At 44.0% G+C, this 286,933-nt stretch overlaps 6 protein-coding genes and 2 long non-coding RNA genes across 20 annotated transcripts in view; 5 read left to right on the forward strand and 3 right to left on the reverse strand.

The window, feature by feature from the left end:
- Positions 1–1,817: 1,817 nt before the first annotated feature.
- On the forward strand, positions 1,818–33,282 carry ADSS1 (adenylosuccinate synthase 1). The gene is made up of 13 exons (XM_009467195.2): positions 1,818–2,116; positions 16,757–16,859; positions 18,307–18,369; positions 19,148–19,198; positions 19,496–19,562; positions 20,721–20,828; positions 21,188–21,269; positions 22,248–22,374; positions 23,581–23,735; positions 24,923–25,047; positions 27,029–27,126; positions 28,303–28,452; positions 29,917–33,282. The coding sequence occupies exons 1-13, from the start codon at positions 1,934–1,936 to the stop codon at positions 29,967–29,969; spliced, it is 1,365 nt and encodes a 454-aa protein (XP_009465470.1). The 5' UTR covers positions 1,818–1,933; the 3' UTR covers positions 29,970–33,282.
- A 1,977-nt stretch (positions 33,283–35,259) lies between these two features.
- LOC148056867 (uncharacterized) lies at positions 35,260–43,037 on the reverse strand. The gene is made up of 5 exons (XR_015702356.1): positions 42,742–43,037; positions 42,126–42,251; positions 37,727–37,835; positions 37,086–37,162; positions 35,260–35,670 (listed from the first exon to the last, which is right to left on the reverse strand). It is a non-coding gene; the product is annotated as an uncharacterized LOC148056867 (long non-coding RNA).
- Positions 43,038–44,188: 1,151 nt separating this feature from the next.
- Positions 44,189–45,985, forward strand: SIVA1 (SIVA1 apoptosis inducing factor). The gene is made up of 4 exons (XM_087747876.1): positions 44,189–44,363; positions 44,510–44,716; positions 45,096–45,255; positions 45,754–45,985. Exons 1-4 carry the CDS (start codon positions 44,246–44,248, stop codon positions 45,809–45,811), a joined length of 543 nt encoding a protein of 180 aa, XP_087604002.1. The 5' UTR covers positions 44,189–44,245; the 3' UTR covers positions 45,812–45,985.
- Positions 45,986–63,713: 17,728 nt separating this feature from the next.
- Positions 63,714–139,519, reverse strand: AKT1 (AKT serine/threonine kinase 1). 3 transcript variants are annotated; one of them, XM_087747873.1, is made up of 16 exons: positions 139,143–139,519; positions 138,315–138,369; positions 137,950–138,024; positions 132,323–132,498; positions 99,855–99,983; positions 93,141–93,252; positions 90,183–90,330; positions 88,275–88,406; positions 88,043–88,108; positions 86,296–86,364; positions 85,451–85,576; positions 84,007–84,135; positions 79,810–80,024; positions 70,889–70,976; positions 66,022–66,124; positions 63,714–65,344 (listed from the first exon to the last, which is right to left on the reverse strand). In XM_087747873.1, exons 4-16 carry the CDS (start codon positions 132,366–132,368, stop codon positions 65,265–65,267), a joined length of 1,443 nt encoding a protein of 480 aa, XP_087603999.1. In that variant the 5' UTR covers positions 132,369–132,498; positions 137,950–138,024; positions 138,315–138,369; positions 139,143–139,519; the 3' UTR covers positions 63,714–65,264. The 3 variants fall into 3 exon arrangements, with proteins under 3 accessions (XP_087603999.1, XP_087604001.1, XP_087604000.1); XM_087747875.1 differs by lacking the exon at positions 137,950–138,024; XM_087747874.1 differs by lacking the exons at positions 137,950–138,024; positions 138,315–138,369.
- Positions 139,520–155,485: 15,966 nt separating this feature from the next.
- Positions 155,486–164,136, reverse strand: LOC148056868 (uncharacterized). 6 transcript variants are annotated; one of them, XR_015702192.1, is made up of 6 exons: positions 163,819–164,136; positions 162,519–162,657; positions 162,129–162,272; positions 161,227–161,312; positions 158,425–158,459; positions 155,486–155,899 (listed from the first exon to the last, which is right to left on the reverse strand). It is a non-coding gene; the product is annotated as an uncharacterized LOC148056868 (long non-coding RNA). The 6 variants fall into 6 exon arrangements; XR_015702191.1 differs by having other exon boundaries at positions 162,129–162,276; XR_015702196.1 differs by lacking the exon at positions 162,129–162,272.
- Positions 164,137–171,417: 7,281 nt separating this feature from the next.
- ZBTB42 (zinc finger and BTB domain containing 42) lies at positions 171,418–177,838 on the forward strand. Of its 2 annotated transcripts, XR_015702175.1 has the most exons (3): positions 171,418–171,545; positions 172,855–175,657; positions 177,720–177,838. XR_015702175.1 is itself a non-coding variant. In XM_087747017.1 (2 exons), the coding sequence occupies exon 2, from the start codon at positions 172,869–172,871 to the stop codon at positions 174,297–174,299; it is 1,431 nt and encodes a 476-aa protein (XP_087603143.1). In that variant the 5' UTR covers positions 172,076–172,152; positions 172,855–172,868; the 3' UTR covers positions 174,300–176,588. The 2 variants fall into 2 exon arrangements, 1 of the variants encoding a protein (XP_087603143.1); XM_087747017.1 differs by lacking the exons at positions 171,418–171,545; positions 177,720–177,838 and adding an exon at positions 172,076–172,152 and having other exon boundaries at positions 172,855–176,588.
- A 36,605-nt stretch (positions 177,839–214,443) lies between these two features.
- On the forward strand, positions 214,444–274,631 carry CEP170B (centrosomal protein 170B). Of its 5 annotated transcripts, XM_087747882.1 has the most exons (21): positions 214,444–214,531; positions 216,047–216,182; positions 228,688–228,777; positions 231,872–231,950; positions 234,900–234,958; positions 236,292–236,430; positions 244,465–244,566; positions 245,684–246,160; positions 248,396–248,458; positions 249,294–250,057; positions 252,116–252,304; positions 252,497–252,605; positions 254,081–255,853; positions 258,788–259,037; positions 261,197–261,356; positions 265,252–265,290; positions 265,854–265,997; positions 267,582–267,670; positions 268,226–268,319; positions 269,669–269,720; positions 270,452–274,631. In XM_087747882.1, exons 2-21 carry the CDS (start codon positions 216,063–216,065, stop codon positions 270,685–270,687), a joined length of 5,028 nt encoding a protein of 1,675 aa, XP_087604008.1. In that variant the 5' UTR covers positions 214,444–214,531; positions 216,047–216,062; the 3' UTR covers positions 270,688–274,631. The 5 variants fall into 5 exon arrangements, with proteins under 5 accessions (XP_087604008.1, XP_087604006.1, XP_087604004.1 ...); XM_087747880.1 differs by lacking the exons at positions 214,444–214,531; positions 216,047–216,182; positions 228,688–228,777; positions 231,872–231,950 and having other exon boundaries at positions 234,898–234,958; positions 258,893–259,037; XM_087747878.1 differs by lacking the exons at positions 214,444–214,531; positions 216,047–216,182; positions 228,688–228,777; positions 231,872–231,950; positions 265,252–265,290 and having other exon boundaries at positions 234,898–234,958.
- A 5,085-nt stretch (positions 274,632–279,716) lies between these two features.
- Positions 279,717–286,933, forward strand: part of PLD4 (phospholipase D family member 4) — a 15,218-nt gene continuing 8,001 nt past the window's right edge. The window contains exons 1-4 of the mRNA XM_009467199.2: positions 279,717–280,161; positions 283,154–283,243; positions 284,893–285,098; positions 285,792–285,975. Coding sequence (XP_009465474.1) covers positions 280,159–280,161; positions 283,154–283,243; positions 284,893–285,098; positions 285,792–285,975 — 483 coding nt within the window. The 5' untranslated portion in view covers positions 279,717–280,158. The remainder of the gene's footprint in view (positions 280,162–283,153; positions 283,244–284,892; positions 285,099–285,791; positions 285,976–286,933) is intronic.

The raw sequence follows: 286,933 nt of genomic DNA on the forward strand, positions 1-286,933 counted from the left end.
ACCTTTCTGCATTGTGACCACTGCATACACAACGTGTCTGTGTGATCTCATATGTATCATGGCATCTCAACTGAGCCACAGTGTAAGAGAAGGAACGCGTCACTTCAAAACGCTGAATTTCTGTCACTCGCTCTCTCGGTAGCAATCACACGGATGCATTTACCGGGAGGAGAGCACAAGCAGCGGCTGGTGCAGTTCCTCCTGTCTGAAGCTGCAACCTGGTGTGTTCTGCTGGAGTCGTGCGTGTGTGTGCAGGCATGTACGCGCATATATATGCCTCGTACTAACACAGCCGCATGTGCCTCAGGCTGGTCTGTGAGCTTACACATTTCAAATTGTTTTTCCTAAGGACATGGTGTCACATGCCTGGAGCTCCAGGACGTGTGTTACAGAAAAAGTCAAGCCTGGTGCACGGCCTGTGCACGGGGAAGGGGTTATGGGCGCCAGGCACTGTCTGTTCGCCTGTCGCACCAGGGAAACGGGCACGTAAATCTGTCCCTGTTGCACAGCTCCACGCGCCTCGCTTGTTTATTTGTCTCGCAGTGACAGTCCTGTGTTTTTTCAGGTCGGTGGGTGTGTGTATGTGCGGGTGTGCATGTGTGCCTCGCCAACATGGTCTCGGGTGTCTCAGGCCACCAGGACAGGGTATGTCTGTGCCTGTCAATGGGTATGTGCCAGTTCAGTAACAACAGTTGTATGTATTTTAGGCTAGCGTCTGTGTCTGTCAAACTCAAAGTGCGCCTGCCCATGTTTCTCGGGCCAGCGGGTGGATGTTTGTGTCTCATGACCTGTGTGTCATGGAGTAGCTTGTGTGCCTGTCCTTCTCCCACTGTTACGCACCACAGGGTACTCTGAGGCTACCTGCACACGTGTCAAGCTACTCTGCGTGTGCAATTCTCTGGGTGTCTGACAGCAACAGTCCCAAATGCCTCAGAGCAACATCTGTCTTTCAGTGACTGTGGGCCGTGTTCCTCAGGCCAGCGTCTGTCTGTCTGTCTGTCTGGCAGTGACACAGGCTCATGCGCCTCGGGACTGTGTGTGCGTCTCACAGTGACACAGCCCCTGTGCCTAAGACCCAGAGACAGACTCAGGGTCTGTCTTGCTGTGACACCGTCACACACACCTCCACGGTGCTTGTGCATCTCACAGTGACAGTCACACACCCGAGGACGGCACGTGTCCGTACGTCCCCGTGACACGGCCCCACAGGCCTCACACTGCCGTGACAGCCACGCGCCCCAGACCCATGCGTTGCGTCTCTCCATCACGCAGCCGGGCACCTCAGACCCGTGTCAGAGTGACACAGCTGCACGCCTCAGACCAGCGTGTGATCGTGCCTCACAGTGACACAGCCCCGCGTGACCCAGCCCAACATCTGTCTGTCTGTCTGTCTGTGCCACAGGCCTGGCTGCCTCAGGGAAGCGTGTCTGAGGGTGGCACATACCCACGTCCCTCTGAGGTGCCCCGGTCACACGCGTGCCTCAGGACTGTGTGTGCCTCACAGCGCCACAGCCCCAGTGCCTCGGAGTGTGCGTGTGAGGAGGCTGCGTGTGTGTGTGTGTGCACGCGTGTAAGGAGACTGTGAGGAGACTGTGAGGGGACGGACTGGGTGTGAGGAGCCTGCGCGCGCGTGTGTGTGTGCGTGTGTGTGTGTGTGAGAGAGGAAACTGCGCGCGCGTGTGTGTGTGAGGGGACGGTGAGGAGACCGCCCGCGTGTGCGGCCGCGGTGCCTCTGCCAGCGCGGCCGGCGGGGCAGCGGGAGCCGCACGTCAGCGCGCCGCGCGGGGCGGGCGGCGGCGGCGCCGTTAAAGGCCGGCGGCGGCGGCGCGGCGCGGGCAGCGCGCAGGGGCTGGGCTCGGCGCCGGAGGGAGGCAGAGCGAGGCGGCGGCTCCAGCCACGGCCACCCTTCCACTCGCTCACCCACCCACCCAGCATGTCGGGCACCCGAGCGTCCAACGACCGCAGCAGCCACCCCGCCGGCGGGCTGAAGCGGGCTCGCAGCGAGCCGGGCGGTAACAAAGTGACGGTGGTGCTGGGGGCGCAGTGGGGGGACGAAGGCAAGGGCAAGGTGGTCGACCTGCTGGCCACCGAGTCGGACATTGTGTGCCGGTGCCAGGTGGGTGCCGGGCCGGGCCGGCTCTGCCCGCCGCTCCCCCGCCCTGCGTTTCGTGCTCTCCTCGGCCCCCGCTTTCCCCCGCTCCCCTCGGCCCGGCGCCCTCCTTCCCTCGCGGGTCCCCGCTCCCTCGCTGCTCGCCCGGTTCTCCCTCCGCCTGCCTGCCTTTCTCTGCGGCCGCTCCTCGCTCCTGTCGGTTTTCTCCCTCCTCTCCCCGCTCCTTACTCCTCCTGCCCGTCCCCTCTCCCGCAGCGAGCGGTGGGAGGCGAACGCGCCCCGGTGGGCAGCCGTATGCCCCCTCACCCCCCCGACCCTCCCCGGCCGCGCCTCGAAATGCCACTCGGAAAGAAAAAGTCCTGAACTATAAATATAAATAGCTGACCCTTCACGATAAGCGACACAAGATCCCGAGGTGCCGGCAGGCGGGGGGGGACGGGGACCGGCTGCCCGGGGCGGGGCGGGGCGGGCAGCGCTGCCGGGGGCCGCGGCCCGCTGCTGGCCGGGGAGGGGGGTCCGGGCCGGGCCGGCGTTGGGCCGCGGGCCGGGCGCTTCCCGGCGCTGGGTTCCCGTGGGACGCAAAGCCCCGGGGCCTGGGGTGGGGTCAGCTGCTTGCGAGGATGTAACGCTGCCGGTCGCGGGGTTGGTGTCCCCGGGCTTGTTGCTCCTCCGAGGGGGAAAAAAACCCAAACAAACAACGTTATGAGGCGGCTTGAAGACCAGCAGCTAATAAACCTCATGAGTTTTGCCAAGTTTTACTGCAGAGGCTTTTTTGGATGGGGGGGTTGTGTTCCTTGCAAAACGCCTGGAAGTTTATTCTAAAAATTTTTAAAAATGGCGCGTGAGTAAAATGTGGAAAAGAACAAGTTATGTAAAAGTACAAGATTTAAACAGTGTGATGAAAATGGAACATCTTGCATGGCTTTGCTTATATGTATTTTTTAATTTAATATAACGCAAGGATTCTTAAAACAATCTATTTGCCTAATGTAAACGAAATTAGACACAAATGTGATCCCAAATAATAGTAATAACTTTTAAAAGAACTGTTTTCAGACATTGATTATGAACATATTAGACCAATACAGCTAATAGTCTGTTCAAGTTGTAAACTATATGACTGCATGAATAAGTAGTCAGCTTAGTCCAACTCAATTGGTATGTACCATGAAGTTTATTTCGCTTTAAAATGCATGATAGCTACTGAAAAGCTACAGATATCCTTGAAGCTGAGATGATAAATCCAAGGATGTTTGTGTAATTCAGTATATTATGTAAATAAATGTTGTCATGTGAGTTAAATATTTACAAGGTGGAGGAAGTATTTTCAATTGGGACATTAAACTCCCAAGATCTTGAGTCACCTTGGGGAAAGGTTTCTGCGCAAAAGTTAGCTAATGAATATGTATTATCAGGACTATAGCTACTTTTCCATCTTTATTTCATACCCTCCCCCCCCAAGCTGTTGCTAGGAATTTAAACACAGGTCTCGTAATTGCTTTGGTGAGAAAACAAAATTTAAAGGTTTTAGCTGAGGAGGAGCATTTCACATAAGCCCCAGTCAAACACTGCTTTGCTTCCTCATGGGTTTACTGTTATTAGTGCAAGAAGTCATACTGGTTCTTTTCAGACCTGCTTTTGAGAGATGCCCTGAGGCTGATTTCAAGATGGATTTGCTGTCCATCCAGAGAACTAATTTGCAAGCATGGCCCCCAGGTGCAGCCCCAGAATACCCTTTGAAGGATACAGCACTCTGCGTGCGTGAGCATGCCGAAGGGTTAGTGTGTTAACAACAGGCTAGATGGCTTAGATGGTTTAATACGCTGCTGGACACATCTAGATCATCTTTCTGTAGCCTGATGATGAGACCGGGATGGATGGAAGGCAGGTGGATCTAGAGGAGCTCTGGACTCTTTTCAGAATAGTGTTCACTGATACGTGCGCGCGCACACACAGACACACACTACGTGTATGAGACTGCAATAGGATTACTAATACGCTGATTTAATGGAAGTGTCTTCAGGATGAGGATTTAGGGAAGAATATAAAACATTTGAAAGAGAAAATATGAGTAATGATTTACTTTTGAGTAGCAAAAATTATATGACTGAAGTGAAGTGGGGGAGGGTTAATAGTTAAGTAGGTTTTTTGCACATTTGGCAATTTTGAGGATGCTTTTTAAAAAGATACCATTTTAATAATTTAAGATTTCATACTTTCAAAGCTAATCATGCAAGTAGATAATGGTGTATGATATTTACCTCTGTTAGAACTCAGATGGGACTGTTAAGGTTTAGTAAAGATGTGCACATACCTTAAGCATGTGAACAGCACTGATGAGTTCTCTCAGTGTGATAATGGTAGGTCATTAACTTATAGGCATAATCAGTTTGAGAGGGACTTCGTTAATGCTGCGTACCACCGTGAAAAACATCGGCGTTTGGACCAGAATCTTGCTTGCTTCACATTCCTCCTAGAAACTAAGAAAAACTTTTAGTGCGAAAGCACTTGTGTACTGGAAGAGATTGCTTAAACAACAAACATGGAAGGTCTCCCTTATTAGAGACTTTAGAGAAAATGTCAGAAAAAGTTCCATCAGGAATTTTTCTGTGTTTTAGAATATGATGATTGACAAGGTTTTTTCCTGTCCACTCCATTTTCTAAGACATTGACGGAAACGGTATTCAACAGCTTGTTTTAGTCCTCAGCGAAATGAAAGTAGGGAAAGCTAGAAAATGAATGTGTGAAAGGAGGATGTTTATGTCTTTTAAAACAATGTCTCAACTAGATTAATTCTTCATCATGGTAGCATGCTCTTTGAGCTAACTTTTTAAAAAAGGTGGTGTTCCCCCGCCCCATCTGAACAGGAATTTCAATTCAGGGCCAAATTGAGTTTGAAGAGCTTTCTCAAAATAGTAGTTCCCCAATATTTCTATGAAAGGAAATCATTTTCATTAAATGTTTCTCAAGTATTTTTAGTGTGTTGATTTCTTGAGAAAAAGTCTGTGACAGCTGGACTGCTACAGAGGAAATGAAATTATATTTCCTGGGATACTGGAAAGAAAGGCAAGTAGGCAAGTGGGAATAGGAAGTCCTTCACAGGCACAAGGGAGGCTTCAAAATATGTTAAATAAAAACCCTGGCCTCTTTAATTTTCCTGAGCTTTCAGAATTTAATTTCACATGAATTGAAGGGTTTCAATTTGTTGATGATGTTGTTTCAGCCTTTCTCAGTACTTCAGTTATACACAGTCTAAGTCCAAATGAATTAGGTACACACCATAATTCACGTAACTTTCACATTAGTGACACTGAAATATGTGACAATTTAAATATGAAATCTTAGTTCACCTGAAGTAATTGATTTCATTTCACTGGTATACTCGAAGCATTCTTTGTGAAAGAGGATGGTTCAATAAGGGTAAAGGATCTCTGGATATTCTCGTAGATGACGCTGAACAAAACTTTCCACGTGCTGCTTTCATTAAAATACCAGATACACGGGCACACATACCCATATAAACAAGCAGAAAAGGCATTTCTAAATAAATTAATAACAAGAGGCAGTTTAGGGCTGTTAAGGAACTACGTAGGTTTGTCTAAGTTTGGGTTATTAGTCGACGGCAAGTTGAACATGAGCCAACAGCGTGCCCTGGCAGCCAGGAGGGCCAACCATGTCCTGAGGTGCATCAAGCACTGTGTTGCCGGCCGGTTGCAGGAGGTGATTGTCCCGCTCTGCTCCGCACTGGTGCGGCCTCATCTTGAGCGCTGTGTGCAGTTCTGGGCGCCACAGTACAAAAAGGATATGAAGCTACTAGAGAGTGTCCAGGAGAGCCACAAAGATGGTGAAGGGTTTAGAGGGGAAGCTGTACGAGGGGCGGCTGAAGTCACTTGGTCTGTTCAGCCTGGAGAAGAGGAGACTGAGGGGAGACCTCATCACGGTCTACAGCTTCCTCACAAGGGGAAGAGGAGGGGCAGGCGCTGATCTCTCCTCCCTGGTGACCAATGATAGGACCCAAGGGAATGGCAGGAGGCTGTGCCGGGGGGGTTTAGGTTGGACATTAGGAAAGGGTTCTTCACCCAGAGGTTGGTGGAGCACTGGAACAGGCTCCCCCGGGAGGCAGTCACGGCACCAAGCCTGACAACATTCAAGAAGCAATTGGACAACGCCCTCAGACACATGGTGTGAATTTTGGGGTTGTCCTATGCAGGGACAGGAGTTGGACTCGATGATCCTTGTGGGTCCCTTCCAACTCAGGACATTGTATGATCCTATATTAATGGAGAACATCAAGAACATTTTTCCTCTCAACTGCTCTTTCAGCAAGCAAAGGCATTCAGAAGCAGAATGATAGAATCTAATACTTCTTTCTTATTGTGGCCTCCTGGGGCATAGAACTGTCACGTTATGCTGTGCAATACTTTTAATCCCTGGTATATTTTCAGGGAAGGATACAATCAAAGAGTTCAACTGCAAATGTTTCATTGTGATGTTTCCTTTAAAAACAGGGTTTGTGTGTTATTTTAAAGCTTTTAGCCGATAGAATATCAGACATAGAGGGAAGTTCACTTTTTACCTGGCCTCTTAGCATGTTGTCATAGAACAAGAAGTCCTAATGTAAGTTTAAGTAATTTGGATACATCTAACATCCTAATGAAGAGAGGTTTGGCATCTTTCATAACATGGCTTCAGATGGTGATTTCTTCAGTGGCAGCTCTCATGCCAGCTGTGTTTCTCACATCACCTCACATGTTGTGTGGCTGCCTTCAAAACTGGAGCTTGTGGCTGGTTGTGCCTACCTGGGTTTTAATTAGATAATTTCTCAGATCTGTTTTGGAGCATGATCAAACAAATAGTCAACTCTCACGGCTATCGAGGTGATGTGCCTCCAGAGGCACCACTTAAACTAGATCTATTCCCCAAAAGTCTGTAGACTGCTGTAGTAAGTTCAGAGTTAACTGACGACAGCTGGTAGTCATACAGTTCTAGCTGTTTCCTTAAGCTGAGACTATGTAAGGCACACTTGTAATAATAACTTTTCACTGAACATATTTACTGTACAGTTCTGTGTGGGTGTGAATGGAAAAGGAAATAGCGTGCATTGTCATATAGGGCAGGAGAAGTACCATGCATCTTTGCTAATAATGGTAAATTGCTCGTGAGACACTTTCTCTTTTATAATTTAGGTGTGTGCCCAGAATGTCTAAGAATTCCTGTTGTAATGGAGAGTAAACAATTCTTTCTTTCCTCATTAAGTTTTCTTGTGCAATAAATTGTTTTTCAACAAATCATCCAAAAGCACTGTATGAAAATGCCCCATAAACAATTTGATAAAAAATTTGAAGGGGAAGAAAGAGAAAAAGATTTCCTAAAAGCTCAATGTGAAAGATATAAAAAATATTGCTAGTAAATTACTAGAGCCCCTGTCATAATACGGGGGTTTAACCCATTATCTTGCAGTGGGTTTGATCTCAGTTACTGAATAGATGGGTAAAACAGTTGCAGCACAAATGCATGTCTTCATACTGAAACCAGCGACAATGATTCAGCAACAGGGACGAGTCCAAGCCAGTTTTTAAGATTTTTCAAGCCTTCGTTTGTCACTGCTGTTCCGGTGCTGCCCATGACAATGCTGGATGTGTCAGACCTGTGACACTTCTGCCTTCTGGAATTCTGGAAACAATCTGCCTGATGTTATCAGCGTTCCCTTAAGAACTGGCATTGAAGAAACAACACCAAATTGCAAGAATGTGATTGCAATAAGAAGAGCTGTTACTAGATTTCTTAAGCTTCTCATATGAACGTGCTTTTATTTTTCACTAAATCCACAGTGACTTTTTAAAACATTTCCTCTGTCCAAGTCAGTATGCTTTCAAGTTAAGAATTGCTTTGGTTTTAAAAAGGGATCATCTGATCTTTTGAGAAGATGGACAAAAATTATAGTTGATGTTAATACTGAAGAAAAGCTGAGGAGGTTGAAAAAGGTACCAGAAAAACCTGCTGTTAGGGTCTGTTGTGGTTGAGTAGTTCGCAGTCATTCGGACTGAAGAGATTTAACCAAGTCATACACCAAGGACATTGAGTGGCTAGTTTTCTCGACGTAGCAGTATTGTTAACGAATGAGATCGAGAGGGGCTAACCAGTAAGAAAAGCCCAGCAACGTTTTGGGTTTGAGATACCATTGCAACATTAGAGAAATCTAGGAAAGGGTGAAGGGTCGTGCCCAACACGATACAAATAACTTGCATATTATTGCTGGTTTCGTTATTTCCTTGTTCTAGTGTTTTAATGAAAGCAAAGTAAATACCATGTATTAGGAATGGTACTTTGAGGAATGCAAAGGAATATACTGTGGGCAAGTGGTTGAATAATAAAAACCAAACGTGGCAGAAATGCCAGAGGAGAAGTTTTTCTCAGTGGTTGAGGTGCGAGACAGGGCGGTTTCCTTTGTTCTTCTGTTGTGCTGCTGACGTGGCAGGGCAACGCAGCCGCGCGTTGTTGTGACTGTCCCTGTTGATCAGGGGCCGCTGGAGCCGTTTGCAACGGGGCTTAAATCAGGGCAGTTTTATGTGATGATCATGTGAAGTTACAGGGGCTTGTTGGCTACTGTTTTCCTCTGTGTGTATCATGTGTTGCTCTCCTTTCAGTGAGATTTAACCCTGATATTTAGTATAATTTCTCCCTACAGGATACAGTAGCATGTAAAGACTTTAATCTCCTAATGATTTAGTGCCTGATGATCTTCAGTGAAGAGATTGATGACCTTGGAGTCATGAGTGTGCAGTGACTGCAGGACTGCGTTTTTGATTTCTCTAATGTTTGGGAAGGTTGATAATCCCATTTGGACATACACGTACATTCATACAGGCATATTTCTTTCCAATGTTTTGCAAGATTCCCTGCAAAAAAAGCAAGTAGGTTTTATTTTGCTGTTCAACACAGGAGAGTGTTCATTAAGTGCAAGTAGTTTCCTTAGCTATAATAAAGAAGTCTATCCTTTCAAAATTGAAACTTTTTTGGTAGCAATCTGTCACTTATGATGTCACTTGTAATGTCACTTTGGTATTTTATCCAAATTTTATTTTTCATTTTGCTTATAAATACTTACATGCTACACTGTATCATTTTAGGCTTTAGAACAACATGGTAACATTGCTATTTTAAACTAACCTCTCCTTTGGGCATCAGCGAGATCATCTCAGGACCACCAGGATTATAAATACTGTATGAGAAGGTCAGGTTTAAAGTTTCCAGATCTCCATAAGAAAGCATGCTTAATTTTCAATCCCTTTTTTAAAGCCTGATAAATTTATTATCCTCTACAAGCATCAAAAGAAAGCAGCTGAAAATTAAGCTGAAATGACATCTGTTCTCTTTCATTCCTGTTGTAACTCACTAGCTGTTGTTAACTTGTTTACAGATATAAGAAAAGTTATGCTCGTATCCTTGGATCATATTACTTCCCACAGGGACATGACTACACTTCTTCAGAACAGAGGACTACAGATGAGCAGACATGTCTAGGTTTTTCATGTTTGATTTCCTTTATTTGAGGATTCTGCTAACATTAGTCAGAATGCTTTTTCCACTATAGCATTTTCTATCAATATGCCTCGAATCCGTTATTTTCTTTACGTCTTCTGCTGGATTTAAGTGTGTGTTTTGTTGTAGTGGTCTGTTGTAGTAGATTGTTTTTATGTGGTTTGACAAAACTTTAAATTCAGTTTGAGAGAAAATAACTGGAGTTTAAGAGTGTCTAGTTTGCCTACACTGACTGCTATTTAAAACCTGAGCTGAATTAGACCTGGCTTTTCCAGTTGCATTTTTCAGATACTTAGGAAGACCAAGGTATCCATATAAGTTAGGGTCACTTTTCTTTTGCTGCAAAGGAAAGATACTACATTATTAGTGCAAAACATGATATAAGCTTCACGTTTTGATGTTTCCACTAGAAATAATATTATATATTTCTTTAAAAGGTCAAAAGTTTTGCTCAGCTCTTCTCAAGAGTGTTTGTGTTTATAATCTTACTAATTATCTCATTAGGCTGTAGAAGGTCGTCTTCTGTGGGAATTCAGGAATTTTTGAAGAGATCACTATTTTAATTGGGAAGGTGGGATCCTGTGGATTTTGTTCATTCTATGAGACAGAAGGGTCACAGCAGGAACGCACTTCAACAGATGCAGGAATCGGACAAAGCAGTTCTGTGCAGAGTTGGTTTTACTTGAAACTGTTATTGCAAACATATTCTTTGGGAAGAAGAGCAAGGCAAACGAGATTTGGCTGCTGATGATTGGTGTCGGGAGATAATACTTACAACACACTCCAGCTCCTTGTTACCGCTGTAGCTTTAAAAATCACGGCTCCCTCAGTTCTTCTGCTCTAAGCATACTTCTGAGTATTCCCTAACCCAGCGCTTCCTAATGGCTTGGATTAAAAAAAAAAAAAGTTATGATCCACTTCTTGGAACTGAGTTGGGGTGAGTTGGGTGCTATCAGACAATAGTTTAACTGGAAAAATTAGCAAGAAAAAACTTCCAGTAAAGGAAACTATAACAAGCACCTATGGTAGCAACCTCCCAACAGGAATGTGCAGCACTTTCAGTCATCTGACAAAAGCTTTCACACAGAGGTGGTTTTGTGACATTGCATCTAAGGGTCTGAGTGTTCAAAGCACTTAATGCATTTGTCTGTGTTGGATTTTTTTTTTTAAAACCAATGATGTTTTGCAATGGTGTAAATCAAGAGAAATACCATGAAAGGCAATGGATTTATATTATTATAAAGTTCATGTCAAAGCCAGTTATGCTGCTAACACTTATTAGCTACATTTATTCAAATTAGTTCCAGGCCGTTGCTAATGTAAGTTAGAAATAGCCATCGTTAATTAAATTGTAAAGAGAAAGAAGAAACAATTCATGTAACAATGCTCCTTGTTTATTCAGAATCATACATGAAATGCTGTAAGTAGAAGAAAATCACTCAATACAGATAAGAAAACTGAAGTATTTTATAGTCTGTTTCATAGTATGATGAGAGGTATTTGGCCTGCAGATGCAGTTGAATTTCAGAAAGTGTTTTGCTTCATGGATGGATGGAATTAGTAGAGCTGGGACACTTACAATGAAAAGAGATAGACAGGAGTCATAGCATTTGTTTTCAGACGCAGACTTCCCAAACTGCTGGTTTGTAGCTGGTATTCCAATTCATAGATTATAAATTCATAGATTATAATGCCAGAGGGGATCATCTTCTAATCTTGTCCGAGTACCAAGGACACAGCATTCTAGTAGCAGTTGCACCACTGTGAAACGGAGAAGTAATACAATCTCTCTGCTCCTACTTGATATTCCCATTTATACATGTGAGGTTTGCCTTAGGCATATCAGCCAGTACTGACACTGTGTCCAGACACCTCCACATGCTTTCTAGCATAGATATCTCCCATCCAAAGTTTGGCCTACCTTTTTGTTTCTAATTCATTTATTCGAAACCTGGTCATGACCATTTATACGTTCACCGCATATACCAATTGGCTGAGGAGCTGACTGCCACATACTGCTGGTACACCACTCAAACACTGCTCCCACATCTGCAGAATGAAATCTCTTGCACGCTGCCTGGCTGGCAAGAGCAGGCAGAAACACATCTGAGCATCAGGACACGCTTCATTCGTATTCAAACATGTACTATAAGGCTAGCTGGGAGGAAGGAGTTCCTGCTGCAGGTACTGAACAGCCTCACTGCTGCTCTGAATAGAAATTCTGTTTCTAACTTGGGATGTTTCAGCTACAGAGAATAAACAAGATGATTTTAAAAAAAAACCAAAACAATACAGAACAAAACATCAGCCTTGAAATGGCTGAGCACTTTGGAAGGTGGATTTGTTTCTTTATCTTTTTTGTAAGTTCTACTAACAAGATAAAGACTCTGTGTTCTCCTCTGCCAACCTGTTCATAATAATTATTAATTCCCTGAAAGATAGTATTTATACAAGCGCATACAGTTGTTAACACTGGTAAAATGGAATAGCTTCTCAATTTAGTGTATTGATGCAGTGCTTGTGTTCACATACTGTAGAATAGTAATCAAAGTACGTCACTTCAGTGCAAGAATCCAATATCACAAATAGGTCAGCACATAAAAAGCTTGGAAAAGTATTTTCTTTTTAAATAATGTACTTGAAAAAAACATTTGGATGTTTTATAAGGCAGCTTAAGTTCCTTTATCTTCTTCTGGTACTGGGACAACATGTAACGTTACACTTTGATTATTAGAAGTCTGAAAATATAGATTAAAATCTTCCAGGAAAAAAAAAATCTCATTTTTATTTGAGTTCAACTTTAACATTCTTTAAAAATAATTAAAAAAATCTCCAACAACGAAACCTCACCATGTAGGATTACTCTGCTCTGAAAATAATGCTATGCTATGTTTCCTGTTGTTTAACTCTTGAAAACAACATGCTGCAACTCTTTCCATTAACTTAAAGTCTGTTTCCCAGCCTGCAATAACAGGCATTTTAAGTTGTTGAATTTAAACCACATTGCTGGTGGTCTGCTAGATTTTAAAAGAAAGGGGGTATAGATTGAAGCACCACAAGGTAACAGAGCATTCCTTAGGCAAAATATATTGAAGTTATACATATTTAATGCTGTTAATGGAGCCTCAACGTCTAGCACTTTCAAAGTTAATAAAAACTGATTTGTTAAGCAATGTAGGTACTTTCAAAAGGCTGAATACTAATTTTCCACTGCAGGCTATGAATGACTTCAGTGAAAGTTATTTTTTTTTTAGGTGCCTGATTTAAATGTGAAGAACTTTAACACCTACCAACTACTGTAAGAAAAAAGCATTTATCCGCTCTGAAACTTTCATATAGCTGATAGGAAGAACAACAGCCATGGCTGCGCAGTCAAAAAGTATCGCTGTATCTAGTCAGTGCCTCAAAGGAAGGATTTTTGTGTGCTCTCTGGAAATGAACTTCCTAAATGATATTTAGGTCTTTTTATTACTACAGTACGATGTATGTCATGTTGTCCTCGGCATGCTTAATACTTTCTAGTTCTCGAGTCCCACTTCATTGCTGCAGTTTGCTGTAATTGATAGCCCCAATCACCTGCACCTGGTAGGTTTCCCACATTCGGTACAGTTTTAAGAGTCACTAGAGATTAAAGTGGCTTAACAGAAGGGGCACAAGTGCTACAGAACATGTCGGAGTCACTGCAGGAGCAGTAAGGAAGGTTTCAGGTTGAAGTGGATGCTATGTTCCAGACACTGCTGTCACCCCAGTTGCACTCAGCCTTTTGGAGCTTCAGCAGCTCCCCTAATGGTTCCTTCTTCAGAATGGAACTTCCCACACCAGAGTAGTTTAATGGGAATGCCCAGGCTTCCTAGATTTTGGAAGTGAATGCTAATTGTTATTTCTGGTCATACCATCACTTTGCAATACAGATGATGCCAAAGTGGCGCTGGTGATTAATCTGTCAGAAGTTGTTGCCTTAACATTCCCTTAGCTAGAGAAGTTTTTGAAGAACCACAAAAGAAGGCAGATACCATCTCTAGAGACCTAGGAAAGTGCAAATGATGAGAGATAAATAAAATTCAGGTGAGATCAGTGGTGCACAGCAGAGATTCTGTGAGCTTGGTCTGGATATTCAATGGACACTCATCATGCAGAGCTGCATTTGAAGCAAGGGCCAAGAAGAAAAAACAAAGATTTCTTGGTCCAAGTGGAAGCATCCTAAGGGTCCAGAGAATACTGTCACTAGGTGTGTCAGTGTTGACACCACTTTAATGAAATACCATTTGAGGAAAAGAAGGGAGCTTACGTGGTTGCAGTGTACCATGCACCTTCAATCATGTAATCTGCAGTTTAAGCCCATACAAGCTTTTAGGTTTCCCTTATACTTAGTTAGCAAAAGAAATGGCTCATATAGACCCTATATTGACTCTTAGAACTCAAGTAAAATTAGAAGAGGAGTAGATATCTTTAATATCTGAGCCATTAGACTGCCAATATACTGTTAAAATATCTCTGAAACTGAACATAAGAATTACTGAGATGACCAGATAATAAATAGAAAGTATCTCATCAGACCAGGGGTATGTTTTGCAAGTTAGATCATGTCTGTTGGGCAAGTCAATGCTCTGCTACCACTTCAATTTTATTTGTAAAAATGTAATTAATTGAGCTGTAAATATATACTCAGAAGAGACTTGTTTAGGAAACACAGACCAACATGAGCAGTGCACAGAAACAGTTCCAGAGCTGTCAAAATTAGCTTTAGATTAGAGAAGTGCTGTTTTATAAGGTCTATCACTGAATTTTTGGTTTATATTACTTGTCCAGAGGGACTGAAAGTGGATTCAGAGATTTTGGCCATTAAAGGATGTATCATATCTGCTGATGTTCCTGTGCTTCAGCATTTTTTTATGTATGCCAGCTTTCACAGCTGATTGATTAGTGTCCATTTTTAAGCATTTGCTAAAGAAAGAAACAGCATTTGTCTGTGTATCAGTAGTTCAGGAAAATTGCCAAAATCATAAACTGTCTTCCATAAACATTCTCATACTGCTATATCCCTCCTTCTAAAATTTTAGGGTACAAGAAAACACTTCTGACTATAATTCAGGAGCGCTGTTATCTCAGATTGTGAGTCCTCGAGCCCGATTTCATTTGTTCATGTTGATTAAGAAAAGCAGACTATAACCATACTGTTAGTGACAACAAATACTTTTGAAGGAGTCTGGTTCCCCATTTTCTCGGGAAACATGAAAATTGTTGTTTGTAGTAGATATTAAATCAGTGTTAAACGATGGAGTTCATTCTTTTTAAAGTTTCCATCTTGCCGTCGTCTATAGGCAAGCAAAAAAGGAAAGCTGATGGTTTCAGAAGTTGTTACTAGCCTCTTTCTCAAGCCTGATACCACTATAATAAAATAAGCTAGTGTTTCAACCAGTGCAATCCATCCAGTCTCAGACCTCTTAAATATCACGTAAATGAGTCTCCTGCATGATTTATTAGCCTGCTAGATAGTTCAGTACCTTTAACTAGATCCAGGTTCCTACTACTGGCTTATTATGTCTGGGGGCAAGCTAAATACCCAGGACGGTTCTGCTTTCTTCAGGATTCTCCAGACAAGTTATAACTGTGCATTAGCAAGACACTTTGGAGTCCTTCCCAGCCCAGAGATGAGCTACCCAGCAGTTTGCTAAATTGAATGAAATTTTGCTCGTACCAATTTTTCTGTCAGAACTCATACTCGGCTCTCCCTTAGCAGGTTATCTTTTTAAACTTCATTGTTGAGCTCACATCTTCCAAAACATAGAATTACTTTTGTTGTATTTAAAGGCATATTTCTTAATGTTTCCCTCCATCCTACTGATTAAAAAAGAATTTGAAATTTTTTTATAACCTGTATCTTTTTTTTTAATATTGTGTTTCAGTGTATATCCACAATTTGAAAGGAATGTGAGTTGCTATTTTCCTGTATATTACATGCAAACAAATGGGCAAACAAGTAAATGAAACTCTGGAAGAAGGTGTGTTATATTGATTGTTATAAAGGACCACTCTTTCTCAGAGTTTTCATGTAACAGCTCCACTCATTCAGCCAACGCTCTTCATTATTTGCAAATTACCAGTCACAGTCTCAGTTCTCCTTCCAGTAGATGCCCTCATTCCAGACACTTCTATGTCAGTCAGACCTCGTATCAAACCCTGAAGATTTGTCATCATTTTGGAAAATGGAAGCCCTGTAGCATCAGAGCAGACAAGCAGTCAGATTTCCCAACCTTATCAGTAGGACAAAAAGTTGTATCACCATAGAACAGCAACAAACATTAAGCCTGTTGAGAAAACTGGACATTTACTTTTCAAAACTTTGCTGCTTCAGTTCAAATCAACTCATGACCTTGATTTACTCTTCCCAAGTTTGTTGTTGTCTCATCATCCTCTTTTAAAGCCTTTTGGGAAAAATCAGTTTCTGGAGGGAAATACCAGTTTCCATTCTCAGGTCTGGTAGATGGTCGTATAAGCTATGAATTGTAGATTCCGTAAAGGCGTGATTGTGTTAACTGGGAAGATCGTCCCTTGGCAGGGAGATTCTGTGAAGCTGCAAAGACTGCGTGTGCTCCCAACTCTGTACAGACTTTCTGTCTTGAACACCTAGAGGTGCAGTAGTTGTTTGTGGGCGGGCAGGCAGGAGGAGCTTCCATTCAAAAGGAAAAATTGGGCATTATAGGCTTAACTCTAAAGAGATGACCATGCACAGAAGATGCCCAAAAAGGATGGGCTCATCTAGGCATGTCAGAGATGGGACTCCGTGGGTGATAGTTCAATCCAGTTTTGTTCCCAGAAATCTTCAGTTCTCTTCTAGCTTCTGCCACCACTCCCATATTTACTCTTGCTCTGCCTCAGTCCTGCCTCGACTCCGTGGTATCATTCTGCTCCCTAATTCTACACAGTCCTGCTGAAACCCTTCAGCCCCCTTTTTTACAATACTACAGCATCTCAAGAAACTATAAGGTGGAGAAAGCAGTGACCTAAGACATGAATGTATAAATAAAAAAAGACGATCTCGTCAAATCTGCTGAGGGTTTAGAGTGGAGACCATTAATCTTCTGGTATTTCTTTTTGTTGCAGGGTGGGAATAACGCAGGCCATACTGTGGTTGTTGATGGGAAAGAATATGATTTTCACCTATTTCCTAGTGGCATCATTAATCCAAAGGCAATTTCTTTTATTGGTAAGACAATTTTGGAACTTATTAAATAAAGTAACATTACATGGTGGGTAGCTGCCAACTGTAGTTTATAGTAGCAAAGAAAGAAAAATGTGTAGGTGACTGTCAATCAGCTTCAGCTGTTTGTCTTTTATTTCACTGCTGCTTTAACATGAACAGTTATTCTATGTTCCGTGCCAGTTTAGTGTCTGCTACTAGAAAACTGAAAGTAAGAACCCCCTCTTTCTGTCATGTTGCTCTTTCTAATACTTTATGGTACAAGTTTGGATTCCACCCTCTGCTTGCACACTCTTTTTATACTTTCAGAAATATAAATGCTATTCTTTGAGGACACAAACCCCAGCACTTAGGCTAAATAAATAATATCATTTATCTCTGATATCTCTTTACTGACTTTCCAGAAATAGGCCCCAGGATACAGGGCTCTGCTTGGAAGGTCATCATCCAGTCTCCTTTTTGTTCACATTACCAACTGTTTAAGGTGATGTTGTATTTCACTGTAAAGATATTCAATGCAAATGGCATCGTAAAAAAGTTTGCATTGCTTACTGGACATTAAACTCATAGTTAAGTGATAGGCAAACTTAAGCCTTTTATTTGTCCAAAATTATGATTCTTTCTGCTAGAAAAAAATGCATAGAGACTGTACAAGAAATGAGTGTAAGTTTTAGTGAGTCACGGAACTGTAGTTATAGTTTTGTTCCACTTGATAATTTCCAAGTGGATGTTTGAAATATACGAAACCTATTTTTTCTCTCTGCTAAACACAATGTATTGTCTTACTTTCCACTTTACTCCCTTGTCAGTTAGTAAAGACTATAACTTCAGTTATCCTAAATTTAGGCTGAGTCAGGCTCTTGCAGATATTTCTGATGTTCCCAAGAAGGAAGCAGCAGCTGTTTCCAGCCCACTACATCAGTAATCCTCCACGTCTCATCAGTAATGCTCTGTATTGCTTGTGGATTTTAAATTGTAGCTCAAAAGCAGGAAGAAGGCATTTATAATGTATTACAACACTAGTTTGAGCTGAGTTTAAAACAAATAGGTGAATATTGAAGAAAATGTAAATATTGTTGCACAGACTTGTCAGTGTTTTAAGGCCATGGACTTCTTTGAGCTTTTACCAGTGAACAATTGAGGCTGAAGTCGTGGTGCAAAGTCCACCACAAACAAAGACAAGAATCCGCTTACCTCAGCTGGCTTCGGAGCAGGCCCAGCATTCATGTCTGAAACAAGCAAGCTCTGTTTTTTCTGATTTTAGCAGGCTTGTAGCTGCTTATCAAAAATAAGGATTTATCCAAAAATTTCTCTAGATCACTTTGTGAGAAACGTGAGAAACTTAGTCTTACTTTTTAAATAAAATTTCAGACAGCAAGTATTTACATGTCTTACATCCTAAGAATGAGTATTTTATTTCTTGCTTTAAAATAAATCATTTATGTTCCCAAAGGTAACGGAGTGGTTATACATTTACCAGGCCTGTTTGAAGAAGCTGAAAAGAATGAAAAGAAAGGTTTGTATCAAGTAATTTTTAACTTTTCTTTATATTGGCAGCCGGGTTGAGGGTTTTTTAAGCCTTTATTTCTGACCATAAATATTCACTGCAATAACACTCTGGATTTTAAATAATGAGGAAAACAGTATTTAAAATGTTGAATTGTGTTGTGGTCTTCAGGCAGATTTTGAAAAGCAATCTTTTCATGGGTTTTCAGGGAGTTTTATGGCATTATATACCACATTAGATAGAAAAAAAAATCCTAAAGTGTGTGGCAAAGCTTCCTCTGACCTCAAACTGAGATGATTTAACCCAGAGTTTCTGTGTCCCCATTTCTGTGCCCAATTATAAACTCAGTTGGTTCTGCTTTGAGTAAGGCTTTGGACCAGATGACCTCCTAAGGTCCCTTACATGTTAAATTGTTTCATGATTCTAGATATAGAAATGCTCTCTTTTCTGAGGCACAAATGGAGTTTAAGTGATTTATCGTATAGAGAGTTAAACAAGATCTTTCCTTAAAATAAGAATTGTGTGTAAGCCACAGCATTCTGGCGTTAAGGAGTGTCTTTATCCATACCAAAATGAAAAAGCTGAAAAAGTAAAAAATGAGAAAAGTTAGTTAACTAAAACATTGCTGATATTTGATATTCATTTATGTTTTATCCATTTTGTCTACAGTCTTCTTAACAAGAAGCTATATAAACTAGAAGACAGACATAGAAATACTAAAAGCAAATCTGAAGGTTTGACCAATCAGCACAGCTGAAATCCTACTTTTCTTTATGTCTTCTGATAGGTTTAAAAGATTGGGAGAAAAGATTGATTATATCAGACAGAGCACATATAGGTAAGTGATGATTGAAGGGGGAAAAAAAACTCACAAGTGATTGCTTAGCTCATGGTGCTAAACTATGTTTTTACTCTACAGAGCAGTTGTGTATTTGATCTAATACAACTTCTTTATATGTTGTGTATCTGAAGCATAATAACGGAATTTGTATCCACTAAAGACTGATGTTTTACAGGTTTTCACAATGTTTAAGGAATACTCGCTCTGTCTTTGTCTTGAAATTATACATCTGTCATTTAAAGAATGTTTTTCTCCTTTGGTCTCCCACTATGTCCATTTGATTTTCCATTGCAGTGTTTGACTTTCACCAGGCAGTAGATGGGCTCCAGGAAGTGCAACGTCAAGCACAAGAAGGAAAAAAGTAAATATTTTCAGCGCCTTTATTTCATTAATAAGTATGCAAATTTGAAAAATTGGTGTAATTTTGGAAAACAGAAATACAATGTATCTCTAAAGAGCCTTGCTGATGTTACTAATTCTGTGACTCTGTTCTGCTCCTGCTTATGTTAGTGAGTAAACTCTGAGCTATTACTGAAAAGGCAGGGTATGAATTCTTACATATTTCCGTTTTCCAGTTCTCTGCAACATATAGAGACATTTTGAAATTCCTACCAAATCCTCAAAACCCATTTCCATTAAAATGATGTTTCCGATCCAGTTTAATATCAGACCAGTGATGCTCTTTTGAATCAGGTCTGAAGTGTTGTCACGATTAGGTTCCACACTTGTAATCGTTTATTATATATTCAGTTGTACTTCGTGGAGATATTATTTTATATTTTCATCTTACACTTTAGCACAGTATGTAACTATTCATACTTCATTATTCTGGTTTCTGAAAGAACAAAGGTTTATGTGAACACACTGTATTTTTCTCTCTGTCTATTAGTTTTTGATCCCATTGGACAATTTCAGCCAAACTTAACATACAAATAGGGATCTCCAAATTACTGTACTTATGAAATGCACATTAAAATAGGCATGTGGTTAGGGGAACAGTTTCATTTTTATCCTCATCAAGGTAGAGGCTGCAGCAGCAGTTCATAAGGACAGAGATAGTCTGAATAATGCCAAAGCCACAGGAAACCAGTTTGATGGCTCACAGAACTGGTTGTTGTTTACAACTATAGACAGCGGTGCAACAATGAAAATGTGAAAATGACATTTGTTTCCTGTTGTTTGTGGTAAGGAATGTAGTAGTACCACAGGATAGTATAGTAACCATTATTACTGTATAATATATGTGTATACACACATAGTTTCAACTAAGCTTGTCTCAGCCAGACTTAAGGCTTAATGCTTTACTGCATAGCATGAATATTAGCAATATTTATGCAAATCCACTGAGGCATGAAAGCTGCTATATATTTATTGTTAGAGAACTTTAGTCTTTTTTTATGTCTCAGATCTTTTGCCCAGTATATGGTATATTGAAGAGCTTTATCAAAATTACTTAGCATAAAGCATATTTTTGCATATATTTATACATGTTGGGGGGGGTGTGTGTCTTTTTAATTAGTATTGGCACAACAAAGAAGGGGATTGGACCAACATATTCTTCCAAAGCTGCACGAACAGGCCTTCGAATTTGTGACCTCCTTTCTGACTTTGGTGAATTTTCTTCAAGGTAGAACTAATTTCATTTCTAAATATTATGTTAAAGAGTGATACATTTTGGCTGACAGACTTGCTAGTAAGGGGATGTTTTTAAATGTGTCTGAATTTTGTATATAAATTGTCTAGAAGGAGAAGAAAACTGGAAAGAATGTGTGTGTATATTTCCTGTACTTCACAGAGTTTCTCATTATTTAAAATGTAATTTGGTACATTGGGAAATGCACTGGTTGACATATTGAAGTTCTGGGTATTTTCTCCCTATAGCTCTCAGTGTATACTCTGTATAATATCAGCTGAGTTCTTGCCAAAGGTTCTGTGAACAGTAACTCAAAGAGTGTTCTTCATAGATACGATTTCAATATTTTACAGATTTAAAAATCTGGCACAACAATACAAGTCAATGTTTCCCACACTGGAAATAGATATAGAAGGACAACTGAAAAAGCTAAAGGTAAGGGTTTAAGACTTGTAATATTTGTTCAGTTTCAGGGAAAGTATAGAAGAAAACAGTAATATTTATTTTAATTTTAAAAGTAAAAATGCAGTGTACCAGAACTACTACTTATTAAACTAATGAATTAATTTAAATGAAAAATGCATATATTCATTATTATAAAGCCTTTTAATAAGCAGTTGCTATGCTTTGTAATAGAATGTTCTCTTATTGTGGGTATTAAAATAAACTTTTGTGGATGATTTAATTCTGTGATATTTTACTTTTTTGACATAAAATAACTGTTGTATTAAAGTAGCCAAGAGAAAGCAGGGTGACACTTGCAGTTAGCGGTCTTCAGCTATGTCTGATCTAGTGTGTCTGAGAGACTTCCATACTTACTGAAGAATTGTTTGTGGAAGCTGTGTTTCAAGATCCTGATATGACAAGAAAAATGTCTTTTTATAAATAAACTCAGAAGAAACGCTGGTAAAACATCTTCTTTCATGAATACGTAAGAAAAGAGGATGCTAGAAAAATCTCTTACCTTTCCCAAGTTTTGTCTGGTACTTGTTCAGAGCTGACACCCTACCTTTAAAGATTTTTTTTAATATTCATGAGTAGTGTTTGTTTTTTTTTTTCTTTTGGAGCTTGCACTATTTCTCAGTCCCACTCTCAGTGTGTCTAGACACACTATATAGAGACTATATCAACAAAATGAGGTAGGTATACATCATCTCTGTGAATAGAAATTATGGTACAGAAATTATGGCATTCTAATGCCATAACAAGTCATGTTTTCTTATGTGAGTGGTTCAATACATTGATTTGTTTTCAGTAGAATATAAGCTAATGGTTGTATTTTTCAGGTAAAGCACAGTTACTGAAGCTGGCATGTTAGGGTTATCTGTATGTTTCATGTTTCAAAAGTGAACACAGTGTTCCCTGCTTCCAGCCGTTGTCTGGCGAAGCTGACATTTCTACTCAAATTTGCAGGGATATGCTGAAAAAATAAGACCCATGGTTCGAGATGGCGTGTATTTTATGTACGAAGCTCTTCATGGCTCCCCAAAGAAGATTCTTGTTGAAGGAGCCAATGCAGCATTACTTGATATTGACTTTGGTAAGTTGATTGTAAACTCGATTTAACTCCTAAGAGATTAGTTTTATTTTTATTAGTTTTATATTGATTTGTGTTTATATCAGCTTTGCAAACAGCAGGGAAATAGAGAAACAAAATAGTCTTTCCTTTAATAGGAACAGATCTCCCAAAAGTAAAGCACAGTAAGCCAGAGATTGTATCATTAACAGGATTAAGTGCTTAGGTTTTAAATATTGATTTTTACTGAAGTTTCTTCCAGCGGAGTTGAAATTTCACTCCAGATATTCTTGTCTTTATTACTTCTAAATGTGTGTGCACATTGCCATAAGTTCCAGGCAGCCATTGCAGTGCTGCTGAGATAATTCCTCTGCAGTGGAGGGAGGATTAAACTGGTGCAGATAACCCATAAGTCTAGCTTCTTCAGTTGATCTCTGCTCTGCTCTCTTACCCAAAGTCTAATTAAACCACTTAGGTCTCCCTGAAGATAAAATGAAAACTGGAGAGATGCTCCAATCCAGAGTCACAGTGTAGAGATCGTGAATAACCTCTTAAGACTTAGAAAATTTGCTGCAGATACTCCAGAGCTACTTGTGTAGAGCACTGGGAATGTCAGACTGTGACCTTACACCAGGCTCTCCGTGGATGTTGCGGAAATACTTTCTGTGATACGCAGGACAGTGAAAAAAGCTTTACACAGCAGCAGCATCCTATAATAGATCCAGTGCCTAGGGGAAGTATTATTGAGATGCTTTTAAATTTCTCCCTTGTGGGCAATCCTCAGTGAAAGCTGCACAGGATGAATGCAGAAAAGCTTATGCATTGCAACAGATCGGCATACTGGATACCTCCTTAAGTATAAGAAAGCAGTATATTTTCTTATTTGTCTGTGTGAACTTCTTGCTCACTAATAATATGCTTACACAAATCGCCAGGATAAGTCAGCTATTTGAGTGGAAAAAATCGTTCGTTTTGAGGGGTTTCTGTGGAGCTTTAGAAATCTAAATACGTATTATTCACTACAGGAGAAAGGAATTTGGGGAAGAACGGCTTAATTTGTTCTCTTAAAAGCAAAATGGGGACACGTAGTAAGAAGAATTTGCCCCGCTCTTTGGCTGCTACTTCAGTTTAGCCTTAAAATGAAAATCTCCTTTCAACTCGTAAAGGAAAATCGATCTTTGTTTCTTATCATTGCTGAAACAGGGTTGTGCTGTTGTGTTTTTCTGACAGGCACGTATCCTTTCGTGACTTCATCAAACTGCACCGTAGGTGGTGTATGCACCGGGCTTGGTGTTCCTCCCCAGCACGTCGGTGATGTGTATGGCGTGGTGAAGGCGTATACTACTCGGGTGGGAATTGGAGCCTTCCCCACTGAGCAGATTAATGTAGGTGTAACGTTACAAAATTCAGTATATACCATTGCCAAAAAATGTCAATGGAATGGGGTAAGGGTATACCAATGATAAATAAGCACCATAATAATAATGACAAGCAATAGCACTCACGAAGAGAGTATAAACATTATAAACTTAAGGTATTTTTCTTCAGAGGAGAGAAACATGATTGTGATGATGTTAGATTACAGTGACTACACTTCTGTTGTAATGACTGATGTGAAAACAGATTTCATCATTTTATGTAATATTGTTAGGTGCATTTCCGTGGCAAGAGTTTGTTGTAGACTGGAACTGTAGGTGCATCACAGGAAAGCTTAAATTACAAGATACAACTTCTGTGCTTAACAGCCTGTGTTCTGTGTGATTTATAGAATAAATGTGGTGTATGCATCAGCCAGTCATGCACAAATTGATCAATAAAAAGAAGTGGAGAGATTTTGATTCTTTTAAACTGTCTATTGTATTTTCATTATCAAGAAACTAGAAAGCTCAGGGTATTGATTATGAGCTATGCACACAGCAATCTTTAGGTCAGTGATCCGAATCTAATTTAAGGATTTAGTCACTAAAATCCTTTCTCTAAAGGCTCAAATGAATTGGTGATATCCTTTAGTTTTATAAGTCATGAGCGTAAAGTTTCTTTCTTCTTCATTTTTAACACGTTATAAACTCTGCCAGCCCGAAGGGAACAGTTGGCAGTCTCATACTGTGGTAGACCTAGGAGCCCTAGGCATGGTCAAGGAGTCTGTTGACAGAGACATTGTACAAGCTTTGATCTTGTCCCGAGCATTTATAGTCTTGCCCCCAAAGCCAATAGATGGCAAAAGACCAGATGAAGAAAGTAAATGTAAACAAAATTAAAACCAGGGCTGAATCGTCAAGGAAATCTTCCTGTCAGATGAAGAAGGAAAAGTGTCTCCTTGAAACATGAAATAGTCATATCAAATAAATATTTTGGAGATGCTGGTGATTGAAATGCAAAAATCCTGTGCATGAGGGGCTTTATTCTCCACCTTAGTCCCTCCTAATAAAACTTCATTATTTTTTTCTTCCTACAAAAAAGCTTTGGAATTGAACAACTGTATTTTCCTTGCTATTTGTCTGTATTTGTTTATATTCATTTTCCTGCTATTTTTCAGTGAAATACCATCAGCATTCTTTATGTCTTCTTTTAGGAAATTGGAGATCTTTTACAGTCCCGTGGCCACGAATGGGGAGTAACTACGGGCAGAAAGAGACGCTGTGGCTGGTTAGATCTTGTCATTTTGAAATATGCTCATATGATCAACGGATTCACTGCGTAAGCATCACAGATTTTGCGCTACATTTGGAAGTGATAATTTTGTACTTCGCAGAATAAATATGTAGGTAACATTAATATAAGTCTAGTAAAGTGTTACATTTTAAGCAATAAAATGGGCAACTGAGAATTGTCTTAATGCTAATAATAATCTCATTCCTTTGACTTTTTTTTTTTCAAATCAAGTGATTTTACAACATCATAGCAGTGATTTTTTTTTTTTCATATGTGTTTTCACTTTGCTTACATCAGATGACCAATGTAGATTGGATCAATATAACAGTTTGCTCTAGTGTTCTTTATCCAGTGCTTTCATGCTGACTTATGCCATGATCTAAAACTCGCTGGTTTTGAGCTTTGGTTGGCTCTAGTGGATCATACTTGCAGGACCAATTCTGCATCATTTGGAACTGCTGCCTCTTGAAGTGAAATAAGGGGGATGACACAAAGCGTACAGCAGTTGGCACAGCTTTCATTCCAGTCCCAACAGGTTCATTCGTTTGCAAAGATGTAGTCTAATATTGTATTATAAGTTCTGCTTTTAATGGGCTGAGTTTTATTTTCTTTGGGACTGAGCAGCTTAGCTTGGTTGATAAATTATTTTATAATTCATAATATATATAAAATTGACATTTTAAAGGAAAAGTGGCTGTTTAAAGGAACTGCTCAAGACCATAATGCCATCAAGCTAGCTTATGTCTAATACTAAAATGCCAGTAACTATCACAAGCCATTAATTTATAACTAATTACCAATCTGTATTTCAGAAAAAGTTGCAAAGTTTCATTACAGTTTTGTTCATATAAAGTGTAAACTTACTCATGCATTCAGGCAAACTTGTTCATATATGCGAACACATGACCCCAAGCATTTTAATATCTTATAAACTGAGACTTAATATTGTTTATGCTACTAGTGTTACAAAGGAACAATGATCTTTGTTCATTAATTTATCAGAAGGATTTTTTTTTTTTTACTTGGATTTATATTGTGCTTTAACTTACACAGCTCTAGTTTGTGTGGAAATAGTATTAGGAAGGCGTTACGTTTCCTTCCATTTCAGTTCTATACAATTACTGCATTTCTATCAACAAAACCGTGTCATCTGTGGTAACTGACAGTTTAATAAACATGGGGAGATAAAAACTTCAAAAAAGTTGAAGAACTGGCTCTGTGCCGCTTCTTTCCCACAAGGTCTTTTAATTTAATCATTGCATTCATCGTATACTTACGAGCACATACAGCATGGACGAGTATGCACATACCTGTCTAAATCCGTAGCTACTCGTATTTTTACCAAGCAAGGTCTGGCATATTGTTTCTAGAGAATTTGACTAGTTTTAAAATGTAGTTTTATTCTGATCAGTGAATACTGCAGTGTCTTCTTGAGGTTCCATTTTTGTGTTCCAGTATGTTCATTCAAAAGATGAAAAAGGTTCATTAAACTGACAACCTTGATAGCGCAGCCCAGGCACTGAAAGTCAGGCTGGGATCTTTCCTGCTGAACTGTGTATGTGATTTTAGTAGCCAGATTATGCTTGTGAAGTCTGTTTTAAAAGTGTAATTTAGTAAATAAGTCCATCTTGTAGTTGTGAATCGGTAGGAATAACAGAAATAATCGCTAGTAGTGACCTGAAGTGACCTGCCGTCATACACACCCAAACCAAGTCCAGTAAGCGCCACTTTACGTAGTCAGGCTGCATTTTCATGCGCTGAACTGAACACCGTGCGCCTGTATGAGCAGCCAAGCATTTGGAAATGTGTCTTAGTACCTCAGTCATGTATTCATCCCAAAGGCGTGAATTCAATTAACACTGAGTTCATAGTTTAAGATATTTGTGTATTTCTGCTTGCTGGGTTGCCTGAGCTGTATTTGTGAATACAAAGCTAGGAAAAAAGAAAAAAAAAAAAAAGACAGGTGGAAAGTATTAAAGAGGAGATTCATCATGTGTGTAATTGTAACCAATGTGTTTCTGTGCAGTTTGGCATTAACAAAACTGGATATTCTTGATGTCCTTGATGAGATTAAAATTGGTGTTGCTTACAAATTGGGTGGAAAAAGAATTCCATATTTTCCAGGTATGTTTTTAAATATTTATGTTTATTTTTCTCTTTCCTGCCTGTTAAGTCATTCTTGTTGGGAAAGCCTGTTTACGTTTTAAAATCAGGCTTGATTTCTTTTTCACTAGACCTGTAGAAATTTGCAGAACTGTGATGTCAGTATAAAGACTACTGTATCAGTATGCTAGCATTTTCTAGGCACCTTGTGTCTGTATGTATGACGACAAGAAGTTTAGAGCAAATAAAATCTTGTCTTAGGGCCTCTATGTCTTGTCCCATTAGATTTTTTTTTAATTGACAACACAAGGGGTCTATAAGTCAGCAAGATTCAAGTCAGTGACTGTGTATCACTGGCAATAGCCTTTAATGAAGTAAAGTAAAACTAAAATCAGTGCTTAAGCTGTGCAAAAATGAGATGGATACAAGCGGAATAAAGCCGCTTATGGGCTACCATCATATAACTGTAATTAACATCAGCAACATTGCAGTTAATAAAAATATACATTGCCTCATGAATGTGCTTCACGTTAAAACTTTTAAGATGTAATAATATGTCATTTTCATACATTAATGATGTTTTCAAGATACCCGTCACGGTCTATGCCAAGATGAGGGGTTTGTTCTGTTGAGATGGGGGATTCTGGAGGTGTGGGGAGGGCTGGCAGCAGCCGGCTTTCCCACCACTGATGGTAGTTCCTGTCTGCGGACAGTAGCCCAGTGGGAATTCCAGTGGGGAAAGGCTTGCAGACAGCTAAGTTTTTAGCAAGCCTGATTTAACCCTGTTCCACGAAGGTAAAAATTTTTGAGAAAGTCGTGCCTTGTCTACAGGAGGACTTCTATTTTATTATGTGCAAATCTGAACCACAAAGTGGAACTACTATAAACTTCAAATACTTTGTGTCCTTAAAAATACTACTGTAGTCTTCTGACAACATAGACTGCATCCTAAGGTTTTGACAAGAGGAAACTGGATTACGGGATCCTCTTGAATCAGAGTTATCTTCCTAAGTAACAGAAATTAATGTAAATTAAGAATAAATGAGTTAACCGGTCAGTAGAAATACTGTTTTGGTTTTTTTTTTATTTATCAGATTTTAAATGTTGTCAAAAGACTTTGTTGGTCAAGAACGATAGGTGTGTTCTTTTAAGGTGGAGGAGCTAAAATCAACTGTGATAAAAATTGTTCTCCCACAGCTAATCAGGAGATACTGCAGAAGGTGGAAGTAGAGTATGAAACAATGCCGGGGTGGAAGACTGACACAACTGGTGCACGAAAATGGGAGGACCTCCCACCCAAGGCCCAGAATTACATCCGCTGCGTGGAGAACCACGTCGGAGTGCCAGGTAAATCTTTCTGTAGATGTGCATGTGAGGATGCCACAGCAGGCAGGAACAGCTCTGTAAAAGTGCTCAAGTCGTTAGTCAGGGAGTGGCTTGATTTGGGCAGGAGGCAGTGGAGGTACCTGCGGTTGGGCTGATGACAGTAAATGACAGCTTGCCAAGAAGCAGCAAAGGGTGGTGTTGTGTGGGCAGGTCTGCAGTATTGCAGAGAGCTCCAAGCTGCTGCTGACAAGGATTTAACCAGAGGAAAGATAAACGTGTGTTGTTCTTGGCAAACTGCTGCCTTCTGTCAGTGAAAGCTTAGGGATCTCCGCACCATGCTGCAGTCCATAGTTAGTCCAATACCCACAGTTTACTAACCTCTTCCTTTCACTTCCTGCACTGCATCCCTGTTTGAACACAGGCTTCTTTTTTTTGTCTTTTTTTTTCCCCCTCTTCCATACTTACCCAAATAAGGAGATGTGTTGCATAATGGATACAAGATTGTTTAGCCCCGTTCTGCCCCTTTGGAAAAATGAGAATCTTAACATGATCAGTCTCCAAAGGTTAAGCCATCCGTTTTTTTTCAAATCTAATTGCTAGAGCTGTAGAGGTGCCAAGAGCTAGATGCAGCACGAACGGTGGAGTTTGAAAGGGAATTTCCACAGCAGCAAACTTAAAGAGCTGGCATGTGTGCTTTCGTTTTCCATAAAGCACCTCAAAGGATACATTTGGGGAGTGTGAGCTATTTGCAACTGTGGCAATTCCAGTATTGTTCATGGATTAGGAAGCATCTGATAGCAGAGCCTGAAACTCGGTGGGTGGCTCATGTGCGGTCATGGACGCAGGTGCGGGCGATGGGATATGTGAATAAAGCTCCCCTGACTTTGTTTCTCTGGTTCTCAGTGTGAGGGCAGGGCGCCTTGGTGGGTTTGATGGCTAAAGGAGACCTACCTACAGTCAGTTCTGTAGTATCCATGGGCAAGAAAAACTGTAGTGGAACAATTATAGTATGGTATTTGGGGTGGCTGCTCACGCTGGATAATGTTTTTAATTGCAGCCTTATATTTAACAATATTATAGCATGTGTGCGTCACTGTCTCCTGGTCCACGTCAAGAAAACCTCACAGTCTGACAGAGCTGTCGCTTCCTCTCTGCAGGGATTTAGCTAGACATCCTATCGCTCAAGACAATGACAGTTAAACCTGCAACAAACATGCTTGACCTTCTGTTAGGCATTCCATCTGCAATGCTTTGTGCTTATGGTATAATTATTTCATGCTTTCAAACTTCAGTATATTGCACTTCTAGTCTGGTAATGCAGCAGGAGTGAAGTGATTTTTGACAGTAAAACTTCCTAGCATTGTGTTTCAGCACAAAGTTGACCAGTTTGTAGTGAAGCATGATGAAAGGTGAAAATTATTCCAATTCCTTGATTATAATATTTGCTCTCAGTAATTGTTCTAATAGATGTGTTTTCCTCCTTAGTTAAATGGGTCGGAGTTGGAAAATCAAGAGAGTCGATGATCCAGCTGTTCTAAACAAATGAAGAACATCAGCGATGAGGAGCACAATTTAGCGTTCATCTGTTCCTTACTGCTTCCTCTTTAAATGGAGATGCTATTTAAAACCAACGTGTTCTTCTAGGAACTGAAGAGAAACAAAACATATATTCTGTATTGTAACATTTTATTTATCTTTAAGTTCTCAGTAAATTCAGTGTAAAATCTCCTTTGGTGGCCATCGTTAAAAAAAAAATCAAAAAGGTATTCTTAACAAAAAAAGGAAAAAATATTTTTTTAAATTTGAGCCATGTTACTATTTGAGAGTATTTTACATCCATATAGAGTTATTTCTTCTTGCTGAAATCAGTATTAAGCCTTTTCCAGTAGTTACTGGGTAACTTTAGAAGTGTTAAGCTTGGATTTGTTCTTTGACTTCAAATGTTAAAATGTCTGTGTATCTGGGTTGGCAGTAATAAGACAGATACCGTGTACTTAAATTGGTTGGATTATACAGATTTTCAGTTTCTAAAATACAGTGAAGTTAGGTAGGTATTTTCGACACAAAGCAAAGCAAACACAATTACCTATAATTTTTATATTATCATTTTTTAATAGCCCGCTAAAACGAATGGAGAGCAGCTGAGGTATGTTTATCACAGAGCCTATTCTAGTAACTGAGATAACATCTGTAGAGGGGCCAAACTGGAGAAAGTTGACCTGTCTAATAATTCTTTCAAATATCCTGTGTACTAACAGGCAATCCCTGCGGAGGCTGTCAGATGTGCGGTCTTTATTTTATGCAGTAGGGAAGGAGTGAGTGAAGGTGGAAGAAAGCGTCCTCAGGATACAGAACACACAGGGAGAGTGCAGCCGAGACAGCACACTGTGTGTTCTCAGTGAACCCGAGACGTTTCTTCCTGCTAATGCAGTGATTGTAATTTCCAAAGTTTTACTGTAGTTATCTGTTGAGGAACTTGGGACTTGCCGCTCTGTAAGGCACACTCACTTCCACAGCTCCTAGGTTTCCAAGAATAAACCAATGCATGACTTAATGATGACTGCTGCAGTATTTACACCCCTCACGCATTTTGACCTTCCTCAGCAAAATGTAATGCCTATTTATAGAAGGGGATGACATGTGGCAGCCGGGGTTGGGACATGTAGAAGCCATGGAGAGGTCCCAGAATCTTCAAGAATACACTTGGATTTCTTTGTGGATCTTCTAATTCATAATGACTATACTTCAAGAGCTCTCAAAAAAAGGCCTACCTCTTGTAGAGGAAAAAGAATATACTAGAAACAGAGTTATTCCCTAACTGCAGAATTTTCTGAGTAAATGTTCCTTTTCTATATATGTGTCAGAGAGCTATAACAGTATTTTTGTGTCATTCCCAGGGGCTGTGGAAATGGCATCACAACCCCAGTAATGCCATTATGTAGTGTGTGAAAATATCCCTTTTCTGAGATGGTAACTCCAAGGACACAAAATTATGACATTCTTTGCATCAGAGATGGAGGAAAAAGAAAAACCTATCTGGAGTACCTTGTGTCATACTCATTCCCTTTGTCTTTTCTCGCTCAATATTAAATAACGGTTAATGTTCAAACTCATTTGTACCAAGAAGCAATTATAAAAGTACCGGTACAAGCACATAGCAAGCACTAAATTTAACTGTTTATGGATGTATTGCTGCTTGTAGGGCAGAATTCTTACACCCTCCGGCTGCAGTGCAGTCTCTTCATACCCCCGTTCATCACAGACTGTGGCTTTATGCCACAATCAAATACTTTTTATCTCTAAAAAAAAAAAAAAAATGGGGCCCAAAGCCATGAATCCTTAATTCAGCTACAACTCCTTTGTCAATCTTTGACAAGTTGTTTAATCTCCTTGCTACTGCTTTGCAATCTGTGAAATGGCAATTAGGAGTACTGCCTCACCTCTTTTAAACTTTTTTTTGGAGGTTGGTGGGTCAAGGCCTGCAGTCCTTGCTCTGACATTGATGAGGAAGCTCTCCTCATCGAATTTATGGGTGTTCTGATGAAAGAGCGATGAGATTTCTGACCTTATTTAATGTTTGCAAAGCACTTCTGAAAGGTGCTTGGTAAGTGCTAATTATTACAAGCACTGTGAAACGTGCCTCATTTATATGAGGTCATTTAAGCATAAAGATGCTTGGAGATACAGTAATTAAGTTTTGTTTTCACATGGCTTGACCTTGTGACATTTGCATACTGGATGATCTAGACCTGTTCCTTTTCTTGGCCTCATCTTCATCAGTGCATTCGGGTTAGGAGGTTGCCGCTATATTTAAGCTTTGGTTGATTTATAGGCAAAGTCCACAATGAATAACGAGCCGCTCGGTGTGCTGAATAACTGGATTAAATAGTCAACTCTAAATGACGTATTTGGCATATTGAAAAAATTAGGTTTTATAGTTTAATTTTCACAGGATTACTTTCTCTTGTTCACATAATCTTTTTACTTTCCATTAAGTCTCCATTAGATCCACGTTGCCTGTCTTTGCATTCAAGGATTCATCAAAAACCCAGTGATGTTGTCAATGGGCATGATGTAATAGGCAATTATCCCGTGACTTGCTCTGTTACCGTAAAAATAATATCATGCATTTCACTTCAGTTCATAGCATGGATTTTTTTAAATGGAAGTTCTACTCCTATTGAATTTCATATGTGTTGTCATTGAGTTAAATGTGAGTAAGTTCAGGCTTTTATCGAAAAGCTCTTTAATCTACTGACTGACACAATGCTTAATAAGAACATTTTTATGTAAATGTGCTTTCATTTTGGCTGTTTCCCTTGTGTATTATTTTGTATTGTTTGGAATTTCATTTTAATAACAATCACTGTGATTAATTTAGTTTCTTCTTTCTCCCCAGCCAAATGCAATAATAATGACTAAAACTGGTTGATGCATCATCCTGTTAGATATCTGGATGGAAGAATAAGGGTAAACATCTACCAAAATGGCATAATTGTGCTAAAGATTATAGTTTTTTAAAAGTAGCAATTACTGATTCACTCATGCACATGAATGTATTTGACATATTTTCCTCACACTTACCCTTACGATATGGCCTTCATAGTCAGGCGTATGCTTCCTAACACATGCAGTATAGGATTTTGAAGCTTTTGTAATTTTTAATTTGGTTATATATGGTCTTACAGTTCTGGCATAATGCACTTTATAAAAAGAAAGAAAATTAAGCATTTCCATAGTAATGTGCAAACTGTACTTACACCTTATGCAGATTTTTTCGGATGAATTTTGGATGCACACTTGTTTGGTTTGTCCTGAAAGACACATTAAAACCAACTGAAAGTAACAGTCCTTGGTCTCTATTTCTCTCTTCCTTTCTTTTTTTTAACGCAATACACTTCATACAAAAACCTGGTTCCGTATTTCATGAATTTTAAAAAATAACTAGCAGCATTACTGAATGAATGGATATTTTCTTTCGATCTACAGATTCTCAGTGTTTGGCTTTTTTTTTTTACATATTCTATAAAGTTCGTCCCACTTTCCCGTTTACAAACTGAGCAGGGATCCACCTTTACCACCAGGGACTCGTGGTTAGTCATCTTCAGTTAGCTCACCTGAGCGAACAAAGATTTTTATGAAGAAAAATACCCATTTTCTAATTGATGCAGAAATGTTCTTGCCGGACCAGCTGGCTCAGAGCAACTGATGTGAACTCCGTATAGCTCTTCATCAACAGCACTCTGCTGGAAAGGAAAGGTAGGTATTGGCTCAGATAACAAAATTATCACCTCTAAAATGTGGGAGGGCTTCAGAGAAGTGCTGCTAGGGCTTTCAGAAGCCTTTATAGAAATCACTTTTTCTCATCCATTTTAGAAGAAGTCTGGAACAGCAGGTGAGTCACCTGTCCAGTAAATGACAGCAGGTTAGCACACGGTTCAGGGCAGTGTCTGAGAGCTGTGTGGGAACTGCTCTGCTGATTAACTCATGTTGCTTCATTTCCTTTGCATCATTTTTTATATATTTATATATATATAAAAATTCATGTAGAATGTCTTTGGTAGCCGCAGCATCTGAAGCAGTTTCGTCTAACTCCACATGACACTGGCAATGCCCAAGGCAAAAACCCAAAACCGAGGGAGTCTCTCTCTGCTGAAATTACCCACTGGGAAAACTCTGGTTTTTTTACTGGTCCCTCTGTTGTCTGTCAGCTGGAGAGCTGAGTCAAGACTGTCTATCTTGTTTCCTCCCTCCCAGCTAGGTAAAACTGGGAACAATGTGACCATCTTGCCTCTGGAGAACTGCAATTAAGAGATGACTTTCCTGCCCGTACCCTCTTCTAGTAATAGTTGACGTGGAGTCCAGCCCTAGCCCACTCCTTATTCCTCATGGAAGTGGCCCAGCTTTCTTTACAGTAATGTTTCCTATCCATCTGAGAGCTGGTTTCAAGTGCTGGATGTCTGCAAAAAGGATGAGCTGACATCACCCTTTTAACTAGGCATCAGGCAAGAAAGAAAATCCAGCTCCCCCTATCTTTAGAAGAAGTCCCTGTTTGTGGTATAGGCACTGTATCGGGGGATGTGGGTTTTGGCGACTAATTTAAGTGAGTTTGTTAGTGCTGGTTTCGTGCCTTTGTTAGATCCGTGTTGCCAACGAAAAAGAGGCTGCCTGAGGCGCGGAGCCTGCTCGACCGTCACCGTACTGCGTGGCGTTCGTGGTGTGCGCGAAGCGGTGGCGTACAGCCTGCTGCAGGGAGGTAAGAAAATGGGTTCTTTCCTTCCCAAATCACGGGTCCATCACAAAGGAGCTTTGCTAAGGAACACCTTTTACTTGGATGGGGCTGGCTGAACCCTTACATGTTGCTTAAATTTAAAGTACAAAATTATCCACACAGATGTCAGCCATAGAGTGAGGGATTAAAGAAGTCAAGTCTAAATAAGGGTTTCAAGATTTTGCCTTTTAATCTCTTATATACTTACAGGAAATTGGTTGTTCTAAAATACCTTCATCTGTTACTAATATCTGTACATTTCTGGAGTAGAGACTCTGCATTAAATATTTGCCCATCAGCCCTATGAGACTGTCTATTAAGAAAAAAACAAAAAAAACAGGAAAGAAGGTCTTCCGTAAGCACATACACTTTATAGCTTCCTTTAATGCAGAAAATTTTGGCCAGCAGCTGCATTTTTCAGTGGTTGGAAACAGTACAAGTTTTAACACTGTCTATACAAATGTCTTTGGCAAGGAAATGTCTTTGTCAGGAGAAAAATTACACTCGTATTTGAATGTTTTCACAGTCTTTAGGTAACGTCCCCTTCCTTTGACAGGCGTTACCTTTTAGAAGTTGCGTGCATACACCAGAGTTTGCATTACAGGCCTGCAAATAGTGCCTCAGACAACAGTGTTAGGTTTCAGGAGATACCTTTACAGTGCTTGGTAAGTGGTGGAGCGCTTCAGTTTGGGTTATTGCCGAAATCCTTAAAATACCCTGGGCAGAAGCACTGGAGATGTGTTTCTTAAAGGACCGCAGAATACAGGCAGCTATACGTGCCCTTACAGCAGAGGTGGCAGCGTGCATCTTCATCTTCCCCTTTATCAGACAAAACTTTTCATGCTAACTGGGCCTAATTCTTCAAATGTGTAGCAACGGTGTTTGCTGCTGAGGTTTGTGGAAGCCGGGCTGTCCTGTAAATGGAGATGATCCCATGCAAGGGGTGCTGGAGTCAACTTTTTGCAAGCCTGACAAGACAACAAACTTGGTAAATACAGTGTATTACCAGCCACTGTCATAAAAAGGTGTTTCATGGTGTTCTTTGCTTCTGAAGAGGAAACTCCCAGTTACAAACCTATTGTATTTAGAGTTATGTTTCCACTGAAATTCTTAAAATAGTGCAGTGCTCTGCCATGAATGGAAATCTGTCCTGTGATGAGTTCTGAATTCAGGAGTGGCTGACAACAAACGGCAAAGACCTTGACAAGCTTGAGGACTGGGCAATGGAAAGCTCATGGAGAAGCGCAGGGTTCCCCATGTCTCGGTATGGACTGGGAAGCGCCTGGCTGAGGAGCAGCTCTGCTAAAAGGGACCTGAGGTTTACGGCAGATGCCAGGGTGAATGTGAGCCAACGATGCACTTGCATCTTGAATAACGCAAACAGCCTACTGGGCTATACCGGGGGGCTGATGGCCAGGAGATGGAGGGAAGGCATTTCCCATGACTCATGCTGATGAGTATTACCACTGATCCATGCTAATTGTCCACTGACATCTGTTGTAATGGCATGGTTTTTGTCCTTAGTAAATGGGAGAAGACAAAAAGGAGAATTGGGGAGATGATGTGACATTCTTGTTTCAAGAATCTGCCTTGCTACAGATAAGACTAGCTATGGTCCCAGTGCACAGTTACATGTACATCAGTACTACCGTTACAACTTTACTGCTTGCTTTGCATCCTATAGCATCAAAAATAGACAATGCAGTTCAAATTTTGAACTTTGCATTTTGTACGCCAATTTTCTTCAGCTTCAGTTGTTCCAGCCATCGAGGCTATGCCCTTGTGGTGGCTTCATCCTGCTCCGTAATGACCGTTACCACTGTTCCACCCTTTGGTTTGCACTATGCAGTAGTGTCAGCATGGAAACTGGGCTCCTTTTGGATGCAACTCAACAAGACATGCTCTCCAGCAGTGGTCCCCTGTCCTCCAGATGCTAATCAGAGTTCAGTCCATGGGACCAGACAAGAGCTGGTCAGAAGCAACCTCCGCCTACAGTGTGGATATTGGGTCCTGAGCACCAACTGCTTTGTGTATTTGTTCCTGTAGGGCTGCACTGCTTGCTAATATAGACATAGCTTTTGAATATCAGCCATTCCATCTCCCCTTATCCAGTTCTTTGTTCACTTTATACTAATCCCTAACTAATAACTCATTATTCCCTGTATGTTTCTATATCAAATGCCTAATGAAGTCTAGATAGATTATAGCCACTGCTTTTCCTTTGTCCATAAAATCAGCTGTTATCCAAGGAAGATAAGTCACTGGTTTTTTTAAGTCCATTTTGCATTTTTCACTGCCTCCTTTAAAAGTATTACATTTTCAGTTCTCGGATAATACAATACCACTCTCAACTTGAAAGATTATTAGAAGCATTTCTTCCTACCTTGCAATTGCATAGACCCATTCTTTCAGAATTCAGGAATGCAGTTTATATCTGTACCAACGGGGCTGTAATCACGTCTATGTGAGAGAAAATACAGTTTGAAGACATTTACTGAGTAAGTTCACAAAAGGTTTGCCTTGCCGTTCTGAAACAGCATTAAGTTTCTATCTATAGCTTCTAAAGAAGATTACTGGAAAAGGTAACTAAGACATCAAACCCATTTCCTGAGGATTTGGTCCACTGATTTTAAGTATATACATTCTGCAGACAAAATGAGAATATACCTTCAGTGATCTCTACTTGCCTATAGTGGGTACTGAAATACGTAGGGGGCTAGACAGAGAATCATCTCCAACTTTGCCAGAAGAACTGAAGTTGGAATAAACCAGCAGCAAGCTCACATGCTGGATGCTGAACTTGGCCAAAAGAGCAACCAGTGTCTGGGATGAACACTGGAGGGCTGTGAATTTTGAAGAGCTAGGAGGAATGTCAGGCCACGCTCCTCCATGATTCAGTCAGTTATTCAATGCCGATATTATAGTTTTATATTTTCACTGGTTTCAGTGGTGATATATTTGCATATATAGGTAGTCCTTCCTAGAGTTTAAATAGTGATAAAGAATCAGTATTAGAGGCAATACCGAACACCTCCTCCATCCATCTGGAGAACTTCCAAATCTTGCAGACAGGACAGATACAACAGAAGAAAAGAAGATGCGATTGTGTCACGTCAATATCTTCTCTGAAATTCTTATGCAGAAAAAAAAAAAAAGAAAAAAGATGAACGCATATACAACGCATATACATGGCAGGAACGTACTGAGCATAAATGTATAGAATGAGTTACAGTGCATTTTAATATACATGAAAAAGAGGTCAAGTGGAAGAAATAAAAGATGTTAGCTAGTTAAGGCATTGCAAATGGGGTAAGGCATTTTGTTTATTAGAGGCTGATATGCACCAGACTACATAATTAAAATACCAAAGCTGGTACTGACGGAAGTCTGAGCCCTACACAAATTGTATTGATTATTTCCATCCAGAGGAAACATGCCAGCAGCACAAAAAAGTCTCATTCTGTTAATTGGCACCCTGGATGGCAGGCCTAGGACTGAATATCATTACTTTCATAGCTTATATCACACCACTTGTGGGAACTGCTCAGCATGGAGCAAAGAGATAGAAGGAGTGCCTTCAAGACTTCCCAGCGTAAACAGGTTTCAACCAAAAAGGCTGTACTAAGAAAATTTCCACATTAGCCCTAGTGATGGTCCCTGTAGCTGTGGCATGTTATCCTGGCAACGTTCAGGGACTCGCTTTGTCTCTGTGCAGCTTCTGCTTTCTGGACAGAGATCTTCTCTATCCAGCATTGACAATACAGCCACACATATTTAAAATAAACACACTTTGTGGGCTGCTGCTGGGGAATCGTTTGTTAGACATGGCGAGGGCCGAGAGCCAGGTTCTTTGCCAGCGTGCGCTGACATAGTCCCTTTGAGCTGAACGGATGTACCCCGGGTTATTCCGGCTGCTTTAGGGAGTGGATAAAGGCCAGCGTGTGGGGCACAACATACAAAGCTGTCTCGAAGCAAGGATTCATTTCCACAACAAAATAACAAGACTAGGGCTGGATGCAGTTGCAAGGTGGAGGGAGAAAAGTTTTGCCTAGCCCTTCCCATGCCTGTGAGGGGCTAGTGAAAGGGCAGAGGTACCTGTAGCCTCTCCCAGGGAAATCCACATAGCATAATGGAATTGCATCACTTGGACACAGATTTAAAGAATTCTTAGGACAACCCCCTAGTATTAAATGAAAAACATCATTGTCTCCTGCAGAGGAAGAAATCAGAACACCATGGCACAGCGTTAGGTCAAGTAATGGCAGTTATCACTGTCAGAGCTCAGTTTTCTTTTTTCTTGATAGATTAAAATAATCTTAAAAAGCAAAATAAAAGGAAACTGTGTGCAGCAGTAATGAAGGCACGCAACTGGAAAGGCCAGGAACAACAACCATGAAAAAACGCTGGAGAAAGCAGCCCCTTTGTAAACCCTGCACATTGCGGGCAGCAGAACAGTAAGATCGTTGCAACAGCAATAACAATTTGCAGTCTTGAGAGTGCCCTCTAGTGTAAGTGGGACCTTCGACTGTTCCGATCTACGGAGGAGAACTGGTGTCTCTCACAGCTGGCAGAGTGGTAACATGCTATGAAATTCAACCATGCCGTGCTAATTTAAGAGCGAGTACTGGCTGCTGTTCCAAGATGGTAGAACCTTGGCTTAACAGCAGCATACCTTCAAGAGCCAGCCCTTAATCCTGCACATCACTGGCTTATCAAACATTTTTTGATGTGCGAAACAGCTCATCAAGACGAGGGCACGAACTCTGTTGCTAACGAGTCACAGTAGAATGACATGCACTTGTGAATAGATAAAGGCTGAACTGTGTGTAACCCTTCGGACCGAGTTGTAAACATGTTGTCTGTTAAGGCTGACGTGCTATGATACGATACGAAAAGGGTCCAGAAGAAAGGAAATGGCCCCGAGCCGTTCTAGGAAAAGCAGGTTTATTCAAGGAGTTTTTTTAATCTTCGAATCCATATTGGAGAGCTCAGAAAGAAGAGTACGGTGGGACTGAGTGCGTGGGGCGCGGTGCTTTACTTCCGCCCTAACAGAGGACGTGTGTGCATCCTGACACTCCAGCCGACTTAACACAGGCTGCCTGCTGGTGCACGGCCAACTACATCAGCTACTATAACATATATTCCACTTAAAAGAATTTCTGGAACATTGCTTTCACCGTTTTACATTAAGACATTAGAAAAGAGCAAATGAGTTGGCCAAAATACACTCTTTTTATATCAGTAAAAACTGAGAGGAATCGTTAAGTGAACTCCCGATTCTGAAGAGACGGATAACATATTTTTAACGTCCTCTGATGCTTATGGGAACCTACTATTAGACATTGGGAACAGTTTAAAAGCTAATATAATCTCTTGGATTGCTATTTATCTGCCACCTGTTCCTAAAATGGAACACTTGTCACAGTAAATGGATAAAGGTTGCTTGCAAAATAAGGCATAGACCGGAAGAAGTAAGACCAATGAATAATTAGATTCACCAAGCCAAATCAGCCATCGTGGATATTTTGTCTGACCCTGCCTAAAACAGAAAGCAGAATTTTCCTCTATTTGCTCTTTTCCAACTTTGTAAGTTCTTTTCCTTTCAAGAAAGCATCCAGTCTCGATTTGCAATGTCTGTGATTTTTATTTCTGCCTACCTGTTTATTTCTAATTATATTTTGGAGTAGTTGGAAGCATTGGCTGACAAGCAAACTTTTATCATGACTGTCTTACAGATGGATCAGAAACAAAAATCTTAAAATCTGTCATTGCTTACTAGAGTATTTAAAATCTAAATCTACACATTTTTTAGGCAAAGTCTATTGTATTTCAGGTCTGAATGTGATATAGTTAATTAAATTGTTCTCAGTGCGAAAGGAATTTTATTCCAATTTTTACAAAGGGATCGGTGTGATCCTGAGGACTGTACATCAGTAAACCTGAGGAAGGTTCTGGCAATTCAATGTATTTATAAGTACGCTGCAGAAGGGAGATGAGCAGTGAGGTACCAGTGTTTGCTGCATTCTTGTTAAAAGTCAAATCTAAAAACCAACTGGGAAGAGCTACAGCTGTGTATTTTCTAGGCTCTCACTCTACCAAACAGGCAATAAATTGGCAGTGTCAGTAAGTACACACTAACACACGTGGGAGAAAAATAACCTCGGTTATATACACAGAGTGACGGGCTCTGAACAAAGTGATTAGCACTCAGGGGAGTGATGCTGGGAGCCATTTATGAATAGTTCCCTGAAAGCACCAGTTTGGTACTTCAGTATTAGTCAAAATGACGAATCAGATGTTAAGGAATTATTGGGGAAGGGACCAAGAAGAAAACTTCATTAGATTCATGCTGTGCAGATGCATAGCATGCCCGCAGCTGGCACACTGGACACCAGCTTCAGGAAGGATGTTAGAGACTGTGAGAGGTATGGAAAAGGACATTTGATGCTGGCTGCACCCTGCAGCTCAGCTACGCCAGGTGCACTCGGCCACCCACCCCCTGCTGCCCAGAGCTCTTGGGGCACCCGGGGCTCCCTCTCCCCCTTCCCACACAGCCCAATCCCTTTCCAGGCTTCCCGGGTGCTGTGCACCAGGATGTGGCACAGGTGATGTAGATCGGGACACACTGCAGAGCAGTGCTTCAGTGTGACAAAATGTTTTGGCTTGGATAAAAGATGAAGGAGTATGATACGGCAGATATCTTTATAGTCCTGGATGTTATGCAAAGGGAATGTTTTTTTTATAAAACCAGACATAGGAGACACCTAATGAAATTAACAGGTGGCAAACTGAAAACAAACCTGACAAAGCTTTTTTTTTTTTTTTAAATAATATACTGCTAAGTTGTAGACCCTGCTAGACAAACTAAGAAATGAAGCATTACCAGTTTTGAGAAGGGGACTGGACAAATTCATGAAGAGCAGGCCTACTGACATTATTAAATATTAAGATCCAGATGGAAATTTTGGCTCAGGAAATTTCTGAACGCTAAACTGCTAGAAGCAACGAAGGTGCACTATGACCAGGGTCCTTCTGTGTCTGCCCTGACTTTCTTGAAGCACCGATAGAAGTAGAATATTAAGAGGGACAGACTTAGCAAGCATAGTGCAGTCCCTTTTGCTCTTTAAAATTGCTTACTGGAAATGGAAACTATTGAAAAAATGAAACGCAATTTTTCTTTGTTTGGAAAGTGACAAAACTATCAACCAGGCAATTTCTCTGCAATATTCACACAGGTACAGGAGAAGCAAAGTAGCAAGAAAAAGGCTGTCTTTTTATTCTCTGCTTTCTTTCACAAACACATTTTCAAGGATAAACCAAAATCATTGTATTTCACAATTACCATTAGTGGTTTGGGATTTGTTTGGGTTGCTTTTTCATATTCAGAAGCTGCATAACGTAACACACAATCTCATTAACTAACCTGGGAAATTGTCAGCATTAATTTTCATGAATGCTCGATGCCAGCAAGCTTTGCCAGATCAGATGTCAGCCTTTCTTCTACTTCCAAATCACCAGCGGATCTTCCTCAAGGCTTACTGCTACAAAACTAATAAAACACTCAGAATCATTCTATTGGGTAACAAGTCAACAGACTGGCAGATGAACCAATTCCCTCCCTGTAGGATGCTAAGGTACATTGGTATAGAGCAGACAGAATTATTTTGCCTTTATAGCTTACAAATAAGCAATAGCTGATCAGTAACAGATGTTGTTAAGGTTGAGGCTTGGAAAGCAATTAAGAGATGTCACCACCTGAGGCTGACTCAGGTAGCTGCAACAGAGGATTTCTGCATCTGCCCTGCAGTGGGGGTGGCAGTGGCACCCGTCAAATGTAATCAGCCCTCAGGGAAAGTGCCCTTAAATTTACCCTTTAGTGACAGCTGCTGCAGCAGACGCTGCTCCCTTTCAAATCTGCTTCATACTCTGAGATCAGCATTTCAGAGCGCTCCTTCTTCACAAGCAGAACAGGGCTTTTAACTTTTTTTTTCTTTGTATTTCATCCAGTTCTCAGACAGTCAAGTTCCAGTCACACTTACCCTATGCCATCTTAATGAAACGCATGTGATCTGCTGCCCTCTGTCCTGACAGGCTCTGTCTCAGTGGGATTACATTCTGATCCACCCGTGCTCCCCAGAGAGCTTCAGGGACATCAGGGTGTGTATCTAATGAATATTTACAAAGAAATTTCCTTAGAGAGAAAGAAAAGACCATGCATTTTCAATGCACAGTGGAAAATTGTCTGCTGAACGTCCTTAAACATGCATTTCAAGTACATGCAGAAAAAGCCAAAGTAGAACTCTTCACAGCTAAAGCGAGCGTGGCAGGAGTCAGACTTTCCAGCTCAGAAGGGATTTTTGTGAATTACTGTGCATTACAACCATAGCTTCCACTCCACAGACCACAAGGCTGCGCTGATCAGCTCTACAGAAAAAAAAAAAAATCAAATCACATTAACCTGTATGAAATCAGTGTGGTTGTACCTGCAACCGAATAGCAGTTTGGCAGGCAGTGGAAGCATGGTATTGATGGAAAAATCACTCCTATACCTGGTTGCGATTTTGCTCAGAATCGTAGCACACATAGGTGAAGGTTGAATTCAGAAACCTGTCTGGAAGAAATACAACTGTCGTGACTGTTTAGGTTCTTTAAATGACACAAAACATTGTGCCAGAACACCAACACTAGTTTTAAAGGTCTTGTTTGCCCTGAGGAAAACAATGTATCTTCAAAATATACATAGTAACCAGACTGACTGCTACTTGGGATTGAACCTGGCGCTTTTAATCCATGAGACGATACCTAGAGTGCTGTAGACAGCTTACCTATAAATGGGAAATCAATTGCAGTAATTCCCTGTCACACAATGACAGCAGAAAGTCCCGGGGAGCTCCGTGATTCGACTGAAACCGAGGATCAGCCCCTGAAGCCCCACGGAGCGGTGAATCCGCCGCTGCCGTTCGCAGGTGCTGAGGAGCGCCCGGGGCCCGGCGGGGGTGCCCCAGCCTCCTTCGTCCTTTCAAAAAAAAGTGAATCCTTCCCCTTGTGCACATTTTCATTGGCTCTACAGCATTTAGACAGCTAAAGCCTTGGCAGGCGGTTTAAGTTTTAGGAAGAACTACCCGAGCCTGAACACAAACGTAACCCGCTGGACTCGCAGGAAGGAAGACGAGCCCGAAGCGCTCACGGGGAAGAGGGTTTACTGACGCACCCGAGTTTCAAAGCCTTGCTTTGCTTTGCCCTGCCGGGTCCTCTACACCAAGGACCAGACGCACGGAGGAGACGACTTCCAGCCGTCGGGACGCGGCGGGAAGCGAAATTGACCTGCGCCCGAAGCGATCGGGGAAGCGAGGGGAACCGAGAGCCCCCGGCTCCCCGTCGCCTCAGGCGGGGAGGGGAGGGGAGGCCGGGGCCGGGCCTGAGGCGATGCCCCGCCCACCGCCTCGCGCCCCTCCCGCCGCCCCGCCATTGGCCAGGCGCGGCGCTGACGCGGCGGAGGTGGGGCGTCCGTTGGAGGCGGCGGCGGGCCGGGCCGGGCCCGCCATGCCGAAGCGCTCCTGCCCCTTCGGGGAGGCGGCCCCGCTCCAGCTGAAAACACGCGTGGGGCTGCGTGAGCTGAGCCGCGGCGTGCGGGGCGAGGAGTACCGCCGGGAGGTCTTCGGTGAGGCGGGGGGCGGAGGGGAGGGGAAGCGCCGGAGTCGCCGGGCCCGGCCTGTGCCCGCAGGCCTCCCCAGCCGCCTCAGCCCGGGCCTGGCGGCGGGGGCTGAGGGGGGGAAGCCTCCCCTAACTCTCCTCTCCCGCCGGCAGAGAGGACCCGGCGGCTGCTCTTCAGGGGCGCCCAGGCGTACATGGAGAGCGCCTGGCCCGCCGGCCCCGCCGCCGCCTGCGCCGTCAGCCGCTCGCCGGAGCCGGGCGGGGAGGCCCGGGAGGGCGGCGCGGGGCGCCGCTGGAGCGGGCAGCTGCTCATCGGCCACGACGGGAAACTGCTGAGGTGCCCCGCCGCCACGGAGAAGGGTGAGTGGCCCCGCCGTGGGCAGGCTTCATCCCACGGCTTGCCCGGCACGCGTTGGGTATGTGTGTGGGGGGGTGTCCCTCCGTAGTTCGTCCTTATTTTTTTAAGGAAGCGTTAGATTTGAGCTTCACCGACGGGTTTAGAGACTGTTGCGCGTATGGCCTGCTTGAGAATCTCTTAGTGGCCTTGCCACTGAGCAGGAAAAGAACCGACAAAGTTACTAGCAGCGGACGCGGTGCCGGTGCCTGCAAGCGCGTCCTGCCAAGTGCTGCCACCTGTAGCTGTAACGCTGAGTGGGGATGCCGCGCTCTGCAGTCCTTAGAACTTCCCGGTGCTTTCTCTCTGAGAAGTACATCTCTTCTTAATTGCATGTTTTCCTAGCACTTCCACCCGTGGGAGTTTCCAAAGCATGTTCATCGTGTGTAAGAACTGCTGATGTCAAGGAAGCATGTACGCAGTGTGACCAGTTCATCTGCCAGAACTGCATCAGGCTCTGCAGCTGCTGTAACGCAGTTACCTGTTCTTTGTGCTCCACTATTGAGTAAGTGCCTTTTGAATTTTTAAGCTTGTTTTAATTATATATGCCTTGAAAATTGGCTGCAGCATATGAAGACTCAGCAAGATACCTTCCAAGTCCATCCACATGATGGACTTGGAACTCTTCTCTTGTTGCTTTAGCAGCAGTAAAACTGTCTGAAACATGGAGAATAAAATGCCTGTGTGAAGTAGTCTAATCAGTCTTAGTGCAAGTCTAGTTTAGCTTCTCATTTAAATGTTCTAGGAGGCAAAAAATCCTCTTGCTTTCCTGCCAGCAATATAGTATGCTGGGCAGTGATGAATGAATATGCTCCCAAGGAGTAATCTTAAGTTTTTGCCATCGTTGTTAACAGTTCCATGATATAAAGAAATGTTGAGTGTGCTGTGTTGGGAGTCCCATGGTTACAGTTGATAATGGAATAGGATGGCATTCTTTTTTTATGTTCCAGAAACAGTAGACACACTGACTTTGTTTCTTTTGGTTTTCTTTCTTTATTCCTAGTTATGCTGATGTGGGAGAGCAAGTCCTCTGCAATGGTTGTTCAATATTTCAAGTCTGAAACTCGATGAAATAGCTTTTATGCTAAGACGTCTGTAAATTTCATGAAGTCTCCTCCTTATGCCTAGTCAATTAATCCTTTTAGCATGGGAATGAATTATGGAATTTCTATGTTTTATATCTTTATATTGTACTTTTTAATACTGTAGCTAAATAAACTTTTATATTTTAAGGATTTCTAGATTTTGAGTCGACTTTCTGCTTTTCCCTAGTTGTGATACGCCTGTCTGGAAGGGGCCACTTTGTGCTCTTACCTGGTGTTCCTTATGTGATATAGAATTCAGAGTATTCATTCAGTGTTTCTCCACTTGTTGCTCACGTTAGGACACACTTTTGTAGGATCAGAATAGAAATCAGTTGCTCCTTGTGTGCTTTCAGGTGAGTGTAAATCTATTCTGGACGCACAACATTTTCTTCATGAGCTAACTAGAAAAAATTAGCCAGGCCTGAAGGCTTTTCCAAGTAGAGAATGTGCTGATTTCTGGTTAGCTTTTTTCTTTTTTTTTTTAAACTGTCACAAACATCTTATGATTACTGACAGCTTGAGTGGTTTTAATTGTTCTTTCCATGGTAGCTTTGATAGAAAGAACAATGGTACACCAGGCTTGGAGCAAAAAAGCTTTTCTCAATAGTTCAGTGTCAAAGACTAATTTTCCTGTACCATCCTTGCAAGGTCTTTCTTGGAAAGCAGCTTTTTTGTGGAAGATGATCATGTACACTGTAAACTTCGTGTTGTCCTGAATACCCATGCAAAAATAGCTCATGAAGTGGTCTGAAAAATGGTCAGTGCTCAAGTGTGCATCTCCAAAAACTAGTTCTTTCCTTATTTTCCTTTCGTATCACTGCAGAGACCAGTTTGCCTAGTACTGTTTGTGCTGGAGGAGCGAGGCTGTCATTAAGTACTGCTGGAAAGCTCCTCAACATAGCAAAAATAATAAAAGAAAATTACTTTTTTAAAAACACCGGACTTCTTGTCTTGCAAACCAACCAAAGACAAAACTACAGTGGTGGTTACTTCAGGAAAATGATGACTTAAGTGGCTGATTTCAGACTGTAGGAAAAAAGAAACAGATTTGAGAGAAAAAAGAAATTCTCATGGCACTCCTAGCTAGTACTCTGTTTCCCCAATTATTTGCCCTGAATTCCCAAAGCAGTCTGCCACTCGCGCTTCCCAGTCTTCTCAACTGTCATTAGTATGTTTTGCATGGAGTAACGGGCTTTTACCTCTTTCCCCTCCCTTCTCCCCGTTTCTATTTGAAGAAATTGAAAGGCTCTTGCAATGCAAGTTGAGAGACTTACTTCTCTTGTGGGACGTCTTTATTTGACATGCTGTTGAAAGCATACTGGGTATTTTTACATTTCAGAGTACTGCAACTAACCCAACAGAACAGTAAATGCTTTAGCAAAGGGTGGGGTGGTAGCTATTGCTGCATAGCACTCCTTCATAGCTGCACGCTGCGTGGCTTTGGATATATCGGCCACAATGAGGTGCAAGATAATGTTCTTCTAGCCTGAGTGCAATACCTTGTATAACTAACTATGCAGAGGCACTTTAAAAGCACTTGTGCCCTTTAGGGTATCCTGGGGGGGTGTCACTTCACTACTAGGTTGACCATCTGTGTGCTGGCATAGTCCGACTCATTTGTTTCCCCATTCTGCATGCTTTGTAGCTGGTTAAAATGGGAGAGTTTACTAGTTCTTACTCCAGTCTTGATTTTGAGCAACTGTAAAATGTGTCTTGTCCCCACTCCCAAAACAAACAAAGAAACAAAAGCCTGTGTCGGTCAGGTGAGCTAGTAGTAAATGTATTAGTCACCATGTGCAATAATTCCACAGTATTGGCTGTCTTTCAGTAGGTTAAGTCAGGATGATGGCAGATCGCTGGTGCAGTTCCCAGCTGTTGGGTATCATAGGGCAGATAAAAATGTTGTTCCTGTGGTGATCATCTTAAAACACAAAGCTGAGTTTTATGAATGGGAAGAATCTGTGGGTTACTGTATTTAAATGTTAGTTTTAGGAAAGAATTTTAAAACTTGGCTTTGTTTCATTTGAAGCTCTAAGCAGTGAACAAAAATGTTTTTCAGTCAAGCATATTTTTTTCAAACTGAAACCTTTAAGTATGTATCTGCTTTTTCTCATTCTCTCCTGAGGGTGAGAGACTGAAAATAACTGTTTTGCTTCTAGGCTCCCGGAGAGATGAGACATGTTGTTTACAAATGATTTATGTTTCAAAGTAGTTGGTAGATATGTTTTTTTGGCTCATTTAGTTGCTGCTGTATTTCATAGAAAGCTGTCCTCTGTAAGCAATGACATGGATTTCATAGCTTCGAGTTCTTACTTGTTATCCTCTAGCCTGCCCCTTGAAAGATGGTTGTTCGTTAGGACAGATACCTGATGCGAAGTGAAGAGCTGGGAGAAGAAAAAAGCAGGAGGGCTGGCAGAGAATGGTTAGAGGCTGGGAGGAGCAGGGCAGGAGGAGCACAGAACGGTGCCATCAACTCTTGCACCGGGGTGGTGCATCGTACATGTAAGAAATGGGGTTTTTTTTTGCGGTTACCAGCTCGTTTGGTTCTCTGGCTTCAGAAGGTGCGAAAAACTGCTTCTCATGTGCTTGTATCTCCCAATAGACTCAAATCTCATTATTGAGGAAAGTTCCTGCTCTAGTTGTGTGGTTCTTAAATGAACAACGGGAGCCAGGACTGGGGACTGGTTTTAAATCTTTATATTGCCTACAGAGATAACCTATGGGAAGGGAAGAGTCTTTGGGCGAGAAGTCCAAAGATTTTTCCCTTTGTCTAATTAACTCCTACTCACGAGGCCTTGTCCGTTGCCACTGGTCATAGAGCTGTACATCGGGTACTCCTGGGACTGCATAGGAGAGCCACATAAATTGTCTGGTTTATTAATTGAGCAGGAAATGGTTTTTTTTTATACTGTGCTTTGTTGTTATCATATGTTCTTCCCCTCCTATTCAGTGCAAAGTGTCAAAAATCAAAGATTGCGTGGTGTTCAGAGGGAAGGAGATCCTCTGAGGAACCAGCATATTGACGAGTGAAAATGTCCTACAGTAATGATTTTACAGATGGATGAGAAACTTCTGAGGCCCGTATATCATTACTGGTGAAATACATCTCAAAGAGCACAGTTTTATGTCTAAAAGGAAGTCAACTGATCTGATCAGGATAAAACAATTTCCTTTAAGTCTCATATGTGAGTAAATACTAGAAATGTATGGTTTCAGAGATACCAGATATTCCCTTAGGGACAATCTAAGGTGGTACGTGACTTCAGTATCTACAATCTGCATTAGAACAAAACCACACAATATTATGAAGAACTTCAGTAAAAAGATCAAATACACCTGAGTTATCTCCTTCAATAGCATTTATCCATTACGTGCATCCCTCATAGTAGTGTTGTGTTCTTGGTGGGTAGATCAGATTTGGTGGTTACACAAATAACCTTAGTCCTGTGCGCACAGTGAGTAGTTCCTATATGTTTTGTAGATCAGGCACCCTAAAAAAAAAAAATAACAAACCAAAAAAACCAAAACAAATCTTAGCTCAGGACACAAATCTAACCAGTGCCATCGTGTGATTGGTACCTCTTTTGTTTAATACAGCCAGCACCTAAGCCTCTTCCCCTCCTGTTGTTTTAGTGTCCTACCCATTTGGTCCCTGACTTTTAGCCAATTCATGGCTCTTTTTTTTTTTTTTTTTTATTCTTTCTGGGGAGGTGATAACTAGATGCAGCTGTATTTTATCTCAGGACAGGGCACAAAGCCCAAGTTATTTAGGCGTAAGCAGAAGATGATGTCCTTTTTTCTTTATGAATATAGGTAAGACATTTATGCCTTGCTTCTGTGCTATATTTGCTACCCTCATTTGTGAGATACTAAGAAGTGGCAGCAACCTACAAATGGTTTAAATCTTCTGAGTCTTTTCTGAAAAGGCATAACCAAGAAGTAGAAATGGAAACAGTATCTTTATCCCTAGATTTAAGTCTGATTCTTTTGAAAATGCACAACTAGCCTCCAGGTGAATTGGTTAGACAGCAGCAAATGCCAGCACTATGCAAATCGTACCTACTGCTCTCTTTCACTGTGCAGGACCCTACTAGTAGTTGCGTGATGGTTTTTTGTTTTTACAAGATCAGACTGGATTAAAAAATTGAATCCTAGCAAAACTTAACCAATATTAAACTCCCACCTATGCTGTATGTGTACAAACTTAGATACGCTGCTCCCTTCTAATTTTTGGTTAGTCGTTATATCGTTTCATCATGGCAGATGATGCAACTAGTAGCTATTTGTACCACCTTTACCTTCCATCTTGATTTCGATATGCCGACTACCTAGGCGTGAAGCCCTCAGGGCTTGGGGAAACTCCAGATAGTATAGAGTGTGGCAGTATGTCTCCTCAGTTTATTCTATCTCAAGCTTGTCCTCTGTTCTATGCAGTGGCTTACCATCGATTGTCAGACTAAGCTTGGATCCCAAGCTGTTGTTGAAATGTGTGGGGTTGTCCAAGCAGAAGGAGGAAAACCTCGAACCATCCAACAGAAGCACTCTGCCAAGGGGCAGAACAGAAGTGCTACAGCAGCACAAAGGTTCTATAGCCAAACTTCGTCACGTAACGTTGGGTGTTACGGCTTTGCCGTAAAATACCGTGAAATGAGAGGTAAAATGCCGTGAAATTAGAGGGTTGGTGAGAGGCTCTTCTAAGGGAGCATCTTTCTTCCAGCAGGCTTTTGCATGAGGACAGATAAGGCTAAGAAAGACCACATGTACCCTGATGTTGAGTTTCCTTGTGCTGTTTCTTCCACTCTCTTCAGGGTTTTTTGTTACTGCATCTTACAGGGGAAGGTGGCAAAGCTTTGAACATTGTGTTTTGTTTGTATCTAAGCAAATTGGTTAACCTATTAAAGGTAGCCAAGAGGCTTCAGAAAATGTTAATGCTTCTTTAAAAAATAAATAGGAGCTATGTAATTCAAAGACCAACACTTCGTGTGGATAGAAAATTGAAAGAAAATTATTCTAAATCTTAATTTCTATTTTACATTAATAAAATTGCAATAGAGTACAAGTGTATCTTTTATACTGCATATTTTATAATATTTTAATGACTATGACAGTTATGTATATAAATCTTTTGTATAGATACTTTATTTCTAAGGAAATTGAAATATCCTACTTTTTATAGGAGATTGCATTTTGAACTGCTACCATTGTAATACAAGTTTTAATGATATTTGCTGGTTCTGTGTATTCTGGGCTTTTGTTATTTTGCTTTTTCCTTAAGGAAAAACCTCAGCCTCAGCTGGAATCAAATGATTATAGCTTACACTTTTACTACCAGTTTTTAGTTCTCATGGTTGTGATTTCCATTAAAACCTAATGATAGATGTGATGTTACTTATTTCTTGCAGATGTTGTTATTGCTTAAAGATTTTGTGGTTGTAGGATTTAATTTAAACTTCAGGATTTATTTAATTGTATTTTCTTACATTGTTTTACTCAAATGTAATAGTTGAAATCATGATCCTCTTCTCATTTGTTCTGTTGTCACTTACTCCGTAAGATACGGGTGTTTTTCTGTTTCTTTCCCTGACAAATAAAGCTGCAGGTAGTGGGGCCAGATGTCCACAGCAATGTCACAATCAACATAGTTTCACCAGGTACTGTCTTGATCTCTTCTACATACCTATGCTCTTAAACTTGCCCTGAAGTTCCGAAAACTGCCAGCGGCTCCTTGGGCAGAAGTCCACTTTAAGCTGATTAGAGACTTCAGAGAAAACATACCCATTCATCCTACCTTTTCAGTAGAAGTTTCATGTTATAGCCACAGGGTGGCATCACTATGTTAGTTTTGTGTAGATTGTTACCCAAGTTCTTTTTTTTTTTTTTTTTTTTCTTAAGTCCTCACAGCTTGATTGATACGGTTATAACTGGACTGCGAGTTTGGGGGGGGGGGGTGCTTTAAAATATCCCCCTCATAAATCTGTAGGTCCAAACCAAATGCTTCCAAAACAGAATTTTTTATCCAAAAAGACTTTGTACCATTCATAAAATATAGCTTGAAATTCAAAATGGACCATTTTGCTGTCTACCAAGAGAAAAGCAAAATGTAAATTGTGCATAAATATAAATTGATTGCACTATTTTTCTTTGGATTTTAAGATATCAGTGTCATAAACAAGGGTATTTATATGCCAGACAATATGTAAGTTATATCACTCTTTTCTTAAAAACAAAAAAGCTCCAAACAAACCAACAACACCCCCCCCCAAACCCCTTATGTCATATTCCACATTTTGTTGCATTAAATTAACATATCACATAGACGTTCCTTCTCATAAAGATGTGACAGAGGAGGGTGATTGCTCTGTCAGTAGCAGGACTGTAAAGCTGGATTTTGAGATGGCCCGGAGGGCGCTGAGGGAGCAGGCTAACAGCACTAGGAATCTGCTGCCCATCACGTTTGAAAGGCCGTGGCAACCGGGGGATGGTCCTGACGGAGAAAAGGTGAGGGTTGTGCCATTCTTTGAAGAGAACAATGTGAGGAATTACAGGCTGGTCAGTCTGACCTCGGTCCACGGGAAGATTATAGTGTGAATCCTCACAAAAGCTGTGTCCAGCACTGCATCCAGGCACACGAAGGGCAAGAATTGGGAACAGTCAAGACGGATTTATCAAGGGCAAATTATGTCTGACCAGGCTAACTGAGCATCAGCAGGTGAAAGAAGTGGACATCATTCACCTTGACATTAGCAAGGCTTTCAACGCAGTCCCCCAAAGCACTGTTGTAGAGGCCGTAGTGGAGAGGTATGGTTGGGGCAGGTAAAGCGTAAGGCGGGTAGGAGCTTTGCTGGGATGTCAGGTACAAAGGGCTGCGGCAGGCAGGGCAAACCCAGCCAGCAGCTGATTACCAGCAGCATTCCTCAGGGGTCTTTACTGGAACTGATGCTGTTGGGTGTCTTTGCTAATGACCGGGACGATGGGGCAGAGCAGGCCCTTAGCCAGTCCCTGCATGATGCCGGGCTGGGGGCAGCAGTCAGTACCTGCTTAGAAGACAGCTTTGCAAACAAGGGGCTGGGAGTCCTGAGGGGTGCGTTGCACCTGGACCCCGGTGTGTCCTTGCCAGGGTGAAGGCCAGCCGTGTTGGGCTGTGTTAGCAAGAGCAGAGGCAGCACAGGTCCCCTTGAGCGTGAGATCCAGAGGCGTCCCTGTTGCACAGGGAGGCTGTACTTGTCCTGAAGACCCTCCAGTGCAGAGACAATGCTAACAGGCAGGAGGCCTGGCAACTTCCAGTTCACAGGTAGGGTGCGTCCGTGGCCTTCAGAGCCCATCAGAAGCACAAGTATTTTATGACTTTTCTGGGGGTTCCGAGGCTGCGTATTCATCTATGGTGCTTTTGAATACACTTAGGAATTTATAGCACTCTTGAAACTCTTCAGCACTCTTAGACCTGCTGTGTTCTTGCTCTGTTCTCCTAAGCATTGGTTACCGTCAGAAATGAGGAACTGGTAAAAGGAAATGTGGTCTGATGGTGTCCACTCTCGCATCCTGTTTACTCTGCTAGAACTACTGATATGATGAAACGTACTCACATCCTTAAGTGTTTTGGTGGGCTGTGTGGTAGGGTGCAGCACTTTGCAGAATATAGATTCCTGAGCCTAAAGAAATAATTACATTTTCAGCCAAGTAGCTTACGTACAAAAATTAATGCTCTTTTATGTATCTCAGTCCCAGCGAGTTTCATTTTAGGAGCTTGATTCTCCCACGCTTTCTTGCACTGAGTAATACTTCACTAAATGAGTAATCTGATTGTTCTGATTTCTCTTTCCATGATAGCAAGATTATTTACTACCCTAAACTAGATTTTAAAGTATTTTTAAACTCAGTAAAAACAAGCATAGAAACCTGGGACTGTAGTCATTTTGGATGCACCGTATAAGGAATTAAAGTATAATAAGATGTAAGGCTGAAAATATATAGTCAATGTGCAAATTTCCGCTGTCTCCTCACAAAAATGTTAAAAGAAGAAAGCCAGCTCCAATACTTCCTTTGTACCTTATTTCATATTCTGCTGAGTGGTTTTAACTCCACATTGTTCTGGAAGTCCTCACTTGTCTGAAAAGGAGAGAACTTGGTCTCAGTTGGGTGCAGTCGCAGGTACTGCTCCTTACAGGGCTGGTTTGCGATACCTGTGTATTTGGACGGGTCAGATTTTCACACGAATGCAGGAGATTTCTTACTCGGCCATCGTGTGGAGTTCTGTAGAAAACTGCTTCATTCACGTGAGCTCCTGTCAGCACTGTTCAACACAAGCATCTGTAAGTCCTGAAAATACCTTTTGTTCCTCACCCAGCCAAAATTGGAGTGCACTTAGTGAGACCAAGAACTAGAAGTTATTGTAAACCAAGTCAGAGGGACTTGCCCTCTTTGCTGGTACAAGTCTTCCACTCTGTTTCCTCCAGGCACTTTCATATATCCGTGCATTTGTGCTGAGGATCATTGCTATCCCCTTTTTTTTTCTTACATCTCGCGCTGACTTTGTCCCTGCTGTGCTGATGCTACTGATGGATACGGCAAGAGCTTCTGCACTGCTCTTCACCGTAAGTTTTCCGTTTGTGGAAGCGTAGTGCTGTCCCTGCTCTGCTGAAGAGATCGCCCAAGCTCACGATGCTGTCCCGTCATCGCTGCTGCTCTTTGTAATCTACTGCAAAATTATGTGATTTGGGGGTTCATTTTGGGATGACCAGATGAAAATCTTTTCCTTAGTGCCAGATATTCTTTGGTTGTGTTTTACAGTGCAAATATAGCTTAATAGGCAAGAATTGTGGCTTTGAGCTGTATCTGAAATGTCTGTAATATTAATTTCACAGGTAGTGTCTTCTGCCCAAGTTGAATGAAAACTCTCATAGTAGCGAGTGCTTCAGAACCACTGTCAGAAATGAAACTACCCTTTAATGTTTAGTGGCCTGCATCACTTGGCCATGGAAACCAGTTCAAACCTCAACACTTGCTCTCTGTGTTTTCTTGAGAATTTCAGTTCTTGCGAGGCTTTTAACTTTATTCCTCCGCCCAGAATATTTTCTTAGTTTGCTTAACTCATGCTACCATCTGTTGTTCAGTAACTACTCGGAGCCAAGCCGGCTGATGGAGATCTGAGTTCTCTTAGATCAGCACTTGGCACCATGAGCTTTTTCACAACCCAACAAGCAGTTCCAACAGCTGCACGCATGAATCACTGAAGTTATAGTACCCTGCAGCACCCCGTAAGAATGGGGTTTGACAATCTGGTCAGATGCCACATAAGCAAAAGTGCTATGAACCGAGCTCCTTGGAAGGTGTGACATAAATTTAAGATCATTATTTTGATACTTATTTTAATGTAATGTGCTCTAACATTTCATTACTGTTCAGAAGGCTTTGGGAACACCTAGATTGTACATAAGAATTTACCATTCATTACAAACAAATTTCAGTCAGCTGGGGGGGGGTGTGTGTGCATGTGTGTTTATTTGTTATAGCAAACTATTCTGACACATTCCCTATGGCATTTCGTATTACTGAGAGACAGTTTGCCCCAGCAGCAGAACTGCTCTTCACATGCTTTTGAGTCAGTCTATATTTAAACCTGTCTCCAGCAGTATTTCATTTCAGTTGTTTTAGTCTGGTTTGCTTAGCTGTGGATACGTTCTTGATTACGCTGTATGTTTATTGCAAGATTTGCTATCCTGTACTGTTCATCCGCAGACACTACAAAACATCATTTCATTCAGAGTTTAGCAAGCTGCAAGAGCAGCTCTTTAAGGTTTGGAAGAGGAGCGTCTGGATTCCTTGTTGGTTTTGTAGCACTGTAGCTGACTGCACCAACGCCAAGCCCAAAGGCCTGGTGTAAATCAGCCCGGTGTCACTGGGCAAGCTGAGCTACGCAGCTGAGGATCTCGTCCTGCCTATAATTTGTGTTATGCTCCCATGTTGTCGTTATTTGTTCAATGATAACTATTGCTTTGGCCGAGTATTTAACACAAGGCCGTTCACAAAAGAATTTATGGAGTCCATATGTTTGTATTTCACTTAGCTGCCTAAGGAAGGGGGGAGGGAGCAATGCGGAGGTTATATTGTCTTGATTTTATTTTGAAGCTGCATCTGCAGACTAGCTGGAGCCAAGCGGGGCAACTATAGGATGGGACAGTATCATCCAGGAATAGGGTGTTGAAACTTCTTGGGCAACTTCCACAGAGCTGCCTGGCAGGACTTACCCCCCCTTCCTCTTGGAAAATTAGATCAGTGGGTTCCCAGGGGATAACGAGGGATGGGTGCCAGAGATGGAAAGCCTCGGTGGTTCTGCAGAAGTAGGATGGGAAAGGGCATGATTAAGTCTTGTGTCCAAGAGTTTAACCAGTTTCGTTAAGTTGGACCGCAAGCCTTTCACGCCCCTAAGAGTGGATTAAATAGGTCTCGGGATGTACAGGCTGCAGACCGAGGCAGTCAGCTTGAGGATGCTGAAGAAGGTTAGTGTTAGTTTCCCAGATTTTAAAGAGTTCTTCAAAGTTTATAAGAGTTTTAAAGAGTTAAAGAAAATACGTAAATGTTTTCCATCAGCAATTTTCAGTCAGTGTCTTATCAGGGATTTAACTGTATTTTTGTAAAGAACTCTGGATAGGCTAAACTTGATCGTTCATTCCCCAATGAAAAGGTAAGCTAGAAAAAGGGCAGTGAAATGGTCTGGTTTGCTTTCCTCAGGTTTCTTATATTTACCAGCTGGAAAACCACACAAATATAGGGATGCCCTAGAACAGAAATGGATGCCAGACAGTGAGGGATGACCAGACTTTTTTTTGAAAGCAAGTGACTCCCTTCTAACTCTACTAAAGCAATAGGCGTGAACGACGAAAGGTGCCGGGCAGTTACCTCCTCTTATCCTAGCGATTTCTAGTTGTGCTTCCGCAGCAGACAGGATGCAAAAAATATCTATAGGAATAGGAAATCACTTCAAAACTCAATGGGAGGCATGCCCTTTTCTTTGGTTAGGCCAGTATTCATGCCATAGCACACAAGTCAAGGCTCTACAGGCAACCCTGAGGATGCAGGTTTATATAGCCAATGTAAAGTGCTCCTATAGGTTTGGGTCAGATGACAAAATTACCTCACCCAGCTTCGCTACATTAAGGAACTGTAGTATCCAGAATAAGATTTCACTGAGAGAGTACAGCTCATATGTCCATCCCTAAAGTCAAATACTTCGTTGTCTTCATTATTTTCTGTCTTCTAGGAAAGCCACCACAGCCACCCAGCAGCAGGCGCAGTCCTGACCCACACTGGAGGCAATGGCCAGGACCTTCTCCCAGTTTGTGCACCGCACCAGGCAGTGCTGGTGGGAGAAAGCAGGGCTACGCTGTAGGCTTTAACTACCACACCTCCTTTTGCTCACTAAATCTGCACTTGTCCGAGAGACGGAGGAACGAGGGTCTTGCAGCTTCCTTTTACCATCTGAAAGGGAGCTTAGCTGTGTATCGGGTCTCCGAAGTCTCCACAGCGACCCGAGGAGCATCCAGCATCAGGACGCTGCCCAAGAGAAAATAATTATTTAAAGTAAGAGATATTATGAAATTCGTAACACACCCTCTAGAAGGGACTGCAGAAGATCTGACATAGGCTAAGGCGGCATACAAAAGAAGGAGAGAAGGCAGGAGAGGAGGAGGAAATCCATTGTTTCTTGTCTTCTGGGAAGAGACGGGAAGGAGGAAGGTGTTGTAAGGAACAAGTCAAAAGGCGAAATAAAGAGAACTGGAATTCAGACAAAACCGACTAAAAAAAGGGCGAGGGGACGGACTGGAGCAGCCTGGTCTCTGCAGGTAACACCCAGCAATCTGCATCCAGCCTCCGTGCAGCAGGGAAGTGAAAGCCCACCTCCGTGTGCCAGCTTTTCGTCCTGCTCCCAGGAGAGGAGAGCTGCTCTGCAGCAGACAGACAGATGGCCTTGCCGTTGCCTGTGCTCCTGTGGGGGATTTTTCCAGATGGGGAGTTGGAAGCCTCTTTGTGCTGCTACAGCCTTCCTCTCCAGCAGCCCTCGAGCGCTCAGGGCCTCCACCAGCCTGCGTACCCCTGTCATATGCTACTTAGGCATGGGCACAAATGCATCTTGGTACTGTGAAAATTTCAGCTGAACCTGTTAGAAAAAATAGGTGTATTTATATCGAGGGTTTTCTCCATGTTTGAAAAGTGTCCTTGCTGACTTTCCTTTCTTGTAACGTGCGCCTGTGTTTTTTCATTATTGAGAGATTGCTAATAAAAAGCGGGCCACCAGCACTGATCTGGAAAGAAAGCCGACACGGCCGTTGTGCACAGAGGAAGGCCAGGCAGCGCTGCGTCACTCGCACGCTGACTTCATCAGCCAACCTCAGAGCTTTCCTCTAGGGCCAGGATACCGCTCCTGCCTCCAACAAGGCACAGAGGTGACAAGTTTCTCAGTTACCTGGAAAACAGCTGGGCAGCCCAGGCAGCATCACCCTCATCACACCTCAGTTTGCTGCTCACCAGAATGAAAAAAAAAATCCATTTTCAATAACAAGCAGTCACCTTTGATCGCCACTTCCTTAACAGCTGAGCGAATGCACACGGAAAGTAAAACTTTGGAAAGGTAACGTGATTTCAAGTTTTACAATCAATCAAGTAAAGGGAGACACTAAGTTCAATCCCTTTACGTTAGTTACACATTAAATTTATGACAACCTCACCTGTGTAAATAAGTACATTTTATTCTGCTTTCTTCCCTTCCTCTGCAACTTGCCAGGCTGCAGTTGCACCAAGTGACCTTGCTCTTTCCACCTTGTTTTTATTCAGTTTCATTTTATACTCATTGCTGGACTGTCCGCAGGTATCCCTGCCTTCTTGGTGAGCTTCGTTTCCCCCAGTAATACCAGAATAAGGAACAATTGCAGCAGCTGAACACATCGTATGGAAAGCTTACTATATGCTGCAGCCATCTTAAGAACAGTATCACTCCATTTTCCTTATTAAAGTTCATTAAAGGGCTTGTTTTGATCTTTCTGCACATCCATAGAGCCTCTAAAATTATTGGAGCAATTTCTCAAATATATTAGAAAAGTTCATGAGCTATTAAAAAAAAGAAAATCACTCAAATGCTGTATCATTCCCACACGCCAGGCCTGGGCGTGGGAAAAGGTGTTGCAATCGTTCTTCCCCGTCAGATTTGCACTTCACTGAATTAAAAACAAAACGCCAATCTGAGGAGCCTCTGCAGCGCAGACCTTGCCCTCAGCCGTTCTGGGGCACCTGACTGAGACGCCGCTGACACGTGGCGAGCTGCTGGATTCAGTTCTGTCAGGAGACCCACGTCAAACTGCCATTTTCAACAGCGGTCGGCAAACTGGAAGCATACGCAAATCCCCGGGGTACAGCTGCGAAGCTCCCGGCGCCAGCCGCCTTACGGGAGCTGGCAGCTCCAGCCTGCACCAGAAACAGCTTCTGTGTCAGGCAGGTGAAAAGACCATTAAAGGAATCTATTTTGGGCATGATGCTGCGGAAAGGAAAAGCTGCAACCACCAAAACCAAGCAGATGTGAAAGTGCCTGGTGGTGATGGTGTTAATGCAGCCTTTCAGAAACAGCCAAAGGATCCTGTTAGAGTGCAAAGCCTACTGCAAAGCAGACATCATCCTTCACCTGAAAGGGTAAATATCCCTCCGGGTTTTCTCTCCTAGTCATCTCAGGAGGAAACCTAGAGTATCCAGCCTGCCTGCACCCATCCCTAGCAACGTGAGGGCAAGCACTGGCGTTCCTGCTTTAGAGGAACACGCTGACAACCTCCAGGTCAGCAAGTGACAATATACTAGAATACAAGGTACTCTTCATATCCCTGCGAAAATAAGGTACAAAACTATAATGCAATAAAACGTGTACGAATTCAACAAAGATACATACTTTGCTTAAAACAGTAAGTGGAGTGAACTTGGGATGACCAGGGCCAAGGACATAAATGAGAAAAATGCAGGATTTGTATTACTGGAAGCATCTCAAAGCAAAGCTGGTGCTGAGTCACATTGATTGTATGAAAGTAGTAGAGAGGCTGTATCGGCCTGGAAGTATAAATGCACACCAGAGGTGACAGGGAAACACCCCCGCGCAGCCCCGTCCTTCACTAAAGCACGTGCGCTCAGCTCCAGGACCTAACTCACCAAGCGGACTCACAGACTAGCTGAGGTTTGCAGGGATTCTGGAGATCGTTTAGCCCAGTGCCCCTGCTCCCAGCACGGCCAGCAAGACGTCCCCAAAGGAGTCCCAGTTGTTCCAGTCGCCGTACTTCAATAAGCTGAAGGAAGTATTACTGGTTTCGCTTTTTTCTAAAAAAAATATTATGTTTTAGCATGTATTTTTCTGATCGTTGTCATCCGATTTCGATGAATTCCCAGGCACTGTGCTGAAGAGCACAATCACTATTTTTTGTTCCGATACAGGTTTTCGCAGTGCTACCCAGCAGTTTTCTGGCTAACAGCATCAGTACCGTAAAAACGTAACAGTGCGAGGAAATAGCTATGGTAGAGTTTACAAATAACAAAAGATCACAACATTTGGGGTAGGGATTGTGTCTCCTGTTTCTGTGAAGAATTTTCACTCTGGTACTCAAAATAATTGTAGTATCTTCTGTGGGGTGAAAGTTAGGTATTATTTTAAAAACGTGCAGAATTTGAGAGACCCTCAGAATTCAGACAAGACAGCAGCCACCGTCTGTGCGGTCATTCTCTGCTTGAAACCAACTCAAGGACCTGATGAAGATGCGAAATACAAGCAGTTACAGTAATATGACAGACGACACAAAGAAAGAGTGTGGAAAAATTCATAAAAATGGAATCTCAGCAGAGAGCAGGGTTACATTTAACACAGGAAGAAGTTCATGAAGCCCGTCTCTAGAGAAACAGGTCGTGAGCGGTAGCAGGCAGACAACCATGCGAAAGCAGGGCTTCAGCGAAGGAGAAACCGAGAACCGAGCTACGAGCACGCTGAAAAACCACAGAGGGAAGTCGTGTTTTCACATACAAAGTCCTTGATCTGGTCCTCAAGAACAAACCCACCATGCTCACAAAACCAGGATGGTGACCAGCAGGTACAAAAATTAAAGGGGGGGAAAAAAAAGGGACTACTGTAACACAAGGGTTTTGTTGAAAAGGATTTCAGACACAGAGCAAGTAGTCATCACCTGATTAGAATGCAACATATGTTCCATTAGACAGAGCTACCAAGCGTCTGTACACTCAGCTGCACTGGGGATAATAAGCTCCCATTTGCTATAGGCACTGTGTGTTCTTTTCGTTTTACTTCTAGTGGCAATTAACCTCCCTGTTATTAAGAAAATTGAGCTAAAAGTGGAAGACAAACACAGTCATTTGCAACACTGAAGAAACCAGATCCTTTTACAGTCGCCCATTTCTTCAAATGTGTTTTTACCTCCGAAGCTCTTTCAGATACAGCGAAAGAAATCAAACCTTCCTCCCAAATTATCATTTCCCAAACTGCTCAGGCAGAAAACCCAGGCGACTCTCACGGGCGCTGTACGTGTGCGGGCTCCTCTTCTGCAACTCCGTCTCCTTGGAGTTTGCGTTCCCACTATAGGTTGTGACCTCTAATTTGGGACCACCGTCCTAAACCCTGCTACTGGAGATAAAAATCTCACTTGGCATACGCTCGCTAAAAAGGCAAGGGTATTTTCTCTGACAAAGATTTAAAAAAAACCCACAAACACTTAGGAGTATGAAGAATACAGTACTCGTGCTGAGCATTTAAATGCACGTAAGCAATCCAAGAGACTTCACCCCCAGTTAAACCAAAGATCGTCCCATTCAAACAATCAATCAGGGAAAGTTTTTACCCTCAAACCTCCAAAATCAATCGTAATTTCTTTCTCAGGTGCAAAACCGGGAACAAGTTCAAATAGCAGCTGAGATACTCGAGGCCTGCCCGAGAGCACGTAGAGGTTACCTTCTGGAGGGGTAATGGTGTAGAAGGAAAAATGAAGCAAGCACAGTTTATATTATTGTGGGGGGCAAGAGGTCATAGTTTGTGCAGAGGGGAATGTTATCAACCACGGTGATCTTCACCCAGTTTAAAGGGAGAACAGCCTGCCATATCCTAGTGGGATTGTACTGGATGTTTTAGTTACACAAGACAATATAAAATTGAATTTGCACAATTACCTGGCTTCTGCCAACGCCTCCTAACCCCGAGCAGCACAAGAGCAGTGTCTCTCTGTTTTGACCAGTGCTCAGCCAACCTCATCTTCTGACCGCAGTCAGTGGCACACAGAGAACTGCATGTTACTCACTGGCTCTTGCAAAGTTTGGTTTTTTTTTTTCTATTTTTCTCCCGACCTGAATTTACAACCAAGTTCCTGGGCCATAACATACGTGTACTGCCAGCATTCTGCACTTGGGATGCACCATCTTTGCTGCAATGTGCAACACCAGAGCAAGATGACATTTGGCAATGCCAGAAGGAAGAATGAGGAGGTTTTGGCTGTACACATAGTTAGAAAAGTTTTGGGTTTTCAAATTAAAGAGCTAAAAGGAACATGCAAGATTTAAGCAGTCTCTGGATATATGGCACAAAAGCAACCCAAGGTGAACGGCGCTCAGGTCACGGACTTGTGATGGGTAGGGAAAGACAAGAGGATGCTAACGGCGATGGATATGCTACTGCTCCTCTGCGCTAAACCTGAATTTGAAGAACACGCTTTACGTTTGCAGGCAGACAGCTGTAATGCTGGTAATCGTTCAATTATAGATGACAGGCAAGGCGTTTTGAATAATCACAGGCAAAATGAGGGAAAATATCCAGAAGACCCTGCATTCAGGTGTGGCCCTCACAGCTCACTGTCCCTAACAATACTAAGATTCCCAGACTTTTTTGGCAGCTTTTTTTTTTTTTTTAAGTTCTGTTTTATATACAGGAATTAAAACAAAAATCCTTTAGCAACAACTGGCAGAAAAATACTGAGCCTCAACAGAACAACCCGATCCGTGTCTGCTCCTGCACTTGGAAGACCAGATTTTCCTGGGCCAGATGATGGTGACCTTTGTTCATCCGTGTTGCCTATATTTGGATGCACGAAGTGTGTTAGTTCAGAACTTGTCGGGGCTTGTAGACTTGCAGAAGAGTTCTTTGGACTTTGTCCCCGGGCTGGCTGCAAACTCAGCTGAAGGCTTGGAAGCAAAGGAGAGCAGCCAGGAGATCAGACTGGCAGAAGGGGAGAGGCTGTCCAGCATCAGTGCAAGGTATCCACTACAGAGACACAGATCCCTCCTTTCACTTTCCCTCCTTGCATAAAATGTGCAGTAAAGTCTACTGGGAATTATATTCCTTGAACCAAAAAGCGTTTTGGATGTTTAATGGCTTACTACAGTTGCAACTTCTGTGCTTAGTTAGAAGCACACTGCAGTTGTTCTTGGATGTTCTTCTATTTTCCTCTGTATTCTTGTTTGAAAAAGGACATTCCAGCCTTGTGTAACTACCTCCTAGAAACGATTAATATTAGTTCCTAGAAAGGAAACGCAGTATTATATATCGTACGCTGGCCCGAGTGACTGGAATAGAAATACCTTTGAAGATGAGGGCCTCAGTAACACAATCGCACGGGCATCAGGAGAACAGCAAAATGAGGCCTGTCCTCATTCACCTCAAGACAAACAATATCTGGCGCAGGGCGTATTTCCTTTAACTAACGTTTTCCAAAATTATCTTTGCATAGTGATCAGCACAGAGATGAAACAACTGAGGAGGGGGAGAAAAGCCTAAATCCCTCAGTGATGTGCACATCAGACTCAAGAAACTGGAGCAGTTGTTGCCATCTCTACAAATTCAGAAGGCTCCAACCACAAGAAATAAGAACCTAACTTGTTAAAGCAATTTTTATTTAAGTATTTGGAGGGAAACTTTCATATCATGAGTAAAAATACTAGAGTTGAACGTTGTTAAAAAAAAAGTCAGGGTGATGGGCTCTCTGTGCAAACACAGCAGTTTCTGATGGAAAGGGGAAGCGAGGGTTTTCATAATATACTCCCTTTCAAATAAAAAAAATTAAATGCTAGTTAACTGCAGTACATGTCATCATTTTTATACAGTCAAAAGAATGAAAAACAAAAAAAAGGCAATTTAAGAGAACACAACCTACAACGGAATAAATTCATTCGCAGCAGAGACAGAATAAGACTGCTTTTATGAAAATTACAAAGAAACATGATACAACAAAAATAGGGTGTGGGGAATTTTCCACTAAGATTAAAAATGAAAAACAAACAAAAAAAAATTCACTTTTTGAACACCATTATTACTCAAACACATATGAAGTTTCAACCTAGTTTTTCTCTTATACATGGGAAACACTGTTAAAGTGAATCTTCAAGAGTGAGAAGGCACCATGAACTGTTGGCTGATACCTTTAATGCACACTCAAGAAAGAAGAAATGATCTGGCATGATGCAAAAAATTATTAAGTGTTTATACATATTCATATATCTTTTCATAAAAAAAAGCGGCAACAAGTCATTACTTCAGTGCCAAAATGTACTTTTGTCTGGTTGACTCACTCATTAAGATGATTTCTCACTTAGACCTGTATGGTATTTTTATACAGTGGTGAAAGTGGGTGATTTTGCGTTGTTGCATTTCATATCAGATTGGTAAATCAAGCGTTTTCTAGATTCTGAGAAGCCAATCCTATGAAGTATTCCTAAACCCTATGCAAATGGAATAATTAAATGCACTGTCTAGAACGGAATACTCATCTGTATGACATGGCAATTCCACTGGATTCAGTTTGATATGTAATGTCTTGTAGCAGATGTTATAACAAAAATAACTCTTGCTTTTTGATTTACCTCACTGAGGCCATTAATGCTGTTCCTATAGTTGGTTTTCTGGAGTTGGATGACACTTCACTGCTGTCCAAAATGAGTTTGAACCTTAACCCTCCAGAGTTTGTTCACTTTGTTGCTTATATTATTGCACTAGCTACTAAAGTCTTATATCTTCCTATACAAATCTAATTGTTCAGAGTGCAGATTCTATATTTAGATAATGAACTGTATGAAATAAATAAAATAAGGGTATTTTCTGGTCAGAGTTGCTGATATGTTGAATACCTTAATTATTTCTAAAGTAAACAGTTTTGGTGTATGTTCTTAAAAACCTATGGTCATTCAGCATAAAAGCCTTGACGTAATACTTTAAGAATGGATTTGTTTTCCTTCTCAAAAATGCATCAAAGAATTATTTTAAATACAGAATCTGTGAGGCTTCCTACAAATTCATCTAAATTGTAATACAAACACAGTTTGTAATTCAGATAATATAGAAAGTTCTCTAGTGTCCATTGAAGTAAGGTCCCCAAAATGCAGTCTGTTTTGTTTCTGAATGGGCAAACATTGCAAAACATTAAGCGGTTCCACTGGCTGAATAGGAGAACTGAGGAAAATGAGGTCTTCTCTCGTTATCTACACAATCCATGCTGTCATCTGAAAAATGAAAAAAATCAGTAGACAACATTTGCTACCTTTTTAAGTAAACAAACAGTAAGATAATGCACAGCAAAGTTATTCCAGAAAATTTCACTGTTGCCTTCTTCTTCCACAACTTGAAAGGACAAAGAAACAGGAAGGCTTACATCGCAGCCCATTAAATGGGCATCACAGAAGGTCCTGATTGCTGTATGTCAACAGTTGCTCGGCTGTCCATTTAAAATTGCTAGGAGCTGCATTGCTTAAATCCATACGCAGTGTTCTGAATTTCTGGCAATTGCTATTTCAGAGCATCAAACATGCTCAGTTAGCATGAAAATAAAATATATTTTGATTGAATATGGACGTTAGTCCATACTCAATTGATTGCTTGCATTTACACAGTGTGTGTGCAGATGTACACACGCAAAACTCCTGAACAGAAGTATTTTCCAGTGGGAACACGCAGATTTGGAAAAGAAAACAGTACAAATAATTTCACTAAAACAGGTTTTTCCTCTCCCAAACTGGAAAGTTTCACATCAGTTTACCAGCTTCTTGGTCAAATATACGTATGGAACACACGCAAGTTTAAACTGATGCTTTTTCACATGGTCTAAAGACACCACGTAATTACAGCAAATTATTTCTGGTCGTCTGGAGAACATAGTGGGCAACATTTAGGAAAACTTTACCTTGGTCAGGAGGAGTGATTGTTATCATCTGTGCTGTAAATTCTTCATCAAAGTATCTTGTATCTGTTTCAGATGTAACTTGTGGCTTAAACGGAGGTACAAGCTATGAAAAGCGAGAAAAAAAAAAATACTGTCCGTTTACAGGTTCTTGCAGTACTGTTTGAAACAGGTAGAATTTGAAAGAGTTATAAGCTACAGTGCCTTTTCCTACATTCCTATAATAAGTTTAAAAAACACCAGCTCATAAAGAAGGAACCATATACAGTAAAAAGTATTTATTTAGGTGTGCACTTCCTATTCATGGTACATTTAAGGCATTTTGTCTCTAGGATTTAATTGCACGAAGAAAAACCTAGAATCCTAACATTTCTTCAAGTAATAAATAACATGCTTACAAATGTTTAAAAATCATAGTATACACTGGTTCCCCACCTAATTATATGGAAATTGTCAACTGCATCTAGTCAGATTCATGCTTGAGGAGGATGAAAATGAATAAGCAAGATGCTCAGTGATACCAAACTGATCAGCTAGCCTTGCGTATCACCACGAGGTTTGTAATATTCACAAAAAAATTTCAGCTACAGAGCTACTGTGCCCATGCAGCTCTGACTGCAACCGTGCCGTAGGTCGGACCAACCCGGGAGAATTTAGGATACGGCAGCAGCAACGTTAAGCATTTATACTCCCAGTCTCCAAAAGCAGTTTGATATCAACTCTGAACTTAAAAAATCTGGAGTGCTTACAAAAAATACAGCACGCTTAGTGGTGAACATTCTCCTCTTATTACACCACGAGTTGCACTATTTGGGTTTTATTCTTGACACTCGCTTGGGCAGACAGGCTAGAAATCATCCATGTGTACCTAGGCAAGCGCTGGCAAGGGGAACTCCAGATGGAGCGGAGCTGCTTGACTGGGGCTGGAGGAGGAGCGCGCCTGGGAAGCGGGGCGGCGGAGCTGGTTGCATACAGATGCACAGAGTTGGAACACGTACAATTTTGGAGGGCAACGGAGCTGGGATTCAGACCTTGCTCACCTCCGTGCTGCACGATGCGGTAGAAACAGAATGTAAACACTGTTCTTAGCCCTCCCACAGAGGACATGTAATAGCTCTGGGCGCTGGGCTTCAGTTCGCCCACCACTGGGGTTAAGCATGGCCATCTTTTAATAGCACAGAGCCACACCAGGCAACAATTTAGAAGCGTGATAGAGGAAGTATACGGCTTCCAATCTGAAACTGCAGGGAAAGGTTTATGAAGGCAAATGGTAAATTGCTCCAGCTGGAATTAGGCAGTGACCCCGAGACCTGCACTTCTGCTCTTACAGAAATAAGAACACCACTGACAGAAATCACTACCTGGAAAACATCAGCAAATCTTGCGTGTACAAAGAAAGCCCGTCTTCCCCACCCCTAACTTTTCCTCGGGCTTAGATCTGAAGGATCATTTGCTTGGCAAGTTGGTGAATAAGAAAAGCACTACCTTCAAGCTCCCTATCACCAGGATCATCTTTTTGATCTGTTTTGAGAGCACCTAACAGAGCATTGTCCTGTCTTACAAACAACAATCCAATGACGTCCTTCATTTTCAATGTAAAGACTTTTTAAGCAGTGTAATCTACACATAAGGTGATATTTCCAAATACAAAGAAACATTCTACCGTTTAAAACCAATCTTTAAAAATTAAGGGACATAAAAATTCTGTTTATTTTAAGAGAGCACAATTACAGTATCTATTCATCATCTTTTTTTTGAATTATTAATGATCCTCCGTGCCCAAGGATGACTTAAAGGAGCCTGGCAAATGTTCCTGTGAAAAAAATTAGGTCCTTAGAAGTGGTCTTTATGTCCTGAATTTAAAAAGGAAGAGGAAACAGGATATCCCAAAGCCAGGAGTCACTCTGAGTCCTCCCGAAGCTACTGAAGAGGGAATGCTTGGCATTATAATGTTAATAACGCTATTCGCAATCGAATCAAACCAGCAGATTATGTATAAAAACCCTGCTGAGGATGAGCATTCTTTCTTTCACATTTTAACTCTATTCTCCGTCTCCTTAAAGCGAACCTTGGTCTGTTTTTGCCAAGCCGTGCGTGCGTGTGTGTGTGAAGTTCTAGCTGTCCTTTTAAGCTAATGGTGGTTTTGGCACTCGCGGTGCTCCCAGTTGCTCTAGCTTGCTGTGCACAGCACAGAGTGATTTAGGACTTGGGCACTGCAGCAGACACCTGAACTATGCACAGCAGAATGACTCGGAGCAGCAATCCTAAGTCAGAACACATGTGTAATGGGCTAGCGCTGCCTGGATCATTTTCCCTTTTATTTTAGTATCTGTTAAAAGCAATTTGAGACAGATTATGATGCACCCACAAGACAATTTTTTTCTTCCTAGCTGTCAAATTCAGAACATTAAGCTGGAAACAGAGGGGAAGCCGCAGAAAGCTCTAACGCTGGCTTTACCAAGCAAATATGTTGCTTTACTGAAAAGCTGTCACTGCAATAGCTCTGCAGTTCCGCTGGCAGAGAGGTGCCACCTGTAGCTTCCCACTGCTGCAGACCAGCATGACACCCGCAGGCTTAAGAGACAGGCAGGTTTAAGAGACAGAAAAGACCAGAAAAAAAACCCCATATGATTAAAATCTCATTGCGTGTTTCGCTTCTGGGTGGGCAAAATACTGCAAATTAAATCCCACCTTTCTTTGCACCAGCGACAAATAACGACACTCCCTCAGAAGAGTCTAATGAATATTTTATATTCTTGGGACAACCCCAGTTATTCAAAACTCCTTATAATTCATAGCAAAACTACGTTTCCAAAAAACTTAATTACAAAGTAAGTGTTCTCGATTACCCCAAGCCTATATTCATAAACATATTCACCATTATCTGGAGATAGTGGGTAACCAAGCTTAGCACATAAACACCTCTAGGCAGCTGACAAAATTCAGCTTTTATCCGTGAGACTGCATTTCAGGTAAATGCTGCAAGATTCTGTTTGGACCACCCAGAACGCAGGCAGCAATTACTCACAGGCTTTTTGAAATCTCTTCATTTGCACAGCATGGCTATTTCTACAGTAGGTAATGGTTTACATTCAATTTCAGATGCACATGCTAACGGGACAGGAGCAAAACCAGAATCCAGCCTCCTTGGATATGCCAAGGTCAGAAATAGTCTCGGTTAGCACGCTGTTGTCTCCAAAATGTGTGAATTTCCTGGTAGTTTCCACAACAATCTGAGTCAGTACTACTATGGGACAATTTACGTAGGCTTTCTCAGTCCTACGGATAAATAAATTGCCTCCAGATTGTGCGATTTCTTCTCCATTCAGGGAAGCAGGAATACCATCAAAGAACAAATAACCTCACTGAAGACATTTGAGCCCCGTTATCAACTTTTTACCTTAAACTGCAAAAAACCAGCAAAAGCCCAAGTATTCAGCTTGTCAGCTGGGTGAAAATGAGGATAACTCCTGTTTAGAACAGTAATTCAAATATACTTTTTACATTATACTGAATAAACCATGCAACTCCCTCCTGCCCTCATGACCGCACGCAGTTCGCTCTCAAGGGATGCTTTGAAAGGAGAGGTCTAAACTCTTATCTACACTTTCAAGGCACAAAAACTTATTTTATGATTTTTCAGTTCCCTTTAGCCACACTAATCTGTGAGGAAGTGAAAGAAGAGAAGGAAACAGAGCTCTCTTTGTAATTGTATACAAGCACTGGACAATTCTCCTGCTGCAGTATGGAAACCAGCAGTGTTAACACTTTTTTTTTTTTTAAGAATACAATCATTGCTAACAGATCACTGTATTAGTTTTACTGAAAGAATCCAAAGAATTAAAACTCAGTTTCTGCTAAGTTTATTACCTCCCACCAACTGGAGGGAGAACTAAACTGTATTTAGAAATCAAATGAGATCTGATATCATGAGGGGCTGCAGGGGGAAAGCAGGAAATCGGGAAAGGCTGGGATTGAGTGAGATCGCATGGCACCAGTAGAAGGGAGCCTTGAATCACCAGACCCGCGTTTTAGTTAGCTGCATTTCACGTGAGCGTTACGGAAAACATGGCTGGTGAGAATCAAATGGGAGAGGACAACAGCAGATCGCCCTGAGAGCATGAAGCAGGGCATCTTGGAGGAGTGGAATAAGTTATCTGGGAACGAAGGGACAGTGAGGCACAGACAACTGATGAAACACACTCCTACGGAAAGGGCTGGGCTCTTTGACTTCAGTGGCTCCCACTGGAAAGCCTACAAACTCTGGGTCTCAAGGAAAACCAATGAGGAACAGCATGAAATGCAGACACTTCACATCAGCCATCTGTCACCGAGAGAAAAAATATTAGGTTTGGATTGATGTCAAAGTCTACACTTCTCTGCACTTGCCTATTCAGTCTAATTTCATCATTCAAGACAGGAAAAACGCAAAGGGAACAAACAGCCCATCTTCCACTACTGCTTCTAGGAAGTTTTGCTTCCCAATGCTGAGGAACCAACACTAACTCCTGGGCTCACGAGGGATAAATCAGTTGATAGCAAGAAACGGCAACAAGAATTCACAGGAAAAGCCATTTTAAAAGCTTATATACTGTCTAAATTTGGAAGCAATTTTGGTTACATCCTACTTATTCAGTCACAGAAACAAGTATCTCATTGAGACATAGTCCTCTCATTGCGGAAAAAAAGCTTTGGTTTAGAATGTAATCGGATTACAGTATGTTAAGAAACATGAAGCAATTTAGCCTCATTAAGAACAATTGCAAACCTCTTCCATGGAGGGCTTCTGTGTACCTTACAGAGGGCAACCAAATTTGAAACAGTGTATCCACAGCTACAATTCACCTTGGGAGAACAGTTGTAAAAGTACCTTTTTCTCGTATACATCTTGCCAAACAATGCCAGCGAAGAATTTGTGCTGCATGATCTCCTTGGCATCATCAGGACCACCACCTAACCTGTTTGGGGCAAAATAAGTAATTAAATGTTTGAGTACAGTTATTTTTCTTATACTTATTAAACAGTAGTAAAGAAGTTCTGAGTTTATATAATACATCTGGGAGCAGTTCTAGCATTTGCATTCATGTTTGTTTTTTGTGCAAGGGCTGCAGGATAGTCTATTTTAGGCTTCAACACAGTTCCACTAAAAGATTTGAAAACATGCTAACAAATAGAATTAGAATAAAGGTGTCTCTTAAACAAACAAACAAAGAAAAAAAATAATAATCACTATTCAAAAGACCCACCCTTCAGGAAAGATGCTGTCTAGGGACCACAGCAGATCCAACAAGTAAAAGGTCTGAGCCACACACCCTTCTCTCTTTCTACATTAACAAGTGACTACCCCTTCCGATTTTCTAGAGCAGAGTGATGCCATCAGTAAAACTGAATCTGATTTTGAAGTGTAAGAGAGGCAAGGATTTTTAAGACAAACGGATTCATGCAACCCGATTTAAATTTCCATTAAAGAAAACAGTTGACAACTGCAGCGATAATATCGCGTTGTATGCTAAACCTTCCTCCTCCTTGGCTTCACGAAAGCACAAAAGGTGTTTTATTGACTTAAGGTATATCAAGATAAAGCACTTTTATTCCAAAATAAAACTGTCCACACAGCTTATAGATGCAATCAGTTTAGTTGCAGTCTTGTGCTAACAGATGCTTAAATTTTGCTGTGGAGGTTAAAATGTTCTCTAAAAGATTGAACCACATCTGCAAGCAAAGGCATGCACTGAGAAAACAAAAACACAAACTGAGTAATCAGCAGGAGACTTACTTTCAGGTAACAAGGTTAAGACAACTCTCAGGATTCTAAGTACAAGAGGTGTCACCATGCTCATCCAGGCTGACCTCTAGCATCTGCCTGTTTTCTAATTCTTGGTCCCACTGGCAAACTGAGATATTATCCCTATTTTAAGAGCTTGGAACAACAGCTCTACATGACCAAGGCTTGAGCTATACCGCTACAGAGAAACGGGCTAAGGGCTGTTCTTTGAACCTGAAGCCCAGCTGCCTGGCCAGGCCTCATCCTTGCTGCACAGCAGTTGGCCCTGAATCTCCTCCAGGCCCCATGTGGTAACCCTGCGGCCCTAATACATGATTATTCGGGGGTGGAGGGAAGGGTTTCAGTTCAGAATATCATAGAATCATAGAATCATTAAGGTTGGAAAAGACCCTCAAGATCATCGAGTCCAACTGTTAACCTAGCACTACCAAGTCCACCACTAAACCATGTCCTCAAGCACCACATCTACCCTTCTTTTAAATACCTCCAGGGATGGAGACTCAACCACTTCCCTGGGCAGCCTGTTCCAGGGCCTGACTGCCCTTTCGGTGAAGAAGTTTTTCCTAATGTCCAACCTAAACTTCCCCTGGCGCAGCTCAAGGCCGTTTCCTCTCATCCTATTGCTTGTTACTTGGGAGAAGAGACCAACCCCCACCTCACTACAACCTCCTTTCAGGTAGTTGTACAGAGCAATAAGGTCTCCCCTCGGCCTCCTCTTCTCCAGACTAAACAACCTCAGCTCCCTCAGCCTCTCCTCATAAGACTTGTGCTCTAGACCCTTCACCAACTTCGTTGCCCTTCTCTGGACACGCTCCAGCACCTCGATGTCCTTCTTGGAGTGAGGGGCCCAAAACTGAACACAGCACTCGAGGTGCGGCCTCACCAATGCCGAGTACAGGGGCACTATCGCCTCCCTGGTCCTGCTGGCCACACTACTCCTGATACAAGCCAGGATGCCACTGGCCTTCTTGGCCACTTGAGCACGCTGCTGGCTCATGTTCAGGCAGCTGTCAACCAACACCCCCAGGTCCTCTTCTGCCAGGCAGCTCTCCAGCCACTATTCCCCAAGCCTGTAGTGTTGCAATAACGTAGATAATGCAAAGATAATGCATAGATAATGAATGTGAAGGCTGTGCTACAGCCCATTGAAGTGGTATTTTGACAGCTTGAGACTGTACTGCATGCTCCAGGACATAGTTTGAAGGCAAAATGCTACTGGGACAGCGTTAGACGGTTGTTTAGCAAGGAGGAGTCAAATACGGTGACACTTTGTCCCTACTGCCGACTGGGAATGGATCCTGGTGCATGCAGCCCTCTCAGCCATGCCCGAGCACTGTCTTCAGGGAGCGCAAGCTGTACCGGAGAGACCAAGCAGCAGAGGTGCCTGGCAGTTCAGAGTCCACGCTTGCTTCCCAGCCCTCATTCATTTAGCAGCACAGCAACCTAAGAGGTTTGCTCCTTCACATTCCTTCATGAAACGTGCAGCGGAACAGGGAACGGATCCCCAGTCTTCGAGTCACAAAGTGTTGGGTGATGCTCTCCTTTCCCAGGTAAGCTAAAAGACCGAGTCTAAGTTCATCCTAGAGCCCCACAGGCCAAACCAAGCCGGATGATGGCTCTCCCATCTGTCTGGCAGCACATTATACAGCTGCAGAGTAGCCTGGAACAGAGACAAACTCTGTGAGTACTCATCTCTCGGCTGGTTCCCCACAGGTCTAGAGACTTTGTCAAGTCTCTACCAGGCTCCTCGTTGCTTCCCCAGCGCAGATGATGATGGGTGGTGAAGAAGAGGGTGGAGTCGATCCTCTTTATCCACAGATGTCAACAGACTGCACTTCTGCACAGAAGTTCAGGAGTGACTATAAGCTAGACGAACCTGATGCATGTTTTGCAGAAGCATGCGGGAAGGCTGGCTGGCTGCAGCCATGTCCGAGCGCTTTGGAGAATACGTTATCTAATACGAGCCTTTGTTCCATGAAGGGCAAATACATACCCAGGGAAATGCCAAGGAAAGCCCCTGATGTTTTACTTAGCTTTTAAAAATCTATACTATTAAACAAATCCATTCAAAGTGAATGAGGAAACGATAGAAACCTCATATTTTGGATATGGGCTTATTCCAAAATACACTCTTGTTTTTCAGAATTATTACGAAAGGACCCTCTCAACGAGAACAAAATTAAATCAGCACCTAATGCAAAAATCATGGTTAAGCACCACTAAGACCTGAAAGAGCAGCAGGTTTGTCTTTCGTAAGGACATGCAACGACTGAAGAAAAACATAGCAGGAATAAAAGTCTTGGAAACATCCTTGTAAAACAAAGTTAAATTCTGTGCATTTAAGTCTTCAGACAGAACCAAAAATAGTATAAATAGGACTTAAAAAGAAAAAGCCACTAAGATTGACAGTATACAAGGAAATACAACAGAAAGCACAGAGGCCAAAAAGCCATTAAAACAAAAACAAAAACAAAAAAACCTCGAAACCCAAACTTCTGTCTAAACTGGTCTTTAAAAAATACCTGCCAAACAATTCTGGTTATTCATTTAACTTCCATCTGTATTTGAGAGCTTTTGTTCCTATGTTTCAGCTAAATCCCTGGGAGAAAATTATTAATAAAGTCCAACGTCAATATTAAACTGAAACCACTTCCACATTTTTAATTTTTATGAAACTGTGTATTGCTTGCAAGTTCCTTTAATCATTGAGTGACAAATGTCTGTGCTCCACGAGTCAAGGGCAATCAGCTACCATTCCACAGAGAAATCATATGGAAATGTAAACACGTTTTTAAAATGTGTGTACTGTAATTTTTGTGTATATAAATATATATACACAAAAGAATATATAGTGTATAAACACGCAGTCAACAGTGAAAGTACTACTATCACAGACCAGAAAATTGCAATTAGTGGATCACAGGAGAAGTACTGTTTCTCTACTTGTCCATGTAAAAGGAAACAGTGCTCAGCACCTAGGTCCGTTCCTAGCTCTTTAAGAAGAAACCCACAAACTTCTAGTTTTATAGTCAGAAAGTTTCTACAGTAAGGACAGCCAGGCTCCGACACAGGAAGGCGGGTAGCAACCGCCTTCACTCTGCCCTGCCAAATAATCCCATTCATAAGCTCGTGCTTCACCACAGCAGGAGCCACAACACAGATTCTGTGGGCGAATCCTCATCTGAAGGGACTGACTGTCATACTTTTAGGTGACGGATATCTGTTGTGTACAGATTTGCACGTGCACCATCCTCATCTGAGAAGACGGCCACAGTTTTAGGCACCATTTCTGTTGCCGTTCTGTCTTCACATGATTTCTCTGACTCCCCCCAGCCCCCAAACCTGGTTCTACAATACTGCCACCAGGCTCAAAAAAATGAGCTCAGCAAAAGCTATTGGTGTTCACCAGCTCAGAGCACACAGATTCCTATTTCTCCTTCTCTGATACAGTCAGGACAGAGACTAGTAACTTCTTTTACTATAGCCCTTACCTTCAGGGGTCTCTAATAGCCACCGGGAAGGATTTAGGAACTGCACCTACATTACTTTCCTGTGACCGGCACTAGCAGCAGAGAAGCTCTGGGTGGCTTTGGGAACAGCACAATTTGATGACTCCAGTTTGGAAGGAAAAGGCCATATTCTTCCCAAAGCCCTGTGCACACAGTCTTTGGGGGCTTTCCTGCTCAGAGATTAAGACACTTGGAAAGCCTAATGCAATTCCTAGCTCTGTGCTGAGCTTTACTTCCCCACTTCTTCATTAACCACATGTGTGTGACACAAACGTAGTGGTTCCAGTAACACTGGAAAAGCTCCCACCCCCCAACATTAGTAATCCCAAAGGAGTTGCGTTTGAGGATGCCGAGGCTTGGGAAGTCTCTAAACTACCGATTTCTCGAAAGCTGGGAATAAAAATCTCTTTGAATTTGCCTTTTATGTTTTCCTCAGCTTCAATTTACATTTCTTATGGGTGAACCGTTTGAAGTTTGTCCAAACTCATTCTGAATAGCTTTGGACTGAACCGATTTAGACTAAAATTAAACACACAACAGCTAAATCTCCGTCTACCTCAAAGCACCTGGTGAAACATGCATGAAGACTTGACAAGCACTCTGCATTTCAAGTGATACCCAGGACACCGGAGTTGTCTGTAGCTAGAAACACTTTTGTACTCAAGACACACACATTTCAGAGCAAACACAAGACACTTGTCATGCGTGGTTTCAAAACTCCGGATGCCCACAAGGCATGAACTCTGCTGCCTAAGAGGAACAGCTATTCAAGGTTACCTCCTCCTGCCTGCCACCAGCTAACTGGGACCACCTCCAGGCCCCTGTGGTCCCCATGACTGTCACCTCTACCTCTTCCAACTCCAGCAGCTGCTGGGTGGGCTGCAGACCTAGCTGTGTCTGAGAGCGAGTTTGCTCAAGCCATCTACCCTTCCCACAGCAGAGCACCCAGACATGCACCTTGACTACAAATCACTGCCTTTCACAAGGGAAAAAAAAACAAGGAGTTTGGTTTTCATACAAGTAAAGGCTTGATTGACTCTGATCTTCCTCAGCATCTGCAGCCAAAGTTGCACTCTGGATGTGGAAAGAACCACCATCACTAGAAAGAACAAAGTGCCAGATCTCTGTGTGGCTCCAAGGACTGATCATCAGTTCCCAGCGACCAGCTTCAGTGCTCCAAAGCCACAACTACAACTCTGTGAAGCCATTAAATCTTTTAACAGGCATTTGTGAAATGCTACATCTTCTTCCTCTCGTTCTTCCTGAATGGCAAGGTCCAACAGCACCACAGAAGACAGAAGCAGATAAAGCAGCTTGTGACAAACCCCATCTGAAAGAGGCTGAAACAACCCTGACCTATGACAGCGAGCACTAAGGAATGTAGTGAAAATACATGATCAAAATTCAGAGGAAACTATCCTGAAGTTCTCTCAAGTTTAAAACCTACCAAGATTTAGAGCTTGCGAGACACTCTGCTGATTACAAACCCACTCACCTGTCTAAACTCAGCCCGTTTTACATGGAGTGCTCTCATCCATGCCCACTTTCACAGGCTGCAGTCTCCACAGCCAGAGAAAGAATAATGGAAGTTAAAAACTTTGCTGTTTGTGTGAAAAAAATGCTCTGATTACCTCCTTCCATTTGATACACGTCACAAAGCAGCAAAGGAGAATTTCAGGTCACATTAAAAGGAAGTATTTACAGAACAGATTTTTTTCCTTCTTAGGAAAATTAGGGCTCACATTACAAGATTAATAAACTTATATCAATCCCAAAAGAAACTTCAAAATTCCTTTTCTCTTACAAAATGGATTTTATATGACCAAATTTAGAAAACAGCCATGATTAAAAGCAGAATGCAATTCATTGTTCTTCACATTTTCCCCATATGCCTCTAAGTTTGAGACTGAACTGGTATTACTGAACGCAGAGTGCTAAGACTGCTTCTATATATCCAGCTCAGGTACAACAGGTAATTTTTAAGATTTAATTCACTGATGGAGGTCACAATTCCCTAGCTCCTTGATATTTAACTTAAAATATCCTCATCACTGAGCTTCATTATATCAACCTTTTTTGTTGTTAGGGTTTTTTTGAGGATTTTACAGGAAAGGATAACATCTCCCAGTTTCATTTTTCTCATGGTTTTGGCTGTCTCCTCCATCCCACTCTGAAGTTCATCAGCAGTTACTAAATGCTGCCAATTCTGATGTTTTCTGCCACAGACAACATTACAATGACACCAACTTCTGTCCACCACTGGGCTTTGTGGAAGAGGGGATTTCTGTTGAATTATATAGTGGTTCCCCAAAGCATCATCAACAGGCTAATGTCAACCAGACTATTGCATGTTATTTAACTTTTCACTGAATGTATTTTCACAGCTATCTGGCTGTTTTTCTTCAATATGGCTCCATGAAGTCACTATGAGTCAACTACCAAGTATCCCAGGCGCCCACCCCAGCACACAGACCACACAGTAAAAAGAAAATAAAGCTACAAGGCCAAAACTCAGGACTTCTACCCCTAGTGCTTCCAGCTCAGTTCTCTGTTCTGCCCAAAACGCCACGAAGCACAGTGGATTTGCAGAACCACAGCTTCAGCTAAAAAGCTGGGTGAACGGTGACCGGTGAGAAACCAGTATTTAAGAATGGTCCACAATCCAAAAAGCTTGGGAAGCACCAGTGTAATTAGCAAGCTGCAGGCATGTGTGCAGGCTTGTCTAGTCTATAGTTATTTCTATCAGCAGCATGAAAATTCATCTGTCCAGCAGATCAGAGCATTGCTGGTTCCAAGCCTGCAGAAGATACATGTGAAGAAGTGGCTATTTGTATAAAATGAGCATATTGTGGAGTAATTATTGGCATTGGGAAAACCTTGTAATTAGAAACAAGTGGGTGTTCTTTGTTTGTAAACAAATTGCATTTTGGTTCATCAGAGATGCTCCTTTAAGAACAAATTACAGCAGATGCTGCTTGTGTTTCCAGTGATTGAAAGGCCCCACCTGAATAAGCTACAAGAGGGTCACAACTGTATTTAACCCAGCGCTTTCCTGGACAGAAATCCTGTTGGCAGGGGCTGCAACCACGCTCGCAGAGCGCAGTGCCTGGGGGGGCTGCTAATCACTTACACACCTTCTCCTGGAGGTCCCCTTGCAGGCGCCGGGTTCGGGAGGGGTGTGCCGCTGTTGCCACCAGCACAAGGCTGGTGACGTTCCTGACTACAGCCGTTCCCGCTTCCCCTTGTCCCCGCTACGTTGAATCCTCCAGTAGTACAAACTGTGAGTTTGCATGACAAGGCCTCTCAACAGGATTTTCCATCAAAAACAGTGATGGAAATAGCCTACAGTGATGACAAAAATCCTTGCTACAAGTATCCATGTACCGGCAAAAACCATTTTCCTGCTATGTGAACACACACACACACACACAGACTAAACAAACACCAGAAAGCAAACCGGCGTACTCTGCTTGCACCTCACATGAAAGATTTCCTATTTGGGGCCCATTTATGGTGGAAGGCTCACCACAGGAGATCAGGGGCAGAGTCACAATATTGTTTGTTTTAAAAATGTCTGGGTTGACAAGATGGCAGGTTTTTAGACTGATGTTTATCTTTGTGTGAAGGTCAACATCCTTTTTGGATCTTGTTCTATTTTCTGTTTGTTAGGCATTAAGGGCTTGGGGGTTTGTTTTGGTTTTTTTCTGTTTTTAAATCAAGTGTTATTTTTAAATAACATAGCATAGCAAAAAAAAACCAAAAGGAGGAAATAGGAAAAGTAGATTAAGCATGGTATAAAATCCACCACAAACATGGTACAAACACCACCACCTGCTGTCCAAAGCAGGATGCTAAATCACTGGCACAGGTTTAACCAAAAATTCAGAAAACAGACAGCAGCCTGAACTGGGACAGAAGGTGAAAGCATTCAGTGTAGAGCAGCTTATAACCCACAGCAGCCACTGTATTCACTAGGACTGAAGGCAAGGTTAACTTGCTTTGTCCCAGGCTACAGTTTTGCATTAATGGCAGCCATCGTACTCTGAAGTTCAGCCTTCTGATCACCAAAGCTGCTTCATGTTGCTGTTTGCAGTGTCAAAAGTTTGCTCATGTCAAAAGTTAAAACTGAAATGAGTAGATCCACTCACTGCATCTTGGTGGATGATCATTTTGAATGGATTAAAAACAAAACTACAATTTTGTCTTAAACACCTTCCTCAACTTTAAATAAAGAAAAACCACTGGCATGCGTGCATTCAACAGCCCTTTGTGCAGTACCATTTTCAATTTTTTTTTCAATGATAGCAATATGGGCCTTTCATATGGCAACACAGAAACAGTCACTTTTAAGTCACTTGTCTTGAAGGTAGTTCCCTCTCATAGACATGCCTCTGCATAGCACAATTATTAACTGCTTTGTGAAGTCTTAACAGAATTTTTTTCCAGTATTTCTGAGGGCACCAGTGCTTAGAAGCATAACTGAAGCAACAGTCTCACCTTTGCTTAGGATCTTTCTTCAGCAAACCTGACAAAAGAGATTTTGCTTCAGGTGACAAAGTGCGTGGAAATCTAATCTCCTCCATTAGGATGAGCTCAAAGAGCTTTTCGTGGTCCTGGTTGTAGAACGGGAGCCGGCCACACATCATTTCATACATCACAACTCCTAAACCCCACCAGTCCACTGCACGACCATAGTCATTATCTTCCAGCACCTGCAGAAATGTAAGGAAAAGGCTTTAGAAGACATTCCCAAATCAGGCATGAACACAGAACTCGAGGCAAAATTCACCCCAGCGAGTTCATCTTTTCCCACGTCACAGCCAAATCTACCAGCAGAATATCTGCAGAAGATCTGTTTGAAAAGAACTGACATCCATGTTCACCATGCTAGGTGAGCAGGAGGGGGAAAAGGAGGCAGTGGGTACATTACAGCAGCTTCCTTCTCTTCTTCCTCCCACCCTCCCTCACATTATGGTCATGATAAGCACAACCTTCGAAAGCCCAAAGGCTGAGAACTGTTCTCACATTACAGAGCCAGCTGTTAAATTCTCACTTACTCATCACAAACTGTTCCAAATGGGATCCAATTTTTTAGAAAAACCCCAAACCACCAAGGAGCCAGTATGGGGAGAAGAGAAAAGACCGTCAACCTGTTACTTCACAAGCGACAAGCCAAACATCCTCATCATCTTCATATCAACCTGCACCCCCCCGAAGGGTGGCTCTGCACATCCCGAAAGACCACCCACAAATACTAAATAACTAATCTACGTTAAAAACTAAGAGCCAAAACTCCACTCCTAACATTTGACCGGCTGTAAGGCCGTAAAACGGCAGCCAAATTGTCTGGAAATGTTTCCTCTCCTCCCCTCTGCCCCCCTCCAAAGGCACTTGCTCACTAGCTCCAACAATCCTGCCTCTCCTTAGAGGGCCACAAACCCAGGAATTGTCAGTGGGGTGGACTTCTGCCAGGTCTCACAGCAGAAGGAGTCCAGCACAGTTCATTTTTCCCTTCTCCTGGGCACTTCTACCCAACAAAGCCCTGGCTACTGCAGGAACTCGGGACCCCAGCAGTGCCCTCCATCTCTCCTGCTTGCTCCGGAGAAGCCCCGTCATAGTGCATTTCTGATCTTCTGCACTGAAGGTTGCTGAAGGCAGCGGGGAGTGTTTTGTGGCTTGTGGAGTGGATGTTACGAGGACTTCTCTAGACTTTGTGTCTCCTACGCAGTTGGCTGTAGCTGACACTAACAGTCTCATGTTCCAGACCCTGTCCTCACATTTTAGTTGCCATCTTTACTCTTTTCACGGGTCTGCACTGAACTGCTTACTCTAGCTAAGAGCACAAACCACGACCGCACCACCATCGTGTTTTGTCGCATGGTATCTGTGTGAGCTGTACGTTGCTACAGTTCAGAATACTTTACCACTCAAAATTAAAACGGTGAAAGCCAAACGAAGTTGACTCAAGTTTAACAAAAGCAGGACCTGAAACTCTTACAAACCTTGATAAAGGTTTTGCACACAGAAAAGAAGCACCGAGACACTCCATGTAACAACTGTATGCACTCTGCCTCTCTTTATTCACTAATTATTCCCCTTAATTATCTGAACGAGGGAAAGGGCCTGCAGTAAAAATCAAAAGGCTGCCAGGTATTAGATTACCCCACATTGGTCTATTTACAGCATCCCCTGCCGTATGATTCACACCAAACGACAGCTGGCTCTGCAGCTGCCCTGTATATGTATACGGGCGACACAGCTGCCAGCCGGACAGGATTCCAGGAGCCGGCCCCGTCCTTCCCGAGGCATCGCGGCCCTTCGGCTCGCAGGAGATATTGTGTGACAATGCAGTTACCGCTCTCTGAGTCACCCCGTTCAATAAGCGCTTCCTGTTCGCACTCCTCTACACTTGGGTTACCTAAAATAAATCAGTCACGGGGCCTCCAATTTTTATTTTTTAAACTGCTGCAAGAGATGCAATAGGAGAGGACTGAAAGAAAAGCAAAACCACAGAGGCCTTTGTTGTGTACGTAATAAATGCTACAGGTGCTTTCGAAATGCAGCAAATACTTCAAATGTTACTTTAGTAACCATAGTAATACTCTGTATTATAATCTAGATTACTAACTAGAACTCCTTCCTTCACCCCCTGTAAACATCACAGCCATCGATACATCTGACACATCAAAGTTGACATGGTTCAGTCACTATCATCCATGCACGAGATTCCAGTATGAACCTAAAAACAACGATGCAACAACTGTACAAACATGCCGCTATGCCAGATTCAAGTTACAAACGCAGACAAGAAGATTGAGACCCCTGCTTTTAAGGATGTGTGACCTTAAACGCACGGAATATCACTCGCGCACAATTTCCAGATTTTTCGCATGCTATCGACCAGATGACAAAAGCCTCCAGAATTTAACACTCCAACTCACAGATGGGATTTGCAAGTAAGGGAGAGAGCTGGGTTAATCAAAAGGATTTGTCCTTCAGGGTTTTGGATGAGCCAACTCATCATAAATATTAAAAAGAAAAATAATAGCAAATAATATAACAGAAAGACAACATAACACCTACACAGGGAATCCCCACATTCCAAGTTAGGAAAAAACAAAACCAAAACAATATTTTTAGTGTCCTCATAAAATCCTTGATGAGAAACTGAAGTTCAGCAATCGATTTTAAGAGGGAAGCTAAAATAAAAGCCACGTTTATGAATAACAAACACTCTGTCGTGCTGCTAATTACTCCCTGCATCAGTAAATTTCAAACTGTGGTGCATGGACCCCAATTTACATTCACTGAAGACTTCTGGTGATCCATGGAGAGCTGGCAGCTACCATGAGACTGACTCCACCTCCTTGCTGCAAGCTACTTTGACAGGTGCCCATGTTCTTCATTATTATGAAGACACTGGAGGCCCTTGAAAGCAGCTGGGATTTAAAAAACAGAAAAACAAAACAAACAAACAAAAAACAAGAGCACACTGCCACGGCTATGCAAGCAGAGAGCACAAAAGCGCTGATCAGCAAAGACATCAGCTCTCGGTAGAAATATTCCTCCTCCACTTTGGTTTTCCATACTTTGTACTTCTGCATACTTAACTCAAGAAAGGTTTGCAATGCCCAAGCCTCCCATCTCGGGGAAGGCTACATCCTGGCTGTGCCAACAATATATCATCTGCCGGCAGCCCAAGACTTGCTTCTGCCTGTGCTCCGAGCTGGATGGAAGCCTTAACGCCACGGGTAGCAAAGCACCCACTGCAAGGCAACGCGCCCTTCTGTGAGGCGCACCGTGTTAGCGCAGGCTTGGTGCCCTGCTAATACAGCGAGTCTGCTTCCAGACAGCTCAGAGCGTGGGCAGAGAAAACTAGCGTCTGCCTGCAAAATACCATGTATACATATATCCTCTATCACACAATTTCACTTCTGATCTGCCCGTAACTAACTTACGGCTATAACACCATCTGTGTTGCACAACTCTCAGAAGGAGTATTTCCAGAATGAAAGTTGCAAGCACACATTTGCGTTTTACACTTTAAAAAAAAAGGTACAAAAAAATCTCCAAAACATACAGTTTGGGGACTGAGATCCCCTGCTTGGATTTATTTCCTCTGAAACTGAAAAGTTCCAATTAACACTGAGAGACATCTCGTGCTTTTACAGTCATAAAACAGTCGGCACTTTTAATGCATACCATGCTAAACACTGCAGAAAAAGCTTGGTCTGTCCTGTTTCTGAAAACACATTGCCTTATACCATCTTCAAAGAGTAAAAGAACTGGACGATACTTTTACTTCTTAAGCAAAGTCCTGTTGATAGCTTTCAAATAGGCCAATGCATAGCAAACAAATTGCAAAAGTCACTAATCTATTAAGTAGTATTTGAAGTGATTTAAAAGGGGTTTTTTAAATTACATTTCTGACACAGGAAGCAAGCATTGCTCCAGTAAAATATAAATATTCCCTAAAGTGGAAGGAAGATACTACCCTGCCTGAAAATTATCACATATCATTATGCTAAAGATATGTCCCAGAACATGATGAACAAAAAATTCTCAGTATGTATTGTTATAGAACAGTAGTTACTGTATGAACACATTATGGCACGGGAATTATTCTGTATTCCTACTGCTATCACGGATGGCGTTTCAGAAGGTAATTTAGTACAACAGCCAACATAAACATACCTCTGGTGCAAGATACTCTGGAGTGCCACAGAAAGTCTTCATTGTTGCTCCATCCTTGATGCCTTCTTTACATAGTCCAAAGTCTGTTATTTTTATGTGTCCATCTTTATCCAGCATAAGATTTTCCAGCTGAGAAGAGAATCCAAATGAAAGACATTATTACGTATAACATACACTGCTCCTGAGCAAGTCAATGAAAGACATGAATTTCTGCAGATCAGTTTTCAACCTCGTTCTCACTGCGGTCAGAACCATAGTAGCTGCCAAAGCATGCATGATGTAAATATACATTTATATCACCTTCCTTAGTTCTTTAGGGAACGTTAGGTAACTAATTTGCAGTCTTTGGGTAACCGATCCTATGCACAGAAAGAACACAGAATGTAGACATTGTATTTATGCGTCTACAATATTATCACCAACAGAACGCCAGCTCTTTTAAAAATAGATTAAGTATTCTCCCTCACACAACTTCATCCCTGCTTTTACTCTAAGTGATTTTATGAAATATTCTGTACCAGTAAAGGATAGCAAATGAAACAAAAATCAAATGCAAGGCTAAGGAACCACTTCCAAAGAGACCCTTTACATGAAAATCACTTTATACATTTACTCAGCACGTGGTATTCATCCTAGCCTGTGCCACTAATTTTTGAGAAAGCCATCCAGACTTCAGGATAGAGTTTCCACTGTTTATGAAATAAAGTGCACTTTCAAAGGAATGATGGTGACATGGGAGACAAAATCCAGCAGGAATCCCAAAATGACTTTGATGTAGCCTGAAAACATTAGATAGCATGCTTCATTTTATTTCATTGCTCCTAAATCAACTACCAGTATCCCCTCATCCTCTCCTGAAAACACTTCGGGAGGGGGGAGCGGAAGCTATTCTTGCATTTTCTTCAAGAATTTCCCAAGTTAGTTTGCCCTGAGATTTCTTATTTGGTTGGGGTTTTTTTCCTCCCTTCTCTGCTCACCAAACAAATAAGCAACTTGAAGCTTATCCAATTTTCTAACTGCAAGCAGGTACTATGAAGATAGTGCTGTGCAGCACATTGCAAGGAAGCAGAACATCACACAGTATGAATTTGCATCTATCTGATAAGACCTGGGATGAAGAGCCCACGATTATGTTCCACCACGCAGAAGAGCCAGCAAGGTTTCTCTTAGAACATAAGCAGGCAAGTGAAAATGCAACCCAAGTAGCTCAGTACCCCTTCATATTCTCTGAAACACTGCCAAGGTCCTGATAAATGCACTATACAACCTCTTAGACTATAAAAGTGTTTAGACATCCTGTAAAGTCAAGTCCAACAGCTGCAATAACTGTTATGTTAAAGTTCAGTCAGGAAAGGCTTTCTTATGGTTCAGGCTCATTTGCTTTTGTGACTAACAAACAAAAAGCCCAAAACCAAAAAGCCTACGGAATTATTTTTCTACATACCTTCAAATCTCTATAAACCACGTTCTTCTCTGAATGCAGGTAATCCAGTGCTGAAACAATCTCAGCTCCATAAAACCGAGCCCGGTCTTCAGAAAAGACACGCTCTCTTGACAGATGGAAAAACAACTACAAGAACAATAATTTGTTACCTTTAGATTGCACATGTTTCTCACACTTCTCAAGCCATTCTGCTTGGAATGTGGTATTACCTAAGAGAAAACCCCTTCCCATCCTCACCCAGCTGTATTCCCAAATGTGTTAAAAAGCACCATAAATTAGATGACTAGACAATTATATCTCATATTCACAGATGCACACTGATAACCAGTTTGTGTGCTGCACATTCTTGTATGTACAGAAAATTATAAAAACCCATTTTGACTGAACTACAATTACATATTAAAACTACAGCTTAATGCATGATTTAGAGACATGTTAATACTCCCACTTTTCCTTCTTGACTGTCTAACAGTAGTCTGCTGTTTCTAGTTCTCCCTCCAAAGTAACGCGTGCTCACTGTATTAATTAAAAAGTGTTAAAAGTTGTCTGAAGAGCAACTAGAAAGCAACCTTGCCTTCTTGAATTACTAAATGTCAGATTACAATATGTTGCTGTCATGTAAAATATGAACCTACACCCAAAACCCCTATTCTCTAAAAATGGAGCTAAGAAAATTAAGAGTCTTAATTCTTAATATTAGTTAAACCTGCGAACAGCTCTGTTTAACTGGGACAAGCTGCATTAATTAGTATTGCAAACATGGTCCTTAGCTAAATAATGTCAAGCAGAATTAGCAGTAGTACAGGAAAATCCTAAAGTATTAAACATTACTACATTTCCCTTACCTCCCCTCCGTTAGCATACTCCATAACAAAACACAAGCGATCATGTGTCTGAAAGGAATACTTTAAAGCCTGAAACAGATTTAAACCAAAACTTTAGAAGACGGATCACACCGACAGTTATAAAAGCATTTTTAAGAAATTTTCAAAAACATAGACAGACATGAAATTTTCTATTTTAGTGAACTTTTTGTCCTTGGATCTTATATAATACTTACACTTCCCTGTTGCAGCTGAGGACTGATCCACCGCCAACTTATTTCATTAAATAAATTTAATAAAGCATTAAAACCATCCCTTGCAGAAGCTATCGGTAATGCCTATAATGCTGTGAAACAAAGTCCTGGCCCATTAACAGTGATACAAAACGTACCAACAGTGGCTCTGAAGTTTCCTCGCCAGGCCACAAGCTCCCACAGTTTCATCTCTCAGACAAGAGGCCACAACCAGACCCCAGAGCCCAAGGTTTTACCGCACTGCCTACGAGACCTCTTGTATGAAACATATATTTACACGCACCAGCCCCCTGGTCTCTGCCCTGCTGCCTGCAACTGCTCCCTGTTGACAGCCTGCCAGAGGACTGAGCAATGCTGCCAATATCAATTTGTGAGCAATTCACAAAAACAGACCAGGCAGAGGGTGTGATGAAGCGTCACAAGGTGCCTTTGTACAGTCCTGTCACGTGTATTCCTGTGGCAAGAGTAACATCAACTTGTTTGCCACAGTCCTAGGTTTCTTGGTTGTAACCCAGTCTTGTAGCTGACTTCTCAAGACAGCCCTTGTTTTAGATATCCGGGTTTATGAAAGCATTAAAAAGAAAATATCGCATATGATATCATCGACTTCATTACTAGGAGTGGCATTTTTAAACCAGTCATATTTTTGCAGAGAGAGGGAGGATCGGGTTTTAGACATGTCAACAAACATTTACTGATTATACCCGATACAGCCAATATTTACTTCCAGAGGCCACGCTTAAAAATCTAAGTTCCAGTTAAGGCTTTGTGTACCTGGACAAAGGAAACAACTGGAATCCTACACAGGTCTCTTACGGGGCTTAAGTGGTTGGAAACAATTGAGACTCAACTTGTAATAAATACTAGAAACAAAAACTTGAGGTGGAATTTAGGTATCTGAACTCAACCAAGAGACTGCTGGCATTGGAGGTCTAAACTGAGAGTATGGTTTGATTTTACAACTAAGCCAATCCAAAGGGAAAGCAGAGGATAAAGCACGGTCCTGCTCTTCCCTGTCCCATCCCACATGCTCCCACCACTACCCGTTGGCTGGCATTACCAGTGCTCTGATTCCATAGTAAGCTGCTTCTGGGAGCTTAAAAAAAACAACAAAGGCAGGCAAAACTACAGGGTTTTTCCCCCACTATGTCTTCCTGAACTTGTTTGTCACAAGATCGGGGTCACCCTGATCTCTGCTACAAAGAGGAGACCAAGCATTTGGAGGACAAGGAAAGCAGATACTTCTCTCAGAGACAGCAAGCCATTAAATGGGTGAGCCATAAAGTCAAACCACACCCTGAAACACTGTCTTCAAGAGGTACTGAGGACCTGCTCTACAAGAATCAGAAGACTTAAAAAAGCTTTAATTTGTGCTTCCCAAAAAAGGAAGGGTACAAAAATATAAGCCACTCCAAAACCAGAGATCTCGGATGTATTATATAAATAACAAAAAATAAGGGAAGTCTTGGTTTTCATGATGTCAAGTTACACTTAGCAGAGGGAGAAATGCTTACTGTTAAGAATGGATGCCGCGAGTTCTGTAAAACACGGTTTTCTGTCAGCGTGTGCGCTACTTCATCCTGAAACACAAGCAGAAGGAAATCAGCAAAGTGATTCCCCAGATCAGGGGTCCATTTCAAACACTAACGGAGCAATTATTTGCAAGTACTCAGAGAATCCTTGGTATGACTTTCCTGAAGGCTGTATCGAGGGTGAACCACGTTCCCAAGTTTCCCATCTACTCACCTTTGCTACAATAACTTCCTTCTTCAGAATTTTCATAGCATAATACCGTCCGGTTGCTTTTTCTTTAACTAAAATGACCTTTCCAAAAGTGCCTTTTCCCAGTAGTTTAAGGTATTCAAACTCATTCATGGTCTGTTAATGATACAGATAAACAAGAACTGAATTACATGAACTAACAACAAGTATATCGTTCTCAGATTAGAATTCCTCATTCATGTGAGAACACATTGCATATGTTGCATATGTGGTTTTTTTAATCTTTTTGCTTAGTAGAATTCAGGAGCAGAAATGATTCTTCCATAAAAATGAATACCAGTGCACTCCCAAAGATAATCAATCAAACTATTTAGGGAAAACCATAAGCTTTCAATTAACAGAACACTCTTTCACATGACTCAATACTCAACTGTGCAAATACCACGCAATATATTATTATTAATCCATAGACGTTTTGACCGCTTTGTCAGTGCAGACATTCACTGAAAGGCACATGTTGCTCTGATTCCAGGCATTAAACCCATACCTTTTTTCTGATGTTCCCCACCTCTCTAGGGGACTAGCTTTCTCTTGCTTCATTGAACAGCACCAAAACCCACATGACTGCCTCACAGATAAGCCATTCGCTCTTATTTGTTTCACCATTAGGAAAAATGTTAGGGAAAATCAGAATCTGTTGCAGGCTGAGTATAGTCTCTGCACTGTCATATCAATGACCATTGCCAACATGGCAATAGTAAGACTTATACAGCCAAAGGCTATTGCAGCCTAGGTTGGGGGAAAATTTTAATACGCTCCCAATAGCAAACTTCCTCCATATTCTTCCCTAGAGCTGGCTGAGGAGACCTTCTGCTAATTGTTCAATACAGTCGATGCGAGGACTCCAATAATCGTTTTGACTATCCTCACTAACATGCCCAGAGAGAGAGAGTCACTGTCTCAGAAGAACGTGTTTATTTGACCAACGAGGTGGTTCTTGCATTTCTATGAAGAGCTGCTCAGCAAGAGCGGTATCTGTTCAGTCAAGGACACAGAAGGCTAACGGCAGCTACAATTCAGAGTGACACGTACGTAGCCACCCACATCACTCTAAAACCACTGACATGACGCAAGGCTGGCACACATACTTAGTGATGACACTGGTGGATGGCTATCTTTTTTCCTTAAAAACTTCATCAGTTTTGGGAAAACTGAAACAAACTTATGAAAGTAAGTGGGGATGACAATGGTGAGATAAGGACACAAAGAAGTGCCTTGGTACAATCCACAGACATAGTATTTGCATGGGAGAAGATTCTACCAATTCCTTCCTACAAGAGCAGATGGGAATACTTTGGAAAATGGAAACCTGAACAGGAGACCACGAGGGAATAGAAAGCAGTGAAGGGAGCTGAAGACAGATACCTAAAAGGGTTCCACAGGGCAAAGATCTCCTCTGGCACATACTCTGATGCAAAAACCTGAGCTCTAGGAACACTACAGACAGACACCACAGTGGCTGTCTGGGACAGCCTAAACCCTTAATGCAGAGCAATTACGTCCACTGGACCCACCCTACATCCTGCAAATCCACTGGAATATCTTCACACAAGCCTGCAAGGAGTTTACACAGTCACGTGGTCCAGCGGGAGCCATGATTTCAGGCTCCGTACCACAGGCAAACAGGCAAACCAATTCCAGACCTGAACTGGCCTTGAAAGCCATACAGTAAGGACATCTGAACTCAGAACTCTGGTGGACCCAGACAGGCTTTGCCTAGTACCTGCTCAGCTCAGACAATTGCTTCCTCCAGAAGCTGCGTCTACATCCAACTGTGTAATTGTTATGGGAAAAGATCTGTCTTGATGGCTATTTCTTGTCTAAATTCAAGAAGCCCTAAAAAATATTGTTATTCCTGCTACACTCACTTACCACTTTGTGTTTTGGCTTTGTCATAGAAACTTCCATTTCTTCAGCACCTGAATTATCACTGGGAGAGCCAGATCTGAAATCCATCATCTCTTCCTCTTGTTTCTTGAGGCTGTCTGCTACTGTTTGGATGGCTTTTGTCCATTCTTCCCTGGCAAAATATAAGCAAAGACATTCAGTACTTGTGACTTTAGATTACCATATGCCATGGCAAGGGTCACCAAGGAATACAAAGCAACTAATGCTCTCTGATGAATCAATGCAACATACACTGAATTATGTGCATTTTCAAGCACTGTAAAAATGCATTTTTAAGAGCGCTTTTAACATACATCTTTATTAATTGTACTAGAAACAAGACACAACTGAAGTCCTCTCAGTCTGGACACAGTACAAGGCTTTTCAGACAACAGAATTTCTAATAGGCATTCAGTCAGCAGCTCAAGATATGACCTGGTGATCCAGAGATTTACATAACAAAACCAGACTTGCCAAAACCAAAAAGCAAAAGGCTCCCATGCAGCACAAAGCAATTAAACACAGCTTCTCCATTCCTATGGTGCACTGAAAGACATATATCCAACTGCTGGGGGCACTATGCCACCTCTTCGTACACATATCCCAAATTTTAATGGCAAGGGGTGTTCTAGGAGAAGGTATTAAAGCCCAGGATACTTAGGTTATTCCTCTGTTGTAAAGACGATGACAGAAGTACAGCAATTCCTGTGTAAATTTTAGTAGAATGTCAGCAAAAGCAGTGGCATTTTATCTTAGGCACAGGTCTTGGTTACGATAAAGTTTCCACAGCTGTTTCAACAACGGGTCCTCTAATATTGACCCCTTCAGCTCCTATGGAGACCACTTCCACTCCAGTGTCCTTTGGGAAATTTCACACCTTTGGAAAATTTCACACCTTTGGAAACTACTGAAGTTCTTGGCCTTCACTTCATTTCATTGCGAATTCATTGAACATAAAGCATACAACTCGTAAGGGCTTACAGGGTTTTAGGATGGGCTTTAAGGCATACAGGGGCTGAAGACATGTTCAGTGGACTATGTGAATTTACCATATTTTACTATCTTTTGTATCTGTAAGGAACGCGATGTAGTGGTTTAGTTGATATTTTTTGGGGATTGGCCAAACTCTTCTCCCAAGGACACCCCAGGTAAAATACTTTGCTACTACAGCAGGAACAGAAGTAGCCAATGCTGAACAACTCCATGCACAATCTGCAGTGAAGCCATGCCATCCTAATCAATGTCAAGTTTTTCACTGGTTCTATGAAATTACTAAAAAAATAATTAAAAAAATCATATCTGAACATGTGAATTTCAGTTTGTGATGGATGGAAGAGGCAGATCATTCCCCAGAGGAAGCAAAGTCCATGGGAGAAAGCACCCAACACAAGATTCTAATAAAAACTGCACCAATTACACATAAGGTCTTTCCCACCCTGTGCATTTTTTATTTTGGATTTTGTCTGAATGCGCACTATCCAGCCCTGTCTGGGGCAGCAAGGTAATGCTAAACATCCGGAACATTCTCCCTATAGTCCCAGCACAGGCTACTTCATTCACCATCACAAACGCATTCCTGTATTTACTACTCATTTTTCATATTCAGTACTATTACAAAAAGAACTTTTTCTTCTGTATTTTTATCTCTCCATCTCTCTCAAAAGACAAACGTTGGTTTTAAAGGCATAGGGAAAGCTAAAGGCATATCTACCTTGACATCTCTTTTAAGATTTGTTACTGACTTGGTTGAGATCTCGGCCCTCCTGAAGAGAATATCTTTGATTTCTGGGAAACCAGAAATTTCACCCTCAGCTTTTATGTCTCAAGCGTACACAACAGAGGTGACTAACACTCCGAGTCCTGAAGGGTCACAAAGCTGACTTAACTGGCTAGAAGGAACAAAACAAGACTGAAATATAATCTTCCCCCAAGTGGAAACTGTTATTCACTCCCTTTAGGGTCACTGACCACAGAGCTACTAAAAGAAACAAGGACCAGTTTATTTTTCTTTGCTTTTAATTTGATTTTCACCTTCTTCTGATCATTGTAATGGAATCAAAAGTAATAAACAGAAACCTTCTTTAAATCAGTGCATGCAAAGGCTACGAAAGAAAAAAGCGAAGAATATTAGGTAGAATTTGCTGATCTTAAAAATGTGCCAGTATCATAACTAGGGAGGACAAGGGTTTTAAAATACCCCTTCCCCTAGGGCAATGGTACTGGAATAATTTAAGTTCAGTTCCTGAAGAGCAAGTAAATATTTAAATACTTTGTAGTTGTACAATAGCTGTGCTGGAAAACTGTTCTCTCAGGAGGTAAGAGATCAATTCTCCAATGATGAGAGCACAGGATGCATGCTCTTAGCTTTGTTTCCTAACAGCTGAAACAGAAATCTGCACCTGCAGCAGATAACTATCACCTTCATTATCTAATTTGCATAAAACATTAGCAATCAGCAGTGATACAACTAACTTTTTTCTTTTACAACAAGGTGTCTAAGAAGAATTTAAAAGGTCAGTATTTTGAAACAACTCAACTTCACCTGAATTTGTTTCGCTTGTGCTCATCCTTCCAGAAACTCCCAAGTCAGAAACCCTTCGTTTCACATACCACAACATTTCCAGGGAGAAATGAACCCTGAGTTTCCAGAAATAACTACCTGTGTGCTGGCAGACACCTGCACCTGTCCATTTTGGATAACCAACATAGCAACACTTCATTTACAAATACTACCCAAAATCCACTCTCTGAAACCCCCTTTAAGGTATCTTTTACACTGGAACGCGCACTAAAACTGAGGCGCTCAAAAATTATTTGTCGCTTTTCAGTCTAGACGTACATCATCTGATAAGTAAGAGCTTCAGCAAAGGACTTGCTATTAATGCTGAACACTTGCATCTGCTTTTGCAAGTAGTTTATGTATTAAATATGAGTGAAACATACCGCTCCTCTGGAGTCTCCACATGAAATGTTCTTTCAATTACTGTGGTCCACTGGAGGCATCTAATGATAAATGTGTTTGGTTTAGGTCGTTCTGTCTTCATCAGCTGGCACTCTACCACAATCAAGGAAGAAAGAGTCATGGTACATAAGCAGGTTTAAATAATCATTTGTCTTTATTCTTATCTAGCAAACTGTTGCAATTAATCAGCCACAGAAATCTCTGTAAGTACTTCTTTAGGAGACTTGAGACAATTTACTGTGTTGATGAAACCAATAAATAGCTTGGGAGATAGTCATCTAAGCAGCACCAAAATCAAATTCTGCTTAGACAGGCTCCGCATTTGGTCTGCCTATAGAGCTAAGTAGAAATGTGATGTGATGACACAGAAGCCATTCAGGCTTGGGTCCTACACTCCAAAGGTCATCCAGAGCAGAGCACACGGACAAAGTCAGCTGATAATGCAGCAATTACATCCACTGAAATTAAAGCCAAGCCCCCACGTTCCCTCCCTTTGACTTTCCCGACACAAAACCCTGTCCTTGGCTTTCAAGAAGTTGCTAGAGAGCGTGTCTGGTCATTTTGCAGCGATCTGAAGATTAGACTCAGCATTTCCAGTCCTCAAACACTAGAGGGAACATCAAACTGCAGAGGCACCCCCAGAAAAGACCCCTTTCAAAACGCCTTTGGGACAGCTGCCGCAGAGTCGGATGCTGTACGGACATGCAGCTAACAGCTTCCATCGCTGCCAGTGTTTAAGCACAACCTAAAAAGGCTACAGAAGTACAGCTACACGCAAAACCACCACTTCCTTCATAAAAATGCCCTCTCCAGAGCTGAGCATTTTTTTTTTTAAATCACACCTACTATTTTAAGCTTCATAGGATGCTATGAGTGTTTATCCTTCACATTTGGGCCTGAAAATGCACCTAATTGAGGGTACGCTAGCTATACTAAAAGAGAGGCTCTGAAAAACAAAAGAAAATCAATGAAATAACAACAGAAGCCAAAACATGACATTTTTCAGATTTATATTAATAGAAAATCTAATGCTAATTAAACAGCTCTTGTTAAAGGAAAGTCAAATTAAGAAGGGGGGTGAGGGGGATAATTGAGGTGTTTTTTTTCTTACATTAAACTCTTTTCCTTGCAGTTAATGAAACCACGAGCTTGCTATTATTCAGTTTTCAGGTTCTAAATCAACTTCCAAGTAAATAAAAAGGCACTATGAAGACAAGACGACAATTCTGCTTACTGTTGGAGCTATGAGCATCCTCCACCACCAGCAATGCGCAAGTTGAGGACAGAATCTGGCCAGAGTAACAGTGCACGTTACTAAGGCTGCACCGGTATCATTAGGGTAATTTTATTATTGTGAAAATTTAGAGTGCTCAGTTTTAAATTCAAGCTCTTAATTAGCACCAAGATGAAATATTTACTGCCAGTGTTTTTGGACGCCGTATTTTTGGCAATATATTTCATGCCCCATTTGCTACTGGAATTATAAGCTTTTCAATGAGTAACTTTGCATTTTTCATGACAAGAAAATCTAATTTTTCTTTAATAGCACACTGAGGTTATACTGCATCCTACTAAAGCACTGCAATTAGATAAGAGAAAGTTTATTAATGAGTCATGAAAAGGTTTTAGTGTGATAAACGGCACTCCTTCATTCACCGAGATTAAAGAACTTCCACACAGCGACGCAGCCGTGCCTGCAGAGCGCCGTATTTAGCCTTCCAGCTACCTCCATCCTCTTTCACAGAATGGCAGTTAAGGCCAAACACAACTGCACGAGCTGGTGCAGCCCAGTAAGCCTGGTTCCGATAAATTCAACTCAAGAGATCTCATTCCTGCTCTGGGATCATCCACCTTAGCTTAGCTGCTCCTCTTTTCTTTGTTGTTTGTTCTGCCTCCCATTTTTGTGTGCCTAACACGATCAGATGAAGGCTGGCGTTGTCCTCTGTGAGCCTGCACGACGTAGCCCTAAGATACTGAATTTGGCTGAAGACTCGAAGAAGAAAACCAGGCTCTTTCTAACCTTGTGCAAATCCAGAGCTGTCCTCCTTTACTTACCCAGAAGCGCAACATGATGAAGAAATACACTGAGAGGTTTTGCTTACTTTAAAACAGCCTTTAAATTCACATTTAGTGCCTCAGATTAAGTGTTCTGAAGTAGCAGTACAGATATTTAAACCAGCCATGAACTCTAAACTTTAACCATTTAATTTCAGCATAATAAACCACACAAGGCATTTTCTGTCATAGAAGGGGACCAATTAAACATCACCACTTTTCCCCTAAATCAGCACTGTCCATTGATATTTGTTAAGCTTGCTGATCCAGCAATCTTTAAGGCATACAGCAAGATGAATAATAGAGATTTGTCAGTTAATAACCACTATAATTCAAGTATGTCACATAGAAGTGTTTTGTTTAGTGAACAATATGCTGTCTAATTACCCTGCTCAATCATAACAGCACATATCAAGAAATACAGAAGGCTTTAGTTTTAAATTGCTTTACCAAAGTGCTGTACAACATAGGTTTCAGAAAGTTTGACACTGCCACTTAGTTCTCCCCATATACAACAATCGCATGGATTTTATCAACAAAACGATGCAGCAGCAGGTTTTTGCTTACTTTTAAAACTGACTCTGTGCTCTTTACTGTAGTTGGCAAGCTGGAGAAGCACCAAACTTGCCTTCTATAATCATGTACTGCAACATGCACTACTACAGCAGAGCATGGATACAGATGCTGTATAAGATTAGGTCTGATCGATGGCATGTTTGGGGGTTCTGCTATAAAAACATTCCTTTTCAGATACGGGCCGAGGGTCGCTTACCCACTTTGAAGACAGTTTTTCCTGTCAAACAGGCCAACAAAAGTATTCCCCGTTTGCAACAAAGTAAGTACTATAAACAGCAGCCTGTTAAATATGATTTAAATTGCTCTAAAGAACCTCTTGATTCCTTCCTGGCATTTGGTCTTTTAAAGCAAGTAGGACAGAGAAATTGTTCCTAGCAGGAATAGACACCAAGGCATTCAAACGTAAATTACCATTTTGTATTTGAAAGACACTTAGTATTATCCCAGTGACTTTCTAAAATGTCACAATATTTGCTTCCCTAGCACTTAAGCTAAAAGGCAGATTACTTGCAATGAAAGTGTCAAACTCTGCTCCCTATATAATGACATCACACTTTAAAACAACGTGAAGGAAGAATCCTTCCCATTCCTACTTCAGTTTCTTTACAGAAGGGGAGGGGGGAAGGAAAAGGGGGAAAAAAAAAAAAAGGTAAATCAGGCAAGAAGAATAATAAAGAAATAAAACTTTGGAATGGCAAACAGGAATGTTATGTTCAAGTGCTCCTTTTCTACTAGCACCACAGGATAGATTTGCCCCCGAACAGCTCAGCATGGCAAAAGCGAGGAGCAGGGAGCCCTGAGTTACAGACCCAGACTTAGGTGGCCCCTAGTAACAGCAGACAGAGAAAATCTGTCCACTCTCTGGCCATCCCGTGCCCCGTGATAAATGCCTGACTGCAGACACGCAGTCCTGTCCCAAAAGGAGCACTCATATTGTCGAGCAATTACATTTTCAGCTGTACAACAAAACCACCACAGTCCCCCCTCCTTTTTGACAGTCGGAGAAATAATCCCTTCTTTCTAACAGGAATAGCCTCTCCATGTGGTTTTTCACAATATACTGCTCTTCTCAGCTATATGGTTTTAAAGGCTTATAACCTAATAGGCAGACATACATGATAATCCGAGATTACAATCGGTATGAAGGCTACTTATCTCACAGATTTACAACACAGGCTCTATTGGTTATTTATCTGCAGGGTCTCTGGAGCAGAACTATTTAGGTGCAAGCTTTTCTATTCCTTCTATCTTACCAGTGGTGAAATACAGAACATGAGCACAAATATGGCTCAAAAATCACAGTTCAATGCTCATCCACCCTCTTTCAGAAGTTTTGCCTTTTTTGTTTGTTTTTGTTTGTTTGCTTGTTTTAAAAATAAATCACCAACAGGTAACTTCGAGGGAAAATAAACTCCTTAAACATATAATTAAATTACAAACATAGATATATGGCTATTTTAAATGGAAAATTAGGTGGAGAAAAAGGTACTTAAAAAAAAGAGCCTCTCTTTACCCATGCAGGGGCCCTATAAACAAGTTTTTAAAGATGTGTGATCAAAACCCTCACAGACTGAAAGGAAAAGGCTAGTGTAGGAGAAAGAAGAGACTGGAAAGCACACTCTGTATTTATTGCTAATACTTTCTTCATACCTGTTAAGGGAAAAGACATCATTAGATGTTATCATCTTTCACTGTCTTCTCCTGAATTGAGTATTTTCTACCTCTCATGGGCTGACAAAACACTTAATATGAATTTTACACTACAAATAAGAAGAGTCCTCCAGTCATGAAAAAAACCCCTTTTACTTGCAAAGATAAAAAAGCCTACATTATTTTAGAGTAGAAGAGGGTAAAGATTTTAATCAGAAACATGGGACCACTTCCAAAGAACAGACTGACACAGACAGCCTGCCATCTCATTAAAAAAAAAAAAAAAAAAAAATCTAGTTCACTAATTAACAAAAAAGTCAGGGCTATCATGGTCTCTTGGAAAAAAAAAAGAAAATTAAAAAAATGATGAATTTTTACAAAACATTTAAGCTAAATTGCCCCCACCTTTCACTGGCAGGAGCCTTCTGCAGGCTGCCTCTGCAGCGCGAGGCTGCGTTCTGGCTGAGCCTTCCTCCGGAGGCAGCTTGAGTTCACTCACAATAACTCGACAAGTTAACCCAAATAAAAGTACCAAGCAAGCAGGTTTCAAAGGGAAAACTTGTGGTGCAAAACACATCCAAATGATACAAGTGTGGAGGGTACCCAGAAGGGAACTGCACATCAGGTGCTGGCAGCACTGCACGCCAGTGCCTACACGAGAAATGAAATCCTGGTGGGGCAACAGCTGCTCCTGAGCCCAAAACCACAATAATGACTTCTAGCAAGGAGGCCCCCCCCAGTCAGCAAGGCCTTCCCGACCTGCCGCTGGCTCGGCAGGCAAGAGCCACTGCTAGGAATATCCTTCCATCCACCAACCTCCCCTGCAATCCCTCTGACGGGGGCTACGCCTTACGCTATAGGCACGTGTCCCATCTTTTTCGACAATGCTGCTACCATGGTAACAAACTTGTTTATCTATAAATGCCAAGACTGATGGGCTCAATCTGCCAAAAAAGCACCATATTCCTGTTGTGAAAACTGATTTAAGTTAACTCATTTTGAAGGCAACTAGGACAAAGAAGGCAACAGACACCTCTTTTTTTACTCCTTTAGCACTGAGCTGAAGTAGGTAATTATCGTAAGTAATGCAGTTAGCAGCAACAGGATGGAAGTGTCCTGTAAAAAGTGCATTTGTTAAGAGCCTCTGGCTACAAACCAAATACTGAATTAATTTATGAATTAATGGCTTTCTGCTGCTTTTCTTTACCTTCTTGATCCTTAAAGAGATACCAGTCTAAAGAGGAAAGTACCGTGTCATTACCAAAATGAAAACACTATGACAATTCTCTCTCTAAAACAAGACAAGAAATCCCAAAGCACTCTTAGCATCCCACACAGAGGCATCAAGCAACAGCATGTCCATTATTTATTTCCATCATCAGTCAGAACAGGTATATGTTGCTACCAGCGGAAAAAAAAAAAAAATGAACGTTTGCATTAATTCCTAGTGCTGCCCAGCCCTCTTCCGGGCCCAGCGTGTTCCGAAATAAATCTGTCTGCTTAAAGGTCAACTACAAAGATGAAACCCCATATATTTCAAGCTATCCTGTAATGAAGAGGGAAAGCCCCTACCCTTCTCTCAGCAGAGCTTCGCTTCCACTAGTCACCAGGATCACAGAACAGATCGTTGTTAATAACAGGTGCCATAATGATCTATTTTTAAGCGGTGGAACGAGACACAGGCAGATCATGAGACAGGAAAGATTAAGAACAGGAGAAAATAAAAGCTGGAAGTATACAGCGAAAGGTTAAAAACATGAGCAAGAAAAGGAAATTATCTTCAGATTCTTCTATCACATCCTGTGCTGCAGCACCTGAGCAAAGTCGGAAATGTTTGCATAGGACAGAGTGCAGAGGTTAGGAGATGTTATTATTTCCAAACCTTTTTGTTGGCTCTAATGGAAGAAATATGGTTTTGTGTTCAAAATTAAGAAAAACTGAGTGTCTTTCATTAAAAGCAGTGCTCACTCCATGTTCTATTACGCTAACAAACAAATAACTTTGACCTATGTGAATGCCACTTGAATCCAGATCTGGTGGCAGGACAGAGGCTGAAACACTTCGGCTGTGCCTACCTGCCAAGTACCGAGACACGTGCCTGGGTTAATTTTCACTTTAAAGCAACTTGCTGAATAACAGACATACAAAATATTAACAGATAACCCCGTTTTATTCTATAACCAGAAACAGTAAACTAGTAGAAAATGGCAAAAAAAAAAGCAGACCATCAAACCTCCACACCGCAGTCATTCCTGAGAAATACAGTGGGGTTTTATCATCTTAAATAAACACATTTAGTCTTTGGACACATCGCTCCGGGCAGATTCGAATGTTACCGATGCAGCTTACGGGCGCTACGACTACAAGAAAACATCAACCCCCAAACTGGACGAGGGAGCATATAAAAACCTTACGAGCTACTGAGAAGTTATTTAAAGGTGATTCCCGCTGGTCGACATCCTGCGGTCGTTCCTTGTAGCCAATGAATGTGCCATCGTTCTTTAAGAGAAAATACCGCGGCCTCCATGTTTTTATGTATTCTCCTGGAAAGAAAGGACGGGTAAAGGGAGAGATCATCAGAAAACACCCCGAAACACTGACTCACCAACATTTTTTAAATATTGAAACTATATGTCATCCTGACATAGCAGCAGTTCTAAGAACATTCAGTTCATTCTGATGCAAACAGTGGAAAAATACAGGCACTGAGTCAGATATTGCTAGCGTCCCATAAAAATGGGACTTCATAAAAGGTAAACAGCTATGTTTTGTTCTTCCATCTACTCCGATTTCCATTCAAATTCTGCAACATCTGCCTTAAATGCATTTTAAATATTAAAAAAAATCAGAGCAGATGTCCTATGTATTATTTTTGCTATTGTCATTTTTCATACTGACAAGTGAAGAAATTTTTTTCATTTACATTTTGCAGCGCAAGTATTTTAAACAACAATGGGTAATTTACTAATTAGTCAACTGCTTTATCAAACCAACAGTCAGTTTTAGAACATAAGAAGATAATTCTCTGCTTAAGTTACATAACATCACTCACTCCTCTCACAACATCTCAAGCGTGAAACACAAGATGATATATCACAATACGAAGGGGAAAACACTGGATGATGTATAGCCACCACAAAGAAGAAAACAAACACCTATTCTGAAAGATATTTCACCATGGTCAGGGAAAACATCCCTTGTTCACACCATGCTACTCCTCATCTGAGTAACCTGCGCAGGTTGAAAGTCGCGTGACTGTGTTATAGCCACGTTCAAAATCTCCAGCCGTAGAATAAAAAGAAAAGAGTTGATCAAAACCTCAGTTATTTACTGGATTTACTCAGTTGGGCTGCAGGGAAGGAAGACAGAGGTTCCACCTGTGGCTCTTCTGGGTGACTTTGTCAATGTGCCTCAGTTTCCCCCTTTGCTCCTTGTCCACGTTGTCATCTTCTCAGGCAGTCTCTCCAGAACCGCAAATAGCTTTACGTGGTGTCAATCTGGGCCTCTAGGTCCTGCAGTAATGTTTCTATTCAACCAAACCACAAAGGCTTCACTCAAGGTGCTATTCAGATCAGGGTACCAGCCACACTTTTCCAACTCTGCTCACCCCAACAACAACTGATTTAAAAAAAATTGAAAAAAAAAAAAAAAAAAAAAAAAAAGAAGTGGTCGGTACGAAGCACCCACAGCTGGGCAGCAGCTATGCTCTCCTCCCTCCAGTATGGTTTCTCATTTGTTCAGCATCAGGGAGAGGACGAGGGAGCAGACTAGAAGCCAAGCTTCCTTCAGGTCTGCTGCAGCAGAAGCACGCCCACGCGCCCCACAAGGCTGCCCCTGCAGCGGCTGGTACTCAGTGACCACGGTTTCATCTGCTGGTGAGCTCTTCAAACAACCACCAAGAGCAGTGAGAAGAAAAGGCTCCCCAGATTTACTGGCTCTGCAAACTTCTGCTGCTCTCCTGTTCTCCCAGGCTACGCTTACACCCTCTGTTCCTGCTGCTCAGCTCTCCTCCGCCAGTAATTTCTCTCCCAGCGATGTGCACCCTGCCCCAGGAACTCCCCTGCAGCTGCTTTACCTCCTTCCTCTCCCCACAGACCTCCTCTCCTTCTGCGGTGCAGTTTCAACCTGCTTCAGGCACCAGCTGTGTCATTTCTTCTCCGTTCAGGCTCATACTTTTCTCTCCTGCACACAGAAGCACAAGCAACGCCACCGCCCACGCCACGCGGCCACGGGTGTGTGCACCCCTAGCTGCTGCTTTCACCTGTTCAGCCCTTGTTAGGCTTTCAGTTTTCTAATCTAAAGCAAAAAAGCTAAGAGTTACCTAACCGGAGGAGAGAGTCACACAGAACTACCTATCCAACAGCGGCCATGTCTGCAGCAAATATCCATTTGCGCTGGTGAAACAGGGCACGAGGCAAGGAAGATGAGAGGAAAAGGAACGCGCACAAACCTTCTCAGTCTTTCTTTTACAGATGTCTCGTTACAGCTGCAAGTGTTCTACTAACCTATAAGGGGTTTACAAAAATGTCATCGTTGCTTTAGGAATTTCAGAAGAACTCACCTATAGCTGTCATGGCTTAACATTTATAACAAGGCAGTAAATGTAGAAGGTTTTGTTGTTGTCATCTTTTTAATTCTGACCTTAATTAAAAGCTGAAAACTTTCTGGGATCAGTAGGAGATTATGAAGCCTTTCACATTTAAATTACCAGTCCAACTCAGCCCAGATCAATGAGATTACTCCAATCTCATTACTATTACACCACAGATGCGACTACAGGGACAAGAAGATACATGGCACGTTCAGCCCAGCTCTTGCCGAGGGGTTTGCCAGGTACGCAGGCTGGGAGGCGGCTGCCCAGACTATCGTGATTTTGGAACTCACTGTTACGTACCTGACTCGTTGGTATTTTCTTGTCTTGCATAAAGCAGACCCAGGAGACCTAGGAACCATCTCATACCCCTTATCATACCTGCATTTAGAACTAAATCCAGATTGGATGGGACGAAAAACATCTGAAGAGGGGCAAGACAGAGAGTTTCCATTTCCCTAACTCCCTAATCTATGCTACAATATCTTCCCCATCGGTATTTACAGAGGAGACATATATTTTTTGCAGATTCTGAAATTATTATCTGGTTATTTTCAGTGAAGCATGCATAATTTTACACAAAATTACACTGTGCTGCCACAAGAGACTCTTCCTCTTAGATTAGATGCTTATGTTTGGCTCTCATACTTTCTTACAGCTTTATTCCACCGATCTGTTTCTCTGTTAGAAACACATCATCTAACAGGATTAATCACATAGTCTTTAAAATGGTGTATTCCATACATATATAGCATCCTCCTCCACACTCGCTCTTTCTTCACTCTTCCTCTGTGAAAAATCAAGGATTTCATTACTGCCAGGCATTCTGCAAGGACCATTCTACTTGGACCTTCCCTTATCTATTGCTTTAGCTGGTTCTGATTCCTGATCCACCTTTTTAATTTGCAAATCAGTAACATGATTTTAAACTTCTTTTTCCACATGTCTGGAGCTTAATGAATCCTGTAATACGGCAAGCATACATATTATTGATGATCGCTCTTGCCAAGGACAGTATAAGGCACACTGCAGCATCTGTGGTATAAATTTTACTATATACCACACGGAGGTTATACTTCTGCACCTTGCAGCAAAGTGGCAAGACATTGCCTGGTGTGTGACTGCCCAATCAGATAATCTGTACATAGAATTTTACATTCAAGCCTGAGCAAACTATCGTTCCTCTACCGAAGTTCTGAAACACAGGCTCACCAACACAGTCATCGAGAAAATGTACAAAGTGCATATTCTTAAGAAACAAATTTGTATTTTCATGATTAGCTAAACCACTATAAACTTCCTACAACCTGTGAGGAGGACCACATTGATCATGATGGCAAATCCAAGTATTTTAGGCAGAAAAGTTTGTCAATACAGACAAAAAATAATTACGTGGAACAGTCAGCTGGGACAAAGCTGACTGAAAAACATTAACACCTTTTCCTTCCTCTGATATACTCAGTAAGCTGTCATGCCTGAAGAGTGAACTGAGCTTTTTCAATTTTTGCCCTCTGTTTTTTGTTCCTGTTGCGGTTTTGTTTTTAAGAACCATAAGCAAGAACTTACTTGAAGTCACTAATATTAGTAGTTATGTAGTCACACTAGAAGAATTGTACCGAGTACAGTAAATGCAAGCATGTGTGGCAAATTCTATCAGACAACACTAAAAAAAAAAAAAATAAATAATGATCCACCATGGAAAAGTGAACAATTTACAAAGCAAAACATTTTTTCCTCTGTGATTCATTGCTTGTGTAATGCCCTGGCAGAGCCTTCTTTGTTTTCAGTAACAGAATGCTAACACTGCAGAGACAGGAAAGCAAAAGCATGGGTTATAAATCCTACATATAAAATCCTGGAACCAAATAGACTCCTCTGTAGCTTGCTAGCTTTATTATTTAAAATCTTTATGTACCATTCTGTTTACTCCAAGCAATTTCCAAATTGCAAAGATTCCCAAACTGTATATATCTGGAAGTATACATGAAGATTGCTATAGACCGATTTCCCTTTATTGCCTTGTGTCTGCCCCCACACACTGCACATTAAAATACTTAACACACACTTAGAATGTAAATCCATCTCACGCCAGAAAAGCTTTTTCACAGTAACACGTACTGCAAAGCACGCTTATGCCTGAATATTTCAGAAAAAGTTAAACACAAAACTCTTTTGGTTCATGAAAAGTTAATTCTACTGAGGATTTACAATAATGCAGGGTTAGGTTATTTTCCTCTCCTCCCCACAACAGTATCTCACCGAATCTGGAGCTGTCTACCACTGATGGAGTGTCTAACATCAGAAACAGCTGCCACTCCCTGGGAAGCTCATGGGGTAAGTGGAGAATAATGAGCAGCAAGCACCAGCAGAACAAAAGAAAATCCATCTTTATTTACCAACTGCTGCATGCTTGTTGCTGCATCAAGCTCATTCAAAGCCAACACCACACCCTTTAATTCAGAACAGACTATATTTAAGAAGCCTCTGCTTTTCTTTTTTTTAATCAACTCATACATACCAATGGTTTGAAAAAAAAAAAAATCATTAGGTTAACCAAGTCAGCATCCAATGATACCCTTGATATTTACAGAAGCACTGGACCAACTATTAACTTTCTTATGCCCCAAAGTAACCAGAACAAGCCCAGGAGCACCAACTGAAAACCAGGTCTCAGTTATATTAAATGCACTCAAGTGGCTGCCACAAATCTATGGATAAATAACACATTAAACTTTCTGCTCTGAGCATCAGAAGTAGCACCATTAATTACAATTAAGGTTAACACTCAAAATATCAGAGCTTCGGAGTTACGCAAGCCTTCACTACGTTCCCACCCGCTCCGAGACGTACGAGATTCCTTGATTGTACAGCCCTGAACCATGCGAGGGAAACACGAAAGTTATGCCAATCCCAGCGCTAATGTGCCACCGGTGAAAGGCGGAATGACTCATTTCTGAGACTTCAATGGCTGCGAGAAGTGGTCTGCATCCTGTCGCCCTAATGAGGCTTTGGCAAAACAGATGCCAGCTTCCTTAAAGACGTGAAGCTTTCAGGAGCTGCCATCTCATGCGCGCCGAAGAGCGGGACACGGATTTACCGTTAGTTTCTACTGCTCGAGTAAATAGGTTATGCGTCCACTCGCTTCAAAACCAGCTGAAATCAAAACAGATTTGGAAAAAAAGAAAGCAGGGCTTGAAAACTTGCCTTTGCATTTCTAAAGCACTCGGAAGCAAGACCTTTCCAAACGCAGCGAGCTAATTCTGGATCTTAACGACTTGACACCAAACAATTAAACAAGCCTAGGGTGACCCAAATGAAAACTCTCAGTTCAAATATGTATTTTTTTTTAAAAATAGCTGCACAGACACCCACCAGGCTGGTGCAGCACTTTTCCCTCAACAAACTGTCAAAACAAGATATTTAAACACAGTGCCAGGTTTTCAGTAGCTTGAGAAAAGGAAAAAGAAAAAGAAAGAAGAAAAAAAAAAAAAAGAAAAAAAAAAAAGAGGTTATGCTAATGCCTTTCCCAACACGCTGGCGGAGAGAGGAGGACCTCTGGTTTGCCTGCCTATTGAGAGGCGCAGCGAAGGGGGCCGGTTCTTTGATGAATTTTTTTTTTTGGCCCCTCTCTGGATGCCTCCTCGGCCTCTGCCTCCAGCGTACAGCTGCGGAGGCGCCGCCTGTGCCCTGAATCTCAATGAGGCGGCCGGGCCTGCCGCCGGCCGGGCCTGCTCCCCGGCGGGGAGGTCAGCCCGCAGCCCCTGGGCCGCCTGCGCCAGGCCACAGCTCCACAGCTCGCAGCCCGGCTCCTCTGCGCCTTGCACGGCCCTAACGTGGGATCCCACGGTCGCAACGGGCTAATTCGGGGCACGGCAAATGCGCTCCCCGCTTTATTCTCCTTCGGGCAGCTGGACGGTTGTGCGGTGCGCCGGCAACCCGCATGGCCGTGACTGCCAACAGGTTAAGAAGAAATGCCTCCTCCTCCTCCTCCAGCTTGGCTCTGGCTTTTCTAAACCCACTGCCGTTTCTCACGCTCACACAAAGCTGCAATACAGGGCACCTGCTTCATTATCATATCTTGGGGGAATTTGGGGAGGGAGGGAAGGAAGAGGGGAGCTGGAGGTGGAGCGAAGGGTGACGGCTGAGCGGTCTGGCCTTCGAGCGACACAGGGAGCCCCGCGCGGACTGCTCCTGCTCACCTGGCCCCCCACACCTGCACACGGACTTCAGAAAGCAACAGCCTTGGCTTAGCGCTGCCCACAAAGCTCCACGGGCGCCCTGCATAGAAAAATAGGCATCTTGGAAGCTACCCCTGCCTTTAGTTACACAACAGCGCAGATGGGAAGCACCTAACCAAGGCAAGGAATAGGGTGCTCTGATTCACAAAGCGAGGCCATGGGAGAGATCAGAAGTCAGATTGCGGAGAAAGAAAAACAGATTCTCACCCAATACTTTCTCCATGCAGGGGATGGACAACTACCACGTCCTCCCATCCCATCTCTGTCAAAGGGTTTGAGATCACCAGCCAACACCACCGCTACAGAAGATGACACCTCGGTATTTGTTATCACTGTATTTCAGCTGTATGGTTATGTAAAACTGAAACACGGGAGGTTTTTCTTTTTTTTTTTTTTTTTCTGCTGAATTTCAGTTTAGAAGGTCAAAAATGTTGCCATATTGCTTACAGCAATCAATTTAAGCAATACCAGATATTCCCAAAGGAGCGAAAGAGAATTAATCAGCATGTAAAAAACTCCTTACTCCTACCTTTGGCACAGCTTAGTCAGGCTAGTCCTAACCTACAGCTGTCTCCAGTGGGAGAAGATGTAAATGAAGTTTCATGAAAAACAGCAGTTTTAAGGATAGCTACATAAATTACAGGAAAGTATAAAGCGATTTCTTAAGCTACGCTGAAAACAATCTCAGAGTGAATTGCATCTCCACTACCTCATGGTGGGAGCAAAAGGACTTGAAACTACCACGAGGTGTCCAACACAACTAGAGAAATCTTTTCTGTAATATGCTCGCAAGCAGCTACAGCATTTTAACAAAATAAAACGTTCCTGTAACAGAACGTGCCATCACATATTCCTCTGCTTTTGACAGGTGCCCAACACTCTCTCATTTTTATAAATAAATAAAAATGACAGAGGAGGTGTCAAATTCACTGAACTGAATTAAGCATGCTTGGAACAATTATTTCTCCCCAAGTAATTTATACCATGACACTATGATGGAAAACAGCACAAGCAGCTAATAAGCCTCTGCAACTTTTTAAATATCTTCCCTTAGAGGAGGGAGGTACCTACAACATTCCTTGAGCTCAGTCTGAAGTTAATACAATCAGTATTTCTGCAAATGGGGCTCTCAAATACACTGCATGTATTTATATAAAGGGTGTGACTTAATCCTCCAAAGATTTTATGATCACTACTAAAAATACAAAGCAAAAAAAAAACCAAACCAAAAACACCAAACACGCCACACCCTGGTGTATTTGAACAAGGAAGGGCTTTTCTAGACATCATCTAAAAGCTGATTTAATTATTTTACCTCTTAGCATAAGCATCCTTAGCTGTGGCTCTTGCACTTATCTGAACACATGCCTTATTTGAATATGACATACCCAGTTTATTCTTCAGTAAATCCTGTCTAGAGACTGACAGATAGCGTAAGAGGGGACAAAGCAAAAGAAATGCACACAAACCAAAGCTCCTCCAGAGATTAAACAAAATAAGTCCGAAAGCACAGTTTTAGCTGGTACTCCTAGGGCTGCCTACAGATAGAGGATGTTCAGGAAAAGCATCATTAATTGATTAAACATTGATTTTAAGTCCCTTCCCCCACTCTGCCCCATTAAAAAAAGATTAGGAGAGCCAAAGACTCAGGCGAGAGTGATTTTTATGATGCATTTATTTGCTTTGCGAATGTTAAACCTGAAAAGTACTCAGCAGGGGCTCCCCATTAAAGTCCCAACGTTGGTGAGGCTGAGAGGTGAACTGGTAACTTGGAGGGTGGGTGCACATGGGAAAGCAAGAGCTGGGGAGGGAAAAAGCAGGACGCAACCGCGCAGAAAACATCCGCAGAGAGGACTCACGAGTCCCTGGCTTGCTCTTCTAGGCTCCCATTACTAGATCATTGTGTCATTCACAAAGCGAATCAAAACCTCGGGGAATTGTAAAGAAACGGTGAAAAAAAGGCTACGGGACATTAGGGGAGATTTATGGAAACAGCAGCTTTTCTAAAACAGATGATATGGACCAACTTCAGAGGCGGTTTGAAACGGAAAAAAAAGCTCTATTTGTAAAAACTAAGCTGCAGAACATGGACTTTTATAAATAAGCAATTTATGGAGGGTAAGAAATTAACACATCGTATTGTTATCCTTTAGCTTCTGGGTTTGAGTCCTAATTTTCAACATAAATACACAGAGTTGTTTTAGGCCACTTACAATAAAAGCTCTACCAGTAATTGTGTGATCATGCTGTGAATCAGGAAATTTCTTAAAAGTGCCAAGAAAAAAAATCAATGCAGAATGTTAAACATGTTTATACAAACAGTTACTGGGTAAATATTTCATAGAAAGATGCATAAAAGCCAAGTTAAGCCAATATTTCAGTGGCAAAAATAAGAAGCAACATAAAAAAAGGGTGTGCTGTGTATACGGCTGGGGCTAATTTGGATTTCCCTTCTTCATTTCGTCACTAGCAAGTCTGCAAAACCCTGGAGGAGCACACAGAGACCATGTCAGTTCTAATAAAACGTTTCATTTATCTTGAGCCATTTAATGGCCATCAATGGAAAAATTAGAAGCACTTCTCAGAAAGCAAGTTCTAATATTTGTTATCATGGCAACCTCCTGGTTACGCCTCCAAATTTAGTATTCCAGAGATAACTTCTACTGAGTCACTACCCCAAACTCAGCAATGCAAGTCTCCTCCAGATAACAGGAGTGCCTGCCTCAGTTCAGAGGAATTTTGCAAAGTAACTTAATTGCATACTGGGAGTTTATTAAACCAACTTCACCACTGGGTAACGTGAGAGCAAACAAGCCACTGTAGCTCTGGTGCTAAGCTTAGCCGAGTAACACAGGCGTAAGAAACTTTGCCAAGGATTTTTGTGCCTTGGACCGAGGTGTGTCATCACCGTAAAGCGGAGCACAATCCACGCTGCTGCCTCAACAGGATCACAGGCTCAGCTAGACACACTTCTGTCACCTTAAACACTATTAAAATTCATTTGTTTTTACAATACACAGTAAAAATGTTGAGTCACAATATAACTAAACAGCAAAATTCCTGCTTGATTTCAGTGGTACCACAATTTAGTCCTATAACACTGAAATATATGTATGTACTTCTAAAAACACATACATATAATCATGACTATTATTGTTTGAACCCTAAAGTCATCTATTATAGTAAGCTCATCACACCTCTCCCTAACAGCTCTAAGCTCCAGGAGAGATGCGTTCCCATCAGTCACACGGAAATCTGTTTCTTACACAAGGAGGAATGAAATACAGACCCACCTGAATAAAGACCGAATAAAGACTCATCTACCTTGACATTGTTACCATGAATTAATTTTCATGTTGCAACAGCATCTTGGTACATTAAAGCCACTTTTCATTTTATAAAAACCATAAAAAAAGAAAGGTATATACCACACAGAAGCAAAAAGCAGATGGGCGCAGGAAGAAGAGAGCTTGAATTACGCTTTCCAGCCTGCAGTGCCCTACCCTGTTGTTTTGGGAAGACATGGCAAAAATTCCAGTCTCCTCTTTTAAAACTGCTCCTATTCCCCGGGGAAAAACAAACATCACCCCCACCTCCACCCCCAGCCAGCCCTAAACTCATACCAGTTTCCATGGGCATCAAACCTGTGGGGCACTTGCCCCACCGGATTTTCGGAGGTCAGGGACTGCTGCATTGGCCCCACCTTTCCTCAGCACCTGGTTTTCCAAGCACAGTGCACCACACGACTGCTCCTCGCCACGCACATCCCCTCTACCACCTGCATCCTAGAAGCCCCGTCCCATGACTGAGCACAGTCCGCACTGTAGTTCATCTTTCCACTCTTACTAACATGCCCCCAAACAAGTGAAGCAAAACAAACACCAAAACACATCCCTGGTGTAGCCAGGTTATAGCTACCCTTCAGGTTTGTAGGAGAACTTGCAACATCTACAGCAACCATCCACAAGAGTTAGATTCCCATACTTCAAGTGTGAGAACACCAGAAAACCATAAATAAAGCTTTAAACTAATATGAGGGGATTTTTGCTTTGTTTTGTTTATAAAATACTAAAAAAAAAAAAAAAAAAAAAAAAAAGAAGAGAGTGAAAAACCTGCAGGTCACCTGGGGTAATGTTCCTGAAGAAGGTCATCTGGGGCCATGTTCATGCCTCAGGGACTTCTGCAAAGGAAGGTACATGCACACGTACAGAAAACTCTGCATGCAAACCCTGCTTTGCTGTTCAATGCTTACCGCATGCTCTGGTTACAGCATTTTCTTCCACTGGTCCCTGATCTGATGCTGTCAGCTCAGGCGGCAGCTGCTAGGGGCTCCTCTGCCACCTCAGGGGTCAAGCCAAGCAAGGCCACCCTGAAAACCCTGCTGCTGTTGCCAGCAAGGCAGGAGGGGAGCAGGAGGAGAAAGGGGGAGGACAGAGGCACCTTGTGGAGGGGGAAGAGTGTGGTAGAGATGAGCCAAGATGTGGCTACCACAATCCTGGCTGGAGTCTGCTGCGTCAGAGAGGAAGGTGCTGACAAAGGGACAAGCCGCGGCGTCCCCGGCGCTGGGCCTCTGCTGGGCAGAGGGGATGGCGCTGGGCTGCTGACAGCACAGGCAGGGCAGGGAGAGGTGGCAGCCCGACCCTCACCCCAGGCCACACCAGCTGTGCCTGCGGCCATCACCGGTCCCAGTCCTGGTCCTGGTCCTGTCCCAGCAGCAACGGGGGCAGCTGAAAGGGCAGGTTGTGCCCAGCCCATGGGGAGAGTATTGGTCCCCATTCAGCACCTCATTCTTGAACCATGGCCAAACCCAAGCATGTTGAAATAGCAAAGCTACATCCTTTAAATACACACACACACATGTACATACTTTAAACAGAGGTAACGCAGAGCCTGGCCATGAGCACACAACATTGCTGCACGACCCCGCTCCCTCACAGGCAAGCACAGGCAAAGCCAACGCTCGCAGTGAACTCTTCCAAAAGTCAGGCTGGCCACAAAGACTCAGCCCACCCTCTGGTCTGGGGAAGCTATAAAGTTTAGATTATTCTCAAATTAATGCTTTCTTGCATTTATTTCCCCCTCCCCCTCCATACTGTGAGAAAATAATTTTAACATCAGGATTACAGTTTCAATATCAAGCTAAGAGACAAAAAAAGTTTCCAAAAAGCAGTCACTGCACACTTGCAGTGGCTAATTTGCAATTTTCATTTATCCACAGCACACCAAATGAATCTTTGTAGTGGGCAGACCGTCTTGCAAATTATGGTTTTCTAAACAAAGCCACGCTTGGGTACAGAAATTGGCAGGTACTGGTAACACCTTCTCCTTTAACAAACAAACACACGAGAGAGAGAGAGAGAGAGAGAGAGAGAGAGAGAGAGAGAGAGAACAAAGGACCCACATAAAAATTACCGTCCTGATATTATATTTGGTGATAAAATTGCAGTTCAACTACAAAATGAACTAAGCACAAGTCCACTACTGGGTCACATCATGGGTTTGAGAATATGTTTTTCTACATACTTTTCTTCCTCTCACCAGAGAATCCAAATTTCCTCCTTTAATCATCTTCCCTTTTCCAAAAGAAATGGGAGTCTTTTTAAGCAGTGAAGACATTTAGCTATTTAATCGCAGGGGCAGTACAATATTAAAATGGATTAGAAAAATTAGTCCAAACTAAATATCTCCATTCTGATAAAGTTTCCTGCACCTTAAATCAACAGGTTCCCAATTTCAGGTATAAAATCTGATTGAAACTGCTGCTACTTTGCAAAACGATTGCTTTCTCCTGCCCATCCTTACTAAAAATGCAGTCCACGTTGCTATTTCCATAAAGAAATATGTCCGATATTGACAGGAGTTCTATGAAAAATTCTTAATGGCCTCCGAGGATTCTTGTACTTAACCCAAAGGTAAAATCTACAGTAATTCATCATATGAAAATCAACTGCTGTGCAGATGGGGGCTCCTGTTCCATGCTGCAGCTGTAATTTCTACCAAACGGGGCGGGGTGGTGGTGGTGGTAATTAAATAGCTTCATTTGCAGTCCTCAATTCTTTGCACCTAATTCATGACAGCGCACAGGATGGAGTAAAAGGTAGTTACGACACTCTATATACTTTGTATTTCAGCAGGTAAGCTTCTCTGTTTTCATCTTTAAAAAGGAAATTATAAACAGCAAGCTGCAAAAAGGCTAATGATAAAACAGTAAAAGACAGAAAGGGGTGGAGGAAATAAAAATAATAATAAAAAAGGTTTTCAGCATTACAAATGTTGATGCCTTTTAAAAAGAACAGCTCCAGCCACATTTCCCCCTTCCTTTGTACTGAAGTTTAATAAACATTTTCTCCAAGTTACCAATTTTGAGAAAATTGCTGGATAAACACTTGTGTTAACCCAGTTACATGGCTCGGTGCCAAATGTAATGCCAAACTTCCCAGTTGCAAAACGAGCTGTTTTTACACACCAAAGTAACCACGCAGCAGGCCTGCCGAGCCTGAAGACAGCTGACAGAGATGACTGTTGCTGTCCCCCCATTGCACCGACATCCATCCAAATACCAACATCTGCTGTGCTACAATTTACTTTTTACACAACATTTAGCAAAACAGTGCCTCTGACTGCAACATCATTAAGGAAGTAACAACAAATAAATCGCAAAGTCCCATCAGACAACTGTAAAATTAAAGCGTAGTTTGTCTTGCATACGCTGAGCTTTAGTTCAGATGTATTGGAGTTCAGAAATAATAAGTGTTAGAACCAGTTTTCTTTTATTAAACACACAAGACAAAATTCTGTAAACCGTGACGAGCGTAATCCATCATTACAGTGAAAATTACAGTTTTGAGGATATTGACTTGACTCAATAGGCAGAGCAGCAGATGCCTGCGAGGCAGCCTGGCCTGCCCGGTAGGATCGCAGCAACCCAGGCTACTAACAGGATTATACTATGCCTGGAAGCATAAGAAGTGCACTCACACTTCAGGGCCCGCTTCTTTTCAAACACCCAGAGCGCATATTTGTACTTGTGAAGTAAGGAATTAACGTTCCTAAAAACTCAAGCGCCCTTCGCTTTAAAAGCGGGACAGAGCACGGGGGCCTAATGCAGTCGGATGCCACCCCACAGAGGTGAGGTGGCAAGGCAGGCTCGGGTAGTGAGTCCTGTTACAAATTCATAGCCTGGGGGTTCAAACTGGGAATTAGGCTCCTAAGCGAAAGCCAGGTTTGGTTAGCGGTTCCACAGTACTGTCCGACACACTTCACGTCTCAGAAATCCCTACGTGATCCAGTGTCCTCCCGTCAGTCGTCCTCCACGCCTGTGTCACCCACGGTGCTGCAAGTCAAAATGGGGTGGCACTGCCACCCCGACACTGCCATGGGGCTCGGGCTGGCATCGGCACACAGGCAAAAGAGGAGGAGGAAAGGAGAATTTTAATCTTTAAAATGGTGACCAGTTCTCAAAAACAATTCTTTCTTCCTCCTGCCCTACAGTAACTCTACGAATGCAAAAAAAAAAGGGGGGGGGGGGGGAATCTCACTTTCTTTTGAAAAGCAGATACTGAATGAAAAATTTCAACAAGAAACAACTCAAATTCTGTTAGGCATCAACTAAGGTTTTTTCCCCCTCAGTCTTTCTGTTCCTCATCACCACCTTTAATACAACCTAAAAATCGCTGAAGTCACAAAAAGTGAATTTTTTTTGGTGGGAACGAACACTCCCCCTACATCTCCAGACAGTGCGTCTGTCAGGAACAACAACATGCCCAACACTCAGCTCAAGATACAAGAACTTGGCAGGCTGCATCTCAAAGCAGTTTCACCAAAACAACACAGTTTCCCTCAAATCCCTATCAGCTTAATAGTGGAAGACAGTAATATTTCAGATAACATAGGCAGCAAGCATTTTAGTAAGTTCAGTGGACATTCTTTATCCAATTCACAGATAAAAACAGTCAACATCCACAGCTAGATTAGCAAAAGTGCCTAACTAATTTGGTGCTTAATTCATGCTAAAGTCAAGGGGTTAGGCCCTTAAATACTTCTGGGGGTTTGGGCCAGCACGGATTTGTGTCAGACTTTATGACAATATATATATATGCCCATCGTGGGACACAGGAGAAGCCGTGCAAAGTGCAGCCTATGTGTAGATCCTCTCCCGAGCAGGGATTTAGAGGACAGTCTCCTCTGTGCTAGCTACTACATGTTTGCACAACAGGAGTCAAGGTCCATTGGAAACTTATCTGAAAGAGTTGCTCCTGCGCAAACTTTAGGTTCAACCTCAGAGTTCAGAACTGAAACGCTATTTGTTTGTCCATTTATCCCCTGGCACGGTTGGCTTTTTGTCAGACAGATGTATGCCACATGCAAGTCATTTCCCAACCTCTCTGCTCCACCTCCCTCCACGCACTCTGCACACACTCTGACCCCTCAGCAAATGTTATAAGAGAGGAGGAAGTGTTTCTGACAGTTTGCATGCTCTCCACAACAATTTTATTGCAGGGTATAAACGTTTTCTCCTGCCCCCCAACCCTACTTGTAAGGAAACAAAGCAAAACAAACAAGAAATCCACCACTTCCCAAACAACGGAATGCCCTAAACCCAGCGGCAGGAAAGGGGAGGGAAGGGGTGGAGAGGAAAGGACAGAGAGGATGGATTACACTGAAGTTATTTTTGTCCTGTTCAAGTGGATGGGCAGAGACAACTAAATATAGAATTTATCAAAGCAGGTGAACAAGGAAGATGACATGAGCTATGTGTTTCAAGGAGCAAGCAATAAAGGAAGTACACTCCTACCTCCTGGCCCAAAAAGCTCCCCCAAAACACACTTCAATTTGCATGAGCGAGATTTGATTGAACAAATATACAACTCACCACAGCCTTCCCTTTGGACATGTGACAATGTAAATGTTAAGCAGATAGGTTTCCTGTCTCTTACCTGCTTGTACTATATATAAACAAGTACTACGAAGTCCACGTTAAAACGGAAAGAGGTTTGCACTCTTCTGTGGTGTCTTTGGACAGAAATTCTTCCGAAGAAAGTGCGTTTGCATGTACCGCTGGGTAATAAAGCACCGCTTGAAATGAAACGTTAAGGAATGTTATGTTGTCAGTGGCAACACAAAGGATGTGGTTTCTATGAAATTTAACCAGTTATGTTGAGGACAATTGCTTTCTTCTGGTCAGACTGCAGTCCACGGCTTGCTCAGAGTAACTGCCACAGTAGTTTGAATTTCACGAGGGAAAATCCATTCATGTGTATTTTTAACTCCTTCCAGGGTCTGAGTGAGTCTGTGAAATGCACTGGGTGGCTGCTGCCAGGAGCACGTACTCCATTCAATCACTGTGAGCAGCCAGGCCGGCAAACACACGAGCAGCAAGTCTCACCCCAGCTCTTGGGCTCTCAGAGCCTGCAACCAAGGATGCAAACAATAGCATTTAGCAAGGATGTTAAGTGCTTTGGTGGTAGGCAGGCAGTAGTGAGCAAGGAAACATTTGGGGAAAAGACATGGCACCAGTCAAGCCATGACTTCAGCGGAAACCACGCTCACATCAGTGCTGTAACCTACCGCTGGGCTTAAAGAACAGAAAGCTTTTGTGCGGACCATTTCCCTTCTTCCATCTGTGCCCCCGGTTACCACAATATCCAAGAGCCCCACAGCCTGAGCTGCATTTGTCCTCACAACACCCCTGTGAAGTAGGGAAGTGCTGTTATCACCATTTTACAGATAGGGAACTGGGGCACAAAGAGAGAAAAATAACCTTATCCGAGATGATCATATAGGAGGAAGTTTGTGGCAGAGCAGGGGAGGACTGGCTTCGATTCTCAGTTCCAGGATGGTATTCTAATACACCAGCCACCTCTTCAGCTTCTAGATGCTCTGCCTTCAGTTCGACCGACCTACCTATCTCCCCTGGGCAACAAGGAATGGGGAACGCCTACGCCTTTTATTAACAGCATTTGCAGCCCAGCAAAAATGGAAGAGGGTATCAGATGCAGGTGGTGTTTGCATTTGGAAGTCCAAATTTGAACAAAGAAAACAATTTCCAAAATAGTCAGCACTATCCTGGTATCATGGCAAAAGGAAGGAAGATACATCAAGTTTTCAAAGTAGGAAAATTAAAAAAAAAAAATCCATGGCAGGTCATAAGCACAATTTTAAAAGATTAGTGAAAGTTTTCATAGGAAGCTGGTATTACACATGTATCCTTCAGGAAGCTCCCTGTTCTGGAGATTTTAGGTTATAAAGCAATAAGAAATAGCTGTAGTCCCAAAGGGATTCTTTTATCTCATTCCAGACACAGATCTAAACACAGATCTGATGTAGTTTCATATGGAGACCCTGACTCCAGACTTCACACAACAGTCTTGTCTCAGATAAAACAAATTCCAGAGGCTGGAGACTGCTCAAGGTTTCCAATTTCTGGCTGTGCCAGACTTCAACCCTGCCCTCAAAGGCTCTCTTTTCTGAGTGAAATGGCACCTCAGGTCCAAAATTTACTCTGCCCTTTGGGACTCCAGTTGCAGCCGTCCAGATCAGCAGTTGTGAAACAAGCTTCTACAACTTAAGGGCATTCATAAAGCAGCATTTAATGTCGACTGAGGTGACTATTACCCTGGAACAAACCCCAGAGATCCATCACTCTAAGGATCACCTGGTTTATCAAGTCTGACTCCAAAAGGTGGCTGCTCATCATAACGGCCAAAGGATGATGGACCGCTACTAGACCAACATGGAACAGGCCTTGAAGAAGGGCACGGTCACTATTCTGATCAGGACAAAGGAAGAAATTTGTGGGTTGGTGCTAGCTGAGGGCAGCAGATCAGCCATACTCAGCTTCCAGGTCATCTCTGCTATCAGTAGACTATCCTGTCAATCACTGCTGGTAAGCTGGACCTCATGGCCCAGGCCTCTACTTTTGTAACAGGCTGTTGCTGTAAACTTCAACAACCAGCAACACAATGTGAATCTACAGCACGCCTCCTCTGCCGTGGTCAGAGACTCAAGGAGCTGCAGCGAACCAGCTATTGCTGAAGGCGACCATCAAGGCACCTCATTTAACTTCCACGCATGACATCAAATAACTGAAGCCTTGCTTGGAGAGGACGAGAAAGAACAGAACTAGCCCCACCACACTCCCTGCTACCCCTCTTTCTCCCCCTCCTTTTACACCGGGACTACAGAAGGGTGAAGAAGAAAGGCTGCGATGAGGTTAGAAAACATTTCTACTTTCTGACAGGGAGCCTCACAGCAACAACAACCAAGCAAACAAACAAACGAAAGCAAAACTCCCAGCAGCTTTACAGCTACATTGCAATCTTAGTAAACCAGACATTCTAGTAATTAAAGCAAAAAAACAACTTCTGGTTCCAAAGCACAGACCCAGAACACTAACAACAAGTAGTAAATTAGTGAGGTTTGTTTACTATTACATGTTTTGAACCTTTTCCTTGAAAAATCCCAGCTTCTGTATTTGAACAGATCAGCCAACACTGAAAAATGAAAAGGCCTGTTGACAACAGAGGAACTGCTATTTATGTTCTGTCTGATGGCCATCACAAGGAATATCAAAACTAAAACCAAACAACTCTACAAATGGGGTTGTTATTCTCCTTCAAAATCAGGCTGCGCTTTGCATGAGATTCCCAATATCAAACCGGTTAAGAATCGCAGAATACTTTATGTTGAAAGGAGCCATTAGAGGTGATCTAGTCTAATCATCCACTCAAAGGAGGGCCATTCAAAATGCTACAAAATAAATCCTAACACTAACAGTACATGTAGGTAATTCAGGACAATTATAAAAATACAAAGGCAAAAAATAGAATGAATGCAACTTTATCAAACTGCAACTTTCAAATCAAATTCAGGGAACAAAACCTCAAGTCTGCTTGGCCATGTGCCCTCATTTTAATCTCCCTGCCTCCACTAACTGGTTTGAGGATTGTTAAGAGTCAGCAGAAAGATGAAAATCAATAAATATTCTGTGTGTGTACTGGGCATAAAAATGAGAAATGAATTCTGTGTTCCTCCATGTTTTATTTTGCCACATGAATCGTGAGAGAAATAGCACAGGATTGTACATGGTCAAAAAGGTATGCATGGCCTACGAAGTGTGAACATTTATCTACAACCACACATCCTGTTGTGTGTCATTCCACTTCTAAAATGGTGCCTGAAAAGAGCAAAGTCTCCAGAAACATCAGGTTTTGCCATAAGCACACCCAGTCTAGTCGTGGGAGTAAACAAACCTCTCCAAGACACCAACAAGAACTGGTGTGAAGTAGCCTGTTCCTAGCAGACTGGAGCTGCTGCTGAGAAGAAAGGGAATCCTCCTCCCTACGTCCAGAGGAAAGCTAAAGTGGGAAGAAAACGTCATATATACTGATATTTGCACATTCCTGCCAGTAACCTGTTAGTCAGAAGATGAACACAGAAAAACAAACAAACAAACAAACAAAAAACAACCAAAAAACCCCTTAAAATGCATAAAACTCATAATAGTAAATCTGATCTTATTTTTTCCTACTTTAGATACAGCTTTCTATACCATAATGATTTGTATTACTGCAGTACACTGCAACTTCAGATACACATCTGGAGCTGAGCCACCTGCTGTACAAATAAGACAATGAGACAGTCCCTGTTCTGCAGAGTTTACTGTCTTAAGACAGGGACAACAGAAGGCCAGACAGACAGACAGACACAAAAAAGGGGACCAATATTGGGCATCGCAGTGAACGGCAGTCTCAGTACACATGCACTGCAAGTTCCTCAAGGCCTTTTATAAGCAACACAAGAAGCCAGAGCTTTTAAAGAGGATAATAAAGCAGTACTGCAGCTGTTTACAGGGACCATTTCCCAAGTGTGAAAGGGTAGCACAAGAGAAAGCACAGAAGTGGTTGCTTGCCCCCATGTTGTAGTCTCAGTATAGAGACATGCTAGGCTAACAGGAGGCAGAAGTTAACATCTTAATAGCAAATTAGAGATGGTAAAAATAGGTATGAAAAGCAAAAGCAGCTGGTTTTGCAGCTCAGTGCAACAGAGGAACTAGTAGATAGCAACAAAGCAGCAGCCCAAAGAACAAGCTCTGCCCTGTTCAGAGCAGCACTCTGAATGGGCCAAGGTTACATGCCAAGCATGCAAAGATGCGAGATGATGCAAACCTTGGAAAAGGATATTCTCCCCCTCCATGTTTTGCTTTTTTTTCCATTTTCATGAACGACAGTATACTCCAACAACCACAGCAACTTTGAAAACATCAGCTTCTTTGAAGATCAAAAAATACAGTCTCTGCAGACTATCTGGTTATAGTTGCTGTAAAGCCGAGAGAAGTCCCTATTTCAGAAAAAAAATTGGCCACCTGCTGCTGTAAGCAGAGGAGGCGGTATACATGTGAAATCATGCTTTTCTCCATAATTACAACTGATATTACCCAGGAAGACACACTAGACTGGGAAAAAAAGCATTCGTTCCAAATGGCGCAGTTATGTTGAACTGAATTGTATACAGCTGGCTGGTAATCTTCACTCTGTTGTCACAGGTTTGCTCACCTTAAAGTAATTTTATATTATTCCCAAGGAACAATCTACTACAGCCACTTTAGACCTCTGGCTTCCTTTCAAGTCAGAGGGTAGATACCAGTAAGGCTAGGACATCTCAAAACCTCAGGCATTAAAAAAAAAAAGTTATAGCAGTTATTATTGAAGGATGAAACACCTACTGTATAAAAGTTTCCTATTGCAGCAGGAACAGCACATTTGAACCCCATAAAAGCAATCACCAAGTCTAGTCCTAGAGCTTACTCAGGATCAGATCAGTCTATGCCGACGACAAGGTGTAAGTTTTAAGCAACTGCTCTTAACGCAGCTGAGCCACTGTGGCCGAAGAGAAGAAGCTGCTCCATTGCCCCCGTCTTTAACAGGGCTGTCCACCATGTTCAAACTGTGAGGCCAGATTTGGCCACTACATCTTTGCAACCCCATTGCGTAAAGGAGGAGAATTAACCCAGCTTGTAAAGCCAACAGTCCCGTTTTACCTGAACACACTGAATCTGGCAAGAGCTGATAGTCAGGGAACACACAGAACCCTTTAAAAAAAAACACACAACGTCGTTTATTACACTGGGACAGTACTTCATGTTGCACAATCCAAGCTTTTGTTTCAAGCAAGAAAATGTTTTCTAAATATTTTGTCACCATGACAGTCTAGCCTTGGACTCGAATTCTGCCCTCGGTTACTCCAGAAAACCCCTGTGAAGTCAACTGTGTTGCACAGCTCGTCGCCGCGTCCCAGGCCACCGGGAAGGCTCACCTGGCACTGCGGCTACCGGCGTCCTCTCGGCCCTCCGTGCTCTGCAGGGCTCTCTCATCCCAAGCTATTTTGCCTACCCACAAACTAAAACATTCAACATAAAATCTGCATGAAGAAACAACATCATATATAAGAGGAATATGGTTTTGCAACTAATACTAAACATCTCCCTGACAGGTTCAGCTTTATCCGAGGAATACAGGCAAAACAAAAACCATTCCCAAGATAGCAGAATGAAATATTTTAAACACACAGAGAAAAAGAGACGTAGAAAAACATCCCGGCTTTGAGGGCCCTGTTCCAAGTAAAAACATTTCTTTCAGGGACATTAATTTGGCAAAGTAAATCTGAGCAGATACAGCCTAAGTCCACAGCACAGCCCCGAAAAGATCAGCGGAGCACTTCTGTATGACTCAGGAAGCCCAGCGAAGACTTCTGCAGAACAAGATCAACAGGGTGTCTATATACAGCCAGCAGCATCATGTGAACGGGTGGTTTAGTTTGTGAAATGAATGTTTGCATGTCATTTTAAAAAAAAAAAAAACAAAACAAAACACAAAAAACACCCTCTATTACACACTTATAAGTTTCCAACATTAAAAACATAGCAGGGGAAGGAAGTACTCCAGCAGCCAAAATTTACAAATTCTTACCATAACTTTGGCGCAGTAAACTTCTCCAGTGTCACAAAGGCCTATTCTTCAGGGGGCTCGGTTGCCTTTTTTTTCGGAAGGACTAATCCACATGTGAAGGCTATTAAAGAACACACACACAAAATGCCAACAGAAGCAGAAACACGCACACTTTTTGTCTGTGTATGTGTTTTCAAAGTTTTATCTGTCTCTCCTTACACAGAAAGATGCCCTGGAACAGCCTGGAGGCAGGTATTTCTGCTTTCTCTCTTTTCACTAGTGAAGCTCTGAAAGCATTTTCCTTTCCTTGCCATAAAATGGCAATGATATTTTATTTTAATTCATTCAAATCAGTGACAGAGATTCATCCTCATTAGTTGCATTCAGCAGCCAGGTTTCAAGAATTTAACAAAAAAAATGAAGATTTTAATATGGGGGGAGGGGGGGTTGTTTGTTTGTTTGGGTTTTTTACGAGAATAGAAATTCCTAACAGCAACCTTATAATTATTTGAGAGGCACCTTACTAGAACCCCAAAGAAAATGCTAATACTGTAAGTTACACTTGGCATTTCTGCACTGCAGAAACAAATCCAAGCTCTGAAAGTCAGCACTTTCTCCTCTTATTATCTGATGCTATATAAAAGCACTAACATAGATTTGAAAGAAATACAACAGAAAATCCTGCCTGATCTAAATACATAGAGATAAATTTATCTTTCAGTTTTCGAAACACCGCTTAGAGAGCGGCCATTTAGAGTTCTATTCACTGGCTAGAATAAAACCAAGTGGTACATTTTAAAAAACTGACTTTGAAATATTGTCATGAGAACAGGGACAAGCAATGTAAACCCTAAAATTCTGTGGGTCTTCGTATTCATGATTATCGTCACAAACTAAAAGGCTCATATTCCCTACTAAGCAAACATTTACAATTAAATCCATTCTGCACAAGGCATTTGCATTTTGAGATAGAACAGTCAGTCGTTCAGCTGCTGTGATTTAGATGGATTGGTTCATTATTGCTGCAGTTCGTTTTCAGCTACACTGTATAACAAAGGGGTGCCAATGTAGTCTTGAATGGCTTTAAAGCTAAGTATGCTGGTATTCTTCCATGATGATGTAATTTAACTCTCTCCCCATCTCTCGGATCAAGATATCTTGACTTTACAGGCTAAACTTCAGCAAAAACGACAGAAACAAGCTGTCGCAATAGTGTTCAATAGGCAATATCTCTGCAAGTTAGCTGAATGCTGTTGCTAGCAAGTTTGCAGTGATTTTCCATGTACGAAAAAGTAATTTTTCCCTAATTCTTATTTAGAATAAATACTTTTCCTATCATGCAAGTAACAAGGCAACTTCGACTTCCACACCAGGAGATACATCAGTTATATACCTTTAAATGTTCATGCTATAGTAAAAATGTATCTGTACCAGCAAAGACGACCTAGAACAATGATGTCTGACGCAAAGAAAATTTCAAATTGAAAAAGTCAGCTACTGTCCTACTCCTTCACTGTCTAAAACATATCGCCAAAGGCAGGATTAAAGCAGTGAAACCATTTTTCTATTAGCAACCATGTAAAAAGGCAAGATTTCTTTTTTTAAAAAAATTATTGAAGAAAAAGCTGTGATGATTAGTAGCGTTTAACCTCCCAATCTAAAGCACGGTCTTCTCAAGACACTGCCACGGCAACACAAAGAACACGTATCGCAGAGTGATCTGATTACTTAATTTATAGCGGCAAAAGATTCATATCCTATGTCCAGAAATCAATTTCTGCCTACAAAACTACTTTCAAGCCCCACAACCAGCACTGTCACCACAGATTATCACAACTGGATTCTAGCCTGCTCCATGCATAAACTTGCAGTGGAATATAGCTAAAACTATGCAACTACACATTTAAGTCAAGTCTTGAATTAAGAAATACATGCCTTTGCTTCTCTTGGTGTTCTGAAGTTTCATTTCTCCTTAATGAGGACAAGAGGGGAAGGAGATGATCGAAAGTTAAAAATTAAAAAAAAAAAACAAACAAAAAACAAAACCAACAAAAATCTGCATTACAGAGAAAACACTTTCATTTAGTTAACTGACTGCTATTTATAGAAGCTTTACAGACCACAGGCAGGCGCAGGGATATGTATGACCCACAAAAAAAATGCAATCCAGACAATCCATGCCTGGAAGTCCTTGAAAAGCAAGCAGCAACTATAAGGTAGTATTCCCACTTTGCAGGGATGAAGAGGCCTGACAATGGATTTTGAACTGCTTGGCAGTTTTCTTCAAGGGTGTAACTTCTTACTGACACTTCAACAGTGAAGCTCCAACCTAGGCATGATGGCAAGAATAAACAAAATAATGTGCATCCTTACACAAAGTAGGGTTTATGCCCCGAAATGCATTTTCCACACCGGTATAACCACAACATTCCAAACAAGGCAGCATTAATTTGGCAGATGTAATATGGCATGTACAAAGGCTCATATGGAAACACATGGCAAAAATTTTAAGTAAGTTTTTTTTCTCTTAAATCTTGAGATTTAGTTTAACTGGAGTTTGATGGATAAAAAAGCAGTTCAAATACAGTTTCATTTTTATGTTTCTCTTAGCCATTAGACCAATCAAGCCTCTTGCAGCAAAGGCAAAATTTATTCTTTCACACTGCTTGCTTTCTGAAGTGTAATCAAGGTACATTTCTTGATTGCCCAGACCCTTTGACAGAATTGCAGAAATAGTAGGGTATACTGCTAAGGCTGAGTGTTCAGAAAACAAAAAACACACATTATAAACTATTTTAAATTGTATACTTTTTGAGACTTTTTACTAAAAGTAATTAAACTGCCCTTTTTCTTCTCCTTAGTCTAAACTGTGAAGAAGACACCCAGGTTATGTTTTCCACTTTTTCCTCTACATCATGAGGATTAGCAAGCTCCTCTGCTTCAGAAAGAAAAAGGGACAAAACCTTCAAAAGCATGTGACTTCTACAGGTGGGAACCGATTTATAACAAACATAAGGGCTGCACTTAAACTTTGAGAATTAGCATCAACTGCTGTAAGCAGCCCTGACCCCCATCAGCACCTGAAGTCCACTAAAATAACACCAGCGTCAACTTCATGAGTTAGACTTTCCTATCAGCTTGTCTTAAAAGACCTCTGCTATGAAGAAAGGCTGAGAGATCTGGGGTTGTTCAGCCTGGAGAAGAGAAGGGTCGGGGGAGGCCTCATTGTGGCCTTTCAACATATAAAGGGGGCTTACAAAAAAGATTCAGAGAGGCTTTTTACCAGGGCCTGTAGTGACAGGACAAGGGGCAACGGTTTTAAACTAGAAGAGGGTAGATTTTGATTATATATAAGGAAGAAATTCTTTACTGTGAGGGCAGTGAAACACTGGAAGAGGTTTCCCAGAGAAGTTGTGGATGCCCCATCACTGGAAGTGTTCAAAGTCAGGTTGGATGGGGCTTTGAGCAACCTGGTCTAGTGGAAGGTGTCCCTGCCCATGGGAAGGGGGTTGGACTAGCTGATCTTTAAAGGTCCCCTCCAAGCCAAACCATTCAATCATTCTAAGACTGGAGCTTCCTCCCAAAACAGGTATCTCCTATGATGGCAATGGTTCACGACCAACACAAAACTCAGTTCCCTAGCACGCACGTTCTGTGGTCCTCATTACGAGTACATTAGTAAAGCGCAAGCAGAAGACTGATTTGATAGCCCTGTAAATGATTCAGATGCTGCACTCAGTCTCAGTATTAACACAAAATACCACTGCAGTAATGCACAGAACCACTGACTCCAAGGCGTATTTCTACACGCAGTTCACCAAGGCCTAGGCTTTGGACAGCACTTCAAAACACGCTCTCCCAACTTACCCAAGAGACTCAGGAAAACAGTAACTGACTTGCCCGCAGTCTGTGATGATTGTTTACCTCTGCTGTCCTCAAATACGACCATGCACTTTTGAATAAATTGACAAATTTCACAATACTGTTTGACCAGCTATCTTTTTCACATTTTTGGCTCAACTTGAAGAGGTGGGAGAATAATCCCAGAGATCCATAACATGTTTTCCAACTGCAGTCAAAGTCGGTCTTCATTATTTCCCCCTTTCAGTTGCAGTAAATATTTCTCACAGAAGCACACTACTTCACACCTAATATGGTGCTATTCTTTCTCCATTCTTTTTCTTCCTCTTTCCTCATATAGTTTCCTGGTTTTTGTTCCCCCTTGAAGAGGCACATTGTACCTGCAACATAATACATCTGAAAATAATAATCCCGCCTCTGTCTTCCCCCCATGAGATGACTTTTTAAATGAGATTTAACTCTTTTTTTTCTTAGTAAATCAGTTACTTCAGTATGTAAAAGAGAAAAAAAACACAAGGCTGACAGTTATTTTTTTACAATGCTCTGTCTTTTAAAATGCCTTCAAATTAAATGTTAATATGTTTAGTAAACCCCTCTTTCAAACACAGACTATGGTTTGTTTCCTCAATGAGTCCGAGACCAACACCTACCCCACTTTTAAGAGAATTTGCCAGTAACATAAACTGTGGATAAAAGGAAATACACTGCATGTCACCATGTACTGCCTAAGAGCATCAAAGTCCTCACCAGCTTTTTCAGATGGTAAAGTCTTGGGCTAAGAGTGCTAACACAGAGCAAGTTTCGGCAGGGGAAGCCGCGGGCACAGGCAAGGAGTACAACTGCTGGTGCTTCGGCAGGGGGAGCGCCAGCAGGGAATGCTGGAAGGGGAGGAACCTTCTGGCATCCACACCGGGGCTGCAGGGAAAGACATTTTCAAGTGAGGACAAGGCGCCAAACTTAAAATGCATGGCACAGCATCCTGCTTAAAACCACTGCTGCAAGAACAACAAGTGAGCTTTACTCTCTTGCTCTGTCTTTACCTCAAAATAGCACACTCGCTTAGTACTTCTTTCTTCCTAAATGCAAACCTGGTGACTTCTCAACATGCCTACTGAGAGAAAAAAAGAACAGAAAACCACATGTGGACAACTTTTTTTATTTTTGCACAGGCCTGCCTTTTCCTTCTCAAAAACGAAGGAACCATGAAAGAGAGGACCAAAGCCAATGCAGGCAGTTTCTCCATGATCCACTGTATCAAGCATTCCCAGGCTCGCTTTAACAGGGCTTGCAACATCCTAGATCCCTCATTCTCCAATCTCTTTTAACAACAAGTAACAGTAATTTATGATGCTACCCCACTTTTAGAGATAAAATTGAGAGCTAGTTTGTTTCGCTTCTGATGTACATTAAAACAGAATATGAAAGTAAACTTCCAGGACTGACACAAATAATGTGGGCATCAACATCTGAGCTCTTCCCCTTTGCCATTCAAAGTGAGAGTGGGTTTCGTGTCACTCGCATGTAAGTTCCAGACAGTCAGTTTACAAGCACAGAGGAAAACATCTAACCTAGCATGACTTCCCTAAAGATCTGAAAGTATTTTGCAAAAGAGGTGGGGGAAAATGTTGGAATAAAGATTTTTTGGGGAGTAATTTTTACTGAAAAAAGAATCATTTGGACTTCACCCTTCAAAAATGTGAAGCTGTGGCTTGAAGAACGAGTTTTCCTACATGAAAAAATGTTCTGGAAGAAAGACTTTTCTAAAAGGACACTGGAAAGTAACAAAGATGGTCAAAGACTTAAGTAGTCTGTTGAGTGGAAGGCCGATGAGCAATCTCTAGGCTACGCGACCTCTCCCAAAGATGTAGTACAGTACAGTTACACTGTACTAGGTAATTCTCAGGATCTGACTTCCCTGTCATCCAAAGCAGACTTTTTACAGTATACTGGATCCAGCCTGTTTCCTATGATCTCTCCACAAATAATTCCATCAGATGAGATTTACCCTCCAAAAGTCTAGCTGACTAGCCATTATCAGCTCATATTTCTCCAGATGTTTTGTGATCTCATCCTTTCTTAATGTCTCTAGCATCTTGCCTACCACCAAGGTCAGATTTATTGGTCGATGATTTCCTGGTTCCTCCCCAATGTCCTTTTCCCAGAACAGGGCAAGCAAAATGAAAGCAACCAAGAGCTAGCATTGCAAAACTATTGCCCCTTGTGTTGAAAAAGAGACACACAAGAAAAACCACAAACTGACACAGCTTATCTTTTGTTTCCAATAAGAAGAGCAACAGATTTCCCTATAAACCCAACTCTTCAGCTCTGGAAGTAGCATCAGCTTCTTTCCCTCTGTTACAAACTTCCCTCCTCCGTTCTTTGTTCAGCCCTTATCTTGTTTCTTACCTTTCCTCTTCCCCCCAGTTTTTCCTCTGAAGCAGCTGTGCCCTCTATAGCCGGCATCTTCAGAGTTCAGATGTGTCTAACCATCCTTTGTGTCAAGTGCCACAGCCACTCCTTTGAAATACCATGAAAGCCAGACAATCCTTCAGCTAATCTGAACCTTGAAGGTTCTGGCTGCACAGGTCATCCAGGAAGTGCACTGCTACATCCCAGGGACAGACAGAAGCCAAGGTAAAAAATAAAACCCACCCCAAAATAAAACAGACGCACACAGGGGTAGGGAACACAGTGAGAACAGAAAAGAGAGAGGAAAGAAGAGGTGAAGAAAAACAGCAACACAAGAGACCTACTGGCTTTAAAAAAAAAAAGTTAACTTCTGGTCATACCTCGTAAGATCCTGTTTTGATTCATACTAACAGAATACTGAAAGTATGAACCGGTGCTCAAAATAACAAAGCTAAAGTTCACCATCTGTGCTATTCTGCTAGAGAAAGTTAAAAGAGCAACAATCAGCATTTAATTCCTGGCTTGTATTTTACATATGGAACTTGCATTCATTTTATGCAATGAAACTATAGGAAGACAAATCACAATGGACTACTGGTTATTTATTAGGACGCCTGTATCACTCCATTTCGTTACAGAAAAAAGTCTTTTAAAAAAAATATAGTAGTATTTCCATAAGTGGAATAAGTATCTTTTTTATAATTCCTCACTTAAGGACCTCTAGTAATTTTGATCAGCTTGGAAGCCAGACTCCCAACCAGTCAAATAGTTTTACCTGACTAAAGTCCACACAAATTGACATTTGGAGGACATGTTCTGGTTTTCACAGTTAAAATTACTGTGCAGTGTTTATATACTATTTAAAAACAAAAGCAAAAAGTAGCTCCACATTTGCTGCTAAATATTAATGGATGAATACACAGGTCTCTCCTGCTGCTTATAATTGCTCCAGAGTCCTCAGAGTGAGAAATCAAGATTCCTATTTCCTTTTTTAAATGTCAGTGTACATTTTTCCCTCCCCCTCTTTCCCTGCCTCCAAAAGACTCCTTTTTCCATACAAGTTTATGCCCTAATAAGAAAACCGGACATACTAGGGAAGACAGAGATGACAAAGTATCAAAACGCACAATCCCCCTCTTTGTTAGCCTTGCAGAAAGACTTTAAAAAAAAAAAAAAAAAAAACACCAAACAGGATGAAGACTGAAGACAATAGAGGGACCTTTATAAACAGGGACCAGAGCAGAGATGCAAGAATTCCAATGAGATCTTTAAAATGGATCAGTAAAGTAAATAAAGTATACTCGGGCATACCTCTTTTATCCAAAAAGTTCCACAACACACGATGAAAATTAAGGATACTCATGACATACATCCAGAAAACCTGTAATCTCAGAACTCAACAAGCAGCAATTTAGGCAGATAATTTTCTCCTTCCCCACTCATATTCAATCACAATTATAGCACCTCTACATCGACCCATTTCCCCCATCCTTTCCTGCTAAACAAACCTTCAACGTAACACAACCAGGGACTACATATTCTGGACGTACATATACAATACACCAACCCCAAGCATGAGTTTCTTCACCTTTTTGACGTGTGTGCTGGAACACGTCAGCCACGCAGTTATGCAAAGAGTGGTTAGTATTTTAACTATTGTTTCTGTCTTCACACAAGAGTCTATCACCTCACTGTGATTAGAGTAACAGCACCAAGCGCTGCCAATGGGGAAAAGGGGGGGAAAAAAAAAATTCATTCATGAATTCTTCTATTTCTGCCTGGTTGAGGTCAGACATGTCATGGAGATGACTCTGGCCCCTGCACAAACAAACATCTGTGCTACTGGAAGTAGAGCTTCCTTTAAGCGACTGACTTACAGAACTGCCAAGAGCTCTCGGCCAGGCAGCGATGTTTAATTTCATTTCTCCATTTGTATTTTTAATCTTGGAAACAAAAACAGAAATGTAAAGCATGCTGACAGAAGAAAACAACCCCACAATTCTAGAAAGCCCTGCTATTTCCCTGCCAGGCCAAAACACCTGCTCCTGCTAATGACGGCTTTATGCTTATATACACCTGCCATCCAGAAGGGCTCCAGAGCACTTTGCAGTCTGATTTATAAATACACAAATCATTAAAACCACCAAAACTAAGCCACTGCTGGGGTAAGATGTAGCAACTGTTTAACTGCACACAGCCATGCTGTTCAACTGCTCAGGACGTGAACTAAGAGACACCATATCCAACCAAAGCTATGGGGGAACGTTAGGTAGAGAGAACATCATTGCCCAATCTGGATTTCGTCCAGTCACTACTTAAAATATTTGCATGTGGGAAGCCCTAGGATCTTTAAAGAACACATGCAGTGCAACCTTCAGTTTTATAAATGATCCAAAAGACAAACAATATACATTTCCTATATCTAAAATCCTCCTTTAGCAGTCCCTCCCTGCAGTAATTACTGTTTATGCCTTAACTTCAGAAGCTCATAGTATCAGACATCAGTTTTGGAAACATCCTGTGGTTGAAGCACTTGATCTTGCAGAGCCAGCAAACTGATAGAGTCTGGCAATAAACGTAGATGATTAAAAAAAAAAACAAAAAAAAAAACCAAAACAAAACCAAAACCCCAACCCTTTGGAAAACACGTGCACACGAGTACATCAGTTCCCCCCACGGGCACCCCCAGTCAAAAGAACAGAATTTGTCAGCTAATCCCGAAACAGCTACAAAAAAGAAGAGTAACGGAGCTGACGCACTGGCAAGCTGAGGAGAGAGAGCACTGCTTTCTAAAATCCTCCTCGTATGGACAACACCAAATTAACAGTTGCAAAGTCAATGAAGTGGAATGAAATAGGTGTCACCGCACATACCAAGAAGGCAAAAAGGCACTGGGGAACAGGTTAAAAAGATTAGGAAACCTGGCATCCAAAAAAAGCCAAGATACGTTTAACAGTTTGGGCATTTGGCCACAAATTTTCAGTCTCAAATATGCAGAACATGCAGAGTAACATTTTGGAAATGGAAATGTGTTCAGCAGATAATCTCATCATAATATTATCAGCAAACCATCAGAGATAATAATCTGTTTCTCTAAGGTAATTAAAAAAAAAATCTGATCAGAAGATCAGGGCATCTTTTACGAAGACCTCCTCCAGAGGCTTCCTTACTTGAAAGTAGCTTTACCGTAATCCTAGAAACAATGAAAATTCAATTCTCAAGAGTAAATACACACAAGCTTGAAATACAACATGACTGTTTTAAAGTTTCAAACACATCTGCCTCGGAATCATCCTGACAATACAATTCCATTTTCACACTTTTTAAAAGAAATGTTTCTCCCCCAGGTTTTTGTACAGTGCTCCTCAAAATAACAAAATATTTTTTTTAAGCTACAGGTAAGTGCAGAAAGAATTGTAACAACAGACGGTTAAAAAAAAAAACTCAGCCTAAAAACATCATTTAAAACTAAAAACATATCTCTGATTTGAGGAGTTTCTAGATTCATAAACGGGAATGGGAAGCATAATTCTGTGTTTCTTTCTCCTATTTTACCCAAACACAACATAATTCTCAAACACTTTATCAGAACAAGGTAGCCTGGGTACACCAGAACTATTGAATAAGTTATTTAAGATAATGAGTGGAAAGGCATTTCTAACTGAAATAAACCAGAACAAAAAATACAGAAGAAACTTCATCAAAACACTTTTACATCAAGCATCAGACAATTTGCTAAACTAAGCTGCATATCCAGCTGTTAGAAATATATGTTTCCACCCTTTTAAAACACGGATTATCAACATGTTTTCTAAATTCTTAGAAATTTCTTATTGTTGCAGAAGAACCATCAGCCTTTATCAAGGTTATGATAACGTATTTCCATTTTCTTCCAGAAATAATTATGCTACACCTTTGCACCTTCAGGCAAGTTGTTGCAAACCCTCGAGAAAAATCCTGAGTCTGCAAAACCATGCAAGCTTCCCTACTGCTGGAGCACACAGATTCTGTTTTTGGTCCAAAATAATGACGATATTGTGGAAAGTACCTAACACCGCTCTCTCCTTTCCAAGAAACGATTGCAAAGAAACAGGTAAGTCAAGTACCTTATAGGAGTAATGCTGTAGTACTTGAAAACAAACACCCCCTGCCTCCCCAAAAAAGAACAAACCCACTGTTTTGGGAATAAAACATTTAAGAATGCAAAAAGCGTAACAGTACACAACTATGTTATTTCAGTTTTGCCACCCAGTAAAGAATAAAGACTTTTTATAAAAATCCAATGCCATTAGTGGTACAACAGAAATGCACAGAGCGCACAAACTCAAGGCTATTCTTCCCGTCTAGGACACTGGTACCAAGAGCGGTTCAGACACAAACAAAACAGCACATTCTCTAGCAAGTCTCTGCAAGAGCACAGCATTGCTCACAAAATACAGGCATATTTTTCACCGTTCAAATGAAGATTCACCTCAAGACAATTCTACCTTCTAATATAAAAAGAAAAGCTACAGACCTATATATAAAACAAAATATGCTGCGGCTTAACCTTTAACACTCTAAGTAGCATCTCCTTCAGTTGCCACCTTTATCATCATTTTCAAAGCAGTTGACGCAGTTTTCAGTGAACACACACACACACACATGCACGCACACAAAGAAAACCCCTTATATGTGCGTTTTCTCCAACTTGAGAGAAAGTCACGCATGCTCCTCATATGCTGTTTCCCATCAGGGTGAACTGGAAAATAACGGACTATTTGAAGATATGCTGCTAAAGGACAGATCACCACGTGAGAGAAAGCAGATCTACTGTCCTCAAGGGAAGAGACACTTACCTCGTTTGTGAAGCCACCCTTCCTTCACTATTGCTACTTCATTCATAATGGCAGGAATGTCTCTTGAAAAACCAGTTTATGCCAAAAGATCACTCTGTTGAAATTCCTGAACTCCCGCAGAAGGCTCCACAAAAGGGATGGTTTTTTTTTTCCGTTTTTCTCCTTCTCAGCTATTTCTAAAAGGATCAAAAGAAGAGTGCACCATCATTTTGAAGCATGTCACATATGTACAGTAAGGGATAAAACAGGGAGTAGCTTTCATTGCTGGGCTGTTGGGTTTGTTTGTTTTTTTTATTATTATTATTACAAATCCTAAATGAGGGCTTTGCTCTTCACAAGGATTTTTACATCTCGGCAGGTGGAGGTGCCAAAATATGTGCTTGCTAAAGTCCTGATTCTTCACTGACCGGCTTGATTGTGGGCAGTCACAACATCACCAGACACCGTCTGGATTAGAGGTGGATGCAAGACCTTGCCCAGTAGACCTCCGTATCTCCAACAACACCTCACTCTCCACAACGATAAAAATTCCGAGATTTCATGAAGTCCAGGCTTAAATATTTCCTGTAAGAAGACTTCCAGAACATCTTCTGGAAGGTTTCTTTACAGCCTGATGTAGAGCACTCTATCAAATAACACACAGTGCATCTTAGAGATGCACTAACAGTAAAAATTCCTAATACTCTCCTTCAAATTTTCATAGCTTCAGCATCATCCTGTTAATCCCACTCAGATCTCCTCAACTCCCCCAAAACGTGTCTTCTCTATCTTGGATATTTATAACTCCTGCCTCTCCTAGAGGTATACAAAGAATCTCAGATAAGCTCACGGACCTTTCTGTTATCCTAAATCAGCCCTTATGGCACCCTGATCAATTTTATTGCTCTTCCCTGAACACATCGCAGTTTTCTGCTGTCTTTCTGACAGTGAATTACACCTAAGCACAACTTAGGATTTTTACCCCTCTGCTTTATGAGATGAAGTCCCTATCTAAATAGCTCAAAACTGCCGTATCTTATTGAAAATGTGTCTAGCTAATGGCTGACTAATACAGAAATGTTCTTCACATTTCTCTCCCTCAATGAAAGTAATCTCTTCCCAAATGCATTAGCTTTTATTATTTTTCTAAATTGAATCGGATTATTTTTCTGCTTGTGGTACAAATATTGTTTGTTTTTCTTTAATGACTTCTGTTCTCTCTGAAGTGTCCATACTGCCACTCAATCTGTTATTACTTGGGTGACCAAAAAATGCCATTGGTGACAAATTCCCAGCAATAACTAAGAAGTTTAATAAACCAGAACCCAGCAGCATTTGTAACTCATCACCAAAGACCTAGCTTTTACTGGAGTCTCTCTCAAGCCACAGAGACATCACATTCCCACCTAACAAATATATACCATCTCTGCATGCATTTGGCACACACGCATCAATTATCTCTGAACATGCAGGTGATAGCCATCCGTCAGAAACTAGATTAAAAAGCAACTAATTCCCCATAACTCACTAAGACACAGCCCTGGATGGAAGAAACAGGTGGTCAAAATGAATCCAACCTAGAAATGAAACAGAGGGCTCTGTACATCGCCGTGTTCTGAAGCAGGCAGCCTTCAAAGCAAGGAGGTCAAACTTGAACAAGTTCCATCACTGCAAGCAGAAATGGACTGGAAGAAAGGAGGTCACTCCCCTGATACCTTGCCTATGAACTTCCACTGTTTATCACTATTCTTCAGCTTTTCCAGTAACACTTTATCTTCTAGTTTTTCCCCAGAAACAAGCTAGGGTTTTTTTACCAAATTACAAATCTGCCATATCTCACTGGTTATAATTATCAGCTCCAAGAAACAGATAAGTCATTTGCCTCAGGGAGGGAAAAAACACAAAAAATGACATTGGAACAAGAGACGTGTAAGAATTCCTTAATTTCATAAATAAATATGAGAACACCATGTACTGCAGAATAGGGACCAGTAACCCACAGCTGCCAGAGTTACCTTGGAACAAACTCCTTTAGCTCCAGAGCAATTAGGATAGAACCTGACGAACACGGCAGGCTTTCGTTCTCCTTTCAAAAATGCATGCGCAACAGCCATGCGAGCTAGACTTACTTGTTGATGTAAAGAGGAAACTATACCTTGTTTAGAGGCTTGGATTAAGCATCTAGCAATTTGCAAACTGTTGAACAAAACGCCTAAGATTATCACAGTTTACGTCTGAAAATGCAACACCCAGGTGTGAAAGTTAACGCTTCTAGCGTTGTGCCCTAAGACAACACGGGGACTGTGCAATCTACCTCTCCGTCTTGAATTCAACAATTTAGCTGCACTGAATGATCAATATCCTTTTCAATAACCAGATGTAAAAAAGAGAGCTACAAGCCAAACTAGTCTGTAGAAAGGACAATCCTATTATTAAAAATAGAAGAAAGTGCAAAGGTCCAAAATTCTGCAATCTGCAGCTAACTTACTCCAGGTTTTTCTGGGTTAATGCTTCCCAAGATTACCACTTGGCAGACTCTGGCTTGTCATCGGCTAAACTGTCATCTCATAATCTGAATTTTAATGACAATACAGCCCAAAAAAACAGATCAAAGAAATCAACAAACAAAGGAATCCAAAGTTCAGAGGAACTACTTTTTCTACTCTTCGTGGTGTCCAAAGAGTTTGGACTGCCTTTTCCCTACAATTTCTATGCAAGAAACATTCCCCACCTGCTACTGCAGCCCTGCTGTCAGGGATGTGTCTTTACCTGCCCATCTCCTTCAAGGGAAGAGGGGTGGGGAAGGGGGTAGCAGGTATTGTAAAGGAGCCATGCACAGAAGATGGGGTAGCACGGTACAATGAAGTGGGAAAACACTGAGCATTCCCTGACACCAACCTGCAGCATGGGCTCCACCTCAGTCCTTCAATCAGCTATGCCAGAGCGCTTATTTTATAAGGGGAACTTAAGTTAATTTTTCTTCACAGTGTGAAAGGCTGGGAATCCCTTCTCACTGTCCAACAAGATAGACACATAGACACAGCTTCAACAGAAGCAAACCCACTCTAGCTGGTATATTTTAAAACACACATTCAAGCTGTGCCTAATGTATCTACTTTAGTAAAAGACGCTATTGAAGACAATGGCAGCAAGTAAGAGTAATTTCTCGGAATAGAAGAGCCAGTTAACTACAGGTCAACGTACTACTGAAGATGCGTAAACCAGAGAAAGTTCCTTTTCCATAAAATCCTTGGAGGGGGGGTAGCAGGGGAAGGAATGATTACAGTCCTCATTTACGGCCATCTAGGAATGGTTCCCGGTGAACAGAAGGCATCTCAAGAAACTGTGACCTGGCTGCTCCAGCCTGTGTCTGCACATGACTGAACACTGTCAAAAGCTAAACAACTCCGTCTTTCTCTTAGCCTTCTGTTTGCTTGTTTTTCAATATGCGTTTCTGTTATACCTTTTTCAATACCAAAGTACTCCTCATGTGGCTGAAGCGCAGTGAATCATGAATGGCATGACATCAGCATCCTATCACGATGACGCTGGTTTTACGCATGTATTAATTCCTTAAAGGTTATTAACTTCTTCATAAATAATGAGATAACTCACTTCCCTAGGCACTGCAGCAGCGAAACCTGCTTTAAGGAGTCAGTCAAACCAACTGTCCAACAGAAGGTGGAGCAGAACCGCCTTTTCCGTATTTAGGAGAGTCGTGTTAGAGCTCCTCTCATTCTCCTCCACTTACTATGCTCACCTTCTTTTGTCTCTACAAGATCAAGACATAAATCTGTCCTCCTTGCCCTCTTTCCAAGATGAGATTTTATATTCGTTTCTACTCACACCCTAAAGCAGAGCAGGAAAAAAAAAGGAATTCTTCCGTAACACTGAAACCTCAGCTTACGGGATGCAGGAGCATTTACAGTAATTACCTTGCCTATAAGGGAAGAGTAAGCAAGAGACTGAAGGAGGATCAGACCCACCAACCTCAGTCCTGCCATGCCTCACCTGGCACATCAGACTGCATCTAGGCTGTACTAGTTAGCCCAGATCAGAAAGCAGGTCACAGCAAAGCATGCTCCTGGACTAACACTTTGCCCTTCACACCACCAGTTACCGATGATGCCCACTGCCCTGCTGTGGCACAGTCCTGATGCTCCCAGGACACCCTGAGCCCTAATGTGCTACACATCCTTACGTGTTCTTATAACGCACAACAGCAGGACCAGGCGAAAAAGGATCCAGCTGCCCCTATTTGCCTACCTTGGCCACATGACACCATCACCACAGTAGATGAGACACACAGGAACTGGAGGGGGGCAGAAGGGGGTGTGCTTGGGCCCATTACATGGGATATCATGAGCAACCTAACCTCCCTTCCCGCAGTAGATCCCAGTGTAAGCTCACAGCTGACAGCCAACTGCACCTGAACGGCACAGACCCAACAAAGCTGGGTTCCAGCCAGCGTTTCAAGTGGAGCGTACAGATAGGTGTCCCCACCAGGCTTTGACCAGTGAAGTACATCTCCTGCATTATGCAAATCCTGCCCTGGGTGTTTCACGGGAGTGACAGCGGTTCCAGCACGCTGAAGGCCCTCTAAGCACACAGCAGTAGCTTCGCACCATGACCCAGTTACCAAATCTGGGCAGATACCTTTCACGAAAGCTTAGAGGGACCAGGTTTTCCAGCATCTTACGCTTACTTTACAAAAACGCATTGTGGGCCGTGAGTTAGGTGTGGTCGCTAGTATTTGCTACTCTATGTTGTGTGTCAGATGACACCACGTCTAAACTGGTATTTCATGGCTGCACGTGCAGGTTATCCTAAGGTTCAGAAAGGCTTCTCTGATACTAAGAGCTATAGGAAAAATGGTAAGTGGAGAATAAAAAAATCTCTAAAGCCGCATCCACTTTTCCTTCAATCGGTTAGCCTAATCTAGGTTTACAAAACTGTAATTTGACATGCTTGTGCCCTCATGTCTTTGCTGATCAATAGACAGGAGGTTAATATTGTTCAGGTGAGGGGCCAGAGTTACGACATCCAGCTGTCCAAGCTGCAACCACAACTACAGTTTGATAGGACAAACTAAGCTGCCTATTTCAAAACTGAGTGATAGCAGAAAAGAGAGTACTTCATCCTCTCTCTGTCAAAGACACAGGCCAGACAAAATCCTCTTTATGCTCCCGAACAAGAACAAGTCCTTTTACAGTTTACGCTCATAATTTAAGAACTGTGCTGCTCAGAACTTCTGTACCAACTTTAAACACATTTAATTAAGTTCCATTTTAAAGTATTTATAACAGAAGTTTTGTTCTGTCCCCAAACAAATCAAGTCAGTCGTGAACCTATTTAATTCTTAATGCGACCACTTACAGGACATTTTTATAAGCCAGCAAGTGAATGCTGGAGCTGCAAGTTACTTGCGGACACTGGAGCAATTCTTAAATTTCATTTACCACTGCTGCACACCAAAAACAGTTCTATAAACATCACACACAACAAAAACCTTCCTATTTAAAAAAATCAAAAGTAGTTCCACAGTGTCTTTAAATCTATTAACTCAGACAAATGTTGTGGCTGTCATCAGGAAATTAACTACTACATAAAAGTAATTACTAGTCATGCAGTATGTCAAATTTATTTACCTGTAAACAAATATTCTTCTGAATTAAGTGTTAGTAACTCCCCTTTATAACTGTATTTTGAAATGTACATCCCTCCTGTGGTATAAATAAAACAGACAAGAGCAAATCAGGGATTTGCTTCTTATATGTTAGAGGTGGTAGGAAAACAAAGCAAGAAGAAAAAGAGTTAAATACTTTCCCCAGGGGGGTGGGAGGTGGGGGGGGATACCGATAAGGTGCAAGCTGCATTAGCATCAGTAGCGTACTGTCAGTAAAATAAATAAAAAGTCGCAGCATTACTCGATTATAATTATGTGTTTTACAAGAAAGCAGAAGCAAAAGTCCTACAAGTCTCCAAGAACATTTCGGCAACTGCAGAATATCACCTGGGGGGGCGGGGGGGCATCTGCAGACAGCTCCCTACAGCTCTGCACAACACGACTGCAAAAAAAAAAAAAAAAAAAAAATCAAGTCCACAAACACTGCACAACCACCTACACACGCCAAATGCCCACGGAGATAATCACGCTCCCGTCGGCAAACACTGAGTGGTCCGCAAAGCGGAGCTGGACTGAACAACGCGGCTCCAGAGGACAAGGGGAGAAAATGGGGGCGGGTGAGGTGGGAGAACGGGGGGGCACCTGGCCACTTTATCTGCCGCAGCTTCAGAAACACCGCCACCCCCGTTTCCCTGGGGGATGCTCGGGCAGGTCCGGGGCGGCCCCAGCCCCCGCCGGCGGGCCGCGGCTCCGAGGGGGCCGGGGCAGGCCCGAGGGCCGCCGGGGGAGCCCCCCGCCCCGCCGCCCTCTCATCCGCCGCATCCCGGGGGAGCCAACAGCTTCCTGTCCGCCCCGGGCCCGCCGGCAGGACGCCGGCCGGGGGCCGCCGGCAGCCCGGCCTCCCTCACCCCCCCGCCCCGCCCGGCCGCCCCGGGGCGCCGCAGCCCGGCCGTGCCCGGGGGGCAGCGGCGGGGCAGCCCCCCGCCGCCGCGGCCTAGGCGGGTCAGCGGCCGCCGCCCGGGGAAGACGGAGGGCGGCCGCCCCCCTTCCCTTCCCTTCCCTTCCCTTCCCTCCCCTTCCCTTCCCTTCCCTCCCCTCCCCTCCCGGCCCCGCACAATGCGGCGGGCACGGCGCGGCCGAGCGGAGCAGGCCCCGGCCCCAGCCCCGTCGCTTCCTTCCCCCAGCCCTTCCCAGCCGGGGGAGCGGGTCACTTACATGGCTGGAGCCCGGGGAGGAGGAGGTGATGGGAGGGTGGTGGCAGCAGGGGAAGGGAGCCGTGGAGGGAGGCAGGGGAAGGGGAGGGAAGGGGGGAGCGAGCCAGCGAGCGAGCGGGGGGAAGGGGGAGGCCGGCGAGGCGGGCTCTCCGGCGGGTGCCGAGCGAAGGCCTCACTGGGCTCCCGGCAGCCGCCGCCTCCTCACCATCCCCGGGCGGCGGGCGGCGGGGCGGCTCCTCCTCCCCCTCTCGCAGGCGCTCGGCCCATGGGGCTCACACGCCCGCTCCGGCTGCCGGCCTGCCTTCCCCGCCGCTCCGCTCCGCCTCGCCCCCGCCACCGCCGCCCTGCCTCCGGCCGGGAGGGGGAGGCCGCCCCTCGCCTGGCTCAGCAGCCCCCCCGCCGCCGCCTCCCGCCGCGCCACCGGGCCGAGCTCCCGCAGCCGGGGCCGGGCTCGTCCCACGCGCGTCTCCGCCGCGCTCGCTCACATCCTCCGGGGAGCGGCCGCCGGGTCCTACCGCCGCCGCGCCGCGCCGAGGGCCCGCTCCGCTCCGCGCCGCTCCCCGGGGAGGAGAGGAAGGGGGGTCCGCCGCCGCCGCAGGGGCCTCGCCGCCCGGCCCCGCCTCGCCGCGCCGCTCTCGGAGCTCCCCTCAGCGCGGAGGGGCAGCGCCCGCCGGCCCGGCCCTCCCGCCGCCCCCCTCCGCCCACCCGCCAGGCCGGCCCCAGGCCCCGAGCGCGGCGCTGCCGGGCCCCCGGCGGGGTCGCCCCCCTCCCGGGACCGGCCCGGCCCTTGACCCGCGCGTGTGGGACGCCGTGCCCGGCGAGGGGATGCGGCCTCCCCTAACTCGGCCCCGCCGGGAGCCGCCAGCCTTAGCAGCCTGGTGCCCGGAGCGTGGACGATTTACCCCAAAAACGGGGGCCCGACACCGCCGTAGCGCGGCGGCCCGGGCAGCCCCCGGCATTTCGACCGCTGGGAAGGGCCAGGCCCCCGTAAAGCTCTGGGGGTGCCCCCAGCAAGCGTCCCCGAAAGCGTGGGGTGCCAGTCCGCTTACCCTGCCCTTGGAGCTTCCCCTTGCACCCACGAAATACTGATCGATAAATAATGACGCTCACGGTACCTTGGAGGATATTTCAGTATCCCTGTCTGCAGCAGGCGGGCTGCGAGGCGTGGAAAGGTCCCGCGATTGCCCGGGGCCTCGCCGTGGCAGAGGGGAGTCGGGGTGCCGCTCTCCCCGCCGCCTTGCTGCGCTCCAGGCCGTCCCGCTCCCGCAGCGGGAATGGCTCAAAACATCACAAATCACTTGGACTGTTGCTTACAGGGCAGCAATATTTTGTAAGATTTTTAAGAGCCGTTCTGCTCTGAAAAACGATGTTGTGGAAATGCCTTTGACAGATTTATTATTTCTCCGCACTTCCGGTATCAAAATTTGCCCTCTTTGGTCATTAAGGGATTGTGTTTATTTCCTAATTGACAGTGCCATAAACACTAAGTGGGCTATAAGAATTGTTTGGATTTATATAGAAACATATGATCACCGATGATCGCATTTCTGCAATTGGAAGCTAGCTAGAATTTTGAAAACAACACGTCTTCCCACAGCTTTGCACTGTTACCTCCATAAAGGTGCATCAAACGCATTTGCAGCAGTAAAGCTGCATTTACACTGGTGGCAAACCTATTAGATGTAAGAGGCTTTTCTGCCACAGCATTTGGGTGATTGTACACGTTTAGTGAAACTCACTTTCGTCTTCCATTTTGATCAACTAGGTCTGCCTAATGATATCTGTCACCAGGGTTCCTGAGCGTCACGCGGATCGGTGGATTTGGGGTACACCAGTGTGGTAGAGGAGCCAACGACGAGACAGAGGAGGAAAGGCTTCGCTCTTCTTCATGGTGGAGGGAGACAGAGCAAGACCTCCTTTCCCACCAAGGAACAGACCAGTTCCCCCTGGCAGAGCTGCTACACCAGCATGCTATTTTCTACAGCTCGCCTTTAGGTTTACTGGGGCATGTTTCAGCACAGTTTTAAAAATGTACTGTTTGGGCAACTTAGTGGAATAAGCAGAGCTGGTGGTACAGGCCCAGTTACCTAGTTTAGGGTCAGATCCTCATCTGCTGCAGTCAGTGGAAAGATTTCTGTTGATATCGGGGCAGAATGAAGTGGCTGTGAGAACTTTCTAAGATGCAAATGTAATGGAAAGGAAAAATCTGGGTTTGTGATCACATTTCGACCTACCCTGCATTACGTTCAGAATATTTAGCGTAGATTAAAATGTAGGTAGGCATTAAAGATGTATTTAAAATTAAATTAATCATCAGTGTGCAAAGCTTGCAGGCAGCTCAGAGGACATATACAGAACTTAACCAAAACACGAAGGAAATTCATTTATGAACAAATTTTAAGTCTTCAGACTGCAGTTACGCCTAGCAATAAAGAGTGTGTGTAAGTACAGGAGTTCCCTGGCTGTAAGACACTTCTGTCCAGGCAGGGGGATCTCTGGTAATAGATCTGATGGCAGGAGAGCTTTCTTGCCTTCCTGCCAAACCCTGTCCTGATTGATAAGCTCCCAGGCTGCGTGGTGAGCAAGGTCATTAGGACTTCCCCCTGCAAATGAAGCAGCAGTTTAAAAAATAAGGTCATACAGTAAACATAGTTTTCTGTCCTGACGAGAAGAAAATAAACCTCCGTTGTTTGCTACAGAGGAAGTACAATTAAAAAAAAAAAAAAAAAAAAAGACATTTCAGCATGAACAGATTGTTTAGATTTGCCCACGGTTGATTTACCATGATGAAAGACAGGCCCAAACTAGAAAGTTTGGATCCCGATCTGGATCTGACATTCCCCAAATTTGAGGGGGAAGTGTGATTCAGAGTCTGGAGTAAGGGCTTATCTCTCGAACACAGCAGAGTACTAAGGATAAAAATACTCAGGTAAAGTAGGAAGTGCCTGGTCTGCAACAACAAGAGTGACTTTGTGTCAACAATGAACAAAAGCAGGCTTTTTTTTTTTTCTCTGAGAACAATGAAATCACTCAAGAATTGTTATAAATGCAAACAATGTGGGTTCTATCACTCAATTATCATCAATGGGATTATAGTCTATAAACCCTAATTTTCAGGGAAGTCCCTAGATTTCCCTGAGTGCTTCCTCAAATTTCACATCTGTTGACTCTAGTTTATTAAGTGCTTCAGGATAAGGTGCATCAACTGTTCCCTGGTATTATATTACCCGAAAATAGTGAACGTAGGGGTTGGTGGCAAAGAACGGTTGATTGCCAGGCAGTGTATCGATACCGCACCAGAAGAGCAGGCACTCCTGTTCTCATCCATTTTTAACACATATATAGGTAACATATAATTTGATGTAACTTTCAAAAGTTATTTTAAAATGTTGAAATTATGCAGCTTTGGATAAAAATGTTTTTTATCCAGTCAGGTGTAAGAAGAAAGACTAGCCCGGTAAGATGAAGTGGAATTATTGAGTTAACCCCCAGTAGAACAAGTTCTGTTCCATGATTGCAAGTAATGACAGAACCTCTATGGGCCAACAGTCAATTTGTTCCTCGCTTTTTAAAAGGTGGGCTGTACTCAAAGGTACGCAAAGGAAGAAACTATATGACATCGTATTAGAATTACAGAGCTAGTATCTCAGTCTAGGCATTAACAGCTTTTAAACAAACAACTCAGGTTTGGTCTCAGACAAAAATCTAGCTCAATAAAAATACAAATTAAAAGTGCATTTTGCAGTGCCAAATATAATAAACATAGCTGTGCTTCTAAAATTGAACGAATCCAATGTTTGAAGGTGTGTTTCTCAACAGCAAAACAATAGCAGGCTATCTGGAGAAAATAATAAATATAGTCATACTGAAACATTGTCATTTTGCTTTTTAGAAATTCATCTTGTGAATAAATAAATGTATGATTTCGTTTGTTCTTCAATGAATTTCCTAAAAGACTAAGTGTCAGCTAAGGAGCAGTGAACTGAATGATGCCTGTTTGATGAAGCATTTTTGGGAGCTCTTCCCGATGGCTCGCTAAAAACCCTGGGAGAGGTCAGACGGGAGACCGCGGTTTTGTTTCCAGCTTCTGTTCCTGGGCAGCAGGATGCTAAAGCCAGACAGCCCTGGGATGGCAGCGTGCTTTCTCCAGCTGGAGCAGGAGGAAGAAGGCAAGCTCACAGCCCCGCGAAGAGCTTTTCTGGCTGAGTCACGAATGGTGTTGACAAACTCCAAAGCGAGAACCACGCAGTACTCTTCACCAGGAATAACGATAGCTGTGACACGGGGCAGCAAACACACTATGGGGAATTGGGTATATAAACAGGAACCGAATTGGTTTGCATAGAAAATGCGCTAGTTAGATACAGAACGTACAAAAATAGCAAATATATCAGTTCTGTCCCATACACCACCGCAGTTGCTTTTGTTGTTACAGTAATAACCACAAGTCCCAGTCTCGACCAGGCACCATTAGGCTCTGTAGAGACACATCGGAAGACACAGTCTTTGATCTGAAGTCTACTTCAAACAGCTGCTTTTCCCCCTCACTTCTAAAGTAACATGTCACGCGTTCTTGGTTCTGGGAAGATACCTGAAAATGCTGAAATTCCAGTGATCTGCGTGAGGAAACACCACCATCTTAACTGTAGTCAGAAAGGCAAATCCTCTGGGACTGAAGTACTAAAGTTATATACACATATTAAAACAAAAGTAAAAACTTTCAGGTTCCTGTTGCATTCCCAGCTCTCACACACCCAACGCCGATTATGCTTTCCACCTAAAATTACAGAGCCCAATGTGGGCATTTAACTTGGGCGCAGGATCAGTGGTTGATTCCCCCTGCGGATCCCCACATGGAAACGTGGAAGGAGCGGCAGCCGCGCTGCTGGAGACGGGCACCGGCACGGCAGTGGGTTCTTGCAGGGCTGGTTCTGGCTGCGCTGAGCTCCAGCTGAAAGCCGGCGCAGAGCAGGTCACCCTTCCTCATGACGTCCGCAGTTTCCTTGAGATCAAGAGCTGTAATCGAGCTGTTAACATTTTAGGCATTATGGTGACAGGGGCTTCCTAGATCTTTAAAATGTATGTACGTAGGACATTTATCCAGTGGACTGGCAGGTTTTTTTATTATTTGTATGTTAACATTAGAAGAGAAGGGATTGTTTTTAGTTTCTTCAGTGCATTTTTAATGGCATCTGCATGCACATGAAAATCTGCTACCCTTTGAATCACCTCCTCAAAACTGTATAGTTTAGAAACTTTGAAGGACAGAAGTGACCATTGCAGCATCATTCTGGTCTGACCCTCTTGCTACGGCAGCCATAATTAGTGATGTCTTCATCTGTATTCACACCTCATAGGTAAAAGAGATGACACTATCATGAATAAAAGTAGGAAAAGAGAGGGAAGATAAATTTGTATCTTTGGTGCTCTCTCTACTTCAGAGCCCTGCTGCGTCCTCATTTCTGCAGTCATGCCGATCAGACACCAACCAAAAAGCAATGGCTTATGGAGCAATGAGAGAGAGGAGCTTCTGCTTTATTTATAGTACAAGAAGCAGACTTATGAAAGGAGAGTCCCAGTAATAATTTATATAGTATATAAATATTTATATATATTAAAAATAGATAAAAATGTTTATATATATAAAAATATATATTTTAAAATATATGTATGTAATTTTCTTTTTTTTTTTTTTTGCTGTTAAAGCATCTCTCTCCTGTAGTTCTTTGATGTCTAATTAAGTTTAAGCTCAGACTACTGCTTGCCCTCAATGAAATCAGTGAGGTCTCCTTTTCTGCCTGACTTCTTATTGTCACAAAACTTCCAAGTGCTTTTACTAGCCTTTGGCTACATCTACGCTGGGTTTGTTAGCTGTGCCTACAGATGGGTTTGTGGCTGTTACACCCTGGGGCCAAAGCGAGTTGTGTCCATCCTGCTTTGAGGGGCAGGGCTCCTCTCCAAGCCTGAGCCCTTTTCCTCTCCCCCCGGCCTGAAGTTTCCTGTGGGCAACAAGCCGGGACGCGCTCTGGCTGCGGGAGCAGCAGTGGCCCTGGAGGAGTGGTTTGCTGGAGCGATTCAGTTGGTGTCGAGGACCTCGTCTTCACACTGAAGGTGTTTGAGTGAAGTGGGAGTGCTTCAGGCTGGTTGTAACGGGGTCCCGTGGACTGTGTGCCCAGTGGTGGCTGGAGTTCACGTGAACTGGTCTGGAGGACATCGCTGCTTTAGGTTCACTGGAAGGAAGCCCAGTTCACGCGCTCCCAGACTGGTCCGTGATACAAGCTGAAGCACAGTAGGTCAGTATGATCAGATTTGCTTCAAAAACACACTCCTGATTCAAACATGCTAATGGAGACGTGGGCATTGAAAACGTTGCTGCTGTGTGAGCTGATGGTATCCAGAAGTTAAGAAGATATTAGGAAGAAGAAGAAGTTTAAGAAGATATTAGGAATAAGAATCAGGCATATGCACAAACACTGCAAAATTCAGGCTAAAAAACGCTGCATGTGTGCTGATATAACAAGTACCTGTTTGGTTGCCCACCCCACTCCTCACCATACTCAGCACATAACGCTGGTTTTCTTGGACCTCGAGTCTGCAAACATTGCCTGTCTGCTGAACTTCCCATCCCAGCCTTGAACAGAACGGCTCATGCGTTAAGCTGGGTCCCCTAAGAGCCTGTGCAGAGCAGGGCCATCCCTTCGGGGCCGTGTGGGACGGGACCTACCTCTTGGCATGTCCATGTCCAGTGCCGAGCACAGTCTCTGCAGGAGCTTCTTAGTGCTCGTCTAACATACATGCTAAATATTAAAATAATAAAGGCAACTGTGAAAGAAATCAACCTGTTGACCTGCCTTGCAGTCTTCACTGCCCTCAGCCTTGTCATCTGCATTCGGCTGGAGAACTAGCTGCTCCTCGGCCAGATACTCGTTGCCAGCCTGGAGGGAATCAGGTCCACTGTATTTTTCTGCCGCATCCAGCCTGGCTCTCGCACAGCATTCCCGCTGCAGCCCCTGAGCCTGCCAGGACACGCTGGAAGTTGTAGAAAATGATGTCACCAAATGGGCAGGGCTTCTTCACCACCGATAACATCTCAGCAGATGTCCTCCAAACGTGCTCACGGTTCTTCCCATTATAGCATCTTTATTTTCCATTTACCTTTCACCATCCCGCCTTTTAAGTCAGACTTAAAGACTTACAGACTATTTATGTGAAATAATGGAAAAGAGCTTTGCTGCAGTTGTTTTAAGTGTTTTTGATTTATCCTTTGGCAGGAAAACATTGCAATTCAGTAAAACACCAGTACTCAGATACTTCAAAGCATATAGGTACCAGACTTCTGCTGAAAAAGTTTATGATTTTCCCTTGTTCGTTTACCCTCTTCCAAAATAAAATAAGCGATCAACAAAGTTGCTACACTGCATACCTTACGCAAGCACCCCTGTGATCCCATTACTTATAATCTCTTCCCCACAAATCCTGCAGGCTTTACTCCCACCTACTGCATCTCATCCCTACATAGAAAATCAGACCTACCCCAGGGTACCCCTCTGGACGTGTAGAGTTCCACTGAAACCAGCAGGGATCTGTTTAAGGACATGCCTGCAGAGAGTATCTGTTATTCTATATTTACACAGTACCCAGCATAATAGGACATGAAACCTGATTAAAGCCTCCAAACGCTACTGACATGGAAATCAGTCTTGTTATTGACTCAACATGTCTGAATTTAGATGGAAGAGAGCTACTTTCAATTCCCAATTCTTTTATAGACTCTCTGCATAACCTAGCCAAGTCATTTAATCTCTATACCTCAGACACTCCTGTATTTAATGCAGAGAAAGTCAATCATTGATTAATTCCCTTCCCCCAGCCCCTTCTCTGGTTTTTGATTATAGGTTCCTTGGGGCAGACGGTGGCTCTTGTGGGGTGCCAGGACACCACCCAGCACCAGGGAGCTCTGGCAATCCTATAAATGATAAAATAATAATCAAGTTCAGTAGCACAGAAGCAGCTGTGAGTGCCCTAATATTTGTTCTCATAGAGTAATTTTTAAATTGAAAGCACACCTGGGACGATTCAGTTCCAGAAGAGGCTCAACCTGATCCTGGAATAATGACAACCCCAGCGTAACCTGAGCTACAGCACTGCCTTTAACAAAGTAAGAAAAGGTAAAATGAAGGGAGTCATAGATTTTTTACAAAATGTAAAGCAATATGGATGGATGTATGGATATAAACCTTAAATAAAATACCATCAGCCACACAGCTTTCCCTCTTCATGAGAACAGATGTGGAAAGCTATTATTATAATTTGCAAATAATGTTTCCCCCTTTATGTGTGTCATTGGAGCTTTTTAATGACATGTCTTCAGCTAGACAGTGTCTTATGTAACACTGTTATTCTGGTTTTATTTCAGACGCAATTGTTAGGTGACGGTTTTCCATGTAAAGGTTGTATTAATAAATAGCCATCAGTTACACAGCTAGTTATCTCTCAAAAAAATATTATTTTTGAAATCATGAAGAGGTTTCCTAGGTTAGAATATCTGCCGAAAGTTAAGCCCAGGAACAAGCACAGATCCCTGCAGGTATGCCATACAATTTGCACGGATGACCTTTATTAATACAAATCACTTAAATTAAAATGGACACGTGAGCTAATTAATAGTACGTTGATTGATAAACAAGACCTCGTTCATTTTATCCAGCCATTTGGTAATTACCTGCCTGACGTTGCAGCTGACTGGCGAGGACGCGCCCCTGCTCTAGGAACACTGTGGGTTTTGTGTGCGTTCTGGTTTACTGGTGAGTGGCTGTACCTTGGAAATAACAGCATTTCTGAGCCGTGGGATCTAAAGTTTTGTGTCTATCTGCATCACAGCTGGGATACAGTATGTATCAGTTTGTGCACAATGGGGTAAATATTATCTGCCATGTGATGCTACAGTAAATTCTCACATTATTTGCTGACCGTATATATTTTTTTCTTCTCTCCCCTATTTCCCCCCCACCATCTGACAGCGCTGGCAGCCTCCACGGCGCTCTGTAAGAGCGAGCACACTGCGACACTGTTGCAGGGGTTCCCTACAGCAGAGCCTTCCCAGTGCCATTGATCAAGCCACGAGCACTAGTTAAGTAACGCAAGGTTGCTCTAATTCCCTGACTCATCTCCTGTTCCCCCTGGAAATCCTAAACGTGGTGCTGGAAACCAAACTGCAGTCCTCTGACTGCAGCAGGACGAAGTAACTTTAATTGCTGAGTCACCACGTTGACCCACACAGCTCAAATTTCTGTTTACAGTTAGCAATAGTCGAAAATGCTCATTGTAATTGTATCACGGTGGAGGTACTAACTATACATTCCCTGGAAATGCATTCAGCCTGGCTTTCAGCTCGGGGCTCAGATTCCCCAAATCACTATTTGCATAATGTTTACCAAAAACACACTTCATTTTAAGTAGCCTTGAATTATTTTATTCTTGGGGTCCTTTTTTTTATGCATATGTCATCTTAGAGCTAATCAGCATTCTGCTCTTGCATTTGCAACTGCTGAGAAAGTCAGATTTTAAAAAGCCATAACTCCCCGACAATTTCTGCCCGTCAATAACTCGTACAAGCTGTCTGGGCATAGTAAGTAGCATGGGGGAAAACTGAAGATCAAATTATTCTCAGGTATGAATTAAACCTATTGCTTTGTAGCCACGGACACGTCTCCTTGCTCTGCATGATGAAATTCTCCTCATTATGTACTGCATGCTTTTACAAACGCTGCTGTCCTTCGGAGCATGATATATGTTTCTCTGATAGAAATCTGTGTTTTGCTACAGTGGCCTCACTATGCAACACTTCTGATAATGTTATCTCCGAGTCTCGCCGTTTTAGATGCAAACCTTTTGTTCTGGTCCACGACGTGACGTGGAATGTATTTGACGTGTGCCTGACTGCAGAGACAAATGGAAGAGTAGAAACACTCGTGTGCCACAGTTTGTTTCTAGAACTGATCTTGGCCAGTCAGCATTGTGTCAATGCGATTGCCATAATGCTCTTCCACTAGGAAAAATTATTCCTCTCGGATGCAGGGCAAACAGGAGTTGAGTGGGGATGTCTCTGCCACCCTTTCAAACTGGCTAGTAGATAAAAGTCTGCTTGCAATTCAAAGCAAAATATGAGAACAGATGAATGTAAATAAAGATGAAGGAAGAGGAGAGTCACGTCAGAGAAGACACAAATGAAAAGGCATGTGACCAGTCCGAAATACGAATGAGCTTCTGTTAAAAGAGCTCTCTTCAGTGACCTTCTTTCCTGCCATGTGACCAAATTCTTCAATCAGGCACTGTAAAGTAAAGGAATGCTAAAATTGCCTTTATTTTCATTTCAGATCTGGCCATGTTAGCATATACTTGCTGTATTCATTTATTGCACAAATAATCTCACTTTCTGCTGAAGTCAAAGGGAGTTTTTCTTGTAACCCCTCTCCTGGCTCTGCTCTGGGCTGCAGCAGTGGTGCCTGCAACCTTTTACAATCCCGAGGGCCTGGGGCCAGCCAGCTCCCTGCTGTTATCGGGCCCATCTGGGAAGGGAGCAAGTCATTTTAAAGCCAGCAAGTGGCTATGGAAGAAAGCTGGTGTCTGTGCAAGCTCTTGGGCTGAAGGGCAAATCTCTCTGAAAACAGCCAGCCCCAGAGTAAGCAGAGGAACCCTCTACTCTGGAGTCTATATTTAACCAAGCCAAATGTCCTAAAACAGGCATGGAGGGGTCCCGAGGTGGGTACCTGTGTCTATGCAGCCTCTTTAATTTATCAAAATCCTTGTGGAATCACAGACCCAGACCTGGAGGCAGCATTTGCTCGGTTGCACCCGGTGCCAAATGCAGCAATATGGTAACTCCTTCTTCTCCATCCCCCCTCACTTAGACTTCCAAGGCTCCCAGAAGAATTTCTGACGTGCTCCAACACTGAACAAAGCAATCTCTGATCTTAAGGGGAAAAAAAAAATGGGTTCAGTTTAATACAGGCAACTGGCAAAGATTCAAATTGCATCTTACTTTAGCCAAAGCAGTTCACCAATCCTGAGGAGAGATGTGAATTTTCAGCTCCAGTCAGATGCCTAATTATTCATTTCTCCTTATCTTGCTTTTAAAATCTTGCCAAGGCTGCACCCATCCCTGTATCTCTAGGCATTTGAATACCACTCAAGAAGCATCTGAACTCTTTGACGGTAGGCCTGTTTTCAAGTCACCACATAACCTCTCCAAAACCCCTGCAGATGACAGTGCACTGACAAAGCGCACCTCACCTTGGAACGATGCTGCCTCTTACCTGTAGAGGTACCACTCCATCCACCATACCTGGAAGGATCTCTGGGACCGTCAGCCTGGTCTCATGAGACAGGAGCTTGCCCTTTTCTAGGGGATGTTTAAGCAGAGCTACTGTGTGTGACAAATAATATCATCTTTTTTGCCCTAGGCAGAGCCCAAGATTGAATCCTCAATCTGTTACTGTCTACACAGTAGGGGCTTCCTCAAACTACTGAGTCTAAAATGAAAGTGAATGGGAAAGAGGGTGAAACATGTGGGTTGTGCAGCATAAAATTGGACTTTTCAAAAATTCCAGTTTTGTTTTCCTCCCAGATGTGTTCCCCACCCAACTTCCTCATCTTCCATTCTCTCCCCACCCATGTTTTCTGCAAAGATCCTTTTCGGAAACGCACCATGCACTTGTTTTCTTCAGACCTTGATTTCAGTCCCACTGAAGTCCGTGTCAGTCCTGAAGAAGGACGCGAGAGAATCACGTCTGAGCCCCAGAGGAAGGACACTCAGGCTTCTGGCAGGGCATCAATTATAAAGGCAGAACAGTTTTTTTTTTTATGTGCCACTTGCAATTAGAGGAGCGACCTGAGTGATGGATACCTCTTGTGCAGGCTTTCCACAGGGGCCAGATTCACCCCAGGTAAGGGTTAGCCCCACTGATGGCATCTTGTATGGCCTGGGAGAAGTGCTATACAAGCCACAGGAGTCATTTCTTAGCATATCATATAAGAGGACGCTATGGCTTCCTGTATCATCTCCCACTTTTAGATCTGCTTATCCTGTATCACTTATAAAAGTGATTATTGCTCATTACCTTTGGCTTCAAAAATGGCCACCTACAACTTTGGAGTACAGGACAAGTTGAGAGTGAAATTTATTTCAGTTCCCTCTCTTTTACCGGCGGCTTTGTACATGGGCTTCAGGTTGGGGCAAGAAAAGTTTAATGAAATTCAGATTGGGTAATGCAGAACCAAAGTGACTTTTTTAACCTTACAGACCTTTCTAAAACACAGCATTTTGTGTGATCCTTGGAGAGTGTGTGACACCAAAGCCCCTCTCTGAAGAGCCTGGCTGTTTTTCTCTTACGCTTGAGACAGAGCAGGCATCAGTGACATTGATACATAATTTAGTCACCACCTTCAGGGTACATTAAATTAGCAAATTCTCTAATTTGCTAGGAATTCGCATAGATGAATTGATGATTAAATAGGTGAAGAACCCAAATGGAGCAGTTTGTTGCTAATTTAAATGCTGTCTATGTCTAGACCACTCTCCTTGTTATATTCTAATTGACCTAATTATTTCCAAAACCACTCTTTTTGTCATTTCTTTTGCATTCAGATCATTCTGTATGGGGGCTGGATGTGGGAGGAGGGCTGTTCTGGTGTATTCCAACAACACAGAGTATTTTAAGCAGTGACTTTGGATAGCAGCAGCAGTGACTGGTTATGAAGCTGCAGAGCTCCACGTAGACCTGGGGAGAAGATTGTGGGCTACCTGTTTGAACTTCGCCGCCGTACAACCACATCCACTTTTATCACGTCTTAAGAATGAACACATCTCCAAAAAGGTCTTCTCATTTTCAGCGGAGTTTCAATATTAGTGCTCAGACATTTGATCGAGTTACTGCCATTTGACAAGCTAGCGCTTGTCAGCCCAACTGAGCTGGGCAACTGTTATAACCGTGTGCACGCTTTGCCTCTTGTAAAGGCAGTGGAATGGCACTTCTTGTGGTGGGGAAAGCAAAACTGAAATAGCGCGCAGTTGCTGTAGGGAGCTATTGTTACTGCTTGTAGGAGCAAGTACCCGCAGAGTTACCACATCTCAGCTGACATGAGGTAGCTTGTTCACTCGCAGTAACTGGATCGTGCATCTGAGCCCTGCAGAGTCCTGGGTTTCCCTCAAATAATAGTATTATCTTTAATTTATAGTAGCAATAACATCAGGTGTAGGGTGAAGGAAAACTGAACGTTAAAACACATTTCTAGTCCTCTAGAACCTCTATTTTTAATGTCAGAAAAAAACCCAGACCACCTGTAGATACTGTGCATGGAGAATCCACCACGGTCACTGGTAAGCCGTTGCAGTGGATCATCATCTGCCCTAAAAACACGCTCTACACATTCAGGCTGAACTGAAAAAGTTTCACCCTCCAGCTCCTGGTCCTGTTTTACCTTTGGCTGTTGGATGATCACCAGAAGTTACGTACAATCATCAATGGAGCCAGAATGGCTGTAATTACGTTTAACTCTTCTAGACCACACCAGCAGATATCAACATGCGTGACCAAAGTAGTCTCTCCTTTCCCTCATTTAGGGAGAGAAACTGAGGCGAGGGCAAGAAAAATGACTTGCCCAGGGTCGCACACAAAATCAGTGATGGTGCAAGTAAGGGAACCTGGATGGCCTGGTTCAGGGATCATCTCATCAGGCAGGAACATTTTAACCAAAGCTCATGCTCTTTAGCCTGTCTTTCACTGACTTTAGCTGAATTACCCCTGGCTTAGATCTGGTGGCTGAGAGAAGAGAATGAGGTTTAAGATACATAAAACGGCATTTTGTTATCCCTTGTGGCTGCTTTGATTTTTCTCAGCTTTCTGTAGCTGGAGACATGTCAGTCAGATGCCGTGCCAGATGTTTCCCACAAACTGTCACATAAATGAAATAGCTGGAGCGAGGTAGGAACGTACCCGATTGCTGACTGGCTGCCAGCGCCCGCTGACTGCGTTCGGCAAACCACGGCTCTGCTCTCCTTCCAGTCAACCTCAGGGGACCTGCCCATCCGAGAGACGTGGAGCAGATGGTGATGGCCACAACGACTGGGAGAAGACAACTAAAGTGTCCCCCCTGGACCCGGCTGCCCCTTTTCCTCACTCCCAAACATTCCGGACCCCTTGGCAAGGGCTGGTCGGTGTGGGGCTCGTTTAGTGGCAGCACTGAAGACCTAGGCAGAAGGGCAGTTGCACAACCGTGGACAAGAAATAGCCCAAAGCTTGTTGGTGTGAATGCTCAAAAAAAACCTTCTGACAATTTCCCCAGTAAAGTTTCTTTTCCAAATCCAGAGTGCCAGACGGGTGTTTCCTTTAGATAGGACTACACCTGGATCTGGGGCTTTATAGGAGGTTTTCAGCTCACAGAGCAGTGGATGTTTTCTGTCACATCAAGCCATCAGAAATTTCTGTCATGTACTCATTTCTCAAATTAAGTGCATGAGAAGATGGTGCAGGCAGCCAAGTCTCACACAGATCCGGTCGTGTACTGCCAGATCTTTACATGCTGCCACTGACCAATGCAACCAGCAGCCAAAAGCGGCTTGCTAAATCCAGAAACCTCTTCTGGAGCTGGTGCATGATGCAGATGCAGAACGTCCCACCTCCCCTGCGGACCACCGGCCAGAGGCTCCCCAGCCTGGCCCCTGAATTCCTGATCCCACCGTGCTACCACCGATAGCAGGGAAATGGGTCCTTTCCTTTCCTTGAGAAAGTCTCTCCCTTCCCACCCTTGGACCCCTCAGTTCTTGTGGGTTTCATCCAAGAAATAAACACTTTTTTAGGAAATTTAGAGATAAAAATCAGTGTAACAGCAGCTCTGTCCTTCCAGTGCTTTGTGCATTACTCACTGCACCTTCAGATGTATCTTAGGAAGTCTGTGATTTAGGAAATCAACTGTCACCTGAAACAATATCCTACATAAACCCTCTAAGTGCATCCGTGATCTCTCCTCTGGCCATCAGACTCCCCTCCTTTTTCTGGTACTTCAAGGAGCTCTTAGGTCTTTTCCAGGCTTTCTATGTTAGTCCTCTGCTCATCTGCTATGATCAAATTGCAGAGAAATTGGTGAAGGTATTTGCAGATAACTTTTTTTTTTTTTTTTTACTTATAGGATGATTTTTCGTTTATGATTTTCCCAAATCCTGGGAACTAAAATTCTTTTTATGTGTGCACAGTATTTTTCTCTGAACAATATTTCTGCATGCAATTAAAAAACCCTGATTCTGTACATTTTATAAATAAAGCCTCTAGACTTATATTTAGATTACAATGATCTCTTGGGCATGAACTGTCTTTCCAGTCTCTATTTATGAAGCACACAACACAATAGTAACAATAAAAACAATGTCATCTAGTTGCATTCAGACAGTAAAGATCTATTATCAGCTATATCTGGATATCCTCCTTTCATCAGCGGAATGTGAAAAAAAAACTTCCATGAAAATTTCTTACTGAAGAAAAGAATTAGATTTCCAACAAAGAGAAATATTCTTGGGAAATTTCAGTTTTACTCATCTTGTCGTTGTTTTTGTTGGAAAACTGGGCACCTTAAATCCCTCGCAAAAAGTTCTGTTCAAACAAAACTTAGGGGTTTGGCATGCTGAGGTAAAACCCCATAATTTTTGCTTTCAGCCCAAAGCTGCCAACAACAGAGGATGTTTTTTAATTAAAAATCAGAAATTCCTCTTGCTATTCTTTTGTTTTTCAGCAAAAACTGCCGAACAACATTTTCTTGCCAACTCTAGTGCAAATAACCTCTCCTCTGGTTTTGACAACTTCCTTGGGATTATGTTGCTTTATTTCAAGTTATTCCTTGTTTTCTTTCCTCTACCTTAATGCCAGCACTGGCACCAAAGCTTCCCTTAATGATGACATATGTTCCTCGCTCATTCAGAATATGATCTAACTCTTTATATAGAGCATCTGTTTATTTATCTGTGGGACATGTGGCTAGAACATAAACTTGAATGAGCTGTGGGAAAGGCCAATTTTAAATATGAAAATAGACTAACATTGGTGTACTTACAGACACTCGCAACTCCCTAATTTGATTACTAGTCACAGAAAATGCTTAGACATTCTCATGACAATTAGTATAAACATTATTCTTTCCGTTGGAAAAAAATATTATCATAGCTGGACAAATAAACTGACCCACAACTTGAAAATTAATGTCATTTCAAAATTGCCTTTGAAGGCACAATTCAGTAGCGGTGGTTAATATTCTCAGCTGTCATCGACCGTGCGGTAATTAGTTTCAGTTCTAATGAATATTTATTTATATGAACAACGTACAAGCATTGCAAATATCATATGTATTTGACCACAGTTTATGACGATGATATTGTATGATTGCATGTATGTATTTATTATTATTACATGAATATTTCATAGATCAGTGTAAAATGTAATTACACCCTACTATGTTTGCTTAATGTCAGTGTCAACAGTTTGATCGAGATTAGCATAAGATCAAATAATTTTCTCAAAGCAGACCCAAGTTTCTCATCTGTGGTATCAGGATCAAGATTTTGGGGATCATAAATCACAGTAAGGTGCTCAGGGTACTTGACATTTTCCACAGCTTGAATCGCTTGATAGAAAACTTTTCCTCGGGTCAAAGGCAAACATGGGGGGGGGGGGGGGGCGGGAAAGCAAGTTGAGTTTTCTTGAATGTTTAATCCTAGAAGAATCGAAGAGACAGAGCATTTAGTTATTGAGTGTGATGCAAAGGCCTGCAGTCCATTTAAAGACATTTGTCCATCATTCATGCTAGTTTCAGGAAGAGTCCTAAATACAAGAAATCTTTGTATCCTGCTGTCAGTGAGGATAAGATATCGTTTCATCGCATGCTAACACCTGAACTCTCTATTACATCAGTTGTTTAAAAATTTCCCATTTGCCTGAAATGTTGGAAGCTCTCCATAATCACAAATATCCCTTAAAAATGAAAGACCAGAGGCAAAATAAAGCACTGCTTTCTATTTTTGTCAGTGTTTACTTTGTTCCGTTGTTCGCATGTCATACACGAAGCCATTTCAGTTTCCTCCGTCAAGACAGTTTCTCTTGCAGTTTCAGTGTCTTTCTTGCAAAGCAAGACAGCAGAGAAAACATGTTTTAAAAATAGGAAAATGTGATTGTGAAACCACAAACTTGTGTTTTGTACAGAAGAGAGGTGAAGATGGTCAGAGAGAGGTACTGCACAGAAATCCCTTTAATCTAAGTTTTGAATTTACAAAGTCTTACTAAAGATGAAACTCTTCACTTTTATACTCATACCAGCCTTGGTATCAGAACCTGTGTACATTTGTGTGTGGGAGATGATTTCTCAATATTATTCAGCTACATAATTTCCCTTTTTTCTTGTGATTCCCCATTTTCAGCACCTTTAATTTGCTGGCAATGCTGCCCCAAATTGACAATCATTTCTGAAACAATTCTGCTGAGATCCTAAATCATGAAGATTTCACTTGATTAATCCGTCAGAGCTGCAATGCCAAGGCAGCACTGTGGGACTCAGCTCAGGTCCATTGCTGGCTTGGTCTGTTTTGATGTTGCTCAGAGTATGGGATTTCTTTTTAGCGCTGATGGGATGGAGGGGAATGCGAGGTGGAAAAGAAATCCTTTCCAGGTTCACAGACAACTTGCCTTTCTGAGCTTCTTAATTGTGAACTGTGTGCCAACATTGTCTACTCGTTGCTCTTGACAAACTCTGAATGATGTATACGGTTTTGCTTAGGACTTGACATTTACCAGCCTTCCCTGTGTGGAAGGCAGAACCTCGTGTGTTCTGCAAGGGGCATATTCCCACCAACAAAACCTGCTGCTACTGTTCCCGGTCCCATTCCCCTGAGCATTACGGACCCAGACCACACATGGATTTCACGAGAGGTGGGTGGCAGAGGCGTGGGAAGGGCTTCTGAGGTTTGGGATGCTGAGAAACCCCATGGAGGGAGCCATCTGATGGTCAGAAATCTCTTTTGAGGCCATGAGTGGTGTGCTCTCTTGGAAGAACTGATGGATCTTTGTTGCTTTTCGGAAATGATTTGGTTTGGAAAGGTTCTGGAAAAGGAGGCAGGATTTGTCTTTGCCTCAAGTCCTTCTAAGTCATCTTGGCTCATGAGGTTGAGATGGTTCCCAGGTGTTTGGACTGAAACCACCACCCAAGGTGACTGCATGCACGCAGTTTGTGACATGATGTGCACAGTGCCTGGCACAGGCGCTGTAACGCATGGAGTTATGCTGAGAGAGTGCCCAGACCCAATGTCTCCGATATTTACCTCTATAAGGCCACTGGCTACCAAAGCCTTGAAAGGTGCTTGGCAAGAAGATGCCAAGAGCCACAAGCTTTCCAGGCACTGCTGATTTTGGGGTTGCATAGCACTCTGTGCTTCCTTTCACGTGGGCTGTTTTTCTTGGTGTAACAGGTTGATTTCAGCACTTTGCTATCTTGCTTCTATCAGCCATTCCCATAATCGCCGCATAGCCAGCACCATTATAACTTCAGCTGCTAAGCCTTAGGTTCTTCTTGGTTTTGATCTTCCTATCCTTTTCCCTGTTTCAAATCCCAAAGGTCCGTCCTCGCAAAGAACGGTCCTTTTCTCATTGTGCTACTGCTTGTTCTGCAGCTGAATCTTTCCCTGCTGCTTCCCTGGTGCTTTGCATCTAAGGCACAACACAAAGACATGCAATGCAACGTGCTCCCTCCTTATTCTTATAGATTGATGTTGAAAGGAGTGCTGCATGTAAGATTTTAATCAAGAAACTGCAGTAAGTTTATGAGCAATATACATCTCTCTTAATTTGGCCAGCAATGAAAATATGGTTGGCAGGGGGAAAAAAGAAAACTCCTTCTCTCTCACCAATGTACTTTCCAACATGAAAAAAAGGATTTTGAATAAAGTGGCAATATGGATGCATTTGAAACTGCGAAATGTGATTCTTAATTGCTCATGATTGTCTCTCCAACAACTGGTAGGTTAACCACGGCAGGCTGACAGCCTGTACTAACTGACAATCAATATTGTTGAAACGCAGAACCTTTGCCTGCGAGACACAAAAACATTTCATTTTCAAACACTACAGGACATCTGCTTCTGGAGAGAAAAAGTTGCTTCTTCTCGGCAATATGCACCGACTTGTAACTTATTTTTTCTCCTTGCTCGGAGGAAACAAAAGTCTTCTTTATACCATACCCTTTCCACTAACCTGGCAGCTATCCAGTGTGGGTTTAAACAGATGTTCTGGAAAAAAATATGGCATATACAAATGAGATGGAATCCAGCAACTCAGTCATGAATTATTACAGATCTAAAATACGAAGGGCTAAATTCTTCCCAGATACACATTCTATATAATATTTGGCACTAGATGCAAGAACAGCACACAAACAAATAATTAATACCCTCATTATAATAATTACTATATATTTAGCGCAAAGACCCCAGGCTGGCTCAAACCCTTCGCATTAAATACTGTACAGATGCATGTTCAGGCTGAGGAGTTTACATTCAAATGGCTGCATGCACCAAGGACTTAGATATGTAACTAACTTGTGCATGTTTACAGGATTAAGCCCCACATGCGATTATATTATTGGCAACAACGGGCTTTTCTTGCTTTCCATGCTGCAGCCTTTGAATAAATCACACAGTAACGAACGATTTGATGTTAAGAGGAAAGAATTTGAGTCTTGCTGCATGTAAGCCTACTAAGCCTTAGGGCTGCCACAGGGTTAGAAGCTTAGTGGTAGAAATCATATGGACACACACTTCATAAATATATATTACACACAAGGCAATGAAACTGATAAAATTATCTTTTTAAATGCTGAAATGCATCGTACGGTCTCCTGATGTGAAGGGCAAACACCTAAGCCCTGAGCTCTGGTAACGCTCCCGGGACGACCTGTAAAAGCAGCGGGGAAGAAGAGCTGGTACCACGCGATGGGCCAACTGCGAGGTGGGGACGAGGGATGCCGGTAGCTTTGGGAAAGGCACAAACAAAGACATTCTTTTTAGCTTTTACTGATATAATATAAAAAATATGATCTGATGGACAGAATAATATTTAAGGGCAAGTGTACCTGCATGATCTATGGAGACCCCGCTCTTCCCATGCTTCTGGGTGAATCCTCATCTCCCATATTCTGCCTGAGCTCCTGGTGGCTGGGAGTGCACCTACCATAACCTGCTTTTCTTCAAAGTTTTCCTTTTTAACTTTTCCCATTTTTCCTCCTCCCTCACCTTACTTCATCTGAATTTGAAATGAATTTGCTTCAGGCAACTCTGGTATGCTTTCAACGAAATCTGCTCTCCCAAAAACCAACCCCCCTTTTAAATAGCCCTGAGAATGTATAGCAGCGAAGCCCAATACTTATGAAAATAAACTAAAAAATCACTTTTTTGAGTATTCACAAAGGACATTTGATTACTTGACAAATAATTCTGTTTCCTATTGTTGTTATTGCTGAACAAAATAAAATGAAAGATGTTGGGGAGATGCCAGGGTGAGGAGTGGGAGGGATTCATTCATCCCCATTTTCCCGGCTGCTTTTCTTTTCAGTATCTAACTTCTCATCATTTCATCAACTCCAGAAAATTTACAGGGAAATGAAAGTACAGCAAACTCGAGCTTTCCTACCCCCATACCTTTTGAAATGAGACCTCACTTGATGGGTTGCAATGGAGAAATAATGAGAAAATCTAAATGGGGAAGATACAGAACTGGGCAGGTTTTTTTTTTCCCCTGGAGTCAAGGTGAAACACTAAACATCAGAAATCTGCTAAATCCAAGGATATCAGAGAATCAGCATCTAAGAAATATCCCAAACATGGCTGGAAAAACTGCTGCATTTGAAACACCGTGAAAGAAATACAACCTACGCTTTTCTTTCCAGGAGTGTGAGAAGCCTGTTCTTTCTTTTCCCCGCTGCTGCCTGTTGCTGCTACACGTAGTTTTTGCCCGACTGCTGCAAAGAGCTGGGCTGACCCCAAGAGCAGTGCTGCTCGCTGCCGGTGCCCTGTGCCAGGGGCAGCTGTTTTGGCGCTGGGGAAGCGGAGGTGCCGGCACTGCCCGCGCCAGCCCGCATCGCTGCGCGCACCCTCCCGGATGCACACAACCACACAGACCCACCCAGCATCCACGTGTACTTTATGTCTCTGCAGAAATGCTGGTGAACGGCCACGCAGACACGGGTTCGTTACATACCCTTGAGCAATTTTAACAATTTTAACTACAGAAGAAGGAGCTGAATTGAACATGCGGGCTGACTGCTGCAAACTGCCTGGTTCTGGTTACAAGCTCAAGAAACCAAGTGAAATAAAGCACAAAGCTTAGCGTATCCTCTCTAAGCCAGTGAGCAAGTCAGGCTTAGCGGGTTATTTGATGATATTTGACTCTCCTTCTATATGAATAACATCTGCAAATACGCTGAGTCCCTTTGGAATGGTTTTTGGTTTAAAAGAATTTGTTATTTAGAGCATTTCAATCAGTCACTCCCTGGCTTGCTGATTTGGCTGGTCACAGTGTCACGTTTGAGCCTTCCCATTCCCTGCCTCAAAAAACATCATTCTCATAATACTCAGGTGTTTGTTATAGAAGCCTCCAAAGACAACAGGAGAGAGCCCTGATACTATAAGCCTACTGCTGGGGGTTGGAAATGAGGATGATGCTAAAGCAGGGAAAGCAGACAAAATTAAATTAAGAAAAAGATCCAATTTCCAAAACTCCACTGGCTACATTTAGATTTCTCAGCAGCAGCCAGCTCAGCGTTAGGCTGCTTCACACGTGTCCTGCCCTGTGTCCATACATCCACCCGGCTGCTGTGGCAAGGCCAGCCATACCGGCAGCTTTAAACATCCCAGCCATCCCAAAGGCTCTTCCTGAACATCAGTGTCTGGTCTTTTAGGAAAGAGCTCAGGCAGAGCTGTTTGCCTTTTTCACACCAGTCAAGTCACAGGAAGGAATTAGGAGGACAATGCTAGAAAAACTGATGGCCACCACACCTACCTCCATCATCTCCACTATACGTCTCAAGGGCTTCTGCAACTGCTGCCAGCAGCAGAGTGAAAGCAAGCTTTCTTCTGTATCTTGATCTAGAGATAATAATGTAAAAAAGACCATCCTGGGGCAGACCAAAGGTACACGTAGTCTAGTGTCTTCTCCCCAGCAAAAAACAGCAGTGATGTGGAGGGATGAATGTGAGAACAGGGTGAGCAATCAGTGATACTTCCCCAGAATATTCTTCACACTGTCAACACTGTGTGGCTTTCTAAGCCAAACCAGTGTATTGCATTTTAACACCTTTTGGTGAATTTATTGACCGTGAAATTTTCTCATGGTCCTCCAAACCCATGCAGTCTTGGCATCTTGAAGGTGCTGTACCAAGGAGATCCACACCTTGACTACAACTCCGCAAAGAATCACCTCCTTTAATTCATCCAGAATCTACCATCTTGCCAAGTTTATCTGCTGTCCCTGGTTCTTATCCTGGAAGAAAGAGGGAAGGGCTGATCTCCCCATACTGGTCCAATCCTGCAGGCTCCTGCCATCCTTCCCTGAGCTGCCCGACACCGAGGCTGCAAGAGCTGTCCCTCTGTGACAACCCTGCGGCTACGCGGGTGTGCAGGTCAACATCCCACTGGTGTGGACAGCAGGTTTGGGATTAGGAATGGTCTCGGACACAAGCTCAAAGACATCCTCCTGCCTGGGAAGGTCTTAAGCCTCACCCAGGCAGCATGGCTTTAATTCATCAGTGCCTGGGAGAAGCACAGACACACAAGTGTGAGGCACCGCACGAGCACCAGCAGCATGGCAGCAGACGGATCAGCCTGCACGCCAGCCTCTCTATGTGTTTAGACAGACAGCAATGTTTTGCAATCATAATTTTTCCACAATTTGCCCAACCTTACCTCCTCTTTCCTTCCTGGCTTTAAGGTAAGCAACCTTAAAAGCAGCTCCTGAAGTGGGCAGAGGCTAAAGAAGAAAGTCCCAGAAAAGACATCTGGGCCAGGAGAGGTGGGAGGGAGCACATGCCCGTACGCACCATCACCAGCCTGCCTGAAAAGAGAACTAATATCATTTGTGTGGGATTTTCCTCCCCCTCCCGCAGATCAAAAGGACAGCAGCAATGCAATCTGCTGTTTGTGTAGGAAATGTGTCAGAAGAGGGAAGGAGGGGATACACATGGGAACATCTGCTCTAAGAAGCCACTTGAAAATTAACCATTTAGGTCCCGATCCAGGGAGCACCTGCCTAGCGCTAAGCCTCAGTGACACTGGGGCTGCGCGCGTTCACGGCACCTTCTGCAAAGTCCTGGAGGAGGATGAGGATGATGAGCAAGTCTTCCTCTGGCTTCCTCAGACTGGGCTGATGTAGGCGGAGCAGAGCCCTCCTGGTGCTGCTGGGCAGGTATGCGCAAGGGTCACTCCACCAGCTGCGCTGAAGATGTGGGAAGAGTTGTGCATGGCTGGAGTCACTCATCTCCATCCAGGCACACCTGAACAAGTGCAAGATTTGCAACTTGGCTCCCTGAGTCATTGGTGCCAAGAGCAGGGCACTGGGGAGATGGGACTTTTTATCTCATTTGTCTATCGGGCTTTAAGCACCTAAAACCTCCCTTCTCCTGCTCCGCTCGTTACTCTCTCTCTCTCTTTCTGCAGCAGCTGGACCTGGCAGCCACAGCTGAAGAACCCATTGCAGAAAGTTAAGGGTGGGAGCAGCACATCCTGGCTTTTCTCTCCTGTCTGTGACTATTACAGGTGCCCTGGTCCCTCACAGCCACCCCTGGTGCCCTTTGCATGAAAACTTGTCGCTGGAATAAAATATTTGCTGACCTGGCTTTGTAACACCACCAGACGCAAAGATAAGTACAACGGAGAAAAAGAAAAAAAAAAAAAAGGTTGTATTCTTTCTTCCTTCTTCGTGTAAAATTAAAAATCTCACATTGTCCCAGTGCAACGGAGTCGAGCACAAAAGGGAAAAAACAGCCCTGTGTTGTTCTAGGCCAGGCGCCAAAACAACTTGTGCGAATTTGTGCTGGCAGCGGCGTTCTCCGGCAGAGGGTCCACGCTCGGCCACGGCAGAGTCGTAACCAGCGACCCTGCCTCCCCGGTCACTGAGTCACCTTCCTCTTAGCCCCCCGCCACCCTGAGCCTCCCGTGCACTTAAGCAAAGGGGTTTTTTTCTTTTATTTATTTGGTGCATCCTGTAAAATGTGTCCCATGACTGCCATTTACTACCCAGGGTGGCATACGAAAGACTGCCGTCTCTGTGAAAACATCAACCTTAACCCGGTTTTGGACACAGTCCAACAAATCCTTTACCCACAGAAATACTTTTACACAAGTATTTAAGTCAACAGGATTCCTTGCATGAGTAAGGGATTGTGGGATTTAGCCTTTGCCCATCTTATTTTTCCAGTAAATAAAATGTACTTTTTTCAGCCTCTCTAGAGAACTTCAGGATTTTTATCCTTTCGCTGCTCTTCAGGTTTTGCCTATTTCCCCAGAGCTCCCTATCACTTCAAACACCATTTAACTTGCAATTTCTTTCTTTCCAATCTCTCCTCTATATAAATCTCTCTACATTTGCCCACCTTACCTGTAGACATGAGTTAAATCGGCAATTTGATCTCCTAGTTAGGAGAGAGAGATTGTTTGGATTTCAGTTTCTGCATCAGAGCCGGTCTTCTCGGTATTGATTCTGCATCAAATGCTGGAAGAGCTGCAAGACTTCAGGTGTAACTCCCAATAATCAAACGAATTCCAGGGCTTTTTTATCATAACTGATCTTAAAAGGACCTCTGCTTTCCTTTTCTTTCCCTGCCTTCTTACAAGTCTGGTCTAAATGTGAGTAGCCACAAATCCTCCCCCATATTCATCCCCATGACGCAGCAGAGAGCCTGAGAGTATCCCAATTACAAAGGTGTAGTTTGAACGTTGCTCTGGACTTAAGCTGGAGGCTATCTCTGCTTCACTCAGCTGAAAATAAGTACTTAGCCTTTTGGACTATGGAATTAAAGGCAGACATGAGCAGCAGCACATCACTTTGTGTACGCTGCTGGCTACGCAAACTAAGGTCCTACAGTCGCTCCAGCCAAATGGACCATCTAGGCACATCCTCAAGTCTGGGTGTTGAAGGTCAGCCAAACTAAAGGAGATGTAAAAACCACGGGGTTTTGGCCCGCAGCTGCTTCTTACGCAAATCTCCAAGTCCATTTGGTGTTACTTTTAGTTTAGTGCATTTCCACGACAGTGGTCCATTCATCCCTCCCTGCTTTGGCCAGGTGACATCCTACCAGTGACGCCCGCAGGTCCCCAGCAAGTGATTACCATTCCAGGTCATTTCCTTTCACTTACTAACTGTTACGGGCTGACCTCCACCTAAGCACGGTGCTGAGCGTCTTTTGGAAGCCTTTTTTCCAAATGCTCTTTAATAACTGTCACCGGGTTGGCCAGACAAGACTGACACTTTGCAAAAGCATCAGAGGTATGTCTTAATTAGCTGGTATTTTTTCCCAAGCTTTTGCACATTTGCTGACGTCTCCACTATCCCATATTCTGAGGCATTTCATTTCCAAGGGCAAACTACTAAAAACCTTCTCCTCTGTGGGTGCAGGTGGAGCTCAGGCTCTTCGCTGGGCTGCAGGAGGAACTCGGTAAGGTAACAGCCTGGATCTGAAACTGCAGCCTGAACCCCCGATGTTGTGAACTCTGTCACTTTGTTGCACGGTGAAGCCATGATGCAGGAGCAGAGTGTTCAGTACACAAGTACGGGCTCTGAAATCAAAACGCTTCCACAAGCAAAGGGGTCTACCTGCAGCTAAATTCAAACCTACTCCTCAGTTTCAGGGAGCCCCTTCCCCCTTACTACACCTTCACCTGGGCGCTAAGCGCTCGTCTCCCCATAGACCCAGTCGGGCGACCAGCTTTAAGTATCCAACACCCGGGGAAGCTTAATGTTATTCACATATTTCAGTAATTCATTAAAACAGGACTTGCACCGAGAGTCTAATTAAGACCAAAGTTCCACATTCATTTCCAGAGCAGTAAAAGGCAAGTTATGTAAACTCGCAGCAAGTACTTCTTCTTTTACCAGAAGAGCAAGATAAAAGCATAAAACGCATCCATAGGCAAAACAGTAAAGGAGGGGAGCAAATGTTTTGGCAGACAGTACATAAAAGAAGGAAGTCTAGAAAGATATTTTTATTTGCATTTCTTACATGACATTCTCTGGACTTCCCCTCCACCTGGAATACATCAGGGGGAAGCGGAGCAACCAGTGTGATGGCTACTATACAGCCCTGAGACAAAAGCAGCTCTTTTTGCCTAGAAAAATGGTCTGTCTTGTTCTCCCCATCCCCAGCTTCCCATTTCTCTCTCCATTCCTGGGGGCTGGACTGCTCTCAGAGGCGCGGGTTTGGCACCCAGGCTCCCAAAGGAGTCAAGCAGAGGCTGGGAGCACGCCGAGCCCAGCTTCTCTCTACACAGAGCTCCCAGACTCACCCCAAAATCCTTCCTACCCAGTGCTGCCTCTCCCCAAATCCTCATCCCAGCTCCTCTGACGAGGCTAAGGAGAACGACACCAAAGAAAGGTTGAGGCATGGTGGAGAGGACAGATACCCATGCTAAAGGGACTCAGTATGTTTAAAAATGGGTAGTTTATGTACCTGGAGACAGAAATAGTGTTTGTAATAGAAGTGTGGCTCCTTGAGCCAGGGAAGCAGTTCTAGTCCCGAAGGACAGCACGAAAAGGATACAGAGGGGAAGAAGAAAATGTCCAGGGAGGGTAGGGAAGGGGGCTAGAAGATGACGCCACTGTGAGTGCTCCAAATTACAGAGGGTCTTGGAGGTGCGAACAAGGAGCTGGGTTTTGATTCGCTAGGTGATAAAAGGATAAAGAAATAGCAGAGGTGATTGCTGTAGCTATCTGGATGGGTTCAAGAGGGCAGAAGTGGGCATCGCTAAGGCCAACATCAAAGAGATTGTAGCAATGACGGTGTGAACTGTGTAGCACTTGAAGGTTTTAGTATGGGGAGTGGAGAAAAGTGAGATGTTTGGGATTTTATTTTTTTAACTTGCACCTGGGATGCTTCTGCTTGTTTGTATTTGCTCAGGCTGGGTTGATTTGGAAACCTCATGCAAAAGCAAAAAATCAAGAGAAGACCGAGATTATATGCCACACACGTGGGAAAAGATAAGAGTCTTTTTATGCCCTGAAATTGCAGATTTATCTAACGGGGATCACAACACTTATTCTAAGAATATGTTTGGCCAACCCCACCAGTCCCAAGAGAGGATCCTGCTTAAGAGACTTTTTACAGACAGTGGGACAGGTACACCAACTCTCTGCCTTAAAAAGCTCAGGGTAATAGTTGGAGGTAAAACTGATTTATCCTGGGACAAGACATTTTCTGAGGAACTGCTGCTAATCTGGCACCAAAACACCACTAGTACTAAGCCCTTTATTCTAGGTTATATTTTTGCTTAGCAAGGGTTTCCATTGTGAGATTTCCCAGTTCTAATCTAGCAAAACACTTCTGCAGAATTTAGCCCTGTTTTCTTCTGGGAGTTACTAAAATAAAGTTCATTGTTAACACAGTGTATTATTTGCTTACAAACAGAGCAACGCCAATTAAGCACCTCTCCTTTAATAAGAAATTAGTAACTCTACACTGGACCCCACCAGTGCTGCTCAGCTTATCTGAGAACACATCGGCTTCTGATTTAAAGACCTTTGTCTGGGCCTGATAAATCTTATGCCTGGTCCCAAGGCAGACACCAATTTTGTCTCTTACTGTCCGCTGTTATTTATGGCCTTTCATTGTCATTCTCTATATATCCTGCTACAAACTTCTATACACCTGTTAATTTATAACATAGGCTCTCAGATTTCCTTCCTGGGGATAGATAGATAAATAAATAAAACAAATATTAAAAAGGAAATAACTTGCTTAAATGTATTCGTTTTTTTAAAGTAAATGTATGTTATATTCTGAATGTGCCAAAGAAAACCCAAGTGACATTAAAATATGGCTGCCAGAGCGATTAGCAAGGGTGAAAGAGGAAAAAAACCTTCCCAAAGAGGAGAATGTGTCTTATCAATGCTATGCAAATTTCCTTCACCACTGCAAACCAAGAAGTGTGCTCCCTTCACGGAAAAAACCCAATGGATTTTTTAAAGGCTGAAAAAGTACCTTCATTTACGATTTCTAGAAATCCAGAACACGGCAGATTGTTAACAAAAACAACCAGAAGTTGCGGGTTAGGCAAGCTGAGTGAAACTATGGAAGATGAATAACTGAGAGGAAGCTGTCGCCCAGCCGCTGACAGGGGAGCTGAAGTACAGGTGCGATATTAAATGCCTGGCTGCTTCGGACGGGGATGCTGCAAGCTCCTGCTGCGGAGTCGAACGTGACCTGCGCCAGCGGTACCTCTGCAGAGTCCTTTGCGCTCTTAATGCATGTCGCTAGATTGGTGTATCGTTATTGATAGCCGTGTTATAGCAAATACAACAAGTTAATATGTAATTTATATATGCAGCTTAGTGCTATGAGCCTATCCCTTTGGCAGGATGATTTGACAACAGAGATGTAAGACCCTAGCTGCTACAATATATACTCACAAATACTCCAGTGCACACACAGGGTCTCATTATCAGGGAGAAATCAGCAGGACAGCCATAAAACAAATATAACTCACATAAGCACACTGCTCAGGAGACTGTCTGCAATATATGCTCTGATTAATGTCTGGAATGGCAATAGTGCAAGTTAATGCTTCCTTGAGTCTTCGATGACGTGCTTGAAAAGATCTTCGGGAAGGTCATGCCCACTTTCATCACTTGACTGCAAACAGAGCAAGCCCCGGATTGCTGACCTTGGATTTGACTGCAGGATAAGTGCTGGAGCAGATTGCAAATTGGGGAAGATCCGTGGATGCCAATGGCAGCTCCTTCTCTTAACACCATGGGGCTCAGCATCCTTTGGGGTTAAATTCCTCCCTCTCTCAGAGGAGGGAACGAAGCATTCGGTGTGTCTAATGCCCGCTGCTGTCTGCATGGGATAAATCAACCTTTGGAAAAGTTTGGAAGAAATTCTGCAAATAAACCTCACTATGACCAATGCACTGAAAATATCTTCAGTCCCTGCAAGTATCAAACAATCTCAGGCCCTGACTCTCCCTCTGAAATGCAACCGGACTACCACAAAGAAGATGCCCTACGAAAAAAAAAAAAAAAAAAGAACATAAAAGCACTGAAATCATGTAGAAACAAACACAAAGAGGCTTCTGCCCAATGCGGTGAGAGAGAAAACTATTAAATCGCATGAAAAACCTGTTGCTACCACTTCTGCACTTGGCCAACAAAGAGGGCTAGAGAGGCCCCACTCGGTAAGTATATACTCTTGTTGGATCAAAGGGGTAAGAATGGAAACGAGTCCTCGGGCTTTATGGACCTGATCCAGTTGGTTTTTCTACTAATTTCTGTGGGCTTTGGCTGGCATCCAGGCAGCATAAACAACCAGAGGTGAGGCTAGCCTTGTTTGGCAAATGAATGCCCTGCTAGCACCACTGATTTTTACTCTCTCTGCCTTAAACCTGGGCTTTCTGCTCAACTCTAGAAGGCTCCGTAAGCAGCAAAAGGCTCACGGGCACCCAGGAGGGTTTCAGCCGGACCCAGGAACGTATGTGGCTGCACAAGGATGCCTAATGTGGTGGCTCCCAATGTCCTCCATCAGTCCCCATTTGTGCTCAGCCGTCCTCACGTTCGGCAGCACGAGCACGGCCGCCAGTCGGGGAGTTCTGTATCGGCCGAGCAGCTGCTGCCTGGCTCCGTTCCCTCGGGGAAGGACTGGAAACGGAGCCTCTTCTCGGCTTCGTGGTAGGGGAGCCTTCAGCCTGCAAAGGGCTCAGGGGCCAGGGAGATGAAAGCAGACGGTTTGCTTACCACGTCGTGCTCTCACGCGGGCCTTCAGGAACGCAGGAGCTCTCGGGATAAAGTTTCTGGGGCCGTTCTTCCTGTTGCCTTGCCTGCAGTAATGACTTGGGGCTTGTTTACATTGAAGAGTTGTACTACCAGTATTTTACACAACTGTAGTTACATCAGTACACCACCTGTATTGTATCTGTCGTTGCCTTGGTGTGAAGGTGACTGTAGTATTTCTGAATCCTGAAAAGGCAAGCCAACAATGTGCAAAATGGATACCTAGAGAAAATGGGAACGCTGTTGCGTTTTCTGACATTTCAAACTCGGTAATGACCACAGACTTACTGTGAAATCGTAACTGGTTTACTAGAAATAAGACATTGCTAGATTGTAGACAATCATTCCTAGCTTACAGCACCCAAACAGGAATTAAAACTTTGGTTCTTTTTTAACCTTATTTTTTCTCCCCTTATTATTGAAGGGGAGAGGGAAAAAGGAACAATGAACTACACAAAATAAGGGATTTCTGCCAAGCAGCATAATTCATATGAATGCAAGAGACTGCCTACCATTTCCAGTGTACAAAGACAGCAAAACTCGACAAGTCGGGAAATCCACAGAGTAAATGGAAACCGCACTTGCACTTCGGGGAAGAAATTGCTCCACTTTTGGTAGAGCCTGTATTATCAGGCGGTGACTGGGGGATAATACCGTCTTTAAAAGGACAGAGAGCTCCCGTTCCCGATCGTGTCTGCCATCGTGGACAAACAGATAAAGCTCTCGGCGTTACTGAACGGTGACAGATTTAACCCCAGGACCTTTAACTCTTTTGCTGGAGCTGGGCACCTCCACATTCTGGGCTGGAGTTCCCCAATTTGAACAGTATGGATGATAGTGTTACCAAATCCCTGAGAAAGGCTTTGTGACGATGCAGTCACTAATGCTCCAAAACCACCCAAATATCCTGGCATTTGCTGCGCACGGAGTTAAATAGTTGAGGTCTGTGAGAGAAAAGTGGTGTCGGCAATGTAGACCCTGCCTTCTGTGATAAAGAGCCTGAAGATAAAATATCAAAGAATGGATTAAATCAGTTACAAATATACAATCAATAAACCTGGTGTTTTAAGGGGCTAATGCAGCCATTGTGCATTGGAAAAGACATATATTAAAAAAAAAAAATTTAAAAGTTGCTATCCTGCGGATATTATAATCTAGACAAGGCAACCTAGAGGAAGGAAGAGAAAGGAGTTTCCCCGCTTTACTTGTTGGAGGCGAAAGCACGGGCCAGAGACTCCGACGGGCCCCGCGCGGGGCGTTCGTGAAGTGACCCCGGCGCCCCGCTCCCCCTCCACTCGCCCAAACCTCACAGCGCTCTCCAACTCTTCCCTTTTTCTATCCGAGGGCAGCAAAAACCCTAAACATCAACCTCGACCCCGAGCCTCAATCCATCCCCTCATGCCTGCGGCCACCTCTGCCTCCCCTCCGGCCGCTGTCGCAGCCCGGAGCTCCCGGGACAAGCCACGGCAGCGACATCGCCCCCGCCGGCCCCGCTCCAGCTTCCAGCGGGGCCAGGGCGGCCCCCGGGGCTCCGGCAGCCGGAGCTTTGCGGCCGGCGGCGGCCGGCTCTGACCCCGGGCGCTGCGGTGGGGACCGCGGCCGGCTCCCGGCCCCGCCCGCCGGCCCCGCGCTTCGGCCGCTCGCTCCCTCCGAAGGCGCTCACTTCTGATGGGATTACAGCTAATTAAAATTTAAAATTCAAATCGACTATCGAAAAGGTCATCTTGAAAAATCCGTAGGCATCTGGTATTTATCAGCTGACGCGCAACTAAAGATAAATCCGGGGGAGCGCCTCGCCGCTCGCCCCGGCCCCGCCGCGGGGCAGGCGCCGCGCAACTCCCGCTGCCGCGCTTCCCTGCGCGGGTGCGGAGGCGGCTCCGCTCTCCGCGGGGCGCCCCCCCCGCCGCTCTCCGCGGCACGTCGGGCTGCAGCGGGCGGGCGTGCGCGCCCCCTCCGCGGCGGCGCAGCGGAGTTGGGAGCGGGACGGCCGCGCTGCCAATGCAGCGGCCGGGAGGGGAGGAGGAGGAGGAGGAGGAGGAGGAAGGGGAGGAGGAGGAGGAGGAGGAGGAGAAGGAGGAGAGGGGGGGAGGGCGCAGCCGGCAGCGCACACCGGCCGCCGCCGGCGGGGCTGGCCGGGGTGGCGGGGGCTATTGTGTGCACCAGACGGGGACACACGCACACACACACACGCACACTCACACACACACACCCGCGGCTCGGAGGGAAAGTATCGCGAGAGCGGCCGGCTAACAACCTGCTCCACAACACCGCCGCGCCGCCGGCCCCGCGCCGCACCCGCGGAGCGCCGCGCACATGCGGACGCCGAGCCCCGCCGTCGCACGCCGGTGAGTACGGGGTGAGGTGAGCCGGCCCGGAGGGCGACTCCCCCCCCCGCTTCCCGCAAGGGGAAAGTCCTCCCTGCAAAGTTGGGGAGCGCGGCTGCAAAGGGGGGGGGCTCCGAAAAGCGGCTCCGCGGTGCCACCCCCCCCCCCCCCACCTCCGCGCTGCGCGGAGCCGGGCGCCGGCGAAGGTCACGGCGGCGGGCTGCGGGGAGCAACTTTGCGGCGGGAGGTGGGGTCCGGGGTTGGGGGGGGGGGGGAAGTATGTGGGGGGGCGGGCTCGGGGCAAGTTTGTGGGATTTAATCGCGGGCTATAAATGGGGCTGCTGGAACTTTAAAAGGCAGCAAGCTGTGGTTGGCTGGTAGCGAGATTTGGAGTAACATATGGCATTAAAAGGCGCACAGCTGGAGGTAGCATTTCCATCGCAGTGAAGTCAGAGCAGCTGACTCTCCAGCTTGCGGTGTAATTAGCAAACCGAGCACTCCTCCTTCCCTCCCTCCTCCCCCCGCCTCCCTCCCGCCGCGCCTCGCTCGCACTCGCGCACGCACCCGCGCTCCCTCGCGCCCGCCCGGCTCCGCGCCCGCGGCCGCCTCCGCCGCGCCCCGCGGGAAGGTAAGCGCCCGGCTGCAGCCTCAGCCCTGCCCTCCCGCCGGCCCCGCGCCGCTTATTTTCCTCCTTGGCTTTTAATAACTTCAAGGGAAACTTTTTCCCTTTACCCCCCCCCCCCCGCCCCTTTCCGCATGCGGGTGCCGGGGCCGCTTCTCCCCGCTCGCCCCCCCACCCCCCCCCCCCGCAAAAACGCCGCTGCCCCAGCGCCAGCCGCCGCCGTTGTGTTGCGATTCGGTGCATAACGACTGAGGATAAAGTTTAAATGTGCGTGTGTGTATGTGCATGACGTGGGGAATATGCTTTATTAAAAGATGCCCCGACTTAGCGTTGCTGGGAAGGCAGCCTGGGAGTTTATGTTGGTTTTTTTTTTTTTTTCTTTTCGTGTGCGTGTGTGCTTTCCTTCTCTTAATTTTATTAAAGTGTTTAGTGGGAGAAACAAAGGTTGGAGGGGCTGCTGCTTTACTAGCTTTTGTTTACTTACAATCAAGTTTTTCCTGTTTGGAGCAGGTGCGAAAGGATGAGAAGCGTGTTGTGTTGGGGTTTTTTTCTCTCCCCCCCCCCCCCAACTATTACAGACAATTAACAGTAAACGTTATCTCCAAGGCTGTTTCTTTGGCTTGTGTTACCAAAAAGCCGATCTGTTTGTTACAGCTGCTAGGAGGCTTTAGTTTACAGTAGCATTCAAGTTTTTCCTGTTTTGAACAGGTTATGAAGGAAGAATGGAGTTTCCAGACCATAGCCGCCAGTTGCTGCAGTGTCTGAGTCAGCAGCGTCACCAGGGCTTCCTGTGTGACTGTACTGTTTTAGTTGGAGAAGCTCAATTCAGGGCTCACAGAGCCGTTCTTGCCTCTTGCAGTATGTACTTCCATCTTTTCTACAGGGACCAGTTAGACAAAAGGGATATTGTGCATCTGAACAGTGACATTGTCACAGCCCCTGCCTTCAGCCTGCTGCTTGAATTCATGTACGAGGGAAAGCTGGAATTCAACAGTCTCCCGGTCGAAGATGTGCTGGCTGCGGCTAGCTACCTTCACATGTATGACATTGTGAAAGTCTGCAAGGGCAAGTTGAAAGATAAAGAATTATGTTCGGAAGAGAAGATTAATGATGAGGCGGCTAGTTTGGAGAAAGCGGAGCATTTTCTAGATGCCGGAGTGCCCCTGGTCCACGAGTTTGACCCAGGAAACAAACAAAAATTCAGCGTTGCAGAATACGAGAGAGCAGCAGGCAAAGAAAAGGTCAGCAGTCACCCCGCCTGGTCCTCTGATCATATAAGTGTCAGCTCTGTGCCGACAGAGGCAGAACCCTGTGCCGCAGCAGCTGGAAAAACAAAGGCTAATGTCAATAGTTCCGCAGGACCTTTGTCCCAAAGGTCTGTTAACCATCCCCTGGCTTCGAGTGATGTGGACTGCGCGCTGGATTTGTCTTTCAAGCCCGTGCCGGGGAGAGATTCCTTACACCCCTCCTATGTCTTTGGACAGCTGGCTTCCGACAGCCAGCAGCAGGGTACCGAGCCACTTGTTAAAGATGAACAAGACTTGCTGTCAGATCAGGAGGACGGCGAAGCCAGGAGTCCGGAGAGTCAGCATTTTGGGAATTCAGCCAAAAGCCTAGTGACAGGGTTAGGACACATGTTTGCGGGGAATGGCAGCTCTCATGCCCGAGAGGAGGATATAGATCAAGAGCGAGACGAGAGCGAGGATGACATGGATTCGTCGGACATCTCCTCCTCGGGCGTCCTCATGGCTCCGGGGCATATCTGCATTTGCCCCCTCTGTAGCAAGGTGTTCCCGAGCCCGCACATCCTTCAGCTGCACCTCAGCTCTCACTTTCGCGACAGGGACGGCTCCCGGACCCGCCTGTCCCCCGACGGGTCGGTCCCCACTTGCACCCTCTGCGGAAAGACTTTTTCTTGCATGTACACGTTAAAGCGGCACGAGAGGACTCACTCGGGGGAGAAGCCCTACACCTGCGGCCAGTGCGGAAAGAGCTTCCAGTATTCCCACAACCTCAGCCGCCACGCGGTGGTGCACACCAGGGAGAAACCCCACGGGTGCAAGTGGTGCGAGAGACGGTTCACGCAGTCCGGGGATTTGTACAGACATATCCGCAAATTTCATTGTGGCCTTGTAAAGTCCTTGGTTGTTTGAGACGCGTGATTTTTATTTTATTTTTTTTAAATTTTTTTCCCCCCACCCTTTTAAAACAAAACAGGAAAAAAAGGCAGCATCTGAATTTTTTTTTTCCTTCCCCTTCCTTTATTTTATTTTGGTGATGTTCACTTCAGGTATATGATCTTCAAAAGATGCAGAGGTATACACTCCAGAGGCCTTTTAATGCAATCCTTCCACCTCTCCATCTCCCCCCTTCCAGCCCTGTCCTTTAGGTCTTCTCTTGCGCACCCATGTTACATTATTAATGTGAAATGATCTAAGTAATTCTGCAATGATTTAGCATCTGTTTTCACGCTGAAAGTACTTGCTTTGTGGTCAGGGTTTTTTTTTTGTTTTGGTTTGTTTTTGGGGTTTTTTTTTTTTTAGTTTCAAAAAAGATTATCAGCAAATTCCAGAGAAAAATTTGGATTCCACTAAGCTCCCCTAATGCTCTCTGCGTGTTGCATAGAAACATGGAAGAGATGAACTATGATTTAAATACATTTCAGTGTAGAGAAACTCGTCTGCATATCGCAGAGTAAGCGGCCGTCCTCTTATTTTATAGAGCTAGATGAGACCTTAAATTGGCCTCAGTTGCAAAGGGGGTTGAGGTTTCCTGGCTGCGTCTTTGGTACTGGTCATTTTTTATTCTATTATCTTAGAATAGTTCTGCAGTCAGTCCTAAAATCTGAACGAGAAGCTTTTGCCTCGGACTTGACTTAAATTTTCCCTTCCCACCCATCCTTGCCTGTGGGCTGACCTACTGAAAAGCTGCTTTTGAGCATAAAATGTGGACGGAAAAACTCTGTCTGCAGCGTATTCACTCCTGAAATATTGAAGGATGCACGCTAGGACATACGAGATATGATAAGTGAATAACTTCATTCCCCTATTGACACCCAGGGGCTGATCCTGTCCCCCTTGGGGTGTCTTGGTTCAAGGTAACTCGTACCATGTGTGTTAGGAGATGCCCTGCTATCTCGTCCGAAAAGTTTGCTGCTACGCTAGAATGAGCAGCTCAGAATTTTATTTTATTTGACTTTATTTTTTATGAAGTTGGTGATTCCCTCTGGGCCAGATTCTGTGCAATCGCCAGTATTTCGAAGGGGCAGTACGAAGATAAACTGCTGGAGGGAAAACGTGGCCCAACTCTTTCCCCCAAGTCCCACCTTTTCAGGAGAGGTTTTGGGGTATTTTTAGGTGGTTGTTTTAGTTTGTTTGTAAACTGAGGCTGCCTGTAACTATAACCAGTTTTACTCCAAATAACTCAATTACTTGCCTAATAGAGCATCCTTTGGTCTGTGCATGTTGGTAAATATCAGATTATTCCCTTCCAGTCAAAGTACCCATTCAAGGTACGTGTACACGGGACTGAAATATAGTAATAATATCTGAGGGTTTTGAATGTCCTTCTGCTGCGTTAGCGTTGCTTCACCAGCTTTCTTGACACTCCTGGAGGTGTTTTGTGAAGTTTAAGTGTTTATTTTAAAATGAATTTGAAGCACTGAGTTAGATTATTTTCAAAAGTTTGTGCTTAAAATACTGTATTTCATCTTATGAAGAAAAAATTTCCCAATGCTTTCCCGCTCTGGTCCAAAAACTGAGCACTACCTACATAAATAATATGGGATTGATTTTTTTTTTTTTTTAAATAAGTACTTCCTCTTTTAAAGAAAGTCAGGATCTACTTGTTACAGCCTCCTCTTATTATTCATCTCTTAAACTATGAATGTACATGTAATGTGAAATTTTGCTTCTATTTATAGTTTGGGTTTTTTTTGTTTTCAGTCTAATTTCTCGACTGTAAAATATTTTTGCTGAACCTGTTACATATGAAAGTCGTGGGAGAGTACTGTATCTTGAACATAAGTGGCTTTGGTACTGTGGTCTTATTCTACTTAATCAGTTTGTTCTTCCTTATTTTTTTTTCCTTTTTGCTGTGATTGGAAATAGCACTGAACGAAATCTACTAAAATTAAGTTATTTTTCTTTCTACTAAAATTAAGTTATTTTTTTCTCCTGAAGATACTTGATATAGTATTTATTAGATTTTTTTTTTGAAGTGGAATTATTACTGTTAATCTATTTCAAAACTAGTTAATTTACACTTCACTTTAAATTTTATAACAATGGGTTTTGCATGTTGAACAACATGTAAAGCGTTTAATGTAGAGTCAGCATTACTGAAGCTGGTAATCTTAATTTTGCATTCTTGTGACACTTTTTTTTGCATTTCAGTTCTCAATTACTGTTTCTTTTTTTTTTTTTTTTTTTTTTTTTTTTTTTTTTTTTAGAAGATCATAAAATAGGATGTGCCATAAGAACATCATTAGCGTATGGAGCAGGGAAAAGTTGAAACAAGTTTGTGTCTGATCTTAGTATAGAAATAATTCATTAAACTGATGCTATGAGCATGCTCTGTACTGCAGTGAATATGGGGCAAAAGTTTTTTTTTTTTTCTAAAAAAAAAAAGAAAAAGAAAAAAAAAGACTTTCTCATTCTTTACTACATCATGAACACACTGTTCTCAGTCTGGTATTTGTGTTCCCACTCCTCATAGCTTGAATTTCTAAAGTAAAAAAATGTTTGCACTTATTTTTGTTCTTAAGGTGACTTTTTTTGGCTATCTCTCTGTGTCTCTCTTATTTTTAAGTTGCAATAGCTCAGAGCATGTTTTCAAAATGGTTCATGGCTCTACAGAGAAGTACTAAAAACATTGCACACTTACGCTTGTCTCTTCATAAACTATTTCACTATGGGGCGGTTGCTGTCTCTGTAGGGGCCACTCCTGCTCTGCATTTTAAACACTGGATTTGTCTTCTACTACAAACAAATACTGTGAAGTTAATGTAAAAAAAAAAAAATCATTGATATTTTTAATTGTTTTTAATCTTGGTGCAGTTCAGATTAAATATGTATATTTAAAGACACTAATTTTTGTGGGAGAGTTTTATAGTATACAGTATGTAGAAAAGCTATTGGAATGGAATATATTTTATAAAAACGTTCTATCACTGTTTTATAGTGAACTATTTTTTCTTCAGTGTTAGTGTAATACTGTTAGTCTAGATACGACAATCGCAGGAAGAGTGATTCACGCTACTGTTAGCGCTTAGTTTTGCGTGGAGTTCTGTTTGCAACTGTATTGGTATGTGCTGTACAATGTGACAATCGTGACTAGGATTGTTGTCTTTATAAATTTACACAAAATAAAACGTGCTAGAGTTGTAAGCTTGAGCCTCCTCCTCCTCCTCCCCCCTTTAGCAGAAGGGGTGTGGTGTTTGGGTTTTTAATTATTATTTATTAATATTTATTTTATTATTATCTGTAGTTGTTATTATTATTAATATTTTACAGGTGGTTGTGCTGCTTTTTTAAATTATTATTGTATCCTGTAATAATGTCTGTCTTTTTCAGGGCCACGTGAAATTTTAGGCATGTGAGGAGCTGCTGTATCTCGGTCAGAGCCTGACCAAGTGTTTCCTTAGTCACTGGGCAGGACTAAAACCAGCACCACTTCTGCATTTTAACCAGAGAATCGGGGAGCTTTGAAGGGGCTCAGCTCTCCCTCCGATGCCCTGAGGGAGCTTTGGACCAGCCCTGCCCTGAGCGATGCTGCTTTACAGCCGTAGGCGGGTGCTGGGGACCGGGTGACAAGCCTGTGATCGCAGAAGGGATGCTGCGTGCGAGGACAGCCCGGCAAAGGCGCCGGTGCCCGCTGGCATCCCAACACCGTTGGGCTGACCAAAGCCATGTCGGCTAACTTGCGTGAAGGGGTTCTCCTAAGCACCGAAACCGTCTCAGGCTTGGGAGAGCTGAGGTCTGACCCAACTCCTGCTAGCGGCTGCCTTAAAACTTGGGTTGATTTAGCAGGAGCTGGGATTAGGAGGAAGAAGATGTGAGCTGCCCGTGCCAGCTGCTGCTCAGGGGAGGAAAACAAGCTGGTGGGTAGGTTTGCACCTGTACTCCGCGCACTGCATCTTGTATTTCTTAATTATTTGGAGGCGAAGGATCCTCGCAGAATCAGACTGTCTTGAAATCGTGCTGGTTGAGGAATGGGCAAATTACAGTTAATGCTGGTGTGGAGGCACAGCTATCTCTTCCCTCCTGCTATCGCGTAGCCGCTTCTTTGCAATCATCTCAAAATAGGTAGGTATTTCTTGTGTTCAAGCATGCGTCCTGCCTCGTGGAGCTTGTGCCTCCATCCCTATCTGCAGGGAGGGCGGAAAGCTGCTGGGGATGCGCAGCGGTCCTGCTCCAATGTGGTGAAGTGTTAGAAACTATAAATATATATATATTTTTTTTTTTTTTAAATTTCTGCCATTGCAGGGTGGGTGTCCCTGCAGCTGCCTATTTGTGGCACTCTTTTTTCGTTCTTTTCTACTGTTGTGGATGTATGGAAGAAGATTTAAAGGTGTTTTGTCCCCCCTGCCCCAAAAAAAATGAACTAAACATGTCCAAATCTGGGTGCTGTGCTAGGGAAGGGGGAGGCAAAAGGCTTTTCTTTGAGGGAGAGGGTGCTCGGGAAGAAGCGAGCTTGAAGCTAAACCTGGGAGGTGGATGGCTTGCAAACAGGCTATAAATAACCGTGAGTAGATTGAGGAGAGCAGCCCACATCTACTCTGGCATGGGCATGCTGTGCCCATTTTCTTTGTTGATAGCAATTGCTAATGTGAATTCTGGCACTCCAAATCCTGATGCCTGTTGTTCTGATAACATAATTAAATCTTAGGAATGTGAAATATAAAAAGCTTTGAGAAGAAACCAGGCCACTAAGCGGATACTGGAAAGGGGAGGTGTGGGGTGTGTACCTACTGAATAAGCAATGGGATCCCTCTAGGCAGGGTTCCCTGCCTGCCGGCGCGCAGGTACGCTGGGAGTGATCCTGCCCTTCCCTACGGGAAAGGGGGTGACCCCAAGGAGCATCTGCTGTCCTAACCCCAGCCTGCAAGGGCTGTCAGCTTCCAGGATTACAGTGTGTAATGGGCTCCTTAGGTTGGCAAAGGTCAGTCCTGCCAATGCCAGCAGCCTGGGTTCCTGCAGCCCTTGCAAAGCCCGGTTCTCCTTGGGGTGAGTGTTGTGAAACGTTTTTATTTATTTTTAGCTTTTGTTTTGAAGTGCTTAGTGCCTTCTGGAGGTGGTCTGGCCTTGGTACACACAGGGGTGGCTGTGGATGTCCGGGTGCATCTGGCCATGTGCTGCTGGAGACCTAGCTTGGGCGGTGGGGTATGGGTTTGGACCGAGTGCCTCCCAACCGCTGAGGAGAGTTCGTGCTGACCCATGGGGATGTCACCAGGTGAGGTCCCTGGTGCTGTTGGATCCTACAGTGTGGGAAGCAGTGTGTAGATGGATCATATTTATTGCTTAAATTAGATTCTTGCAGGTGAAATAAGCCTCCAAGCCTGTTAACGAGGGAGGTCCCCTATGAGAAGCAGTTGGGGTGGAGGGGTAGAGGGATCTTTGTATTGCCCAGCTTGTTGGTAGTACCATTGCCATCCAGCTTCTACCAGTGCTCAGGGTTGGATCGTGCCACCCTGAGCTTTGCTTGCCGGTGAGTATCTTTCTGCGCCGTTTTGCTGAGGAAGGCGCACAGCAGAACATGAAACAGCAGCTGTTATCTGAGGAAATCAATGGCAGGTGTGACCCAGCAAAAACAGCCTATGTAGGACAAAGCTGGGCTTAAGTGAAATGGAGTCAAGCCTATGGTGCAGTTGGTGTGTGAAAACGCCTTGTCCTGGGAGGAGGAGGAATCATGAACAGGGCTGCGAGTGACCTGCCTAGAGAACATTTTGTCTCAAATGACTTGATATTTTGTGCCAGGGAGGACCTGGCTGAAAGTGCCGCAGATTGAGCAACTTTGTGCAGTGAGGCGTCTTTTGTAACGACAGGACCGAGGGATCCTGGTTTCTTATTTTTCATGTGTGGGGATGAGCCACTGCAGAAGGATGCTGAGCGCTTTCCAAGCGTGCACCCTCTGTGTATGCACCGTAGCCCTGCACTCTCTTCCTGACTAGCTCTTTTCATTCCAATTAAAAAAAAAAAAAAATAAAAAAAAGGAAAAGAAATAGCTAATGCTGTTTAACGGGAGGAGAGCAAGCAAACACGTTGGTTATTGTTACCTGTTTCCTGTTTGTTGTTCCCTCTCGTACAGCTGCACGCTTCTGTACACAGCTGGCTCCTCTGCCCTTTCAGAATGATCTGTTGCAGAAAAGAAAAGTACTTGCCAACCTGGCTTTAAAAAAAATAAGCAGAAACAAACCCCCCGAAACCCCCTGTTAATATTCTTGGGCCCTGTACGTGCATCAACCTTGTATGTGCCCTACCCCAGCAAGAGGAGTTTGGCGCAGGCAGGGATGAAGGCTGGTGCTGCCGCCAGCCAAAGCAGCCTGTGCCGGGCAGCGCTGCCAGCCTTTTCCAGTGGCAGAGGGTGGGTTCCGGCATCCCAAGGGGTTTTGAAGCACTATACATTGTAGACCTCGGGACAGAATTGCCAGGAAAGGGATTTTATCAGTCTTAATAACATAGGAATTTGGGGAAACAAAAGTTCAAATGACAACCTTACCCACAGGTTACTTCTCCCTGGGGATAACTCAGCCCACACACTAGGTACTCTCTGTTCCCCAACCTTCCTTATCTCTTTCTTTTTTTCTGTGCTATCCAGGTGGTGTTACAAACCATCTGCTGCAGTGATTCAGCAGAATCCATTTAGCGCTTTCCCAGAGAGGCCAGCATCTGCCAGGCAAGGGGGAGACCGTGGGGAAGCCCGGCACATCTGCCGCCCTGTCTGCGAGCGAGCTCTGGGGTCAGCCCCTAACCTCCTCCTGGCCACCCCGTGGGGTGCAGGTTGTGTGGGGGAGCACGGCGATCTTCACCTTCATCGTCGTGGCTTGTCTGGCTCGATCCAGGTGGTTAATTATCAAATGGCTGTTTTGGCTTTGGCCGTGGAAGGGAAAAACCTCCCTTGCACTTTGTGATGTTCTGCGGTGTCTGGTCGGCGCTTGGCAGGCGCTGGGCTTCCTGGCTGGCACAAGACGGGAACAAGACAGTGTCATCTTCATTCCCAAGGTCATACTGAGAGAGTTTGGACTCAAAAGCACAAGTGTAAAAAATACAGTGTCTCCCAAGTGGGGGAAATGAGGGGCTGAATTCCCCTGTGGGGCAATAAGGCAGCTCTAGTCGGGCAGGATTTTGCAGAACAAATGCAATGCGGGGCTGGGCTGGCTGCAAGAGGCGGGCAGAAAGGGTGGTTCTGCCTTGGGTATCACAAATTCCACTCATTTGCCTTGGGGTAGGTCCTCAAGTGTGAGAATCACTTGAATTTTGCTCTGGGATGGGGGAAGGATGATCTTTCAGATAATATGAAGAATTTCATTAGCAGTGCTGACTTCCCAACCTCGCACTAATGCTTGGCAGCGACTGCTGGCAAATACTGAGTCGGTATAAAAAGTAACTACCTGGCAAGGTGTTTTGAAAGCCTGTACGCATTTGAGCCTCTGGCAGAAAACATAATAGATCTTGTGTTCAAAAATCCATCACATCTGTGCAATAGGTTATGGCGATGAGCACTGAACAAGGACCAGGAATGGGTCGTGACACTTCTCATGTACCAGAAGCTATCTTGTTTTACGGAGGGCCAGTGACATTTGGAGGAGCAGAAGCTTCTCTCTCCCTTACTTTGTAAATTACATAAAAATATCTTAGTTTTGGTAGACCAGGAGTAGTTGCAATGACTAGGATTTCAGCTCTTCAGATGTCTAATCAGCTGTCAGAAGCAACTGGTTTCCTTTTAATTATTTCTTTAGCAATGCTCTTACACATAAGTTTTGTTTCTGAAATGTTTTGTAAGCAAACCCTTTCACCCTGCTGCTGTCAGAGCATACACACAGTCCTTGGAAGAGGATGGGAAGAGACCTGGTCTGGACATTTGCTCTGTCCTTCTGCTCCCGGGCAGGGCCAACTCACTGTTAGTTTTACCTGACAAATGCGTATCCAGCCAGCTTGTGGGAACCTCCTGAGGCAATCTGTCACGGTGCTCACCTGTCCCTTAGCCTGGAAAGCTTTTTTTTCCACCCTAATTTCTAGCCCAGGTCATAGGCTCTGATGCTTGTGCCTTTCCCGGTGGATAAGGAGGGAGGCTCTACCAACAGTGTGATGACTGAGCTGTAAAAATGGGCTTATGTGGGGAACTGACCCAACTTATAGACTAGACCTGGATGCAGAATCTTGGACAAAGCAGCCAAGCTTATTCTAAAGCCCCTTGCGTGTTTTATTTCATGGCCAGTAAGATACAGGAGGCCCCCGGGCATAAGCTGCTGTCTGTAGGTGGGCAGCATGAGAAATGGGCCATTGGGTCAATGCACGCAGAAGTGTCTTCTGTAAAACGTGCGAGGTTAAGACCTCAGTGCTATCTTTGTTCTTCATGAAGCTTTTAGGGACCTACAGCTGCTTGGCCAAATGTAGGCTGTGTTCTCCTGTGGCTTGTCTTAGGCTTTTGCTTAAGGCAGAATTTTGATCTGTCTTTGATGAACGCTATTGAAATTTTTAGGGGGGGGGGGGGAAAATGTGGTTGCCTTCCCTTTCTTGTAGCCTTCAAACTGAACTTCTGGTTCTGACCTCAGAAATAACCCAATTAGCCTTTTACTAATGATACTAATTTTTCTTGCATTGAATCAAAAAGAGAGTGTCCAGATACATCATGCTAGGAAAAGGGAGGCAGGGGCCAAGCTACACCAGGGATTATTGTGAGACCCATTAGACTGGAGCTGGACCAGTGTAGGACAGTGTAGCTTGTGGTGGTGTTGGTAAGGGAATGAGGTGGTGAATGTGACGGTCCTTCCTGCGTTCTGCCCTGTGAGGTCTGAGCGCTTCAGCTGATGTATGTCGAGAGTATGGGGGAGAAACTCACTGCTGGAAGGGAAAGGGTTCAGTGCTGCTGGGGGACTGCCAGGAAACACCTGGTCTGCGAGACCTGGTGCTGCAGGTACCTGTATCTCTGCTCTGCTCTGCTCTGGGCTGATGGAAGGGTGAAGCGGGATTAATGCCTGCTCACCGTTGTGCCCTGGTCTGGGCAGCACTTTGACTCCTGGTGCTTCTCCTACACCTGGCAGACAAACTTTTGGCTCCATGCCTTTGAGGGAGCGTGGAAAGTTTGCTTAAGCTCAAGTTTACCCAGGGGGTTGAGTTTTGCTGTAGCTGGGGAGCAGGTCTGAGGGAGCTCTGCTGAGCCACTCAGCTGCCACCCAGTCCTAATTTCAATGCCGTGAAACTGGAGTACAGAATTCCATTCAGCTCCACGTATCCAGAGGTGGTACAGCCTCAAGCAGCCGATGTTGTCTTGTCTGGACCTTCTCAAAGCTGGGGAAGGAAAGGAGCTGGAGTCAGTGATGCTGTTCAGTGCAATAAGCCAGGGATGGCAGCGCTTGCCTGGGAGGGATGCAGGCAGAGCTTCAGGCCTTTCACAGCCTTTTGGGACTTGAACTTGCTTTTCTCAACCCTACTAAGGGCCACATTGCTAGGGCGCAGCCAGCAGTGTCTGCAGGTTGTTCTCCATCCCCTCCTGCAAGGGCAAGACTTGTCCAAAGAGACAGCGAAGATGAGATCCAGGCTCTGCACCCAGCGGGTGAGGGCAATTTGGGGAGGGGGGAATCTGGCATTGTAGACTTGAACACAAAAGGGACGATGGGTTTTTGAAGTAAAGCACAGGGCTCTGGGCGTGGCCTCGCCCTAAAATGATGGTAATAGTGCTGCTTGTTGCTGGTGCTAATGGTCCGAGGTGCTGTGGCTCCCAGTAGCACCGAGTTCCAGCTGGGCAGAGAAACTGCAATACTTCCTGAGCGCTGCGTTTAACTCCTCACCATCAGCAGAATCAGAAACTCTTGTTACCTCTAAAATTAGGCTAAAAAGTCACCCGAGACTTTCAACAACAAAAGCCACCTGTTTTATTGGACTCGTTTTTTTAAGCCTTGCTGCTTGTAAAACTAGAATTTAAAAGATCAGACAACACTTTGTTCTACAGTATTTGCAAACATCAAAAGATGCCAAAACTTGCTGAATGCTGCTCTGAAGTATGGTATGAGCACAGTGACTTTCTTGCGGTGTTTCACTATGCCTCCAGTAGCATACTGGCAACTTCTTGCAATGCTTTATTATTCACCTTCAAATCAGAAGTTCTGGCTTTTTGTTTCACTTATTTCAAACCCAACAAGAAATGTCAACTGCTTTCAGAATAAGGCAACATAGGAGATTTATCTTGGAAAATGATTTTTTAAAATGTGCCTTTTTGTGTGTGTTTTTCTCTGTTTACTGGGTCTTCAGGGTATGCGATGCGGCTGTGTGCAGTTGATGGAGCACAGGGGAGTGCAAGGAGGTATCGGGAATGTAACTACAAAACCCGAATTTGTCCCTCAGGATGATCTCATGCACAGTCATGATATCTGGATCTCTTAATTCTCCTTTCAAGCTGACATATCTAAAAGCCTTGTTGCTAAAATGTCAGTGCCGGGAGTTTCCCTGGGAGAGCCTGTCTCCACATCATGACCTGGCACAAACTCCCTTTGCTATTACAACTGCCTGGTGTTAAAGGCTTCTGTGAAAGAAAAATAGATGTAGTGAGAACTCTTACTGCATTGCTGGCTTTCAGCACCGCAGCCAAAGCTGGCTGATTCAGTGGGGTTTAAAATATGATTTAAAAATATGATCTTTTTAAAAAAGCTTGCCATCTCCATAGATTTTCATGTGTGGAGGTACTGAATTGCAGAAAATATAATGCACTTTTTTCTATAGAAAGCGTCTGGTTCGTTGGCCGTATCCTGCGAAGCTCTGCCCCGGTGGGGCAAACTCCAGTGCAGCGGTGCAAACTTTTGCCCACGTAAAGGCTGTTGAACGGGCTCTGATGTTGCACAACTTCCAAGCGGGCACAACGGCGTCGGCTACCTGCGAGCCTCTCCCTCTTCCTTGTGTACTTTGAAACCCTTAGGGAGGGAGAGCGGAGAATGAGTAAGTCATCGGGAACAGATGTTGCACAGTAGCAGCGAAACAAATATTTTGTATTTATGCTACTTCCATTCAAGGGTAATGTTAACACTCCTGCGTCTGTGTTAGCTTGCCCTTTCCTCAGCATAATCCTGCTGCAGAGCCATTGGAGCTGGTTACTAATAAAAGCCTGCTTGGAGAGGGGTGAGTGCTGAGCTCCTGAGTAAGTGCAGTTTGGTTCCTAATTCTGCAAAGCACGTTGGTTATTCCCTTGCTTATGTATCATTTCTTCCCCTGCCTGACCTGTTTGCTATCCCCCTGCTGCGAGTGGTGGTTTGCTTTGCATAAGGAGGAAAGACACTACCCAGAAGGACTCTGATTTATTTTTTTTTCCCCCCCCAGCTTTTTTTTTTTCCCCTGGGGAGTTTCTGGGTAATAAGCAAATTCCCTGTTGTTTGTTTTTTTTTTTCCTTTCTTTTCCAAAGAGACCTGCCTATGCCTCTCTCCAGTCCTTTTCTTATAGCCGTGATGGGCTTGGGGTGCACAGCTGCCCCTCCATCCCCTTGTCCTCAGCTCGGTAGGCTGAGAAGCGCCTGGTTCCCCAGCCCTGGAGAATATTATCCCCGTGGCAGCATCTGGCTCTTGGCAGGCTCTGCGGGCAGCCGTGCTGGCAGGGTTTGGAGTTTCCTTTTAGCTTTGTCGTGTGGTAATCTGTCAGTTGGCTCTTCGGGCTCCCTTGTTCTCCTGCATGCTTTTTCTTCTCGACAAACCTCTTAATTCGGAGTTCGTCAATGAGAGCTTTGAGAATGCTCCTTGGAATTGCTCTCCACAAAGCATTTCTTTTACTTTGCTCCAAAGAGGGACTTCCAGCAAATCTTTATTTTGTTATCATAGTAGCAAGAGGGGAAAAAAAAGCTGATCAGGTTCCTAGTAGCTCGGTGGAGTCTGTTAGTGTCAGCGGACAGGATAATTTACTCAGCCGATTGTTCTGGCTCTGATTATTTACAGTAACCCTAAAAGCATTGCCTCCCTCCCCAGGAAGGAAGCACTGGTGGTTTTAGACAGCAAGAAAAGACTTTAAACAAACTAAGAGTAAAATATGAAATGCCAGCTCTGTGGCTCCTCTTGAAAATGAGTGCGTTTGGGGACAGATCCTCAGCTGAAGTAAATCCCGCCTGTCCCTGGGATTGTGTCACTGCACACCGCTTCAAAACCGTCCCCCAAGGATATTACTATTCTCTTCTCCGTGTATGAATAAGCCACTTACAGTGCATAGCTGCTATATTACAATTTCCTAAGAGGTGCTGGCATCTGGAGAGATTACATTCCACTGGCCCCTGGGATGGAAAGAGTGAGTTCAAGAACAAAGAATGAAATCCTCACTTCTGCACTCAGAAATCTGATATTTGCCAAAGGGTAGGGGCGAGCCGGTAGCTGGACCTCGACATTGCCGTGCTTGGTGCAACCTTCCCCTTTTCTTCCTAAAACAGGGCTGCAATGAACCATCCATAAAACTAAATGTAATACCACTCAGGCTGAACTTGGTGGGTGGGAAAAAAAATCTCACCGGTGAACTTTGCGACACCGAAATGTGTAGGATTAACAGCTCTGCGATCCGGCATCTATTTGCAGGACTGGCACGGTTCACGCCGTGGTCTTGGCAGCCGTCACGCAGCCCCGGCACCTTGCTCTGCAGAGACACCTTTCTGGGTGGGAGGAGGATGTTGAACGCCTGGCTGCCTGCCAGCTAGCGTTGAACTGCCACGCAAATTGCAGTGTAGCTGCAAAAAATTGAGATCGCCCACTCCTAGCAGTCTGTGCCATCGGCTGTCTGGCAGGATTGATGGTTGTCACTACTGAACGCTGCTGAGCTGGAGCCAAAATCAAATGAGTGGATGTCCTCGTGAGCCTGCTTGGGGGGAAAAAAAAAAGCCTTAAAAAAACTAAGAACTTCTTTACAGTTTAGAAACTAAACTAAAGAGGCTTGTTCCACTTTATAATTGCTTAGCTGGGAAGAAGGGCTGGGAAACATTACTGCTGCATGCAAAAGTGGAAGGTCACACGTTTTCAGCTGTCTCTCCTTGGTACTGTTTTGGGGTGGAGGGGACTCTGGCAAGGAGGAGGGAGTGTCTCTTCTTGTGCTAAATTGTCCCTGGTTGTGGCAACAGGGGACAGGCTGATGTCCTTTAACGTTTTTCCCTCTTCCCATGTGGACACCCAGGCCTGGGCATGCTCTAGGTCATGATTGTAGCAGTGGCTGATGCATGATGGCAGCAAAGCAAGTGGTTATAACCTCCTTGGTAAATCATAGAATCACAGAATGGCTTGGGCTGGAAGGGACCTTTAAAGGTCATCTAGTCCAACCCCCTGCAATGGGCAGGGACATCTTCAACTAGATCAGGTTGCTCAGAGCCCCATCCAGCCTGGCCTTGCGTGTTTCTGGGACAAAAAGTGGGGGCTAGGTTTCCTGAGTGAGCGGTGTAACCAAAGGGTTTTCACAAAATCCCGGTAGGAACGTGGTGTTAGAGCCTGGTTTGGCTGTAATGGCTGAATTGAGATAGATCTACACCAGCAAAGCAGAGATCAGACTCTAGGCTCCTGTAGCCCTAGCATAGGGTCTGCTCACCTTTCAGTCTCCAAATCATTCACAAAACAGACAAGAAGTATCTGGACCAACATATCCTGAAGGGCGAGAACAACCTGGAGAATGGTGTGCATTAATCTCTGCTCCTTCACCTCTTGAAAAAGGGACAAAAGGAAGGAAAGCAAGCCAGAAAGGAAGGAGACGTGCTTCCTTTTCTCCTCTATGTTGAAAAAAAAAAGCTTATTCTTCTGCCTGCTTCCTTCTTCCTTCCCTCATGTCCTTAGTGTGGTAAGATGGTAAGAATACAAACTGTTTTCCTTGACCGTGTGTGTCAAGTCCCTCTCCTGGGATGGGGGTGCTGTCGTGGTGGTGCTCCCTGGGCTGTGGAGGGCTGGGTCTGGTCCTGCCTCTCCTGTTATTCCCACTGGTACTGGTAATATATTTTTTGGGGTCAGATCTGAACTATCCAAACTAAATCCGTGGGCCCTGCTGGAAAAATGGTGCAACATATTCTTGAGTTACATCAACAGATGCGATGTTGAAGGGTGTCTTTGAGCCTTCCTGAGCTAAGGAAAAGCCTCCTGCCTGGCAGTGTGGCCTCTCCAGGATGCGTCCGTATGTTTTCTTCTAGTGTGACTTGAGGGGACTGATCCTGGCAGCGAAGGTACTGCTGTGGGGACATCCTAGTGCCTGTGGTGAGGAGCAGTGAGGGGACAGGGGCATTAGCAGCACCTACATTGCTCGTTCCAAGTCGTAGAGCTAAAATTCATGGTATTTATGGGCTTGGCAGATAGCAAGACTGTAGCTACGCATGCTGCAGAAATTCATGTGTTTGTGATCTCGCTAAGATGCCGAGTACCAGGCAGAACTATGCAGCTGGTGCAAAACTAGTGGAGACACCAGCCAGAAGGATGCAATGGCAGCAGCGAGGCAGGGACCACGTCCCCTGCCCTGCATCCCAGCACTTCTTCGGGGTCATATCCTCCGAGAGATGAATCCCTCCCTGCTGCCCCAGGCAGGGAGGTGAAGCTCTCCTCTTCCTCGGGAGCTCCTTCCCCGCTCGGCCAGCAAACCCCACTCTTCAGATGGGCTATACATATTTATAGGAGGAAGCAGAGGAGTACCGTGCCGGGCCAACACGGCTGTGACTTAAAAAACTAAATTACTCACGTGAGTCAAGCTCTCAGTTTGGAGGCTACCTAAACAGCGTGTTTGAAACAAACGCTTCCTACCTCCATGAGCAGACATTTCCCCTCTGTCTTGGCTTCAGGAAGGATGCTCACCCCGAGCTGCCTCCTTCCCAGCCACAGCCCCAGGTCCAGCCTGGCTTTGCAACCCCACGGCCACCTTCGGCCTGAGGAATCCTTCCATTGCTTCTCCGCTTTAGAGAAAACCAGGTCCGAGTGTTGTGCCTACCCCCAGCAGGTGCGCGGAGGATTGACTGGCCACTTGTTTGTGTCCCAACAAAGATGATACTTGGTTCGGTTCCTTCTCCCTCCCTTTTCCCTGTTAGGTCAGATGGTATCTTTATATTAAGCGGTGCAAGAGAAGAATGAAGATTTAAACTCATTTAACCTTGAACATAGCCATTAGTTAAGCAATTAAAATTAAAGGGTGAGTTAATGGGCAGTGTCAAACATTCGGAGAAACATCTGTTGTAATAGAAGTCTGCCTTTTAGCTGATGAATAATTGATCTGCTGTTCGTCAGCACCTAAGCCCAGCTGAGACAGCAGTGCTGGCACTGCTGGAGCATCCTCAGTGCCCCCTGCCTAGCCATGGGATCAAGGAGAGCAGGAGGACCCGGTCACCACAACTTGAACATACATTAGGAAAACCACCTGCGTTGCACCCCCTCGGCTGAGGTTGTCCCTGTTGGGTCTTTTGCTTTCCTGGGATCAGACGTGTTATTTCAGGTCTAGAGGAATCGATGGTCTATTTTTAAGTCTTTATTAATGCATGCGTGGATGGATGTGGTGTCTGTCTGGACACCGATAGCCAAGGATGTAGATGACTCAAACTGCTTTGAATTGTATCACCAAGCTAAATTAACTTGCTTTTTGGCAGGCAACGGATGTGAGTGAACGTCTTCACTAATGCATTGAGGGCAATACAGTAAATATTGACCAGAGTTTGAGGGGTAAATAGCAGAAAGCGTTTGTCTCTTGGCTGTGGTAGAACCAGTAATGCTGAAGTCACTTCTGCAATACTGTCATCTCCCACAGAAAGCCCCCTCTCCCTAGAATAACAAATAGCAAAAGATATTTGGGTGAAATCTTGGGTCTTGTGAAATGAAGAACTCTGCTATTCCAGTCAGTAGGATGGGATGTTGCTCTGCGGCGCCTGGCCCTGCAGACCTACCTGGAAGCACTTGCACAGCGCAGAAAGCAGCAACGGAGCAAGGTGAGATGGCATGGATGCGCTCCCTGCATGAGCTGGGTTTTGACCAAAGCGGGTTCCACGTGGGGTTGGGAGCACCTGAATGGGGTGGGCGATAGAGCAGGGTTTAGTCCCCATGCTGAGCTCCTCCGCGTGCCCCACTGCTGAGGCTGGGGCTGGGAGAAGTGCCAGAGCGACCCAGATATCAAATTGAGGGCATGAAACATTTGTTGTGTGGGATGTGGGAGAAGGAAACGTGGGTCACGGAGGATTCTTGATGTGCTGCTTTACATATCGCCTCTTAATCCCTTAAAAATAGTATGCCTGTTGTGCAATTCCTCAAAGCTTGTGCAAAACTGTGCAACAAACTCAACTGAACCAAACCCAGTTTCTTGCTCCAGCACAGAAGGTACAGCTGGTTATTAGGAAGCCAAGATGAGCCCCCCGCCCCGGCCAGTATTGGGTGGTCATGAGCACAAGCCTCTTATAAAAGGCGGTTGGGGAAAAGCAATGGGAAGGAAACAGGAAAAAAAGAAGGAAAATTAATGTGAAGGTATCTCGGAGGAGAATTTTGACAGAACGTGGGTTCTTCCCTCATCCTCAAACTGAGTCTGGTCACGTTTTTACCCTTTGAGGTAGGAGGCAATAATATCCATTTGGCTATTTGTTAGAGAGAAACGTAACAAAAATCACCTCCACGCTCCTAAAGAAACCAGTTGTATTCATATTTGGTTTTCATATCCTCATCCCTCTTTTTTTTTTCCTCCAGACTATCTGCAGAACTTGAATTTGTGCAACAGTCCAGGTTTTGTTTAAAATCATGTTAATCTGTACTTGCATCATAAGCATAAAGAAAGGGAAATAAACTGGGATGGGAAAATTATCTGTGTGTCTTCAACTGGTTTTATCTGACAACAAGCAGAACCTGTAGCTCAGTTTCTTCCCTCGTCTCCCCCTCTGCATGCAGAGGCTGCCCTAGCATCTGCCCGCACTTCTGCTGCTGCTTCAACTTCTTTCTCTGCTTCTTTAGACTAGAGCAGCTCTCTTCTCAATATAAAATTGTCCCTGGATAATTGTCAAGTGTTTGATGCCTTGCTCCACTTCTACCTTTCATTAACTCATCAATATTGTCTTTAATGACATGTGAATGCAAACAGACCTTGCTTTGAAGCCTGTGTACAGCAAGCAACAAATTTGGCTTGTTCTGGGGCTCTTTGAGGTGAGTTGTGTTTAAACAAAATTTTAACTGCTGAGGTTATGAACGTGCATAACTGCCCATCCAAATGTGTGTGGGATGTGTACAGAAAAGATGTTCATGTTGAACTTAACGTGGAAACTTTTTTAAAGCAAAGATAACTGTGAGGATGGATGAAGTAGAGATTTATTTTTTTTTATCCTAGAGGAATCTTGTTTGAGGAGATGAGACCAGTTAAATAAGGAGACTGTATTCAAAACTCTAATTCAGCCAGTCCAGCTCCCTCCCCAAAAAAGTGCCATTTTCAAACTTCAGTAGCAAAAAAACCCTCAGAAACTCCAAAAAAATCACAACACTGACTTCTGAAATTTACTTATTTCTATGTTTGACTATATTGTAAAGCCAAAAGTGTATTTTTTTACTTTACCCCAAAAATGCATATTCATAGCTCCATCTCAACCACAGCTTTGGCATAGTCCCTGTGGTGATATGAATGACACCATTTCCACTATAATAACCTGGTTACATTTTCTTGTCCATAAACCTACAAAAATCATACCTGTACGTACTTTCACCCAAAGATTTTGAATGAAGGATCTATGAAGAAATCTCTGCTAAGTAATTTAGCTGAGGTTCGTCTTTATTGACTTAAATGGAAGCAGATTTGAGCCTCGGGAAGGCTGCTGCCCTTCAGATAACTTCCCCAAACACCACTTTTTCATGTGTAGTAGCCAGATATTTTCTGAGCTGACTTCTTTTCAGCCCTTCTGTTTACATCTACGGATAATAAATGAGGATTTACCACAGAGCTTTCTTGCCTCTGACAATCGTTTGTCCCCCACACGCCACGTCTTCTCAGGGAAGGGAGCAAAGCAGTGCCAGGTTATCTGAGGATGCGGGTTACAGGAACAGCTATTTTAGAAAAGTGGAGTGTATGCATGTGAATACGGGATAGCTCGGAGCTGCCGACTAATCTGCTGTAAGCTTACCCTGTACATTGTTGCAGAAAAGGATTTGGGTCGTAATGCTTAATTTTTAATTGCACTTTTATTAGGATTATGAACTAGTTATTTCATCCCCATTGGTAGTGGCTGGGCAGGGAGGAAGGCAGGCGGAGCTGCATGCACAAGGGCATCCTCTGCCTTGCCTGGTCCAAACAAACGCTGTGGTGCTCTGCCAGTGGGGACAAACTCGGTGTCTCTACCTGAGCTTCCCAGAGCCCAGATACAGGAGTCATCACCCGAAGGAAGGAAACTTTCTGGGAGCTGTGCAGGATGGGCTCTGCTGCTTCCCCACCTGCCTGCTGCCTTTTCTGCCCAGCAAGCGTGGGTCTGCGCCCGGGAGAGGGCTTGGCATGGGCGCAGCCAGAGGTGCACAGCTTGCTGCCACTGGCACACGTGGGGAAGAAGCAGTTGGAGCTGGGAGTGATGGCTTTGTTGGCCGGTGTCAGCCAGGCAAATGAGCAGGGAAAACTGCACTGATTTGACTTATTGGTGGCCAGTTTGCCTTTTTTTTTTAAGTTGTCTTCCTTCAAAAATGGGAGAAAAACCACGTTTGAAGGCCTGATATGGGGATTCTTGGCATAGCTGGCGCTCTCCTGGCTCTTGGAAAAGCTGGATTCAGGTGCATGATCTCTTCTACAAGGCTGCTTTTGGATTTCTTAAGGAAAAGACAGGTGTGCTCCACCCTGCCCCATCCCTGGGGACCACCTCTGCTGCAGGCTGAGGGCTGAGCATCCATAAGTAGGTGGCAGCAGGAAAGGGGGCCTGAGCCTAGACTCCCCTTGCTATGGTCCTCCACCCCCTGCCCGCGGGTTGATGTGGGCTGTGTGGTTTGAAGCTGCTTGTTGTGTTGCCATCCCAGCTTCACTCCCATGAGTGATGGGCCTGAAGCTATTCAGACCAGACCAGGCTGGTGGGCTTGAACCAACTTCTGTCCAGAGCTGCCAGCCCTTGCAGATGCTTGGGAGGAGAAAGTGAAGTTGGGGAGGGAGAAGGAGACCTCTTCATGTTGCAAAGACATCCTAGAGATGCTGCTGGGGAAAGTCAGAATAACTAGTGCTTCATTTCAAGCTAAAGAGGATTGATTTGGCATTTTCTTCTGAAAAGCTGTTTGCGACGTTAGCAGCTACCCAGGCAAAATAAAGGAGAAAGGTACAACTTCCCAAGCCTTGGGTGTTCTCTTGCCAGCTCTGCTCTGCCTGTCATCTGCAAATGAGCTGAATTCCTCACTGTAAAAACAGTTGGAAGAATCTGTTTTTATAGCCTAAATATGGGGGTTTGGCCTTGGCCTTTTTTGGTAATCTGTTTGGAATTTGGTGTTGGTGGTGATCAACAGTTGTTTAAAGCTGCTGGCAGCCCGTTGGTCTTCACGCAACGGCTCGGTGGTCTTGGGCTGTTTCCAGCTCTGTGCATTAAACATTGCTTTCCCATGATGCAAGGAAAAGGGTGCAGTCGATGCTAAAAGGCAGAAAATTTAAACCTGATGAAAGGAAATGCTTTTCCACACAATTAGCCTTTGGGATTTGTTACCACATGGAGCTGCTTAGGCCAAACATTTAGCACATCTTTGGGGGAGGAAAGGGTATCTGGGGATTTACATGGAAAACAGATTTTCCAAGGGAAAAGATTCGAATTCGAATGAGGGGTCTGAAGTCCAGAGCAGGACTCTCAGCTTCAGTTTGAGCAATTAAGATGCTCTCTGGACTGCAGCAAAGTCTTGAATTGCAACCTGCAGTCCCAGGTGAGCATCACGACTACCAGTTACACCATTAATCTGCTTTTATAATTGTTTTTCCTACCACTGGTTCACCCAGCAGCACAAACTTTCCCACTGGAGGAGTTTCAGCAGCAGTACAGTTTACGTTACCTTCCTCCTTGGGGCTGTACCAGCACTATCATGGACTGGGCTTGATGGTTTTGTGTATGGGTAGCAAAGGCGTTGGTAGCTTCCCCCATCGCTCCAGTTGATGTGTGACTTTGTGCTGTGGGAGAGGTCAAAATCTACCTTCCTTTCAGACAGCAGCAAAGTACAGAAAGTTTTGTGTATGAAGTAAGCTCTGCTGGATGGACTGTTAAGGCTGAAGGCTGGAGCAAGCCTTGCTCCTGGGAAAGGTTTCTCCCGGCTGCAGCCTCGCAGGCGCTGAGCCCCTGAAGAGCCACCAGAGCTGGAGTTTTAGCATGGTTATTACGGACACGGCACCCACTAGTCACCTCATGTTGAAATTAATGTGGCTTTTTACGGTGGGTTTTCCTTTCTCTTTTGTTTTGAGAATGCCTGGACCGTTTTTAAAAACCAAAAAATCCCCCCTGGGTTTTCCAACTCCCCCTGAAATTGCAAGCCCTTAATTTAAAATTCTTCTTTTATTATTAGTTTGAATCTCACCTGACAGTCTGCATTTCCACACAGGTGTTTCATTACACTGGGTTTCTTCCAGTGCACCACAACATACTGCAAAATGAGGCAGTTTGCTGAAAAGGGGGCTTTTAGAGAAAATCTTTCAAAGCAGCAAAATAAAACCACGGCAGAGCAAGACACTGTTGCCATTATAAAGAAGTGTTTGGGTACAAACACAGATCTCTGCAGAAGCTCCCTCGTTACTGATGGGAGGGAAGGTATTGCCGCGTGTCTGGATTATATGCGTAGATGTAATCTTGGATCAATGGGAGCACTTGGGTGCTTAAGCATGGGATTAAACTTTCTGCTGGCCTCCATCCTCCAGGCTGTTGTGTGAGGGTGTCTTGGACCCAGAAACGCCCCTGTGATACCCCAAGAGCTGCCGGGAGGATGGGGGCTCCCCCGTGCACCCAGCAGCCTGAGCGCAGAGAGCCCCTGAGGCTGAAACTCATGATTTTTGCCGAGTCCTGTGACCTCCTGCCTGGTGGGAGATGGGTCCTGCGGTGGGGTGGGTGCTTCTCCGCAGTGCTGCAGAAATGCACAACAGCCTCCAAATTTGCTCCTTTTCTTCCTTGTTGTCTACGATAACGATTACAGCACATGAGGATTTAGAAATGTCCTTTATCTGATATTTGCCCCATATTCTCTGTGAAAATTATGTCCCACGTAATGTATAATGAATAGGTGATTTTTAAAAAAAAGAAAAAGAAACTGTTGGGTTTGTCTTAAGTCCCTGCCTGCATGCATGCATATTTTAAATGTATATTGAGCAGTAATGACATTGCAAAAGCAGGGGGGAGTAATTTTTGTCACTACTTTCTCATTTACATTACACTTTTGTTCCTATGTGAACATTTTCTTCTTATCTTTTCTAAGCCTTGAAACACCGTCTAAGCCTTGGCTAAGCCTTGAAACACTTTCTGAGCCTTGAAACGTCTTGAAGTGCTGCAGATTGAGGGTAGAAGGAAGCAGTTTGTCTCTCACTGATGACCCAAGAGCATCCTCTAGTGTATCTTTAAGGTAATACGTACACGTCCCCTGCCTGGTTGCCTTACGAAAAATGATGTTGTCAGAGCAAAGGAGCAAAAACCCTGCATGAAGTTGGTGGTAAAAGGCAGCACAAGATGTTAGCTAAGGAACTAAATGCAAACACAGGCAATAAGTGCTTGCTGCCATTCCAGGTTGGCTTCAGGAGGACTTAACAGCACTGAAAACCCCACGGGGCTGAGCCTTTCTATGGGGCAGTTGGGTAGCTCTCACCTATAAAATGCTGAGCGAAATGGAAAGCCAGCCATTTCATAATGTTAAATGTATTGATGTGGCCAGGTGTATTAAAAATGGAAGACTTGCTGCAGACAAACACCTTACAATGAATTAAAATACGTATTATGTGCTTATAGATTACCGTAATGTCTGTAAGGGGCGTGTTCTGACTATAAATGTATTTTGCTAATTAGAAAAGGTAGGTGAAACCACCTTTGAGGTTGCAGGGTTTTTTCTTTTGCTGTGAAAACCTACTTTATATTTTCGGTAATAGTAAGCAATTTTCCCGCACTGGGACATTTTGATTTTCACTGCACTGTGAAAAATGGTGCATAATGAAGAGTGCAGCTAAAGATTTTAAAATAGCCATTACATGGCTATTATTATGTGTATTTATGCCACTATGGTATTATATGACACAAATCTAGTCCCCCTGTGCCTTATTTTTTCTCCTGTAAAATGGAAAAAGGGCTAATTTCCCTGCCTCAGAAGGGAATAAACCTATTATCCTGAGTGCTCAGCTAAAAGGCGATGGGGAGCTGTATAAATATTACAGGTGGGTGCACACATGGCCAATGACAACATATTACCTTCCTATGTCTGGACAGAAGAAATGATGCTATTAGCGTTTTGGCTTTCCTTGGCTAGCAAGCTACTCCTTTCCAATAAAGTCACAGCACCAACACAGTTTCCTCTTGCCACCTCCTTCTGCAGAAAGTCTACTGCAAGCTCAACTCTGTGCATGCACATGTGCACGTTCATAGAATAGATCATAGAATGGCTTGAGTTGGAAGGGACCTTGAAGATCATCTAGTTCCAACCCCCTGACATATGCAGAGACACCTTCCACTAGGCCAGGTTGCTCAAAGACCCATCCAACCTGGCCTTAGACACTGCCAGGGATGGGGCATCCACAGCTTCTCTGGGCAACCTGTTCCAGTGTCTCGCCACCCTCAGAGTAAAGAATTTCTTCCCAATATCTAATCTAAATCTACCTTCTTTCAGTTTAAAGCCACTACCCCTTGTCCTGTCACTACACTCCCTGACAAAGAGTCCCTCTCCATCTTTCCTGTAGGCCCCCTTTAAGTACTGAAACCATCCTGTTATCGGGGCAGTTGTTTTTTGTGGTTGTTGCTGTTGTCTGCTAAAAGTGTGCGGCAAAACACTGCTGAAAATTTCTGCATTAAAGCGAGGCAACACGTACATTCTGATTTGGAGAAGAGCAGATATTAGGGCAAGTAACATGCTACATTTGTGCACAAACTTGAAATGAGTAGCGAGGAAGGGTGAGATCAGGACAGCCACAGATTAGATTAATCTCACCTCTGTGGGATGAAAGGCTTTCAAAGAAACTTTGAAGGGATGAGCACTTACCAACATGGAAGCAAATAGAAAATGAGATAACATCCAACAGAGCTTACCCAAAGCCGACTATGCCAGCCTAACCTGTTAGCTTTCTTTGATAAGAGAACTGATTTTCTAGATAAGATCTACTGCATCCATACATTACCCACCTTGTCTCTTAGAGTGGTTGATAAAGCGCCATTTGGGAAATTACGCGTTAAGATGAGAATTAGTAGAAGTGTTTTGGTAGGGTAAGGAACTGGCCAGGGCAATGTGAGCAGCAGGGAAGGCCTTGGGAGAAGCTGTTGGAGCAGTTGCTCAAGAAGGAGACTGGAAAACCATTGCCAGTACAGGGGAGCTGGTGTATGGGGCACAGATGGAAAGAGTAGGAGAAGGGAATGAAATTCAGTTGCTGTGAGCATGAGCTCATGGAGTAACAATGGAGTTTCTTCTGCAAAATGGGCGCTCAACACCTGGGAACAACTGAGAAGGAGAACACCTCACTGCCTCCTCTGAGCCACCAACGTGCCATGGCCCTGATGGTAGCGTGTTCACTCCTAGGATGTAAGGGGTGGGGATGTATTTTCACAAGATACAAGGAGGGCTGAAGACCATGGTACAGGGGCTGGTGAGACTCTGCCTGGGATACTTTGCTCAGTCTGGTCCTCTGTGTGAAAGAAAGATGAATGTAGAAGGCAATGAGAGAGGAGCTCTTGAAGCTTGTGGCCACCAAAGGGAGCAGTCCTGCCATTGAAGACCTGTCCTGGGCTAAAACAATGTGTTTTGTTCCTTTTTTTTTTCTTTTTGTTTATGTGCCCAATGTGAATTTTGTACTAGCACAAGCAAGGAGTATCCAGGGTGGGAAGCAGCAGGCCTGGTGAGGAAGAGGAGGGATGGCTATTTCCAGGATGGTGTCACACTGCACAGCATGGAGCATGCTCTTCCACCATCACTTGTGCAAAAGATATTGGAGATGGCCAGTGGGGCCCGGTCAAGCAAACTGGAGCTGAAGGGGCCATGGCCATGTCTCTGGCCACACTGCTGCGGTGTTGTGTGGTGCCAGGACCATGCACTGGGGAGGGTGAACGGACTGGCTTCTGGCTTCAATGCTGGCATCAGGACCAGCAGATCCAGGTTGTCCCATGAGTAGTTTTGGCTGGGAATGAGCCAGCTTCTAACTCTTGGGGCTGGAAGAGCATCCTTGTGGGGACGAGTACCGGGAAGAGAAGCCCAGAGTGATTTTCAAAGTAGAGCCTGATCCGTTTATATGTAGGGTGTTGTGATCTGGTTGCCTGAGGCTAACAGAGGACCAGGCTCAACCTGGGAGGTACCTAAGCTGTATACTACACCTAAGGAAGTCTATGCTAAAAAAGAGAAATGGGTAAGAAAAAGGACCTGAAATTTGAGAACATTTTTTTTCAAGGAAGGAACACGAAATACTGCGCAGCAAGAAAGTCAAATAAGGCAACTCTGAGCGAGTGCTCTGAAAGGAACTGATCATCTGTGTATCCCACGGTGAGTGTGGCAGTCACGGGAGGGCTCACTTTAAGGCATTCCCTACTCCTGTTTCACCTCTGTATCACATCCTAGACGCAATCATTCAGGTGCAGAAGCAATTTCCATTTCTGTTTCTACCTCTTTAACTATACTGGTATCACTATAAGAGACAATTCCTCACCCATCTCCCTCCTTCACGGAGGCACAGTTTTCAGTATAAAAGGGACTGTGATAGTTCTTTTATTTATTTTTGGAAGGAAAGATGGCTAGAAGGTGGGCACCCTTACGCTGGTGGGCTGCATTACAATAAGTTTATTTAGCTTTCAAAAAATAAAGTTCACATTCTCAAAGATTCTTTAAGATTGGGGTTTTCCTTTGATTAAGGACACACTATATACAAATATTTATATATTTGTATTTAAAGCCAATCATTGTGGTATTCATGTGCTGCCCTGTAGAGAATCAGTGTTGAAACAGCTGAAGGAATCACAGCAAAAGCAGGAACTTAGAAAGTCCATTATACACAAGGCAATCTTAAAATCCCTTATTTCATTTAGACACTCTCCAAATTATTTTCTAAATACGAATATCTCTTGATGCGATCAAATATATGAAGGAACAAGCTCACAGCCTATTACAAATCTTGGAGACGACTGAAACCACAAAACGTTGAGCTCAGTTGACATAATACCTCTTATAGGTGAGGTTGGCAGTGCTACTTCTAACTTCCTCTCATAAACCCATTTTCACTTAGTTATATTCTGTTTAAGGCTTAGTCATTTGGGTTAAACCCCTCCAGCCTCTCTTTGCCTCAGGCCCAGAACTGAAGCCAAGTTTCTTTTTAGTTATTTCTAAGAAAGACTAGAAGGGAAAAGAAATGCTGGCAACCCACTCTCTTTGGAAACTCTAGCAATGTGCTGTGTTTCCACAAGATGGTGAGATCTGGCAGGAGCTTGGTCTTCACGCCTGCCTCTCTTCCACATCTGACCCGTCTTCCTCACTCTGACACACTGACATATGACCAAATGGAGACGGCCAAGTTGCCACCTATGTTCCTTCACCTGCCATTTCCCATTGCCTGAGTCTTCAGAGCAAACTCGGTGATCTTAAGGGTCTTTTCCAACCTAAATGACTCTATGATTATAAAGGAGCAAAACAGCACCTGGATGAACCCAGAGCATCTGAACATGGCCCAGTCCTTACACCTCAGGCTTCCTGTCCATGTCTACTTTTACACTATTTCAAGGCACGACAAAGCAGGATTTCCAGAAAGCCATCTTCAGTGGCATCAAGAAACTTAAGTAAATTCCATCTAAGGCAGGTGCTTGGCATGTCAAATTTCAAAATAAATGTTTCTTGTGGTAAAACTACAAGTAACTGAGTAAAGCCCCATCTACTGGGAGGTACTGGGCATATCTACTAGGCAAGGCAGGTGGCTCTGGGGAAAACATGCATAGCTTTTTATAGGCAAACTTTCAATACCTTAAAGAGAACTGCTAGGCATACATCATAATTTTGAGCTTACTTCTTTTGCTGACTTGTGATTTCATCAGGTCATGGAGCCAGACGCAAGATAAACATGTTCAAGCAACACAGATCGTGAAAGCCAAACCAGAAATGTCCACATCGTCAAGGCCACTCTGGATTTTGCCTGTTCAAGGTGCTAACTGCATCACAGATTGCTGAGTTTTGTGGACTGATGCCCTCCCATCTGCAGCTGGGGTGGGTCTATGCATTGGGCATGTAACTGTGTATGAATATTTGCCCATGGACTTGCAGGCCTGATTGCTCACCTCCTGCCCTGCCTTGTTCCCATATCCTCTGGGTAACTTACTGCAATCCCACCTTGAGAGCACACAGGCAACATTCAGTTTATACAGGCAGTGGTTTCAGTAGGACAGTATGGACAGAAGAGGCATTGCAACTAATGCATATCATGAATAGGCACAGGTGGGGCCAAATGATGTGTCATTTGGTCAATATAAAGTCTCTTAATACTACTTGATCTAGATTGTAGAGCTGCTGCTTAACAGTGGCGAGGGGAGGTGTTGCCAGAGTTTCTCGTCCAGCCTTATGCAAAATCTTGCAACCCCCTGCCATGTCCAATCACACCCTGCTGAAAAGAGCAGCGGCTTAGCTGCCGATCGAAACAGGTGTTGGATCGAGTGCTGGTGAACACCGGAGTTTCTTCCACTCTGTTTTAATAGGTAATGCCACCTGCAGCACTGACCGCTGCTTTGCTCCCTAGATGTTGAGTGATGCTGCATCTCTGCTGCTTTCTTTGCATCTCTCTGCCTTTTGTCTTTCTAACCGGGTTTTTACCCATCCCTCCGACTACGCTGTTTGCCCCATGCCTGATGCAGGAGGGTGGGCTCTGGAGTCACTTCTGTGTTGCTCTTTGGCTCCTTGGCTTCTGTCATTTTTGTGGAAACCCACCCTACCTTCCCAACATCCACCCCTGTCCCCCAAACCCAGCATTCTAGCTATGCCCTCTTCCTTCGAGTCTTAGATATCCAGAAAGCTGGTTTTCTCCAGCAAAGGAGCTAAGCTTGATTTTTAAATTCTACAGTTGTGATCAGTGCAGGCAACTGCTGAACTTCTTTTAAGCCTCTCCTTTTCCCTAGAAGGCTTAGCAGTTGCAAGATCCTTTGTATTCACCTCATGGACTTGCTGAGCACAGCAATTGCAGTGGGAAGCCTTCCAGAGCCACATCGCCTTGTGCATGACTCAACTCAGGTGAATCATTAGCGCTCAGTGCCAAGAAATCACAGTAACTGCATAAAGGCCTGAAGGAAAATTCAGTGCAAGCTGATCTAGAACAGCCTTCAAATGCAGTGAGCCCTTCAAATACAGGTGTCCTAAATCCCCTCTGCCTCCACTGGTACCGGGGAGCCCACTGTGCCCTGGTAAAATAAGGCAAAACGTGGCCCCATGTGCCTTATATCTCTTTGGTGCAACATTATATTGCAAATGATAAAAATTACCCTGAGTTCAAGAAGAGGCTGGGCAGATTCGCAGAAGGGTGTTTAGCAGCAGAAACCACACGGACCTCAGGAAGGCCCTGAGCTGCAAATGGCTGGCAGCTGGGGGATACCCAGGACAAGTAGGTATTTTTGCATTTTTCTCCAGGAATTCATTTTGGCTGTGGCCAGAGAATCACTGCTGCCAGGTGGCCCCTGGCCTGACGGTGTGCAGCCATTCCCAGGAAAGCTGTTGCTTCCCAGAGCGTGTGTGAGCTCTTGGGTCTCTTGCTCATCACGGACTGGCTCTGCCTGCTCTGCCTGCGTGTGGCTGCCCTTGGTGGGAGCAGGTCCCCAGGGCATCGGGAGCCTTTGTAGCCTGGACCATCCTGCCTTGTGTTAAGAGCAAAGTAAAAGCTGGTGTGCTGCCCGAAACGCAGCTGGCAGTGCTAATTTTAGGTCAAGAGCTTTAAGTTTCCCTTCAAATAGCAAAGACTGCAGTTTAAACCTTTCCCTGAGCACGGGGCAACGTGTGTCTGACAGACAAGGACACAGTGTGTAAAAACTTGCCTTGCTGAAGTCAGCAGGGGTTTACCCCTTCTATTGAACGAGGGGCTTTTCTGACCACCCCCACCTTTCCATCATGAAGGAGCAGAGAGGTGCAGTCCCACACAGCAGTTTGCAGTCAGCAAATCCTCCCGTTGGGAGCAGCGAACTTATGAATTTTCATGGTATCCATTAGTAGTAAGCAGAAGTTGCCTTGAGACAGACTTTTTGTTAATTAACCTTCTGAACATGCACTTTTGTTTCTAACTGGTGAATGAATTTGGTGTTCAAAGTCTTCCCCACATGCCCCTGCTTTTTCTTTTTCTCTTCCAGGTTAATGGCTTTGTAATTCTTCATGGATAGTAAAATTATTACCAGGAGGCAAGAGCAGTAATTACACGGAGCAGAATAAATGCAAGCATTTGGACCCTCTGCTAACGTAAATTGATTTTGAGGGATCTATTCGTGCTAGACAAGGGTGTTCAAAGCCTGTCCTGCCCTTCATCCTCCCCCAGAAGAGAAATTTGGAGCATAACTTCTCAGGGATGTGAAATCTCACTGTGTAAGGATGTTAACATCTCCATGTTCACTTCTCAGCTTTTTATTTTTACACTGTCCAGCGAAAGCAGTCAGAACACGGACGAAGCACTCAGCTGTGCTAAATATTCCCAGCACAACCGTTTTGGTGACCGAAGACCAGAATCCCAAATGCCGAGCCTCTCGCACTCTTGTGAGTCCATGAAGACGGACTGCAGCAGACAGGGCTGGGAGGTTTCCAGGAGCGATGCATGAGAGGACATGGCCTGTCTCCGGCCAGCGGGCGATCTCCTGATCCAAGATGGTCAGAGGGGAATCTGGGGGCTCTGCACCGGCACTGAAGTGCAGCGGTTCAGATCGACTTGCTTCTGCATCTGACCACAGCACTCGTCCCTTCTGCCACGGCCAGCAGAGAGGCCCCAGGGCTGAGCCCCTGTCCCGCACACGCTCTGGATTTCTTACACCCAGAGGGACCAACTGCAGCCCAGTTATACAATGATATTTTTTCACAGGCAGTTGCAGAGGAGGGAGTGGTACAAAACCAGCTTCAGTTGGCACTCCTATAAACTGTGACATCCCCATTTTTTTAACTGGAGTCAGTTTTACACAAACTGCACAAAGCACTCACCTTAGAAAAAGCAGCCGGGTGATGCTGGCTGCACTATCAGGACCTGGTTACACTTCTGTTTCTTGCTGAGTCTTTACCAAAGTCTGTATTTTACTTAAGACTTGCCAGTTTGTCGGTTCTTAAGTCACTTACCTGACTCTTTAATGTTATTAGTTATTGTGGTAATTTATAATGAGAGTATTGCAAATGATCAAGCAATCTACAAAAGGCAAATATCTTACATCTATTTAGCAGCTGTTATCAACCAAACCAATAATTTAAGGAAAAGAAAAAATCAAGTTTCTTTCCCAAGACTTTTTCACTGTAAATCGTGTTGACCCCTATTATTTCCACTGACATTCTTTATTTGCTGACTTCTATACTGGTATTTCATTACTTTGCCCAGAATTGCTAAGCTTACTGGCTTAGAATTACTTTGATTGCACTAGTGATATTTTTTTTAATGATTCGCCCAAAATGCAGCATTTCTCCAGTCCTCTAAAACATTTGCAGTCCTCCAAGATTAAGTGGGAGTGGGTCAGAGGTCCCTTGAGCCAATTCATTTCATTCGTGAGGGTGCTAGTTGTCTGGACCTGTTAAGGTAATAATGTTTATCTCTAGTAATGCTGTTTAATAGCCTCCTTGGTTACTAATGGGATGGAAAGTACATTGTCCTCATGACATCAGTGCATGATTCTTCTTGTTTCCAAATTCAGAACAAAAATATTTATTGAACACCTCAGTCTTTTTCACATCGTCATCAACAATTTTACCATTTCCTTCTAGTGATGCAAGTGCTTTTGAAGCGACCATCATCTTAAATATAAACTAGAGCCAAATGCCAGCTTATTGCCCTGTTCTATTTAATGTACTTGTGACCGATTTAGGACCTGATTGTTCAAGACTGCAGCAATATGAATATCCCACTGAAATCCTGAAGGATCTTCAGCGTGAACTCAACCTCCCAGGATGTTGGTATAGAATCGTAGAATAGTTTGGGTTGGAAGGGACCTTGAAGATCATCTAGTTCCAACCCCCCTGCTATAGGCAGGGACACCTTCCACTAGGCCAGGTTGCTCAAAGCCCTGTCCAACCTGGCCTTAAACACTTCCAGGGAGGGGTCATCCACAACTTCTCTAGTATCTTTACTACTGCCTGCCAAAATGACTTCAAAGATTGAAATGGGCAATGACTGACAAAGCATACAGTCTTATTGATTTTGTTAAAGCTAAAAATGGCTGCAATTCAAGTTTTAAATTAGTCTGAAAGGCAGCACAGTACTTTTCTTAAGCCAATGACATTCTTAAATTTATTTTACAACAGCAGGCATCTTTAATACAATGTTTTTAAAAGCTGGTTTCTAGGCACCATTTGCTCTAAGTGCTTCTAATGTAAAAAATTAACCAGCTGTAGTGCAGACGCGGAAGAAAAATGTCTTAACTCTGATAGCACAGCACAGAAATGGCACAGAGCTACGAAAGTGCACTGTGAGGAAGTGCCCAATGGCCAATGACATCATCGCTGCCGCTGTTAACATCTACGATCTATGACCTGATCTTGTGATTAAGGGCTCTGAAGGTACCGACATCCCTTCACGTGGGTTATGTTACATCAGGTAGACTTCTCTCTTCCTGGACGCTCTTGGGCTCAAGCTGCCGTGAGCGGGGCAGCGGGGAGGGGGCTGTGTTTCTCCTGCTCAGAGGGCTCCTGCCTTGGGAGCGCCCCGGCCCCACCAGTGCAGTGCCTCTCCTCCTACTCACTGTGCGTGGGGCTCTGTGGCACAGTAGGAATGATACTGTCGCTCTCATCCTCCAACTCCATCACCCTTTTCTTTAAGGAAAAATAAAAAGCATATTTTAAAAGATAGCTATTTTGAGTGGTTTTTTTTTTGCTTTAAAGCAGGATATGTCACCTCTTTAAAAGCAATTGTGCCCATTTTTGTTTGCAAAGGCTGATCTGTAGGGGTGAGTAAGCCTAAGCCATATTTCTGCATGACTTTTTATCCTGCAGGGTGGAACAAAGAAACCTGGCAAATAATTGGCCAATACACTAGTCAGAGTTCAAAATGCTTTTAAGTATTAACTGGAAATTTCAAAAGTCCTTTTGTGCTACCAGGACAGTATTGTATTGGTTTTTTTCCTCCCTTCAAGTACTTGCAAAAGACATTTGCATAAAGTTTGCTGAATTCACTGTGAAAGGGCACAGCGAGCTCTCCGCAGAGCGTGGTTAACCTCAGCTCCTCTCCTTGTCCAGACATGTCCCGAGCAATCAGCTTATGCCTGAACAATAGATCATAGGACCAGTCAAACTACCACTGGAGAATTGCCTTTTCATCTTCTCCTTGTGTTAATAAGATGACTTGTTATAAATATGATCATTTCAGTAAAAGATGTTGCCGAGTTAGTTTTTTTTCTGCTCAGCTATTACCAGTCCATCAAAGAAAGAAATTAAAGACCACGTCATCAACTATACCACCATCTCTCCTCTCCTCACTTCATTGTCTTCACAGTTAAATTCTAATAAGATGTTATCTCCAGTTTACCTAGGGTCCCAAAGGGATCTGGTTTTCAACCTTGCCAGGTATACATTAGCTTCTGTTGAATGATTATTTGTATTAGAGGAGTGCTGAGAAGCTCAATGCATAGTACAAACGAAGTATTAAAGGCAGTCCCTGATTCAAAACGCTTGCAGTCTACTTGGGTACCAAAGATGGCAGGAGGGAAAATAGCTGCAAAGTGGGACAACTCTCATGTCCCACCTACTCTCAGTCTTATACAACACCTAGGTGTACAGTTCTCAGCCTTTTTCTTGCTCTCCTTGCATTTTCTTTTACGCTTGTTTTTTCCTGACCAGCCAGTCTCAACCACACTACTTGGAGAACCTCTTTGCTGTGTTGGCTCCTCCGTTCTCCACGATGCATTTGAGCTGATGCATATGCAGGCTCAGGTACTGAGCAATGTCTAATGTATAGTGGGGAAAATAACCCTTGAGAATGAATGAGAGAATAAGATAAAATACACTGCTAATGAAATGTCTCTGTATTTAAATTCAATTCATGGTGAGTGGGTGGAAAGCTCTAGGATGTTTTTTCAAGATCCTAAGAGAAGAAATTTGACCTGTAGCAGCTAGTGGGAAAGGCAAAATGAAGCTAGACATGACTGAGATGGTGATGTGCCATGGAGAAAGCTCTGCCCTGTGATGTGATGTAGAAGGTATTCTGCATGTCCCAGTGCAAAAAAGGATGGCCACAGTCCCTTAGTGAGATTTAGTAGTGTAATCCGTTCTCATCCCTAAGTACTCAGCTGTTGGGCAGGTGTGACCAGCAGTGACTGGTGTTACAGTCACTGTCTTTTCCTAGAGGCACTGCTTGCTGGTGTTATCTGCCTCCGTTTCCCTCTGGAACTGGTGCCATGGACACAAGCTGTTGAAAAAGGGGAAACCTGCACAAATCTGCTGTGCCCCAGGGAAAGGAGAGGCACCAGCCAAAGCTGATGCCTGAACCCTCCTCTGAGACCTCCTATGCCCTCTGATACTAGATCTGGCCAGTGAGCTACAACATGGCCCTTCTGCCTGCAGCGGCCAAATGCGATCAGTTCAGAGTTGTTTCTGCTAAAGCTTTTCCTGCAGAAAATGCAATTCACCTCCAAACATTGAAGCTGATATTAACAATGGCAGTCGGATGGTGGTGTTATCTCCCAGCAGGCATCCATCCTGCAGGTATAGGTACTGAAAGGGCCCAGAATTTTATTCATCTCGAAAAATACTGCAAAATAGTGAAATTTGGTGGAGGTGAGAGATATTCTGAGTTTCTTCTGGATAATTTAAACAAAGCAGCCTGTGTATGTAAGAAGTATGCACTTACTTCATGCTCAGCAGACAACCGACACTGTGGTACCTCTGGTTCTTCTTCAGATGTCACTTCACCTTCCTCAATCAATTATCTCACCTTCCCACAACTCATTTTTGGGAGTTAATTTCGACAGCATGGAAATACCCTGCAACTTGAGACTTGCCAGGAGTGTTGAAATGATACAATGATCTGTGTCCAGCTTACCTGAGGGCTTGTGTCAGTTGGGATCACTCCGTTTACCTGAAACGGATGGAGCTTCTACTTATAAAATTTGTGGTGAGAAGGACAGCAGCAAGCATGTGTGTGCAGTTAGCTAACAGGCATATTTTGTAGGGTTTTAAGACGATTTAATGAATGTGGAACACACGGGAGCTCATGCACCTGCTGACTAAAGATTAACCCAAAGTATCCTGAAACTTTTAAGAATTGGCATGTAACGAATTCCCTACTACTCCATCTTGAAAATACTGCTCTGCTGGTCTCCTTCTAGTGGTTTTTATTCTCCTATGGTGCTGCTAATCCAACTGTTTCCCCAAAATGAATAAATACTGCTCTGATGAGTTCTTTTAAAATGCTTGGCAAGCATATAAATCTCCAACTGATGACTTGTATGCTATAAATTACTAAAGCTGCCCCTACAGTTGACCCCATCGAAGCAGGCTGGCTCGTTCTGACACTGCTGACCTTTTCATCCATATTCATAATGTTCTTCCACACCATTCTCAAGTGAAGGAAGAACATCGCTGAACATCAACACAGTGGAATATGGTTTTAACTTCACAGGACAGCAAATGGGTGAATCTCCAATTGCTTTAGTAAATTATTCCCTGCAGGTCAGTAAATTATGAACCTTTTCTTCCCGTAAGGCCTTCACCTCTACACTGGATGTTACTGTAGACATATCCTTCAATTTAAAAGGAACTCTGATTTTTTTTTTTAAACGTATCTGTTAAATATTTCATCAAAGCTTTTCATCTTGCAGGCAAAAATTATAATGCAATAGAATGCAAGAAACCAAGAAGACAGTTTCAATCAGAACTGACATTTTCATTAAACTGGAATGGTATGATCTAGTATCGGTCAGCAGAGCAAACACTTGGCTACAGAGGCAATAGTAATGATTCCTCTAGAGATGCAACTGTCTACTGTAACCTAAAATCTCCCTTCTTTATTTGCCTTATTTATAAGGCCAGCAAAGAAAGTTCAGCAGTCTTGGATTTCCAGTAAAGTACATTAATTTGATCAAAACATACAGGAATGGCTTCTTTTTCATGAGTTCTCATTCACCCGTTGCTGAGTCTTGTCTTAATAAGTCTCAGACAAGGAGTAACTTTGTGCAGTTCATAAACCAGTGAGCTCCTGTTGAATGACAATTTCAGTTTCCTTTAGTGTAAACTGGTCTTTAAATTCGAACTAGGATTTTCATCCACTTCATGAATATCAATCAAATGGCACCAGTGAACTAAATATCAAGAGGATTTTCCTAGAAAGGCCTGAAATTGATCCAATGGGAAGCGTTCCATAAAGCGCCTGCGGAACAAGCAAACCCTTAGGACATCAGCTGCAGCGAATGTACTCCCAAAGGGAACCTTGGGCTGGGTCTGAAAACGCTTAAGTGCACAAGCGGAGTACTAGGGTAAAAGGAAGGAAAAGAAAAACAGAGGTGGTTACTGGAGCAAAACTGCTTAAGGAAATCTTGCATCTCTGGTATTCAACCAAATATTCTTGCCTTAACATTACAATAACAACCACAGAGGAATGGGAGAAGGAATTTGCTCACGGTTTGGAGGGCAAAGTACAGCCCTCTGGCCATGCATGTTGCATTGGATTCTCCAGGCCATGTGAAATCATGTTTTCTGTCTGAGGCTTGCACCTTTCTCATAAGAAATATGCACATTCACAAAAATTAATTGAATGAATAAGAGGAAAAAAACTGAAATAGAGATGATCTCATGCTGCCTGTTATTCCCATTCTTGCACACAGGAGTGCTCAAAACCCTGCTGCTTCTCTTATGAAACCAATCAACTTTCCCCGAGAAGCTATTTCTTTAAATGTGATATCGAAATAGCTCCGACTTGCCATAAGGTGATTCCTATTTAAGATGCCACACCATACAACCATGTATCATCTGACCTAATCTCATCAGACAGCACGACATCATCATTGCTGAGCTTTTACTAATTAAAAATGCCAAATACGAGATCAGTTAAGCATACGTTTTTAATTTTTTCAGCAAAGTTTTATACCACACAAATCCTAGATGAGACATTCTGACAATGTTCACACTACACCAGCTCCACTCTTTTATTGCATTGATATTTCTTCCTGCCCCCCCTCGAGTTATGAGGGTCATAAATTAAAAATAGCTCTACAATTTAGGCTACATAATAAAAAGAAAATAATTTCTGTGGCATAGCAGGGGAATAAAAGAGGATGACTGGAGAAGGCCATACTGCACATTCTGAAAAGAAGCGTTAACACATATAGGGTTTTATTTTAGTAAATTCCATAGTAGTAAAATTAAATGTCATGTTGATACATGGGACCATGTTGTGGGTAAAAAAATACAGGAAAAACTCTCTAGCTGGTAGAAAACAAGGACGCTAGAATGAAGCCATTTTGTGCAATGCTACTACACTCCAGCTAAGAGTCTGTCTCTATAGCTGGTTAAAAATGGGTTAAAAATACTAGTCTTGTAAAAATTCATCTTGTAGAACCATCCAAATGACAGAGGCCTGTCCCAGTCAGACTGTATCTCTGCAAACATTTATGCAAGTGAATAACCGTGCACATGAATGGTCTCATTGTTTTCCAGTTGACTAGGCAGGACTGGGGCCTGTTCCCGGCTGTACAGGAGACGGGAATGTTGGCAACCAGCACAACTGAGATATTGGGCAGAGTGAAAGATTGATGCTTGGACAGAGAGGAGGGGCAGATTGCTTTTGCTGGTCCAAACTCAGTTCAGCAACGTTGTTACACCAGTCTAACTAAAATTAAGATAAACATCCATACTCTTGACAAGTACCTAGTCATTTAAAAATCAATCAATCAACAAGAAACAAAAAACATCAAGGGAAATATTTTCCAAATGGCACTTACCAAGCACATATTCAGAAGGGGGATTATTTGCATTTTATGATCATCCGGCTCATGCTGATACCCAGAACCAGTGATGAAAAGCTTTGGTCTCAGGCTCTGTAGGAAAGGGCTCAATCCCACACTTTCTGTTGGCAGGCAATAGCACCATTAGCTCTATAAAAGACACAGGTTCAGACCTGCAGTGTCCTCTTGCAAAAGTCCACAGATCTTTCCTGCTCGTATTAAAAATCAACGCAGAAATCCTGATCTAAAGCGAGAACGCTGCAGGTGTACACCGGGAGCGTATGCAGCTCCTTGCAGCGGGGCCTGAAGAACTGGCCTGGCTGCAATTTTGGCTTTCTGGGAAAGAAAGTCATCACTGGGGAGCAGAATTCATCTGAGTGCAGAAGGGTGTTAAGAAACCCTGCGTGACCTACTTGTGAACCTCTCCTGATGCATCTCAAAGTAAGTTAGCAAAGAGCAAATGAAATAAATAATCTTGGAGCATAGTGCCTGACGACTACTTCTACAGTCTCTTTGATGCAAAGCAGTCAGGAATTCACGAGCTGCACACGTGTCTGCGAATATACATGCATGCAGCTGCGCACGCTGGATTTCAGCCAGCCTGTGACAGGTTAATCAGGCAGAGTTCACCCAGCAGTCCTGCACACCTTTCCTTATAAACTACTCGTCATGTGAATTTCTAAGCAATAACCCAAATTATTTCTCTCCCTTAGCTCATGCACAGGGAAAACTGCCCTTCAGGGGTGGAGCCACATGGGATATCTGGACCAGGCTATGGCCAGTCTGGAACAGAAACCTCCTCTGCAGCAAGATGCTGCAAGACGGTTCACGTTTGGGAAGTCTGTCAAAAATCCCCCTTACATCAGAGCCTGGCAGAAAAAGTTTGATTTAGTTCAGCTCCTCTGGGGATGGTGGGTTCTTTGTTTGGAAGCAGGGATCTGAAGTGGTTCTGCTCCACGCTGTGATAGCTGTGGGTTCAGGGTGTCAGACAAAAGGTGTTTCAGTCGAGTAGATGACCTGATTCAACAGCTCTGGAAACAGAAATCTGGCTTTCCTATAGCCCCGTGACCTGCTGTTATTCTTCGGCCTGGACATTTTATCTCCCCTTCAGACCTGTTGTTTCCTGGGAATATGAGTGCTTTGGGACAGGGACCGGTCCTTGCTCTGCACCTGCACAATGTACGGTACAATGAACCTCCTGCCACCTGGGTCGGGCAGGTTACTACAGCCGTGGGCATGTCCCTTGTAGCTGAGGGTGACAGTGCTGTAGATGAACGAAGAGAGATTTCCATGATAAGCACCTTCTTAGTGTGAGCTGCATTGTGCAGCTGCACCCAACTTCTTGAGGTCTCTCGCAGGTCTCCCCTCATCCCTGAGGGAAGAGATGGTTTTAAGACACTTCTATAGTATTATATTTTCAATGGCAGTTGTGTGTTTGGTCAGCCTGCAGTGTAAACTACAGCAGCCTACGGGTTGCAGTGGCTGCCAATGGGGCTTGTTCCAATAGGACAAAAAAATAAAAATCAAAGTACGGCAGTGCAACGGCTCCTCTTTCCCACAGAGGCACTCTCTGCCTGGGATTTGAAGATGACATGTAGCACCAGGCTATTCTGCAGCCCCCAGTGCTCACACACCGCTTTGGGAAGGCTGACGAGAAAGGAGAAGGAAGTACTCCACTTACTAGCTTTTTTATTCCCTCAAGATCACTGGAATAAAATAAAGAGGCTGTAATGCAGCATTCAGCCAGGCTCAGTGTATTGGCCTAAACTGCATCTTCAATCAGGTCAGAAGACACGTGGTGGGAACAGGAACTATTTTTTTTCTCTATAAATAGTGAAGTACTAACTGCTCAGATAAATACACATGTATAAACAAACGGTAAAACTGGGCTTAAAGAGAGACTAAAGCAAACACTAACCTTTTTACAGTAACTTATAACAAAGATTTGCCTAGATGGCAGGCTTGTATAAAGAAGTAAATTATCCTACTTCCTTACAGCACTATAGATGCTCTACAGATCTGTTCACAGAGCAGCCTCTCCAGTAAACAGATGTGGTTCAGAAAGAAGTGAATAATATTTACAAAAACTTAAGCTATAGGTCAGTTAAATCAATAATAAAACATTACTCAATGACAGGACAAACTGGCAAATATGGTGGAAGTCCATTTTTATTTATAAAGGATTTCTGCTACTTTACGGCAGCGCTCAATGCAAAAGCCTTTAAAGCACCCCAGAAGTGGCAGCTGCTCATCCTGTCCTCCTGCCTGGTGTCCGAGGGACATGGCGCGCTGCAAGGGTGTGGTGCTCCGCTCCGAGGAGATAGCAAGAGCACTCCAATAAAGCACAGATGCTGCAGCCTCAGCCAGCTTTGAAGCCTTTGAAGATAATCACACCTTGAAAACACCCTGGGGCATGATGTATTTGCCAGGGAAGAAGTCAAATGTTGATTAAAGAAGGCAATAATACTATTAATCAAATAATAACAAAGTCCTACTGCTCTTCAGAAAGAGGAAGGAAAAGAAGAAATGCTGTTTTCCTTCATCCTGCCTGGCTCTCCAGCCTTGCAGTGGATGACCCTCCCCACCACCGTTCCCGGGGGACGGGTCCCGCTGCTCTCTGGGCTGCAGTGACATTAGCCTGACTGGAAGCTGTAGGCCAGGAGTAAGTCCACAGAGTGATGCTGCTGTAGGACTGTCCCCCATGAGCGGCGTACTGGACCTATGGTTTCCATGCCATGAGACATTATTACATCCTGAGCCAAAATTCTAAAAGACAGCACTGAAGACACCTAGGGAAGCTCCTGCAGGTGAGTCAGAAACAATACTCAAAACCAAATGTACAGCATATAAATGCAAAGACATCTCTTCTGTCTGGAATAGGAGCCTGGGCAAACATCACTATGAACTTCTTGTCTTCCCATAGCCTTTCCTTAGCAGTCTGTGCCAGCTGGAGCCAGGGAACCAGTGCATAGCTGCTGCTGCTGTTTGCAGCTCCCCTGACTTCTGCAGGAGCTGGGGGCTCTCGAAAAAGCTTTTGCATCGCCAAATAGTTGGATCCCTTATCACGATACTGAGTTTTCCTCTCAACAGGGAAAAAAGTGGTTATTGCTCTCCACACTTACTGCTCTTCAGGAATTTCCTGAAAAAGAAAGAAAAAAGAACCCATAAAATGGCATGTCCTTTCACAGCACCCATTTCAGGCTCCTATTCCATGCCCACATCCTTGAGGTTAATTCAGTCCTGTCAACCACCTTCAGGTACTGCCCTGCAAGGGGACTTGAGGGGTTCATGTGGAGATGGATGCCAACCTACTCCCTGGAGCCTGATGGAAGGTGAGGGAGAAGAGGCTGGTGGTGGGACTCAGGTGTGAAAGGAGGCTGGTGTTACATCTTGGGTGGGAGAAGAGGCCGGAGCTGGCTCCAGTGGCTAGCGGAGGCAGCATCTCCCATCCCAGCACCCCGGGCTTGCCTGTTGGGCCTCCCAAGGTCGGGGACAGCCGCAACCACATCAGAGGGGTGTTGCGAGGCTCCACTTGTGCTCAGGGAGCCCCTCGGAGCGCCTGACACGAGGGATGCTGAACCAGGGCACGGCTGTTACTGCACCGAGGAGCCATGACCCAGAAACCCCCTCAGCCTCTGTCACACCTGCCCTTCAGGTGCCGGGCCCCCGGAGGGCCAGCCCCGGCCACGGAGCCGGAGCGGGGGGTGCCGGGGCGGGGGGTGCCGGGGCGATGGGCCCCGGGGGTGCCGGGGCCGGGGGTACCGGGGCGATGGGCCCGGGGGGTGCCGGGGCCGGGGGTGCCGAGGCCGGGGGTGCCGGGGCGCTGGGCCCGGGCAGGGCCGCGGCCGGGCCCGGCGGTTGGAGCCGCCTTCCTGACGTCGAGAACCTGCCGCGCGCGGGGGCGGGGCGGGGCGGGCGCCGGGAGCGGCCCGCGGGGCAGGCAGAGCCGGCTGGCGGGGCGCGGCGCCCGGCCTGCCACCGCGCCGAGGGCCGCAGCAGGTAGGGCGGCGGGGGCGGGCTGGGGCGGGGGGGAGCCGGGCCCCGGCAGACAAAGGGCCGGCCCCGCGGGGTGGGGGAGCCCCGCACCGCACCGCACCTGGGCCGCCGCGGCGGCTCCGGCCGGGGCTGCCCGCCCTCCCCTCAGCGGCGAGCGCCGCCCGGCCGCGGTCCTGAGGAGGGGGGCCGGCCCCGGCGGCAGCCCCGCAGCCCGGCTCGGGGCGGTGCGAGGCGGCCGCGGGGCTCGGCCGGCGGCTCCCGGCTGCCCTCGCCGGGCGCTTTGTCGGGGAGGCGGCGTTTCCCCGGCAGGGCCGGGCGGCGGGGCCGCTCGCATGTCGCGACACGGGCGGGGAAGCCCGTACCGCCGGCTCTCCGGAGCGGTTTGCCGTGTCAGCAGCCACAGAGGGGGCGGCGGGGCGTGCGGTCTCTCCTCGTCCCCCCCCCCAGGCCTGCGCCTTGCCGGGGGAGGCCGGTCCTCCTCCCCGCGGGGGTCACCTGCGCTTCCCCGCGGCCGCTGGGGCCGGGCAGGCCGGCGGGGAGGCCGGGGAGCGCGGCGCAGCCCCGGTAAAATTGAGATCTGCTTCCCTCGGTGCATTTAGGAATGCAGCTTCGACCCCGGGAGGTGGGTGAGGGGAAGGCCTGATGTGTGCCACTTTATTTTCCTTCAGCCAGGGAGAGGAAAATGCGATATTGTGGGAGAGGGAGGAGGAGGGGCCGCAGGAACAGGCTGCCTGCAGCCGGGCTGTAGCAGCGACAACAAACAGGTGTGGCTGGGAGAGTTCCCGATAAGTGCTGCGCGCCGCTGCTGCCCTCCCGGCTTACAGCTGCCTGTCGCCGGGGAGAGGGGGGCGGTGAACCCCGAAACCCTCCGGTGGGAGCTGCTGCCTGTGGTTCCTGTCCTGGGGTAGCAGCGGGGTTTGGGTTTTGGACCAGCTCATGCAGTGAGGGAGGAAGGAGGGATTTGTGGGCTCCCAACTTACATCAGTGTGGAAGTGGGGTGAGCAATAGGGAGGCTGTTCTCCTCCCAGCACCGGTGTAAATGCTCCTGGGAGTGTACCGTGAGAGCTTATGTGAGCTAGGTTATGTCACCTTACTGATGTGCTGGTCCAGACCTTTGATGACGGGGGAAGTTCGAGCTGTGATTTGTGCACAGTGCTAGCGATGAGGAAATGTTCTGGAAAAGATGTCTCCCCCCCCCCCCCCCGGTATTTCATCATTTCATTGATTGGGTTCAGCTGCATGCTTCATTTTTTAAACAATCCTTTCTTCAGACTCTTGGTCTTACTTTGCTGTGGGAATATTTCCAGGGCCGCAGAGCTCCTACACATGGCACATGGGCAGCAGATCCTGGCACACGCTTCACAACTGCTTGTTGCCACGAGACGTTTAAGACATGAACACAAAGTGAAAGAGGCAGCGCTGGGTCCCATGGCACAGGGAAATTTGGGAACTGCAGCTATGCACTGGTGTACTTACTTCATTAATAGCTCACTGCGTGTTGTGTTTTTTTGTGTTTAGGATGTATAAAGGTTAAATGCCAAGTGCCAAAATGAGCGTGACTTCGTGGTTCTTGGTGAGCAGCACTGGCATTCGCCATCGGCTCCCTCGGGAGATGATATTTGTTGGCAGAGATGACTGTGAACTGATGCTCCAGGTAACATGGCTTTTTTTGTTATTTCTTCTGAAGATGCAGAAGATGTGAATGCAACGCTGGGGGTCTGTAGAGGTGTTGCATGCTTTCTTTGAATGACATCTTTGAAAAGGAACTTCCTTTTTTATGTTGAGTGTGCGGTTCCCACGAAGGCTTGATATGTTTGTGAAAGTGCAAGTGAGGTTTCTTTCAAATTGCCATGTCATCAGATAGATAGGAGCTGTAGTCGTGGGAGATTAATCAAATAGATTAACTATCTTGATGCTACTGGAAGTAGTAAGCAAAGACATACCATTCTGTCCTGATATGCGATTATGCTGCTGTTTTTTCTAGCTTTTAATACATGCACTGTTTACTAGTATGTGTGATTTGAATGGGGGCAGGGTTTTTTTGTTTGCCTGTTTTTCCCTTTAAGTTTGATTAAATTGTCAGTGCTTGTAAGTCTCACTTAGGTTTTTTTTATCATGGTTGGAAATACTCATGTTTAGCAGAGAAACTCTAGCTGTTTTGGTGGGATGAGTAAGGTGGTGGCCTCTTCCCAAAGTAATTGTGTTACTGGGGCAAACTTGCAGCTTCTATTAGTGCTTCCCATACTAGTGTGTGTCTTTGCTGGACCTAATCCAACGTGTCTGAAGTGTTGACTGTGGTCTGATGTTTGACAGCATAATGTAATGGACGTCACTCCAAACAAATGGAGCTGGAATCTTGCAAAGAGCTTTTGACAGGAGCAGTTTAGCTCAGGAATTTGTAGAAGCTCAGAATTAAATTAGCGTTTGTGCTAGACCCATGCCATGAGTACTTAAATGCAAAAAAATGTTAGACTGCTGCCTGTCCCCCTTTTGCCCCTTTACAAAGGTGACAAATGTGCCTGTTGGTGGCAAAATTAGGAAGCTGCACAACAGGGACTCCTTCCCCTGTAGTTATGTCCTAAATGCTTTGCTGATGTTCCACCAGGCAGGCTGTGTTTGTAGTTACTGCAGGGATTTTGTATGATGTGTTAGCTGGAGGTCTGTTCAGGGGGGTAGAAGTTCTTGTACGAGGTGTGTTTGGATGGCAGGGTGTTGTCTAGCTGTAATAAAATGTTAGTGTCTGCAAAAGGAGGGCTTGCAGTGTTCGTGCCGCTCTGCTAGCTGGCAGTGAATGGTATGGCTGTGCTGCAGTGGTAGAGTCTGAAGCATACTCCTGTTTGACAGCAGATAGTTTGTTTGGGTTTTCCTGTGAATCACACTGTCTTTTATTTCATGTTTCTACGTGTCTGACTGGTGAGGCATGTAAAGGTGAGACATTAAAAATGTGTTCCCTCATGACTTGAAGGGAGAAAACATACACAGTAGCCTTGGTTTCCAAAAGCAGCCTGAGTTTTAGGGTGCCCATCTTAATGCCTTTTGAAGGTACTTGAGTTTTTTTTTACTGCCAGGGTTCAGCACTCTGAGAATCACGTCTCAAGTTGTGCACCCTAAAACAAAAGTACCCAAATACCAGTCACACTTAAAATGCATTGCTTGTTTCTCTGGTTATTTATGGGGCTAACTGGGCAGCGTGGATTGTGAGCCACTCTGTAGCACATGGAGTATTTCATGCAAGTCTGAGCTGGCTTATCAGTGTTCCGTGTAGACTACCAACCTTGTGATGCTCTACATTTGCCATGCTCTTTTCTGCAAGGTAAATGAATTGGGATTACTGGAGGAGCCAGCAGTATCTGGCCAGGACCAGGGAGGTGATAGTGCCCCTGTACTCGGCACTGGCGAGGCCGCACCTCGAGTACTGTGTTTGGTTTTGGGCCCCTCACTACAAGAAGGACATTGAGGTGCTGGAGCATGTCCAAAGAAGAGCAATGAAGTTGGTGAAGGGTCTGGAGCACAAGTCTTAAGAGGAGCGGTTGAGGGAGCTGGGGTTGTTTAGTCTGGAGAAGAGGAGGCTGAGGGGAGACCTTATTGCTCTCTACAACTACCTGAAAGGAGGCTGGAGCCAGGTGGGGGTCGGTCTCTTCTCCCAAGTAACAAGTGATAGGACAAGAGGAAACGGCCTCAAGCTGCGCCAGGGGAAGTTTAGGTTGGATATTAGGAAAAACTTCTTCACCGAAAGGGTAGTCAGGCCCTGGAACAGGCTGCCCAGGGAAGTGGTTGAGCCTCCATCCCTGAAGGTATTTAAAAGATGGGTAGACGTGGTGCTTGAGGACATGGTTTAGTGGTGGACTTGGCAGTGCTAGGTTAACGGTTGGACTCAATGATCTTAAGGGTCTTTTCCAACCTTCACGATTTTATGATTCTATGATCTGTGAGTTTGAAGCAATTGTATTTGGGAGCTCGTAGGTGGTGGTGGTATTAAAGGAAGTTTTTGTTATTTCACCGGAATGAAGGCTCCAGATTGTCTATAGAAGCCAGCTGCGTATGTTCATGGAGTGAGTTACATGTGACCCTTAATAAACATATTAGTCTACTATCTCCAGTAATAAAACTTTTTCTAGGATCACATGTAAGGTCTTATTTTGAACAGCATGGCACGTCATTTTCCTAGCCATTTGCTTATAAAGATGTCTTCCAGAGCTACCTTGGGCTCCAAACGAGATGATTGTAATAAGACTCAGTGCGGAAGAGAGACTGTGAACAGAGACTTGATATTCAAGTAAAGTTGTGTGTGAGCAGATGGAGGATGAGATCTAAAAATAGACTTTTCTCCTACTGTGACTGTCCGTGTCACAAAATCGTTGTGCAGACTGGCACAATCATTTGTCTTGGGGAAAGCTTAAGAAGCAGGGCAGTTATCGGAGCAGATGGACAGAGCTGTTGTGACAGTGTTCGCACCTGTAGTATTGCCGTGGTACTGACCCTGAAACAGTATATTCACTGCACAGTTATTTTGCTTATATATTTCAAGATACTGGCATTAAATCCTTTGAAGTGCGCAACTGGGAGCAGACTGGCAGTGTCTGGGGAATGGACTGGATGACCTGGTCGGTGTTTTTTTGTCTGCAAGACTGTTACTGCTTAGTGATTTCATCGTGATACGGTTTGTGGTTCCCTGTTAAGACTGTGTGTATTAGATGGCGTGCAAACATATGACACAGTGATAACCCTTGTCCTGGAGACCTTGCAGTCTTGCCTTTCTCATTTTATTCTTTTAGGAGTGTCTTCTGGTATTTTCTTGGAACGTGTCTCAAGGTATCAGATCCCTAAACAGCAAAAAATGATGGCTTTGTCACCAAACAATCAAGCTTTAGTTCTGCCTGTGTTTACTTATTTGATACAGGTACTAGATTTGCTTTCTGGTTAACAAAGAGGTGAAGAAAAACAGTCTTTAAGCTTAAAATTAAGTAGGTTTGATAGTGCGGAAACATAATCTGCCTTGAAATCTTCTATACCTACTAAGAGGATTAGAAATATTTTAAATGTTTTTGCAGCACTGTAAAGCTTCTAGTACAAGTAAACGTGAGATTTACATTGGGTTTGAATGTTAATGCATGGGTGAAAATGCCATGTAGCGCAGCTTGGCATGCACAGTGTTGTTACGCAGAGTCAAGGGCTCAGATCTGCCATTTTTCTGAAGAACAGTGCTTGATTTCTTCAACAGTCTCACTTGCTCCCTTCAGGTAACAGTGAACAAACAGCAGGAGTGTGGAAATCTAGACCTTCACTAACTTGCACTAGTGTGGTTTTGGTTTTTTTTCTGTGAAGCTTGGTAGTGGTAGGAAGTAATTCTCTGAAAAGGTTTACTTTTAACAAAGAATAAGAGGGTTTTTGGACCATCTTGAACAGAGTAATTCTCCCCCCGCCTTCTTCTTGGGAAATGCAGTTGCTATTTTTATCAGCTTTGATCATTTGCTTAATGTGATGGGTATTTACTCAGGGGACAAACATTCTGCAAACTCAAAATTTTCACTTAACCCTTAAAATCTTCCCCTCTGCCCCTAAACAAAGCCTCTTTTGCATTTTTGCTAAATGCAAATATTTAACAGAAGGGAAAGCAGACTAATGATTTCCCTGTTTTTGTTTGTGAGAGAGATGTTTATTGGAAAATTTGGGAAAGCAAATGTTTAACCAGTGCTCCCTTGAGTATTTCTGTCTTTTTAGAGTGATGATTTGGGCATGCTGTGGTCCTGCGCCGGATGAGGTTGTACACGTGAGTGTGAGTTACAGCAGGAGTAGGTGCAGATGGCATTTTTTTGTGTTTTATGCCTTTGTCCTGTGTGCCTTTTAAGACAGCTTGACACTTCTTATCTGGAGACACTGTTTTCAATTGCTTATAACTCTGCTAAACTTCGTAACTGTTTGGGATGAGAGTTTATTTTCCAGGCATCTGTTTTAGGCAGTGTGTTCTGGACACAATCAGCTCCCTTCTTCGGTCTTTGCTGCGAGCAACTGTGAGAAAAATGCTGTTTTCTTCATGTGAACTATTTAAAAGTATGTTTAACCTGTTCTTTGAAGTTCTAGCGTTGTAGTGCTGGTGGGTGACGCTTTTCAAGAGTGAATACCTAGGTCAGAGGTGATTATTTTTTTTTTTTTAACACCCCCCCCCCACCCCCCCCCAATCTAAATGTGTTTGACCAAGTTCCAAACCTTTGGAAAAAAGTTGGAGTTTGCATGTGGTCAGCAGGGCCTTGCTTGATACTCTTGTCTCAAATCTGGTTTCATCTGGGAGTGAGGTTGGTGAGGGGATGGATTGGAGAACAGAACTGTTGCAGGTTGGGCAAAGGAACTAAGTGCAGGGATGCGCAATGCTGGGGTTTAGATGTAAGAGCAACTGCACTAGATTAGATCAAGGTGCATCAAGCCTGGCATCCTGACTCAGACAGTGGTCAATGCAGCTGTCGAGGAAAATGCGAAGACAAGCCAAGAGTATAATGATACTTCCAGAGTGCTTACTCCACCTCTTGACCTGTGTTTCAGGAAGCCAGAGGCCAAATCTTTGCATTTAGTTGTTGGATTTCTACTCTATAAAGCTTCACCAGGAGATTAAGACTTGGCTGAGCAGGGAGGCACAACAAGGAGTCTGTCATGTGCAGAGCGAGAGGAGGAGCAGCAGGAGAGTGGAGGGTGGTGGATATAGGGCAGAAGCTGTTTAGTGTGGGGAAAGCGTGCATTACAGGACCTGACTGCTGAGCAGCATCTCCCTTAGGCCTGAGCTGGGCTCAAGAGTCGCTTTTATTCTGGTGTCAGCAGATAGCTGTGAAAGCTACTAGCCAAGCATCTGTCACTGGTCCATATGGGACATCGCATGCTGCTTATGGTATCAATTAGGCAGTTCAAGTGCTAGGGGGCTTGTGAGCTGAACATACAAGTTCATTCTGCTAGTGAATCAGATAAATGGTTACTTGATACTGCTTGAATAGGCATTTCCCTTGTTTTAGCTTGCTTTGGTGAAAAGCTAGGGAATTACAAACGTCCTAGGCACTGAAGGAAAATTCTTATGGCTGCTAAGTCAAGTGTTTATAACTGCGGAGCAGTTACGACATACCAGCGTGAAGATTGCCTGTGTAATCCTGCTTCTGCCCCTGTGTACACAGGCATGAAGATGCAATCTGTTACTGTGTCCTTACCGGATATTTTTCCCCCGCAGGATCTGTTCCATGTTTGGTACGCGGGGTGCATGGCGCACTCCACAAATAATACAGTGCGATGGTGAACTCTGTGTGTGTGTGAGACGTCTGGTCAAATTAAGATTTCATTGACCTGACGTATCCTACCTTCCCTAGGCCGTACTTGATAATACGATGTCTCTCCTATGCAGTTTAGTACGTGTATACATAAACAAGGGTGAATAGGTGTGGTGTAGTTTGTCTACAGCATTATGCTGGGAGGAAGCAGATGGTGCGAGCTTGGTAGATTATCTTTTTCCTGATACTTCTAGGTGAATTCAGTGCGGTGCAGAATTGGTATCTGTCCATCACTCAGGTATTGGGAGCTCCCAGTAGAAGCCATGGGGAAGATCTGCTGCCTTTTGTGTCCTGACCTGCTTCCCCATGGAAGCGCGGGGCTGGAGTGGGAAGCTGTAGTCGGGACAGGGTGGTGCCCCACTCCTGCTATTTTGCTGCAGTTATCCAGAGGGTGTAAACCAGCACCTAAGTTAGTCCCTGGGCGTTGGTAATTGCAGTGATCCCAAGACAGTCATTCATTAGGTGTCACAAGGGAAGCAGGTGTCTTACAGGCAGAAGGGAAAGGATCTAGCCTTGGGAAGGCTCTGCTTTTTGACAGGTAGTGTTTCCAGGTGCCTGGGCAGCAGCTGTGGGAGGAAGGATGCACATCCCGTATTTCCAGGCCTAGAGTTGTTTTTTTTGCTCTTGCCTCTCCCATTGTTTTCTGTTAATGTGCAGTTGATGGGAGGATTATGATGTCTGATGAAATGTGGGTTGAGGAGGCTGGAGGCATGGCAGGACTGGCAAACCTGGGAGGGGAGTTCATTGCTGGAGGCAGGGTAGGGAGAGAGGTGATGGTGGCACTGCAGGCAGGTGGTTACTAGGGGAGAGAGGGCTGTACCCTAGCAGGGTGGTGGAAGCCTGGCCTGTGGAGGGAGGGTTTGTCCCTCTCTGGAGCAGGCAGGGAAAAAGGGGACCCCTTCTGTGTCTGAGATCCTGATCCAGGCCTGAGCATGCAGCTCAGCTGCGCTATAGAAATTCAGGCTTGTACCCCATGTAAGATGATGCTTTTCCATGCCTCCTGGGTGGCCATGTAAAACGAAGGGAAAGCCAGTGCATCTGTGGGCAGCATGTTCCCTGCCTGAGGTCAGGATCTGACCCTGCCTCATTTAAACTGGAGCTCCACTTTGGGAAAGGGGAACCAGCAAGCAAAAACCCATTCTACCCCAAAATAACGGCTTAAGTTGTTATGGGAACTGTGCCAGCCTCCAAATCCCTTTGCCAAGCTGTGGGGATTACAGTTTCATTTTCCTGGGGGATTTCTGTCTTTTGTTCAGTGCCTTATTTTTTGCATGAATACTCAGGCCCTGGTCCTGCCACAGATCCACGAAACCCATGATCTTGACTGCAGCAAAGCTCGAGGCAGGAGCCTCTGCAGCTTGGGAGCTGTAATGTGAGTCCAGCTTCACGATGAGGTGGCTACACCTGCTGAAGAGACATTTGTCTGCTTAGGCAGAGTCATTTCGAAACGGGCAGCACATGCCCCTGGGAGCGATCAGGCTGCCTCTTTGGGGGGTGTCTCACTTGCAACCAGGCTGGGGCAGGATGGAGCGTTCACTGATATACTGGAGAAGTACTGAAGTGGCCAATATACACAACTGTGAAATGCATCATGGCGAAAGAGGGAGACCCAGTGTTCATATCGGTCATTAAATGTTATCTGGGATTTTACTTTTGAGGAGCAAAAATTGTATTTCAGGCCAGAATGCAAGGGATTTTTTTTTGTTTTCTGTTTTGTTTTTTTTTTTTTTTTAAGTTGACTTTGCTTGTCTCCCTTCTAAAGTGGGATGCTGGGAGAGGTTTGTATTTCCTTACTGGGACAGTTGTGCAGAGCGCAGTACTGGCAGGAATGTAACCTGTTCACTATGGAAAGTATTTGAGCAAATGTTTATTGCGTGCTGCCACCAGAATGCTGCAGTTATCTTGTGCCAGACGTGCACAACAGACTGCAGTGAGGAATAGGAAACTGTTCTCGTTTGTTTATTTTATCTCCAATACCACGATGCCTCGCGGCACTGGCAGAGCTGAGGTCCAAATCTCAACCCCGAGCAGTAGGTTTTTGCCCATGGTAATTCTCCTGGGGAAGAAGCAGCATCTGTATCTATGTAGACAGCTGAGCTGCGTCTGCTCCCTGGCCCTGTGGGGAAACGCAGGCTGTCTGGCTGTATTTCTCCTCCTGCCTTCCTAAGCAGGTCATGTTTCCCTGTGGGTTTTGCTTGGCATCTGCAGCTTGTGGTTTCATCCCGAGTGCCTTGTTCTATGTATCAGACCCTTCGCCAAACACAAAGCCGTAGGGTATCTGCAGCACATATAGCCAGCATGATATGTACCTCTGTGGAGACTCCTGCGTGCTGTTGAAGCTGCTTTTGCTGCTCCCATGCTAAGCAGGGGCTTTTGCTGATTTGATGTGTGCAGTTTTGAGAATGGCAAGCGAGCTGCCTGGTTGCATGTCTGATTGGAGACTGATGATCCAAGATGTTGGTGCTGGTATGGGACTGGCAGACCCAGAGGTGTCACTCCTATCTGTCAGTTGGACTCTCTGTTTAATATGATCTTGGTAGAAAGAAGAGCTATAAAATACTTCTGTCTTCAGATATATACCGCATGTGCATTTTGTCTACTAGATATTTAAAACATGATGCATTGTAGGTAGTATGATGGAGACGCAGGACAGCCTTATATTAGGAAGTGACTTGAATGTCTGGAAATGCAAGCCCTGGGTGAGCTTAGTGTAGTAACAAGTCAGTGTCCATGTTTTCCCTTCAGAGAAGTGTAAGTGTTGTTAATCAGAAAAGCACACATTGTGTTTTCCCGAGAGTTGTTTTCATTTGGTAATGGGTCCAGTGTTGGGACACGGTGAGAACGCTGTGTTCTTCCTTCATTCCTAGCCCCTGGGAGCGTAGCCTTATTTCTTGCCTGCAGATCACTAGGGCTTAGGAGGAAACCTCCCTTGCCTGCCTTCTTTTTCCCTTCTCAATCTAATCTGAGGTGCTCCAGTTCTGGTTTTGTTGTTCGGATCCAAGCAGAATCTCAGTGATCCTTGCCATAGCTTGGGAGTGCTGCTCTCTCCGTTGCGAGTGCTTTTCTGGTGAAACAGATTAACTGCTAGGGTGTACTGGTTATTTGCTGCTTTTGACATCTGGATATAGGCACTTCAGGGTTTTTTTTTAACACTTTATAGGAAATTCATATTTTTTTTCTACTTGGACCCCTGTGTCCCCTCCTGACAGATGGATCCGTCTTGCCTTTTGTTCTGGAGGTTGTGATTGATCATGAGCAAGGCTCAGGATTTAGTGCAAGTGTGCATTTAAGCTAGGGAGTCCTCTTATATTTGTGATTCATTCAACTTAATTGCAGCTTTTCAATTTATAGATGCCTAAAATCTTTCCAGCGGAGTTGCAGACTGTTGGGAGCTCTGCACCCATGGGCTGCTCTGTAACACGTGTTGACTCAGGCTTCTGAAATCACTTTCTGTGATTCAGCGGGTCATGCATTAGAAACCGCTGGCCTGCTGGGATGAAGTGACTTCTCTAGGACTGTTCTTGGGCTCTCGCCTGTTACCAGTCCGGAAACTGGTTAGTCTTTTCTTTGGAAGTGGGACTGAGGCAGTCTGCTCCTTTCTGAGAACAAAAGCACCATCAGCTGCCGGGTTGTTGCTGTCACCGCACACAAGAGCTGTTTACGTTAAGTGTGACTGATGTTGGAATAAACCACACCTCGGTTCTCAAGTAAGAGTGACCTTTGGCAAGTCAGCATCAAAATAAATAAGGTGTGATTTTAGTTATTTTAAGTTGAGTTTCCTTGGAGACAGGCCCTTAGGAACTCCTGCTGCCAGTTCCTGTGATGTTTGCTGGTTTCACATAAACAAAACTGAGAAAATTCTTCTCTTCTCCACAAAAGCATGAAATTTCACAGAAGTGCGATCTGGGTAACAGTTAGCTGTGTTCCTGGTGTGCTCTTTAAAGAGATGCTGAAAGGTAGTACCAAGACTGTGGGTCAGATTTTGCATATCCTTTTGACTCCTTTTGCAAAGGGCCATCTTGAACACAGCTGAAGCTCCCTTGGAAGATGGGAAGTTTTGGCATAAATTGGTTTCTTTGGTGACCTCTTCCTGCTTTTATGTAGGGGAATATCATGCTGCTGGAATAAATCTCTGCTTCCCTGTGATGATGCTCATCTGGTTTGGGACCCCTGAGTGGCTGTAGTCAGCTGTTGTGAAATACAGCAGCCCAGAGGCTGTGCTGACTTGCATCAGGGTCAGATCCAGGGCAAACTGAATTTTTGGGAGACAGCTGGTTCCCAGAAATAAACCCTTTATTAAATGACCTGTGACTTGGTACCAGATAACATCTACCCTATTTTTTGTCCGGATTAGCTTTTTGGGGTAGCAGCCTTTCTGCCCTTGGAAGGGGGCTAGAGGGATTGTTCTGCCTTTAAATTCTGTTAATCTTTAAATGAGTGTCTGTGATGTGCTGTAAAAAGCGAAAGCAAACGTTGCTGCGCCAGTTAATCAACGTTCCCTCACATCCCGTTGGGAACAGTGATGCCCACAATTTTGGGTAGCCAAGGAACCGGGGAAGACCTTGCATCTGTGCTGTGCAGGCAGGACCCCTGTACGCGGTAGTCTTTGAGTCCAGCAGGATGAAGCATAGTTACATAAATGCCCATGGATGGGGAAAGGGGATTTCTACCCGTGCTGTGAGCGGGGATGGTCTTCCCCCTCTGCTTTGTAGGAGCCCCAGCCCAGGTGCAGTGCCCACACAGCCCAGTTGTTGGTGGAAGGAGATCTTCTCTCATCCTCCCAAAGGGTGTGAGAGACCGTGTGGCAGGTCAGGTACAACCCCAGCTCGTGTAGCATCAGCTGCTGTGATACGCAAGGCTGTGGCTGGAGATGTTCCCATCCTCGGGGCTGTTTGTCGAGGTCCAGGTCCTGGGCAGCATCCCTCAGCCATCCTTACCTGGACCATCCTTACCTTATGCTGCACGTACCTGCCACAGCCACTTGGGTGACTGCAAATTGGACTGAGGGGCTGCATGTAATGTGAATAGTAACAGAGAGAAGCAGCAGCTTTGTAGTGCAAATGGTTAAGACCTACCTTGAGGTTGGGGTCAGACACCAAGCGTGGGGATTCCACGGGGGTGAGAGGTTTGCGTGTTCCCCTCCTGGGAGCGCGTTGCTCTGCGTCGCTTCCCACCTGTAGGGCTCGGCATAGCGGGAGAGACAAGTGGGGTGTCCCTCACCGCGCTGTCTCTGCCTCTCCCACCAGTTGTTTGTTTCTTTGGGGAGTGATTGCTGTCCGAACAGCACCAGTTGGGCAGCAAAGCATTGAGTGCTGCCTCGTTTTTCAGCTGGGACTCATGTGAGCTGACACCTTGAATTTAATTCAGCAGGGTATGGATAACTGTATTAGTGAGACAGCTAGAGGCTTGGAGTCACCCGCCCCTCTCCTCACTGCCTCTGCTTGCGGTGGCATGTTGTGAATGGTGTGAGGGAAATGGCAAGGTGGAAGGGCAGTCTTCTGGCCAAGTATGTGCTTGCTTCATATTGGTACTTCAGGGTTATTCTGGAGGACAGGTCTCCTGCGCTGACATGTGCTCTGCAGGGGGAGGAGGTGCCGTTTATCAGTTGTTGGGATATAACCAATGTGCTTGACATTGGCAGGGGCAGAAGAAATTCCTGCAAATGGTAGCAGTTTGTCAGGAAAAAACCTCCGTGTTTTCACCAAGGAATTCCCCTGAAACTATCTTTGCCTCTGCATGCTTGCAAGGAAGTAATGGCTTGCTGAGAGCGGTGCTGTGGAAACCAGCGTGTTTATACTTGGGAAAAGGGAAGGACTTTTCACCAAGAACTTGTTGGTCGATGCCCAGGAAGAGGAGGATTAGCTGACTTAGAGCCTGGCTCGTCTCCCTGCTCTGGTAGCACACCCTACCCTCCCCTGGCCCGAGATACCAGGGAGGTCTCGGTGTCGCGTGCGCGTGCTGATGGAGTGACCGGTTCCAGTGACCGGTTGAGGTCAATTGCAGCAAGAATTCAAGTTACGAGAGGCAGTAGGTCTAAATACAGTCAGTCTGGTGTCTTTATAGCTGTAACATGCTGTATTTCAAAATTATTCAGAGATTTTGTTGTAATACTTCTTCCTCAGAAGTCTGACGCTATTCCTGCTGAAGTGTTGTACTCTGTTTTGAAGATAAGGTGCGTTTGGTCTTTGTGCATTGTGGCAAAGCCAGTGGCTCCAAATCACTGTGCAGTTCAGTGTTCTCAAAGCTAGCTTTAAATTTGAATTTTCCTAGAGTTGCTTTCTTTCTCATCCCAAGTTTAATAACCTCCCTCCAACTTTGAAAACAACCTAGAATTTAAATAAACTCTGGGACATAATCCTGGGAACAGTATACATTGTTGTGAATAAGTTTGTTTTGTAACTTAAGAAAATGATTTTTTTCTCTTTGAAAAATAGGAAGAAATCATCCCAAATAGGAACATCCCTAGTGATGAGGCCACTGGCTTCAGCTAGTGAAAAATGGAGCTCTTCTAGTTTGCACTGGATGAGATCCTGCCCCCCAGGCTTTCAGTGTGACTGGTTTTGTTTTCAGTGTGTATTGATATAATTTATTGAAATTACAGCATAGTCTTGACAGCCTTCAGTGATCCCCCCCCCCATGGAAATAATGTATTGTCTTCAGTGAACTGTTTAAACAACCATGGAAGCATTTACTGTTTATCCTTTGGTTATTTATAGTAGTAAATAATATTTATTCCCACTTTTCTCGTCTCTCCCCCTACCCCATATCAAGTTAGTTTAATGTCTAAATGTTGCTTTGGTTAACAGTGTCTCTTATGCCTGACTGATCTCACATTCATTGTGCTTTCATTGCCAGTCCCGCAGTGTCGATAAGCAGCACGCTGTAATCAACTATGACAAGGAGAAAGATGAGCATTGGGTGAAGGATCTCGGGAGCTTAAATGGCGTAAGTAGCAAACCTCCTGGCTGATGGAGGCGAACACACGGCATGCTGAGTCTGCAAGCGCTTGTGAGCTTGCTTAATTCTACTGCTAGACCCTTTTGGGTCACTGCAACTGTTGTCATGAGTTAAGCTAAACATACATAATTTTTTGCAAGGCCTGAGATTGAGGTCACATAGCATCTCATCTTAGACGAGGAAAGCTTTGGTGAATTTTGTATTTCTTTTTCCCTTCCTTCTGGTGTCCTTGCAGAATGCTTCAGGGCTCACAAAATCATAGAGCCTCTTGCAAAAGAGGAGGAGATAAATTCAGTCTCATTTTGGGGATGTTAACATTAAACTGGTGAAGATTCTGGACCAGCTGTTCAGCATGAGCAGGATGACCTTTTGGCAATTCAGTTGTCAGTGCATGGAGTGATTTATGGGATGATGAGACATTTAATTTTTGGGGGGAGAAACTATTTAAAACCACCTCTTTTATAATAAAAATTGCTCTTCTGCCTGCCTTGAGCCTGGCTTCTGTGAAGACTGAGGGGTAATGCGAGCCGAGAACAGGGAGCTGAGCCTGCCTGAATGTTAACGTTTGCTCTGATCCCGATTCACGCAGTGGTGTTAGGCAGCTCGGTGAGGGCTTTGTCTGCCCGCCTGAATTCTGTGATTTTTTTTTTTTTTTTTTTTTTTAAATTCACTATCGTAGTTAAAACTGTCCTAATGTCGTAGCATGCCTCTTTTTTGGCTGTTTTTTCATACCAATGGAGCTATTCTTCTGCTGGAGCAGGTCTAAGCTAGATTCACATAATTGTCTTCCCAGTAGGGGTTTTACTGCAGTCATTGTTTTGAGCTTAGAAACAGAAGCCCTCCACCATCACAGCCACAAAACCACAAGACAAACCCAGAAACTTGTACAAAAACAGTGGCTAAAGCAGACCTCAACTGTTCTGCCTCTTCTGGCATCTGAAAACAGCAAGAATGAGTGTTAATCCTTCTCAGCCTAATAGCTGAAGGCACGGAGCCCTGCTGAAATGGGAATATTTCCAGTAACTGCTCTGGGCTCCAGCTGGATCCCTGGTTCAAAACCTGTGGTATTTAACTCCTGGTGGCAAAATAGCAGCTGAAAATTCTGCTTGCAAGAGAGGGAAGGCTTGTACCACTAATTCTCTTCTAACTTCACATGCTAAAGCTTATGACTATACAACACTTTAATAATAGACTTGTGCTCAGAGGGGCAGTGGAGTAAAAGGAGTTACAGGCAGTGCCTGTCTTCTGCATCTGGTCAAACACACTTCTGTTGGAGAAGACTGTTGTGGCCAAACTGAATTTATTTTGCATGAAAGAAACATAGGTCCTTATTTGAAAATTTTCACGAAAACTTGTTTTACCCCCTGAAACTAAAGAAATCACTTTTGAGGCCCTGATTTTAATTCCGTTTTCAGAATTTGCTTTTATTTTGTATTTACTTTATGGCTTGTCAGCAGTGCATTCTATGGCTTTGCTGGATAATCTGTTTAATATTAATTGCTGAAATGTTTTGTACTGTTTTTATTATGTTCAGCTGATTCTGCAGTCTCTATTAAGGGTCTTTTGGTTTTGAAGGTAGTGTTTCTATCTGCAATAAGCAGTTTCCTTGGGTTATTTTATTTGAAGTAACCATGGACGAATAGGTAACAACATCAAAATGCGTTTTCTTGCAGCCTTTTGTTTTGCAGAAAATTCAGCAAATAATTATTCCTGTTCCAGATTTGACTGTTGTGGGATTTTTAAATATTAAAAAATTTCATGCAAATAGGAATTCCGTGCCTTTTAACCTGCTTCACTGCTTTTATTCTGGAATTACAGGCCTGTTCCCCAGCTCTTCTGTAAATTGCCAGGAAGCTGGCGGCTGTTGTCTGCTGAGGTTCTAGTTTCCTGCGCTAGCATTTATTTTTCCCCTGTGGTTAATACTTGGTCTTATGCATGTTTGGCTTGGCTGAGCTGAGAAGGCAGAAGGAGAAGACTGTGCCTCAGCGGTGAAAGCATGTAAACTCGTTTTCTAGCATGATTTTGATTCATCAGAGCATAGTTGCGTTTGTATTGAGGCTACGAGGACCCAGCAGTGGGTTCCTGGTCTGTGAGGCTGGGTGAATCCCACCTTGCAAGGCAGGGTAACTCCTGGTGTCTGTGACTGCCCCGGGTGCAACTGAGTGCCTAATCCCCATTAGAACGCTGGCGCTTCTTCAACTGAGTTCCTGATTTATTTTTATTTGGCCTGGGTTATTACAAAAGTACCTGGGTTTATTTGTGAAAGATGTCCGTGAGTGCTGGATTTGTTTCTCCGTTGTTCTGCAAGAATTGTTCCTTAGGGGGTCCCCTTGAAAGGCAGGCATCTGAGACATCTGAGACGTTTGTTCACAGCTATGAAGTCCATTTCTTGCACTTCTATAAGGATGAGTTAGTTTCTCTGGGCCTCAATTAGCTGCCTGGAGCATAGGAAAAATGAGTCTGCGCATCTTTTGTGTGAGGGGCCTGTTGTACTGAGATATGGTGTCTTGGACGATGTGGCCTCAGACATCATGGTGATGCCCCTGCAAATGCTTGTTTTCCTGCATGTTTTCATTTCCCCCTTCCTCTGTGACAGGCTTTGCTTGTTAAATTATCAGGCCTTGGGGCTGGCACCAGTCTTGTTTGACATCCAGCTGATTCCCAGCTCAGTAATTAGAGTATGAGTTGCACCATTTGCTGCTTTTGCTGGTTGTGAAGGGTGGAGGAGAACCAAGAGCATCTGAAGCTCCCAACTTCAGGCACCTCACTTAAGTGTTCCAAGTCGGGGACTAAAATTCCATTTGCCGTTGGTGGAAAGGTAAATCTCCCTAGAGGTCCCTTAAGAGCACCTTGCTTTGAAGCATAATTGGGGTGCTCTAACTTGCCCATGGGAGCTACTTGCCAGTGTTGATTTTTCTAGGGGACTTAGCTCCTCACCTGGCTGACTTTGTGCTAGTGCACCCTGAATGTGTGCAGTGCTGTTGGCAGATGGGCATGGGTGTCCTCCAGGAGCCCCGTCCATCTGAGATGCATCACCTTGATACCCTCTGTCAGAAACCATTCCTGTGCTTCTTTCCTGCAGACGTTCGTCAATGATGTGAGGATTCCTGACCAGAAGTACATCACCCTAAAACTGAATGATGTCATTCGCTTTGGCTATGATATCCTTCTCGTCTGAAGAGGGAGGGGGACACGGTCTTTGACTGGGTTTTGTGCTGTTTGCTGCATGGGGAGTTAACAGTGCTAATTGTGACTAATGAGTAAGGGTGTTTGCTTTGCCTCCTGGAGCCTTTGGATGGTCATAAGCTTTTGTTTCTCCACCATGGACCTGATTCAGAGCATATTAACCATGATGCCTGCTACCTTCATTGGACTTTAAATCAGACCCTGCACTGGCAGTAGTGACTGTGCAGGTGCCTCTTCAGTCTCTTTCTAAGGCAGGGTTGCATTTTTTTCTTTTTATTTGGGTGGCAACTGTAGCTGGTACCAGCCAGGAAACAAACATATTTCATATGCTTTCGTATGAACTAATATCTTCCTATTTTTTTTTTTCATGCAACTTGTGTGGTTTTGTTAATCATTTCATCCAGATGCTTGCTTTGAGACAATTTGCAGGTCTTCAGCCTTAAACATTTAGCTTTGGGGCTTGTGGTCAGACCCTTGACTCTGTACTGATTGAAGTTTGCCTGTGAAAATTGCTTCTGCCACAAAAGGCAAGAGTAAATCTCTCTTTAGCAATAGCAAATTTCACCTCTATCGAGAGAGGCTAGGCTGCAGTTACTGCTTTGTTTACAGAGTCACAAATCCTGCTAGTGTCTGCTAAAATACCTTCATCCCTTTCCTTTTTATCCTGATGTGACTGTATGACTGGCTATAAGCATAGATGTTGAAATGCCTTTGTGAGGCTGCAGAGCAACAGTGGTAAGTAGAGGCTCCTATTGCTGGCTTTTCAAGTAATCTAATCCTTTTTTTCACTTTTTTCAGTTGCTTCTATCTGCCAAACTTTACCCACTCAGGCGGAATTTAGAAGTAGCAAGTGTCTTCTCCAGGTTTCTTTTTTCTTTTGTGGGAAAATTTCAGTTAAAACAGTCCAGACATTTCTGAGAATAGAGACAGAGACTAAGTTTTACCATTGCGGGGGGAGGAAATGTTTGGCTGGAAAACTCTTGCGCATCCTTGACCCCAAGGCCACATTCTTGTGCCTTGTGTTGTCTCCATGAAAATCAGTTTGTTCTTGGCCATGCTGTAGCCCTTGAAATACTCCAAACGTTGCTGGAGCCCAGAGAGCCGAAGCAGCAAGAAGAGGCTGAGCTTCCCTGGTCTTCCAGGGATCTGGGTACCTCGGCTCTAAGCAGTGACAGTGCAGGAGCACTCACTGTTGCAACAGGGATGCTTAAACTGATGCGCATGCAATCCTGGATCTGCTGGAAAAGAGGGTTTTCCAGGCCTTGTGTAAGATCATACTTTTGGTCTTGGTCTCACTCTGTCTCTTGCCATTTTAGAAATAACAAATCCTTGTTTCACAGTGGTATTTCTTTTTTTTTTTAAAAGGGGTGTAGTTGGTGAATCTCTAAAAAAAAAGGAGACAGATTATTTGCCTTCAGATCAGTATTTGAACAAGGTGCAGTTGATAAGGGTTCAGGCATACACGGGGGGGGGAAAAATACTGAGTAGCCCCTTCCCAAGTGCTGCCCAGTAAAAGAGCACCATCATCTGGGATCGTGCCTTTAAAGGTTGCGTCTCAGTGCACAGGTGATGAAGCCTGTTACAGTCCCATAGGCAGCCTCAGTTCTAGCTTTTCTTGACTTTGCAACTTTGCAAATGTTTTTTTGATGTAGCTGCTCACGTGCCTTCTGGTCTCTAGATGAGTGGGGAAACCCATAGAAGATTTGCTGTGCACTCCAGTCTACCGAAGGCATAAGCCAGTGCCTAGAGCGTGGGTAGGTTTTAGCGGCTGCAATACAGGTTTAAACTTTTTATAGAAAGCAATTCTGAGCACTAAGCAGCTGAGTTGAAGTGTTTAGTCCTGCAGCCCTTACATGGATATTCATGTGAAATGGATGGTTGCATTTATGAATTGTAGAATTTATTGCCCTCAACAGGAAAACTTTAAAGAATGTAGGTTTTAGAGTAATCTTTTTACTTCAGCATAGTTGCTATGGCAGTTACAATCTCTTCCTCTCCTTTGCTGCTTCAATGCCACTCTCTTTAGCAGTGCTTTCTGTGCATACCGCGTTCAGCTCGGTGTGGATGGCAGCATCTCCTGAGGTCTCCGAGTCGGCTGTGCACTGTTGCATAAGAGCATTTGTCTCTTTTCCATTTACAGTTTCACTTACAGAGTGTGCGGCGTTTCCCTGCTATGCCAGTATCACTCGTTTATTTTTAGTCTAACATTTTCCATCTTTCCTTTTTCCTCCCGTTTGCTCTGTGCTGTGCTGATTGGATTGTTCATGATGACATTGCCAGATGCTTCTCTCTCTCTCTCTTTTTTTTTTTTTTTTTTTTTTTTAACACAGTGTTGCTGAGGATTATTGCCTAGGCTCAACCATGTTGAACGCCTCCCTTCCTAAGAGGTCACGGCAGCTCATGACCTGATTTACTTTTCATCCAGGAAACTGCAGTGGCTGAAACGCCTTTTTGGGGCAAGAGAGCACCATGGTCCCAGGCATCCTTGAAGGGAGCTGAACTCTACTGTCCCCTTGTCCAGAGCACACGAGATTGCCCAGTCTTGACCAGGATACTGTGAGGAGAGAGTGGTCTGCCTGGAGCTGCCAGCCGGGTGGAGAGGAGAGGGGTGTGAGTTGAGTCAGGGCTCTGTTTGCTCCCCTGGGTCCTTCACGGAGCTGCTAGTGCTCCCCCAAGCTTCTCCTGCCCTGCTCCCCTTGTCTGCTGCCCTTCAGCTGGCATGGGTCTGGCCAGCAGACGTGATTGCATGCTCTCTTGCAAAACATGCACGACAAAGACCAGGGTGGGATGCAGCACAGGCAACTTTTAGTACCGTGTGTATTTTAAGCTTCTCTGGTTTTATGATCTTGTTTTCTTTCTGTGACTAAATGCTAGATTTCTCTGTCCATCCAACTGCTTTGCCATTTCCTTAACGAGTTCTGTACATTCGAACATGTATGTCCTGGAACAAATTCAACACAAAGTCCCAGAAGAAGCATTAAAGGTAAGGGTGTCTGGGTACAGGTACATTTTTAAAAAAAAATTAAGTGCTCTAGTAATGATCAAGGAGACTGAAATATTAAAATACTCTTGACGGCAGTGAAATGTTCCACAATGTGAGGCTCTTTTTGGATTGGGACTTAATAAAACCTTCCTTTGAGGAGAGATATATTTCCCAGTTATCTCAGCTCTGATCTCTCTTATCCCTGTGCTAACATGTAGGTGAAGTTATTTATGATTTCATGACTGCCAACAAAAAAGGTTACTAAAGCTGTAATGTATTAAAGAACAGTCAGCACATTAGCTTGTGGGGGAAGCACAGCAGCACTCATTCCCTCCCAGAAGTGGAGTGCAGATGCCTTTTTCTGAGCATGGTGACTTAGGCCAGCTCCATCATGCTTCCTCCAGCAGGCTAAACTTTGCTTAATTTATTCCTGTGTATCATCTCATTTTTGCCTTCAAGCTCCCAATTTTTACTTACTGAGCAGTCCTCTTTTGAGAGAGGTGTTTTTAAAACAAAGAGTTCAGTAGCAGGTACGAAATATTCAAGCATCCTCTTATCTAAGCAGAAGAGCAACCCCCTCTAGGCAAGAAAGCTGTCGTGTTCAGCTGAGGGACTGGGCTATCAGTGCCAAGCATCACCTCTTGGCTAGCAGATACTGTCTTCTTAGCCTTGGTTCCATGTTTAGGACTTGGAGAGGATCGGAAGTGTAACAGCTAGAATTGGGCAAATGATTCATTGAACTTACTCAGGGGTAATCTGGATGGGTACACCCTTTTATTAATTTACTTGTAATAAACCCACTTTTAAATAGCTCATTTGCTATGTTAATGTGGAGCCTGTTTTAAGGCAGAATCACTTTCCTAGCTGGAGACAGGGTTTGAAGAGAAATAATTAAAATATGTTTTAATTGCCTTTGCTGAAAAACTGAGATAATGCAGATGAGTGCCCTGAAAGAATTTATAAAGTTGCTTTAAGAACAAAGGGGATTTCAGGATTTGAATCCTGAATGGAAAATGGCCTAAGTTCTGATTCTTCTCAGTTTATTCTTTAAAGGGTTTCCTAATGAGCGATTTTGCAGAGCTAAGTCACAGTGACCTTCTCATGGACTAGAACTGTCACCTGATGTCTTCCAAACGGGGTATTTGAAAGTCTCTCAGCTGGCATTTCTGCTGTTCTGTAGCCTCTACTCAGGTGTGCTTTCTTTTTGTTGCAGAACATAGCTGCAGTCTTTGCCTTTGCGTGATCCGATTGCGGGGAAGGGTGGTTTATCTTTTCCATGGGCTAGCACACGGATCGCACGGGCACCCTGCAACTGTTGCTTATGTCTCTGCAGCATGAGAAGTACACCAGCCAACTTCAGATGAATTACAAAGGCACAGCAATGAAGAGGGCGGAGCAGCCCATGGAGCACGGTGTCTACACTGATTCCCCGCAAGCAAAGCTGGAGAAAGGAGAGAGGAAAGCAATTACAGGTACTTGCTCAGAAACCAGTTAATCAAGATTCAGAATAAAGCTTGAGCCCTGCACTGGGTCATGATTCTGACAGTACAGTGTTGTGGGTTGTGTCTAGGAGCAGTTCCAGAAGGGTCATCTTTCTAAACCTCTGAGTATTTCAGACTCTCAGTTTTTGGAGATTCAGCCTCCAAAAAGTATGAGCTGGCGTGATGGCTCACGCATGCCTTGTTGCTGTGTGTGTGCTGGAGAACCTGTGGGCCGAGCAGGTTTGGTAAGTTCTTTGGCACCTGTCTGGTCTATTTTTAATTTTCTAATTGTCAGCTGGTGCTTGAACAGAGACGGTGACTCAGGGTAGAAAATGTATGGCTGCTGTGGCGTGGTGCTGGCAGGCAGGCAGGCAAAGAAGCAACAAGCCATTTCTTTCAAAAAGCCCTATATGGTCTTAAATGTCTGTATTTCCTAATGTGCCAATATGTGGGACTGAAACTGACTGCCGGACTGGAAGACGCTTCAGGTTCGCTGTTCCCCAGCTGCAAACCTTTTCCATTTGAAAAATTCCTTCTGTTCTCCATTTCTTTACCCACTGCTGCCTTCCTTTAAAGATCCTTTGTCAAACTTGCTTCCTCCCTGTTCCCCATCACGGTGGGCCAAGACCTCCCCAGCAGTCTTGTCTCGCCCATCTCACCCAGATTCCTACCTCCTGTACGTACTGCCCTGGCAGATCTCTCTCCAGTTCTGCTCAGATATCAGTTGGCGGCCTTCTAGAGCTTGATGTTGCACAGGAGGAACAAATATGGTTTTAAAGTATCGCAATGAGGGATGACTGGCAGTGGTGGTCTTGAGGCACTGGGATGGCAGAGCGATTGGAAAGCTTTAGTGTTAGCAGAGAGACTGCCCGCTGGCTCTGGTGGAAGAAGGAGCAGGGAGGTGGATGGAGGGAAGAGTAAGTAAGAGTGAGACAGCACCTTGGGTGAGGTGACCTAGAGATAGATACAGCAGCTTTCTAGAAAAGTGTATGACTTCGGGTAAATCTGTTAAGGCTTCATGATAACTAATTGGAGTGGGTTGGCTGACATTAATCTCCCATGCATTGTTTTTTATGAAAATCCCTCTAAACTGACATAGTGTACTAAACCCGCATAGTTTTTCTTCCTGGTCTCGTCATTGCCTCCAGCTGTGCGTGGAAGCACATGCACATGTCCCTGTGTGCCTGACTCCCATTTTCTGCACCACAAAACCTTTCTTTGTGTTGCTTTAGCTGCGTCTGTGTGTCACCCTTCCCCATGGATGTGGCGTTTGTGACTTTGCCTCCACAAGCGTGCAGTTAAAGGGATGAAGTTGGTGATGATTAACCATGACACCGTGGAGGGTGAGAAGAGGTGAACCTCACTGGGGGGAGAGCTCTCCAGCTGCCTTTCAAGGGGCATGGGGTTCTTGAAAAGCATTGCTAGTAACTGGGCCAGTTTGCCAGTAACTGGAACCAGTTTGCGTTTGCTGCTGCCTGGTTGCATGAACATTCTCATTTTTATTCTTGCCACCTTCCAAAATACACACTGGTTGGTTTTAACCTACATAGCGTAAGCGGTTGATATTTGGAACATCTTCAAAGTCAGGACGTTGAGTGACTCCTCAGCAAGGTGACCCATTTCTCTAGTGGGGGGTTTGCAGACCTGCGTTACGTTTCTGTCATCGTTAGTGGGCACAGACCATAGGTCTAAGGCAAAAAGGGCTGTGAGAACTTACTGGGGGCCAGTGCTGAAGTATGTCAGGTGCAGTGGCACCGATGGACAGATACGAAAAAAATCTGTGAAGTGCTGCTAACCCCACTGAAAGACTGAGGAATTCAGGACTTTTTGTTGGAAGTATTTTGGTGGATTGGACTGCAGCCTGTGGAAGCAAGGGAGGGAGTCTGAGTGTTAAATCAGCTCTCCAAAAAGCATCTCTGTCACGTGAGCAGAATGATCAGTGGGTCCCTTTTTCATCAGCGATGTGACTAATTCACCTTGTCTTCAGCTGCAGACATGCACAGTTTCTCCTTGGTTGCTCGGAGGAGTGGCAGCAATTTACAATGATAAGTGGAAAGAAGAATGTAGTATTCTTACGGGGAGTGGGCTTAGTGGCAGCAGAAAGAGGCTTTGGGGAAAGAGCTGTTTTGCTAAGCCCGTAGGTATTTAGGAATTTGCATTGACTAATTAAAGCAAGGTCTGGGGTGACAAAAGCCTTTAGAAGGATCGCTTCCCAGGGCCCGGGTGGAAAAGAGGCAGAGGGAATGAAAGCTTTTAGGGAAAAGGTTTAACAAAACAATGTGAACAATTAGAGCTGCTTAGAAATGGGAGGAGGTGAGGGGCTGAGGATAAAGAGATCCGGGGGAGTGAATTGGGAAACAGCTCAGCCATTTAGTCTTTATGCTGTTGAACTTGCAGCTTTTGGGTGTATGTTGCCTGTAAGCAGAAAATCATCAGTCTTTGTGAAATGTTTGAGGCGAGGAGCTTGGTAAGCCCTGTGGGTTGGATATGGATATGAATAAGAAAAGTGCACACGGTTCAGCTAGTTAATGCTAAAAATAGCCATCAGCTCTCATGATCAAAGCCTTAAGTGATCAGGAGGCCAGGTACAGCCTTGAACTGAGCAGATCTTAAGCCTGTCACAATCCCCATCTGTTGCTACCTGAGTTGAGGTACTGGATGAGATAAGCTACTTTGTGGTCTTCTGTTCTCAACATATAGTTAATCCTCAGGCTGATCTTAAATTTTTTTTTTTTTTTAAAGCCCTCACAGGCTGATGGCACTAGATAATGCTGAATCTGATGACTAGCCTCTGAATAACTGCTGCAGGCGTGAGTTTCCAGGGGTGGAGGCTGCCCTCAGCGTCCAGCTGAAATGGGCATCACCGACTGCAGGAGCAGGACTTGAGCTTCTTCTGGGATCTGTGAAATAGGCTCGCTCACCAGGTTAGCATCGGTGTCATTAGGGAGTCCTCCCAACAGACTGGCCGACTTGAAAGTCCAGGGCTGAGGTCAGCAGGCAGCATGGACGGAGGCAGTGGGAGTTGTGCCCAGTTGTGAAGTGGTTTCCATGGTCTTTGGCTGCTTTCCCCATGAGATCATGGTAATAGCTATTTAGATGCACAGCTCTACCCTAGCCTTTAATTTAGGGGAGTGGTGGTGGTGTATCTGCTTTTCGTCTGAGCTAGGGTGGTGGTACCTGCAACATGTTAAAGGTTTGACCATGTAATTGGTACAAATAAATTTGTGATTATCAGCCTGATTTGAAAGCCTCTGGAATCTGTGTATGTTCACAGCAGGTACAAAAGACCAGGGCTTAGGTTTGCCATGCACATGTGAAATAAATACTGCAGCAGAGAGTCAGAGAATTGCTTTATGGTTATTCCTACAAGGTCTGAATTCTCTATTTTGGAGAGGAGTTAAAAAGCAGAGATGTAAGGAATTAATTTTAAAATGTTATAGCTAGATCATCTTTTTTTTTCCCAAGGCCTCTGCCATAAGAAGCTTACTCTGCATCTTCTGAAGATGGACATTATTGTTATTAATAATGAATCAAAAACAGTTTGACTTGAAGCAAGCTGGATTTCTCATGCTTTTGTTATGACTTGCTGTAGACAGCTTCAAAGCTGCGTGTGCTTCTGTCAGCAAAGAAATTTGCCATTGCTGTCTCTCTCTCTCTCGTGATGGTTTGAAGCTTTGCAAGGACCTGGGCGAAGCGCAGCCTTCAGTTCTGTCCTGACCTCAGGGGACACCTTCAAGGGAAATCAGACTCCTGCGGTGGGAGCTGCATGCTCGTCATGAAAGCTCTTCTGCCCACTCACTGATAGAAAGCAGCATTAACGCAGGCGTTTTCCTTTCCCTTCCATCACCTGGACTGTATTTTTGGTCCTGTCCTTGTGTTCTGTGTGATTCATTTCTCCATAAATACATCCTTTGTATTGACACGTCTCATTTTCTCTTGGTGTGGTGCCTGTCCTTCACGTGATCAGTAGTTCTGTATTAATTTAACAGGCCACGCTCTTGTCAGACTTGTTAAACAAATGGACCTCCCTTGGTCTACGCTAAAACAGCCTTCATTTTTTCTTTTGAGTGACTGCCCCAAAGACTGAAATCCAGGAGCAGAACGTGTGTGTGTGTCAGTGGTCTCCCCTGTATTACACTGTCACCGGTAGCTCAGTATTTATCTGGCTGAATGCTTGTGCTGACCTCAATTCAGTTATCTAAAAGGATGGGTTTTGGGCTGTCTGCCTTGAATTGATGAGCCAAGAAATATGTCTAAATGAATTGGCACCATCTGGGCAGCCTGGCACGGAGTGGAGAGAGGTGGTAACGAGCTGCCATCAATTGGAGGAAGTCTCATGTCATTAAAATGACTGAGCAGTTAGTTTTCATTGGAGTTCCTTGCTTCACTGCTGACTCGGGCAAGCCCTGAGTCTCTCTGCTCTTGCAAGGGCTTTCATCTTGCACTAAAGTGTAACAGACAGGTGGTGGCTTCAGGGAGGTTTGCCTGTCTTGGGACACAGGCAGCCGCGCTGCTCTGGATGCTGCAGGTCCAGGTTGAGGTTGCTACCCAAAATGCATCCCAGCTGGTGAAAAGCCAAGCCCCCTGGCACAGCTGCATATATAGCTGCTCCCTGGCCCGCTCCTGTCACAGCCATCTGGTTTAGCTGCCTTTTTATCACGCCTCCTCCCCCCCCCCCTTTTTATACAATATTGTTGTGTTCGAGCTGGAGCGGGGAGAGGCGTCAGGTTGGTTGTGCTGGCAAATTAGAAGGGACGGAAGCTTCTGACATGAGCAGGGGAGCAAATTCATGTAGCTCTTCTGAAGTCAGGGAAATTTTACTCTAGCTCAGGATCTGGCCACTTTCAGCAGTAGCCGAGAATGAGGGTGTGTGTGTCACTTGATAATGTTACTCAAAATGCAAATTAATATGAAGGCTCAGTGGAAACATTAATTGCTCTTAAAATATTGAAACTGTCCCCAAATAGCAAGATACTGACTCCTCAGCTTCCCATCTGTGCTTTTTGCAGTCTTTAGAATGAAGTTCCAGTTTATTGTGGAGGCTGGGAGAGGGAAGGAATGAAAAAAAACCCCACAGAAGTGAGCAGATGTATTGCACACACTGTAACGGGGTGTTGCAGGTGGGGCCACGGCAGCTCTGTGCCCCAGGGGGGCAGGAGGGACCTTCTGCCGCCACGCAGGGAGTGCAAGGGAGCGGCTTGCGCCCTGGCGGCCCCAGATCCGTGCACTCTGCCCAACCTGACATGCCCTGGGGTTTTGACTTTCTGCTAGCTTTTGTCAGAAGGGGAATTTGGGGAATTTCCAAGCATCTATTAGGGCTCTTTAGGGTAGAGGGGGAAATTTGAGAAGGCAGAGGAACTGGATCATTATTCTTTATAAATACTCTTTTTTTTTTTCCTTCAGCTTTCCTTGTAATCCCAGAGTTCCCTGTCAACAGAAAAGTCTGACCAATGTTGACTTGCTCCCCTAGCTGCTTTTTCCCTGTAGCAGAAAAGCTCCTGGAGGACAAAGGCAGTAGCTCCTGTGTCCAGTATGCAGGTGGGCTGGAGCAGCTTCTGGGAAGAAGTCTGTCCTGCAGGATGGATGTGAGCTCTCTTAGCTCACTTCTGCCCCTTTGGAAACAAAATTTTCTTGGAACAGATATCTAGAACCTTCTAGGTTAGGGGGCCTTTGGGATCCTGGGAGGGGCTGAGATGCGCTGGAGAGACAAGCTGTAATGAGGCAGCTCTTGGCAAGGTGCAAGCGGTAACAGCATCCATGCTTAGGAATGATGCTGGTTGTGCAAGAGTTGAGTGCAAGATGGTCGTTGCATTTCATCTGTAGGGTAGTATGCTCAGGATTTGTTCCACCAGCAACTTAAAATAAGCCACTGATGATCTTTCAGAATTGATCATATTAATCTGAGACAAGTATTCAAAATCTCATGTGTTTCTTCAGGGTTGAACCCTTCACTGTGCCCTGTTGACCTTTAGGCATGAGTTATCCCAGACATAGCTGGCTGTTGTTAATGGATTTGTCCATGACCCAGTGGTGTTCTCCTCCCGGCCTTGACTGCCTCTTGGCCATCAACCCTAAGATCAATACTGCACTTGGGTGATAATCCATTGCAATGTGTGCCCGAAAGAAGGGCCTGACATTGGTAGAGCAGATCCTGCGTGGTTGGGGTGGGGCTCTGGTGGGCAAGTCATGGCATGAAGAGAGGGTGGTAGGTTTCTGCTAGGCTGTGTGACAGAAGGTCTCGGCCTAGCAGAGACCAAACCCTACGTTTGGGTGCCTCTGTTCATTGACAAGCTTGTGAACAGGTTTTTTTTTTTTTACTATTTTTTCTTTTCCTTCCCCTCTCCCTTAAGTGGTTTACCCATCCTCAGTTATGAAATGTATTGCTTGGCAATTCCAATTTATTCATGGTGAGAAACGCTTCCTCCTTTGAACTTTCAAAGGCCGCCTACATAATGGGAGCACAGTTTATCTTCCACACACTCTAGGCAGAAAGGAGAGTAATACTTCAGCCTCTTTTGATCCTCAGTGTGAAGGGAGGCAGCATGGTTAATTTTGAAACACGAAGAAGATCTCTTGAAAAGGGCCTGTGGGCTGTGTCTGTAAAGCAAAATTTTTGCCTGTGGACTGTCAATGTATGAGCTTATATATCTCTGGAACTATTCTAGGAAAAAAACATCTCAAGTAGTGGCCATTGGGTCAGTGTAGCTTTAGAAACAGCAGCATAAAATCAGCCTTCTTTTCTTCTTTGAATTATTTAATTCCCCTTCCTCTCCTGACTTCCCTTATGCTAACGACTCCTTTCTGTCATGTCTCTATTAAAGTAGGGAATGCAAAATTGCAGGGCTGTTTGAGGGCTGCTTTACACAGAGCAGCATGTGGTTTTAAAACCACAAGCTGAGTGAGCAGCAGCTGGCGGTAGAAGCCCGGCTACGGCTCTGTAGCTGGAGCCAGGGTTTAAGACGTGGCTGGTAAAGCATGTGCTGATGGCTGTTATGGGTAGAGGCAGAAGCAGCTAACAAAGCTGGAGCTTAACCTCAGCCCCTGACCTATCCTTGTGTCTCTATCACCTTTAGATGAAAGAACAAAAGCTGCTTTATTTGCTTCTCTTAAACTATTATAAAAACATAATAATAATAACAACTATACCACAGGTAAATTGAAGTGTATTCTTTTTACTTGTTGCATAAACAGCAGCAGCCCAAGGCACTGCCAAAACACAATCTTGTTTTGTGGGAGACAAAATGAGAAGCAGTGGATCAGCTCCTTTGAGTACCGGTTGTTGCAACGAAGCCCTGATCTTTCAGCGAGTGCTCTTTGAGCAGAGAAAATGATGAAAGTCTGGCTCTTCTAGGGGAGGCTTCTCCCTGAGAAAAACCCTCTGTCCTGCAGTGACTCTGGAATCCACTTGGTTTACTTTAAGCTTTTGAAAGCAAGAGTTTACTACTTCTTCATGTATGTGTAAGGAGATGGTTTTACCGTTTTCCATAAATTTGTAACGCTTCAAGAATTTCCTGTTGTGGGATGTGTGTCACTTAGAGTGGGAGTGGTGAATAGTTAGAAAAAATGCCTGGCCTCACAACATCCAAGTACACGGTGGGGCAAGAAAGGGCAGAGCTAGTCTTCCCAGTTAGGAAAATCTGATTTTCACCTGAATTGCAGGTGAGCTGCAGACAATTTTGTGGTTGGCGTTTTGCAGTCTGTCCTGCCAAAAATCTTCCGCTTCCTGTGAATAATGAGGCTAGAGAGGGAGAAAAGCCGGTATTTGGGAAACGCAGCTATGAAAGACAATGAAGGGAGGTGGAGTCAGCATCTTGCAGCACAATGTAAAAAGGAAAAAAGGGGGGGAAAAAAGAAAGGCCTGAACATACTCATTATTAGGTATAATTTGCTGTTATAACTGCAGTGTAACAGGTACATGATCTCATCTGACCTTGCTGTTGTTCCCTTTTTGGCATGTGATTGACTTCTGTGAGCCTGGTAAATTGATATTTTCTGTGTAAAAGTATTTGCTTTTCCTCTTCCTAGAGACCAATACTTACCGCACCCCTCTTTATGGGCAGCCCTCCTGGTGGGGGGAAGATGATGCAAATAACAAGGAGGACAGAAGGCAAGAGGAACATTATTCAGGTAATGGAGGTGATTTGGGGTGGGAGAAGATGGGGGGGACAAAATTTCTGCACATTTTGGTCTTTAATTACTACTTTTTTTTGTACTCTTATTTGCACATTCCTATGCGTAGATTGCTGCCAATCGAACCAGAATAAGGGAGAACTAAAATGTTTCCCCTAAAATATTTGAATGTTAGAAATGGCAGTTGTGGAATAATTCAATATGTATGAGAAAGGCCTCGCTAAGCTTGTTTAAGGTCTAGTTAAACAGCAGTGCTGTATCTGTGATCGTACACAGCCCACCTGAATAAACCATCCACTGTGTCTCCTGGGAGTTTCCTATCTAAGAGGCACTTTAAGAGCTGATGCCTTGACTGGATTTGATTGGTGTGGAAGCAATCTGTTTCTCACCTCATCATCCTTGGAAGCCATTTAGTCTTACCACTCCTGTTGTTGTGACTGTGTATGCATGGAAGATGCATCTTTTTTCACTGGTGCAGTAAACCTGTTGTTTCTATCAAGCATATGCTTTACTGCACAAAGAAGTTTCTTATTTCAGTGCACGTGCAGCGTTATCTCTTCTCTAGCAGAGAGGTGCTGTGATTAGCAGCCCTCCTAAGAGGCTGAAATAAATGAAGTGACCCTTAGCGAAGAAGTTTGGGCACTACTGAAAAAATGTGGTTTTATCCCTGGTGATGTTATAGAATTAGGTGTTGATCCAGCAAAAACATACCTGTCATTAGCTTTGCACACTCAAGCTTTTCCTTCAAACTGTAGAAAGTTGAGTAGGTGTGCATGTTAGTGAATTCAGCAAAGTGAAACAGGGTATCTTCCTTTCACATCAGCCCAGGCATACAGACACCTTCAAATGCCACCAATCACATAGGTTCTGCCAAAACATACAACGGTGCATGTGTGTGTGCTCAGCTCTCTCTTTGGGGAGCAATGGAAGAAAGGACAAAGTAAATACAACAAATGTTGGTCAGACTGCAGCTGGGCTGTAAGCACCGATTTCAGTAATGAGGCCAGAGTACAAAGCTATCTAAAACAGAACTTGTATTTTTTCTTTAATTCATTTCAGCTAATGTTTGTGAATTTAAGGTTGTTTTGCCTTTTTTCCCCCCCCCCTTTTGTAGAAAGATCAAAAGAGATAACCCAACATGAAGAGGAACTGAATGGTAATATTTCTGCTTATAGAGATGCCCAAGAACAGTCTGTGTTTGCCTTCCGGAGAGAGCCAAGTTACTTTGAGATTCCAACTAAAGAATTTCAGCAGCCATCAAAATCTCCAGAAACACAGGTCCATGAGATCCCAACAAAGGATGTTGATGCTATAGTAGCCCCCGTTGTACAGAGTCATGCCTCTTTCACCATTGAATTTGATGATGGTACCCCCGGTAAAATAAAGATAAAAGACCACGTAACTAAATTTTCACTCAGACAGAGAAGACCATATAGTAAGGAAACAGCTCATACAGAAGTGATGTCAGCGGAGAGCAAAGTGGCTGACTGGCTTGTCCAGAATGACCCAAGCTTGATGAGACGGCAGTCTCCAGGAGATGATGTGTACAGTACAAAGAGTGACCTGCCGGTTCATGTGAGGACGCTTAAAGGTGAGTGTATGTCTTGTCATGTGGACACAGTTCTCTGTTGGCCGTGCAAATGCAGCATAATAAAGGGGGAAAACCCTTCTCCTGTCAAGGAGAACTGGACTTAATTATCTCTGCTGCAGATTTGCAAGATGAAGAATATTTCTTCAGTGGCTGTTAATGGTTTTGAATCTGGCCAGCAGGCTCTTCACCTGGCCCTGAAGTCATGTGTGATGCTGGCCTGGGGACATTCTAATCCAGTCCCTCTACATCTATAATGCCAGCTCAGCAGTAACAGTGATTGAAAAAAGGATTTTGACTTTTAAATTTCCATGTGGTCAGGCAAGCTGGTAAACACAGGTATTTCAGTGTGTTTTCTTCTCTTGGCTTCTCCTAGCTGGAGGAATGACTTTTCTTTTTAGCTGTAGTCCAGAAGAGGCTAAGTGTGATCATCCTGATGGCTGTAATGGCCAGAGCCACTTGGTCGAATGACCAAAGGTCCTCACATGGAGACTGGTGATAGAGTTGAGATATGCATGATCACCCATGGAGGAAATTGTTGTGCTCGTAGAAGGTTTCTTCTCTTAAACTAAAGCTGCTCTGAAATCCTGCTCTGTTCAAAAACTTCAGGTTTTGTGGACCTCTGTCCTGTTAAGTGTGTCACTGTGGGGAATTCTTTGGGGATTTTTCAAAGGTCTGAAGTGTAGTTTGTAGCCCAGTTCTTAGTGCAGCTGGTGGTACTCGCATGATCCTCATGTGACTTTGTATTTAGCAAGATTTGGGCTTGCTTAGATGTCTCTCTTGGGCCATGCACTGAACAGCTAAGAGGAGACCACTGGTTCCTGCATTCTCGCTGCCTTGCAGGCCTCTGCAAAAGCTATCGTTTTGAACTGCAGCTTTCACTGATGAAGTCATATTGAAGGTTACCAGACCTACTTGTGCTTGATGTCCTTCTTAAACAAGAGGAACACCTTGTTTTCCCTTAAAGCAGTATTTGCTTGGTCCTTGTTGGAAAAAACCTCCTTGTAATATGAAGAGTTTTACCTATTACAGCTCCAACTTGCTGTTTTCTGTACAGTTTTTTGAGAAGCCCCTACAGTCAAGGTCTCACATATCCAGCCCTGGGATTTGGCATGGCATGGAAATTGAACTGTTTTGTTGTCATTGCTTGTTTCTAGTTCTTCCAATAAGGGACAGTGTTGAGGTGCCCTGCCTGATTATGTAGGGTCTTATTTTCAGTCTGCTGTGACTGTGTGATAGAGGATTTTGGGGCTTGGGTTAGGCGGTTTTTTTTTGTTATTGTGATACTGGATTTTGTTGACTTGCTGGAGAACGTTGTCAGGGATAGAACTGTGCTTCAGTCGTTTTGGTCTTTCCTCTTGGAGAAAACTAGAGAGTTAGGCAGCTGCTACTCATCCTAGGATTTTCCTGAGCGATGCACAGGAATACTAGACTGACTGCACCTGCCTCTTTACAGTCCATAAAGCATGGAAAGAAACTGAGGTAATTTAATGCATAATTTGCATATCAAGAAATCAACTCTTCGGACATTTGATTAAAACATACAGTGTTGGTGGCCTGAGGAGTTTATCCACCTCTGCTTTGGCAGAGGACAAGGTGTCATTTATCTGCGATAGCTGTGTAACATGTTCTTCTGGCAGGGCTAATTTTGAAGATGTCTTGGAGGCTACCGCTGGCTGCCTACCAGGTTTGGGTCTTCAAGATCAGAGACGCCCACTGTCGCGGTTCAATAGTAACATCTGTTCACTGTCAGGAACAATGTGGTGAATGTAAAGCCTGGTATCAGGACTAGAGAGTTTAGGTCTTAGCAGCTTGAGGGGATGTGCATGGTGTTCTCCTGGGGCATCCATGGGCACGGTGGGTGTTTTTCCTTGTGTCCTCACCATTTTGCATTCAGCAGAGTTCTTTAGCCAAGACCCTTTAATTTAAGAACTTTCCCTTCCAAGGACGAAGCTTATCAGCCCTCAGGGCACAATGCAAAGTTTGCTGGCTTCCTTCATAAGGGTGTTAGGAAACTCTTCAGAGGACTGACTCCTGGGTTGAATGGATCTTGTATTAAATTCTAATCTTTCACAGCTAACTCGGGATAATAAATGGTCTTCACCCATGTGTCTGGAGAACTTGCAAAGTAGGTTTGAGCAGTTTTCCTTTCAAACACGTGGTATTTTAGCCAGTATATCTTGCTGCATATTACAGTCTAGAGCGCAGAGACCTCTTTCCCCGTTCTCCCGATGACAGGTTCCTGGTCGTTGACTGAATCGTGTTGTGTGCCTTCACACCCGTTTCCTTCTCCAAAAAAAGGTTTGTTTTTTGTTTTACTTTTAACTTTTTGTTTAACTTACTTTCTGAGAGTCCTGAACTAAGGTGCTGAGGGGCAGGCATCACTGATATATAGAGAAGGTTGTAAAGATGGTTGTTGCTAACATAAGTGAAAATAATTATAAACTTACTTTAAGCTTAATGAGCTCTTAAGTAATGATTTAACCTTCTTGGCTGGTGATAGGATGGTGTAACTCTTGGGGGTGTCATGGTGTGATTCCTGCAAATTCACTTTTCTGTAAACCTCTGGTTTATTTCCCCCTTGTAAAGGGGGGTAACGTGGGTGCTCAGAGGTGCATGCACTCGTAACACACTGATCTGGTCTCTCAACGTGGGGATTTGGTTTCAAGGGATGCAGTGTGCAGGGTTTATTTACTGATCCTGCAGAGAGATTTGTGCTCTGTAACAGAGAGAACATAATGAGGTGATCTTGGACTACAGTAATTGGGCAGAACGGCAAAATAATGTCATCATATTTATTTAAATGGAAAAAAAAAAGAAACAAACAAAACATTAGGTATCTAAAACAATCAGCATTACAAAATCAGAAACCCTTGGGGTTGAAATGATCTCTTGAATTGTTTTTTAATAACTTGATAGCCAGCCAGTTGTGAAAAGTGGGGTCAGGAGACAACTGCCTTCTCTTTTATTTCCTCTGATGGGATGCAATCCCTGTACCCCAGCACATGTCTTTGGAGTTGTTTAATCCTATAGGACTTTTTCTTTTAACTGAAATGATAAATTTCAACTAGGAGGTAATGACAGGACCACAGCAATGGAGAATAATGAAAGTCAAATCTACATACCTTGTTTCCAGGCAATAGGCACGAGGACGGGACACAGAGCGACTCCGAAGACCCCGTGGCGCCCAAGGCAGAGAAGGAGACGACGACGGGCAGTGAACGTGCAACGGAGCAAACCAGGCTGCAGCGCCAGATGAGGCGTGATCCCCACGAGATGCTGCACAACAAGCAGGCCTTCGTCATCGAGTTCTTCGAGGACACGCCGCGGAAGAAGCGGTCACAGTCCTTCACGCACAGCGCTCACTCTTCCCAGAGTGACACCGATCCAGGGCTGAAGAGCAAGGTCGAAAAGCGCAAGAATGTGTTGCCGGCAGAGAAGCTGGGAAATGCAGTGCCACCATCCCACCTTGGGGCCCAGGCAGGCAAACCCAGTAACAGCTCCTCTGGGACCCAAAGAAGTAGCTCCTTCAAGAGGGAGAAAACGGAGGATCGGATTAACTCTTCGTCCTCCTCTGCTTCCAGAGCATCAACCAAAACTTATGGGAGCGTTGGGAGGAAGTCTAAACTGGCTCAGGATTTTATGGCTGAGTACTTGCGGGAGACTGCTCAGTCTGGGAAGCCAAGTGCTGAGAAACCAGCACCTCTGCCCATGCCGGTGGCTCCACACGTTGTTATATCGTCAGAACCAGAGTCTGCCTCTGCTCCACCTCCGGAGGTAAAGTCTGCCCAGGGCAGGAGGAATGATGAGGAAGACAGCGTAAGCGAGACGGGCACATACACCATTGAGACAGAGTCACAGGATAAAGAGGTGGAGGAAGCTCGAAAAATGATAGATCAGGTAAATGCTGCTTTTCTGTGCTTGGCCGGTGAGCTGAGGGCTGAAGGTTTGAGCTTCTGCATCTTGTGCTGGAGGGTGTAACTTCGTTAGCTGTTGCTGTGAAGGACTGCTCCCTTTTGAATTGGGTGCAGCGGGGGTTTATGGTTAGGGGTGGGAAGTCATCCTGGGTGATCTCTGTTAAGTATAGGCCCCAACAAACTGTGAGGCTGTTTTTTAAAAAAACCCAACAAAACAACAAAATTACAAACAAACAAAAATCCCACAGAGTGCAAGAAGGCAAGGTAAGCCCACAGCAAAGAGCTGCCTTGCTTCCAAAATGGGATTTGGATGCAAAAATGGAAGAGTGGGCTTGCCATCTGTTTAGAGGAAAGGCAACAATAGAATAAAGATCAGGCTGATCCTGCCAAGAGCTGTAGCTCAGAGCAGCTCTGCTCTCCAGGACTGCTCCCAAGCCTCTGCCTTGGCGTTCCATCACCTCCTGCCCGCTGTTAGGAAGCCCATCACTGATGCAGCATCCCGTGGTAGGCCAAAGGAAATGCAGGCCAAGGGTTGGTGCTTGTGTTGGTTCTTCACAAGCCTTAGAGGTAGGTGGTTCTGTATTTGGCTGTGCCTGGTTAGAAAGGGAGTGCTTGCTGGCAGGGCAAGTGGCAGCTAGTTGAGATAGCGGAGGGTGTGGTCTAGGGCAGAGGCAATCCTAGATGAATCTATACTTGTTTGGATTTTGCAAAGTGAGTGATAGCCTAAAAACAAAACCCCACAGATGAGGGAGAGGCTTAAAAACCCCACCCAACTAAGGAACCACAGGGCAAACCAAAGTTTGGCTGATTTTCACATTTAACTTTCATCTGTGGTCTATTATGAAAACAAAACTGGCAGGTTGCTATGAAGATTTAGTGAAGTGTAGGCAGGAGGATGGTGAGGTTTAAAGGAAGCCTTAACTGAACTTGGCTTTAGAGCTTTGTATACAGTGAGCCTGGATCTAGCTTCTCTTGTTTGTTTATTTGTTATACTTGTTCCTTACATCTTGTTTGAAATGTGATCGGAAGCTTTCAGGGCAGGGTGTTTAAGCCACAGCAAGGCCCTAGTCCTGACATGAGATGGTTAATTGTTCTGGTGGGGAAATACGAGGAGAAATGCCACACAAATACAATTATTTCTGGGGAGTAGTCTTGGCAGCCATGTGACTCGGGCAGGCAAGCTGGCCAAGTTGTGCTCCTGACTCTGCTGTAGACTTGGTGCAGTGCAGACCTGCCACTTGGGAAACAGCTAGCAACTGCACCTCAGTGTTTCTGTCCAGGAAGAAAGATGATATGAATTCTGGACTTGCTGAGGTTTTGAGGTGACTCTGCCTTTTATTCCCCCACCATCGTGCACACACTTTTTTTTGATAGAAGTGAGAGTGGAGAACTTCATGGCTATCTCTGCCCAACCTAGGTACCATCCATGGTGGCATCTTCCTCTGAACTACTTCTAGTCAGGGAAGAGAAGCAAGCCTTTTGGAGGCATGGAGCTTGATCACCCCCCCTAGGAAAGCCTGTTTATCTCCAGAGGGAATCTGGCCAGCCAGCTCAAGCACTCACTCGTCTCTGAGGTGCATCCTTTCCCAGGTCCTCACGTGGCAGTGCAAGGCTGCTTTGCTCAGCCCGCTCGCTGCTGCAGTCTAGGAGAGACCCTGGAGATGGACCTTTCCCAGCTTTTTCTAGTTCTTCGTGAATTAGTTAGTAAATAGCTATCCTGACACTCATCCTAAATTTCTCAGGGCTGAAAAGGGACTCCTTTTCCGTGAAAGTTACTACTGTTAAAGGCAACACACCGAAATAATGAGGGTGAGAGAAAAGGTGGGCGTGAGTGGGATTCTATGAATAAGTGTATTTAAAGCTGCTACTGTGGAGTAGAGAAGAAAATTATTTACTTAGTTTGTATGGAAGCGTTGGCAAGTGTTTCTGGCCCTTTGGGATCATAGTTTGTGTGTGACTAATGCTTCGTGGATTTGGATTTTGGGGTAATATTTTCCTGTTTTCTTGGTTTTTAATCTTTCCCATGCAAACTCCTTTTCAGGTTTTTGGTGTTCTTGAGTCACCTGAATTTTCCAGAATCTCTTCAGCCTTTAGACCAATAATTAAAGGTGAAAAAGATGACTCCGGTTCTCATCAGCATCTAATCAGTGAAAATGGCACTAGTCAGAAGTCAACCTTGCTCCAGGCATTTGCCTCGAAAGCTGTGAGTGGGTCTCAGGCTGATGCGCAGGTACGGGCAGTCCAGGTGGATTTGCTGGGATGGTGGAGGCGTAGATGGACTTTCTGTCTGGATGGAAATGTGATGCGTAGATTTATTTCCATTTTGAGGAGACTGAGTGATATGTGTACAAGAGGAGAGATTTTGTGTCTAGGATTTGGTTTACAAACCTTCTTTCTGACTCTCTTCCCCACCTTGTTGTAGATGTCTGCAGCATCTCAAGGGAGTCAGAAGTGGGTGTCTAGGTGGGCAAGCCTTGCGGACAGTTACTCTGACTCTGGATCTGTCTCTGGGCAGGGTAGTGGAGGTGCAGGTAAGTCTCATCCTCACATTACTTTTTGAAAGTGGCTGTATTTAAGCCAGGATGATATGAAAAGCAGGATTTAAGGGCTTCTGTGCGTCTGGCTGTGGCTTGTTTTCTGGTTTAGCTAATGTATTTGGGGATGGGAAGGACAAAATGAATCGTTCCCAGTGGAGTAAAGATGGAGAGAGCCGCTGGTTTGCATTTCAGAGTCATCCAAGAAATTCGTAAATGTTATGTTTGACATGACTAAAGGGCACCTGGGAAGGAGAAAGATCATAAGGGCCTTGGGTGTTAACTAGCCCCAAGTAGTGATTCTTTAGGCTGCCTTATGATACCATATGAAAGCCCTTTGCAAGTTGCCTTGGACTTAATTGCTGACTTGAGCTTTTTTTGTGTGCTTCTCCTGTGTCTGTCTGTGCTGAGAATTTTAGGCTGTTCTGGGGTTTGCTGTCAGGTGGCAGGTTTGAAGCATGGAGATCAGCGTAGAAAACTGGGTATATAGGGGAGAACGGGAGTGGGAGGAGGTCAGGCTCCCATCGTAACTGGGAAGACAGCTTACAGACCCCGTGGTCCTGTTAGTATGTGAGAAAGGGAGAACAGCGCTTTGTTGACTTTTGTAAACGTTTTCAACTTTTTTGGGTGAATATATTTGTCATTATCTTCATGCCATCCGCAGCTATAGATAGATTCAGTAAAGATTAGAAGAAACCTTTGTTTCAGAGGTCATTGCCACTGTTTTCACACTGTGTGAGAACCTGACTCCCAGAGTGTTTGAAATATTACCATAGTCAAATAACCAGTTTTCCAGGTATTTAAAGATGGTATCAGATATGAAGTCCTGGCCAGCAGCATGGGAGAAATAAAAGCACCCTTTCTATGAAGTGTGTCCGTACTGATAAGCCCACCCACCATGCTGTGGTGATGAGCTCTAATTCAGAGCCTCTTCGTTGTTATAGGGTCTTTCTCCCAAGACTTTGCTGTGGGATATGATCATATGAGAACTTGTACTGCAAAAAACACCATCTACTTAGTCAAATGGGCTACGTTGTGTAGAATGACACTTAAAACACTGCATCACTGCAGTGATTTGTCTGATTGCTTTTCGTCTCCTTCCCATGGCCTGATTTATGGTAGATTGATGCCAGCAACGCCGTTACCCTATAAAGTATGTGCTTGTACTGAGAGGTATATTATGGGAGAATGAATCTGAAATCCTGCCTTGAGAGAGGGAAGGTGTTGAGCATTCTGATCCAGCAAAGGAATTAAGTACAATTTTACTTTAAGTGTCTGTATTGATAAACCCGAGGGACCGAGCACCAGCCAGGCCCTATTGGTGTTCTTATTACATAAAAGCTTAGTTCTAAGCACGTGTCTTGCGAGTGCTTTTGTGGACTTGCACTTTGCAAGACCAAGCTCTTCCTAAATAAATAAATAAGTGATATAGTTGTACAACAGTTGATTCTTGTCCACTTAACTGTCTTCAGAAAGCAATGTAGCCCCAAAACCCGGTGAACCAGAAAACGCTGTGCCCTTGAGAACAAGGCGCCTTCTTCCCCAACTCCCACCAAGCGATAAATCAGACAGCCCCACACCCACGGTCCTGGTCTGCCAGGAATCCTACTCTGAGGTTACCAAGAGAACCATCGTGAAGGACCACTGCGTGGAAGCCTATGGCGATTCCAGCAGCCGCCTCTTCATCCAAGAAGACTTAGATCCAGATAGCCTCAGCGATGCCAGCAGATCTGATGATGGCTTCAGCATGGAAAAAGGCAAGAAATATAAAGAGAACAATAAAATGCTAGAGCAGATGGGGGAAGAAACAAAACCAGAGAGCCGGCAGCCAGGAGCCTCCCGGGTCTCGAACGTGAGAGCTGTAAGTGAGCCAGTTTCTACTTCGTTCTACATTGGTGATGACAGCAACGATGTGGGGATTCCCTCAAAGTTCTCTCTGAGTGTGTCCCATGCTCGAGCAGACAAAGACGGCAAGGATCAGGAGTTTTCCTTCAAGTCTGCTGGCGCGCCAGTTCCTGGAAAGCCACCAGTCAAAGATGTTAGCGCTTACATTAATGCAGCAGGAAAAGTGGTTATTTCTCTTCACCAGAGTCTTCCTCAAGATCAGGAAAACGTGGCAGGAAAGGAAACATCATCTTTTGTTAGACAGGAAAGTTTTACCAAAGATAAATCAAGCAGTGGTGTTCCTCAAAATAAACTCCCGCATATTTCAAGTCACCCTCTGCTTAAAGATTTAGAGGCTGTTCGGTCAACCCGTATGGACTTTGGTCAGGAGACTCACCTTCTCCTTAAGGACACTGAAACTGCCTTGGCAGCACTGGAAGCCAAATTACTTGGTCAAAGCCAACAGCTGGAGCCCTCAGAAACTGCTGGTCAGCTGGAGGACTCCTTGTCAGGGGACTCTGATGTGGACACTGCCAGCACAGTCAGCTTGGTGAGCGGCAAGAACGTCCCAACAAGTGCGCCGAAACGCAAAGCGGTTGCGAGCTTGCAGAAGGAGAAATCTTCCTCCACGCCATCCATCCAGGACCAGTGTGGGCAGCCCAGCGCTCGGGACAGGCTGACAGAGAAGCGGAAAACGCAAGCGCCGGAGGCACCAAACCGTGTGGAGACCACCAAACGCTTCCAGATGAAACGGAGTGCTGGGGCTCGAGGGTCACTGGACTTCACAGATGACGAGAGAAGCTCGAGCCTGCCCTACTTGCCAGTCCCTGACGCAGTCGTGTCTGACCATGAGCACTCTGTAACCCGGCCAGTTCCCAGAAGGAAACCTGTTACTCAGGCCACCAAGGAGGACCACAGCAAAACGACCTCGAATGTGCAGAAAATCCAGCAAGTTCTCACCCGCTCCAACAGTTTATCCACCCCACGTCCCACGAGGGCCTCGAAGCTACGTCGTGCCCGGCTGGGAGATGCTTCCGACAATGAATGTGTTGATACTGAGAAAACGACCTCCAACCCTGAAGCCACTGCTCCAGGTCCCAAGCAGTCCACGGAGACGAAGAAGCTCTCCCGGCTAGACATCCTTGCCATGCCAAGGAAACGGGCAGGTTCGTTTACAGTGCCCAGTGACTCTGAGACGGCACAGTCAAGGTCGGGGTTTTCGGGCCGGAGTGTGGAGTCCTATCGGAAGACGGGTGTTTCGGAGGTTAGAGCCGCGGCGAGGAAAACCGCAGCTGCTGCCTCCGCGAAGCAGCCTTTCAGCAGGGCCCGTTCAAGCAGTGTCAAGTATTCCTCCTCGTCCAGTAAGTGCTCGTGCTTTATGTTTCTCCTCTATTGCCCTCTTTCTGATTTATAGGCTGCACATGGTTGCCAGGGATTGGTATCTCAGTAATACAAGTGCTGCATCGGTGAGTACAAAGGTCTGCATTAACGAGCAGTACGGAGGTTGAGATTTCCTGTGGGTTTGGAGACAGCAGAGCATCTCTCATACCCAGTGAGGTATTATTGTGGCGCTGTCTGTGAGGATATTGCAAATGGCTATTTTTCTTCTTTTTTTTCAGTGACTTTGTTTGTTGAACAGCCAGTTGCCATTTGACAGGAGCACGTTAGCCATTTTTCTGTTAAAAAGATAGAATTTAATGCCTTTCCAGTGCTACAAGGAATTCTGTTCTGTTTTTCTTTGACTTCTAAGATTCAGAGTTTGCTCCCAGAGAGCTTATAATGGTGTTGACGACAGCTGATGTCCAAGGTGGCAGGTTTGAAAGCATCTGAAACAGGAGAACAAGAAATAAATGTCCCTGTGTTGTGAAGGCTGTTTCCTTGTTCTTCCTGTAAATGCAAATGTGGAGCTGGACACTACGCATTGCTTGCTCCAAGAGATTCCCTCTACTGTGTATTTTCATTCACTTTTGCCATAGGTGGGGCAGGTGCACTGTCGTGTTTCTCATGAGGCAGAGGTTTGGGGGCTATCTTGCCCTGTAGCTGTGCACTCAACAGACCCTTGCAATATCAACATTTGTCATATTGAAATCAGCCTTTAATTAAGAGCTGAGGACAATGCAGATGACAACTCTAAGATAGTAATTGGTAATCAGAGACTGTCCCTGACACCTTTGGTTTAAGTCCTGGTCTGTGCCCATAGTGCTTGAACTACCATGGATGTGGCAAAGCAGATATGTTTGCTTAGGTTTTTAGGAATGATGGGGGGCAAAGGAACAGGACAAACACCTTTGGCTGGGCTTCTCAGGCCTGTTGAGAGGGATGCTTTTTTCAGCAGAACTGTGTTTTTGTAAAGGGTCTTAGAGTTCTGGATCTGTTCTTTTCCTATATTTTCCTACAGTTGAAATAATTATCCTTCTTGCAGTGTTCATTTTTATTGCATGCTAAAAATGTTATTTGCTGCTTGTTTTGATTTGGATTGTTTTAGTGCATCCAGCTTCCCTTTTATTTTAATGATTTTTTTCTTACACATTTGTATATGCATGTAAATCAGAATGTGAATAAGCTAAGAGTCTGTACAGTCTCTTCTCTTGCCTTTTTTGAGATGATGCTATTATTGACTTCCTGTTAAACACAAATTTAAAGCAAAATAATGTGGTCAGAGTTTTCCAAACAGGAGGCACTCTTTGCACTCCCTCTGCCTTTGGAGCACAGACTTCAAATCATTTGGAGAAAAATGATAAGTGTTGGCCAGTTCTTGGTTTAAATGAATTGGTTTTTGATTTCCAGAGCTCTGTAGCAGCATGCTAACACCTTTCCTTGTGCATAGTTGCAGCAGATGATGCTAATCCTTTCTCTGAATTAGTTGCTCTTAAAATACTAACCTCCTAATTCCTTGATGGGATTGTGGACCTTGCACAAGCTCTAAGTATACTAGTGTACTTCATGCTTCATGGTGCTGTACCAAGTGTGTGATACATGTTCCTGTACTAACGCTATTATACATACAGTGAGTGAACACCTGGCACTCTGTTCCTGAAACAAAAGTGAAGCGTTGATAAACTGAACTGCTTTGCTGTGCCATCAAGACATTTTTTAGCATGATACAATAACCCTTGAAAGCATTGAGTGTCAAGCCTTGGGAGTAAGGAGGCAGATGTGGCTGATTTTTTCAAGTATTTCTTAAACCGTTTATCTAACCACGATAGTTTCCAACTCTCCCAGTGGGGGAAAGTTAATCTCGCTAACAGAGGAACAAAATGAACTATCTGGCCACGAGACCAGAAATGCCAGTAGATTGTCAGGCCATCTAAAGTAATTTTATGTGAAATGCACAGATAACATCACAATAATCCCAATTACCAAGTCTGAAAGCTAAGGGCCTGTCTCCCCTGCTCCTCTGTGCCAAATTTGTTATTTTTGTTTGTATGTTCTATGATGCTGGCTTCATTCACTTGCAGTGGTTCAGCGTTACGATAATCTTGGTAACACAGTGAAGCTTTTAGGTGTTTTAATTTTAAGTAACTCGGCTGGTTCTGTGTTTGGTGGGTCTTCATTCTCCAGGGAAGGACGGAAGGGAATGAAGTGGTATCCATAGAGAGTGTAGGGAGGCAGCGAACACTGGGAGCCCAATTTTCAAATAAGGACATCTCTGCTTCCCATGCGAGGACCTGGGTGTCTACAGATCTGCAGAACTGGTTGGGATAAGTGGGCAGCTTCCACTTGGCTCCAGGGGTTGAAGCCGGTCCTGACTGTTGTGAACGCTCTTTCTCGTAGAGTGTCGTTAATGGTGAATTGCGAGGCAGGAGGCAAACGTGGGGGTGTGGACTTCTGCAAATAACACCGAGCACTATAGTCTGTTCTTCACTCAAAAAACCCTTTCTTTTTGCCTGTACTCACAGCTAATTGGAAAGGTGTCTGCAGGCATGAAAATTGGGCTCTTTTTAGAAAAGGACTTCTGTTGGGACTATGAGGAGTCTGAAATGTGTGCTACTTATACACAGAGCTTCTGTGCATGGACAGCCAAGTCTGTGGTAATAATTTACTACATTGGAGTTGTTAATACAGTCATTTTGCTTTTCCATTGGAATTTCCCGCTCCGAATTTGTAACAGTGAATGGGAGCCGTAAAAGTGCTCAACTTTGAAATAAGCTCTGAGAATGTGCTGTTTAACTTCACATCTGCACAGAAACTCTCCTTTCCTTGTGCTCTTGGGCTAGTGTTGTGTTACCTTTTTGCCCTTTTGTAGTTATTCTTTACTACTTTCCTCGGTCTGAAACCAATTCATTTTTTATAAGCATCAAGGCGGAGACCACAGGGTTCAGATTACACTTCTACTTCGGAAGAAGAATATGGCTCAAATCACAGCTCCCCTAAACACAAACGCTCCCATACTTCAACAGCCACACAAACACCGAGGACACGTGGCTCTGGGCTGAGCAAGCAGAAGCACAACGGTAGAGAAACAGATGACGATGAAGATTTTGATGACCACCCTGACCCCTACAACTTCATGGCGCAAACAGCAGAGATAGCAGAAATAGCCAGGTGAGGTGGGGCTTTATGTATTGACCCACATGTTGAAAATGGATTGAGTTTTCCTTGGTGTTCAAATCAAACCCAGGTGTGGAGGTAGAAAGAGAGGCACTCCCTCCTGTTGTTTGTGTGCCCTCCCTCTCCTTCATATCTGAACATAGGCTTGTTCAGACTTGGAAGGTTTTCATGAAGCTTTACAGCCTGTGCTAGGCCGTGCTGGTTGTACCTTCTCTCTAGAAACTGCCAAGGTGCAGAGCATTGTATCTTGGTTTGTTTCTTGTTCAGGCTGTTCGCGGGTCTCTTCTTGTTGCTCTAAGTCTGTTAAATGATGTAACTGTCTATACCTGCTTATCTCTGCTTTCTGCTGGAAGTCACTCTGTGTGCACGGACTGGTTGGTGTGAACTGTCCTAATTCTCTGCAGAGGAAGTCAAATGGATTAGCAAGACTGAATATGTAAACTGTTGAAGCTGCTTTGCCTGAAGCCGGTGAGGGAGCAGTAAAGCAGTTGCTGCGGGGCAGAAACCTCTCTGCTTGTCACAATTGAATCCAAACAAGAAAATCTGTCTGGGCCCTGTGTATAAATGAGTTGTTGCTTAGCTTGATGTCCCTGGATACGGGACCTGTTGTATACTGGTGGTCTGATGGTTGCCTGGAGGACCTCAGCAGTAAAGCAAATAGATTCTTTTTTTATACAGTGGCATTTGAGGTTTGACATCTCTAATATGCAACTGTGTTATGCCAACTTTCCAGAAATACTGGTCTTCCATTGTACTGGCCATACTTGAAATACTTTCGACTGAGGAAGCCGTCTTCCGTCTGCTTTCGGTCAGCATTTCCACATCACCCGAATCACTTGCCGCACTGATCTCGAAAGGGCTTTTCTTGCGTGAACATTGCTGCTAGAAAGTGCGTCAGCCTTCAAACCAGGCTGCGTTACCTGTGCCGTACGAAGCGTGCGTGTGGGAGACGCTGGCTTCCCTCCTAGCAGCGTTCCGAGTGCGGGAGAGCGCTTCGGGTTGCAGCAGCTATAAATAAATGGTTGCGTCAGACTTGTCTGGCGCTGCACGTTGCAGGGCTCGGTCACAGAGTCTGCTTCGTAATTGCAGTTCTGATTTCCGTTGCTGCTCCCAAATTAACTGGGAGGGGTTTAGAGGAGTCAGAGAGAGTTAAAAGGGAAAATGCCACTTGTTTACAGTAAGTGAATCACATAATGGATGCCTTCGGTGACAGCTCTATCCAAACCAGCACGGGTAGGGGGCACCTTAGGCAGGCAGATCAAACTGCTTTTTATTAGTTCAATTATGTATTTTCTTTCCAAGGAAATGTTTTGATGAACTGACAGTTTTATTACATTGCTTGGCTTTTCGAATTAAAGAAGAAAGTGTCCTTCAGATGAAGTTAGCTATTCATCCACAGATGAAGCTATGGAAGATTATTTTTTTCTCCTAGAAGCTTTTCTTTAGAATTACCACAACAGCTACTTTTGGTCTGAAGGGTATTTTTTAAGCTCTGCTAGCAACAATCCGGACACTTACGAACTGTTGTTGCGATCTGGAGCAAGTAGAGCAGAGTGCTGCAATCACTGAGTGTTAACTGGACGCCCATCAAGGGGCTTGAAGTTTCAAGACTTGGTTTCTGAAAACCAGATCCCTCTAAGGTATGCTGTGCTTACCTTCATAGTTCCTCAGCCCTTCTGGAGAATGAGGAGGCATATTTTGATGTGCAGTCTATAAACCACAAAGAAGGAGGAAAGAGAATTTGAGTTTTTATTATTTATGTAACAAAGAAAAAAGCTTTTTTCCTTGTGTGGGCTTTTGAAGTCCCAAGAAGAAAAATGAGGGAAGTAGAGTGGATGGGTGGGAGAGCAATAACATAAAGCTTCTTTATGGATTGTCTCCAGTACTTTCTGGTAGTGTGTAGTCACTAGAATTTGCTTTTTATCAAATCTCTACTTTGAAGCTGGGTTTAGGAGGGGAGTAGATTTATTTTGTGTGCAGCCAGTGTGTTCGCTGCACCCTGCCAAGGCATCCCCAAAAAACCTGCTTTCCTTAGCCTCTGCAGAGGTTATAGTTCCCACAAACTTTTTGTGGCTGCTCTTTTTATATTTTATGAGTATGAGGCTTGTTGTATCCTGTGTCCTAATGGCTCTGCTGCATGCCCTGTGCTGTAGGCTCAGCCAAACCTTGGTGAAGGATGTGGCCATCCTTGCTCGAGAGATTCATGATGTTGCTGGAGATGGGGACTCACCAAGTTCATCGGGGACGGGACCAAGCACCTCCCTTAGCTCTGTACCCAACACTCCTGCTTCCACCATATCGGCGAGAGAAGAGGTAAGATCCCGAATGACAGAAATCTGTCTCTGAATGCTAGTAAGTACACGGGGCGTGGTTGTGGTGGGAGACCAGGGCAGCATCCCCAGTTGCGGCAGCATTGAAAAACCCTTGTCTCCTGTCCTCCTAAAAAACACCACCAGAAAGACTGACTGCAGTCTATTTAGGGTGTTCTTTATTTTGCCCTCCTCTGTGCTGCAGCCAGCCTTGCAAGAGGTGGGAGTCATATTATTTCCTAAGGATCTCATGGCCTCTAGTTAGACTTTGGTCCCCGAAGTTGCATCTGAGGAACAGGATGGAGTGGGTGTGCTGTGCTGCTGTGCCGGGGAGCCAGAGCCTCCCTCCTTGTTTCAGACAAGGCACTGAATGCGTGCTCTGGCTGCACGCTCTGTATCAGCTGTGTATTCTGTACCTCTGCTCTGTCCTTTCTGCCAGGGCTGTTGAAACGCTGTGCAAGTGTTACTTGAATCCCTTCCCTCCATCTGTGTATTGATGGACGAGGGCAGGGACTCTGCTCTTCAGCCAGCGAGGCGGGCAAGGAGGAAGGCAGTTAGCTTGGGAAGTGCTGTCCTCCAGCTCTTCAGTGAAGCTGTGGCTTCCTCCTGAACAGTGTAACACAGTTTGTCTGCACTGGAGTGGGGAGGAGAGAGGTGATTTCTCAATTTGGCTCACTGGTGCCACAGCGCAGGGACTCAGCTCACCTCAAACTGGGCTGCAAGGTCATCAGGAGGCTCCAGCTGCTAAAGCAAAATTGCCTTTGCTGCTGTTTAAATCCAAATTCCCTCCTGTCTACCACCAGTGTGGGCTTAAAAAAATCCACAGCTCTCTTTATCTGCTGTTCAGATGGGACTCTTGGCCCTCGGTTGTCTTTGACAGTTTTCAGAATTGCAGACCTGTCCTAAGCAGGGTTCAAAGCTGAGGACCAAACCTGTTACCCTGCCAAGAGAGTAGTTGGAGGCCCTGTGACCCTGCTGTGTTCATCACTGAAGGTGCAAAGCAGAAGATAAGGGAGATACCAGAAGATTAGGCAGGTGTGGCTGTGCTTGTGTTAAACCCAGGTCAACTGCAGCCTGCTCAGGGAGGGGTTTTTTCCTGAGGCTGTTTGGAGCCACAGTGCACAAATGTTTCACAATAACTTCAGGCTCTGAGATAGTGTTTTATTGCTTTGTTTCCATGCAAGTGCCACACCTACAAAACTGCCTTTTGTATTATTCTTTTTGAGCAGTTAAGGTGACAAATCTACCTTACTTCTGACTTGCAAATGAAATGTTTACTCTGGGTTGGTAATGCCCAGTAACTCGGCACCCACTTCCTTCCAGAAAATCAGTGTACCTGCTTTTTCGTCGAGTGCCACTAAAGGGTACAACCATAAGTCAGCTCATACAGAGGGATGTCCTCTGCTGCTAGAGGAAGAACACCGGCAAAACACAGTGTTTCTACTCTGTGCAAATGATGGGCTCCAAAGCACATGGTTGTGATGCTGAATGGCAGGATCACAAAGCCAGACTGCTCAGACCCAGGTGAATTGAGGGTTTCTCTGCAACGTGGCTTTGCAGCGCTGCCGTGCGCTGCGTGGGACGTGCCAGTCAGCCCCCTCGCAGTAGCCAGGAGAGCAAGTGCAGCGCTGTGTCACACTGTGGGTAATGCTGCTGGCAGTACCTACTACTAGAGCAGTTTTTGAGATCTTACAGCGGTGTAAATGAAGAAGCACTAGTAGGAGCCTAGGAAGACAGATCAGGAGCCATAACCTTTGGTTTGTTCAGCCAGTGGTGGCCGAAACCACCATAAAGGCTTCTAACTAGACTCACTCCAAATGGCGTTGGATAGCACCATGATTTCAGCAGGGCCAGCGGCTGGGAGCCCATTTGAGTTACATCCAAAATGCCACCGTACTTCAGTGGAGCTGCACTATGTTAGCGATAGCCAGGAACAGGTTAAATCAGCAGGACTTTCTACTGGTGATGCTGAGATGTGGAGGTGAATCCTGAATAGCTTGGGATACTGAATGGTGCATCTTGGGCATTGTATTTTGAATGGGAGCAATATAAACTGATGTGGGTTTAATAAACACACATCTTTGGAACTGGACTAGAATCAGCAGACATGCTTCCCGCAGTCTAGATGCTGCTGAATCTGTGCTAAAATAATTATTTGGGCTTAATGCAGGGAAGTTGCTAGGAAATATCTGAAGATCAGTGTATGTGATGCTAAGCACTGTGAATTTTGTGAGTGTTTATTAAACAACTTTGTATTAAATATTCTAGGAAAAGACATAGTGATGAGAAATAGCTACGATGGTTATAATAGTAATGTATTGAAACATCTGATAAAAGGAAGTATGTGAATAAGAAATGTTTGCTGTGTGTGAGTGTCTCTTATACTGCTCTGGCTCTTGCAGTGTTGTATGCCATTCTGCTAGCTCTTGATTTTCTACTACTAAATATTTATACCTATTCTAATAAAGTAGGGGAAAATGCAGGAAAAATAAGTACTGATGCTGGAGTCACTTTTGAGGGTTTAATGCTGTACCAGAAGCTTCTCTTTGGACCAGTGTGTGGCACAGCATTTCTCAGCCTCAAATGAATTGCTTTTTAAGTTACTTCTATTACGAAGCTTGGTTAAAGATTAAAGTCATGAGTGTTCTCTTAAAAGTTAAGATGGAGCCTTAGATTTAAACCTTATTCTTCATGTTCTGTCCTCGCAGGTCCTGCGTTGGCTTGGATGTTTGCCAGGGAGGTTTTCAGTTTCCTCAGTGCATGTTTGGGGTGGTTTTGTTTGTTTTTGTAGCCTCAGCTGTATAGTTTATAATAACCTAGATTCTTGGCATACTGAGCTGAGTACTGCTACAAATTAAGCAAAAAAATTACCCAAACAAAACGAAAGAAGAGTTCAGCAAGGGTAAAACCTTCATGATTCTTGTTTACCAAAGCCACGGGTTGTTTGGGATGCCTTGGGTTGTGGGTGTGTAGATTTCCCAGGACCCAGCTTTCTGCAGAGCTGAGCAGTCAAACTGAAAGCTCAGCTGCTGCAAGTGTAGTCAAGTGGGTCATCCCAAATCACTGGCCACTTCTGCATATTTTAGCCCAGCGTGAAATTCTTTTGGTTGGTCTTTTTTGAAAGTTGATAATGATATAGCAAAAATCTTAAGAGCCCAATTATGTTTGGTAAGTTGTTTTTTACCATACTTGGTATGAGTGTTGGTACGATGAGAGGAAATGCTGACGGGTGTGACAGGACAGAAAGCAGGAGAACACACCAGGTCACATCTGAAAATCTGCTGGTGATGGGGGAGCAGGTGCTGTCCTTACTGTGGTTTCAACTGGTTGTGCTGAGAACTGCTGGACTGTAGGAATATCCCCTTCTGATGCTGTTTCACCGCTGCAAGCAGCCTAACTTACTGTTTTTGCACTTCACAAAAGGATGCTTAAAAAAGGGAAGCTTATTAGCTAAACATTTTGGCTGTTCTGCCCCTGTACCATAATATCTCATCCCTTCTGCCTATGTATAACCAAGTGCTATTGCATAGAGTGTGGGGAGCCTGGGCCTTGGACGGCACATGGTTTCCTCGCAAGAGCTGTGTGCTTTGCCAGCCAAAGAGTCTCCTGAGCTGTATGTGTAGCCCATTCTCTGTGCTCAGAGGGCTGCTGGATTTCACTCAGCACAGTCCATTTCGAAGTAACTGGGGAGCTGCCCGAGACTGCCTCTGCAGAACTGGTTGGTGACCAGGACCTCCATGAGCTTCAGTGCATGTGGGGGGTGGGTATCGAGTGCTGGTCCTCAGGAGTGTGCTTTTGGGAATGTCAGCCCAAAATAACCCCAGACCATGCGTTCTCTTTGATACTTGCTGTCACAGTCATTCACTAGCATTGATCTCTTTGTTTCTGTTTTAACACAGATTGCTCGTAGATCTTTTCGGCTGGCATATCCATCTCAGGTGCACTTTCCATCCCATTATTTTTGTATCTCTGTCTTGTCACTGTCTTGTCACTTTCCTCCCCTTCTTTTAGAATTTTTGTCTGTCAGTCAACCAATCAGGAGTGGGTGTCTTGCCTTTTGGGTTCTTCCTGTTAATTATTTGCATTATCAGTGGTTTTGTATTGCTTTTTTCATCTCTTCCATGTGTTACTGAATGGTTTCTGATGGATTTTAGTGTGGCTTTAATGTTGCATTTATATATTAAAATATAAGAAAACAGGGCCTTTTTGAGTTTTAGCTTAAATTCAAAAAAGGCAAAGATGTACTTCCCAACTACCTGGTCAAGTCTCAAAATTATAAAGTGGAATAGCCCCACTGAGTTTCGTAGGATGACTCTAGTGGGTAAATGTCTGCAGGATTGGGGTCTAGTAATTTGCTTAGGAACCCATACCTGTCTGAACAAGACTTAAATGAATCAGTATTCCCCTGGGGCTTGCCTGAAAATTTGCAATACCTGCAGTGAGTGCCTGTGTGCCTCCTTCCCTACTAATTTTTAATGACTCATTACTCATTATTTCCAAGTTGGTGCAGCACATTCCAGAAGCAAGTCTGAACTACCAGAAAGTGCCTCCGGGATCAGTGGAACTGAAGGATTTTGACCAAAATATGAACGATAACAGAGAAGAGGATCCCTCAAGAAAAACGAGGACAAGAAACCGTGAGGAGGCAGGCCACCTTTTTCTTTACTTCATATATGATATTGCTTTAAGCTTCAGTATGTATACCTGCTCTTTCTAAGCTGCCAAAGGAGGCTACTGAAAAAAAAATGCACTTCTCAAGAGCCCTGACTTGTAGGTATAGAAACAGTGTTTAAAAAAGATAAAAGAGGAACAGAATCACCCTTGCCAATACTGACTGGACGTTTCCTCTTTTGTGTAAAATTCCATTAAAAACTGAGGCTTGGTCACTTGTTGTTTGGGAGGAGGCATTCAGTGTCAGAGCCCGCTTAGGCTATTTCACTGCTCTTGTAAAGAAAAACACAAAAATCTCAACTTCGAAATCTGCAGCACCGATAGTTTAATGGCAAGAAATCATGGCACAAAAACAGTTGTTCCTAATCAATAAAGGCACCTTATTTTTCTGCAATGGGCATGCTCGTCAGCGCTGCTTGTAGAGCAGCAGTGTCAGGATCTGGACCTTATGAGAAGTTCCTGCAGCTGGGCTCGAGTGCCATGGCACAGCTGGCTTGCTGTGCCATGCTGTGCAGGCAGCAAGCCACTTGTTCTGCGTTGTTCCCTCCAGTGTGTGCAATTTGATGCAATTCTGGGGTGAGAGAGCAGCGTAACCTGGAAATCACTGGGATGATACTAAAGGGTGAGGAAGCCTGGTCTGAAACTTGAGGCTGGGGATGGTCTTGGAGTGAGGGCTGTGTAATGGGGTGATGGTGATGGGGAGTGGAGGAGCAGGCTGCTGATGCAATGCTCGGCTGTTGCTTCTGCTTGCTTTCTGCCTGCTGGCTCTGATTGAGAAGGAGGAGCTGGAGCAGAGGCTCTGGGGAGGCAGTGCAGGCAGGAGGGGAGAGCTGTGCTCCAGCACAGCCACTCTGCTGCTCTGGAGGGGGAGTGTGACTCAAACAGGCTGATGGAGGGGAACTTGGACTGAGCCACTGGTACCGATCCTGTCCTGTGACTGCCCTGGAGCAATCTCTCACTCGCCTGTAGAGACATGCCAAGGCTGAATAAAAGATGCAGGTTCAGAGTGCCCCCAGCTGACGCGGGCTTTCCTGCCCACCTGGGCAGGCCTGGGGGCTCTTTTGAACCACAGGACTTGAATATTTGGGGTTTGGTGTTTTATTGTTGTTGTTTTTAATGAAGCAGAATGTAACATGGTGGGATTACATGGCTGTGAAGGTGGCTTGAACTCATATAAATCACATTAGATGGTTTCAGTGACTGCTTGTGGGACTTCTTGCATTGTGATTTGGCTTTTTGGTTTTTTTTTTTGGGGGGGGGGGCTGTGAGGCTTGGAAAGTCTTAAGCTTTTTCTTTCAGAAATGCTTAAATAGTTATCTTACTGCAGACAACTCTGTCTCTTTGTACACTCCTCAAGAAAAAAAATCCGAACAAGTTAGTATTAATGTTTTTGTCAAAGTGCTGCAACAAAGCTGCATGTCATCTTAATCTCCCTTGAACTTCAAATATCATTCCCATAGGTGAAGATGTTTCAGTGGCGATCATTTACTGTAAAAATTTCCAGTTTTGTAATATGCCACTACTGCTAAAAGTTCTCCGATCTGCCCTTGTGTTTTAGGTAATCTTTGACAATCTGATGTTGAACCCGGTGTCCCAGTTATCACATGCAATCCGTGAAAATACAGAAAACCTAGCTGAAAAAATGAAGTAAGTAACCTTTTACCTGAAATGTTGACTTGCTGCCAAGTTTGTTGGCTTGCTACTTGTGGAAGATAATGCATTGCTGTCTTGGAAAGTCTTGTTATCAAGATACAGGGAATCTAAATGTAGGAAACTGTGTGTGTAGTGAACGAGAGGTAACATGATTATTTGCCATCTCTTCTTCTCATATGTTTGGCCTTTGGAATTTTAATGTTGGATTTGTAATGCCTGTTGATGCCTTAACTTTGAAATGTTGCCTGTGCGAAGGGTTAGCAGAAAATGTATTCCTGTTGGTGGATTGTGTCCTCTTTCCTCCCCTGTCCAAAGGCTCTTAGAAAGCCTGCAGGTCACCAAGGCTTGTGAAAGCTCTTCAAAGCCTGTTGTTCCTCTAGAAGACATCAGTCAAGGAAGGACTTTGGATTGTTCCTAAATGAGCTGAAAGGCGCTTTGTCCAGTCACTAATCCACTAATCTCCTTTGTTGCCACATCTTGTGATAATTAAGTCTTCCAAGCAGCTTTTTGGTGGCAGTTTTAAGACCTGCTCCACTTTTTGTGCTGCAGGATTCTGTTTCAAAACTCAGAGAGGACCTGGGAGGAGATGGAGGCCAAAATTAACTCAGAAAACGAAGTGCCAATCCTCAAGACATCAAACAAGGTAAGACCATGCGAATAAGTGAAATACTGAAGGCTTTGTAAGAAACCAAAATAACAAGCTCTGGCCCTTCCTAAATCCATTTCTGAAATTTCTAGTCCATTTGCATGTGTTGAACTGCTGGTTTTTGTTGCTGTTTGAAGTGTGACAAAGTGAGTTCCTCCAGCTGTTGTGTTCCACCAAACTCTTCCCCTCTCCCTTTGTGATTCATCTTCAAAGACCCAGTCCCTTAACAGATGTTCAAGGTCACTAGGCTTCATTTAAACATCTACCGAAGCATCACCTACCATGTGGTTGCCACAGCCTCAGTTGTAGACAGGTGTTTCTCGTGAATGTTTGTTTTCTTCACCTATAACAGTTCGATAACAGGGCAATAAAAAAGCTTCAGCCCTAGGGTGGTGTTTGTGCTCTCATGACCTCTTATTGTCATTTATGGGGACTGCCAGTAGGGATTTAAGTACCATAATGGACACAGCAAATATGGTTAATGCTAAGCGTACGTATAACTGTGCAGGACCGGTGTAGCTCAGTGTTACAGCAGTATATATGTGGCCAATTGCTTTGTTTGGTCTACGAGTTGAGTTTGCAAATATCTTCGTGCATTTGGTATTAAGGAGGATGTGGAGGAGCCTTTGTACAGTTAATCTGGCTAGCATTTCAAATCTAAAATCCACTGTGGCTATGAACTGGGTGGTGTAGTAGCACTCGGTGAAATAATGCAGAGCAGAGGCCCCCATGCACCCTCCAGATGCACCTAGATACAGATCGTAGAATAGTTTGGGTTGGAAGGGACCTTTAGAGGTCATCCAGTCCACCCCCCCTGCAATGAGCAGGGACATCTTCAGCCAGATCAGGTTGCTCAGAGCCCCCTCCAACCTGACCTTGAATGTTTCCAGGGATGGGGCATCTACCACCTCTCTGGGCAACCTGTGCCAGTGTTTCACCACCCTCATCATAAAAAAATGTCTTCCATGTATCTAGTCTGAATCTACCTTCTTTTAGTTTAAAATCGTTACCCCTTGTCCTGTCGCAACAGGCCCCACTAAAAAGTCTGTCCCCATCTTTCTTATAAGCCCCCTTTAAGTACTGAAAGGCCGCAATAAGGTCTCCCCAGAGCCTTCTCTTCTCCAGGCTGAACAACCCCAGCTCTTTCAGCCTTTCCTCATAGGAGAGGTGTTCCACCCCTCTGATCATTTTTGTGGATACTAGCCATGTCTTTTCTGTTAAATAAGCAAGGTTGGAACTGACTTTGAATCTTCTTGATCAGATGAGGCAGAAGGAGTAAGACTAGAGTCCTGTGTCAGTTGAGTACTTTGTTGCTTAATTTTCCATTCTGATGCTTTTGTTTCTAGGAAATCAGTTCTATCCTGAAGGAGCTCAGGAGAGTTCAAAAACAGCTTGAAGGTTGGTCATGTAAAATGTTCTTTTTGTTTCTCAAATACCAGTAAGTTGCACAAAATAAAATAATGTGGCTTGATTTGCCAGTGAAAGCTGGGAATGGATGAAGAAGTTTAGTTTGTTAGCATAGTGCTCTCTGACGAGTGCATATGGAATGAACAGTAGATTTATCTTGTGCTGCCAATTTTTAAGCAAATTGTTGACTTTTGCAATGTGGAAGCTGTTGCTGTGGAAATGCTTTGTTTGTGGCAATTAGCATATTCCCATAAGATGAACTGGCAAAGGTCTGTTCTGCTGAAATAATATTTAGCAGCTCTTTCAGCCAATAAGCCGTGCTATGCTTTTTGGACTTGAATTTTGCATATAGAGCTCTGTGCAATAGAAAAGGCAAGAAAAGCTCTTGCATCATCTAAAAGCTTAATAAAGACACATAAAAACATACAGGCGTCATTTTTGGTTCGTGCTAAAAGCTTGCCATTTGGCTGCTGTAGTTTGTCTTTTCCAATTTAACCAGAAAGTTGAATGTTGTTGTGGCTTCAGTTTGGGAGAGGTTTTGCTTGTTAGAGCTGCTTAGGCCTGAAGGTATTAATGAAGAAAATATTGTGACTAATATGAACGCGAGTACTGCCTACAGTTCTACTGCCTTCAAAATGAGTTTTCTAAACCTTCTGTTTAGAAACACTGCTGAGTGCTGCTAATATGTCTGTGTATGTCTCTTTCTTCCCCCCCCCCCCCAGTCATAAACGCTATCATTGACCCTACTGGAAACTTGGATGTAGTTGCCAGTAACAAAGCATCTGCTGCTGCAAAACAATCTACAGCCACTAAAGTCAGGACTGCTAACACTTCTGGATCCACACTGGAGACTTTGTCCCCAGGACAGATGAGAAACTACACACAGAAATCGAACTGTGGGTCTTCTAGCTTACAAGATTCGAATTTCATTCCAGATGGAGAGAAATATGTGATCTGATACAATATTTTGTATTGCTGTCATTGTAATCTACTGTCGCATTACTGTTGTGTATGAGTGGTTTGTGGACAGTTTGTGTGGAGCAGTTGTTTAGATTGCTAACATGTTGCACAAAAAAAACCCAATCTATGCTGTGAGGGTGAATGGAAAGTCTGTGTATGCCTTTTAAACAAGACTAGCACTGTGGAGCAGCACATATTCAGCATAGAGGCAAACTGATTTTTAGAAAATTACTCACTTATTCTTCCAGTGTGCCATAAGAAAACAGGCTTTGCATACGCTCCATTCAATACTGCCGAAGCTAAAGTGTTCATGCATTGGCCTGTTTATAATTATTCAGTTGTAATGAGGCGCAATTTAAAAAACACTTTTTTTGGTACTATATTTGTTTTGGTTTTGTTTGTTTGTTTGTTTTCTTTTAATTATACAAGTGAAGCATTACAACTCTGTTGGAATCAACGTGCAAATCCAACAGAATGATTGTGCAATATTGTGGGTTTCTAGGAGAAACTCTTAGTACAGTTGTGTAAGAAGTCTTTTTCAGCGGTTATAAGAAGGTGACCACAATGAAGTTGTGCATCGTCTTATTTTCAGTCCAAAAACCAAAATAAGACAGAATAAACCCTTTGTTTTTCTCTTGGGAAAGTGTAAAAGTTAATAATGGTATGAATGTAAAGACTACTAATACAGTTACTATTTTTGATGTTGTTTCAGGCCCAAAGTTTGGGGTAGGTACAAAAAGTAAGATTTTACAGTTTAGCTTGCCAAATTTTCATGATTTTGGTACAAATGCTGTCTTTAAGCTGCTTTTTTTTTTTTTTTAAATATACAATCTTTTTTATAATGAGCTACAAATGCTCTTGGCTGGGCCAAAGACTAAGATGTTTGTGATTAGCTAATTGCTAAGAAGAACATCTGTTCCAATGGCTCATGTAATAAACTTAATTGCACAGTTGCTGTGAACTAATGTTCACTTGACAGCACTGAAAAAATAATGGCTTAAATGTAGCTCCACCTTTACGGCTAGTTCTGTTATGAATTTTTTTTCAATGCAAAAGTGCTCAAAGACCACTGTTCTGTGGTACTCTTCAGAAACTATTGAACAGTGTCAAGCACTTGGTACATTTGGGATTTTTGTCTGGATTTTATTTTTGGTCTGTTATAATCCTAGAAACACTAAGGATTATGTGCAGTTGCACTGAGCAATTCCTTGTCTAAAAAAAGTTGGTTTTTTGTATTCTGTCTTTCAGTTAGACTGCAAAACACTAAGCAATTTTTTGTTGCTTTAAGAACAAAAGTTTTGGTTTTGAGGGGACCTCTTCCAGACGTGTTTGCTCCCAGTTTTTTCTGTCTTGTATCGATTGCTTTTTCATTTTTCCTGGTCAATAAACAGTAATCAGGTAAAGAAATTCTTTTGTAGCTGTGGAGGATATGTTTCCTGGGAAAGGTGAGCAGATGAGTTCCACTTTGCCCTCATACAGTGTGTAGTTTAACCAGTGAAAATGGTTTCCCAAGCTTGACTGCTTCTTGTGTGCTGACTTTATATTTTGGGGTGGGTAGTGGATTCCTTAGTTAGCTTCAGTAGTTACCTGAGCTTTTCTGCTAGAATGTTGTAACAGTGGGAACCTGTTAAAGTCCTTTAAATAAATAGGGGTGCTCACAAAGTGTTTAGTCTTACTAGCGAAGAGCATGATTGCTTTCCTGGTGAAGCCAGTGGTAGCTTTCTATCAATTTCAGCAGAAACAGGATTGGTCCCAAAACGGGAGTATGCCAACAGGCCATTAGTTTCTTTTGAGCGTGCAAGATGCTGGCTGGTAAACAATAGGTGCAAATATCCTTCCAAGATTTCCAGTAGGTTATAAGACTCATCTGCTTGTGTGGAGATGCTCTTCCGTGAAGAAATCTGCTGGATTTCATGTAGATGAATGCAGAATAAAAAAAGCATTTGCCCTTGATGTTCTTCTGCCTGTAATATATGCACTATCTGAATGTGTTCATTCGGTCGTTTATTCTGATCTGTCTTTTCTTGAAATACCTGACTGTGTCCTTGATGAATATCATAAGTGGTGGTATCGTTCCTGACATATGAGAGACAATTTCTCAAGCCCTTCTTGGATAGGGTTTGAACCGACCAGGTGCTACCCCAACTCTCTAGGAGTTGAAGGACCTTCACAGATAAGGTGTTGCTGTTAGTTTCAGTTTTGCTGTAGAGACATGTGAATTACTCGTATATCTGACTTTTTATTTGTTACCTACATTTCCACATCTTCATGGCTGTGCTCTAGTGGATTTTGTTTCTCTGCAACGTGCCCTCGATGGGACTTCTGTTTTTCACTTGAAAATTGCTTGATTATTCTTTCATTCATGAACACATCAGGGATGGATTTTCTTCCTTGGTTGCTCTGTTCTGAACTTGAGAGAGAGCGAGCCCACAGACATCTTACATCAATTCAATCCACCCGCAAAATATGGTACCTCTTCCAGTGACTAATAAGGATGCAACAATCGGTGTCTGTTTGTAATTTGGAAATGTGTGTGTGAAGGGGGGGGAGGATGCACAGCTTGATTTGTTTTATTTATGACTCAGCCAAACTATAAAATGCTTCTGTGTCCTGACACAACGTTCGTCCTTGGATCTTTGCATTTAAAACAGTTTTGCTAGTCAATGATGAAATGCAACATATTTTTTCTTGTATTCACTGCTTCTGAAGTACACCCCATTTGTACTTGTCTGCTCCAGATAAGCCAAAGAGCTAGCCACCCAACTATTGCTCCTTCGTTGACTGTTCATTCTTACAAGCAGTACTGTATGCAGCCACGAAAACATGCCTGTGTGTGACTCCGGTGTGACCGTAACAGATGTGTAGTGGTGTATCTGCGTGGCCCAGGATCAGTGCGTAAGATACCCGTTGGCTTCCGTGAGCTACGGACGGGCCTTGCATTGGGCTTGGTAGGGGTGATGCTGGCCTGTGGGTCACTCTCATACCATGTTGCTTTCACGTGTTTTGTATCTGACTAAAGAAATGTAACGAAGGGTGGGATTTTCAAAGTCGTAGGGAAGCACGTGCTCAGGTCCTGTCGGGTTTCCGTACGCTTTGGGTGCCTGATGCTGTGAGCACCTTTCAAAATCCCAGCCCTCAGCTCTTCCACTGTACTTGAAAACCATGTTCGCAGTTCGACGCTTTCAAATGTAAAAACCTGTTAGTCTGTTCTGATGGCGTGAATGTAAATTCCTGCGAGAATGTGTATGAGCTTTGTGAGCGAGGACCTAAATGTATCTACGGTGATGTCATGTCGTGGTCATGCTCCAGGAGAAAAGAACATCTGCATCATCTTTAAGTATTTCAGTAAAGGTACAACTAGTGGAATGTTTACATACAGCCTACTGAAAAAGAGGAGACAAAAAAAATGACAAAAAAGTGTAAAGTATTTAAGTGCAAGATTCTACTAGTTTCTTCTTGTTTTGCAGATCACACTAGCTATTTTTTGAAGTGCAGTAAATGTGTATAACTTTTGCAAAGACCAGACAGAACTACCTGTTCACTTTTGATGTGCCCCATGCTGAATTGTGCCTATTTCACTCTCTGCTGTTGTTATGCTGCTGATTCTGCTGTTCTGAACTGTTCACTGGATCATTCCATTTGCATGCAACACAAATGCAAGCTGAGCTGTCTGAGAGTAAAGCTGAAACACGTTTGTATAACTTGAATCGATTAATGACTTTTTCTTTTCCACACCCTCTTGAAATGCTGTGTATAATTTTGATTTGTTTCTCCTGCCCTGATTTTTTTTCTGCTTTTGGTTTTTTTAATGGTAATTTATTTTTGTTTGAATTATAGGCAGTATCTGTACATTTTGTTTCAAGGTGATATTGTGGACGTCTTTAAAAAACCAAATTGTTATTTTATATAATTTTATCATAAAGTTGCTCTAATAAATCATTCCTTTATCATGTGACAATGATTCTGGATTTTGTGTGTTAATTTGGGGAGGAGTATGTGTTTGGTGGACTACATTTTTCAACTGCCTATTTACATCGGTGTTAAGTACAGTGTAATGAAAGAATGGTCAGCAACTGAAGGCTCCCAGTGCAACTGGATCCGTCCTGGTGACACCTATGGCTGGGGCAGATCGCTCTCTAATAGCACAGGAGTCCCCTGCCCCTGTAGTTACAGGATTGAAGTCCCCAAGTCCCCATCACCTGAGGGTGGTCTTACTTCTGAGTATGGTATGGCGATATTTAATTTTCAGTACTGTTTTATTTCATTGCTGTGATTAACAATGGTAGCTAAATCCAGCCTGGATATGATCATTCCCCAGCAGATGTGTGATTATAGAAAAAGATTATTATACTTACTCTTTTGCTCTTATATATATATATATATATATTTATATATATTATATATTTATATATACATTATATTGGAGTTTATGTCTCTGTGAAATTCTTTTGATTTTTTTTTTTCCCCCTTCATTCCATCACTGTCCTCCTTCCCTCCTGCAGTTCTGTCCGACCTTTGCATCCTTCCTGACGCTTTTGAAATAACATTAATTCCTCTTTCCCCTCTGTACAGCCTTCAGGTGCCTGCAGCCTCCCCAACCCTGCTCGGTGCCAGGTGGGACACTGGCTCCACGTCCTCTGCACTAGCACAGCTTACGCAGGATGTAGAACATGTGTAGCTGATAAAAACATTGCATTATTTGCCAGCAATAACTAAAATGCAGACAAATGGGGAAAAAACAAAACCTATTAATACCTTAGCAGGATCAGCTGGAGACTTACCATCCCCTGGTGACCTTCGCTTTAGGTACTTGAACATGAGACCTTTTATGCTTACAGTTTTCGGGAAGGATTTTGTGTTTAAAAAAAGAAAAAAAAAATATTCTGCCTCTCTTAAAAACCTTTCCGAAACTTAGTTTGTGTACCTTGTGTCTGCAGAGGTGGCTTTCTGTGTTCTCTAAGCTACAGGGCTGGGTTACCCACTCACTGCACTGCCTCTCCGCAGGCTTCCCCAGCAGCGCTGAGCGGTGTTCGAGTTGGGATGCTATGCAAAGTGCCCTTTTGAAATCAATAGTGCATCTGCTTCATTAATTTTTTTAACAGTCTGACTGAATAAACATAAGAGGTAGTGGAACTGTGGCTAAAACTATTTGCAACGTAATGACAGCTGCTATCTGGCAGAATTTAAAAATAAAGGATGGGTGGCAAAAGTAATGATCTCTTCTGTGCATTGTCCTGCTGAGTGTTCAGCTGCAGTCCTGCCTGGCTCTTCAATGTCCTCATCTGCATTGGGAAACAGAGCCTGGTTTTCCACGTGGGTATAGAAGGGAACGCCAGAAAGCGTTGCCTTGAGCAAGGTTTGCAGGATCCTTCCTCAGAGCAAAACTTTAAGTCGTCAGAGAGACGGGTTCTCATTTTTTGATCTCGTGTGAAGATCTACCAGCAGGCCCTCAGCTCGTGGGTCCTGCCCATGCAATGGTGCGGGAGGACCATGCCTTTTTCAACAAGGGCGTTTGTCGCCTGTTCAAGAGCAAAGCCCTGCTGGTCTTAGCTTTTTCTGGTGGGATGGGGTTGACATGGGGCGAGAGTGGGTGGCTTGGCAGTGGGATGTGTTGCTTTCCTCAGGCGGGGTCCAGCCATTTGGATGCAGCCTTGCAGATAGTTGGAGCATCTGCGCACAGGAGCAGACTTGATGCGGTTATCTAGAAAAAGTGTTTTATTTTAATGCATTGACTTCTTAGGTCTCTGAATGACATGGGCTGAGAAAGGGAAGCCAAGAAAAATAAACGTAAGAAAATAGTACTCACTAGGTCTCTACCCTCCTTAAGCTTTTTTTTTCCTCCTCTAAACAGAAATTACTGAAAATAGTGAACTTGCCAAAAGAATTAGTGCCAGAAAAGGCTTGTTCAGCAGTAACGCTTTTGCCTCTGTCGACATCCAACTCGCACAAACCATAGGAAGGAGAAAAAAAAAGTACAAACCCAAAATGTGGCATCCACCTTGTGCCTGGGGATGCTTCGTAGCCAAGGAAAGATCCAGAGGCATGGGTGAAATTTGGTTTCAGCAAGAGGACCTGTGGCTTTAGCATAGCAGTAACTGTAGATAGCAGGTCACTCTTTTGGGTGGTACGTTTCTCCCAGGGAAGGGATCTCCTTCCTAGCTGCTGGCAGCTGCTCATGCTGGGAGAGGATGGGTTATAACATAGACTGTAACACACCCTCACCACAGGCACAGCAACCTCTGCATAAGCAAGAAAAACGTTCTTTATCTTCAGGAGGACGCGAGGATAGTGGCCCCAGTTGTTTCCTGGGTTGCCAGGGACTTTGCAAATCGAAGAAAAGGAGTGTAATTGTTGCAGTACAAAGCCAGATATACTCAAGGCAGACGGCACATGCTGAAGCTTTTCCGAATACTCGTAGGCCATCTTTCCTCGGTGTGACTGGAGGGCGAGTGCCGCACAAAAGGAGTGACAAGATGGAGACAGCAAAGGACTCTGCAATCGCTTGAGCTATGTAAATCACTGATTTTTTTTTCTTTTTTCCCAACTGAAATATTTTTCCAAATAAAATACAGCTGACAAGCATTTAATTTTAGGTTGAATGAAAAAATTCCAAATAAGTGTTAAATATTTCAAGTTAAATGTTTCAAGTCCATGGTTAGATATTTTAGTGAATTTATTGAATTTTTTAAAAAGTGGAAATTGAGTAAATCTTTAAAAACATTTCCAAGCAAAAGAATAACAGTTTTATTTAGACTGAAATTTTCTCTAGGCTTGTCGGCTGAATCACTTCCCAATTCTTGACCTGAAATGACTTCCCCCCGCCCCCCCCAGCTCATTTGAGTATACAATCTTTTGGCACAAAGTATAAATAGAGCATTTTTCTTTTCAAGTGTAAGGACCCTGGCTATTCCTGCCTCCCATCCTTCTGTCGACTGTTGGTATTTGGAGCCCAGCCGCCTAGTCCTCGTGAAACAGAAAGTGTAGTTTTGTAGTAATCTCTGCAGTGGTAGCAAAGTTTTTATCTATTATTAGCTCTCGGAGATGAGAACGTGTTAAACTGGCAGTTTCTTCTTAGCAAACCTCCCACACAGGCATTAAAAGATCTTTTACTGTATCTTTTAATGCACCCTTCTAACAGACTGGAGTCCAAGCATGCTTTTTAGAGGGAGTACGTTAACCACAGCGTGGCATCCAACTGTACGGTGAGAGCTGTATTTACGCTGTGTGTGGGATGGTGGCAAGCCAACCAGAGCAGCTGGTAGAAGAAGCCTTGTCTGAGAGACGGGGAAGAGGAAGAATAAAAAAGATTGCCTGTTTGCCCTGAAACTTGCCAGTCTTTTCTTCTTTCTTCCCTCCAATTGCACGAGTTGGTCAAATAAACTGTATTCTCCCCACAATCCTGCTTCCATCTTTAAACCCTCACAGCTACATCACTGCTAGTGAGATCAGAAACGCGTAGTTGGCGTTGGGCTGGTATGTGAGATCAGATAAGCAGAAGGAAACCAGGCCTTTGCAAGCTGGAGAGGAGGAGGACGGTGGGATTAATCAGAGCTATAACTGGTTAGAGAGCTGCCAAGGAGGAGGAGAAATACAATTCTATTTTCTGGAAGCTGTTCTTCCTCCAGATATAACCCAGCTTCTCCCAGTCTGAGCTAAACTGGTGATATTGGAGCAATTAATGATAAGTCCTGAACTTCATACAAATGTGCTGCTGCTTGTGTGGTGCCTTCAGCTCTCTGGTAATCTGAGTCTAAAGGGATGGTGGTAGCCTTTGCCTTGTTTTTAAACCCTGTTTTGATAGAGATTTGGGATGGCACCAGTGACAGGAGATCTGTGTACAACAGTAAATTCAGGAGAGAGCTGGCTGGTCAGGCAGGCGTCCTATCTGCTCCACCATCTTTTCTCTCACTTTTGGCCTTCGTTGAGTTACTGCTTGTGCTTTGATCCCAGGGGAAGCAGAGGATTCATGACACCTTCATATTCCCAGAGAAAGGCCTCTTTCTGCTGTACCTGACCCATCCTTGCTTTTCCATCTTCAGCAGCTTAATACAAGGTATGATAAAGCCTCATGATCCTTCTTGGCTCTCAGGTGTCTCTCTGTTGGTTTTTTCCCCTACAGCAGCTTTCCTCAGGTACTGAACTAGGGAATTACATCCTTCAGTTCAATAGGATCAAGGGACTGCCTGGAGAATAACAGCAGCAGTGACACATTGACTTGTATCGACTGAGGTGCAGCCTTTGGATTTTTACAGAAGACATCATTTCTTAGAAGCTGCCTCAAACTCAACATTGCATGTAACCTTCTCCCTCAACAATGTCACTGCAAATTCCGAATACTATTTGTTTAAGACAAAAGCTGTATTATTTCAAAGGAGCTAGTTTGCTCCCTTATGTTTGTCCAAGGATGATTGGGCCGGAGAGTGCTTGCAAGAGGAACTGGGTGGAGAGGTGGGTTTGGAGGGTTTGTTTGTCTGTTTAAAATGAAGCTTCTGGTGGGTTAAGAATGAAGCAGCGAGAACACTGCTGTGTCTGGGACACAAACCGCACAAAAGCTGAGTCCTTTTAACCAGCGTCTTCTAGTGCTGATCTAGGCTCTGATCTTGCACTGCTGAGGGTGGTGGGAACTCAGCCATTCAACAGAGTTTGAACCAGGTCAGGCACTGTAGACAGTTATGCCAAACAGGTGGAGCTCAGGATCTGGAGTCTAAGAACTGGGTTGCAACAACTAGGTGATATGGTGTGGCCTCACCTCGAGCACTGTGTGCAGTTCTGGGCGCCACAGTACAAAAAGGATACGAAGCTACCAGAGAGTGTCCAGAGGAGAGCCACAAAGATGGTGAAGGGTTTAGAGGGGAAGCTGTACGAGGGGCGGCTGAAGTCACTTGGTCTGTTCAGCCTGGAGAAGAGGAGACTGAGGGGAGACCTCATCACGGTCTACAGCTTCCTCACGAGGGAAAGAGGAGGGGCAGGCGCTGATCTCTCCTCCCTGGTGACCGATGAGAGGACTCGAGGGAACGGCAGGAAGATATGCCGGGGGGGTTTAGGTTGGATATTAGGAAAAGGTTCTTCACCCAGAGGGTGGTGGAGCACTGGAACAGCCTCCCCTGGGACGTACTCACAGCACCAAGCCTGACAACATTCAAGAAGCAATTGGACAACGCCCTCAGACACATGGTGTGACTTTTGGGGTTGTCCTATGCAGGGACAGGAGTTGGACTCGATGATCCTTGTGGGTCCCTTCCAACTCAGGACATTGTATGATTCTATGATAACTTGGGACTCTTAACTGTCAGCGTGTGCTGTGAAACTCAGTGTTTAAGAGGAAGTAATCTGCAGCAGGAGGAGGAAAAAATCAGAAGAACCCGAAACAAATCTGCTGGTGAGAAGCATGTGCGCTGCCTCTTGTAAGTAGAGTTGGGAGTAACATCAGACAACAGTAGGACATCCACACAGGAGGAGGTCTTCCAGGATGGTAAGTACATCTGCCATCACTTTGAGAGTGCTGGGGGGTGGTCATGGAGAGATGAATGCACTTTGTTCATCTGCAGAGCTTCAACCAGCGTCTGAGGAGGATTTTGTATAGTGAAAAATCTCATCCTTGCATTTGAAATCCAAAATCTGAAACAGTTTGATGCTGATGGAGAAAAGAATTACCAAAAGTTATTTTGGGGGCAGGGAGAAGGCAGCCTTACTGTTATAAACAACAGTCTCCCATGTGTACTCAGGAGATTGTGGTGTTAGTTTGTGTTCCAGTCTGTGAAGCAACGCTAAGTAGTGCTTGTATTTATTGCTCTTGGATGAACTTTAGTCATTGAAATTGGCAGCTAGTACAGCCCTTAGAAGGAGCCATAGTTAATTACTGACTGGCTACAATATTATTCTTAAGAATTCTGGTTGAATCTGTGATATTTTTCTTTCTTGAAAATTAAACTGCATATTTTAGTGCAGTTCTCATGACTTCTGTATTGCTGCTGGGAATCTAACCCATCATCGGTCAAAGATATCAAGAAGGACTTTGAACCAAATGGTAGATGACTCTATTATGGCACAGATGAGATCGGTTCGCTCTCATATTTTAAGAGAAATGCTGCTTTTTGAAGCCATTTTGTAACTGTGGCTGAAAAAGAGAACTGAAACAGGTTGTTTCTCACAAGCTCCCTCCTGAAGCCATCACACGGCTGTAAGTGCACCTACAGCTGCAGTTCCTTACCAAGACACTGCATGGGCCACCGAATGTACCCTGGGGAGCACTTTAGCTCTGGGTGCCAGAGGGACAAGATGAGACCTCTCATGCTCTGGTTCTGTGATGAGAACCAGCCAGGGGGGTTGTTACTGGATAGCCCAGCCAGTTGGGACAGCTGCTGCCGAAGCAGCGAGCTGTGGAGCGTGACCTGCAACCTCACCGGGCTCTCCTGGCCTAGGCTGACGGGCGGCTGCTCTTGGTTTTCAGCTGTCTTTCTCCTCCTCCTTTGAAAATCCCCTTGCCTCAGTTTCCTGCCAAGCTCCTTAGCCTCTTCTCTCTTGCTCTCTTTTCCTTTTCTTCCCACTAAGTTTTCTGGGTTGGCATTTGGCCACTTTCTCTCCAGGCAGTGGAACGACGTGTGCTGCTGTCGCACAGCTTTCTCTGCGCGCTGTGTTATATCCCTGTCTCTGCTTGGGCTGTAAGCTCTTTAGAGTAAGGCACTGCGTCTTTTTACTGTGCTTAAAACATGAACTGGGATTTCAGGGGTGTGGGGACCTGACATTCACCAGGGAATGGCCAGCTGTCTTTCACTGCTGGCAGCAGCTCACTTTCTCCAGGGCTGGGAGAATGAGGGTTTACCTGCCAGCATTTATAACTATTTCTAGTGTAAAAGCTTGCCTCTGGATCTGGGGGCAGCCAGAGGAAGTGCCAGTGAAAAGTGAGTAAAACTGCCTTGGAAAGCAGGCACTGCTGTGGTGACTGCAGCTGACAGTAACAACAAGCAGACCCTGAAACAAACACTCAGCTTTCATCTCTGCAGCTCTAGCATGCTTTTAAGCATGACTGTTCATACCTTTTCTTCTCTCTCCACCTCTCTCATTCTCCCTTTTCTGCTTTTTTACCTTGGGTCCTCTCTTTTCACATCCCTCTCTGCATTCCCCAAGTCACACTGTTTCAGACCCACCTCCCTTGTCTCCCAAGACATCCTCCACCTCTTTGGTCCAGCCCCACTAGTTGTTGTGAGTTGGGTCCCACAAGAAGCCTTTGAGGCTGTATCCGTGCTGTGTCCAGCTCCTGCCTGTTCCACGTGGTCACAGCATCCATATGGAAAGGTGGAGCGGGCAGGAGTTGGACGCAGTACGGACATGTGTGGCCATGCTGCCTTACTGGTCTGGGAGGGCAGACACCATGAGCCCATCCAGTTCAGGTGACAATAGCTATGGACATATGGCAAGATGGATGGGACAAGCCTGGCAGGATCCTTCCTAACTAAAACTTGTTTGAGAGTGGCCACCCACAGAGCAACTGCGTATCTGATACCGTTACAGCATGTTCCTCCTCCAGGCTACAAACACCCAGTGGCTCAGGGATAGGAAGCAGTAGTTTGGGAACTGGACAGGTGGTGATATCATCTAGGAGCACTTTTTGAAATCTATCATACCCCAGGATGTGCTTCTTGCTTCTGAGCATGAAAAACAACAGCTGACTCCTATGGGCTAAATTCACCTCTGCTGGTGCAGGGATGATTCATGACCCATGTGTGGGGCACGTGTGAAGTTTTTGGTTTGACCTTCTGAGAATCCAAAACAGGCAAGCGGCCAACTACCCCTGCCCTACCATCTGCTGTGAGTTTGGGCATATTTTGGTATTTGCTCCTTTGGTTGCCTCTGCTGGTGATAACACAAGATTGGAGCAATGCTGTCTGAGGAGGAAAAGCAGTTAACTTACTTCCCAGGGCCATGGTTGCAACAGGGGAGAAGAGGCATTTAGATTTCAGTCTGGTCCATGTCCCCTTAACAGAGTCACTTCTGCAAGAGACAGCAACGCTGAAGATAACTCACATGCAGAGGAAGAGAGCAGGAGCCTAACAGAGTCACACACAGGGTGGCATTGATGTTGTACACTATCACCCACAGCTTCTGCGCTTAATTATTGCTTGTTGGCAAATGCGTTAGCTTGCAACAGGACAAAAGTGGGTGTTGGAGGATAATTTGAAGAGGCAGCGATGCAGTTGTTTACACATTAATTACTGCAGTGATTTTTGTGTGTAGACAGCACCAGGGGAAAAACTGCAGGGGCCTGTCTCTCTCTCTCACTTTGGAGTCTGTTGATGTCACTCAAGACCCCTAATACTGTGAGGATGTTGCACAGATCCGTACTTAAATCTCAGAGCACTATATAAAGCAATGGCAGTAACCTGCATTTTTAGTCTGTAACTGACTTTATATAAATGTTGCCATAAAGCTTTATTTTTCCCCTTGCATACATTTCTGTTTTTCAGATTGTGAAAAAAGCTTTAAAATCATCCCTGATGTTTAATGAGTCCTCCAACATGAAATTAAGCGTGAACAATCAAAAAGTCGCCAAAATGGTAATTATTGGGATACGCTACATTTGCTTACAAGAGCTGAGATTACACTGACATTTCTGAAAAGAAATAACAGATTAAGAATTATTTTATTGCCTGTTTTAGAAATCCATGTAGGTTTCGATCCTATTTGTAAACAAGTGAGTGACAAAACCCTCATTGATTTATCCAGTAGGCTGATCAAACCTTGCCGAGAGGGAGTAATGTGGAGCCTAATCCTGCAGCCCTGGCTCAGGACAGTAAACCTTGCTTGTACAAATACACTTCCACCATTAGCACGGTGTTTATTTGTTTATTCAGCATGCCTAGAGCACCTGGACATCACAGTGTACAGCGTGGTGACAGCCAAGATGTGACTTCAAAATAGAAATGTCTTCTAAAACCTATGCAATGTTTAAGTCTTGCCAACATGTTCACAGAATCAAATGCAGAACTGTTAAAAATTGGTGGGATTTTTTTGCCATCAATAAGGGGTAGAACAAACCAGAAAGCAAAAATTTAAGTAGATAGTCAGTTTAAAAACATTCTTCTCATTCAAATCACTGTCTGAAATTGATGGCAGCACTGTAGATCTTGAGAAAAGCAGAAAAAATGAAAGGTAAGAAACTTTATCTGCATAGAAACTGAAACAGATACTTTCAGAGGCAACTGGTTTCTGTGCAATTTTCATATGCACCCTTTGGGAGCTCACATTTATAGCTACAGCCTCACGACCACTCCCAGACTTGCTTCTCCTGTCTGGAGGTTCAAAAGCTCAACTCTGAAGTGCATATTGCCTATCACAGGGTGGTGGATGCTCCCAGCTCCCAAGAATTGCCATTGGGAGCCAAACATGATAACTGTTGGGGGGAAATGGATCTGCACTGGTGGCTGTCTTTTCCTCCTTAATACAGGGCAACAGAGCCTGGTGCTGTATGTTACAGCATGTCAGTGGCTGGACTCCAGATCTGGATATACCAGGTGGCTAGGCTTTTTTTTTTGTTGTTTTTCATCTACGTTCAGGAAAAAAAAAGGAAATGAAAAAGAAAAGGGAAAAAAGAAAAAGGGAAATGAAGCTAACTGACCACACTAGAATGACAAAGAAATACTCTTCAATCACCATATGGATAAGTGAGATTTGCGTAGTTTCACTTAAGTGAGGCTTAAGTTAAAATGCAAAACCAGAACATGTTCAGAAACCACAAAATGTCCTTCTGCTTCTAACATTTTTAGACCTGTTTTTTCTTCCCTGACTTCATGCAGTCCTCTTTATGGTAGTGCTGGGCTTGATCCCACAGCTACACTTGTGTTATGGATTTCCTTGTTTTGATTTTTGTAGAATTTTGTTGAACACCCATTTGTCTTGTGATAAAATAAAGCTAATCAACATCAAACTAATCATCAGGTTGGGGAAAAAACAGGTTTTTGATATGATGGCACAGGAAAAATTAAACCAAAACTAAAATCATGGTCCTCACATAAACCACCACCTATGCAGCTTGTGGTCCTCACTTTCAGTGGTACATCTAAGAATACTGTCTGCCAGCAGTTGAAAGCAGAACCACTATTCAATGATTGTGATTTACTCACCTGCAACAGGTAGTCATCCATTAGCTGATGTATCAGTGACTTGGTGATCGCTTAAGTCTTCTCCTATTTGGATTCTGTTGTAGTTTCAAATCTTAGGGGCACTTTTGATACTTGGCCTTGTCCTGATGGCTGTTTACTTCATGAGAGTGGACAGCATAGTTGATCCTAAGGGAGAAGCAGCAGTTGTCAGCATTTACAAAGAGGTGGAGGAGGAAGAAGGACTCTACGGAGATCTCCCAGGAACCACAATAATTGAGGAGGAATCCAATAGGTCCAATGACTCCTGCAGGTAAGCCATGCCCAATGGCACATGGAGAAGTAATCACTAGGTGGAGAAATAGTTACAATGCTGACAATATCAGCATGGCTTTTGTTCTCTTCCCATTGTACAATAAGTGATAAAGTACTATTATTTGGGAAAAGTGGGCGTGTTGTTTAGGCATTGGGTCATTAGTAGTTGCCCGTTATGAGGGGCGGTAGGGGCAGCATCACAGCTCCATTACTGGTCCTGTGCTTGTATGTTCAGCATAGCTCTGTAGCTGCTCCACCATGTCCAGCGATCCTCCCGTTGTGGCAGTGGTGGGAGGCAGCAGATTGACCAGTGGGGAAAGCAGCCTCTGCTGAGCTCACCCTCTTTCAGAGGCAGGGGGGGCAGTGGGTGTTTGTCCTGGCAGAGGGTGGAGAGGGTACCAAAGCGACACCCAGCCCCGGGAGGTTATCTTTCTCCTCGTCTTTAGGATGGTAAAATTCAAAGCTCAGAATGGCTACTGAGAAGCCATTCTGCTGGATTTGGGAGGACAATGTATAGATAAGCTTGGCTATAAGAACTGGGGATACAGAGTACTCTGAGCTCATTTGTCCAGCTCAGCTTGTTTGCTTTTGAGGTTGACGTTCAAAATGGCCAACAGTACAGCATGACAGGTGCTTGTTTTCCTGCTTGAGTCACAGTCACTTGCTTCACGATATACAATTGCCATTGCAGCTTTGAACTTGTGGAAAATGTTCCTTATGACTTAGCTTTTGAGATAAATAGCACTGCAGCCAAACCCTTGTACCAAGCCTGGATGAGACTCCTTGATATAGCCCAGGAAAAAATTCACGTGGCTTCTTACTATTGGTCTCTTACTGGGAAGGATATCAACGTCAATGATTCATCTTCCAAGCAGGTAAGAGAAAATCAATGACAAGTACATCCATGGTTGTATGTCTCATGTACATGTGGCAGATGGCAGATTGACTGTGTGGTTTGTCTCCTAGAGACATTGCTTGACTCTTCCTGCAAACCCAGAAAGGTTTTCCGTGCTGGTCTGAAGCAGCACACCAACTTTCCTTCTTCAGTCAAGCTAGACTCCATCTGGGCTCTGTCTATATCTCTGAATATTTCTATACTGTGTTTTAAGAGCAAGCCAGAGGTCATTCTCAACCCCACACTCAGTTACCCTGCAGATGGACAGCCTGTGGTAGAGGCAGCCAGTGGCATGGCTGAAGAGCCTACAAGATCCCATATACACAAAGGAACATGCCAGTTCCCACTGGCTAGCTGGAAGAGTCAGGAAGCAACGTCTGCTGGACTTTTGATTGCGTCAGAGGCTGCGTCTTCACCATGTACAGGCACAGCATCTGCATTTGCCCATTTTGCAGGTGCCCCTGAACCATGCCGTTGGACAGCAGCTTAGGACATTTGCTCTCCTTTGCAGGGCTGTCCTCATGGGCACCCTGTGCAGCCAGGCTTCCTGCAGGGCCTCTCTGGCTCCACCACCACAAGTAAATGACAGAAGCCACAGCACAGGCTTGCCTTGCAACCCTCCGTCATGTTTAATTGTCCCTTGGCTCTCTTTTGGCCTGTGGCAGCTGGCAACCTCCCAGGCAATCCTGAGCAGAGTCTGGGGGACAGTATGGGCTGGGGACTGTTCTGAAAAGCAGAAGGGACAAGGCCACTCTATTTCAGGCAGGTACGGAGTTTAGTCATGTGTCAGGAATTGCGTTGTTTGCTCTTAGACCAGATGCTGGCCTGTTTATTACTGTGGGGAGAGCCTCTGCCTCCCTCCTGGCACACCTTTCTCATTGTCCTCACTCTCTGGGACTGGTCTCCTCTTCCTCACTAGGTGGGTCTGGTGCTGTAAG

Source organism: Nipponia nippon, unplaced genomic scaffold, assembly GCF_047370975.1.
Source record: "Nipponia nippon isolate SJK-2023a ecotype South Korea unplaced genomic scaffold, ASM4737097v1 scaffold_11, whole genome shotgun sequence".
NCBI lineage: Eukaryota > Metazoa > Chordata > Aves > Pelecaniformes > Threskiornithidae > Nipponia > Nipponia nippon.

Bases quoted from the DNA above. Each gene is read 5' to 3' on its own strand.
- ADSS1 (XM_009467195.2), top strand. From the start codon at position 1,934: ATGTCGGGCACCCGAGCGTCCAACGACCGCAGCAGCCACCCCGCCGGC. The intron at 2,117-16,756 runs GTGGGTGCCGGG...TTTTTGTTGCAG, and splicing joins ACATTGTGTGCCGGTGCCAG to GGTGGGAATAACGCAGGCCA. The intron at 28,453-29,916 runs GTAAATCTTTCT...TTTCCTCCTTAG, and splicing joins GAACCACGTCGGAGTGCCAG to TTAAATGGGTCGGAGTTGGA.
- SIVA1 (XM_087747876.1), top strand. From the start codon at position 44,246: ATGCCGAAGCGCTCCTGCCCCTTCGGGGAGGCGGCCCCGCTCCAGCTG. The intron at 44,717-45,095 runs GTGAGTGGCCCC...ATGTTTTCCTAG, and splicing joins CCCCGCCGCCACGGAGAAGG to CACTTCCACCCGTGGGAGTT. The intron at 45,256-45,753 runs GTAAGTGCCTTT...CTTTATTCCTAG, and splicing joins TCTTTGTGCTCCACTATTGA to TTATGCTGATGTGGGAGAGC.
- AKT1 (XM_087747874.1), bottom strand. From the start codon at position 132,368: ATGAATGAAGTAGCAATAGTGAAGGAAGGGTGGCTTCACAAACGAG. The intron at 84,136-85,450 runs GTATGTAGAAAA...TTCTCTTCTCAG, and splicing joins TGGTTTATAGAGATTTGAAG to CTGGAAAATCTTATGCTGGA. The intron at 70,977-79,809 runs GTGAGACTGTTG...TGCCCCAAACAG, and splicing joins AAGAAAGATCCTAAGCAAAG to GTTAGGTGGTGGTCCTGATG.
- ZBTB42 (XM_087747017.1), top strand. From the start codon at position 172,869: ATGGAGTTTCCAGACCATAGCCGCCAGTTGCTGCAGTGTCTGAGTCAG.
- CEP170B (XM_087747882.1), top strand. From the start codon at position 216,063: ATGCCAAGTGCCAAAATGAGCGTGACTTCGTGGTTCTTGGTGAGCAGC. The intron at 228,778-231,871 runs GTAAGTAGCAAA...TCTTTCCTGCAG, and splicing joins ATCTCGGGAGCTTAAATGGC to ACGTTCGTCAATGATGTGAG. The intron at 234,959-236,291 runs GTAAGGGTGTCT...ATGTCTCTGCAG, and splicing joins TCCCAGAAGAAGCATTAAAG to CATGAGAAGTACACCAGCCA.